Genomic DNA, 244125 nt, shown 5'->3' on the forward strand with positions numbered 1-244125 from the left:
TGTGGATGGTGTGGGCTACGCAGCCCTGAATTTATCACAGCAGACAAGATGAACAAGGCGATCTTCATAAAAGAGTGTATCCATCCAGAACCGACTTCTGCTTGTCTACCAAGCCCATGAGATCCCCCCACTTTTTAGCCTGATCTGGCAACATAACATTATGCCAAAGCCATACTAGAATGCTTCAGTAAGAACAATGTGCAATTTGTGGAAAAGATATTCAACTCGCCCTGCACCCCGGAAGTCAGCCCAATTGAGAAATACTGGGGAATTTTGAAGCCAGATCTCAGGAAGAAGGCTCAGCCAGGTAGAGACATGCTGGATTTTAAGAGAAAGTGGAAGAAAGTCGTCCGTGACCGCGGAGAAGAGCTGGTCAAGTCTCAAATTATGGGAATTAAAAAGAATATGCGAGAATTCGGCGAGAAGCCATTGGATTAAAAAAAATCAAAAATCTAGGAAAATCCTAATAAAATTACCTTTCCAAAAATATTTTTGTTTTTTTTTTATATATACTGTGGTTAATGTTATAGAGCCATTTTTCAGTGGAGAAACTTCAGCATGCTCACGCTTTACGTCAATTGCTGATGCAAGTAACAAAATTTTGAAAAGCATTTTAAAAAAAATCATTGTAATAACAAAATTGATGTAAAAATTTAAAGAAAAGCTTATTCATAGAATTTTCACGAAGAATTGATTCGATCTTGAAATACTTTATTTAAATCAACTGAATTAAAATTTTGATCAAAGTCCATAAGATTAGGATAAATGTCCTAATTCAAAACCATTTTCCAGACACTTTAACTTTGACAGAAGATTCAACACATTAAGTTCATATTTTTTCTGAAGAGAATTACATAAATTTGCTCCTTGACTCTTCTAGAATGTTACTGTTTAGTGAAAATTCTTTAGATATAATTTGAAAACTTCTTAAAGACAAGAAAAATACGCGAGTGTAAAATGCTTCTATTGGAAACAAATTAATCCAAATGGAGACAAGGGAAAGTTTCTAATTGGAGACAAACAGTGTAAGTGAAACCGCGACGAAAGGCTTCCAAAAGCTTGTTGAGTTGCTTTTGAGTGCAGGATTTGTTCTTATTCCTGGTCTTTTCTCCTTTCCTATCTAAATCAATAAGAAAATGTCTCCAAAAAAATGATATATTTCCGGGGTTTCCTATTGAAGCATTGGCAGACACTTCAGAAAAACCCTTTTTTTCACACTGAGAAAAAAAAGAGGGTGCGATTAACTTTTTTTTCTCATAATTTTAACACTTTTTAGGTGTAAAAATATATCAACATTTTTTAATGTTAATTTTACACCTTTTTAAGGGTAAAATTAACATGAAAGAGGGTTACTTTAACCCCTAATACACCTAAAAAGGGTAATATTTACAACGATTTCGGATCAATACTGCAGGGTAAAATTAACATTCCGGAAATGTTATTTTAACTTTTTCGGGTTTCTCTCAGTGCACGAAATAGGTAATTATTTCATTTGAAAACTTCACGTACCGTTAACAATAAGGAGTAGCACTTAATTTAACTAAAATTAGCCAGAAATATGAGATAAATTTTAAACAAAACGAATAAACAATAGTCACTTAATTGTGTTTTTCATTAGAAAACATGGTTAATTGATGAAAAATTCGATGGTGATAAAGTACACTTTTAATTCTTCTGAGAAATTATGAAAGTAAAATTTGTGAATATGAATGGATTGTCGCTTTATTTGAAGCAAAAATAAACTAAATAATGAAACTGTGGTATAGAAAATATATAAATATAATAATTTAGTACTCTATTCATCGTGAAAACAATGACGTTTCCATTTGGAGTAGCGAAAAATTTCCATTTGGAGCAGGTTTTGAATTAGCTTAATTTACCATATTTATTTAAGGCTTCAAATTTTTATTTCATAATTAAAAAGAAATAAATAAAATGGAAATAAATTGTAAATTTATATAATAATGGGAAGAAGTTCATATTGGAATCTAGAATAAATAAACATAACGCTGTAAGAAAATATGAAAAAGTGATTCTATTTTTTTTTTGAGTTTTCTTTGCGTATTATTTGAGGATTGGAAGCCCGTTCACCTTCCTATAGGAATGTTATAAACTGTTTTTTTTTCTGAATAATACTAAAATGCTTACATATTTTCCAATTCCAATGCAAATTCGAGAAACACGTAACCCCTTGGCAATATTCTACACAATGTGGACAGCAAAACAAGGCACGGAAAAATCATAAAAGACACTAAACAAGACAAAAAATACAGATGAAGTAAAAAACGTGGACAGGACGAATCACAGGTTTGGCGAGGCGCGCTCTAGTCACTTGTGAGGGATTCTGTGAGATTTTCAGGATTGTAGCGCACGGCTCCAGTAGCCACTGTGGCTGTTCGCACGAGTTCCTCATTTGAAATCTGATTTAAGATCTGTGTCTTGGACAGGTCATTCATGTAGCTGGGAAAAGCTCCTCCTGACGGTTCATTGAGATCACTCATGCTCACCACATCAAAAATGGACACTCCACCAACTTGCTTCTCGAAGATATTATTCTCAGACTTTGACAGAGCCAATGCCTCAGATTTCAGCATGAACATGGCTTTGGTCGATGGTAGAGCTTCTGTGGATATCTCTTTGCGCGGATCCACAGTAACAGCATCCATCTCCAACTCTGTCACCGATTTAGACATAACATCCTCATCAGCTGGCGTAATACTCACGTCCGAATAGCTACAGTTACCATCGAGATCACCGCGGTAGGAGTGCCGGAAGTGCTTAGGTACTCCCTGACGTTTCCCACGGTGCATCTTTTTGCGATGCGCTACATGACGTATGGCATACTTGTCCTCAGCAAATGGGTGACTATGTACAAAGGCCAGGCGCGCCTGGTCGCCCTCACAACAACTATTTACACACATTAACACACTTGCGTCCACGGGCGCCCCCAAAGCACGCCCCATCAGGCCGTTACCTTCACTCGCTGGCACTTCCGCCACCCGTCTGCCACTCTCATCCATTCCCAAGTCAGCCTCACCTGCACTGGCCATCTCTGCGCCTTCTGTCTTCTCCCTAGTGCCTCCAGATGCTTTTGCTGAAACGAAAAATTAAAGGAAAATATTCTAATGGGGGTCTGTCTTCCTGTTTTAAGGACTTTTAGGAAAAAAAAATCCATTTAGGAATTGTTCTGCAAGGAAATCCTATTATTTGATCCATTTTTGCACCGATTTTAATGATTTTTGATAGATTAAAGAAATAATGTTTAAGCTTGAAAATAATGTAGGGGGAAATGGGGCACCTTTGAATTGAGGCAAGTTTAAAATTGATTTTTTTTCTCCCATTTTTGAGTGAAACTGAGCCTCACAATTCAGCTTCACAATTGTTTTGTGGGGCTAGGCTAGATAAAGTCAAATTCAAAAAGCCCTATTTTAGAGGTACCCCAATTCAAAAGAGCCCCACTTCCCCTTATTAAAAGAAAAATTCGTTCTCAGACCACTCGATTTACTTGAAAAATCAGCATAATTCATATTTAAGAGAAACTGAGACATTAGTAAACATTGGGTAGGATGAATTGCGCACTATCTAGGAATTGTGCTGCGTATTTTATGATAGCGAATACTCAAGAGAAACTAAAGAGACATAGTTCATATTCTTTTGGCAAATAAGTTTTGAAAAAAAGTTTATTACCGTCAAACTGCCCCACCCTCCCCTAAGCTTCCTAAAGCCACCAAGAAGAGTTTTCCTTAAAGAAAATTCTGTGAAATCATTCAAAAACAGATGGCAAAGTGTCCCAGCCTTGTGGAATGCTGGAACTCTCGACCATGAGATAGATCTATCCGTGAAATAACAATAAGCATGTTTTTTGAGTGTGTAACGGTCATTACCGATTAAATTGATTCAAAAGTCATAAATCAATTCTGAACTAGCAAATCGATAAGAAAGTGTGCAAGTTAGAATGATTTTAAAGAAAATTATTAAGTTTCTCAAGTGTGTATGTCATACGTAGAGTTTTAAAGGACTGCAATTAAATTTCCTTTCTAAGTACATTAAAATCTCAAAATTGCCAAAAAGTGAGTTAGCCCCTTGTAATTTCCAAGGAGCGAAATGTAAAGGGCACAATTTATTAAACCTCTGTTTGGAAAAAAAAGGGAAAGGAACAGTTTAAAAGATTCATGGTCTTTATAACTTTTTGGACATGCTAAATAGTCAATATTGCTTAGTTTAAAAATAGTACATGATCGCATGTTTCATGGGTCTCTGTCAAAATCAACATACAGTAGACTCTCTCAAATTCGGGCATTTGGGACCGAAATGTCAACTGGATTAAAGAGAAATTCGGGCAGTAAATTGTTTGAAATGCAACGATTTTTTGTTCATCTGCATTCTCATATTGAGTTTATATGCTCATTGCTATTATAAATTTCATAAAAACCTCTTAATAATGCAAAATAACATCCAAGCTAAGGCAAATCATGACAAATTTGAGCATATTTGCTTCATTTGATAATCACAATCGAATTTGAAAAATGTCAACAAGCTTTTTTTGAATTTAATTTAATTTAACTGCCGCCCGAATTATAAAGTAGCCCGATCTTAAAAGAGTCGAATTAGCGAGAGTCTACTGTAGCCAAAGTCCTGAACGTTAAAATCTCGAAAAGACCAAAATCGCGAAAGTCAAAATCCGGAAGAGCCAAAATCCCGGAAACCCTAAATTCAGAATGTCAAAATCCCGGAAGTCAAAATTCCAAATTCTTAAAAATGTCATAGCAACTCTCACGACTGCACCCGCGCTTTTTGGAAACAAAGGTAAAATTTCTCTGCTTTAGAAAGTTATGTTACTTTTGTCTACACATTATCCTCCGCATAATTTCGTCCCTTTCAGAATTTTGGTCATTCTGGATTTTGGTTTTTCGGAAATTTAACATTCGCGAGTTTGACGTTCAGGATTTAGTCTTTTGGGATTTGGGCTTTTATAATTTTGGCTTTTTTCTGGATTTTGACGCATTCGGCTTTCGGGAGTTCCATCAATTCGGATTTTTTTCTCTGCGGGGTATAGGCTTTTCGGATTTTTTTTCGTACGAGGTTTTGGTTTCAGGATTTGAGGTTTTCGGAAATTTGGCTTTTGGGGATTTTGGTTTTTCGGGATTTTTACCCGTTCGGAAATTCTACCTGCTCGGGATTTCGAATTTAGGGATTTCGACCCATTCTGGATGTTGGATTTTCAAAATTTCTTCGTTTTAGATTTTGGCTTTCAAGATTATGTGTTTGATATTAGTAAACGTATCTACGTAAAAATAAAATGAATAATCGATAAAAAGAGATGGCAAAGCATCCCAGTCCAAGCTTTGCAGTCACGAGATAGAGCTCTCCATGAACTAGTTTTTCTCATGATCTTTTGGTGCTTCCAGGTCTACTAGAGATCAAATTGATTCATAAATCGCAAAAGGATTTGAAAATAAAAAATCGGTACGTAACCGATTCATTACCGATGCGGCCGAGTTTGAAATTACAATACTTTTCCAAAACATCCAAATTTAACCAAATCGGTTGAAAAATAGGCCCTCCAAAGTGGATACACTTTTTCCTTCAAACATCCAATATGACGTTTTTTTTAGGTCATAGGTATGTTTAAACGAAATGTTCACCTGGACTTCCTCTAAAACATATACGAAAATTATTCAAAAAACTTGGGTCAATTTTGAGAGAACTCGAAAAAATATGATTTTTGGGTAATGGAGGAGATTAGGGTAAAAAGAAAAAAAGACCGTCCGAGATCATGTCCACTTATGGGGGGAGGGGGGGGGTATAGACGATCGGAAGCCGATCACTTAAGCTCCAGGACGGTGACAAGTTGAAAAAAAAGTCAATTATATAACTGCTCTCCCTTTGAGTCCGAGCAGAAAAATGGTGGAATAGAACTTCCGAGAAGAAGTTATGCGTAAATTTATTGTTTCGCAATTTTTTTTGAGTGTATAACAATTTAATAACGATATAAATTTGTCAAAAAAATTCAAATCTGACCAAATCGGTTGAAAAATAGGCCCTCCACAGGGTGGTAAATCTTTGACCTTGAATAATTCAAGATGGTGATTTACCCAATATCAAAGCAGGTGTCTATGGACGAAATGTTCAGCTAGGCTTGGACTACCTCTAAAAAGATATCCGAATATGAATGAATATGCCTAAATCAATTTTAAGATAAGTAAGAAAACATGTTTTTCCAGGGGATGGATGGGGTGCGGGGGCTGAGTTAGGTAAATTCGTAGAGAATGTTGACTTTTGGGGATGTCCCGGAAGCCAATATGGTGAAAATTTGAAAAATAAATAGGACTGCTCTCTCGTGGAGTTCGAAAAGTTAAAGTAGAGTAAAAAATGCTCTTTTTCGGGTTTAAAAAGTTTTTTTTTCGCAAAGTATTTTTCAAGCATTCACCAGAAATTGAATGTTAGATTAATTTTCATTATTTTTGGACAGATGTGAAAAAGTCAATAAATTTCTTAAAAGCTCTTACAAGACGACATTATTATGAGCATCCTTTAAGAAAATTTTGATCAGCAACAAAGAAATTTTTTATCAGGAAAAATCCATTTGGAGTTAGCATTAGCTCTAATATTAGATAATGGGCTTTTTTGGAATGCTTTTAACATTAAACAAGAGATATTTCAAAAGCCAGCCAGTAAAGGCGCTTTTCTTGGCTGAAAATCCTCTTAAAGTGAGCCACATCTTAGCAAAAGTGGGCTATTTTAATACACTAAGAAAAAACTGTAGAGTTAAAGCAACTCTATCGCCGAGTTGAATTAACTCGTAGTATATTGATGTAGGGGAGACTGGGGCAAAATTTGTTAAAACGAAAATTTCAATATTCACTATTTTCTAAAATAAAAGAGACTGAACTTGAGACTGACTTCTTAAATTTACAAAGTTTCAAGGGATTCTAGGAAGAATTATGTAAAATAAAAAATATGAAATTTTGAGCCGTGTTTTTGGAATATTTGACTTACAGAAAATATCAATACTGATTAGCTCAATTTAAGCACATTTCTCGTTAAGATAGAGAAAAATTATCTCCGACAAAGTTGTAAAGGAATAAATTTCCTATAAAAATATGTCAATTTTATATTTTTAACGTTTGCGAGAGTAAAATGTCACAAATTATCCGAAGACTGACAAAATTTGCCTTAGCAATTTTGAGAATCTCTACAAAATCGACTTTTAGAAAATGATTCGAAAATCACATTTCTTTCGAGATAGAGGTAAATAGTCTTCTGCAATGTTGTAGAGCAGTAAATTTCCTATAAGAATATGCTCAAACGTTTAAGTTTTCTCAGAGCTCGTGAAAGAATTAAATATGCGTTTTGACAAGTTTTGCCCCAGTCTCCCCTAATTGTTACTCTTTTTCGTTGTAAATTTTAGTAAATAAAGTTGAAAAAACTTTTCGTGCGAGTTAAATTAATTCGTCGTATATCGATGTAATTATTACTTTTTATTGATGTAAAATTTCATCTCGACTGAAGTATATGCTTAAGTGTTTTCGTTTTTATAATATACTTCAGGCAAGAAGATTTTCGTGTGACAAAGTAGAAGAAAATATAAAAAAAAGAAAATGATAAAATAAAAAAAAACATAACATTGAAACGAGTTATTTTAACTCTTAAAAAGAGTTATTTTCAGTCTTAAAAAAAGTTATTTACACTCTTTTGTCAAGTATATTTTAGAATAAAAAAATTAAAACAACTTTTCAGAATATTACACCTAAATAGAAGTAAAATCAACTTTAAAATATGGTTAATCGAAAATCACAACGAAAAAGGGTCTATTCAACATTGATTTGATTAAGTTTTACTCGATTATTTTTCTGAGTGAAGGAAAATGCCTATGATGGGCTCCATAAAAAATAAACTCACCTCTCATGAAACCTTGCTCATTTTGCGATGGTAAGCTTGTCTCATCTTCTTCATCAGCATCGTCATCTTCATCATCCCCTTCAGCATCGATCATTGAATCGTCATCCGCCAGAGAAAGGCTATCATGGGGCGATGTTGTAGACAGAGCCGTTGTGCTAGAGTAAATCTGTCCAGTGTAATACTTTTCTGGATTCTCCTCATGTGGTTCACAGGGAACAATCCAAGAGAAATTGAACATGGTCGTATTGATCTCCTGCGTCAGCCATGGATCAGTCATCAGTTGCTTCATTGTGCACCTTGTCTTGGGATTCTTATCTAGCATCGTGATCAGTAGGGCTTCCAGTCCAGCCGACACTTTATGTGGCATCACAAGATCTGCATGAAGAGTCTCCTCAACGTCCACGAAGGGATTCTCAAAGAACATTATCACGTACAGTGTCACTCCCAGTGACCACATTTCAAGTTCTGGTCCGGCATATTTATTTCCCGCAAGGACTTCCGGACTGCAGTATTCGGTGGTGCCGAAGAATGTTGAAAATAATTTTCCGTCTTCCATAAAAGTCGCCGAACCAAAATCAATGAGTTTTACATGGAAATTGTGGTCAATGATGATGTTCTCATCTTTGATGTCTCGATGGAGGATCTTCAGGCTGTGCAAATAGTCTACAGCTGCGGCAATTTGTCTAAAGATGTAACAGCCCAATTTTTCATCCATCATCGGCAATCGATCAATAAATTCAAACAAATCCATTCCTGATCCGTGTTTCTCCATTACCAGTTGAAAGAACTTATCATTCTCAAAGACATCAAGCACTTGGACAATATTCGGGTGCTTTACCGTTGTCAACAGGTACACTTCCATTGGCACCTCTCTTTTTTCCTCAGTCATCACCATAAATTGTGGGCAGAGTTTTTCTTTTAGAATAAACTTGGCAATTACCAGCAAACGATCAGAATTCCTGTAAGCCATCTTCACATAACCATAAGCACCTTTACCGATTTGCTTGAGAGTCGTGTAATGCTTATTAAATTCTCCACTGATCTGTTCCTCTTCACACTGGGACACAAGGGACATGGAATTGGGACGGCTGGTATTCTGGGCAGCCGTCACCTGATAAAGAAACAGTTGCATATTTTTCACATTGCATGCAAAATAGAGATGGCAAAGCGTCCCAGCTTTTCGGAATGCTCAAACTCACGAGATAGAGCTCACCGTGAATTAATTTTTCGCATGATCTTTTGGTGCTTACTAATCTTACTAGAGATTAGATTGAATCATAGATCACAAAAACATTCCAAAATAGAAAATTAGTAAAGAAATCATCATTTTAGAATGTTCTGGCATGAGTTTTACAAGAATATGGACAAACAAAAAATGTAAAGACGAGAAAGATAAGTTATATGATGTCGAACCGATTTATTACTGACTTCAAGATCTTTCCAAAAAATCCAAATTTAACCAGATCGGTTGAAAAATAGGCGCTCTATACTGGTTAAACTTAGACCTTCAAAAATTCAAGTTGGCGATTTTTTTTAGGTCATTTATGTTTGGGCGAAATGTTCGCCTGGACCACCTTCAAAACATATTTAAAAGTAAAAGAAATCGTAAGAGCCGTTTTCGGAATAAACCAAAAAATACGGTTTTCGAAGGGATGAAGGGCGGTGTAGGGGGAAAAACGTCTGGAGATACGTTGATTTTTCATTGGGGGTCACCGAACCCCGGAAGTTGATATCCTTAACCATTTAAGTACCGAACCCAGACCAATTCCCCTGGAAAGAGGTAAAGGGGATGAAATAATATCGTCGATTTTAACGGATTGAGTTCTGCTAGATAGATACGATTTGAGCAGTTTTATGCCGGAGGAAGAAAACGAATGTAAAGTTTCCAATTTATTTAGAAAAATTTTTCGTGGTTGATACAGTCAAAAGCCTTAGAAAAACCTAATAGAATGAGGATTGAGAACTGTTTTTGATCAAGACTGACACAGATGTCGTGATGTACACGTAACAGCGCACTAATCGTGCTGTGATGTTTACGGAATCCGGACTGGAACTAAGAAAGTAAGTTATTTTGGTTTACATATACTTCAATTTGGTCTTTTAATAGTATCTCAAGAGGTTTTAACAAGCTTGGTAAAATACTTATCAGTCGATAGTCACTGCAGACAGATGGACAGGAAACCTTAGGTATAGGTGTAACAATCGCATATTTCCACACGCCAGGGAAACAGGCAGTGGTAATGCAATAGTTATAGAGATCGCACACACGTGGAAGAATTAAACCAGGCAATGGTTTAAGGAACCCAATAGGTATTCTATTTATGACCACAGGCATTGGAGGATACTTTGGAAAAAGCTATTAAAATCTCAATAGGAACCACAGATCTAAAGGAAAATGCTGATAAACCATTACTCGTGGAATTAGAAATTGAAGAGGAGGTAGGATTGTGATTACCAACAAAGAATTTGTTAAGATCATCCGCTGAGACCTTAGAAGCCACACTATCAGAGCTCCGATTAGTGATGCCCAGTTGATCTATATTTTTCCACAGTTTTTTAGAGGGAAGTACAACGTCTAATTGACGAGCGAAAAAAGACTTTTTAATGGATTTTATTAACTTTTGTACCTGTTGTCTAAGGACACGGTAACGAGAAAGGTGCTCAACGAGATGAGTTCGCCGCCAAAGCTTATATGCTTTATCACGCTCCTTAGAAGCCTGGACAACCAAAGAATTAAGCCAGAGAGAAGAGTCAGGAGGAATAAGTATCCTCTTAGTTGGAACATGCTTGTTATAAAGGTGTGAAATAAGATTGTTAAAATAATTTAGGCGCTCGGTAGCACAAGGAATGGTATATATATAAGAAATCCCAATTCAGCTGGCTTGCATCAGACAAAAGAGCACTCCAGCTAGTTTTATTGAGATCACGGATTTGCCTAAATTGAAGGGGTTGACGATCTTTAGGTATACAAAGAGATATAAAGATTAAGCCATGATCGGATATATGGGCGACATTGCATTGACCGTGTTTAGCAATTAAGCAGATATCACTTTTTCTTACTAAAAAGATATCAAGTAGAGACTGCAATCGAGTAGAACCGAAGTGATGCACGAAAATTTTGACATTGAGTCGATTTTGATAATATTTTCCTTGATTCTGTTTCATAACTTGAATTCCGGGTGGGAATTTGTTTTCTTAGACTTAGTTATATTGCATAAATAAATGGTTTTTGTAATGATATATAGTAAAGAATTTAAATTCAGTGACCAAGTCAACAAAATCTCTGCTTTGGCAAGGTTCCCGATCTTTCGAGACAATAGTCTTGATCACAGGGACGGAATTTCAGGGGCATGGATGGTGAAGACGACTGGTCAAGGGACTATCTTATAGGACTGTTAGTAACGAAAAGGCATGTGGGTAGAAAAAGGCAGAACTCTCTCTCTTCTTGGCGGACCGTCGTGCAGTGCAGACGTTTTTAGGAATGGCTCCTCGCGAACCATCTTCGTGACGGTTTTGTCTACGCAGTTTCGCCAGCTTAGAGACTAAATGGTTACAGATAACGGCTTGGGGCCTTCGGGGGAAACCCCCATAACTCGACCCAATGATCGTTAACATTCCGCCCATTTTTCCCCCAACCTTCTCGTTTCCCTTTCCCTCCAAACCCATATTTTTCGGAATTATGTTTTAGAGATTACCCAGGCGAACATTTCGTCGAAAAATACTCTTTAATCATTCCTAATTACGGTTTTTTTCAAGGTCAAAGGTTAAAAAGGCTCTAGAAAGCGTATTTCTCAGTTTGAAGGTATCATGTTTGGGATCATTGGAAAGGTCTTTGAATTTCTGAGAAGTCTAAACCGGTTTCAATTGGTTATGAACCAGTTATAAACAGATAAGTAATTTTTGGCTCAAAAGTCATTCTTCAGCTATTTTGGAGTAACTTTTGAGTGATGAATCGGTTCAAATCGGTTGTGAACAAGTAAACGGTAAATGATGTAAGGGTACTTCTGAGATATAGTATCTAATACGGGCTTCAGACATAAGGCTGAATTGCTCTGATTTTTTATCAATCAGGATTTTTTGAGAAAGTTTAACTTAGGATTGGATTATTAAAATATAAATGACCTATCAGGCTTTCAAAAAGCATTAAAAGTGCTCTGCTCTTAGAATTTTGAAACCTTCGGGAACTGGGCTAAACCTCTAGTCTGAAGACCACTTAAGAAATGAGTTCGAGCATTTCGCAAAGCATGGGATCTGATGCATCTTAGTAGACTTACCTTAATCGCCTGCCCCAGGGAATTCTCCACTGTACTTGTGACGCTATTAAAAGTCAGCGTGAGATTCTGATGTCGTTCTTCTTCGTCATTTAGCTCATAGTCAGTGTCTGGATCTCTACAGATCCACACACAGTATACTTTCCCTCCACACGGGAGCGTCTGACTTGAGATGGTATACAGGATGTCTATAATGTTTCCATCGCAGTGAATAGCCTCCCCTTTGTACTTTCCATCCGTAAAAGGAGGCTGACTCCTCCTGGTAGCTGAAGATCTCCTGACTTCCATGACATTCCTACTGTTGGGCGGTTGAGGTTTCTTAGCTCCCTGGGAGAGATTATTCAACTCCTCAGGCTGCGATGTGGCACTCAAGTAGCTTCTGTCCGTTTCATTAACTGGCGTCAGAAGATCAGAATCAGCTGGAGCAGCTACAGGAGCACAATTGAGTTCCTTTGTGAAACCCATGCACTCAGAATTGATTAAATTGTTAACAGTATTGGCTACATTCTTATTATTTTCGTAATTTTCAGCTGCTAGAACATGATCAGAGACAGATTTTGCCATTGCAGCTACATTGGATGCCTCCATATCTGATCTGGTATCACTGGACAGAGATTTCAGGTTGCTCATGTCATCAGAAAGTTCAGAAATGGCTGAACAACTAACTTTCGATGATGTAAAATCTAAGCAAACCTTCCCAGCATCTGCAGAATTGGACATTGTATCTGTTCGTTCAACATAAACTGGATCAGTTTCCGTTTCTGACTCCTCATTTCCCAAGGATGAAATTGTGGCATTGCGACTACGATTGTACCCGACATATTCAAGTTCTTGACCAAAATTCGGAACAATTTTTGTAATGTGCTGCCCTAGAATCTTTCCCTGTGCATAGCCAAACATTAACATGGAAAAATGATGATTGCACGATTCAATAATTCCAGATTCTTCTATCACTACCAGGCCACTGAGATTGGTAAACACCCAAATTGTTACAATGTACAGAGGAGCAGAAGCATCATCCTCTTCACCAGGCTCTTGACGCGTGATCATGAGACAGAGTGGAAAGGATATTCCATCAAAAGTCCTCCCAGTGGCTTTTTGTTTACGAACATGCTTGGGAATGGGTCCAGGATTATCAGGATCTGGTAGATGAATGGCAGGAATCAAACTGGTAACATCCATCCCTTTGAACTGATCAGCAGAATCTAGTTGGAATAGCAATAGCGCGTCATAATCTCCAGAAACTACAAAACCACTACGATCAATCACTAATTCAGCTACTCTTCTCTCAACAGGTTCAGCAACTGCCAGGCACCTTCCCTCTGAATCTATCTGCCGTATCCACAGAGAGACAGCAATTGGATTCCCAGCTTTAGTATTCATTTCAACTACCTTTCCACTCAACAATACCATCGTACCATCTTCACTATTTAACTGCCCCTCAGCCAAAGCTGAAACATGTTGCTTGTTCTTATTAGCTAACAATGATCCAAATTGCATCTCACACAATTCCCTCGAACTAAAACCCAGCAACAAACATGCATTGTTGTTCACAATTAGGATCTGGGAAGTCTTTGAGTCAATTGTGAAAACAGCCTTATTTGGATTTATTTCTGACTTGGGAATTCGCATGAGGGATTCTGATGCAGCTGACGCCACCAGAGAACCACTAGTGAATGGGCTTCCGGTGCTACCTGGTGTAAAGCACCCTTTGGCCCTTCGGGCCGTGAATCGAACGCCATTTGCGCCGTCCACGCGGATCTTCTCCATGTCGAGACGCTTCTGGCGCCAGTGGAGTAATCTCTTCACATTTGCCTGGCCATCTGGAGGCTCAGGCAGGCGTCTGGGTACACTTTGGGGGCACTCAAAGGAATTGATAGTTTTTCTTGGGCGAGATTTATGGTGCGGTGTGTGGAATCTGCAAAGAGATACCCAAGTTGTAACGTACTATTCAGACATTTAAAAAAAAAAACAGCAATAATATCTCTCGCTTTTTTAAAAATACTTAAGACTACTAGGGTAAATGTCCTAATTCAAAACCATTTCCAGACACATTAACTTTGACAGAAGATTCAGCACATAGTTCTTATTTTTTCTGAAGAGAATTACATAAATTTGCTCCTTGACTCTTCTAGAATGTTACTGTTTAGTGAATATTCTTTAAATATGATTTGAAAACTTCTTAAATACAAGAAAAATACGCGGGTGCAAAATGCTTCTATTGCAAATAAATTAATCCAAATGGAGACAAGGGAAATTTTCTAATTGGAGACAACCAGTGTAAGTGAAACCGCGACGAAAGGCTTCCAATTTATTGAGTTGCTCCTGAGTGTAGGATTTGTTCTTATTCTTGGTCTTTTTTCCTTTCCCATCTAAAACAATAAGAAAATCTCTCCAAAAAAATCATATTTCTAGGGTTTCCTATTGAAGCATTTGCAGACACTTAAAAAAAAAACCTTTTTGTTCACGAAATAGGTCATTATTTCATTTGAAAACTTCACGTACCGTTAACAATAAAGATTAGCACTTAATTTAACTAAAATTAGCCAGAAATATGACATAAATATTAAATAAATCGAACAAACAACAGTCACTTAATTGTGTTTTTCATTGGAAAGCATGGTCGATCGATGAAAAATTAGGTGGTGAAAAGATACACTTTTAATTTTTCTGAGAAGTCAACAAATTAAAAAATGTGAAAATGAATGGATTTTCGCTTTATTTGGAGCAAAATTAACTAAATAATGAAACTGTGGTATAAAAATATATAAATATAATAATTTAGTACTGTATTAGGTGAGATTCTTAACAATCTCACCTACTATAATCCTAACAAAATTTCATGTCGTCCGATCGACCTCAAACTTGGCCAAAATGTGTTTCAGCACTTCCTGATCACGAATATATATGTGGCTAATTTACGTTCCCGGCCGGCTGGCCGGCCGGCCGCTCTTTGGAGCTTAATAGCTCCTAAACTAAAAAAGATATCGACTTGCGGTTTTCGGCAAAGGTTATATATCAGGTGAAAATTGCAACTTGGTGCATTGACCCCCCACCCCCCCACCCCTCCTTCCGCCATTTTGAAGACCCCCCTTTTTTTGTTTTCTCAATAGCTCCGCCCCTATGGCATCGAGCGGGCTCAAATTTTAGTATGTTATAGCTGGGCCTTAGAGCTTTCCATCAATACCAAACTTAAGGTGCCCTGACCCCCCAGACCCGAGCTATAAGGGTCCAAAAAAAATTTCTTAAAATGGCCATAACTTCGGTTCTAATTGTCAGAATTTAAAAAGTGAGGGCTTTTTGGAAAGCTCTCGTGAAATGCCACTTCCCCTTCTAACATCGCAAGTTCATAAAACCACCGCTAGGGGCGCTATTATTAAAAAGAAAATTTTTAAATCTTATAAGTTAAATAACTCAAAAATTCCATTGTGCATCGGGCTGAAATTTTAGTATGTTGTAGCCGTTGATTATACCTATCAAACAAAAAAAACCTTAAGTCGATCCATAACCCCTGACCCGAGCTATAAGGGGTCAAAGTTCGAACATTGACCGGCCTCTATCTCCGGTTTTAATTAACATAGCGACCTAAATTTTACCTTTTTGGTTTCGTCTCGATGAGCACTTTCAGATGGAAGTTCAAAAAGTCACCACAGGTGGCGCTGTGATAGCGTCAAAATTCATCGAAATTCAAAGTCACTTTTCTCAAAAACGGCATTGTGCAAGTTAATGAAATTTTAGTATGTTGTAGTCCAGTCTAGGACGTTTCCAAAATGGTGCGTATGCGCGCTGTGGTTTCAATAGAACCGGAGATATGAGGGGTCAAAGTTCACAAAATTCAAAAAATCATATCTCCGGTTCTATGTGACCGATTTTGATGAATGAGGGCTTAAACGAAAGATCTCACCAAATGCTACAACTTTCTAGAACATTTGAACTTTGTGGGACCAACACCAGGGGCGCCACAGTCGAAAAACCAATTTCAATATCACATAACCTCAATTATCTCGACTGTCGCTGAACCAATTTTGATGATTACTTCGACATAATTGTAGAGCACATTTGTCTCTACATTTCGTCCATACATCATTTTCCACTCAGACTACGCTATCACTTCGATTTTGCCGTTTAAGTGTGAAAAAATTGATTTTTCCCATAATAACGCTTTGAAATCACTCAGATGCCAATTTGACTGCCTCTACTCCAGCAAGACACTTAAAATAGGGTTTTAAATGGAAAGTCCCACAAAATACAACAATTCCTTGATATAGTTGAAGTTCAACAAATAACTACTTGGGGCACTCTGGATGAAAAAACGATTTAAGAAACAAAAAACCTCGCTTATCTTGGCTTCTGAGTAATCGATAAGATCATGTTCTATGGGAAAATTATAGAGAACATTCTGGTCTACATTTCACCCATATATCACTTTTCTATCAGTTCATCCAAATCCTTGATATTTTGGTTTAAATACAAAATTTGTATAATTTCACGAATTTGATTCAAGATAACTGAATGGCGTCTCCCAACTTCAGCTCTAAATCGAATTTGCATGCACTCCGAGTTAGCTCACGTTAAGAATCTCACCTACATAAGCCGGTTAGGATTATCTGTCCCTTTATCATGAAAACAATGACGTTTCCATTTGGAGTAGCGAAAAATTTCCATTTGGAGCAGGTTTTGAATTAGTTTAATTTACCCTACCCTCTGCCTATAAATGAGATTATGATGTACTCCTATCATTATGGCTCCGGCATACCTTTTAGATCAAGAAAATTTCGTGAAGTCGAAATTCGAGTCCCTTTCTTTCTCACTAGCTTTGCATATGCCTCTATCATTTTTTTAACACTCTTCTTCTTCTTTTATACATCACAACAAATTCAATTTAGCTTAATCGAAATTGGAGTGCGAAAAAATAATATAGATATAGGGTGGAATGACCGACTATCGCCATGTTTAGGAAAAAATTAAATTCATTTAATCATAACTTTTGAATCCTTGTTACAAGATAAGTCAAATTTGACACAAAGTTACTTAGATGTATTGGCTCTAGATACGTGAAAACAATAATCCTAGAACATAACGCTGGACTACTTAAAAAACTGATTTTTATTAATAATGCAAAAATAACCATTTCGTCGCCACTTTTTACCACTTTTCGCCAGTTTTGTAAAATTTGTAACCACTTCTCGCCACCCACTTGAAAGAACCACACTCGGTTATTTTAGGCAATGCTATGAAAAGAATACATTCACCATTTCTCTTTCCTTGTGATCACTTTATTATTACTCTCTTTAAATGATTTTTCTTCACTTTTATTTGAGAAATCAAATTATGGGGCTTTTGCAGAAAGTAAACAATGCAGATTTGACAACTGAGAATGTACGAAGTGAAGTTAGCGTCGCCTATTGAAGAGATATGGCGACAGGTGGTAAAATCAATTCCAGAATATTACCACTTCTCGCCATGCCTCATTTTTATACAAAAATAATATAAAATGAAATATTAATTGACTAAATACAAATTTTATGTATTTCACAAGTGCAATTAAATATTCAATAGACAAATTATATACCCAAATAGGTATTTTTGGCCTGATGAAAATTTGACGACACTTAATACATTTGGTAAGAGATGTTGGATTCGATGCACTTGCTTAAAATATTGCTCTAAAAAGTGATCAAAATTGTGAATCCAAAACGAATAATTATTATTTTTCGATTCTATGCGTAGAAGCAGAAACAATACAAAAAATTGCGACTCATTTATTTCATAAATTGCGAAAAATAGCGATTTCAATGTAAGTGGCGAGAAGTGGGGCACTGGCGAGAACTGGGATTCCACCCTATTCAAAATGTGACAGAAAGAATGGAATATAAATTTTGATTTCATGAAATTTTCCTGAAATTATACGTATCCTAAAAAAAATTATACGTTCAGAATAGAACCACAACTTATGATCTCAAATAAAAAAAAATGCAATAAACCACTTCTTTCACTTTTGTATAAATTGGCCTAATTATGCGGTTACGTAGGTTACGATAACTAAAATACACCATAAATTCATTAAATATTTTTTTTAAACTTAATAAAAAAATATTTACAGTAGAGTCCCGCTATAGGCCATCGCTCTATAGTCCACAATTTATCGACCGTTGATTTCAAAACACTGATTTTGAGTTAGGTTATGTTTTTTAGTACGCGACATGAAATGTTATCATAATTATTTTAATATTTTTGGCAAACTTAATTGAGTAGTTGTGATAATTGTGATCCACAATGAAGAAAGCAAGGACAAGTACCACAATCGCAAAGAAAGTGGAAGCCGTCGAGCAATTTCAATACTAAAAGTCGTCGATAATTTTAAAAAAAATGACATCGACTATAGCGCGACCCAAGTGTCAAATCTGGAACCAAATATGGCCTATAGCGAGGCTCTACTGTAATTCAAGCTTTTAAGCATATAAAAGTCGAATATTTAAACTATATTTTCTGAAATATTCATTAAAAAATTTTAAAAATTCAACCCTTGGAGTCTGGTTTTACGGAAACATTTTTTTTTGAAAAGTACTTAATGAGTCATGTGATGGACCACTCGCTCTATGATGCAAGTGTCCCGGGTTCGAATCCCCTTTAGGTCACCAGGAATTTTTCTGGCATTAAAGGTGTTCGGATTCCATCCAGTGAGCTTAACTGCCCTTGATTCCACGGGACATGGGACTGACAACCTCATCCCACATAAAAAAATAATAATAGGGGAAAGTACTCTCCCTTCGAATGTTCATGCCTTATCAATAACTGATGATAAGCTTACTAATGTTTAATAGAAATGTGTAAGTTTCTTACGGAAAGTAAAAGCAAATTCACATTATTCGAAGGCATGAACGTTTGAAGGGAGAGTACTTTCCCCTACATGTCTAGAAATCTCCTTGCGGGAAGGCCTAGTTCCTTCATGGAATGTTATGCGTATAAACGTATAAACATATACTAAACATTTCAAGAAAAGTGATCGTTTCTATGCTTTCGAAAAAAATCTCAGAAAACAGGTGGTTTTTAGCTATCTAATAAGTGGAACCTCTTTAAACGGGGTACGTAGGTCACGAAGACTAAAATAACATCATATTTTGTCTAATTTTTTTCAACTTAATAAAAGGTTCCCGGTCAAAATCCCGAACGCGAAAATCCCGAAAGCCAAAATCCCGAATTCTTAAGTGTCACAGCTACTCCCACGATTGCACCTGCGCTTGCTGGAGGCAAAGGGAAATCTTCTGTGTCTTAGGAAATTATTCTAAACATTTTCCTCCATATAATTTCATTCCTTTCAGGATTTTGAAAATTCGGGATTTTGGCTTTCGGGATTTCGGCTTTCGAGATTTTGGCTGCCACCGGTTTATACATATTTTAAAGATGGAGAATAGTTCATAATTAAGATATTTACTATTAACAAAAACATTTCGTAAAACCATTCCTTAATCTCCAACTTTTCCCCAAACGTACGACTTTTTTTGGGACGGAGGGAGTAGCATCTAAGTCACGAGTTCGAGCAATTCGCAATCGCAAAGCCTTGGAGACTTTGCCATCCCTTTTTAAAAGTTTTTTTTCTAATATTATTACAATTAGCGCTGTGCTGTATGAAATCAATAATTTGAAATCATAGTTAGGGGAAAGTCGTCTGCCTTTAAATTCAGCAGCCTTCAAATGTTGCGATTTTTTCGTTGTTCTCAAAAGCATAAATTATATTCTATTAACTATTAGGTAGCTATCCATCATCCTCACAAATCATCAAAAAATGGAGAGCCTAGCTCCTATTTCCTAGATGCTAGATCAAAAAAAATGAAAATGAGCTCTAAACTGTAATTTTGATGTTCCACAAATCATGTGATTTTTCATAGTAAAAATCAAGGTTAATCAGGCTTAATATTTCTGTTAATACATTTTGGTTCAGATGACACAATTTTTGTGAGTGGCAAAAATTTGAAAATATCACCCTGCAGCAGCCTTTAAATGCTAGTGTCGTGTGCCTTTAAATCCTATCTTTCCATACATCAAAACATGTGAAATCGAACTCCTACTTTTCTCTGACGAACGTCATACAAATACTTATAACCTGCTATCTCGCTCCGGCCGGGATGTTTCAATTTGACAATTTTCAACTTCAATGGCTTTTTCTTCCAAATTTTCATGTGCAAAACAATGCTTCAGAAAAATGTGAAGAAAAGTTATTGTTTAATGTCTTTTGACTGCAGTGATGATTTTAGTGAGTGCGTTAGGCTTCAATCTAATCATTTATAGCCCATTTAGTTTTATTGATTCAATATTCTCAGTGAAAAAAAAACATTTAAAGGCAGCTGCCTCGCGTGTAAAGGCAGACTATGCCAGCTGCCTTCATACAAATCGACATCACTTTTTTAATTTCCTCAGAAGGAAAAACTGAAGACTTACGAGTGCTAAATGAGTGGTAAATGAGGAATCATATACGCCGAATGAACAAGAGAATTTTTTGGTGTAGTAGAAAATAAAATCCATTTGGTGGATTCTTCAGAAAAAAATCTTAAATTTGGAACTCCATTTTTCGTTTGAAGGCAGACGACTTTCCCCTACTAGTCACTAATTTGGGCAATATTTTTGTCTCGAAAAAAATCGTATATTTTGCTTAAAATAGGTAAATATTCAGTAAGGGCACTGCAAATATCTTAAATTATGTATCATTATTTATTATTCATATTCAGTGTTAATATTGAAATCTAGCCGCTATAATATCCATAATATCAGTTGACGACTAAAATTCAATTTTTCCTTGCGTACGACTTTTTTTTCAGAACAGGGAAAGATTAAATGAAAAAATAACACAAATAATATCACACTTAAAATAATTAAAAGGTTATGCTCGCAAACAATTCTCAGCAAATTTACGCTTTTATTGTTATATAAATATTGAAAAATCATTAAGGGCGTTAACATTTTCCAGTTTATACCGTTTATAGCTAACATAAAGTATTACATCTATTGATTTTATTTTCTGTCCTCTGCATTTTCGCGTAATGTGATGGATGCACATTCCAGAAGAACAATTTCCCAAGAATTTACCCATGAGCAAAATCTTGTTTTTTTTTTCTCTTTTGCCTTTTCATGCGTCAGTTATCCTGGTTGAACTTGAGAACATCTCCCCAAAGTCATGGTAAATTTTTTATGTAGAACAATTTCACTCTGAAGAAACAACATTATTCCTTCGACAATGTTCATTCGTGCGACAATAATATTCTCATAATTAATTCAAGGAGTCAGCAAATCGGATTGACTTTCTAACCAGAGAAAGAAACTCTCTTTTTTACCCACCTAAAAGCCTAAATATAAGAACCAAGCGTGTGTTCTAATATTGAAAAATCGTCTATTGGGGTCTCTGAACTTGTTGTAACTGATATTTTAGAAACGACCTATTTCATAATTTATTTATATAGAGTACAAATTGGATGGTTAGAAAATTGGTAAATTCATGACTTAATTACCTATTTCGCTATGTCTGTATTTATGTGTGAACTCTTGCTTAATTATTCACACGAAATATTAAATTCCATTTTTTTTCGAAAGAATAAAATACTGGTCTGGCTTTTAGATTGTTTTTCACTCTCTTTTTTGGCACTTTTTATTGTCTTTTTGTGTCGTTAGAAAAACGCACATATTTTGCTTCAAAATTTCACTAAAAGCAATCGAAAGTGTTTCACGCAATTGTATATTTTTTTATGTGTTTTTACGCCCCTGAAATTACCACAATAAACCTCCTCTCTTGCAGGAAAATTGTAAAAAGTGTTTATAGCAAAAACAATGATGACCCTTAAAGTGGAAGGGCATTCAGTGCAGGGTACATAATTAAAAAAAAAAAAACAAGAAAAAAGGAATAGAGAACAAAGAGATGATAGGAGAATACAGAGAGGAAATGCAGAATGAAAGGCTTTCACCGGGTGGAAATTGATGAAAATACTATGTGAGATAATTTTAGACTGGATTCACTTTCCTATTAATTCTTCTACTCTCCTAACTCTTCCCTCTGCAAAAATAAACGGCACGTGCGTGTGGTTTTTTATGCGATGTGATAAACACCGACTATATTTTGTCTCAAGAAATGTTCTTAATAACCCAATAAAATGCAAAAAAAATCTTTATTGTGAAAAATATAAACTTTTCTTTCAATTTCACATTACAACTTAATATGGATCAGAGATTTTTACTACAATATAAAAATCTCTAGCAAAAATATTTTATTTCACACACACCCAAACCCCATTAAAGTGCAGAAATTCAGAAGCAATTGCATTTTTTTAATATATAAAAAAAGACATAAAATTTCTAATGCAATATTATATTTTTCAAAACATAAAACTTTCATTTCTAATTGATATTCTGTTCAAAACACTGCACAATTCGCACAAATGTTTCGGCAAGATTTAAAACTGATAAAACAATTTAGCATAATCATAAATCCATCTTCAAAGCAACAACTTAAGAGTCTTCAGCAAATAGACTAATGAGCCACTTTGAGAGCGGAGGTTAAATCAATATCTCCTCTTTTCCAAATGTAATTTCTGACGAGGAATTTATTCATTTCAAACTTCAGAAAATATATTATACATATTCACCCTGATAGCTGAATATTTCTTCCCAGGCCACCGAATATATTTCTATACTTTCTTGCGTTGGAAAATGAATAATGCAAATGATATGACTCCAGAGGAAATCGCGAATTCTTCTGTTTTCCAATTGCTATTGATTTTTGTGTGGGCTCTCGGCCTTTTCAGAAGAATATCAAAGAAGAATGAGATCTTACTTATTTCAAAGGATATACAGTAGAGTCTCGCTATAGTCCATATTTGGTTCCAGATTTGACACTTGGGTCGCATTATATAGTCCATATTATTTTTTAAAATTATCAACGACTTTTAGTATTGAAATTGCTCGACGGCTTCCACTTTCATTTGCCATTGTCCTCGCTCTCTTCATTATGGATCACGATTATCACAACTCAATAAACTTTGCCAAAAATATTAAAATAATTAAGATAGCATTGCATGTCGCATACAAAAAAACATAACCCAACTTAAAATCAGTGTTTTGAAATCAACGGTCTATAAATTGTGGACTATAGAGCGATGGCCTATAGCGAGACTCTACTGTAATGTAGTAAAAGAAGTGTGTTGAGTGCGTTGAATTTTGAATTTATTTTTCTTGAAAAAATTACAAGAAATATTAAGACACTAGGGGAGACTGGGGCAAAAAGTCACAAAACGGATATTTTATTTTTTTACAAGCTACTCGAGCGCTTCAAAAATTTCTAATTAGCACAGTTTTATAGGAAATTTACCGCTCTACAACTTTGTGAAAGTAATTTTCCTCTCATTTGTAAGGAAATACGTTTATCGAGTCAATTTCTAAAAGGTAATTTTGTGACTATTCTCAAAAATGCTGGGGCAAATAGTACCAGACATTGGGTATTATCGGTATTATCATATTTTGATTCGCTTCATTACGAGCTTTCGTAAATTTGAAAAAATACCTAGAGAACATATTTTTATAGAAAATTTATTCATCTACACGTAAAACACGGTTTTCTCTGCGAGAAAAGTGAGAAAACGAGAAAAGCGCTTTTCAAGCTATTTACAGTAGAGTCTCCTAAATTCGAACGCTCGGGGGGAATTTTTGACATTTCTCACCTCCCAAATTCGAACGATTTTTTCAAAACTAACGAAATTTGTGTGAGATTGAATTGTACTTTGAATCAAATTCCCGTACTTTCTCGCAAGTCTTAGTGGTAACATACTTCCTTTTCATTTTACACGACCATAATGTATGTAAATATTCAGGAAGAAGCACATAAATATGATTTTCATTCACCAAGAATACGAACTTCCTAACATAACCTCACAATTGACATTTTGAATCCAAACGGCGTTCGAATTTGAGAGATTCAGATTTGAGAGACTCTACTGTACTAATTTTGATTTCCAAAAGTGAGGTTGTAAAGTCGGCGGCAGCCACAGATGAAAAAAGAGAAATAAACTATCATTATTATTTTATTATTATATTCATATACGAAACGTTTGAGAAAAATAGGGATGTGAATTTTGGTTTCGTGAAATGTTCTTGATCTAAAAGGTGTGCCACAGGCGTTAAATATTAATAATTTGCGGTCTTGAAAACCTGTTAGGGGAAGTGTGCCAAATTTCGGCCAGCTTCTAATTTCGGCCACTTTGACTGTAATTTCGGCCATGCAAATAAATTAATTAAATTTATGTATGTAATCTTTGAACAGTCAATGAATTCATTTTGCTTTTAAATATTTATTCATTTTAGGATGTATTAACACAAAGACCGTTAAATTTTAGGTATAATTTGAATTTAAATTGCGTTCAGTGTGGAAACGAGTCTTACAAAAAATGTGACAGATCGATCGATTATGTTTCTAGCAGTCTTGTGATTTGTGGTGAAGTGCAGAAGGTTTTCCTTCGGAGTTTTTCATGAAAATTGATTAGTTTTCATTAAAGATTGTTTCTGTTTATGTTAATACTGAATCAATCTTTAAATTTCGGGTAAAATTTCCCAGCTGGATCCTGTATTTCGCGTAAAAAAATATATACTTTGTGAGCGTTTCTCCGGTGAGGTAGTGTTGGATATTCCGGCAACATCTTGTGCTTTCCTAAATTTCTTATTAATTTTATGTTTTCTTTTTCAATTTCTGAATTCTACAATATCCAGAGAAAAAAACTATCGCTTCTATGAAAAAGATGATGTGGAAAAGGCATTGGAAGAGTTCAGGAAGGGCAAATTGCTAGAGGAATCTGCGCGTAAATTTGAGATGCTACTCTTCAGGTCTTCAGGACAAATTACACGGAATATCTCAGGGATTGTGGGTCATATAAACGTATTAAACTAAATATTAAACTCGTTCTGTTTGACGTTTTGAAATTTTCTATCCGTTCCGTCACAAAAGGTGGTCAGAAAAAAGGTGGTCGAAATTTCACACAAAATGGCCGGAATACTACCCAAAGCAATGTCTATATTTTTATTAATTTTTCAATATTTTAACAAGTGATTTAAAGAAAACTAAGATGATAAACTAGTTTTCAAGGTTCCACACAACCCTCCCGAAAAGGAAGTAACAAAAAATATCAATATGAATTAAAAATATTGCATTTCAAAACTTAGGACTTCGGTGCTTATATGCAACTATTTCGAAATTTGGCACACTTAGGGTAAGTGTGCCAAATTTCGGTATAGTTGCATGCAAGCGACCAAGTCTCACGTTTGAAATGTAATATTTTTAATAAAAATTGAATATTTTTGTTACTCTTTTATAAGGAGTGTTGCTTGTAACCTTGCAGACAGTTTATCATCTTTATTTTCTCTAAAAAATCATTCTTAATACATTTTAAAATGAATGAAAATGTAGACATAGCATTAGTGGCTTATTTCGGCCACCTTATTCTCATAGTTCTTTGCCCTTCCAGAAATCTTTTAATGTCTTTTTCAGATCATCTTGCTCGTCGAAGCGACATGTTTTGTTAATTTTTTTTGCATTGTACAATCTCAAGAGAATGCACAAACTAAAAATTCATAGAAATTCGAGGAACAAAAAATATGGCCGAAATTGCAAGCTGGCCGGCATTTGACACACTTACCCTATTTCAATTTAAGAAAAACGCATGTGCAAAAGGCTGCTTTTGCTTTTTAGAAGCCGCACAAGTAGGGGAAAGCATGCTACATTCGGACGACTTAAGCTTCAAACAACAAATTTTTATCATGTTGTTAATGGATTTGACGGTTTTGATTTTGACCTATGACTCTTTTCAGGAAATTTGAAGCATTCGACTATCGACTGAAATTATTATTTATTGAAAAAAATGACTTGTTCGAAACTTGAGTCGTCCGAAATTAGCGCTCTTTCCCCTATATTTGTCCATGATCCTTAAATTTAAATTGTCGCCCAAAGAAGGCCAACTTACCCCTACAATTTTTTGTTTTATGCTTAATTTAAGTGAGTTTAATCTCGGGAAGAATAGGAAAACTTGTAAACTTTTTCTTCACGGTAAGAGTAAGATTATTTTCATGGTCATCTCAAGGAAGCATTATGTATTATTGAAAAGTGTGATGGTGAATCATAATCTTTATGAATCGTAATTTTACTTGCGCAACCACTAAGCCTCAAAAGTTTACTAGCACTTTGCCAAAAAACAACTCCTAAATTGTTTATTTAATATTTTTGTCATTAATTTCCAAATGAAAGGCGAAATCACGAGACTGTTTTCAAATGTGATTTACTTTTTGAGATTTTTACGTTGTTGTTTGCTCCTATTTTGATAAATCCAATGGGTTTTTTGGGCAGAAAAAGGGGACACGCACTCACTGTTGAGAATTATCACCGTCGAAGGAGAAACACAAAAATAGATAAACAGCCACACAAACTGCTCGTGACTTTACGATCAGCAGGAGATAAAAAGAGTCTTTTGGGAGTTTTTACGCGAGAAATCAATCACTTGTTCGGGTAGACTTATGGGTACCACTACTGTGAGGAATTCCTCCTACGGATTATGAGGGTATTTCGTGGGTGGGCAGAAGTATCACTAAAAGAAATCGATTGATCGTCTCTCTCTGGAGAAGGACAAACAAGACACAACTCCCGTGAGCAACTCAACTCGAAATGATTCACCACTCTCTTTCATATCTAGTGTGGGAAATGAAGTGGGGGGCTTCATTTACGGTCTCACGGTGGCAGTGAGTGTGAGGATATAAAATCTATTTCTATTATTATCTTTCACGGAGAAGTGTTTGCGCTTTTGGCCTGTTTAATCCACCGTTTTTTTTATTTCTCTCATTTTCTCACTTTCTCGTGCACCTCAATTTCGTATGGGGCTCTCTGGAGGTTTATCAGGTGGCCCAAATTGGCCTCGGTGTGTCTGGAGACAATAAAACTTTCCCACCACCTCATAATCATAAATCTCTGTCTGGATTGTCCGGAAAGGTTTTTAATCCCTTTCAGGTGACTCCCATTTCTGCATATCATACCACACTTACCTTAAATCCCGTATTGGTGAGATGCACCAGTCGTACCTCACGGGCGGGGATGTGTCTGAGAATTGCGGAAATGTCTGAAAAAAAAAACCCAAAAAAATAGATCCTCAAAAATACTATCAAATGGCAAATGGATGCCCCTAAATGGACGAAAGGACTTACCGATTCTGGAGTACTTGACACATCAAAGGGCGGTCCGTCTCGCACTTGATGATCCGGGCTTTTCACGTCCGGAGAATCCCTGAATCTGCAACAAACCGTGATAGCTCCATGAAAACTTCACTGTTCAAGAGGCCACACAACACAAAATTTTACAATTTTCACACTTGTACGGAGAATTATTGAATAAAGAGTGTCAGAAATAAATGGTATATTTTTTGCACAACACTATCGCAATGTAGGAAAATCGATTTTCTCACAAGAGTTTGCGCAAAAGGGTGAAAATATGTTTTGTAAACATCCACCATTGCCATAACCTTATTTTCCTATCGTGCAAGATTCTAACAGCGCAGAAACTATCATTGAATATCTCTCTTGAATAATTTCCACTTACTCATTCATTGCAGATACACGTAGATAGAGATGGGATACTTTTATAATAACCAAAAACTCACTGGAAAATTCTCAAATACAGCACTTTTTTTGGTATGAAAATTTTTTGCTGAAGCATTGCACAAAAAAGCGCGAACAAAAACTGCAATAGCGACTACAGCGCCTACTCTCTGAAATTTTTTCAACCCCAATTTCAAAATTAACGATATTTGCTTCCAGATTGAGAAATATTTTTTTATTACCTCCCTGAAGACCTCCCTGAAGCTGGCCGAAGGCCAGCCGAACGCGGGTTTGTGTCTTGGCTAAGAAAAACCGTTGCAAATTCAAATATTTTTTGTGTGTCTCAGCTAAAAAACACTGAGAAAAATTGAAATAATTGTATAATAATGAAAAGAAAATTGCGGAAAATCTGTTTTTCATTGAAAATTATGGTGTGTGTCTTGGCTAAAAAGAAATTGATATGTACAATTTCCCAACTTTTTCTCTCTGAAAATTCTTTACGAACATAAAAAAATTTTGAACGAGTTCTCTGGTAAGTAACCATTTCAAAGGATTTATTTTCCCTAACAAATCTCTTTGTTTCCTGGACTGATCATCCTGGATGTGATACATGTATGCAAGTTTAAAGAAAAGTCGTGTTTCACCAATGGTTTCCTTCTACTAAATTTTTCCCTACGGGGTTGCCATTTATCTCACTACCCAAAATAGATAGCCCACTAAATCCCCAATAAAATGTACCATGTGCCATGCCTGACAAATCCTTTGTTTCCTGGACAGATCATCCTGGATGTGATACATGTATGCAAGTTCAAAGAAAAGTCGTGTTTCACCAATGGTTTCCTTCTACTAAATTTTTCCCTACGGGGTTGTCATTTATCTCACTACCCAAAATAGATAGCCCACTAAATCCCCAATAAAATGTACCATGTGCCATGCCTGACAAATCCTTTGTTTCCTGGACAGATCATCCTGGATGTGATACATGTATGCAAGTTCAAAGAAAAGTCGTGTTTCACCAATGGTTTCCTTCTACTAAATTTTTCCCTACGGGGTTGTCATTTATCTCACTACCCAAAATAGATAGCCCACTAAATCCCCAATAAAATGTACCATGTGCCATGCCTGACAAATCCTTTGTTTCCTGGACAGATCATCCTGGATGTGATACATGTATGCAAGTTCAAAGAAAAGTCGTGTTTCACCAATGGTTTCCTTCTACTAAATTTTTCCCTACGGGGTTGTCATTTATCTCACTACCCAAAATAGATAGCCCACTAAATCCCCAATAAAATGTACCATGTGCCATGCCTGACAAATCCTTTGTTTCCTGGACAGATCATCCTGGATGTGATACATGTATGCAAGTTCAAAGAAAAGTCGTGTTTCACCAATGGTTTCCTTCTACTAAATTTTTCCCTACGGGGTTGTCATTTATCTCACTACCCAAAATAGATAGCCCACTAAATCCCCAATAAAATGTACCATGTGCCATGCCTGACAAATCCTTTGTTTCCTGGACAGATCATCCTGGATGTGATACATGTATGCAAGTTCAAAGAAAAGTCGTGTTTCACCAATGGTTTCCTTCTACTAAATTTTTCCCTACGGGGTTGCCATTTATCTCACTACCCAAAATAGATAGCCCACTAAATCCCCAATAAAATGTACCATGTGCCATGCCTGACAAATCCTTTGTTTCCTGGACAGATCATCCTGGATGTGATACATGTATGCAAGTTCAAAGAAAAGTCGTGTTTCACCAATGGTTTCCTTCTACTAAATTTTTCCCTACGGGGTTGTCATTTATCTCACTACCCAAAATAGATAGCCCACTAAATCCCCAATAAAATGTACCATGTGCCATGCCTGACAAATCCTTTGTTTCCTGGACAGATCATCCTGGATGTGATACATGTATGCAAGTTCAAAGAAAAGTCGTGTTTCACCAATGGTTTCCTTCTACTAAATTTTTCCCTACGGGGTTGTCATTTATCTCACTACCCAAAATAGATAGCCCACTAAATCCCCAATAAAATGTACCATGTGCCATGCCTGACAAATCCTTTGTTTCCTGGACAGATCATCCTGGATGTGATACATGTATGCAAGTTCAAAGAAAAGTCGTGTTTCACCAATGGTTTCCTTCTACTAAATTTTTCCCTACGGGGTTGTCATTTATCTCACTACCCAAAATAGATAGCCCACTAAATCCCCAATAAAATGTACCATGTGCCATGCCTGACAAATCCTTTGTTTCCTGGACAGATCATCCTGGATGTGATACATGTATGCAAGTTCAAAGAAAAGTCGTGTTTCACCAATGGTTTCCTTCTACTAAATTTTTCCCTACGGGGTTGTCATTTATCTCACTACCCAAAATAGATAGCCCACTAAATCCCCAATAAAATGTACCATGTGCCATGCCTGACAAATCCTTTGTTTCCTGGACAGATCATCCTGGATGTGATACATGTATGCAAGTTCAAAGAAAAGTCGTGTTTCACCAATGGTTTCCTTCTACTAAATTTTTCCCTACGGGGTTGCCATTTATCTCACTACCCAAAATAGATAGCCCACTAAATCCCCAATAAAATGTACCATGTGCCATGCCTGACAAATCCTTTGTTTCCTGGACAGATCATCCTGGATGTGATACATGTATGCAAGTTCAAAGAAAAGTCGTGTTTCACCAATGGTTTCCTTCTACTAAATTTTTCCCTACGGGGTTGTCATTTATCTCACTACCCAAAATAGATAGCCCACTAAATCCCCAATAAAATGTACCATGTGCCATGCCTGACAAATCCTTTGTTTCCTGGACAGATCATCCTGGATGTGATACATGTATGCAAGTTCAAAGAAAAGTCGTGTTTCACCAATGGTTTCCTTCTACTAAATTTTTCCCTACGGGGTTGTCATTTATCTCACTACCCAAAATAGATAGCCCACTAAATCCCCAATAAAATGTACCATGTGCCATGCCTGACAAATCCTTTGTTTCCTGGACAGATCATCCTGGATGTGATACATGTATGCAAGTTCAAAGAAAAGTCGTGTTTCACCAATGGTTTCCTTCTACTAAATTTTTCCCTACGGGGTTGTCATTTATCTCACTACCCAAAATAGATAGCCCACTAAATCCCCAATAAAATGTACCATGTGCCATGCCTGACAAATCCTTTGTTTCCTGGACAGATCATCCTGGATGTGATACATGTATGCAAGTTCAAAGAAAAGTCGTGTTTCACCAATGGTTTCCTTCTACTAAATTTTTCCCTACGGGGTTGTCATTTATCTCACTACCCAAAATAGATAGCCCACTAAATCCCCAATAAAATGTACCATGTGCCATGCCTGACAAATCCTTTGTTTCCTGGACAGATCATCCTGGATGTGATACATGTATGCAAGTTCAAAGAAAAGTCGTGTTTCACCAATGGTTTCCTTCTACTAAATTTTTCCCTACGGGGTTGTCATTTATCTCACTACCCAAAATAGATAGCCCACTAAATCCCCAATAAAATGTACCATGTGCCATGCCTGACAAATCCTTTGTTTCCTGGACAGATCATCCTGGATGTGATACATGTATGCAAGTTCAAAGAAAAGTCGTGTTTCACCAATGGTTTCCTTCTACTAAATTTTTCCCTACGGGGTTGTCATTTATCTCACTACCCAAAATAGATAGCCCACTAAATCCCCAATAAAATGTACCATGTGCCATGCCTGACAAATCCTTTGTTTCCTGGACAGATCATCCTGGATGTGATACATGTATGCAAGTTCAAAGAAAAGTCGTGTTTCACCAATGGTTTCCTTCTACTAAATTTTTCCCTACGGGGTTGTCATTTATCTCACTACCCAAAATAGATAGCCCACTAAATCCCCAATAAAATGTACCATGTGCCATGCCTGACAAATCCTTTGTTTCCTGGACAGATCATCCTGGATGTGATACATGTATGCAAGTTCAAAGAAAAGTCGTGTTTCACCAATGGTTTCCTTCTACTAAATTTTTCCCTACGGGGTTGTCATTTATCTCACTACCCAAAATAGATAGCCCACTAAATCCCCAATAAAATGTACCATGTGCCATGCCTGACAAATCCTTTGTTTCCTGGACAGATCATCCTGGATGTGATACATGTATGCAAGTTCAAAGAAAAGTCGTGTTTCACCAATGGTTTCCTTCTACTAAATTTTTCCCTACGGGGTTGTCATTTATCTCACTACCCAAAATAGATAGCCCACTAAATCCCCAATAAAATGTACCATGTGCCATGCCTGACAAATCCTTTGTTTCCTGGACAGATCATCCTGGATGTGATACATGTATGCAAGTTCAAAGAAAAGTCGTGTTTCACCAATGGTTTCCTTCTACTAAATTTTTCCCTACGGGGTTGTCATTTATCTCACTACCCAAAATAGATAGCCCACTAAATCCCCAATAAAATGTACCATGTGCCATGCCTGACAAATCCTTTGTTTCCTGGACAGATCATCCTGGATGTGATACATGTATGCAAGTTCAAAGAAAAGTCGTGTTTCACCAATGGTTTCCTTCTACTAAATTTTTCCCTACGGGGTTGTCATTTATCTCACTACCCAAAATAGATAGCCCACTAAATCCCCAATAAAATGTACCATGTGCCATGCCTGACAAATCCTTTGTTTCCTGGACAGATCATCCTGGATGTGATACATGTATGCAAGTTCAAAGAAAAGTCGTGTTTCACCAATGGTTTCCTTCTACTAAATTTTTCCCTACGGGGTTGCCATTTATCTCACTACCCAAAATAGATAGCCCACTAAATCCCCAATAAAATGTACCATGTGCCATGCCTGACAAATCCTTTGTTTCCTGGACAGATCATCCTGGATGTGATACATGTATGCAAGTTCAAAGAAAAGTCGTGTTTCACCAATGGTTTCCTTCTACTAAATTTTTCCCTACGGGGTTGTCATTTATCTCACTACCCAAAATAGATAGCCCACTAAATCCCCAATAAAATGTACCATGTGCCATGCCTGACAAATCCTTTGTTTCCTGGACAGATCATCCTGGATGTGATACATGTATGCAAGTTCAAAGAAAAGTCGTGTTTCACCAATGGTTTCCTTCTACTAAATTTTTCCCTACGGGGTTGTCATTTATCTCACTACCCAAAATAGATAGCCCACTAAATCCCCAATAAAATGTACCATGTGCCATGCCTGACAAATCCTTTGTTTCCTGGACAGATCATCCTGGATGTGATACATGTATGCAAGTTCAAAGAAAAGTCGTGTTTCACCAATGGTTTCCTTCTACTAAATTTTTCCCTACGGGGTTGTCATTTATCTCACTACCCAAAATAGATAGCCCACTAAATCCCCATTAAAATGTACCATGTGCCATGCCTGACAAATCCTTTGTTTCCTGGACAGATCATCCTGGATGTGATACATGTATGCAAGTTCAAAGAAAAGTCGTGTTTCACCAATGGTTTCCTTCTACTAAATTTTTCCCTACGGGGTTGTCATTTATCTCACTACCCAAAATAGATAGCCCACTAAATCCCCAATAAAATGTACCATGTGCCATGCCTGACAAATCCTTTGTTTCCTGGACAGATCATCCTGGATGTGATACATGTATGCAAGTTCAAAGAAAAGTCGTGTTTCACCAATGGTTTCCTTCTACTAAATTTTTCCCTACGGGGTTGCCATTTATCTCACTACCCAAAATAGATAGCCCACTAAATCCCCAATAAAATGTACCATGTGCCATGCCTGACAAATCCTTTGTTTCCTGGACAGATCATCCTGAATGTGAAGCCTGTATGCAAAAATCGAGAAAAATGTGTGTTTCATTAACAATCATCACTTCAGAATATTTCTTACGGGGTTTATGTTTGTATACGAACTCAGAATTAATAGCTCATGTCATTCCCAATATTATCTCTTATATAATTGTGTGGCAGATTTTCTATTCCTGGAACAGATATCCATATCTTTCAGTCATTTAGGCAAAATTCTAATAAGATCAGGCTCTATGAAAAGCGGCAATTGCAGAGATCATAATTAGAAACAAGGGTGGATTAACAAACATGAAATATTGGAAACTACTACAGGGGATCGAGAAAAAATTTCAAATCGACTCAGGATGTAATCTCTAAAAAAAAAAAAACAAAACAAAACAAAAAAATGAAATATTTTTTTATCGTATCTATATTTTATACCAAAATATTATCAGAACGTTACATTTATCACCATCCCAATAGCACCATCCCAATAGAGGGCAAAGCAGGTGCCCTTGTCATGTACATAGTGACTGGTCAGAGCAATTCCTGCTCCAAGGAGAACTTGAGCTCCCACGATTGCGTTTCATCTGTAGAAATCCTTAGCGTACATATGCATAAGTCCCCCTTTGCCCCTCGAACAGTCACTCTCTCAACCTGTGAGTTCTGCTATTACACTAAGAACACTGACTCCCATCACGAGAGTCTAGCCGTGGCAGCGATAACTGAGTCTTCCAGACGCATGGCTGCATGCATGCCCACAGCACATGCTTCCTGCCCGGAATACAAATGGCAAAAGCCACAGATTTTCTTCTTGTAGAAGTTTCTGGCCAGGGTCTGTAGACAATGGAGAGTGTATATTTTGGTGTAGTAATCGATGACATCGTTTTTCGTGACGGTAACTGTGGTCTTGGGCCCTTTTCGAGATTGTGCAACTTGAACTATATGATCTCAAAGGATGCCTCAGTAGACAGGGAGGCCTTGGGAATGCCCGGAAAGTTGAATTTCAGAATCTTGAGAAGACATCCTTAATTGATTCTTCTAGCACAATTTTGAAACATACTGAGTCACACAGATGCCAATAACACTGGATTTATTGGGAAAATTGAGGTAAAAATCGCTGGGAAAATTAACACTCTCTTGTGCTGCTGGTGGTTGAGGAATGCAGGATTCGTTGGTAGAACGCTTTTTAGCTCTTCGTCTTACTTTTTTTCCTTGTACACAAAATTAAGGTTAGGGAGTTAGTGCGCGAAATATTGTGTGAGAGAGAAGTCAATTGGGACAATCGGGAAAGTCTATTTGCACTCTTTTTTTAAGCGGGAATATTAGGAAACGCTGGTTTGACATTCCAAAAAGCGTAAAGCTGGCTATACATTAGACATAATTTATTGAAATATTTCTTTTCAATGTCAAATATTGACAAGGATTGCCTCCACATTGCAAAGATTTATTGACATAAATGTTTCCATATTGAAGAAAATTGCCCAGTGTGTAGGCAAATATTGAAATATTTGTTTCAATATGGAACATTTTATTCAATATTTTATTTCATTATTTTGAATGGCTACAAACTAGGCCAAATCATTTCAATAAAAAATTTCAAAGTCACATTGAAATAAAATTTCAAAGAAATTCTAAATATCAAATTGATATTTCCTTCAATATTTTTTAATGGTCAGGAATCTTCGTCCTTCAGAACATCACAGAACTGCTCGATTTCCCTTGTTCATGAATGAAAACACATCCAAGATCAAAATCCAAGTCAAGACACATCTCTCCTGCTTTCTCCAGAAAATCCCAGATTCTTGGAATTTGGTTATATATTTTGTTCAATTTCCTCAAGAACCCAACTTGGTCAGCACTAATCACCTGCTTCCTTCGGAAAATCTCAGAACTTCTGGGATTTTCTTGAATATTATGCCCAGAACACTTCAGATACCTTCTGTGGTCAGAAGATTTCTGGAGCTTCCTCCAGGAAATCCCAGATCTTCTGGGATTTTCTTGTATATTATGCCCAGAACACTTCAGATACCTTCTGTGGTCAGAAGATTTCTGGAGCTTCCTCCTGGAAATCCCAGATCTTCTGGGATTTTCTTGAATATTATGACAAAAACATCCCAGATACCACCGTTGGTCAGAGGATTCCTGGAACTTCCTCCAGGAAATCCCAGATCTTCTGGCATTTTCTTGTATATTATGCTCAAAACACTTCAGGTACCTTCTGTGGTCAGAGTATTCCTGGAGCTTCCTCCTGGAAATCCCAGATCTTCAATGATATATTTGTTTTAATTTGGCATTTAAACTGTTGAAAATAGGGTAACATAATGATCTGTAATATGTTCAAAGTGGTCAGTAAAAACGAGTAATTTGATCGGGAAAAATTTGAAATGATCAGCAAAAACATGCAATTTTGTAAGTTAAAACGGAAAATTTTGTATGCAAATAGTAAAATTTGGTCAGTAAAAAGTTAAGTTTGCTCAGTAAAAACTTCCAATCCATCAGTAGAAATATTCCAAATGATCAGTAAAAAATTGCAAAGTGTTTAGCACTAAATTAAAAATAGGTGTCAGCGAAAGTTAAAATGTGTTGAGTAAAAATAAGAAGTGGTCAGTAAAAAACATAAGTTGGTAAACAAACACTTTATCCAGTTTTAAGCCTCGATCAGCTTATGGAGGTGCGATTATTGTATTTTATTATTGTTATTAAGGATAAAAATGGACGAGAAATGCATAAAAGTCTCAGAAAATTTTTAAAGTCGATTATCTCGGAAACTATGAGAGATAGGGGCCTCAAACTTTACATCTGTTTAGAGCCTTCTTCAGGATCGAGATGTGCAAAATTTCATTTGGAAATGAGGAAAATTGGACAAACTATTCATAAAAGTGTCAGAAAAACTTTAAAGTCGATTATCTCGGTAACTATGAGAGATAGGGGCCTCAAACTTTACATCTGTTTAGGGCCTTCTTCAGGCTTGAGATGTGCAAAATTACACTTGGAAGTGAGGAAAATTAGGTGAAACTGCAAGAAAAGAAAATACAGTGCGTGAAAACACACAAAATATTTCGAAGTTTGCGAAAATCCGCGAAAAATTCAGCGGTCCGCGAAAATCTACAGGAAATTTTTATTTGTCCAATTTTTATTTTATTGTAAACATTTTATTTTATAGTGCTCATTTTGAGTTTTTTGGTAATCAATTTTTTCTTTTTTACTGACTACTTTTTAATTTCCATTGCTCATTTCCATTTTGATAATTAACCATTTTTTATTTTTTACTCACCATATTAAATTTTTTTGCTAACCAATTTTTTTACCGGCCAATTTATATTTTCATCTTTGTAACTTGAGTACTCTGGAGGTTCTTCACAAGATATAGAAAAAAAAACCCCAAAGATCCGTGATTTCTTGGAGAAGGGATGAGGAATCCTCTGGCCAACGGTGGTATCTGGGATGTTTTTGTCATAATATTCAAGAAAATCTCAGAAGATCTGGGATTTCCAGGAGGAAGCTCCAGGAATACTCTGACCACAGAAGGTATCTGAAGTGTTTTGAGCATAATATTCAAGAAAATCCCAGAAGATCTGGGATTTCTGGAGGAAGCTCCAGGAATCCTCTGACCACAGAAGGTAACTGAAGTGTTCTGGGCATAATATACAAGAAAATCCCAGAAGATCTGGGATTTCCAGGAGGAAGCTCCAGAAATCTTCTGACCACAGAAGGTATCTGAAGTGTTTTGAGCATAATATTCAAGAAAATCCCAGAAGTTCTGAGATTTTCCGAAGGAAGCAGGTGATTAGTGCTGACCAAGTTGGGTTCTTGAGGAGATTGAACAAAATATATAACCAAATTCCAAGAATCTGGGATTTTCTGGAGAAAGCAGGAGAGATGTGTCTTGACTTGGATTTTGATCTTGGATGTGTTTTCATTCATGAACAAGGGAAATCGAGCAGTTCTGTGATGTTCTGAAGGACGAAGATTCCTGACCATTAAAAAATATTGAAGGAAATATCAATTTGATATTTAGAATTTCTTTGAAATTTTATTTCAATGTGACTTTGAAATTTTTTATTGAAATGATTTGGCCTAGTTTGTAGCCATTCAAAATAATGAAATAAAATATTGAATAAAATGTTCCATATTGAAACAAATATTTCAATATTTGCCTACACACTGGGCAATTTTCTTCAATATGGAAACATTTATGTCAATAAATCTTTGCAATGTGGAGGCAATCCTTGTCAATATTTGACATTGAAAAGAAATATTTCAATAAATTATGTCTAATGTATAGCCAGCTTTACGCTTTTTGGAATGTCAAACCAGCGTTTCCTAATATTCCCGCTTAAAAAAAGAGTGCAAATAGACTTTCCCGATTGTCCCAATTGACTTCTCTCTCACACAATATTTCGCGCACTAACTCCCTAACCTTAATTTTGTGTACAAGGAAAAAAAGTAAGACGAAGAGCTAAAAAGCGTTCTACCAACGAATCCTGCATTCCTCAACCACCAGCAGCACAAGAGAGTGTTAATTTTCCCAGCGATTTTTACCTCAATTTTCCCAATAAATCCAGTGTTATTGGCATCTGTGTGACTCAGTATGTTTCAAAATTGTGCTAGAAGAATCAATTAAGGATGTCTTCTCAAGATTCTGAAATTCAACTTTCCGGGCATTCCCAAGGCCTCCCTGTCTACTGAGGCATCCTTTGAGATCATATAGTTCAAGTTGCACAATCTCGAAAAGGGCCCAAGACCACAGTTACCGTCACGAAAAACGATGTCATCGATTACTACACCAAAATATACACTCTCCATTGTCTACAGACCCTGGCCAGAAACTTCTACAAGAAGAAAATCTGTGGCTTTTGCCATTTGTATTCCGGGCAGGAAGCATGTGCTGTGGGCATGCATGCAGCCATGCGTCTGGAAGACTCAGTTATCGCTGCCACGGCTAGACTCTCGTGATGGGAGTCAGTGTTCTTAGTGTAATAGCAGAACTCACAGGTTGAGAGAGTGACTGTTCGAGGGGCAAAGGGGGACTTATGCATATGTACGCTAAGGATTTCTACAGATGAAACGCAATCGTGGGAGCTCAAGTTCTCCTTGGAGCAGGAATTGCTCTGACCAGTCACTATGTACATGACAAGGGCACCTGCTTTGCCCTCTATTGGGATGGTGCTATTGGGATGGTGATAAATGTAACGTTCTGATAATATTTTGGTATAAAATATAGATACGATAAAAAAATATTTCATTTTTTTGTTTTGTTTTGTTTTTTTTTTTTAGAGATTACATCCTGAGTCGATTTGAAATTTTTTCTCGATCCCCTGTAGTAGTTTCCAATATTTCATGTTTGTTAATCCACCCTTGTTTCTAATTATGATCTCTGCAATTGCCGCTTTTCATAGAGCCTGATCTTATTAGAATTTTGCCTAAATGACTGAAAGATATGGATATCTGTTCCAGGAATAGAAAATCTGCCACACAATTATATAAGAGATAATATTGGGAATGACATGAGCTATTAATTCTGAGTTCGTATACAAACATAAACCCCGTAAGAAATATTCTGAAGTGATGATTGTTAATGAAACACACATTTTTCTCGATTTTTGCATACAGGCTTCACATTCAGGATGATCTGTCCAGAAACAAAGGATTTGTCAGGCATGGCACTTGGTACATTTTATTGGGGATTTAGTGGGCTATCTATTTTGGGTAGTGAGATAAATGGCAACCCCGTAGGGAAAAATTTAGTAGAAGGAAACCATTGGTGAAACACGACTTTTCTTTGAACTTGCATACATGTATCACATCCAGGATGATCTGTCCAGGAAACAAAGGATTTGTCAGGCATGGCACATGGTACATTTTATTGGGGATTTAGTGGGCTATCTATTTTGGGTAGTGAGATAAATGACAACCCCGTAGGGAAAAATTTAGTAGAAGGAAACCATTGGTGAAACACGACTTTTCTTTGAACTTGCATACATGTATCACATCCAGGATGATCTGTCCAGGAAACAAAGGATTTGTCAGGCATGGCACATGGTACATTTTAATGGGGATTTAGTGGGCTATCTATTTTGGGTAGTGAGATAAATGACAACCCCGTAGGGAAAAATTTAGTAGAAGGAAACCATTGGTGAAACACGACTTTTCTTTGAACTTGCATACATGTATCACATCCAGGATGATCTGTCCAGGAAACAAAGGATTTGTCAGGCATGGCACATGGTACATTTTATTGGGGATTTAGTGGGCTATCTATTTTGGGTAGTGAGATAAATGGCAACCCCGTAGGGAAAAATTTAGTAGAAGGAAACCATTGGTGAAACACGACTTTTCTTTGAACTTGCATACATGTATCACATCCAGGATGATCTGTCCAGGAAACAAAGGATTTGTCAGGCATGGCACATGGTACATTTTATTGGGGATTTAGTGGGCTATCTATTTTGGGTAGTGAGATAAATGACAACCCCGTAGGGAAAAATTTAGTAGAAGGAAACCATTGGTGAAACACGACTTTTCTTTGAACTTGCATACATGTATCACATCCAGGATGATCTGTCCAGGAAACAAAGGATTTGTCAGGCATGGCACATGGTACATTTTATTGGGGATTTAGTGGGCTATCTATTTTGGTTAGTGAGATAAATGGCAACCCCGTAGGGAAAAATTTAGTAGAAGGAAACCATTGGTGAAACACGACTTTTCTTTGAACTTGCATACATGTATCACATCCAGGATGATCTGTCCAGGAAACAAAGGATTTGTCAGGCATGGCACATGGTACATTTTATTAGGGATTTAGTGGGCTATCTATTTTGGGTAGTGAGATAAATGACAACCCCGTAGGGAAAAATTTAGTAGAAGGAAACCATTGGTGAAACACGACTTTTCTTTGAACTTGCATACATGTATCACATCCAGGATGATCTGTCCAGGAAACAAAGGATTTGTCAGGCATGGCACATGGTACATTTTATTGGGGATTTAGTGGGCTATCTATTTTGGGTAGTGAGATAAATGACAACCCCGTAGGGAAAAATTTAGTAGAAGGAAACCATTGGTGAAACACGACTTTTCTTTAAACTTGCATACATGTATCACATCCAGGATGATCTGTCCAGGAAACAAAGGATTTGTCAGGCATGGCACATGGTACATTTTATTGGGGATTTAGTGGGCTATCTATTTTGGGTAGTGAGATAAATGGCAACCCCGTAGGGAAAAATTTAGTAGAAGGAAACCATTGGTGAAACACGACTTTTCTTTAAACTTGCATACATGTATCACATCCAGGATGATCAGTCCAGGAAACAAAGAGATTTGTTAGGGAAAATAAATCCTTTGAAATGGTTACTTACCAGAGAACTCGTTCAAAATTTTTTTATGTTCGTAAAGAATTTTCAGAGAGAAAAAGTTGGGAAATTGTACATATCAATTTCTTTTTAGCCAAGACACACACCATAATTTTCAATGAAAAACAGATTTTCCGCAATTTTCTTTTCATTATTATATAATTATTTCAATTTTTCTCAGTGTTTTTTAGCCGAGACACACAAAAAATATTTGAATTTGCAACGGTTTTTCTTAGCCAAGACACAAACCCGCGTTCGGCTGGCCTTCGGCCAGCTTCAGGGAGGTTTTTTTATTCACTAAAATTTCACATTTAGTCTCAGATAGATTATTAAGTGAAAAGACACATATTTGCAGATTTTTCAGTGCTCAAAACTGAGTATATTAATTACAATTTGTCCATTAAAAAGTAAATATAAAAAATTCTGCAATCATAAATAAAAATATTTGGCCCTAATTCACAATAATAAAAATTAACATACTCAAAATTAATTTCACTTATTTTTTTGCTACGAGAAAATGTCTGCTAAACATTATTCATAGAAATCGTACAAATATGTAAAAATGTTCTCTAAAATCTCTAAATGTTCTTTTATAAATTAGCTCTTCTAAAAATTGTCGAGTCTTTTTCATAATAAGTCATTAGGTTCTTCTTTAATTGGTTGAATTTCAGACATTTCAAAAGTAATTTTCTCAATCCTCTTTTCACCCACAATTGCTTCATAATCCTCCGGATGAAGATTCTTCTCATGAGCACACCTTTGAGATCTTGTAACAAACATTTTGTCACAAAATCTACAACGAAAATTCAGCTCACCAGTATGAACAGCCATGTGTTCCTTGAGTTCCGGAACAGTCTTGTACGCATTCTGGCACATCGGACACTTGTGCGTTCTCTTCTTCATATGAACATAGTTTATGTGGGATCTTATGGCATATTTCTGATCAAACTTCTTGCCGCAAAAATGACATTCATACGTTTCGTTGGAGTTCAGATGAAGACGCATGTGGCTGGTCAGATTGTACTTGTTCTGGAAGCTCTTGCCACAAATTTCACAAGAGACACTTTGCTGCTCATTATGTACGATCTGGTGGCGCTTGAGTATTTGAGTATCCCGAAAAAGAATACCACAAACCTGCAATCAAATAATGTATTTTCGCAATTGAAAAAAAAATTAAAAAATTGTACACCTCTTATCATGGCTAAAGTACTAATATTTCCCGTTTAAAAATTTCCTGGAAGGACAATTTCCTGTCAAATTATTTTGAGTTTTCATGAATTTTTGAGCTTTATACTTAATTGTCTTTTTTTTTTGTTTCTCGAAATCAAAGGAAGAGCAATATTAAGATGGGCATCCCACTTTCTGGTCGCAACTCTTCTTCCTTTCTAGCGCTAGCTAATAAGGCACCTTTATATACGGGGGAATTTCTTCGAAATGCATCCCAATGTGCAATAAACCTGTGAGTTTTAGAAAATCTCCTGTTTGGCGTCTTATATACGGGGGAATTTCGAAATGCACCGCACTGTGCTATGCACCGGTGAGTCTCGGGAAATCTCCCCTAGTGGTTCATGCCTGAGATAAATTTTCTCCACCCTCTGTTATAAATTCTCCAAGTGTGCTCTAACTAAAATAGATATTCTGGAAGACTTTCTATTTTATTTTGAAACGTTTCAAACGTCAATCACACAGTGTTTTACAATCAAAGAATTTGTTAAAGAGTGGTAAAGTTAATATTTATACCTGGTAACGAACACCAAGAGGAAATGGGGCACCCTTCCCTCTATATCAAAACCGTCCTACCGCAGGATTTTATGTCAATATTGTTGCTAAATTTATTAAATATCCTTAGTTTTTATTTTTCTATAAATCAACTTTATTCTATTTAACTATTTCTTTATTTATTTTTAATGATGTCTATTTAACAATTCGACCATATTAAGAAGATTAAACGATACATTCAGAAGAGAGATCGATACCGTGTCCTTATTTCACTTGCTTTTCGACTTTTGATAACTTTGAAAATAGATCACGAGAAAAACATCTCTTGAAAAAAACAAAAAAAAATGATTTGAAATCGCTTTAAATTTTAAAAATATTTGAACATAAACAAATGGAGCTTTTGAAGAGGGAAATTTTAAGCGCCGAAGGATGGGCAAAAATGCACCGGTCTAAACCTTAGTGGGGGATTTTTGTGTCAAAATGGCAGTTTCGAAATAAAATCCCCCCGTTTAGATGCTCCCTTTATGACACATTTGAAAAAATGTGTTATAATCACTAAGTGCGTCTTGGCTAAAATAAAGTCTGGTAGACTTTCTATTTTATTTTATCACGATCATTAGGGGGAAGTGGGGCACTTTTGAATTGAAGTAGCTTTGAAATTGGGCTTTTTTCTCCTATTTGTAAATGAAACTAGAGCTTATAACAATATAATTTAGATACACAAACCAATTGCAAAGCTAAATTACTTTATGATTATGCACAATTCCATTTACAAATAGAAGAAAAAGGCCCAATTTCAAAGCTGCCCTAATTCAAAGGTGCCCCATTTCCCTCTACGATATTACGAAACACTTAAAAAAAATGCAGTTGCATGACTATAGAAATTGGGTGATTTTAAGAAAAAAATTTTTCACGGTGTGTAGGGGAAGGTTTTGTACCTTCGTAATGTTGCAGCTTCGTAAAAGTTGATTTTTTTCCAAGTTACTAAATGAACTTCATCCATGGATATATAATCTAACTAAAAGCTAGTCCTACATCTCATATTTCCTGACAAACTTGGAAGCCTATGCCTTTTTTCCTGGGTCCAAAAGGCAAAAATAAAAAATGGGCCTAAAATCGTAATTCTGATGTGAAATATTTTATGCATTTCTGCACACTTCAAGTGTCTTTTCGAAAAAAAAAACAACTATTTCAAGTTATAGAGGATTTATTAGGATTAATATTTACCGTGAAAATCTTTCGCTTGAAGGGGATCGTTTTTGTGGGTGGAGGAAAATTCATAAAAATTACCATCCTTGCAGCTCAAGAAAATTGAATTTTGCAGCTTCGTAAAAACATTTGTCAAAATTACTGACCACCGAATTTGAGAATTCCTCACTCTTTTGGGTCACACTGAGCACGCCGCTCGGGATATTTGACTTATCAGAGATTCCACTGAACAAGTTGACAAGAAAATTGTGATATTACAACATTTTTCAAGAAAATATCGAAGGAAAACACGCACTTCCCCATCAAAATGAGATTTCATCAGATGTTTTTATTTTACTTCTGTCAAATCAAACATTAAGCCTGAATCTGCTTATGGTAGGTGTGATTCTTTCATTGACCATACGGTGCGTTTTAAGCATTTTTCATACAATTTGCTTTGTTTTCAAGCAGAGTTTTCCTCATTTAACTTTAAATTAATCACTGGTAATTCTAAGAATCACTGATGTTCAAAAAATGTTCTGTAAGACAGATTCGAGATGTTAGGGAAAAAAACAAGGATTACAATAGGTGTGATCACTACTTTCTGATTTGTGCAGTGATGAAACTAGACTGCTTATGGTAAATTTGATTCTTTAATTGCCACTTAGATGTATTTTGAGTATTTCTCATTCAACTTTCTTTGTTTTAAAATGGAGCTTCCCACATTTAACTTTAAATTGGTGGCTGGTAATTTTTGAAATCAGTTACGTCCGAAATATGTTCTTTAAGACCCATTTGGAGGTGTTAGAGAAAATCCGAGGATTACAATAGGTGTAATTATGAGAGAATCATACCTAACCTATCTCTTAACTGACTGTCAGAATGCAGGGAAAAAATGGTTTTCCGAGTGTCAAAAAATATGTGTTAGAAAAATAGCTCAAGATTGATTTTTAATGCGTGATACCTCCTACAAATGGTGAAAACAAGTAGATGAAAGTTCCGTCTAAGTAGTGATGCCCAAATTTTTGTGTCTGGTGTAATGTTTTCGTGGAAAATGAGGCCTACAGAGGTGGGAAAAAGTGGTACGAAGCTGAGTTAACCAGGGCACCTTCGTAAAAAATGCCGCTACATTTTCATTTTCCTGTAGAGGAAAATCCAAGGACTACCAGGAGTTTTCTTAGGCAGAGAACCTAATCACAGCGAACAGACTGGGCTTTTCTACATGGTCATTGCTTTTTTACGCCTTCATTGCTTTTTTACAAGTGGAAAAAATAATCAAAATCTGATTTGATATTTTTTATGCTTTATGAGACAATATTCTTTGAAAAGAAAATGATATATTAGTAAAATTTTTCAATTATAAGTACCTTGAGAAAAGAGCAAAGAGCAATTGACCGGTCAATTGCTTTTTGCTCGTAATTCGAGGTTTTTAGATTTGGCAAATTTTACTAATAAATCATTTTCTTATTAAAGAATATTGTCTCAGAGAACGGAAAAACATCAAATTGGTGCAAAAATTGGTTTAGTGCCGGAATTTTTTGAATATTTTTTCCACGTGTAAAAAAGCAATGAAGGCGTAAAAAAGCAATGACCATGTAGAAAAGCCCAGTCTGTTCGCTGCGAATATGTAAGAGATTTTTTTGATATAGCGATATAATTGATTCGGTGTGTGTGGCATTCAGTAAAAAATCTTAAATCTTGGACTCCTTTTTTAATACGAACCTTCAAAACCTTCCCCTATATCTGGTTAGGGAATGCCTTAAGGGAATTCCCGAATTAGAAGCCCAAAAATGAACTGTTTAGCGCGATTTTTTTAAGAAAAGGAAACGATTAAGCTTCTTGAAATTTCTGATATATTATTTATACATATTTAACCCTTTAAGGACGACTGGGTCACCTGTGACCCATAGAGAAAATAATTTTTCCTGACTACCTGAAGTTATTTCTTTCTAATGTTTTTACCAAATCACGAAGTAGAAAGATGTAGGAATTAAGGATATATTTTGCAAATCTCCAGCTATTTACTATATAAAAAATATTTGAGCTCAAAAATAACGAATTTTCAAATTTTCACGTTGTTGCTTGAATTTTAATATTTTTAATATTTCTAATTTTTTTTAAGCAAAAACCTCTTGGGACTAAAAATTGCAATAACTATACATAATATTTCTCAACAAAGTAAAAATGATGGTTTATTGGTATTTTCAGGAAAGCTTCATAATTTTCATGGGTCATATATGACCCAATTGTCCCTAAAGGTAAAAAATTTGTGTCTAGTGGATTTTCGAAGATTTGAGGTTAGACTGTTTCATGTTTTGGTTTATGTGTGCGCAAAATAGTTAATTATTCGTGTAATATTGTGCGATATATCAATTAGCTGAGATTTCCCAGTGCAATACTGACTGAAGAAAGTAATATTTTGATAATTTATAAGATAAATTCATAACTTTTTAATCTTGTAGATAACTTCAGAAATGGAAAAAAATCATGATCAATGAACCCGAAATCATCCACATATTATGCCCAGAAGATAGCGATGATGCCGACAATCTTGTCCTGAACGAAAGCGACATAATATATTTGGAACAAGACGTGGATGAAGTGGACTTTGAAGTCTTCAGCGAAAAAGCATCAACACCCGAAGAACTCCCAGATCCGCAGCAATTTGCAACTGTACGTCTTAAATTCCCAGAGACAAACAACATTGCACCTACCCATTACCATCAAACATATTTCGAAGAAAACTGAGGTGCACATGGTGCTATTAGAAAAGAGGATTATAAGACCAATTGTATTTGTGAGGCATGCGACATTTATCTCTGTGTTACCTTACCAGTATGCGAAATTTGTTTCGATGTAAAATATAAAAATTAAAAATGAAGTAAACAATAATATATTTTTTCATAAAAATTATTGTTTTTGTGTACCAGTCTTCAAGAGTCTTTGAGACCAAAAATTGAATGAGATTTTTTAAAATTAATTTTTGATCGTTTTAATTTTTACTTGTACTCTAAATATATATTTTTTTATTATTACAAATATATTCAAATTAAATATCTTTCAAAAATAACAGAGCAAACGAATAAACTAGTCTTCTGGAAAATTTTGCGCTTTTTTACCTTTAGGGACGATTGGGTCATATATGACCCATAGTTTTCCAGGACTTCTAGGGATAGGAAAATTTTTTTCTAACCATAAATCTGTTATTTAGGCTAAAATATCGAGGGAAAATTGATTTCACTGAATTTGGCTCAGCGGAAAGCTTCTCGTCTTTAAAGGATTAAAGTGGGATTATTCACACAGAATTATGCTATTCCGCGCGGTTTTTTCCCGTCCTGAAAATGTGCATAATCCCGGGACTCCCTGTATACAGCGAGAGAAAATCACATTTTTTTGATCAAAAATATTTTAGCTTAGGAATTAATCGGGATTCTACAAAAAATATCCTAGATTTGGACATCCTCGTAGTTTGTAATCATCCATAAGAATCGGATTCTTATCGACTCTAAATAGTCCAAAAAATTGTTTTTCCAAGAATACCCACATTTTTTTTTGGGTACTCAGAGTCCCAAAAGATACGAAAGATTTAATTAAATAATTCTTAAGCTGTCTTCAGACTAGAGGTTTAGCCTAGTTCCCGAGGGTCTCAAAATCTTAAATTATGAGACATTTTATTGCTTTTTGAGAACCTAATTGGTTATTTATCTTTAATAATCCAATCATAAAATGAATTTTTCCAAAAAATCTTGATTGATAAGAAATTAGAGCAGTTAAGCCATATGGCTAAGTCTCAGGTCTGAAGTCGGCCTTAGTTAAAGCCCTTACAATATTTAATACAGTTTTTAGAATAATTAGCCGAGTTTCCAGATTTTAAATAAAAAAAAAATAGTAATTAATCTAAAATCTAAATGATTTTTTTGAAATTTTTTTGTCGCTTTTTTCGCACTTTTTACCAGGAAATGCACTTAGGACAGTTGCTGATCCAACTGACGAATTTTCTCTTGCAACGTGTTCCATCAGTTTACTGCAGAAAATTTTTAACTAACCTGACAGATTATGTTGGCGCCTCCTTCGTGGAATGTTCTAACGTGCCTCTTCATACAGGTCAGCCTTTCGAATGCCCTCTGGCAATGAGGGCAGTTGTGCTTCTTTTCATCTGCGGCAGCATGCACTATCGCATGCTGCCTCAGCATCTTCGAAGTGACGAAGCGTTGCGGACAGCTGGGGCACGGATATTTTCTCATCTCGTGCGGAGTATGAGTGTTCAGAGCATGAAAATCCAGACTACATTGATACTTGAAACATTTCCCACATTCATGGCATCTAAAGGTCTCTGGATCGGCATGGTACTGAATGTGCTCGCTGAGATTGGTTAATCCGGAAAACTTGAGTTTGCAGCATCTGATGTAGGCCTTTCTACTGTGAATGTCCTGGAAATGATCTTCGAGATCTCGGAATCTTACAAAAATATCCTTACAGATGTCACATTGTATTCTGTAGAATTTCTCAATGCGAGCCTGAGTAGCTTCTATTTCTTCAGAAGTCATTGCCCGTCTCCGTCGTCGGCGTTTGATTGGATGATCTTTGGAGAAAGACCGTACAGCACGCTTGGGACGGCTTGGGAGAGGCTTCAGCAATTGATCTCTGAGAAGTGAGGTTGATGGTGAAGGTAGTGATAATTTCTGGGTAATGTATGAACACTTGGAAATATCACCAAGTAGCATTTGCCTCAGGATTCCACTGTCCTGATTGGTAGGAGATTTTTCTACTTCTTCCTTGATACTCTTACATTGTTCACCGGATAGTACATTGACAATCCTAGGGATATTCTCACGTTCCCCAAAAAGATCACGCAAAATATTCTCACTCTCTCGGATTGTGGTAATAAAGTGAACAACATCATGAACTTTCTCCACGCATCCGGAACATACAAATTTAGGCCAATTATCGGATTCACTAATCTAAAATAGGTATTGTTCCTGTGAAACTACAATTCAAGTCTGCAACTTTTTTTTGGTGTACTTACTGAAACACCAAGATGCGTGGCCAGGAGTTCTTGAAGATTTTCCGAGAAGACTGAGAAGAAGGAGATTGATCTTGCAACACAAAGACGACACATTTCCTCAATTTCCTCACTTTCCTCCTGTTTAATCATCACTTCTGCCCCTGAGGCACTATATTCTGTCATTTTGGGCTATTTTTGATTTGAGATTTATAAAACTTTTTGAGGAAAATTGGTAAAAACCAGGCAAAACACTTTTATAAAGAGGACACCAACAATGGGGACAACAAAAAATCACATAACCTCAAAAAGGGTTGCTGCGCCTCTAGCGGAAATATTTGTAGTTTCGTGTAGATGTTTTGTGGGGTGATTGCGCCAATTTTGGGGGACGCTTCAAAAAAATTATTTTTCACCCAGATATTTTGGGTTTAGTGTGTAATTTTCTCTTTAATTATCATCACAAACATCTCCTGCTGTAGTATCAGTTGGAAATTTTGGAAAAATTGAAGGACATTGGTGAAAATTCGATGGGCAAAGTTTGACAGGTAAGCCGGCGAGACTTGCAGCATGTCATGAAATTCAGGCTTTTTTTGTCAATCCATGTGAATTTCACAACAAAAAAGACGCTTGGGAACAATGTCGAGCAGTGATGACTTCGAAGAGGACTCTGTGGATGATTTTTCCGCCAGTGAGGACGAGTGGAAGCCTTCGAAAAAGGACGCTTCGACAAGCGAGGAGGAAGAAGTGGAGGACGATGACGAGGATGAAGGAACCAGTCGAGGGACAAAGAGGTATCTTTTACTTGAACTCTATTATTTTGCAGATAATAACTGTTGGGTAACTGTTTCAGGAAACGTCCAGCAAAGGGCAAAATTAATACGTCAGCTGCCAAGCGGAAAGTACCTTCGCTAAGGTCCAAAATGTTCAGGAAGTACAAACCTATTCCGAAAACAGTCAAAAGTCCACCGGGACCTCCAAGAATAATTCCCGGTACCATTCAGCAGATTCTCGAACAATCGCGCTATCAGAAGGGCAAAAAAGTGGTTGACCCTGATGATTCTGGAAGCAGTGGCGATGAACATCTTGTGCCAGCGAGTGAACTTGACCTTGAATCCAATTTCTTTAAGGCAAAACCCAAAGAGGACACTCCACCGCCCAATTTTGACTGCAATGTCGGAATGAGACTTTCAGATTCTGATGAAGAAGATGAGAATCCTGCTGAAGAGGACACCAAGATCATGTCAAAAATTGTCTCAAGGATCAACCAGACATCTTCCAATTCCATGGATTTTAGGAAATTGGAGGATTTCACTGAAAATATCCCCAAGATCAAAGTTGCAGATGATACAGCAACGAAAAATCACGAAAATCTCGACATATCATCCCTTCTGGCCATGGGAGAGTCAACTGGTGTGACTAAGAAGAGCCAGAAGGCTTCAAAAAGTAGAAAAAGACCCGCAGGCAGGGATTCAGAGTCAGACTGGGAAGAAGTTGAAGGTAAATTGAACAAGAGTACAAAAAATGCCTGATTTATTTTTAAAGACATCTTACTTTTTTTGCCTTTGTACAAGTTTTTTTTTTTTTTTTGAGACTGAAAAATAAAAAGCATTTCGAATGAAAAGAATTTTTTAGGTGTGATTCCTTCTAATCACACCTATTGTAATCCTCGGATTTTCTCAAAGTGCTCAGATCGAGCTGAAATTCACAGGGTATATTATTTGAACATCCCTGATGCTGAAAATCATAAGCCGGCAATTTCGGGTCCGGCTGCCGTCCAGACGTCCGTAATACGCAATATCTCTAGTTTGGAAAGAGACATCTTCATAATTTTTTTTAAAAAATATATCTACTCGCGCGTACGACGATTTCTGTGCTATTAGTTTTTTGAAAAACCGGTTTTAAACCGGTTAAAAATCACGTTTTATAGTTTATCTCGAAATCTAAGCATGCGATTTTGAAAATTTTATGTTTATGTTGTAGCCCAGAAAATTTAGACCAATTTAAAAAAAAAAATTAAGACATTCGTCGAGCAGTTCTCGAGACATTTCACTTTAAAGATTTCAATTTTAAGAAAATTTACAAATAGCGTCAAGCGGGAAAAGAACTGGAGGCTCATAATTTTGGATAGTTTCTTATTTTGGACACATTGAGGATAAAATTGGACACTAAAAATAAATTGATTAAAATGATGGATTTTTATTCCAATATTTGATGAATATTGAATTTTATTTAAATATTTGTTCTTTTTGGAAGATTTTAACACTAAATACGTTAAATTCTGAATAAGAATTGAGTTGAAATTGCTTTGTTGAAAATTCAGTGGCAGCAATTGCTTACGAAAAATATGACAGAACTTCGTGTTTACTTCAGTCTTATTTAGCTGTGATAAAGTTACTAACACTGTTTCTTCGCTTTTTTTGAGTGATATTATTGAATATTCATTGAAAATTGTGTTGATTCACGTTAGTGGTGATTTGTACATTTGACCTGAAGTGAGATTTGCCTTGTGAAATAGATTTTTCGTGTGAAAAATGGGAACTTTTTTAAGACATTTACCAGTGAGGTGATACTCCTTATTTTGGACAGGTGTTTTTCTCACGAAATTTCGTGAAGTTTTAGCTTTTGTGATGACTAGGTTGGACAAATGCCTGGAGAAACATAGGAGCATCATCTCTATGAAAGAGATGTAGCGCGAAATGCCTTAACTCTTTCGTCTCTTTTGGGACTCTGAGTACCCAAAGCAGCATATGAATATTCAGTGAAAAACAGTGTTTTTTTAATTATTCAGAACTGAGAAAAATTCAATTCTTTTGGATGATTACAAACTATAAGGATGTCCAAATGTAAGATATTTTTTGTAGGACCTCAATTAATTCCTGAGCTTAGATATTTTTGATTAAAAAATTCTGAAATTGGCTTGCAGCATATGCTGCGGTCCGGAAAGAGTTAAAAGGCTCCTGGAAAGGCCAGGGAATGAACGAAATCCGCACGTACTTGGAGTACCGAAGTCAACTCACTTTAATGAATCATATGAAAAGTTTCCGGGCTTCTTGTGACATTCTACGTTTCCCTTACATAAACAGGAAGAGGACTTGGTAAGATTGGTTCATGGAATGAAGAACAATGGGCATCCTGTTGATGCGGATTAGCTGTCCAAATTTACAGCCAAGTTGTCCAAATTAATAACCAAGTTGTCTAAAATAAGAGTCAAATTCACCTCTACATATCAATTCATTTTTAAACGTAATTAAAGTAATTTTAGTAAAAATAGGACGATAAATAGCTTTCCAAGTTTCTAAACAACCCTTCTGAAAAGAGAGTAACAAAAAAGTCAATTAGTATTGAAAATATCGCACTTCAAACTTGGAACATCGATGCTTATAAGCAGACTGGGCAAAATTATGAACTCTTACCCTACATAGCACTCTCACTCTTCCCTTCTTCTTTCTCACTACATAGTGAGCCTGTATTCGAAGATTTGTAAGGTGACGTATACAATTCGCGATCTGCCACTTTTTTTGCGGATTTTCGCGGGGCGCGTATTTTTTCATATATTTTCGCGGGGTCTGAAAATTTCCGGTGATTTTCGCGGGATACGAATTTTTTCGCGGATTTTTGCATGGCGAGTTTTTTCGCGGATTTTCAGGGGTCGCTCATTTTTTTTTTGCGGATTTTCGCGGGTTCGCGCATTTTTGCGAAGCGCAAATTTTTCGCGGATTTTCACGGGTCGTGAATTTTTTCGAGGATTTTAGCGGGCCGTGTATTTTCGCGGATTTTTGTGGTTGGGAATTTTTTCGCGGATTTTCACGGGGAGCGATTTTTTCGTGGATTTTCGCGGGGCGTGTTTTTTCGCGGATTTTTGCGGGGCGCGAATTTTTTCGCATATTTTCACGGGGAGCGAATTTTTTCGCGGGGCGTGCTTTTCGCGGATTTTTGCGGGCACGAATTTTTTTCGCGGATTTTCGCGGGACGCTTATTTTTCGCAGATTTTCGCGGAGCACGTATTTTTTTCACGTATTTTCGCGGGCTCTGAAAATTTTTTCGGGACAGAAATTTTTTCGCGGATTTTTGCATGACAAGTTTTTTCGCGGATTTTCACGGGTCGCGAATTTTTTTGCGGATTTTCACGGGTCGCGAATTTTTTTGCGGATTTTCGCGGGTTCGCGCACTTTTGCGAGGCGCGCATTTTTTCGTGGATTTTCGCGGGTCGCGGATTTTTGCGGGGCGCGAAGTTTTTCGAGGATTTTCACGGACGAAGGAATCACACCTCTATAAGCTGATCTAGGCTTATCACTGTTTCTCTCTTGCAGACTACGATATTCCGGAGAATTCAGTCCCGTCCGAGGGAATTGTTGTGGAACTTCCATCAGAATTTCAGCGTCGCACAAAGAAGGAGGTTGACTTGGAGGCTTGTATCAAGCGAAAACTCAATCGACAGATTAAGGAAAACCAGATTTATCTCCATAAGGTCAGTATACTCTGTTTCCTGGCCACAGGGAATCACATGAATAGCGTCCTGTGCAAGGGAAAACTCCTGGATGCTGCTGTCAAACTTTTGCCGAGTAAAAACAGTTATCCACGGAAAAATGGAGCAGATTCCCAGTATTTCCAGCACATGACCAGTTGGTTCCGGGGAGCTGTGAAGTTGGAAGATCCTAAGATGTACGGAAAGCTCAATACAATGAAGTTGCAGGAGCAATTGGATGAAGAAATAAAGAATCGTCAGACTTCGTGCTTCAGAAACTTCACATTGATTTTCCTTTTGCTCCTCAGGGGGATGGCAATAGATTCGAGGTTGATCCTGAATTTCACAGGACACCCAATAAGGCCACATCCTAGCCAGCTATGCAGAATTACTATGAAACCCAAGGAGGAGAAGGAAGAAAAACCCGGAAAACCCTCAAAGAACGCCAAGAAACCGAAGATTGAGGAGAAAAATCCGCGTCCCGGAAGTTCTAAAAGTTCATCCATACCAAATGGGCTTGCAAAAAAGAATCAGACAAAAGAGAATCCTGCAAAGGGGTCAAAAGTCAATCTTGAAAAGTTGAAAAGTCAAAAGAAACCTGAAGAAAACCCGCCAATTGTCTTGAGGAGTCGTCAAGCTAAGATTGTGGCTAGAAAACCTTCTGAGAATACCCCTGAAAAGTCTCCAGAGAAGATCTTCCAGGAAGATACTTCTCCAGTGCGAAAAACACGTTCACAGACGAGAAATCAAACATCCCAAGCGCCAAATCTTAGCAAGCTGAAGAAAACAAAAACAACGAAAAATTCAGCGTCAGAGCCTCCTGTAAAAGCAATTGAAATTGAAACGACTCCACAACCCTCAACTTCTCGCCAAACTCCCAAAAAGCCAGACTCTCGGCTCTTTGCCCCGGAAGCTGTGATTCCGCGACAGATAAAGCCCAAACCAATCGATCATCGAGTGTTCTCGTCTGACAGTGACGACTGGACGCGTGAGAAGAAGCGGAAAGAGGATAAGATTGACATTTGGGTGGAAGTGTATTCAGACAAAGAGCAGAAATGGCTGGCAATTGATCTGTTTAATGGCAAAGTAGACAAAATTGAGAAGATCATCCAGACAGCTTTTCAGCCAATATCTTACGTCTTTGCCTGGCATGCTGACAAGACTGTCAAGGATGTCTCTCCAAGATACTGTCCTCAGTGGAATACCACTACCAGGAAGTACAGGATAGACAAGGAGTGGCTAGATGACACCCTTCAACCGTTTCTCGGGAAGAAAACCAAGAGAGACAGGGAAGAAGATCGAGAATTGGATAAGATTCACCTTGATAAACCATTACCCAAAACCATCACAGAGTACAAAGATCATCCACTGTATGCCCTCGAACGCCATCTGCTCAAGTACCAGGCCCTCTATCCACCAAATCCTCCTCCATTGGGCTACGTGAGGAATGAAGCAGTCTATGCCAGGGAATGTGTTCATACGCTCCACACGCGTGAGCACTGGCTCAAGGAGGCGCGTGTCGTGAAACCCGAACAGACAGCCTACAAAATCGTCAAGACACTCAAATGGGACAAGGTAAGTGTTAATTGCATATACACTGAGAAAAAAGAGGGTGCGATTAACTTTTTTTCCTCATAACTTTAACACTTTTTAGGTGTAAAAATATATCAACATTTTGTAATGTTAATTTTACACCTTTGTAAGGGTAAAATCAACAAGAAAGAAGGGTAACTTTAACCCCCAATACACCTAAAAAGGGTAATATTTACACCGATTTCGGATCAATACTGCAGGGTAAAATTAACATTTCCGGAATGTTATTTTAACTTTTTCGGATTTCTCTCAGTGTAGGAACTCCCTTATGATGATTCATGAGTAGCAACATTTGCAAATGAGGTACGATTATTTACTTTTGGTGGGAAAACAAAGAAGATCTTTTCACGTCCGGAAGTATATTTATCTGGTGACACTTTATTGACTTTTGAATTGAGATAGATAAGACGCTAGGATTGACTTACTTTGAATATATTTGCAAACTGAGATGTTTGATTTTGAAATGAAAAAAAAAAACATTGAAATTGAATGATTCCGATGATTCAATGTAAGTACAGGGAACATGAAAGCATTTTGAAGTAATTTTTGAGTTCTAGTCAAAATCACGCGATTTTCATTAAAGACAGAAACCCGAAAACCAGCATCCCGAATGGGTCGAAATACTGAAAAAAATTTCAAAAGGGTTAATATTACGAACTGGTAGAGTAAGTGTGCCAAATTCCGGCCAGCTTGCAATTTCAACCACCTTTTTTGTTCCTCGAATTTCCATGAACTTTTAGATTTTACGTACTCTAGAGATTATACAATGCTAAAGAATAACAAACAAATGTAACTTCGACAAATGAGATGACGTGAAAAAGATATTGGAAGAATTCCCGAAGGGCAAGGAACTATGAGAATGAAGGTGGCCGAAATAGGGTACCAAAGCTATGCTTACATTTTTGTTCATTTTAAAATGTATTAAGAATGATTTTAGAGTAAATAAAGACGGTAAACTCTTTACAAGGTTTTAAGCAACACTCTTTCAGAAGAAAGAATAAAAAAAAATCAATTTGTATTTATAATATTACATTTCAAACTTGAGGCTTTGACGCTTGTATGCAACTATGCCGAAAATTGGCACACTTACCTTAAAAAAACCTAAAAAAAAAAATATTAAAAAAAAAGTATGAGCTAAGATCCGAAAATTAATATTCTGAATAAGTCAAAATCCTGAATGGCTCGAAATCCCGAAGAACCACAAAATTCTGAATGTGTCAATATCCCGAATTTGTCAGAATCCTAAAGAACTAAAGTCTCAAATGGGTTGAAATTTCGAAAAATCAAAATGATAAAGAGGTCAAAATCCCAAAATACCAAAATCTTGAAAGGACTAACAACCTGAATAATTAAAATCCCGAAGAAACAAAATTCCAAGTGAGTGGAAATCCCGAAGAATCAAAATCCCTTATGGGTTCAAATTTCGAAGAATCAAATTTCCGAATGTGTCGTAATACCAAAAAAAAAACAAAATCTTGAATGGACCATAATCCCAATTGAATCAAAATCCTGCATGAGCCAAAATTCTGAATGGGTCAAAAAAATCTCAAAGAATCAAAAAAAAAACAGAATACTTTGAGATCCCAAAACTCAAATCCTGGGTTAAAATTCCGAAAAGCTAAATAGTCAAAATCTCTACAATCCTAAATGGGATAAAATTTCGTAGAATCAAAATCCCTCATGGGTCTAAATCTCGAAGAATCCAAATTCCGAATGCACCGAAATCCCAAAAGCCAAATCCTGACTGAGTTGAAATCCTCAAAAATTAACAATCGAATGGGTTATAATCCCGAATGGGTCAAAATTCCAAAATGTCAAAATACTGAATGAATTGAAAACCTGAAAAATAATATCCAGTATAGGCCATAATTCCCAATGGTTTGAAATTGTGAAAAATCAATTAAATTCCGCATGTATTGAAGAAATCATAAAGAGTCAAAATCCCGAATATATTAAAATCCCGAAAAACTAAAATTTCGAAAGTGTCGTAAAACCCAAAAAAAAAAATTCAAAAGCCCTAATGGACTATAATCCCGAATGGGGCGAAATCCTGAATAACTAAAATCTTGCATGATCCAAAATCCCGAATGGGTTATAATCCCAAATGGGTCAAAATCTCTAATGGGGCAAAATCCCGAAGAACCCAAATTCAGAATGCGTTGAAATCCTAAAAGTCAAATCCTCAATGACTTGAAAAGTCAAAATCCCGAATAGGTCGAACCGGTCGAACTTCCAAAAGCGAAAATACTGAATGAATTGAAAGCCTAAAAAGTAATATCCTGAATAGGCCATAATTCCGAATTTGTTGTAATTCTGAAAAATCAAAATCCGTAAAATCCCGAATGTGTTGAAATCCCAATGAGTCAAAATCCCGAAGAACTAAAATTCCGAATAGATCAAAATTCCGTTTAGGAAAAACTAATAAGAGCCAATTTTAAAATTGAACCTAAAATGGAATTTTGAGACTTGCTCGCAGTTTCAGATGTGCAAAGAGAAAGAGAAGACAACGTACAAGTACAAACCTTAGGGCCTAAATAGACTCAGGCTGATCCTCGAGTGTATTTAACTTGTAAAATTTGGTAGCAAAGGATTAGATAAAGGAAATTCATGCAAACGACTATTGAATGATCCTAAAAGCCTTGACAGACCTGAGGATTAGCCGAGAGACGGCTTAGCGTAGTTATATTCGAAATAATGGTTAGACTTCATTTCCATCACTTTTCACTAAGTCGTTTCTCGGCTTAAGTTGTAAGTGTGTCTAGGGCATAAGCCCTGAGTGTATGAGATTTGGGATTAATCTTTAATCTTAAATTTTATAGGCTAAATATTTTCGAGGATCAGCCTGAGTCTGGTTGGGCCCTTATACCCTAGACACTAGGGCGTTTCAACTTCTAAGTTTTTCTTCTACGACCATATGATCAGACGCTGTTTAGAGGTGGCTGAACGACCCTCTCTGTAGTGTAAAATCCGGTAAAATCAGAAATTCGTTCTACAGAGAGGGTCGTTCAGCCACCTCTAAACAGCGTCTGATCATATGGTCGTAGAAGAAAAACTTTCTTGTCTCATCAAATACAGCACCGTGAGAATAGTGCCAAAAAAAATTTTTCCTAGTTAAAACGCCCTACTAGACACACTTACGACTTAAGCCGAGAGACGACTTAGTGGAAAATGATCGAAATGTAATTTAATTATTATTTCGAATATAATTACGCTAAGTCGTCTCTCGGCTAATCCTCATGTCTGTCGAGGCCTTTTCACCGTCTTCAGACTAGAGGTTTAGCTAAGTTTCCGAAGGTCTCAGAATCCTAAATAGCAACCAATTTATTTAGTTCTTCAGATTTAAATAAATTATTTCCCCTTAATAAACCTATGTCAAAATTTTCCAAAACTTTTCCACTGATAAGATATTAGAGAAGTTGAGCCTTATGGCTAAGTCTTATGCCCTAGACACACTTACGACTTAAACCGAGAGACGACTTAGTGGAAAATTATGGAAATGTAGTTTAATCATTATTTCGAATATAATTACGCTAAGCCGTCTGTCGACTAATTCTCAGGTCTGTCGAGGCCCTTAGATCTGAAGCCCGTAGGGCTTCAGACCTAAGGCTTAGCCAAATGGCTTAGCTGCTCTATTTTCTTATTAATCATGATTTTTTAGGAAAATTTAACTTATGATTAGATTATTAAAGATAAATAACCTATTAGGCTCTCAAAAAGTAATTAAATTGCACGTTATTTAGGATTTTGAAACCTACGAGAACTGGGCTAAATCTCTAGTCTGAATACCGCTTTACGGTCAAGAATGCTTCTTCGTGGTGTTTTTCTTTTACCCATCCAAATCCTAGAGAAAATATCAAAAATTTCAATTGAGGTCTAATTCCAAATTAAGAGATTAAATGTAGACAAAATTGTAACTTTACAGACGAAATCTATTACTTATCAATACCCGGTAAATCTACAAAAATTTAAAAAGTCACAGTTATGGTTATTATCAAATTTTGAAATATGTCCCTGTGTTTTATAAAAAAAACTTGAGATTCAGAATGAGGAAAACTTTGTCATATGAAATGAATATGAAAAAGAATTATTTTCCTGCTGACAATTCCCCTGAAATCTCGCTTTGTATTGCAGTATTCAAACACAATGTTGAAAGATATCCCTTTGGAGATTTTTGGCATTTGGCAGACATCCCCCTATGTGCCACCAGTAGCCAAAAATGGCATTGTACCACGCAATGAGTATGGGAATGTCGAGTTATTCAAGGATTGCATGCTGCCGAAGAACACAGTTCACATTCAATTGCCCGGAATAAATAAAATCTGCAAGAGATTGAACATTGATTGTGCCCCAGCAATTGTGGGCTTTGATTTTCACAGTGGTTGGTGCCATCCGACCATCGATGGATTTGTCATTTGCAAGGAGTTTGAGGATAAAGTCCTGGATGAGTGGAATAGGGAACAGGATGAAGCTGAGAGGAAGGAGGATGAGAAGCGTGAGAAGAGGGTTTATGGAAATTGGAGGAAACTCATCAAAGGACTTCTTATTCGGGCAAGACTTCAGGCCAAATATAATTTCAAGGATGAGGAAGGATCTTAATGGATCTTTCTAAATTTGTATCATTGCGAGATTTTTTTTGTACAGCTACCTCTTATGTGATGGTGCAGTGTAGATTTTCATTGAAATTTGCACAATAAATTAACTTTCTGTATATAAATATGATGACTTCCTGAGTTTCCAGAAAAGGGCAGCATTGTGGGGTCATTTGCCTATGGGAAAAAAAACCCCGTCAATTCTTGAAAAAGTGATTGATGGAGATAGCTTTTATTGATTCCTCAGCGTATGAAGCATTCTTCAATTATTCAATTCTATTTATTTCTCATTCAGCGATCTTGTCGTGTGGCCGTCATAAGTTTCTAGGCCATCACTTCCTGTCATGCGGTTGTAAAATGTAGAGAAAAATATTGCCCAGAATTTTTCTCTAAATGTCCGTACGAATTTTAATGATTTTCCAAAAGTTTCCTGCATTTTCGTTTTGGAAAATTAGGGTAAGTGTACCAAATTTCGGCTAGCTTGCAATTTCGGCCACTCTTTTTGTTCCTCAAATTTGCATGAATTTTTAATATTTACAAAAGATTATACAATGCCAAAAAAAAAAACAAAAAATATCGCTTCGACGAAGAGGATAATGTGAAAAATACTTTGGAAGAATTCCGGAAGGACAATGAACTATGATAGTGAAGGTGGCCGAAATATGCCACCAAAGTTATGTAATATTTTTAATACAAATTGATTTTTTTGTTACTTCTTTTTAAGGAGTGTTGCTTAGAACCTTATAGACAGTTTATCGTCTTTATTTTCTCTAATATGATTCTTAATACATTTTAAAATGAATAAAAATGTAGACATAGCTTTGGTGGCCTATTTCGACCACCTTCATCCTCATAGTTCCTTGCCCTTCCGGAATTCTTCCAATGATTTTTTCACGTCATCTCGTTTGTCGAAGCGACATTTTTCGGTTATTTTTGCGTTGTTTAATCTCTAGAATATGAAAATTTGAGAGGAAGCAAAGAAGTGGCTGAAATTTCAAGCTGGTCGGAATTTGGTACACTTACTCTATAAATTTTAAATTAAAAACAAAATTTAATAAAACAAATTTCAACTATTCTGAGCGTTAAATCTTCTTTCAAAATATACATTTTTTTCATAACCCGATCAATTGTGAGTTTTTATTGATTATTGTCTCTTGAATGATCATGACATTGACCTTAGTTTGCTTAATTTTTTCAATTTGTCTTCTTCATGAATTGAAGAAGATTCTCTGGCAGAAAAAATAACACTCCCTATTGAAATTATTTTTCCAAACTATTTACGAAATAAGTAGTTCAAGAGGTAATTCACGTGGTTTTTAAGCAGAAAAAAAAAATCACTGAATATGTTAGCACAATAGAATAAATATATTACCAGCAACCATTACCGTTTTCAATGAATATATACAGAAAGATTTACTGGATTATTGAATTAAATATGAATTTTTGATGGAGCAATGACCCAAAATTGGGTGTGATTTATACCTCCTGGAAAGACAAAAAAAAAATGAAATGCGCAGTGAAGTCATTTAGGCCAAAAGCATAAGAATGCAACACCAACAGAATTTTAATGTGACTATGTGCTGATGGGATTGTAATTAATTCGTGACACAGGAGGGAAAAATGTGTGAAGAAAAGCTCAAGGAGAACGTAAAATGTGAGAGGGAAAAATAATAATAATAGATTCTCCATGTCTTGCGTTTATAAAGAAATTTGATAAAAGTCTTTGAGGAATGACTTGATTAGAAAATGTGTCCAGAAAGATGATTTATAGATGCTGGAGATATTGCACAAGGTCATTAACTTCTTCAGAAGCTGAAGACTGACCTGTTTTTGCTTCGATTGCAAACTCTTTCACAAGACAACACCGCAGAAATTGTGTATTGACAGCCCAGAACTAAAGAGATAAGATTTATCATGCACGTTCACACATTATCAGGGAAGATTGTTAATCTAAATTCAGTGAAGACAATAAGAAAAAAACTCAGCTAAAAATGAAGAAAAAAAACAACATTTGATTTTCAGTACACAATTTGCGATTTGTTGGTGTTACGCAAAGAAGACCGCAAATTTTTGCTTTTCTAACACTCAATGAGAGAAAATGTGTTATGGATTGATTTCGTATTGGTGTTTTGCTTTCCAATTGATTTGAAAATCTTTTGTGATTTTGCGTTTTGCGTGGAGAAGACAATTTGCAAATCCGAGGGGTACACACATTGTGCAACTTCTAGGAAGTTTATTCGTCTTTTGTTAAGAATTCAAGCTTGAATATTATACCAGGACCTAAACGAGAAGCAATGCAATTTGCAAAAAAATGCTTAAAATTAGATAGGGTAAGTGTGCCAAATTTCTGCATAGTTGCATATAAGCACCGAAGTCCTAAGTTTGAAATGCAATATTTTTAATTCATATTGATATTTTTGTGTTACTTCCTTTTCGGGAGGGTTGTGTGGAACCTTGAAAACTAGTTTATCATTTTTGTTTTCTTTAAATCACTTCCTAAAATATTGAAAAAGTAATAAAAATACGGACATTGCTTTGGGTAGTATTCCGGCCACATTGTGTGAAATTCCGGCTACTTTGTGTGAAATTCCGGCCACCTGACCAGGACCACCTTTTGTGACGCAACGGATAGAAAATTTCAAAACGTCAAACGGAACGTGTTTGATATTTAGTTTAATACGTTTATATGACCCACAAACCCTGAGATCTTCCGTGTAATTTGTCCTGAAGAGTAGCATCTCAAATTTACGCACAGATTCCCGTAGCAATTTGCCCTTCCTGAACTCTTCCAAAGCCTTTTCCACATCAGAAATTGAAAAAAATGAATAAGAAATTTAGGAAAGCAAAAGATGTTGCCGGAATAGGCAGCACCACCTCTCCGGAGAGACGCTCACAAAGTATATACTTTTTTACGCGAAATACAGGATCCAGCTGGGAAATTTTATCCGAAATTTAAAGATTGATTCACTATTAACATAAACAGAAACAATCTTTAATGAGAACTAATCAATTTTCATGAAAAACACCGAAGGAAAACCTCTTGCACTTCACCACAAATCGTAAGACTGCTAGAAACGCAATCGATCTGTCACATTTTTTGTAAGACTCTTTCCACACTGAGTTTTTACAACGCAATTTAAATTGAAATTCTACCTAAAATTTAACGATCTTTGTGTTAATACATCCTAAAATGAATAAATATTTACAAGCAAAATGAATTCATTGACTATTCGAAGATAACATACATAATTTTAATTAATTTATTTGCACGGCCGAAATTACACTCAAAGTGGCCGAAATTAGAAGCTGGCCGAAATTTGGCACATTTCCCCTATTCCATTTTGGCTTTTTTTTTTGTAAATTGAAGACTGTAACACAAAATTATTTATTGTGGCGGATGTGGAAGCGTGTTTTGGAAAGGACCGGAACTTCTGTGGACAAAAAAAAGAAAAGACAGACAAGGATAGGGAGATGCATGATGTTCAATCCACTCAGAAATGGGATAAGGAAATTATAGAGAGTTATTTTTTAGGGTTGTAATGCTACATTATTATTGCTCGTAAGTCTCAGAGATAATATTAAGTTACTTAAAGAGACCAAACGGTAAAAGAAAAATACTTAGGGTCTTCGGTACTCTAAAAGAAAAGATTTGTAATGCTAACAATAGATCTTGTTAAAATAATGTAAAAAGGCCGTTATTTCTCATTTTGCCAAATCTTTTTTTTTCACATTTTATGTGGAAAACATCCTTTTGACAAACCTTTAACAAGACCCAGTTTTAATTCAATTTATTTAGAGCTCAGAATAAAATAGAGTGATTCAATCTTGAAAATTTGCGACAAGTTTAAGAGAAAACAAAAATAAATAAGTTGCTAACCCAGCTCATTTTGAGAGTTGCAAAGATTGCAAATGTGATCCTGAATTGTATCTGATGATCTTCGATTACGTGGAGACAGAGAGGTGTATATATACACCTCTAACGAATAGAGTGTGTCTAAAGTATAGGGGAAGAAAGTACTCTAGGTTGGATTACAAATATGAAGTTCAAACTTGATGATTTTTTTCCTGGGAAAATCGAAAATGAATCCCAATTTTCATTACACCGAAAAAATCTTTAGTTAATTGAGATCCCATGCTTATATCATTTACCATTCAAAATCTCTTAGTTTCTTTTTACGAGGTAAATAAAAATACGGCATTGAATAAATGAGCAGTAAAAAGTTAAAATTTGGTCCAAGGCGTGATACAATTTTTGCCTTCGAATGTGACGGTACATGCCTTTGAATCTAGAATTTTCTCGGGAAATATTTCTGTCGAAACACTAAACGATCTATTATTTATTAGCCTCAGGCCTAATACATTCACTGAAACTATCACTACCATCACTACAGTGAAAAACGCTAACAAAAAGAATATTTTCCAATTTTTCTGAAATACTGCTTTTCCAATAGAAATAAATTGTTGGAAAAGCCATATTATCGATATGACAACCCTAAAATACTACTGTAAAAAAAGAAGGGTGATATTTTATGCCATTTTGAAGTTAATAAACTGAGGTTATTTTATTTCAAATAGCTCCATATAAAGAGGCCAACTTGCCAGGCGCTTGATTCGAAAGCATGAACGTTCAAAGGGAGAGTACTTTTCCCTAGTATTATTCTTCGAATTTTTATATTATTGCTTCTACACGTAAAAAAATTTCGTCAAAATGAAGCATATTGACATATATTTTGATTTACTTCAAAATGACCTATTTTGAAGAAAATTTTCCTCAAAATGGATTCAGTTGAAAATATAATAATTTTGTGTTTTACATACATACTTGCAGTGCAAAAAATCGGTTTGTGAGCAAATTCGATAAAAAAAAACATAAGCTTTATTTAAATTTGTTCGGATCTTCTGAAATTTCATTATTTTATCCTACTTAAATTATTACATTAAATAAATGAAACCGTTTATTATTAAATTCAATTTTGCTGAAATATCAACTCGTTAGCCCCCTGATGAAGAATTTGCAGGCAGAACATGACCTAACTCATGCATTCTTGGCATAACACCCTCGATGCACTTTCCAGCACAATTCCCCTGAGAGAGTGTTTATGCACCTGAGCACTCACACGGAGGTGAAAGAGCCAACCCTGGAGGTGCCCGTTCGCTCGAATGACCACCGCGAAGACCCACTATGCCTGTGTGGTTGTGTATTGAAATCGAAAATGCCCGTGTTTTCCACCGCGACCGTTGATTGTCTGATATCGTGGATTTTTTTTTGTACCTCTCATCGCCGTTTATACCTGCCTCTCGCACGACATACTGGAAAAATCGTCGGCAAGAACAGCTGCTGTGGCACGATTGTGCGCTTAGAGTGTGTTTTAGTCACCATTTGAACCTCCAGTTGGCTTGTTTCGCGCCTCAACGACACTCGAGGGGGTCCCCAAAGCTCTTGTTTTCTTGATAACATTTTTTTCCCACTAAATTGAAGTACCTCCAATTTTCGCGCGTTTATACCTGAATTTGGATACTTTTCTGGCTAATTCTTATTGGCCAAAGTGGCTAAAGTTATGGGACATTTTGTGTAAAAAGTTTTAAATTTAATTGAATTTTCGGGTGCAAATTGCCTATTCTTTTCCGTATAATTTTCGCATTCACGGAAGCACAAAAAGTGGGTGAGAACAGTTGAAAAAAGAAGTGAATAAATGTCACTGTGTTGAATTTGTTGCTAATTCTACCTCATTTAGTCAACTCTAGTCTACGGAAAACGGTCACATGGACAATGTGTCAGTGAAATTGTGTTTTAAAAAAAATATATAAATCTCAAAAATACAATCAAACAAGACAAAAGTGCGATAAGAACTACAAAATTTTAGTATGATATAAAGTGAAATTTCGAGGAGCAAAAGACAGAAAGATATGCAACATGATCTCGCACATGACAAACATCAGTGTCGAGCCGGAAGTTTAGTGAATTGTGATGCACGCTAGAGTAGGTTCATCTGATGTGCTTTCAGCCTAGACCTCTTATTTAATTGTCTGTCCAAGTGCGACAGTGAAAAAGTGTCTCTCGATCACTGGATCAGCAAAAAAAATGAGCATTGAAGCACTTGTTGGTGAAAACTGCGAAAATGCTGGGAATAGTGAGTACGATCGTGTGATCTTGAGCAGTGATCGCGATGATCATGCTGAGAATCGCCTAACGCTGGATGACTACAGGCGGATTCTGCGAGAGTTGGATCAAAATCGTGATCTTCAGAATCGAAGGCGCGAAAAATTGAGGTACAGTTGTCGATCACACGCCAAATAATTCATCCATTAATATTAGAGTGTTTCCTCTATGTTTAACGGGCTTTGCCTTGACCCACACACATACATCTTTCTCCTCGGTACACTCGTCTGCATTTGAGCAATTAACAGACTTTTGCAATTAACGCCATGGAATTACACGAAACAGCTACGTTTATTGTACAATTAATTAGTCATATTTTATTCACTTACGAAAAAACATACAAACATTTTCTCATCATATTAAAAAAGTCATGATCAACATCTCTCAATCTACCTTTAGGCGCTTACCGAGTCATCTTCTTTCTTACCTGTCTTTTACTTGGAGTCGGAAAAATTAACACAATTTAATACAACACACGTTTGTATTACGTGCTGTGGCATTTATCAGAAAAATACCCCTTGTCACCATATCAAGTTTGCTAACAGCATTCATTTCTTGCAATTAAGAGATAAGTTTTGCAATTGATTTATATTAGTTATGCTTTTGCAATAGGAAAACTCGGAGAAAGGTACTTTATAAAAATTTAATTTATACACTTCATGTACTTCTCATGCAGAATTTCTTAGATATTTGGAGTATTTTAAAGCAATTGAAAATGATTGAAAGCAAGGTTCATTTTTCCTTTCAAAATGTAATGTATTAAATATATTATAATTCAGGGATAAATTTCATACTGAAAACAAGCTGAACATCTAATTACTGTGAGATTATTTTTTAATTAATTTAAACATGTATTTCTTAACTTATTTTGAAATACATTTGCCAAACATTGATCCGAAGGTTATCTTAAAGAATTTCAAAAAAACATTCGAAAATAATATACTTGTAAAGTACCTATATATTCTTTATCCCTTTTAAAATAAAAAAAAAATGCGAATAAATTTCTGTGCAAAAGATAATTTTGTTATTTGCAATTAATTTAGATTATTTTAGATTTATAGTATATTTTTATTCAGTACAGCACCTGAAATAAAACTAAACAAATTTTATACTAAGAAAAGTACGCAAAATATAAAAGAGTTAACACAATGGGAAACTTCTATGTTTAATTTTTTTATAATTAAAAAGCTCATTTATCGTTCGAACTTCCAGAGAGAGTTATGCAATATGAATCTCCGAATATTTGATATCAGGAAATTTCTAAATTTCATTTCCTCCAAAGACAAAATTTTTAACATAATTCACAAATCATACAATTTCCGGAAAACTATGTTAGATTATTTATGTGTAGGTTATGCCCTAGACACATTTGCGACTTAAGCCGAGAGACGGTTTAATTTTAATGTATTTATAATAAAAATAATGATCAGATTACATTTCCAACAGTTTCCAACTAATCCATCTCTTGGCTTAACTCTTTAACGACGAGACACCTTTTACAGACAGAAAATCAACAATTAAAATGAAACTGGTAAACATGATGAATGATAAGTCTTACATCTATCCTTGGAAAGTCCATAAAAGTCTGATTTGGTGTATTTTTTGCCTCTACACTGAGAGGAATCCGAAAAAGTTAAAATAACATTCCGGAAATGTTAATTTTACCCTGCAGTATTGATCCAAAATCGGTGTAAAGGGACAGATAATCCTAACCGGCTTATGTAGGTGAGATTCTTAACGTGAGCTAACTCGGAGTGCATGCAAATTCGATTTGGAGCTGAAGTTGGGAGACGCTATTCAGTTATCTTGAATCAAATTCGTGAAATTATACAAATTTTGTATTTAAACCAAAATATCAAGGATTTGGATGAACTGGCACAAAAGTAATATATGGGTGAAATGTAGACCAGAATGTTCTCTATAATTTTCCCATAGAACATGTTCTCTTCGATTACTCAGAAGTCAAGATAAGCGAGGTTTTTTGTTTCTTAACTTGTTTTTTCATCCAGAGTGCCCCAAGTGTTCATTTGTTGAACTTCAACTACATCAAAGAATTGTTGTATTTTGCGGGACTTTCCATTTAAACCCCTATTTTAAGTGTCTTGGTGGAGTAGAGGCAGTCAAATTGGCATCTGAGTGATTTCAAAGCGTTATTATGGGAAAAATCAATTTTTTCACACTTAAACGGCAAAATCGGAGTGATAGCGTAGTCTGAGTGGAAAATGATGTATGGACGAAATGTAGAGACAAATGTCTTCAACAATTATGTCGAAGTAATCATCAAAATCGGTTCAGCGACAGTCGAGATAATTGAGGTTATGTGATATTGAAATTGGTTTTTCGACTGTGGCGCCCCTGGTGTTGGTCCCACGAAGTTCAAATATTCTAGAAAGTTGTAGAATTTGGTGAGATCTTTCGTTTAAGCCCTCATTCATCAAAATCGGTCACATAGAACCGGAGATATGATTTTTTGAATTTTGTGAACTTTGACCCCTCATATCTCCGGTTCTATTGAAACCACAGCGCACTTACGCACCATTTTGGAAACGTCTTAGACTGGACTACAACATACTAAAATTTCATTAACTTGCACAATGCCGTTTTTGAGAAAAGTGACTTTGAATTTCGATGAATTTTGACGCTATCACAGCGCCACCTGTGGTGACTTTTTGAACTTCCATCTGAAAGTGCTTATCGAGACGAAACCAAAAAGGTAAAATTTAGGTCGCTATGTTAGTTAGAACCGGAGATAGAGGCCGGTCAATGTTCGAACTTTGACCCCTTATAGCTCGGGTCAGGGGTTATGGATCGACTTAAGGTTTTTTTTGTTTGATAGGTATAATCAACGGCTACAACATACTAAAATTTCAGCCCGATGCACAATGGAATTTTTGAGTTATTTAACTTTTAAGATTTAAAAATTTTCTTTTTGATAATAGCGCCCCTAGCGGTGGTTTTATGAACTTGCGATGTTAGAAGGAGAAGTGGTATTTCATGAGAGCTTTCCAGAAAGCCATCACTTTTTAAATTCTGACAATTAGAACCGGAGTTATGGCCATTTTAAGAAATTTTTTTTGGACCCTAATAGCTCGGGTCAGGGGGGTCGGGGACCTTAAGTTTGGTATTGATGGAAAGCTCTAAGGCCCAGCTATGACATACTAAAATTTGAGCCCGCTCGATGCCATAGGGGCGGAGCTATTGAGAAAACAAAAAAATGGGGGTCTTCAAAATGGCGGAAGGAGGGGTGGGGGGTGGGGGGTCAATGCACCAAGTTGCAATTTTCACCCGATATATAACCTTTGCCGAAAACCGCAAGTCGATATCTCTTTTAGTTTAGGAGCTATTAAGCTCCAAAGAGCGGCCGGCCGGGAACGTAAATTAGCCACATATATATTCGGAATCAGGAAGTGCTGAAACACATTTTGGCCAAGTTTGAGGTCGATCGGACGACATGAAATTTTGTTAGGATTATAGTAGGTGAGATTGTTAAGAATCTCACCTAATATTACCCTTTTTAGGTGTATTGGGGGTTCTAGTAACCCTTTTTCATAATAATTTTACCCTTAAAAATGTGTTAAATTAACATTAAAAAATGTTGATATATTTTTACACCTAAAAAGTGTTAAAGTTATGAGGAAGGAAAAAAAGTTAATCGCACCCTCTTTTTTTCTCAGTGTATGAACCATAGGAACAAAAATAGCCCGAAAATTTAAGTAAGTTTTCTGAGAATACCAATGAATAATAATTTTCGCTCGAATAAAAAATATTACGTGTAAATATTGTAGTTTTTATTTCCAAAAGGGTGTTTGCTTAGAAATAATTAGAAGTTATAAAAAATAAATAAAATCAATTATGAATTTGAAAATTAAAAAAATCGTCATTTTTCAGTTTAAATATTTACTACATAGCAATTATCTAGAGACTTGCAAGAAATATTCTATTTTCCTTTAACTTTCTACTTTACAATTATGTACAAATATTAAAAAAAAAGAACTTTATGGGTAGTTAGGAAAAATTATTTTCTTTATGAACCAGCGATGTTCAAATCGCCCTTAACCCTCTAACAGTGTTTCCTTTAACCCTTTAAGGATGATTGGAACACCGGTGTCCCATAAAGAAAATAATTTTTCTTGACTACGTAAAGTTATTTTTTTCTTGTATTTATATGTAATTGCAAAGTAGAAGGTTGAAGGAATCTAGGATATTTTTTGCAAGTCTCCACCCATTTGCTATACGATAAATATTTAAGCTGAAAAATGACGAATTTTTAAATTCTCATATTGTAAATTAATTTTAATTTTTTTCTATACTTCCAGTTTTTTTAAGCAAAACAGTTTTGGAAAAGGAAACAACAATACTCAAAGATAAAATTTTTAGTTAGAGCGAAAATTATCAGTCATTGGTATTATCAGAAAAATTATTTAAATTTGTGGGCTATTTTTGTCCCTATCGTTCACAGAGACAAAAAATACACCACATCAGACTGTGTTTGCTTTTCGAAGTTTAGATGTAAGACGTTTTACAAGTTCTGTTTATCGGTTTCATTTTTATTGCTGATTTTCGGTCAGCGAAAGCGGCGAGACATGATAATGACGTTTCTTTTCTCCGTGAGACATCAGAAATTGCTTCGCTTTTTTGTTACTTTTTGCTTTATACCTTTTGTTACTTTTTACCCCAAGTGGCCATTTTTAATAAAAGGATTTCTGGAGGAAAGAACATTTGTGAAATTCTAAAATAGATAGCGGATTCGTATTCAAAAAATCAAAAATATTTTGAAAATATTCACAAGTGCATCAATTTTGGAAAATAAGTAGTAATAGGGTAAGTGTGCCAAATTTCGACATAGTTGCATGCAAGCGGCAAAGTCTCAAGTTTGAAATGATATATTTAAAATACAAATTGATTTTTTTTATTCTTTCTTCTGAAAGAGTGTTGCTTGGAACCTTGTAAATAGTTTACTGTCTTTATTTACTCTAAAATCATTCTTAATACATTTTAAAATGAATAAAAATATAGACATAGCTTTGGTGCCCTATTTCGGCCACCTTCATTCTCATAGTGCCTTGCCCTTCAGGAATTCTTACAATATCTTTTTCACCTAATCTCGTTTGTCAAAGCTAAATTTTTTGTTATTCTTTTGCATTGTATAATCTCTAGAGTACGTAAAATCTAAAAAATCATGGAAATTTGAGGAAGAAAAAAGGTGGCCGAAATTGCAAGCTGGCCGGAATTTGGCACACTTACCCTAATTGTTATCTTCTGTAAGGAAAATATTTCAAAAATAGGACTAAAATTTCGATATTTTTTATTTTCTAAATTCCTTGTTCGAATTCTAAGAAACTTACGACATTGAAGAAGGTCTATGGAGGCTATCTGTAGAAAAAATTGAGCCACTATCTTTTTTACCTTGGAAGATATTGAATTTTGAATTTTTCGATTTGTGACTTTTTGCCCCAGTCGCCCCTATATTCTCTAGGATCAGCCTGAGTGTATTTGGGTCCTTAGGCTCAATAGAAACCTTTTAAATTTTCTATCAATTATGAACCAATCGGTTATGAACCGGTTACAAACCTATGAGTAACTTTTGTTCAAAAATTAATTCGATTTTCTAAGTGATTTATGAATCGGTTTACATCGGTTGTGAACCGGTTAATAGTAAGTGATGCGAAAGAATTTTTGGGGTTTAGCATCTATGCCATATGCACGAGTTCGAGCATTTTGCAAATCACGGGACGCTTTGCTACTTCTGTTTAAAAATAATAATTAAATTTTTATTTTAATACGAATAAATGTTTCAGACTGTTCGTTTCTTTGAAAAACAGATCCCTAAATATAGAACAATTGATTATTATAATTTTACTATACATATTTATTTCACATTGCCACAAATAATAAAACTTCATGGCGCCATTTAAAAATGTATTGTTATATAAAAATATTCTTATCTTTTATAAAATGTGATTCTCCCTAAATGTGTTGTGTGCTTCAGACGGTGGCTCTATATTTGGAAGAAAAAAATATCTCTAGAAAAAGTTACTGTTTTCTCACCAGCAACATTGAATTGTTGCTCAAATATTTAATTTTTCGTCGTGTGATATTAAATTTTTAAAAAACAATAAATTGTTGACTAAATATTGCTCTCTGGCGTACAATATTCTGTGCAAAGAAAACTGTCTCAGGTGTGTTGAGCACGCAATAAAGTGGCAAATATAGACCTAGTTTTGAGAGTATTGTATGTGGAATGAATTAAAATATGGGGGAGACATGATAAGATATACTGCACAATTCACATAATTGTGTAATTAGCAGAAGGTGCGATCACTTTCTTAGTTTATTTGCATCATGAAGTCTTTTGCCACTAAGAAGTTGGCATTCTTTGCGTTGATTCTGTCTTTTGAAAGTTTGGTACATTCTTTCACGAAGATCGCGCACCAGAGCAATTACCGGGAAGGTGTGTTTACGGAAAAAAATTTTTAAGATTGTTGATGAAGCATTTTACAGCAATCATTTGACGCAAATAAATTTAGTGCTTCATGTTTTTCGTTATCGTGAATTCGTGGCACAAGTCAATTCTCTTTTTTGCTGGCATAAATGTAAAGAAAAACACACCATTATTGTGGAAGGCAATCAAGATGATGCGACAAGTTCACGTCGCACCTGATTAAAATCTCTTCAGGAATAAAAAGAGAAACTTCAACATTAGATGGGGTTTTTGACCACCAATTCTTCACCCAAAGCTCTCCAGGAAGTACGTAATATTCTTTCAAAAAATTACTCCAATTGCGATCATTATGCTGATGCAAACGCACTTTTCGTGTTGCAGAGGAGTGTATGGTAAAAGTACAAGAAAATCCAATACAAGACGCATCACATAATCATCTCTCAAATAATTCCCCACTAATTATCGTGCACGTTAATTAAAGAATCTCCTGAGATTATGCTTTTCAAAGAGCGGAAAAATATTTTTGTGTGAATAACAGACAATTAAATTGAAGTCTTAAATGTGTTTTAGCACATTTTATTCAATTTGTATTATTTTTACGCTATTTGAATATGTGTTTTTTTATTGAATTGTATACTTTCATCACTTATTGATTCGATAGAAAATTCTGCAAATTTTCCCGAAAATTTGGATATAGACAATGCTGGAAAAATACTTCTCAGCTGATCAAAAAGTATAAAAGTAGCAAAAGTATAAAAGTAACAGCTGTTTGACAATGTATTGGGAGGTCATACAATAAGTTTGCTTTAAAACACTTTAACAAATAATGGAATTGTTGGAAATTGTAAAATCCTGTGTATAATTTGGATCTTAAATTAAAGTTCATTTTTTTGGGACTGCTGCTCTTGAACTAAAAATTTTAGGAAAATAATTATTTTTACAAGAAGCTAATATTTTACCTCTTGAAGGTAGGGGGACAAAGTCATTCACGGAAGATAAAGTCATTCGCATCTACGGTAAAGCTAAATCACATTATGATCAGCCTCAATTCCCTTTAAAAAATAGGAGAAAGAAGTCCAATTTCAAAGGTACTCCGCTTCCCCCTACATATTTATAATTTTTATATTTTGGAATTTCTTTTTTTGAAGTTTTCTTTGGAATTTATTTTTTGTATAAGGTGTGATTTTTAGTCATATAAGCTAGGTCCTTTGGCTGTTTTAACAAACTGAAATGCTACAAATGAAAGGATGGTTTGATTTAAAGATATTGTAGAATAAGGACATAGTAAGGAAAGGATCAAGTCTTGAAATCGATTCAGACTTGTCAGGAATTTCCAAGACCTTTCCAACAAATCCAAACTTGCTCCAATCGATTGAAAAATATACCCTCTAGGGCTGTTTAACCTTGAAAAGACAAAACATATTTAGAGTATGAAATATTTCTAAATGTATTCCAATTGGAACTTATTATTTAATTTTCAATTTGAGTTATAATTGAAGTAAATTGTTATGTTTTTCTTGTGATCTCATTTAATGCCCTACTTCAAAGGAACCTCAATTCAAAGGTGCCCCACTTCTCCCCCTACGAGTTTTACACACAATTTTAAACCGTATTAATAATAATAATAATAATAATAATAATAATATTTATTGTTTCATGCCCATAGTACACATAAGATACATCTAGGACTATACATAATAGCATTTACTCATAAAATAAAAGAACAAATTTGTATAAAGCATCAATAGAAAAATCAAGAAACGAGAAAGAATAATATAACATTCATAATTTTTTGACTAAGATATTTATCTTTTTTTGAAAAGGTGAAGTTCTTTAAGTTCGTTTTGTGATAAGAGTGGCAAAGTTTTATTATATAAGCTAATTGCAGAAAATTTTATTGAATTGATTTTATACTTTGTAGTGCTAGGCTTAGATAACTGTATCGTATTGAACTGTCTAGTGTTTTTAAGATTTTGTTGTTCATGAAGTGATTGATTGGTGTGAATTAATTTATTGTGAATTTTAAAGATATGAATGAGTTGTTGAGCTTTTATCGTTTGATCTATGTTATTTATTTCAAATCTGGAGTAAAGAAATTCTGAGCTCGTAAGTCTATTCAATCGGAAAACAGCTTTGATGGCCTTGTTTTGTGCTCTCTGGAGTCTACCCAAGAGGTCCTTGTTCGCGCAAACCCCCCAGATGGTCACACCATAAAGAATTAAGGAGTGACTCAGGGCAAAATAGGCGTTTTTTTGCGTGGTTTCACTCATCCTTCCTGCATTGCTTCGCCTGAATGCTCCAAAAATCGCAGAGAGACGTGAAATAAGGCTCTGCACATGATCTTTGAACTCCAACTTCTGGTCAATTATTACCCCTAGATAGCGAAAAGTGGAAACAACTTCCAGGTCTCTTCCTTCAAGACACACAGGTCCAATGTTGTGGGTGTAGCCAAAAGCCATAACTTTAGTTTTCTCCGTATTGATCGTCATTTTATTACCTCTTGACCAGATTAGAGTTTTTTTGAGGTCTTCATTAGCATCTTTAATCATAATTATAATTATATATAATTATAATTATAAAATGAAGTAAAATAAATTAAAATAAATAAAATAAAATAAATTAATTATTATCATATATAATTATAAAATGAAGCAATGTAAGTTTTACACTTAATCCAAATCATTTTTATAATAGTAAGTAAGGAAATAGAAAAGTTTTAAAAACGTCTAAGGGATACAGGGGCACCGCCGAACATGTGATAGCACCGAACACTTATTGTTATTTCTAAACTACCTGGACTATGACGATAATTTCTTCAGTACTTAAGCATCCCTATGGTATCTATGAATTCATACAAGTCTGGTCCTCTCAAGTCTAATATTTAAATAAAAAGATGGCAAAGCTTCCCAGTTTTGCGGAATGCTCGAACTCACGAGATGCACCTCACCGTGAATTAGTTTTTCGCATGATCTTTTGGTGCTTACTGGTCTACAAGAGATCAAATTGATTCATAAATCACAACAGAATTTGAAAATCAAAAAATCGGTGCTTAACCGATTCATTACCGATGAATACCGATGCAGCTGGGTTCGAAATTACAATACTTTTCCAAAAAATCCAAATTTAACCAAATCGATTGAAAAATTAGCCTTCCAAAAAGTGGTTGATCTTTGACCTTCAATAATTCAAAATGGCGAATTTTCCGGTCATAGGTATGCTTGGGCAAAATTTTCGCATGGACTACCTCTAAAACGTATCCGAAAATCATTGAAAAACCTTGGGCCAATTTTGAGAAAAACCGAAAAGACATGGTTTTTAGGGGATGGAGAGGGGGAGGGTGGCGAGGGAAAAAAAGTCTAGAGATATTGTTTTTTTTTTTATTGGAGGTCATCGAAGACTGGAAATCGATTTTTCTTACGTCTCTTACCGTTTAAGCTCTAGAACGGTGGCAAGTTGAAAATAAGACGATTATAACTGCTCTCTCTTTGAGTTCGAGCAGTAAAATACGCAGTGTTCGGTACTAACCCGTGTTCAATGGTGCCTCAGTTTCCCCTATATCGTGTTTCTTAAGAGGATCGTCAAGGAAAAAAAAGCTCCAGATTCAAGCTCTCGCGGAGCTACTCAAAGCATCCGTGATGTCCCCTGGTGGTGAAAAGAGTCATCACCCGCCATCAGCTGTCTCGTTTTTTCTACTGTTTTTTGTTCACGCTCATCGTCTGTCTATTTTTCTCCGAAGCGCTCCCCAGACCCAGAGCACACAAAAAACTCATTGAAAAGGTTGAAAACCCAAAGGCAGATTTTTAGCCTTGCGATGCATTATGAGATTTTGTGAAGGAAAGAAAAAATGAGACATGCATGTTTTACGCATATCTTTGTCTCTAAAAATTGATAAAAAAAAATTAAATTTTCAAGTGACAAAATTTCTATTTTTATTTTCTTCATAGTCCAAAATTTCTATTTCTTCAAAAAGGACACGTGCATTTGACGCATTTGAAAGATAGGGGGAAACAGGTTTGTTTTTCGGCCTTTTTTTGGTACGGGAAAGTCAAACTAATAAATAATTAACATGACCTTTATTTTTCCTCCATTCTTTCCAAAAACCATGTTCTTCTTGGGAATCTTTAAAAACGCATCCTGCGATTTTTTTATTTTTAAATATGTTTTAGAGGCCGACTCGGTGATAATTTCATATAAGAAAATACTGTTGAATCAAAGATTTTTCAAGGTCAAAGGTTAAAAATGCTCTATAGAGAGCGTATTTTTAAACCGAATAGGGTGACATTTGGTATAGTTCCAAAGGTCATGCAATTTTTTACATATCTGAAAAGGGTATAATTTTTTATGAATCCATATAATAAACCAGTTATGAAACTATAACTAATTTAAATCTGAAGTCCAATTGTAGTATTGTTAGCAAATTGCACAATCACAGTAAAAACTTTTGGACACTGATCAAAATATTGGTAAAAATTTTCTTTAGAACAATTTGTTACAGAACAAATATGTACCTAAAAAAGATATTTATTCGTTCCAATATTTTTTTTTCTTTACGGTTTTGTTAAGAATAGTGACAATTGTGTAAAAGTTTTCTTTTAGAACCGTTTCGATACGGTGGAATACCTACAAATTTCAGTAGATTTCGTTTTATACAAATTTGATCTGTGAGTTGGAATAGAATTTTGTTGCGCTCTACTGTTTTGTTCCCACTGTCAGGAACAAATTTGTAGATTTTTTTTTATAAAAATACTATCCCTACATTTGTAACATATTCGTTTCAAAAATTTTCGGTATCCGTGGACGATTTAATTTTTGGAACAAAAATCGTTACTAATATGGGGAATCCTTTTGCCTCTCTTAAAAAGTACAAATTTGTTGCTAAAAGTCGGAACCAAATATATAGACATTTTGTTCCAATTATCGGGAACAAATTAATGCAATTTAAAAGATCTCGTCCGTTTCGTCTAACAGTTAAGGTCTATAGTTAAGGTGCCAGTGCTGGTAGCAGGAGGAGAAAAATCTCGCCAATCTCGAATTTAAAAAAAGTGAAACCGTAAATATTATAGCTTGAAAAATGCCACAAATTTAACGTCCTTCTTGCTGCGTTGGTGACTTTCGGAACAAATTAGTTACTAATATTGAAAATCTTTTTGTTACTCCTTGAGGGTACAAACTGGTTTATTATATGGATTCATAAAAAATTATACCCTTTTCAGAATTGCAAGAAATTGCATAATCATTGGAACTATACCAAATGTCACCCTATTCGGTTTAAAAATACGCTCTCTAGAGCATTTTTAACCTTTGACCTTGAAAAATCTTTGATTCAACAGTATTTTCTTATATGAAATTATCACCGAGTCGGCCTCTAAAACATATTTAAAAATAAAAAAATCGCAGGATGCGTTTTTAAAGATTCCCAAGAAGAACATGTTTTTTGGAAAGAATGGAGGAAAAATAAAGGTCATGTTAATTATTTATTAGTTTGACCTGCCAAGATTGTAAAGTTTTTAAATTTCGAATCGTAAGGGTTAGGGGAAAGAACTGTCCTTTCGAACGTTCATGCCTGCGAATAGCGTGATTTTTCTTTTATTTTTCCTAAGAGACTTATAAATAATTATCACATAATCATAAATATTGATGATAAGCTAACTAATATTTAATAGAAATGTGTACCTAAGTCTCATACGAAAAATAAAAGAAAATTCCCATTATTCCAAGGCATGAACATTCGAAAGGAGAGTACTTTCCCGTACCAAAAAAGGCCAAAAAATAAACCTGTTTCCCCCTATCTTTTAAATGTGTCAAATGCACTTGCACGTGTTCTTTGAAGAAATAGAAATTTTGGACTATGAAGAAAATAAAAATAGAAATTTTGTCACTTGAAAATTTAATTTTTTTTTTATCAATTTTTAGAGACAAAGATATACGTAAAACATGCATGTCTCATTTTTTCTCTCCTTCACAAAAGTTCCATTTCAAAATCGGGTTTTCTATTGTAATCTCGAAATCATGTTATGCTTTTTCGCTACTTTTAGGTTTATTTTGTAACTTCGCGGATCGCGGTGTGTTCGTGGATTTTAGTGGGCCGCGGAATTTTTCGTGTATTTGCGTGGATCGCGGTGTTGCTCCCGGATTTTCTCGGATCGCGGAATCGTTCACGAATTTTCGCGAACCGCGAAATTTCTCGCGGATCGCGGAATCTTTTGCGGACCGAAGAATTTCTGACGGATTTACGCAGCCGGCAGAATTTATTGTGGATTTTCCCGGACCGTGGATTTTTTCGCGGATTTTTGAAGATCGCAGTATTACTCGCGGATTGCGGAATAGTTTCTGAGCCATTTTGGCATTAAAGTTTTACATGTATTTTTGTGCATTTCTGACAATCGAATTTGCACTTTTCAATTTTCAACGACCTCGAGTTGCACGCATTTCGAGGTTTCCTGTAATAAATCTCAGCTAGCATAAGGTCATCTGGACTTCGATTTTGCCCCCAATTCGAATTTGCAATGAAAGAATCACACATAGCATAAGCCCATTTAGGCTTATCACTGACTTTTTTCTTCTCCGAGAAAAATTATATCCGCATATTATGTAGTCACCGATATTAGCTGGTTTTGTGAAATGCCCATGACGATTGACGATTCATAATTTTTACGATTTTCTACAATTTTTTGAAACAACGAGACTGATCGTGAAAATCATAAAAATTCGCTCAGCTGTAATTCATAAGATTTCTCACACAGGGGATGAGTTGTGTTGTTTTGTATTCTTTTTTCTCCTCCGCCTGATCGCAAAAAACTGCAGGCGTGCTGAAGGTCAGAGAGAAAAGGAAAGACATGGTGAAAAATGCGACGCGTAATCTTGTGGCGAATTGCTGAACAATTTTGAGTAGAATTTCTCGGAAGCTCGGAAAGCTATCAAAAGCTCATGAAAATTTCCAATTTGGAGCATGTTGTTTAAAATTTAATTGCAAAAAAACTATTAGGAGTTTCTCCAATTCTAATGTACCATTTGAAAGCTAATGAAATGTAGATTGGTACAAAAATAATTATTAATTCGGAAAAAATGATATTCTCGGTACAAAGATGCAATGAAAACTGTCATTTTTTGGACAATTTTCAATTGAAAAATACTTGGAAAATTTGTATGAAAAGTGAAAGAAGTGAAACAGGCATTTTGTAGAGCATGTCTTTAGGAACAAAATTAAAAAAAAATATACCTCTCTATCTTTCATATTATAGGAGATAATGCAGCTTCTTTGTGGCATGTTTTAGGAGTATGCGAATGTTTGGAAAATTATATTACGAAAGCAAAACATTTTTTCAAAAAATTAAAACAGGGAATTCAAAGATAATATAAAAAACTACCCTCAGTTAAATTTTCAAGGAAATATCTCAAAAATTGTAAGACTTGATACACTTTTAATTTTGGGTTTTTGTATGGAGACGCCATTTTCTGGCTTTTCGATCCTCTTAACCCCAATTAATAACTAAAATACGTGAATAATAAGAAAATAACTTAGAAAAGTTTAAAAATATGAATCATAAGAAATTTCCAAATTTTAATTTTCATTATCATTTTTTGCCGCTTTTAATAAGTATTGAAATAAAAATATCAACTAGAATAATTGTTAATACGATCTGAAGGAAGCGTGGCCTAAAATTCTTTTTGAGCTGAGTTTACTCAGAACATTCAGAACCTCAAATAGAACATGCTGAAAAATGATATTTTATTATTTAGATCAGTCAGTCAAACGGTAACCCATATTGATTTCCGTTTACTAACGTTTTTTTTTTTAAATAACTCTCGCTTAAAATTTTGTAATAAAATTACAGATAATGTGTGGTTTAATTGAACAATCCAATGAGTGTTTATTTTTATTCTTTTGAAAATCCTGCATTTATCTAACCCATTGTAAAAAATATATAATTTAAAAAAATTACGCAATGAAAGTAATAGGAAATCTTTTAAGCCACTTTATTTAATTTTATTCTATGACTATCATAAAATTATATTTGATGATATATAATTAATAGCCAAATACACCAACGTTTAGTGAAATTTTCTCTTTTCCGGCTTTTAATTATATTTTTGATCATTTTAAGTGATATTTTGTATACAGCCATTATTTTCGTTCAATTTATCTCAGTTCAATAAAAAATTGCTGTTATATGTGGAGTACATTAAAATTAAAGATACAATATCGTATTTATGACCATCCCATGTGGATTATTGCACCTCTCGGTGCACTCAAGAGTGCTGAAAATCATATTGAGTAAACAATATTCAAATGAGGTGAGCCATCGTATCATTTCTTTGCTCTTGTTTTCCATCGTTCTGATTTATGTAAATGTCTGATGGATGTTTCTGTGTAAGACAAGAATGTGAAAAAAGAAATGATCCGCGTGAATATACAAAGAGATAGAGAGAGAGATGTTATTCTCACGGACGGGAAAAGTAGGTGCGATTCAAGAGAAATTCCGCCACAAGAATTGATGAAAGTTGGGGATTAGACAATCTCAAGGGCGTGTTACTTACAGATGCATCTTCTGGGCAATTTTCTATTTTCCCCTTGTGCATCCCAATAGTGCAGAAAAAATTGCGCAATGTCTGTCTGAACGTTATTTAGAGAATTCCTTCCTCGAAAAAACAAAAAATTAACTGAAATATTCAAATATCTTGAGTCAATATATTATCTTTGTGTATAGCTAATTTGTGGTGAAGAAAGAAAGAAAATACAAGCGGAGAAAGATCGAAGAGATTTATCAATCACCCGCTGATTTTCACCAACAAAAACTATTTCTCACCGTATATATACCGCAGATAACAGTTCAAACAATTACCTAACGCTCCGAAAAAAATATCGAAAAAAAAGATAGGTATCCACTTTGAGGCTCGATGCAAATGATTTGCTGATCGAATGTATAAGCGGACTTTTGAGTAAGGTTTAAAAATCATCAAATTATCTTTCAAGCCTCTAAAAGATACAAACTCGAAGAGAGCTTTCGTTTTCAGTGAGGAACATGACGCCTTTGAACCACTTTTTGCTACTCAAAAAATTGCCATACAATTTTCTATTGTGTCAATCATTTCTCTTTCATAAAAATGATCGACACGTGGTACAAAAAAAAAGACAACATGTTCAATTGGGAATTAAGGAGAAATTGATTTTTTGGTTTCTTCTTTCACACCTTTTTTTCTTTTGGGTAGTCTTCAACTAATTGGCCACCAAAACCTCTCTATTTTATCGTAATACAATTGCAATGAAAATCAGGAAGATTGAAGCGTTAAAAAATGGAAAAAATTATGTTTTTTTTTTTGGTTTAATTGTAATAATTACAATATCGCCATTTAAGTAAATCATAGATATTCAGATGCTGTGGAGAAGAATGCTGAGGTGTTGAACTTACCTCAGGGCAAATTGGCAGAAGCACGCAAAAAGAAATGCATTGGTAATGGGAATATGCTAATATTTAATTTATTTATTCTGCTCATGAGGAGTGGAATTTATGCAGAAATCAAGCACTTCATCTGACGAAAAATCACATAGTTTTTCTACAATTTGCATAATTATTTTATTAAAACACGTCAAGGTGTGAGAAAATCAAGAAATAAGAATAATGAAGTGAATTAAACTTTGTAGAATGCTCAAAATGCGGTGCTATAAAAATATTATGTCCTGAAAATTAATTTTTAATAATTCACTCATACAAATTATGTCGCTTTATGAAAGTTAAAGAACGCTTAAAGAAAAATTTAACAACTATATAAAACAGAACATTTGAGATTAGAGTAAATTCAAAGACCTTTCAAATAAATTCAATTTTGGTGAAATTGGATGAGAAATACATTTTCCTGAAGACTTTTTTACTTTAAAATTGAAAAAATGAGCATGTACGAAACAAGAATAACTCTTATCCTTAAATTTTTACGCCTTGAATCACACAATTGCGTGATGGGGCAACTTCTGTATGCTCTGAACTCGTTGATGCCTTATGGTGATCTTAACCCCCTGATCTCTTCTTAAGCCCACTGTTTCAGTGTCAGTATTCATATTCATATTCGTACTCGCACAGTATAAAACCTGTAGAGGAATTCTTTAACTCTCTGGCAATTCAATTCAATTCAATTCAATTATGACAAATTACGTTCGAATCTCAGAAGAACTTTTTTCGAAAATGCGATTTTGTAGCCGTGACATTGCCATTTCTTGACTTAGCATTGTCAAAAGACCCATATTTTAGATTTCTAGTAATTTAAATAACAATGAATTTTATTAAACAAATCAACCAAAACGAACTGTATTTCGTCGGTTGCCTCAGCAACTGTGCTAACTGCATTTTTGCGATTTTCAGGTTTTTGCATATTCAGATATTACTGAATTTTCTCTATTAAACTACGTTATTTAAAAAGTTTGGAATTTTCTCTATACAGAGATATTTTTCCGTGAAAATGTTCTAACTGTACTATAGTCACAAAAATTTCTCTGCAACTGCGCTATCTACCAATTTTTCTGCAGTTAGCATAAAAATACACTGAAAAAAGGCGGAATTTTTTTTTGTCAGCAACTGTTCTATTTGCAGTTTGTCATTTCTATCCATCACGACTCTCCATCAAAACAAGGTAAACGTTTGCGATTTGTGATTGAGTTTTTCGCGATTGTTGTGCAGGTGAAAGCAAATTAGTGATTTCGGAATTGTAAGTTTTCGTTTCATTTGTTTCTTTGTAAAAATGCTTATTAATTTACTTACTAAATTAGGATTTTGTGAGAAAAAAAACAGGAAAAATGTTACGCAGGAAGAAAAATCATAAAGCAGCTGATCCACGTCCAAAAGAATGCAAGAAGGAATGGAAGAAGTATCTACATTGCGGGGAAGGCGTTCTTGGGCGATCTACGATCGGCAGATTCTTCCAACACGGGGTATACGACAACCTGGCTGAATTGTAATAAATATATCCCGATACGATTAATAATAATAATCAGGATGAACCGGATTCATCTCCTCATACTCTCATTCATGTAGTCGATAATTCGCAAGAGATGTTCACGAGTGAACAGGGTTCATCTGACCAGCCTGAAGTCAAAAATGAGCCACATATTTCAAGCGATGGATCACAAGATTCTCTGAATTGTCACCCTGGAGCAGAAATTTTCATAGCAGATATGTTTTATTAACCGAAAGTAAGAATATGACTATGATTTTTTATTATTAAATTTTCAATAAAAACAGGCGTTTTTTTAATTTCTAATCACATTCTGTTGTTTCTGATCTTTTTCAGTATTTTTTATTTTAGAAAATCTTGACATAGCGTGTAAAAAAGAGATCTCGTCCCGAATCATGTCTACAAAATCGATGCATAAAGTACAGGAAAGCTGAAATGTAATATAATAACAGCTAACGGAGGAGGAAAATAAAATTTTCATACACACAGAAATATTTTGACTCTAAATTTGAGAATGTATAAGACCCTGGGAACTTAAATTGGACGTGAATCCCTGAGGAGTTTAAGTTTAGAAGCTCTGAGTGAAAGTAATGGGCTAGAATCCCTAGCTCTTTCAAGTTAAGAGCTCGGGAACTTAAGTTCACCATTAGCTGGAAAATGAAAAATGTCTACAGATTTACAAATTGCAACTAAAACTAAATGATCAAGGATTTAGAATTAGGGCATTGGCATTCATTGATTGGGATTTGAAATTAAATTCCTGGGTGTTTCTGCTTAAGAATTTTTCGTTTTTCTGTGTTTATGAATTTTCAAAAGAAAAAAGATGATGAGACTTTGTGCAGAAATTGAAAATGGATAAAAATCTAAACAAAATGAAAAGTCAGAAATAAAATTGATATCTCATAATCAAGTATTCTTTTAATATAATCATTTAGTAGAACTTTTAATTGCCATATTTTTTTTCAATATGGCCAGAACAATTTTATAAATTCCTGTCACATATCTGGTGCCAATTTCCTTTTTCCATGCTTATTCTCATGTGATCCTTAAGCTTTGTGGAAGTATCCCCTTTCTTCTTTATATATCAGAGATCGTTTATTTCCCAAATATTTCACTTTCAGATTAACGTAACACTTTTAGGAGGAACCGTTTGTAGACTTTGCAGACATCCATGAGAGCAAAATAGTGTTGATAAAAAGAAAACACACTCGGAAGATAAATTTTGGAGTAAATTTTAAATGACAATAAAATGTTGCTCTACACGGAGTCAATAGAATTTAAAAAAAAAAAAGAAAATTCTTTCCTGTTAGGTTTTGACTGTGATAATCAATTGTGCTATTTGCAAAAATTCCATACATTGCAGATAGACTTTTGAACAACGATGTTAGTTAGCACAATTGCATATTGTGTATTCTTTTAGGAAATGCTTAATTTTTAGTGTGCAAAATCTACTTTTTTCCAATTTCTTTGCATTAATAGACAGATTACTTGTTGTTCTTTCGATATTTGTAATATAAAATAACTCATTCGGGGTTTGATTTTTATTAAAATGTGATTAAAGTAAAAAAATGGTCTCCTGAAAAGTTGTCAAAATGCAGTTAGCACAGTTGCTGAGGCAACCGACGATTTGCAGAATATCATTAAGGAAAGAGATTTTATTAAAAAAAATCAATTATTTGCATTTCCAAACTCATGTGATATTAGAACAAAAGTTTAAGTGGCATTATCAGGTTTCGAACTCACGTGTGACAATGGCACAAAAATTACACTATTTCCCTACTGATCTCCCTTATCAGAAATCTCAGTACAGCAACAAGTATCTTCTAATACGGGATTTAGACCTAAAGTATAGCAAAGTGGCTCAACCTCTCCAAATTATTATTATCAATTAAGTTTTTTGTGAAAATTTTGACTTAAGGGACTTAAGACTGATTGCCGAATGATCCATTCTAGATCCTGAAAAATCACTAAAATTGCTTATATTATTTAGAATTACGAAACTAGACTAAAACCTTATCAATTTGAAACCCGTATAACCGAAATGATACTAATTGTACTTGCTCTTGTTGCCCTAAACGCGACAACTACTTCACAATCAAATTAAATTGCAATTTTAAAACTCAAAAATCGTTATTAACAATTTCAAGATATTATCATTCGTGGTAATTAAACGACAGATGCAAACAAATATAATTAAGAGATAAATAAATCAAATTCAATTGAATTAAATATGGGCCAATCCATCTCAAAACGACCGAAAAAATCGCAAATCGAGGGGTCATGGTCTTAGATGTTTTTGAATTTTACATATGTTAAAGTACACGATAAAATAATATACCCCTATTTTTTTTTTCGTCTGAAAAAAATTCCTGGCCGGAGATACATGGCGTCAAAGATGGCGCCTCGCGCTTCATTCCTCAATTGCGATTTTTAGCAAATATTTTAAAATGCTCTATTTCGGGAACGGGTTGAGATTTCTTCTTACTCTTTTTTTTTATTTGAAAGATAATTTTATACTCTTTAAAACGATATACTTGATTTTGCATTATCTGCTTAAGTTTTTTTGTAACGGTATTTTAAAAAAATTTTGAAAAAAATTAAAAATTAATTTTTCTCAAAAACCCCATTCTCAAAAATTTTGATTTTTTTACTGTTGATCAGTAACATTGAGTACTATATTCCCTAAAAAGGCGAGCTTCCACTTTTGCACTTACTTTTTTTAAAAAATATTTAAAAAATTACCATATTTTCAAAATAAAAAATAACCAGCTAAACTCAAAATTTTGAGTTCAACTTTTCAGGGAATATAGTACTCCACAATACTTATAAACAGCCAAAAAATCAAAATTTTTCGAAATCAAGTTTTTGAAAAAAAATTTTTTTTTTGAGTTTTAAATAAAAATGTCTTTTATTGACAAAAATCAAACTTTAAGATACATTTGACACATGTGTCAATATGTAGATTTTTTTTTAAACGGAATTTCAAAAAAAAAAAATTTTTAAATTTTTTCAAAAATAATCCAAAAAAATTTTCAAATTTTTTTTTTTTGAAAAACTAAAAGAAAACAAAAAAACATAATTAGTACATGTGTTTAATATGATTTAAAGGCTTATTTTTGTCAATAAAAGACATTTTTATTTAAAACTCAAAAAAAATTTTTTTTTCAAAAACTTGATTTCGAAAAGTTTTGATTTTTTGGCTGTTTATAAGTATTGTGGAGTACTATATTCCCTGAAAAGTTGAACTCAAAATTTTGAGTTTAACTGGTTATTTTTAATTTTGAAAATATGGTAATTTTTCAAATATTTTAAAAAAAAAGTAAGTGCAAAAGTGGAAGCTCGCCTTTTCAGGGAATATAGTACTCAATGTTACTGATCAACAGTAAAAAAATCAAAATTTTTGAGAATGGGGTTTTTGAGAAAAATTAATTTTTAATTTTTTTCAAATTTTTTTTAAAATACCGTTACAAAAAAACTTAAGCAGATAATGCAAAATCAAGTATATCGTTTTAAAGAGTATAAAATTATCTTTCAAATAAAAAAAAAAGAGTAAGAAGAAATCTCAACCCGTTCCGGAAATAGAGCATTTTAAAATATTTGCTAAAAATCGCAATTGAGGAATGAAGCGCGAGGCGCCATCTTTGACGCCATGTATCTCCGGCCAGGAATTTTTTTCAGACGAAAAAAAAAATAGGGGTATATTATTTTATCGTGTACTTTAACATATGTAAAATTCAGAAACATCTAAGACCATGAAGGGTACCCCTATGGTCGTCTTGAGATGGATTGGCCCATATGGACAAATTTTTTTCATGGTTTATCCTTAAATTAAACTTGACAAAAAATTTTTACTTCTCTTTTGGACCTTTTGGATACGACATGAAAAACATGTTTATTTTTTCTTTTTATACATAATCGTGCTTTTTTTTTGGAAATTTTGAAAACGCGTTAAGCAATCTTCACATCTCAGATTTTTCAAGATCAAGGTAAAAAAAATCAGGTAGTTTATTTCTCAATCGAATGGGACAAGTTTAGTCTAATTTTAAAGATTTTTGATTTACAAACAGGAAATTTCGTGGTACAATTAATAAGAGTAATTGACTTTTAGGTGGATAGATCCCTGGCTTGACTGACAGTTGCGAGTTCGAAACTCGAATCATACCCGGTACAAAGGTCTGAATGTCTAGGCAATTTTTGTATGTAATTAAAGCATAATATAAAATGCACCATTTAAAAAAAAAACTCCAGAAACACGGAAGATGCATTTGCTTTTTCAATTGATTTTTATTCAAAATTTATATCCTCATTTGAGTTGCTGCGAGGAAAGATATTCTATGTTTATTAAAATAGGCAGTTTTTGCTGTGTAATTTTGGAAATGTTCAGATAGTTTATGGTCCGGTTAAAATCGAAGGCAAACCAGTAAAGTCAAAAGATTTTTCAAAAAGCTTTAAATCCGGGACATTAGATGTTTTACAGGGATAAAGACTTTTGGAATAGTTCTTTTTTCGAAACAGAATTGTACCCAGAGAAGATACTTATTTGTTGAAATTCTTCTTCTTTATGGTTTTGATACGAAAGATAGTAATAAAAATTTGAGTTAATTTTGTTATATACAATTTTTTTCCTAATAAGTCGGAACCGAATATAGGCGTTTTGTTTCCATTGTCAGGAACACATTTGTGTCGTTTGGCAGGTTTTGTTTCACAGTCAAGGCCTATACTTCAGTCGAGATGGATTTCGGTCCGCAAATTCCACATGGAACTTCCAATAGAAAACTACTTATTAGTGTTTCAAAGTTGCATGTATCACTATAAATCATATAAAAGTACTTGCCACAGGAGGGGAAGGAAATCTCATGTTAAAAAAATAAAATAAGATAAAACTATAAATATTGTAGCACGAAAAATGCCACAAATAATTTAGAGTCCTCCTCGCTTCGATGGTGAAGGCTGACTGAGAGAGAGGGAGCCGATTTTAGAACACACTTTCTGGGTTATAACCCATCAAGTAAACGAGCTATTTTTTGGAATAGTTCATGTATAATATTGGATGTGATTTTATTTCTCCTGGAAGGCACAAATTTGTTCCAAAAATTCTCGGTGCCCTGGTCGAGTTACTTTTTGGAATGTGTAGGGGAAAGTGCTCATACTTCATACGATATCAAGCTTCATAATAATTAAATTTTTCCTGTTCCAGAATAAATGTGACTTGTCGCACCTATATTTTGAAAACTAGGGAAAAGTTTCCAATTTTTAAAATATATTTATTTTGGGATCGTAAGAAGCATAGGCACTTTTCCCTAGCGAATTCTTTTACCGTGTGCATTTACAAAATTATTATTTATCCGAAAGTAAGCGAATTCAGGAGTTCGAGCATTCCGCACGCAGTCTTAGTCACTCTATCACCCATTTTTCATTAAGTTTATTGTTTTCATGGTATTTCTTATCACTCTTAGTTAGTGTTACGAGATCGCTAAGTTAAATCTTCAAATCTGTTGCATGCGGCTATAAACCTAATTGCTAAGTCAAATAGCCCCCATATTCATATTATAATGAATTTGAACAGACATTCTTCACCTGCTAATCTCACACAAACACTTAAAGTTTCCTAATGCACAAAACCTCTAGAAATATAAAATACTCCTATCATTTATCGCTTCTTCATTTGAATCTCTCATCTTGAGATAAACTGTCCAAACAGTTAGAGTCTATAAATTTCTACTTGATAGAGATAATATACGCTAAAATTAGCGAAATGCGATATTAAACTGGAAATCAAGGTACAGAAATTCTATTCATGGGCACAGCAGAATCAGAATTTGATTGGCAAATTGTACCATCAATCAAAAACCTAACTGAATTCTCGCGGACACTCTCTCATGGAGCATTCCTGCCCAGTCTTTCTCTTTCTCTCGGAAGATCGCGATCAACGAGAGGCATTTCTCATCAGGTGAATGCGCGTGATCACCTTCTCCAGAGTTTTTCCAAGTGCTCTAGGTCTCCAACTCAAAGTCTCACAATCAGTTTCGCGCCTTCATTGGAGCCGCGTGCGCGCTTTTTGCCTTCACAGCTCGATTGTCGTATGTTTTTTTTTGGTTGAACAGTTTTTGTGAACTCCTTACAGAAAGATTTTCATTTATTGATCTTGAAAAAAGTTAACTTAGTGACTTGTTTATCGATTTTATTTGTGCAAAACAATTTTTTTTCTCAAAATTAAGTGAAATTTGTAACTAGGACAGTGCGAAAAATCTTTGTGGACTAATTTATTGGTGTGAAATTCTTTTTGGATTATATGCACTTTTGGGAAACTTTCTTTAAAGTGTGCACTTGAGGAATTCATTCTGACCTTCTCTGGGATTTTTAGCGCTTTAATATACCTGTATTGCTGTGGCAGAGAGATTAAAAAGAAACAAGGTGTTTGCATCGCACAAGCATTCTTTCACCTGAGTCCAAATGATGCAGGAAAATAAATGAGTTGTGGAATTTCTTGCGGGATGCAATTGTGCGGGGATTTCAGAGGCTACGCGAGGCGTCCTCATAAAACCGGATCAGATTGAGATCGACTTGAGATCTAACTTATGGGTGGTTCAGAAACGTGAAATTTCTTACCTTCGAGATGTTTTACCGTAGTAATCTCTCTTGGCAAAGAAAAACCTCCAGTATATGGGATTTAACTTAGCGGCCCAAGTTCTTTTTTGATCAATCTACTTCCATAATTGAACGAGATCGTGGAAATGATCATGGCAATTTGCAGAAATCTCACTCTGCCAAGGGTCAGTGTCAACATGTCTCACGGCACTTTCAGCTGCCATCCACGAAATGCGTGCCATTAATTGTGACCACTTGGTACCAACGAGAAGTCTTTCAAATAATAAATATGATAAAATGTTTATGATAATTACATGGTAATCACAGCTGGAAGATCGCTGAGAAATTTACCAGTACCGTTTGAACGCTCACGCAGATTTTCACATTTTGAGAAAGGAGACATTTTAGAAAGGAAAATTTGAAATAACTAATTATTCAAACATGTTTAAAATGCCTCAATGCGAACCATCCTCTACAGTACGGAAATTTGTAGCTATCACTGTTCAATTAGAAAATTTATAGGGGAAACTGGGGCACCACCAAACACGGGGTAGCGTCAAACACTAATTTTTATTTCTTAACTACTTGGACTATCTCAAACATTTCTTCAATAGACAAGCATCCCTAGTGCATATAAATTTCTATTGGTCTTTTCCTTAGAAGTCGAATATCTGATTAAAAAATCGCAGTGTTTGGTGCTACCCCGTGTTTGGTGGTGCCCCAGTTTCCCCTACATTTGAAAAATATTTCCAAAATGTATTTATTAAAAAGATGAAAATTATCAGTCAAGTTTTAAAAGAAAAGCCTCATTTGAATCAACTATAATTATTTAAATATTCCCAATTTTTCAGTGTTTAATTTAAATTCATCAAAAAACTGTAGATCACCGTACGATAATTAAACTTGCAAATTGAAAAATATCAAATTAAATGTCTCTAAAACAAACTCTTCGAGGAAAGATTCCACGATGAACACACTGAACTTTGTTATGTGATTTCCAGTTTATTAAGATATTTTTTTGCGGATATACAACACAAAATGATCAACAAACGAGAGTGTTAATTGATTTTTTCATCCATACTGAATTACAATCAAATAAATGTTTCTTAGAAAAAAGAACTACCTGAAAACTAATCCATTTTTATGCTAAATTGTTTCAAGATTCTCAAATTGCTAGTAAAGGTGATTTATTCATCTCCATTTTCGAGGTGATAAGAAGTTGATTCAACATTGTGCTTTTTCTAAAAATATTTTTCACACGGTAAAAACCATGTTACAAATTGTTCCATGGTCATTTAATAAGATTCTGTGTGGTGAAGAGAAAAAGTCATTTCGAAGAAAAATTCCCACAAAAAAAAACGAGGAAAAAAATTGAGCCACAAATTAAAATGATTGAGATAAAATGTTTTGCAAATTAAATGGAAGTTATGACATTAAATTTCACGTATGATTGCAAATTTCACAGGATAAAATATATTCAAAACTTTTCTACAAACTTTTGTAGCATGAGTTTTAATGCATAGAAAGTGCCTGGAAGTATTTTGCACTCAATGTAAAGCGTCAATTAAAATGAATGCTATATTGTGATGATAATATTCGAAGGTATGGGAATTTATGGACAATCGAATGAATGAAGAAAGTCACCAAGAAAATTTTATTTCTTAGTACAGTGTGACAATAAAGTGGAATCATATATAGATGTGATTCCTTCATAATCACATCTAACATTTGATTAACATTTAAAAAAAGGGGTGGCAAAGCATCCCAGGCTTTGCGAAATGCTCGAATCCGTGACTTAGATTCTATATACCTCAGAAGTACTTTCGCATCATTTACCATTTACCGATTCTCAACCGATTTGAATGGATTCATATATCATTCAAAAGATCCTCCAAAATTGTTGTAAAATTATCGATTTTCGGATAAAAATTAGTTATCGGCTATGAACCGGTTCAGAACCGATTAGAACCGGTTCAGTTTTATAGGAAATTCCGAGACCTTTCCAACGAACCCAAACATGACCCCATTCACTTGATAAATGCGCTTTCTAGTGTCTTTTTAACCTTTGACCTTGAAAAACCGTTATTAGGAATAATTCAATTTCTTTCTAAAAAGATTTACATAAGTCTATCCCATTCTTTCAGACTCAAAATTGATCTGAACTAAATTTGCTGTGGTGTAACGTTCAAAAAGAGAAGAAGAGTGTGAAAGAGTAAGATAGACATATGCAAAATTTGTAAGGAACAAAAGGGATGTGAATTTAAACTTTTTAAAATTTTCCTAATCTAAAAGGTGTGCAGAAGCCATAAAGGTGTGTCGGGGCCATTAAGAGAAAATTTGAAAAAAATGGTATTGAGAAAAACGCATAAGGTTTACTTTTGGTTGCCTTTTCTAAGACCGCTTTGCTTCTTAAACCTTTAAGTTCAACAATTTTAGATATATGTTGTTGTTTTTTTAAAACTTTTTTTAACCCTCTTCTAAACGGGGATTCTCTTTAATTTTAATTTTGTTAAGAATAATCGGGTGACTTTGTCCCCTGCGGGTGACTTTGATACCCTTCTGTTCGTTAGCTTTTCTTTACTTCTAGAACTTAAGGATGGTCTTTACCGATACGATTTACCATAACTAATCGGTGAGAACCGTTGTTACACGTAAAAAATAAAGAAAAAATATGAATAGAAGGGGGCAAAGTCACCCGTAGGGGACAAAATCATCCACACTTACGGTACACGTGATTTATCAGTACACGTTATACTGAACTAGGCTAAAATCGGATAATTCGGAATTTTGAGATTTCCTAACTGTTTCAAATAGGATAAGAGAAAAAAAGTAGATTAAGAAGGAGTACAAGCTTTTGGGGAAATATGGAGCAGTAGTAAATATAAGGTAGTTGTTAACACTGCAATTTTTTACTGCTCGAACTCCACAGAGAGAGCAGTATATATAATCCCTCGATTTTTTCAGCCCCTAAAGTTTCCATTTTCCACCCCTGGGGACCAATTTAAAAAAAAATTGCGTTTCAGACGATGTCTGAAAAATTCAATGCCGTCACGCTATTTGTCCGTTCGTCTGTCGCCAGTTCTAGAGGCCAAACGATAAGAGATAGCAACCCCTACAAAAACCATGTTTTAGAGCTTATCCAGGCGGACATTTCGTCCTTATACGAAAATACCGTTGAATCATTTCTAATAATCCTAATCAATTCTAATTAAATTAGTCCTAATTTTTCAAGGCAGTAAACGTATTTTTGATCCGAATGGTATCATGTCTGGGTTCGTTGCAAAGGTCTTGGAATTTCTGGTAAAACTGAACCGGTCCCAATCGGTTCTAAGCCGGTTTATGCAAATTTAAATAAATTATTCCTGAGGTGTATTTTTAGGGAAATGTTTTGAGGGGCTTATAAGCCGGTTCAAATCGGTTGTGAACCGGTAAACAGTAAATAATGCGAAAGTACTTTTGAAGTATAGCATCTAAATCAGGAGTTCGAGCACTTTTAGCAAAACCTGGAATGCTGTGCTACCCCTTTTTGTACATAATCCTATTACTTGCTTTTATGTAGAACTAGTACAAAAAGTGTAGATTAATCGGATCATATTTATCTATCTATCTACACACCATCCATTTTATTCTAGTTTCTCAATTAGATTTCATTGGGCATAATGTGCTGGATACACCTACGATTTAAGTCGCGAGACGGCTTAACGTAATTATAATTAAAATATTGATTAGATTACATTTCCATCTATTTACCACTAGGCCTTCTCTCGGCTTAAGTCGTAAGTCTGTCTAGGGCATGGAAATTAAACTAAACCATATTACTACTGCCCCAGTTACCCTTACGTTCTGGAGTACTTCTTCGTGTTTTTTTTTTCTATTTTCAAGTCAATATAAAACACTGAGAAAATATAAAAAAAAAATCAAATAAGAAAAATTATTCCAATTGCCTTATTTTTTTTTTTTTTTTTTTTTTTTTTTTATATAGGGGTCCATCTGGAAGATGATTGCCCCGAATTGCCTTATTGTACTGTACTAATAAATCTATTTATGAATATCAATGAACTCTCATTATCAGTCGCCAGTTTTTACTAAAACACCGCAAAATTCAAATACCTTTATGGTTACAAAAGTTTCTCGTAACCTGACGGCGTTATCACACTTGCACATTAAAATTTTAATATGATTCACATTAATTGTCGCTGGTGAGAGTCCAAATGTGTAATTTGTGTGTTTGAATCATTTTATATTCAAAATTTGATCTATTTGTTGATAAAAAGGTAGACTTGGCGCGCAAAATTTGATATAAATTGATTTATAGCATTAATGCGAAAAATTAATGCGATTTTCTCTTTAATTTTTTAATGTGAAAAATATAATATTTATGCTTTAGGTAAATTTAAACTTATTTTTGCAGGCCAAGTCCACTTCTTTATCAATAAATAGAAAACCCCCAACAATTAAGTGACTCAAAGACACAAATAACATATTTGGACGCTCACAAGCGACAATTAATGTGAATCACATTAAAATTTTAATGTGCAAGTGTGATAACGCCGTAAAGGGGACTTGCACCCGAGACTTGCATGATAGAGTTCGCGTTCGCACTGTCATTTTTATGTGTCCAAGTCACTTTAAAAAGATTATGTCCAACTAATTTCTTGTCTTTTTTTTATTCGATCAAGTAAATAAAGATGTTTAAATATTTCAAATTTTAATTTTTAATTTTAATTTTAAATTTAAAATAAAATATTTAAAAAAATTAAAGATAGAGGGAAATTTAAGCTTGAATTCCAAGAAACCTTATTGTCTCTCTGTGTGAAATAAGACACATTTTTTTTCAATTATCTCACAGAAAACAAATCTAAAACATAAATTTCCCCATTAAGTATTTCATTCACTATTAAAATCTCTCTCATAAATTCTCATCATTTTTTACATTATGACGCTAAGCATTTTTCGCATGTTCATCAAAAGACAGAGACCTTGCTGGATGGTTGCACCATGATCTTCTTGCATACATTAAATTTTCCTCGATTTCGTTCTGAGAAACAAAGTATTGTACAAATAAAACGTGATCTCAGGTGCAACACAGTAAAAGCCATCATCGACTAAATTATCCAATTTCACACGTGATCCTCGCAATTTGAGAACTCAACAAATTGGAGGGAAAAACTAGAGAATTTCCACGGGTCACTTTTCAATGGGTTTAGCAGTTTTTTTTTAATGAAATATTCCCGCAATTTTTGTGCCGGATGACCAAATAAATTGTACATTCTCTCTGTGGGTGAGATTCTGTTATTCAGATTCACAATCATCTTAAGAGTTATTCTGAAATCACTGAATATTCATGAAATCTTTCGATACTGTTGAAATCCAGATGGGACTTCTCATTTATTATGAATTATCAACATAAATTTACCATTTAGATTTTACTATAGTCGCTTCTTATAACTCTTCTTTGTCCCAGTTAAGTTTACGGATTTTTTGTCACGTTTCCGTTTTCCTTTTAGCTGATAGTTGTAAAATTTTGGCTTATCATTTTTATCAAACAACTTATCAAAACATAATTAAAATACAATCAATGAATTTATATGGAAAGCATCAAATTTCTTAAAGATAACCCGAAGGTCAATTGTGTAAACTGTCCACAAAAACACAACAAACATTTACTACCAATTTTTGATTGATGATAAACAATCTTTATTCTTCTCTTTCAAGTTCCAATTTTGGAAATATTGTCAATACGATTTATACGACATTCAATGATCTTGACCAATTTTGGGGATGTTGCAAAAAGTGGTTCACATTGCAAGATTATGAAGTATTAATTTTGCTTTCATTTCCACTTTTCTTTTCATAAAGTGACACAAGATTTATGCGGTTGCGGTTTTTTAATAAAAAGTGCTATGTGTAATATCACGAAAACGCTATTGTTACTTTTAAATGATCTTAAATTGCTTTTAATTTCTGTCGATACGGAAAAAATCAATTATAACTCTCTCATGAGGTGATCATCTCGTTGTGTAAGTGAAAATGATCTCAAAATAATCATCTCGATCAGTACCAAATTGTTGCACTTTATAATCATTGCGAATTTATCACAAAATCTCTCGACGAAAGTTTCGAGGAAGTTTTTTTTTTAGTTTTTACTCTCCATAAGCATAAATTTGCAAAACAGATTTAAAAAAAAATGCATGATTATAGCTTCCCGTTGAGTTTGGCAGTGTTAAAACATTTAAATTTGTTTTTTTTTTAAATGAATAAAGTTAGGTTTACAGAGAAATTAATAATTATTATAATTTGTCAGACAGTTTGTCTCGCTTTTTCTTATTTAGGCGAAGCTTTTTTTTTTGGAAAATAAGGTTAAGTTTGGTTTAACTGACAAACTCGAAAAATAAGGTCAAATTTGGTGGAACATTTAAAATACCCCCATTCTTTTAATTAATTTTTTTAATTATATTACTAATATGGCTAATTTAAAGATAAACGAGTTTTTTTACTTTTAACCACTATCTAATTTTTGAAAATTTACACTCAGTCTCAAGATTATGCACATTTTCGGGACCGAAAAAACGCGCGAAATGATCGAGAAAATTTGCCTACTCGCAGGGGCTTTTTTTAATAAATCGAACGAAAAGATTCAATATTTAAAATAAATTCATCAACAAACAGAATTCTTTGACCAGAGTTCTTCAATAAATTGTTAGAATATTTAAAATTTTTACAAATAAGCACAGTGTTTTCAAATTTCCCGTGTCATAAAATAGTATACATTCAGGCGTATTTCAAAAATTATTTCATAAATTGACTCCCAAAAGTAGGCAAACTTGCATAATTGTATGTGCATAATTCCGTCAGGTGCATGATCCCAAAGTGCTTAATGCCGGACTGAGCCGGGACTTCGGAATAGGTTTTTCTTTCTCCTATCCTTAAATGGGACTGGATCTTACTATAATATAATTTAGCTCAACAAAGCAATTGTGAAGATAAATAAAAAAAAAAACCATATTTTTAAGGATATCCGGATTTGAAGGTTGCTCCCTTCCCCTTACTCTAGAAAACTCTAGAGTACTTACTCTAGAAAAAAACCGTTTTTTTTCTCGGATTTGAATTAGTCATCAAATAAAATTTTTCTTTGCTTCTTATAACGTGTGTAAAATATGTACTATGGAAAAAGTCTTGTTAAAAGAAACAAATGGATCTTATTTCAATTTTGTCAAAAGGATTTTGTTTATCGATTTGACAAAACTTTTTTCAAATTTTATATGGAAAACATACTTTAGGCAAACTTTAAAAAAGATTCAGTTGTCCAATGATTTAAGAAAACTTATCCATATTTTGTATTTAAAAACATCCATTTGACAAACTTGTCCTGTTAATTTGGCAAAACTTTTTTTTTCATAGTATGAATCAGTTTCAATATTTCAACAGTTTCAATGTTTACTCTGAATAAATGTAGTGGTTTACCTAATTTTTTCTAAAGGCCTCTACACATTGGGTACTCTCTATACACATTTCGTCAAAAATTGCTTTTTTGACAGAATTTTGACGCTTCCAGCTTCAGCGATGCGTAGACGATTTCCTTCAATAAAGCTTTTTGACGAAAATTTGCTTTCAACGTGTAGGTGCCTTAATGACCTCTATACACTAGAGAGATTTATGTCCATATTGAAGCAAATTCCATAGCTTGTAGAAGCCATAAAGGCCTTAACACATTAGATGCAATTTTCGTCAAAAATCGCATTTTTGACAGAATTTTGACGTTTCCACCTAAAGCACTGTACACAGAAAAAAATATTTTGTAAAATTGTTCGTAGATGTTTGTGAATTCCTATTGAGGACTTACGAAATGCTTGTGAATCGTATAACCCTCAAATAAGTTCGTAAATTTTTGTAAAAAATGACAAAATTTTACGAATATTCTTTGTGTTTTTACGAAATTTACGAACAAATGTTTGTAAAATTATAAAAAAAAATGCTCGTCAAGTGATCACGAAAGATTTTTGTGAAAAGAATACAAACTTTTACGAACTTGTTTGTGATTTATACGATTTACGAGCATTTCTTAAGTCTCCAATAGGAATTCACAAACATTATGTACAATTTTACAAAATATTTTTTTCTGTGTTGGTAATTTTATACAAAAATATACAAAATAATCTGGATTTTATGGTACATTTGTTAAAAGAATATGTACTACATGAACTAATATGCAAACTATCTAAAGTTGGTTCTTTCAATTGAGTTTTGGCTATCTAAAAATTTGAAGCCTAACTTCTAAATTTAGATATCGATTTATTAAACTCCAATACTCTAATTTTTATTTTAGAGAGCTTTGTAACGAATCCAAATTGTGTGAATCGGTTCAAAAATTCTTTTTAGCTTTTAAGCGTTTGCCGACATCTAAAACATCCTAATATCGTCGGTTGCATCAATCGTTGTCGTATCCGCGTTTGGTGCAAGCTACAATAAAAACGTCGCCTCTTGCGTGAAATGCTGACACAAAAGAATCACAGATCGCGTTTTCTAAATGTCCCAAAAAACATGATTTTTTTATGAAAAAATGAAGGCCATTGTTATGATCCTTCAATTGACTTATAGAGGGGCCCTCTAAAAACCCCAAATATTATTTATAACAGCTAAAGCTCTTAAACTTAAAGCTCTAGTGACAATCAAACAGATAGAAATAGATATCTGTACTTCTGCATAACGTGATTTTTCATAAGTTCTGTGCTAGGCCGGATATAAAAAATGGATTTTTTTTATGTTTAAAGGGTATAATGTAAAAGTTTCAAAAGATCTTTTATAGAAACTAGTCCTCTTCTGTAATTAATGCAAATCTTCTTATGCAGATTTATCTTTAATGAAAAATAAATTTCATTCTCAACACAAAAAAAAATTCCATAGAATTTTATTGCACGTGACAATAAAAAACCTTGACTATATTTACAAAGATTTGACTTAGAAAATTCCTCAAGTAGTACCTTTGATAAGAAAGTGCCTCAAGTGATTTACGATGAGTTGCTATTAAAATCTCATATTTCACTATAAGATCAATGTCAACGTTCACTTGCTCAATTGTCGACAATTTTGTGTAGACAATTGTGTAAAAAATTCTGCATTGCGCCTGAAAGTAGTGAAATAATGATGAGAAAGTGATCGTGTTAGCGCGGGAAAATGTCCAAAAATTGAGAATAGCGATTAAGAGAGGACTTTTACATGAACTCGTGTGAAGGTATGAGGATAACTTTTGGTGATAATCTACCCTTTCGAATGACGATCGGCACGGGTATTACGTGCGTGATCGGCGTGGTGGGAAGTGCTCTGCTTCTTGTCCAGGGAGCCAGATATTTCAGGTAAGTGAGACATATCAGACTGTCTCCCTTTTGAGTAAATGAACTCTGTGTTTCTGATTTTTCGACCGGAACCGCCGGAAATATTCGCCATTGAACTCTTTTTTCACGCTTTACTTTTCCCGCTCTCCTGAACACCTCCACCGGCCGGTCATGGACAGTTCAGTGTGGACATTCAAGAGTTAAACACTTGCATTTTACAAATTATTGGGCATATTACTGAGATTTTTTTTTCGATGGATCGTGATCGTAGTGGGACGCATTTAAAGATCAGGTTACCTTTCACCCTTTCTCTTATCTTCACAAATGTTGTCCAAATAAACATGATCATAATTTTAATCAACAGTGAAAGTGATCTCTATCTCAAAGATCACCAAATCCAATCACTTTAGTCTAAATTCAGGAATTTTCTTCAACAAGATTGTAATCGCGTGTTAAGTGCATTTATGACTACAGCGTCTTCTTCACATGCAATTTTTGCGTTTCTTCGTATATTTGACTTATAAAGTGCGAAGTGGAAGCAATTTGATAGTAATTGGAGCTATCACGAGTGTTCCCATGAGACCCAGAAATAGTTCAGTGAACAAGACTTGGATGAATCAATTGTGATCTCATCTTCAATTGACGAGATTCACACTCAATTGGATGATCTCGCGTCGTATAGTTTTTCCCACCAAAAGAAAAAAAACACACATACTGTCTCGTGTTAACTATTCAATGGCTCAAATAAAATCGATGGCTAAACCGCAGGTTTCCACTCAAAGTTACATCAACTGGATTGCATAATTTCTCCCCGGCGAAATTTTATTTCTTTTATGCTGCACCTCGGACTGGTTTGCCGAAGCAATCGCTTGACACACTGCCGGACCTCTCTCTCACTTCAATTGAGGGGGTCCTCCTTCACTTGGATCGCGTTGTGCAATTCCTCAATGGTACAGAGTTGTTGATTGCTTTGGCGTGTCTTTATAGTTAAATTAATCCCTAACTAACACCAGGTGCTAAATGGATATTATTGTGTTTCTGTCGTAACAGAGTCTCAATTAAAGTTTAGGTGAGAATTAGTGGCCGGTTTTGAGTATAATATGGCTCTTTTTTTTGGTCACTGAAGTTTAATTTATTGTGGCTTTTAAATAAATTCCAGTAGGTTTCCATTAACAATAAAATAAGTATATAAGGAACTAGTAAACTATGATTAATTTAGAAATATAATGACCAGCGCACAATAACTTTTGTTTTGCAAACATGTTTTCAAAATTTCTATGAGAGTGAGCGAAATAACTAGATCTAGATCTCACTCACTCTCATTGAAATGTGAAAAACATGTTTACTAAACAAAAGTTATTCTGCGTTGGGCATAAATATAAAAAATATATGAAAAATACAAATAGAACAGGGGCCCATCAAGCCTAATAAAAAGTGAAGATATTTTTCACTTTTCCTTGTTAAAATTTTGCATATTTTGCACCGCAACTTAAACAAATTTGCTCGTAGTTCTTGTATTATTTCGGTGAACATTGTGAAAAATGTATTTTTAGATAGCTTTTAGTGCACGATTTCGAAATATATCAAACTGATAAGTCAATTCTCTTTAGGAAAAAACTTGCCAATAGTCTTCAGTGCCTCTATGCAAAAACGTATGGAAAAATGAAATATCAATAGGCCCCTGAATAGAAGAAATATTGAAATATAAAAAAAACATTTCGCTCTTGGAAATTACAAGGGGCCAACTAATTTTCGGCCATTTTTCTGGAAACAGCATGAAAGATTCAACTTTGTGTAAATAAGTATCTCAATTTAATGACTGAATAAAAACAATTTATTTCCTTTCTATTTGTATGAGCACTAATATAAACATCGAAACTTTTATATTTTTACCTTTCAAAATATGTTTTTTAATAAGTTAGCTCCTTATCGTTCTAAATGATGTACAAATTTTGCAAGGGATCAACTTGCTTGAGTTACTCCCCTGTTTCACAAAAATTTGAACGATGAATATATTCACAGCGAACAGACTAAGCTTTTCTACATGGTCATTGCTTTTTTACGCCTTCATTGCTTTTTTACACGTGGAAAAGATATTCAAAAATATTGTCTCATAAGGCGTAAAAGATATCAAAGTGCAATGGTTTGGTGCCGCAATTTTTTGATTATTTTTTCCATATGTAAAAAAGCAATAACCATGTAGAAAAGCCCAGTCTGTTCGGTGTGATTTTGTGTCCCTTTACTTCAAACAAAATTATGCAAGTAATCAAAAAGATTAAAATTTTGAAAATCTTTTCTAATAACGACATTTAATGACTTCTGAAAATTTATTAAATTGTCTTTCTAAGTGGATTAGAATCTCAAAATCGCAAAAAAGTGAGTTGACCCCTTGTAATTTCCAAGGAGCGATTTTTTTATAACTGATCTTTCTAATTTCCAAAAATAATTCCACAAGTTGGAGTTCAAAATTGTTTGTTTGAGATATGAAAAAAGTTTCTTACAGCGCTTACAGCATTTGGTAAATTTGGTTTCGCCTAGAGCAACAATTTTTCATTTTAAAGTTGATTCTTTTATTATTGTTACTATACGAAAAGTCCAGTAAGGGTACTATTATTTAACCCTTTTAAAGACCAGTGGATTACCTGAGTTCCAAAGAACCATCTAAAAGCGTGGGGATTTTAATTCGAAATACCCTTTTCGAAATATCTTTTTCGAAATGAAATCCCCCGATTGAGCTTTAGCATGGTGTAATTTTTGAAAACTCTGTTTAAGTACGAATTACGAATACTACATTGAAGCTTTTTCAGAGTTAAATTTTTTTGTTTCTTATTAAATGTTCTTTTTCGATTTATGCCCAGCGCACAATAACTTTTAATTATAAACATGTTTTCAAAATTTCCTATAAGAGTGAGCGAGATGACTAGGTGTAGACCTCACTCATTCTCATTGAAATGTCAAAAATATGTTTACAAAACAAAAGCTATTGTGCGCCAGGCATTATTCACAGAAAATTGAATAATAGTGTTTGGTGTTGCACTGAATTAAAATTTCCTAATCTTCCTCGAATGTTTATTAAAAGTGTATGATACAGCAGCTTTTCCCGCTTACTACTACCATGGTGTCTAAAAACAAAGAAATTTCAACTAATGCCTATAAGGGGAAGTGGGGCACATTTGAAAATGGGGCACCTCTGAAATTGAAATTTTTCACTTAATATTTAAGTGGAACTGAGCCATATCATAATGTAATTTAGGTCCTCAATCTTTTTGTGCAGCTAAATAAGGCTCAATTTTATTTAAAAATAGGTGAAAAATCCCAATTTCAAAGGTGCCCCACTGGAAGGGTGCCCCACTTCCCCCGACACATTAGGAAAATTTATGTCCATATTGAAGGAAATTGCTCACGGATTTGTAAGGAAAACGGTCAAATATGGACATAAATTTCTCTAGTGTGTATAGGGTATAAGAGAGCTACAATATTAACATAGCACATTTCCTATTTAGGCAATTATAGGCCTCAATTCTGAGACCAAAATCAAGATCAAAATTTCAAGCTGTCAAATATTTCCAAAATCAAGATTTCGTATTATGACGCAAAGTATTTATGGAACTTAAAATGTCTCAGCTAAGGAACCAAGATTTCAAGATTTTCCACACTTAAGGAAACGTCAGTTCTGGCAAATATCTTAATTTCTCTGTTGAATTTGTTGAAATTTCGTCATATAAATTAGGAAAATTAATTATAAGACGTATTAAAGAATAAATGAGACGCCATAAACGGGAATATAGGAAGTGCAAATCAAACTTGTGACTTATGATATACCTGTGATATTGCTAATCTTTATATCCACACGGTTTGTGTCTTGGATTTCAAGATTCCAAGACATTTGACTAATTTGACATATTGACCTTGCATTTTTGATTTCAGAATACAAAAATTTTGAAATTTTCTTGATCTTAATCTTTATATAGGTCTCAGAATTGAGGCCATAGTCTTTTTTTTATTTCAATTTATCTAAAATGACATGCGACTGTAGGGGAAAGTGCTCTCCCTTCGAACGTTCAAGCCTTCGAATAATGTGAATTTTCTTTTGTTTTTCCTAAGATACTTACACATTTCTATTACATATTAGTTAGCTTATCATCAATTATTGATAATTACAAGATAATTATATGTAAGTCTCTTACATATAAAATAATTCTTAAAATAAAATATTCACATAATTCGAAAGCATGAACGTTCGAAGGGAGAGTACTTCCCCTACTTTGAAATGTTTTGTAATAAAACAGAAAGACTTCTAGACTTTTTATTATAGCCGGGGCACACTTGGAGAGATTATAAAAGAAAGTGGAGAATATTTGTCTTCGCTATAGGAGATTTTAAAGTCACCAGTGTATAGCATAGTGGGGTGCATTTCGAAATTCCCCTGTGGGAGCATCTAAACGGGGGGATTTTATTTCGAAACCGCCATTTTGACACAAAAGTCCCCCACTGAGCTTTAGACCAGTGCATTTTTGCCTATCTTTTGGCGCTTAAAAATCTCCCTCTTTGTAAGCTCCATTGGCTAATGTTCGAATATTTTGACATTTCAAGCGATTTCAAATCATTGTTTTTTGTTTTTAAGAGATGTTTTTCTCGTGATCTATTTTCAAATTATCAAAAGTCGAAAAGCAGGTGAAATAGGGACACGGTACGGTATCGATCTCTCTTCTGAATGTATCGTTTAATCTTCTTAATATGGTCGAATTGTTAAATAGACATCCTTAAATAGAAATAAAGAAATAGTTAAATAGAATAAAGTTGATTTATAGAAAAAAAAACTTTGGATATTTTCTTAATTTAGCAACAATATTGTCATAAAATACTGCGATAGGACGGTTTTGATATAGAGGATGTGTGTCCCATCTCCTCTTCCTTATAAAGTGTTCGTCACCAGGCATAAATATTAACTTTACCACTCTTTAACAAATTTTTGATTGTAAAACACTGTGTGATTGACATTGGAAACTTTTCGAAATAAAATAGAAAGTCTTCCAGACTATCTATTTTAGTTAGAGCACACTTGGAGAATTTACAACAGACGGTGGAGAAAATTTATCTCAGGAATGAACCACTAGGGGATATTTCTCGAGACTCACCGGTGCATAGCACAGTGGGGTGCATTTAGAAATTCACCTATATGTAAGAAGTCAAAAACAAAAACAATTTTTTGACTTACAAAAAGTTATTTTGACCTAAATATTCAGATTTTTTTGAGTTAGTGCTGAGCTGACCGATTGGTTCCGAAAGTGTTGACTTCTTTTTGTTTTTTTGAAGCCGTCTTCTAGTAAATTAGCATCCTTCTATATTAGTGTGTCCCTTCCGTAGTATTCTTCTAAGCTTGCATTAGATTTTTAAATTTTCTATTCATTTAAACTTTAAATTGTCTGATACGGAAAATTATAACATTCAGTAAATGTAGTAAAAAGTAAGCTTCAATTTATCTAGCTAACTTCCAACTCTATCTCTTCACCAATTGCCACCTTTTACATACGTCCAGCTGGCAAGGCAGCCAGCGAGGTAATTGTGGCCAAAAGAGGTGGATTGTATGCAAAATGGATCATTTGGGCCAAAAGTAAGCTCCACATTCTTATCACCAGTTAATTGACAATTCGATCCTCCTGGTGGCAATCGGTCTTTCATGAGGCTTATACCGTGGTGGGGAAGCACTGTACAGCTCGGTTCGTTGACCAAGAACTTTTACTTTCAGTTGCTCCGCGGTAGTGCACGCGAATAGATCACTCTGTGACACATTTGTGGTTTGGGGATCATCTCAAACTTGTGGGTTTTGCAAAGCAATTTGTCTGGATAGCTTTAGCCATCAAATTGTTTGCATAATTTATGAAAGAGTATAAAAACGTCTGTTAGTTTTAGCAAGTCATCAGGTGGATTTTTTCTAAATGAAAATCACTTGAAAAACATGAGATTTTCAAGTGAATTTGCGTATGATGCGATGTCTAAACTAAGTTCTTAGCTAAGCCAATTGATCAGTTTGTGTTAGATAGTGATTGTGCTGTGATGAAAAAATGTGGTCAATTCTTGGAATTCTTGGACTCACCACAATAACAGCCACCCTTGAACCTCCAATAGGAACAAATATCGCCAATTCAGGGACTCAATCAAATTTAGCTGTGTTTATGGTGCTTTTCATGCTTTGTGCAATGGAAGTGGTACTTATTAAAATTGTTGCAGCTACATCTTCAGCAACTGACGAATCCATCGACTTCCATGAAGAAGATCGTCTGAATAATAATCATTTTCCCGCCCAAACTCAGTGATAAAGACAATAGAGACGAGTTGGGAGCATTTTCTGTGATAATGGTGACTTTGACGAGAATAAAATCGAATGGTGACTATTTGATACTTCCTTCGGCATTTCTAAGGATTCTAAGACTCCGGTTAGATATCCCTCTTCCTTCTTTGTCCTGTACATTTTCTCTCTTCTAAGTGCTACAATATTTCCAATGAGAAATCATTGATTTTATCGACTATTATAGTAAAAGAAATCATTGTACCCTTCAATTGTATCAATTTTGACTATAGACGCTGCATTAGAGAATGTTAAGACGTAGAAAAAACCTCCAAGTGTTACGAAACAATAAAACATTTCTGTACTCCAGTGACATTTATAAATTTATATATAAAAGAAACTAACTTGTGAAATATTCACTATATTGCAAAACTCTTAACAAAATGATAAAATGCAAAGGGAAGCAAAGGAAAAATTCAAACAATCAAAGAAATAAAAATTAATTAGGCTTAAAATTAAAGTCACTTGACTAGCTTTAAAGTTAAATTTCACTTGCAAATATCTTTCGCGCCGCATTCTAAATTTGAGTATAATTTCGGATTATCTTTAATCTTTTCTTTCTTTCTTGTGTCATGTCTTTGGCAGCCAAGTGAGTCAGAGGCGAAATTTACGAAAGAAACGTGCTTCAGATGCAAATCAAGAGACTTCAACACGCTCTTCATCCTGCTACCTCTGCAATATCCGTGTGGCCCTTGAGGACATAACAACTTTTGCCGTTTGCAGAGGATGCGACAGAACAGTTTGCAGAGGGAAAAGATGTTCGGATTGGGATAGAGGAACTGGATACTGGGAATGTGTATCTTGCATCCGAAATAGAGACAGTCAAATAAGGGCTGGCGAATGGATACTTGATCAACTCAATCAACGATTTAAGAGTCCACAAAGTGACACCTCTAGGGATGATTTATCTTTTAAAGATGCCGAAACACGTAAGAAATTTCTTCTTACTATTTAAGAGGAATACCAAATTATCAAGTTTTTACTCTTGCAGAATCCGATGGAAGTTTTCTGGGATCAGCGCATTCGATTTCGCTGGAGCAGAAGGAAAAAGTTCGAGAGTTCCTTGAAGAAGTTATAGCTTCAATGATAGGAGGATCGCTGGATAGTGTTCCAGTCAATCAAATATACAAGCATCCAAGTTGTAAGTACACTTCTTTAAAAAAAAAAAAACTAAACCCCAAATCTTGTCGATTATTGAGCAAAAAAAAACAAAAATAAAGTAATTAAACGTAAATGTGGCAGAAATTTATTTCAAAAATAAAAAAAAGTTTTTTGCTCAACAACTCAAGATTATTTGGACTATAAATCAGGTTTAGAAATGACTAAAAAAAACATATATATACAGTCCTTGACCAAAACTTTACAAGCAATTTCAAGATCTTGGCGTGATACTAATAATTTATAATTTATAATTTAACAACCGTAAAAAATCAATGTAAATAATTTCGGCTAAAATCAAGACTAAAATAACTAAATCAACATGACTAAAATCTATACAGAAATAAATTTAACGGTTTTAGTGTTGTAATTCTTCTTAACTTTAAAACACTATCTAATAAGTTAAAATAATTTTGGAATTTTTCATTTATTACGAATGATAAAAATATGTTAAAGTATTAATCAGAAATTTAAATATAAAATAAAATCAAGGGAGCAAAAAATTTTCTATCAAGTTTATGAGACGAATTTATAATTGAATAAGCATTTTGGTCAATAAATTAGCAGTTTGGGTCGTAAAAGAAAACAAGTTTGATAAATGATTCAAAAATTTAATTTTGATCAGTAAAAAGTTCCATTTTAACTCGTAAAAAATTTAAAGTGGTTCGAAATCCCTAAACCAAAACCGATTATGTTAAGTTGATTTAAACTTCTTAATCTTCTCTTTTACAAGAATATTTGCATCTTTTTATGCATTTAAAATTTATGATTTTCATTTTATTGGTATATTGATCATCATTCATTTTTAATCAATAATCTGCTGAAGACATTTGTAATTATTACAAGGGAATAAAAGTGCGTAACTGATTATTAAAATCCTTTCTCTTATGGATTTCATCAATAAATTCAAAATTGGTATTCAGAATATTAAATTCTAGCACTTTTTAAACTCTTTACCAAAAACTTATTACTATATTTTACTATTTTTCTTTTAATTTCTAAATTCTGATATTTTTCGGTATTCGTCTTAATATTTAAAAAAAGAAAATAACAAAAGCAAATGTTAAATGTTTAAAGTAAATGTTTTTATATAAAAATATTTCCATTAAAGTTATTCAAAAACTTTAAAAGTTTTACATAGATTTACCCTTTACAAGTATATTGTATGGGATTCGTTGCAATCTAGGAATTATTTGGGAAATGAGTAAAGAAAAACAAAGAATAATATTTGAGAAACAATTTTAGTTTTTTACATACGAAAAATATGTTTTTCTTTGATAAATTGTATTTTTTTTTAATCAATTGAATGTTTTTAATCAATATTGCCATTTTTACACACAATCTAAATATTTATTTGAAATTATAAAGTAGTTAACCCTTTAAGGACAATTGGAACACCGGTATCCCATAAACAAAATAATTTTTCCTGACTATAAAGTTACTTTTTCTAATGTTTGTACGTAATTGCATATTAGAAGGTTGAAGGAATCTAAGATATTTTTTGCAAATCTCCAGTCATTTGCTATATAGTAAATATTTAAGCTCAAAAATGACGAATTTTTAAATTCTCATAATGAAAATTAATTTAAATTATTTTTTATACTTCCATTTTTTTTTAATCAAAACCGTTTTGGGAAAAGAAACTACAATACACAAACATAATATTTTTCATTAGATTAAAACTTATCATTCATTGGTATTTGCAGAAAAATTACTTAAATTTTTAGGCTTTTTTTTGTCTCTATCGCTCATAGAGGTAAAAAATACACCGAATACAGACTCTGTTGGATTTTATAAGGCTAAATGTAAGACTTTTTACTGATTTTGTTTATCGGTTTCATTTTTATTACTCATTTTCTTTCCGTGAAAACTGTCTGGTCGTTAAAGGGTTAAATTATTGATGTAACTCTATTTTAAATCTCATATTTTCTTCAAAAATAGGTTTAGATCCGTTTAGATAACTCTTTCATTAGGCTAAATTTAAGTTCGTATTATTGAATTGAAAATTTAAGGATTTAGGGGGAGTCTTTCAGGCAGGTTTTGTACATAATCTGGCTTCAAACAGTTCATATTTTTTCCATATTCCTATAATGAATCTGAACTATATTTTTCAGGAAATGTATGACTAGCCTAGAAATTACTATATTGCCATAAATAGGTCAGATTCATTAAAAAAAAGCCACTGATAAGTTTAATTGGGCTTATGGTAGGTGTGATTCTTTCATTGCAAATTCGGATTGGGGGCAAATTCGAAGTCCAGATGAGCTGAGATTCATTACAGGCAAACTCGAAATGCGTGCAACTCGACTTTTGCAAAACATAAAGGGGCGTGAACTCAAATCACTATTGTATATGTACATAGAAAAAAATCTTAAAATTATTCATACATATCTGTGAATTTCTACTGGGGACTTACGAAAGGCTCGTAAATCGTACAATCCACAAACAAGTTCGTAAAAATTGGCACTTTTTTACAAACATTGTTTGTAACATAATCACATGAGCATTTTTTGTTGTTTTATACATTTTTGTTTATCTGGAAAAGATTTACGAACAAATGACAAAATTTTACGGATATTTTTTATGAGTTTACGAACATTTACGAACAATGGTTTGTAAAAGAATAAGAATTTCTCGTCAAGTTACCATATTACGAACAATTTTTGTGAAAAAGTATGAACTTTTACGAACTTGTTTGTGGGTTATACGATTTACGAGCATTTCGTAAGTCCTCAATAGGAATTCACAAACATTTACGAACAAGTTTGCAAAATATTTTTTTTTCTGTATATAGAAATTATACTTAGGAAGTCTACTAGTAACGTTCAGTCATTAAAGACAAGACAAATTCATCACACATTTAATAACACCCAGAATAAATTGATTTTTTTTTAATTACCACGTTATTTGAGAATTTTAACATCGTATCCCTGGTGCAACAACCTTAACTAAATTGTGAGTGATGAAAAAATTAATCTTCTCAGTAAAACCTAAATCTCATTTTTACTGCTGATTTGTTTGTTTTGCTGACAAATGACTTACTGATCCTTAAAATGTCAAGAGTAGAAAATGCATCCCCTCCCTCCCGTAGCAGTTTTTTCTTAAATATTTTTCCCGTACTAATGATAATTAAAATCTTTATAATTTGTAATGTCGTTACCGCGAATTTCACCCACAATTCACCTGTATCTCACATTTAACCTACATTTAGGCGTAATATTTTCATTTGAAGATATCCAGATTTTCGTGAGATATCACAGAGAATTGAGCGGGAGATTACTCAAGTTGGAAAATGCCATTCAGCGATCTGTCTCAAAGAATGGTAAGTGAAAAGTGTGTGTGGAAATTGCCCATTAAATTTGCCTTAATATCTTTGCATCACACACAAAAGCACAATTTCTGATCATTTTTGTGCACCAATCTTTCTCACTCTCCTAAGCACGATTTTCTGCTTTGTATTTCTTCTTAGCCGAAGACGCGCTATTATTTAATTGTGTTTCCACCTGAATTGCGCACATCGCGACGTCTGCGCGGCATTGCACAATCACTGGAGATCATTTAGGAAAATCTCCTTTTAATTGCTTCTTGTGCGAAAGTGTGATATCGACAAGCTAAGTTTAGCATTCATTGACTGCCAACAAATACAAATAATTGTACAAAATACAACCTATGTCACAATTAATTGATCAAGTGGCTAAAGATTAGCGTCAGTTACTCTCTCAAGGTTGGAAGGTGAACATAAAAAAGAGTCACTGCCAATCGTACAAACTTCTTACCACATGTCTCGCCAAAATCTGGACAAAAAGAAGACTCTTCCTTTTTGTAATGTGGTGTTTTCTTAAATTTCTTGCTTTGACTTTTTTGGTGGTCGATATGATTGATTTCAGACAGTAAAGTGTTTAATGGCGATAAAAGGTTTCTCTTTGAACGTATTCGACACGTAATTGGTTAGAAAGAATACTATCTAGGAATTCCTTATCATTATTATCGCAATATAAGTTTAAAATAATTCAAATATTTGAAAAACTTCCCACTGAAATGCAACGCTCAAGTAGAATTTTATTGAGACATCATTTCCTTTCAAGATTACTGTGAAAATACAGAAATCCTATTATCAAAGAGAGACTGAGAATAAAAAAAAACATTCATTAAACATAGCTTTTGCTTTGGATATCAAAAAAAGTGGTATATACTTATCTTTAAGGTCGCACAAGGTGTTCTTTAGAGTGTTCATAAAGTATATAGTAAAGTAAGTCATAAAAGTTTGTTATTAAAGTTTTCAGAATAAATCAGGTAAAAGCTTTTCAATGGATTCAATATATCAACTTCTGCATGTGAAGATTGCGAAAAGCACAGTGCATAAAATGTGCTGTTCAGAACTTTATTTAGGTGACAATCTTAATGTTTACGAAAGAAAGCTTAATATTCATGAACAGGTTATTTCTTCAACTTTATCTGGATATATTGTGTAACATAACATAAAACTTTTTTAAGACAAGTAAAACAATATTTTACTCAGTTGAGATCCATTAAATAACATTTATAATCAAGAAAAGAAAATTGTAAATTGGCACCAAAATAATTTGGTCGATTTGGTCAATGTAGTAGGGGAAAGTACCCATACTTCGTAAGGTCACAGTCCCAAGCTTCGTAATCCTATGTAGAGATTCTTTTAAATTATCGGCTAAACAACTTGACCAAATGAAAAAATTGATGAAATTCTCTCCACGATAAATATGAATTCACTATTCTTTGAAATTTTTCCAAGTTCAATTTGGAAGAATTTTGTACATGTGGATAATTCTTAATGTTCTCCGCAATATTAAACCATCTCAATGTCTAAAGTCCAATTTTTAAATATGAAAAAAAGTAGTGAAATATTTTTTTCTAGGCCAATTATGGTCCATAAACTCAAAAATACTATCCGTTCTTCATTATCTCTTTTTGTTTAGGCGCCAGGTGCAAAAATATTATATATAAAAAAAAATGAAACCCTTTTCGCTTCTCAAATTCAGATTTTATTCTTTTTTATTTTTAAAATTAAAATTTACAATGTAAAACGACATTACCTTGAAGTAAAAAATAAATTTATGTTAGTTAGATTACTTTAAATCAATATTTTTCTTGAATTTGAAATTTAGATTTTTTTTGCACAAAAAAATTTTCTTATTTTTGAGAAAAAAATCACACAAAAATGCAAAAGTGGGGATAGCAACTAAACGAAAGGTCAAAATGAGTTCAAACCTTCAGAAGATGTTAATAAGACTATGGCCGAGAACACTGTATCACTTTTAAATAAATAAAACCTTTATGACTAGCGCACAACAACTTTTGTTTATAAACATGTTTTCAAAATTTCCTATGAAAGAGAGCGAGATCACTAGAACTAGATCTCACTCACTCTCATTGAAATGTCAAACACATGTTTATTAAATAAAAATTATTGTGCGTTGGGCATTACTGTCGCAGTTAAAACCATTGTTGTGATGTTACCCCGGATTGACTCTATGAGAAATTCCTTTAAAAAATGCCTTTTTAAAGACAATTTCCCCTATCCTTGTTAGGCAGAAACGTCAGAATTTTAAAAAAAAGCAATTTTTGACGAAAATTGCTTCTAGTGTGTAGACACCATTAAGCAGTAGGGTTAGAGGGTTAAGGGGTTACGTGGGTCAAGAAGACTAAAAAATATAGCATGTTTTGACGAATTTTATAAATAGTAAAAAAGTTATTTTATTCAAGCTCTTAAGCATATTAAAAGAGTATAACGTTTAAACTATATTTCATTCCGAAATTTTCATTTCAAAATTTAAAAAAAAAATTAGCCGTTTTAACCTGATTTTCAAAAACCTTATTGAAAAAAACTTATTTTGCAGTGAACAATATTACTCAGAGTAAATTCATCTGAAGTTAAAAAAACTAAATATTTCCTGAGCTAATGAATAAAAAAGTCGTACTTAAACGGTGGTTAAACAAAAAGAAATTTGAATTTTTAGTGTAAGCCCTGAAGATGCTCACCTAAATAAAGTGACAAACTTATAGAGGGAAATTGGGGAACTGAGGTTGTCAGCCTTATTTCAACTTCCTGAAAGTGAACTGTCCACGGCGACTGATGTTCACTCACCGAAGTACTGGTTTTAATTCCCATAAGCAACAAGAGCACCATGTAACGACCATGAGCACCGGCCTTGGGATGATAGGGGTTGGGCGTGTGAAAGAAATAAAGGATTTAGATTGGTGGGATACAGCTGTCGACAGGGTTGACATGCGTCGAATAGGCCGTACGCTCTACTTTAAAAAATTAATAATCAAAAAACTACCATTTTCGACTTATTTTACAAAGCGTTTCGTTATATACATCGTTCAAGTACGATTTCAACTTATCTGCTAACAGGGAATATTTAGGTTTTCGACGTAGGATTATTTTTTTCTGAGTGATCTTATTCACTGCAAAATAAGCTTTTTTTAAAATGTAAAATACGAAGTTTCCACAAACCGGACTAGTTATTAAAATATAAATAATTATAATGGGTGAAATTCATTAAAAACATATTGAAAAAAAATGAGTTGTTGTTTGAAGCTTGAGTCGTCCGAAGGTAGCGCGCTTTCCTTTAATATCGATAACATTAGTGTAGGTTTGCGGCATTGCTTTATGGCCTGTCCATTATGCTCTCTTCGCAGAAATCTTCAATTTTTGTCACAAAATAATTTTTAAAAATCCCAAAATTAAGAACAGTTGATATCTTACAATAGCACATCCCGCTGATAGCACATTCCCGCTCCGATGCGTGAGGTCTTTAAGAAATCTGTCAATTATCTTGGCCAGTTAGGTGAGATTCTTAACAATCTCACCTACTATAATCCTAACAAAATTTCATGTCGTCCGATCGACCTCAAATTTGGCCAAAATGTGTTTCAGCACTTCCTGATCACGAATATATATGTGGCTAATTTACGTTCCCGGCCGGCCGGCCGGCCGGCCGCTCTTTGGAGCTTAATAGCTCCTAAACTAAAAAAGATATCGACTTGCGGTTTTCGGCAAAGGTTATATATCGGGTGAAAATTGCAACTTGGTGCATAGACCCCCCACCCCCCACCCCTCCTTCCGCCATTTTGAAGACCCCCCTTTTTTTGTTTTCTCAATAGCTCCGCCCCTATGGCATTCAGCGGGCTCAAATTTTAGTATGTTATAGCTGGGCCTTAGAGCTTTCCATCAATACCAAACTTAAGGTCCCCCGACCCCCCTGACCCGAGCTATAAGGGTCCAAAAAAAATTTCTTAAAATGGCCATAACTCCGGTTCTAATTGTCAGAATTTAAAAAGTGAGGGCTTTTTGGAAAGCTCTCGTGAAATGCCACTTCCCCTTCTAACATCGCAAGTTCATAAAACCACCGCTAGGGGCGCTTTTTTTAAAAAGAAAATTTTTAAATCTTAAAAGTTAAATAACTCAAAAATTCCATTGTGCATCGGGCTGAAAATTTAGTATGTTGTAGCCGTTGATTATACCTATCAAACAAAAAAAACCTTAAGTCGATCCATAACCCCTGACCCGAGCTATAAGGGGTCAAAGTTCGAACATTGACCGGCCTCTATCTCCGGTTCTAATTAACATAGCGACCTAAAGTTTACCTTTTTGGTTTCGTCTCGATGAGCACTTTCAGATGGAAGTTCAAAAAGTCACCACAGGTGGCGCTGTGATAGCGTCAAAATTCATCGAAATTCAAAGTCACTTTTCTCAAAAACGGCATTGTGCAAGTTAATGAAATTTTAGTATGTTGTAGTCCAGTCTAGGACGTTTCCAAAATGGTGCGTATGCGCGCTGTGGTTAAAACAGAACCGGAGATATGAGGGGTCAAAGTTCACAAAATTCAAAAAATCATATCTCCGGTTCTATGTGACCGATTTTGATGAATAAGGGCTTAAACGAAAGATCTCACCAAATGCTACAACTTTCTAGAACATTTGAACTTCGTGGGACCAACACCAGGGGCGCCACAGTCGAAAAACCAATTTCAATATCACATAACCTCAATTATCTCGACTTTCGCTGAACCGATTTTGATGATTACTTCAACATAATTGTAGAGCACATTTGTCTCTACATTTCGTCCATACATCATTTTCCGCTCAGACTACGCTATCACTCCGATTTTGCCGTTTAAGTGTGAAAAAATTGATTTTTCCAATAATAACGCTTTGAAATCACTCAGATGCCAATTTGACTGCCTCTACTCCACCAAGACACTTAAAATAGGGTTTTAAATGGAAAGTCCCACAAAATACAACAATTCTTTGATATAGTTGAAGTTCAACAAATGAACACTTGGGGCACTCTGGATGAAAAAACGAGTTAAGAAACAAAAAACCTCGCTTATCTTGGCTTCTGAGTAATCGATGAGTTCAAGTTCTACGGCAAAATTATAGAGAACATTCTGGTCTACATTTCACCCATATAACACTTTTCTGTCAGTTCATCCAAATCCTTGACATTTTGGTTCAAATACAAAACTTGTATAATTTCACGAATTTTATTCAAGATAACTGAATGGCGTCTCCCTACTTCAGCATCAAATCGAATTTGCATGCACTCCGAGTTAGCTCACGTTAAGAATCTCACCTACATAAGCCGGTTAGGATTATCTGTCCCTTATTTATCAACAACCACAGTAAAGGGCAGACTAAGGCTATTGTGGAATCATTGTATACGTAATTCATAATTAATTATGGTTAAAATTTTATAAAATTAAACTAAGGAAGTCAGTTGAGCGTATGTAATTAATCTCCACTCACAATCTTTTTTATATATATTTATATGTACTTCTTTAAGCTGGTTAAAACTTTCTACTTCCTTTTTTGTAATGTTTCTTTAAAGTTCTTTTATTGCTGATCTATGGTCAAATAGATGTTAAATCTAGGGGTCCAATCTTGCTATCAAATCAGTCATGGACAAACTTGTAATTATAAAAAAAATATTAAAGTGTAAAACCTGAGAAGGGGTGTTCCATCATTTTACCCTTGAAGTTGGAAACAACGCTAAGACGGCGATGGGCACATGGTAAGATGGGTTACGTCTGAGTATTTCATGATGGCATTGACATATAGTAAATACAAAAAAATACATCACAATTTTGTGGTTCTTCGAAATCGTTTTGTGACAAAATTGCAACAAGGCCATAAGTATAGACATGCCATAAGGGGTCCCGGTCAAAATCCCGAAAGCCAAAATCTCGAAAGCCAAAATCCTGAACGCCAAAATCCCGAATGGACCAAAATCCCGAAAGCCAAAATCCCGAATTCTTAAAAGTGTCATAGCTACTCCCATGATTGCACTCGCGCTTGCTGGAGGCAAAGGGAAATCTTTTGTGTCTTGGGAAATTATTCTAAACATTTTCCTCTACATATTCATCCCTTTCAGGATTTTGAACATTCGGGATTTTGGCTTTCGGAATTGTGGCTTTCGGGACTTTGGCTGCCACCGGCCATAAGTAATGCCACAACCCTACAAGTTCGTTACAGCATTTCTTTTTCAAAAAGAATTTTCTCGAAAAAATGCTTTTCATAATTTGCTAGAAACTAATATCGATCCTTAATAATTGTCAAATTCTTAAAATAATTTTTTCACAGTTATTTTAGGTTTGCAAACGTTAAAATTTCGCTTTGTTTCGTAATCTATAAACAAATGCACTTACAACATTTGTTGATTGAACAAGCAAAAAGCTTATGTACCTAATGGTGTAAAACATTCTCCCCACGGAAACCATATGCTTTCATCAGTATTTTCCTACATCAAATATTTATAATCACTGTTTATTGATTTTCTTACTTGTCTCAACGAAAAGTATCCAGCATTTTCTTTGTGGAAAATATATTTTTCGTAAAGACAATCTCCAAGACGTAGTTGTAAAATAATTTTCACTGTAATTTGATAAAAATAATATTGTTTTTTTTTTCTTCTGTGATTGAGTGTCTCTCGAAAAGTTCCAATGTATATGAGGAAAACCTAGCGCCAATACCGCGATTTGTTGGTCAATTATTGCCACTTTTTTCCCACCTGATGTATGGGCTTCCACAAGTGGCATCGGTTTTCTTGCCTTTTCACGACTTTATTCACTGAGAACCAGTCGGTGTGTTGAGTCGTGCGGAATATTTTTGTGGGTATACCGCGTACCGCAGACGTCTTCTATTAATTAATTATTTGTTAAACATTTTACGCGAACTTTTTTTTTCTCAATTGATGTGAGAGTGAGAAAGACAATTGAACCTAATAGCTCATTGCCAAAGGCAAATATTTGATCTTCTAGAAATACATTAATACACTTTTCCTATTTTTTTTGGAGAAGACGAGAAGAAGTTCCTATACCGAGTTCTGTGTGTTTTAGATTGCTCAAAATTGCCTCTAAATAAGGAGTGATATTTTTTTCGTGCAAAATCTTAATTTTAAGAGATTTTCCAGTGCGAGAACAGGGGAAAAAAAAGATATAGAAATGTGATCAATTGATTTCCACTCTGCTATCTGCAAAAGTGGAAAATGCGAGTGTATTGTGAGCCTGAAATGGCAAAAAAGTATGACTTCGAATTGATAAGGGAATGTGAGGGAAAAAAGGTGATTATCAGTTGAAATCTCTTGCGGAGAGTAAAAAAAAAAGGCTGTGTGATCCACCTTCTAGCGAAAAATGTTGTGAAATATATCTCAAGAGCCACCCATCGAAATTAGTGTGGAAAAGCAGAGTGGACGGTGAAGAAGTGTTTCGTGAAGAATTCGAGAAATTTAAGGTGTTTCAAATTGGATACAATAGAAGAAAATCTCACTCTTCAACCGCACAGACAATTTCATCAATTGCAAAATAATTGCACAAAGATTGTATTGGAAAATTCATGGGGAAAATTCAAAGTTTTTCTCACGAGAGAGTCAAGGCAAAAAAAAAGGCAGTTAAAAATATTTTCTCACCTTGACACTCAATTGTGTGCATCATCGAGCTCATAGTTTAATCGTTGCCCATTCAACAATTTTTATATTCAGTTGAAGAAGATGTTTTTACAGTGTGTGACTCTTAAGATTAATTAGCGTGTGCTTTTTTTTTTGACGAAGACGATACCTTTTTTCTTCACCCCTTTTCGCGCTTCTTTTATTTCTCAAAATTGATTGCTTTAAAATTCTTCATGTATTGAGCAATCACCCACCTTAGCTATTCCATTTCAAAATAAGCGAGAATTCCAAGATGTGTTGAAAGACTTTGGTAGATGAGGTAGAGTGATTTTTTGGGGTAGTTTTTCAATGAGCTTTTACCTAAGAAAAAGTTTACCAACGTCAACTGCTGTAATGATGATCATCATTTCTTATGGAATACAATAAACAATTATTTCTCTTTAAAAAAAATATAGGGTGATACGGCTTTTGTATTAAAAGTGCAAACACTGTAGCGTAATATTTTTTTTTATAAAGTGCTAGAGCATATAATAATAACCAAGTCGTAAATCTTGTCGACAAGAGTCATTAAAAGCATCAAAAGCTCACTGAAGATAGATTTCTGTATTCAAACAATGATTAGAAAATATAAATTATTCTCGATTTTAAGTCATTAGATTTATCTTTGAGAATATTTTAGTTGAGATGTTATTATTTTGAGATAATAGAACGTAAATTATAAAGTTAATATGCCGATACTTCAATAATTCGTCGTTTCCACTTATACCGTGTTATAGAGTAAGTGTGCCAAATTCCGGCCAGCTTGCAATTTCGGCCAACTTTTTTGTTCCTCGAATTTCCTTGAACTTTTAGATTTTATGTACTCTAGAAATTATACAATGCAAAAGAATAACAAAAAATGTAGCTTCGACAAACGAGATGACGTGAAACAGATATTAGAAGAATTCCCGAAGGGCAAGGAACTATGAGAATGAAGGTGGCCGAAATAGGGTACCAAAGCTATGTCTATATTTTTATTCATTTTAAAATGTATTAAGAATGATTTTAGAGTAAATAAAGACGGTAAACTCTTTACCAGGTTCCAGCAACACTCTTTCAGAAGAAAGAATTAAAAAAAATCAATTTGTATTTAAAATATTACATTTGAAACTTGAGACTTTGACGCTTGCATGCAACTATGCCGAAATTTGGCACACTTACCCTATCTGCATTCTGAAAACGTTTTAAAATTTTCTTCTTAACGTGAATAATAGCTATTCGTTGCTATTTTTAAAATTTTCAGTGAAAGATGAAACCTAAATACGATTTTTTCGAATTAAGGATATCTAAAGAGTAACTAATAGAATTCTTTAATGTAAAATAATACCATAATAACTGATTTTATACAAAAAAAGTTTATTTTTTTTGGAAATCAAAACCTTTGGAACTGTAACATGCTCAAAATCGAAAAAAAATTTAAGACGATTTCGAACTTTAAAAGTTAATTCACCAAGTTAGGGGAAAGTGCCCATGCTTCGTATGATCCCAAAATTGGTTTAAGTGTTTTCAATGATTTTCAAATATCTTTTATAGGTAGCCCAGGCGAACATTTCGCCCAGAGCCCATCAAGCCCAAATAAAAAGTGAAGGTATTTTTCACTTTCCTTGTTAAAATTTTGCAGATATTGCACCGCGACTTAAACAAATTTGCTCGTAGTTCTTATATTATTTCGGCGAACATTATGAAATATGTATTTTTAGATAGCTTTTAATGCACGATTTCGAAATATATCAAACTGATAAGTCAATTCTCTTTAGGAAAAAACTTGCCATTTGTCTTCAGTGCAGCTATGTAAAACCGTATGGAAAAATGAAATGTCAAGAGGCCCCTGATTTCGCCCAAACATATCTATGACCGGAAAATTTGTCATTTTGAAAGATCAATCACTTTGGAAAGCCCATTTTTAAACCGATTTAGTTAAATTTCAATTTTTTGGAAACACTGAGAGAAATCCGAAAAAGTTAAAATAACATTCCGGAAATGTTAATTTTACCCTGCAGTATTGACCCGAAATCGGTGTAAATATTATGCTTTTTAGGAGTATTAGGGGTTAAAATTACCTTTTTTCACGTTAATTTTACCCTTAAAAAGGTGTTAAATTAACATTAAAAAATGTTGATATATTTTTACACCTATAAAGTGTTAAAGTTATGAGGAAAAAAAGTTAATCGCACCCCCGTTTTTTTCTCAGTCAAGGTATTGAAATTTCGAACCCGACTGCATCGGTCGTCAGTGGTAATAAACCGGTTAATTACCTATTTTTGAATAATTTTTGTTCTTATGTTTCTCAATAAATGTGACTCTGCAATACATTTTAAAAACTGGGCACTTTCCCCTAGTTTTTAAAATTTCTTTACGATGAGTTAAATTTATTGAGAAACATTGGAAAATTTTAGTCATTATGAAGCTTGGGATCGTACGAAGCATGGGTAGGAGAAAGTACTCTCCCTTCGAACGTTCTTGCCTTCGAATAATGTGAATTTTCTTTTATTTTTCTAAGAGACTTACATATAATTATCTTGTAATTATCAATAATTGACGATAAACTGACTAATATTTAATAAAAATGTGTAAGTCTCTTAGGAAAAACAATAGAAAATTCACATTATCACTAAGAGAAATCCGAAAAAGTTAAAATAAAATTCCGGAAATGTTAATTTACCCTGTAGTATTGATCCGAAATCGGTGTGAATATTACCCTTTTTAGGTGTATTGGGGGTTAAAGTTACCCTTTTTCATGTTAATTTTACCCTTAAAAAGGTGTAAAATTAACATTAAAAAATGTTGATATATTTTTACACCTAAAAAGTGTTAAAGTTATGAGGAAAAATAGTTAATCGCACCCTCTTTTTTTCTCAGTGAGGCATGAACGTCCGAAGGAAGAGTACTTTCCCCTGCTTACCCCTAAGTTAGATTAATTTCAAGTTTTACAATAATAATTTCTCCCATCTAATAAAAAAGAATATAGCTTTTGGCTAACTCACAGGCTATTTTTTGTAAAAATGTTCGTAAATGTTTGTGAATTCCTATAGGGGAGTTACGAAATGCTCGTGAATCGTATAACCCACAAACAATCGTATAACCCAGAAACAAGTTCGTAAAAGTTTGTAAATTTTTCACAAACATTGTTCGTAACACGATCACTTGACGAGCATTTTTTGTACTTTTACAAACATTTGTTCGTAAATGTTAGTAAACACACAAAAAAAAGTTCGTAAAATTTTGTCATTTGTTCGTAAATTTTTGTTTTCCTGTCGAACATCTTACGAGCATTTACGAACAAATGACAAAATTTTACGAACATTTTTTGTGTGTTTACGAACATTTACGAACAAATGTTTGTAAAAGTACAAAAAATGTTCGTCAAATGATCATGTTACGAACAATATTTGTGAAAAAATTACAAACTTGTTTGTGGGTTATACGATTCACGAGCATTTCGTAACTCCCCCATAGGAATTCACAAACATTTACGAACATTTTTACAAAATATTTTTTTCTGTGTAGAGAGGATTAGTATTGAGAGTTTGTTCATGTTGTATCGTATCGTCGTAGGGAATAGATCGTTAAGAGGAACGCTGAGGGTTCTCGAGAAAACTCTAGCGGCCAAGGGGCTAATCCACGCGACTACTTTAAGGACTCCGCCCTTACAGATTCCCTGACGGATCCAGCAATTTTAAATAAAATGTTTTCAAAAAATAATCATCAAACCCATTCGGCAAATGAAACAACTTTCTTTAAACTAATTTATTCACGATCTTGAGCTTTTACTTAAGAGTGATAAAAGCATACATAATCTTGGCGGCAAGTCTTACGAGAGACCTTTTTTGGGGTCACAACACGATCTCTTAATTGTTCTCTACATTGACTCAAGTCGCACAAGGAAAAACTATTATTTACTCGCTCTCCGTGTACTTTGTAGTCACACACTAAAAAAAAAATTGTTTTATAGATTTTTCTTGTATATTTATCTATTTCAAGGTTTCCCCATTCTCTCAATATATCTGTGCAATTAACTGAAGATAATCCATGGTATTATCTCAAATTGTGTGCGATTTGAATTGATGAAATTTGCTGTGGAGCTTTTTTTCTCTAATTCTAAAAGTTAGCTTTTTTTCCCATCAGAAAACGTGTCAAAATGCTCGAAATTGTCAGTGAACTCTTTGGAATTGTATTCTCCTGGTATTATGGCCTAGCAGCATTTGTCCTCTTCTCCCTGGCCTACATAGTGGAAGTGGAATTAGGTAAAAAAAAATTGAAATGCAACCACCTACACCAAAATACTATACAAGATTACATTTTTGATGAAAAGAAAATCGATTTTGATGTTGCATGTTTTATTGTCAGGGAACAAAAAAATTACAGCACAACGTAAAAATAGCTTCTCAGATAATCGAGCTTTCAATTTTCCAACAAAATCATTGCTGTCTGATAAGATAATGTTGACCACAGTAAAAATTCTTAAGCGTCCTGTAATGTAATGTCGTTGTCCATGGAGACTTTATGAACGTAGTTTTATAATATACTTTTGCAGAGGAAGAAAAACTGATAAGAAAAGCTCATATTTTGGACTCTTAATTGGTGAATTGTGATTTTTTTTTTAAATATTGGTTAATCGCACAAAGTATAACCTTCAAACGTTGACTATCTATTTTTTTATCACACCTCAAGAGCTTAGTAAATTCCTAGATTAATCTCACGCCAAGATATTGAAAGCACAATATTTTATTGGGACATTTTAATGCTTTAAATTTTGCTTTTTTTTGCAGATCTTCCTCTGCAGGAAGATGGTCCAGCAGTGGCTCATGTCAATCTCAAGAGATTGATCCAGAAAGTCATCGAGGAAGCCCTCAATCTGCCTGATTTATTCAACTTCAGCGGATACCCTCAACCTCCTGAATCCCACTTGCCCTATTTTAGCACTAAAAAATATGAGCAACTTCTTGCAACAGCCGTCCTCAATAAGGTAAAACCATAATTTCAATACTAAAAAAAAAAAACAAAAATAAGCCAAGAGAAGACTTTGACTTGTGTTTCTGCATTTTATTTAAAGAATTCTATCAAAAGGAAACCGATTGAGACAAAAATCCGCGTGGATTCTCATGTTATAAAGAAATGTGATCAAGTAAATCCCAAAAGATAGCAAATTTTTCTGATAACAAAATGTGCTATTTTGAACAAAGAGTCAAAGGTTTTTTTTCTAAATAAATTTCTCGGACACTGAGAAAAAAACGGGGGTTCGATTAACTTTTTTTCCTCATAACTTTAACACTTTTTAGGTGTAAAAATATATCAACATTTTTTAATGTTAATTTTACACCTTTTTTCAGGGTAAAATTAACATGAAAAAGGGTAACTTTAACCCCTAATACACCTAAAAAGCATAATATTTACACCGATTTCGGATCAATACTGCAGGGTAAAATAAACATTTCCGGAATGTTAAGGGAATGTTGGCATGGTTCGCACAGAGTGAATCTTCAAATAACGCAAATTTTCTCTTTGTTTGCAAAAAGCTAATTCGTCATTTCTTAGGCATAAGATAGATAATTATTAAGCTCATGAGACGAGATGAGAATTGATAAGTCAGCTCTTTGCAAACAAAGAGAAAACTCGTATCGTTTGAAGGTTCACTCTGTGCGAACCATGCCTACATTCCCCTATTTTAACTTTTTCGGATTTCTCTCAGTGAAGCAACTCACTTTTAAGTCTTCCTCTTCACCCGGAAAATTATTACTTTTGAACCCTACGAGACTTTTTAGCCTACATTCTGCTTCAGTTTGCAATATTCCAGCTCACCAGAAGGGCTCGCATTAATTGTCTCTTATTTTTTATTGTATATTTGAAAAGGTGATTGATCACTATCGCAACCCAAAAAATCATCAGGAAAACAGCTCTGGAATCCAGTCAGGAAGTGAATTTGACAGCAATCACAATGCTTTGAGCGACAAGACTGCAGTTCTTTCACCAATAAGCAGCCAGAAAGCGGTATAAAAATCACAAACACACAAAATATTCATTGCAAAATAGTCGCGATTAAATGAATTTTTAATCATTAGTAATTTGTAGATTTGGGGAGAAAATGTGAAAATCTTTGACCACAGATCAATACTCAATGGCTCTATTTTTCTACGGTTTTTTTTTTATTAAAGCTCTATTTTCGGAAAAAGACATCAAAAATACAGCTATCAAGATACATTTTTAATGGAATTACTTGATAAAGAGTAAGGCCTTCAATTGATAAATTATTTCCTCAACAAACTATTTTGGTATGATTGATATTGCCCAAAAAAAAATCTCAAATCAAACTAAACCACACACATTATCGCAAAGTAATTTTTAATAGTCAGAATATGAATTTATTATTAGTATAAATTGTTAACTTTAATAAATCTTCACATAAAATTAATTCCTTAATAATCCTTTATCCAAAACTTTAAATTTATTATGCACTAGCAGAGGTGTGCAAAAACCGTTGAAACCGAATAAAAGGCAAAAAATGTTAGTTCTATTAGTGTTTTGATCATTGTCGTACATGTTTCATTTGACGTTTATTCGGTTTCAACGGTTCTTGCACGCCTCTGCACTAGAGCTTTGTATTCAAGACACTAGTTGGCGCTGGGCCTGGTTATTTTGAACGTAGCGTTACATTTGATTGTATAAAATAGATTTGGTTTAAAAAAGAAATTCTAATTAATACTGCAATTCTTTAGAACATTTAAACTTTTTAAATAGACCACTTGGTGACACCCATAATCGTAAATACTAAACCTACCGACCGTTTTTGGTCGTTTTTCCTAGCGCAATCGGTCAAATAACAGACCGCGGTAGGGTAGGATACTCAACAATTTTTTTTAGAAAAGAGGAAAAAATTAAAATTTAAATACTGAAAAATATTTTACATGCATAGGGTAAAATGAAGTGATTTAAAACCATTTACAATTTGGGACATTTGAGACGATTAAGAAGTAAGGCAAGAGCTTTTCTTCCTTTTGCATACCTAAAACAGTGAGAAAATCTCAAATGTTCCAAATTGTAGGGTGAATGGTGGAAAGCGAGACACTTAAGAAAAAATTCAATTTCAAATGCATTTTTAAACTGAATAAATAATTATTTTTTACCATTTTTTTTGTATCATGGGATTCTTTGACAAATATTTTAACAGAATCTTCACAGTTGTTATTAAATTTTGTAACCGAATAATCGGAAAATTCACGGAAATTAAAAAATAACACATTTTGAAAAGATGGACAAAATTTTGGAAAGTTGGACAAAAACTTTTGGAAAGTTGGACATAGCTATATTAATGACAAAATATATAGAAAATTAAATGTTGAGGGTTTTCTCTGTATACTTGCATATTTGATGGTTATACTAATCCCTCCTTTATGTCCGGGTAACAGTTGAGGAACGCTAATTACCAAGAACTTCCTGGACGTCCAACCAAAAAGAGGTTCTGTAAATTTCACAGACGCCTCGCGCTGTCCAGCAGTTATAGCTTTTAAATTCTTCTTGCAAGTCACCCTTTGATTTTTTTATAACGATTTTTGCATTTTTAACTTCTGAAATAATCATAAAATTAAGTTTAATAATATTCTTATCGAAAATTTAAATATTTAATTGATTTATTATCAAGTTTTTAAGAAGGTGCCTCACATTCCACACTGGTTTGTCCAACTTTCCAAACTGTCTCGCTTTAGGCAAATGACTATAAATGGTTCCATATTACCTCATTTTACCCTATTTTTAGAATTTCATAAAGTTTGATAGCGACATTGTACCGTTTAAATATGTGTTAATTTCAAAAAGTTTTTAGTCCGATCAATTTGACCAGGTCTTGGTAGGTTTAGTGTTAAATTGTGCTGGATATTACCTCAAACAATTAATCAAAATGTATTTTTCATTAAAACCGTTAAAATCTATACTAAATTCTATTAATATTTTTTAACGTCACTTTTATCTTAAAACAAATATCTTTTAAGAATTATTTTTATTTAAATAATATACTCAATCAAAAAGCCTTAGGGGAAAGTGCTCTCCCTTCGAACGTTCATGCCTTTTGAATAATGTGAATTTTCTTTTAGTTTTCCTAAGAGACTTACACAATTCTATTAAATATTAGTTGGCTTATCATCAACTGTTGATAATTCCATGATAATATAGTGTAAATCTCTTACGAAAAACAAAAAAAATACATATTATTCGAAGGCATTAACGTTCGAAGGGAGAGCACTTTCCTCTACATTGAGTAAATACATCAAAGTCATCCTTCCGCTCAAAATCAGCATTAAAAACATTTTATTAGCAATGCAAATAATTATTATTTAAAAATTCATTGAATAAATAAAAACCAAAATTAGTTCAAATAAATAACTCCCCAATATGAATTATTCACCCAAAAATATTCGTCATAATTCAAAATAAAATTATAAATAAATACAATTGGACTCATCACGAGATGGTTGAGTATTGACTAGAGCTCGTGGCGTTTCAATGGCCAAAGATTTTCAGCAAAGACATTGCGAGAGGTCTCAATAAATGTAGCGAGGTGCAATAAAAAGGTTATTCACTGAATTAATTCATTCTATCATTTTTCTGGAAACAAAAAAAAACATACACTCAATTTCTCTGTGGATTTCTGGGAAGTTGCTTGCTCGGATGGGCATTTTTCTTGGAGGATTGACTAGTAAAAGTGAGAATGACGAGTTTTCGAGTGTGACCGACAATCTTGACGGTTGCCGGTGAATTAATTGAAAGTAGAAAAAAAAGTTGATGGAATGAATTAATGAGGTGGATAGATAGGAAATGATAACGATGATACCAAGAGGGAGTGGAAATTCTTTAGGGGATTAACCGGGTGAATTTCTATATTTGTCTCTTTTTTTTTTCAGCTCGATAAGAGACTCGAAGAGGCATCTCAGACTTCGGAATCAAGTCTCAAAACACGCAGTACTGAGAGTGACGAAACCTATCTCAGTGACTACATTCAGAAGCACCGGGTACCACTTCCAGATCTCTCAGCTGCCTCTTCTGAGAGCACTGTGGACGATAATTCATCGGAAATTCTATCAACAGCTGGAACTGAGGGCACTTGGGAGGAAAATTGGCTATTTAAAAAACGCAAAGTAAAGACGGAAACTAATTCCACAGCCATCGGAATGTTGGTTCCATCGCCCACTGAGGAAGTTAAAGCTCTGATTGGGGACAAAAATGTCGATGAAGTGAGTGATCTATCAGAAGCTGGATCAGATGCTGAAGAAGATACACAAGATCGTCCAGCAACAAAATTAATCGAAAGTAAAACAATTATTGGAGGAAAAAATGAACTGATCTCCCTTGAAGATACTTCATCGGCTACAGATAGTCTCCTATCAAATCCAGACTCAGGAATTAATGTTACAGAGGCAAAGAATGAGGTTCTTGTGACAGATGGAGACTTTGCAGAAGCCCCACAAAATACAAATCCCACCCAGGCTATCAATGAAAATATTGGGACAGTCATTAATGGCACAGACATTCCCATTCCAACTCCAAGGTGACAAAAAAATTAATTTAAATAACATTGAACACACTCAAAAATTCATCATTCTCATATCTTCCAGACAATCTGCAGTCACCGAGAAAGTGGAGGAGAATCACGTTCTGGAGAATCACGGTAAGTGTTTTTTTTTAAAGTCTTCTGAAATCAACAGCTGAATTGCTCTTTTAAAACTCTCAATATTGTAACTAACACAACTCACACTTAAGCTTTTCAATTCAATAATTTAATTGCACGCTAATTTGTGTGTTTTTCACGTGATAAAAATTCGCACGAAATACAGAGCTCAAAGATCAAATCCAAGAGGAAACAGTCAGTCCCAGCAGTTCGGATTTCTATAAGAGAAACTACCTGTGGGAATTAAAACCGGAAAATCTTCCGCAGAGTGACAATTTGCCCAATTCTCCAAATTTCCCCGGAGATTGGGTACTTATTCAAGGATGCTGGGAAGTACGTGATCCTAATGAAAGCATTCTCATAAATGCCGGGCAATACACAGCAGCCCCGGTTGCTCTAACGCCTGAAGAAATTAAAGATTCAATGAATCATCAAGTACTTCATCCAGATCAATGGTATGGATATAGGTATTTGAATGAATTAAAGCCTGACACACTTCCAGTGCCAGAAGGAAATGTAATAGTCCAAGGTGAAAAGGAACTAGAGACTCAGTCAGTGGATAGTCAAATCCAGACAAAGTTGGAGAAACTTCCCATTCCATCTACTTCTCAAAACACCCAAGGAACTACTGATAAAACCCTCCCTACACCTGAAATAGAACTCTCCAATACCGATGACTTTGTCTGTGTTATGAAATATGACGAAAAACGCCAATTGATTGTCTGCGAATCACCCAAAGCCAAGAGGAAAGTTACTCCTGAAGATGCTAGTGAGGCCCAAAATCCTGAAATATTGCAAGATTCAAATGATTGGGAACCTCAGGTGTGTGAAACTGTAGATGATGATGTTAAGGAAACCCCTCCAGCAGCTGAAGATGATGTAGTATTCCAAGGAAATTCTACAAAAATAGTCGAAGCTACTGAATGCCACAAGTCTCCTGTACCACTTCCCAGAACGCGAAGTGTGAAGAAGTCCCAAGGAGAGGAAAATTCAACATTGGAGGCAACTGAAACACAATTGACCAAAACACAGTCAGAAAATAGACATCAACAGATGACTGAGAACAAAACTGTACAGATTCATCAGTCCAAGATTGAACAGAATATCAAGGAGGAAAAAGTGATTGAACAAAGTTTGCAAGTTAAAAAATCTGAAAGTCATGAAAGCAAACAAAAAGATATTCACATTAAAGTTGATAATGTTCAAGAACATGTAGAGATTGTGCAAAAGACTGAAAATGTGCAAAAAATTCAGGAGAATCGCATTGAAGTGAAAACTGAGCAGGTTCTTGAAGAGAAAAGAACAAAAAACAAAGAAAAAGTTCAGGATAGTACCACTAGGATTCAACAAGAGCTTAATAGAGCACCTGAAATCCACTTGAAAACATTAGAAGTTCCTCCTGAAGTAGAAGAACAGAAGAAAAATCCTGAAGTTGATCTAAAAACAGTTGGAGACCTTAAGGAGGATAAGGATAACCAAAATTCCAAGTCAGAACCACCTAAATCATCCAGTGAAGTTCATTTGAGAATGGAGAAAGTTCCGGAATTAGAACCTAAAGTAGTTCCTAAAATCTATGTGAAAACAGAGGAAGTTTCTAAGGAACCTAAAGAGGTTCCTGAAATTCATGTGGAAACAGAAGAAATTCCCAAAGAACCTAAAGAGATCCCTGAAATTCATGTGAGAACACAGGAAGTTCCCAAAGAACCTAAAGAGGTCCCTGAAATTCATGTGAGAGCACAGGAAGTTTCCAAGGAACCTAAAGAGGTTCCTGAAATTCAAGTGAGAACCGAGGAAGTTTCTAAAGAACCTAAAGAGGCTCCTAAAATTCAAGTGAAAACCGAGGAAGTTTCTAAAGAACCTAAAGAGGTTCCTGAAATTCATGCGAGAACACAAGAAGTTTCCAAGGAACCTAAAGAGGTTCCTGAAATTCTAGTGAGAACCGAGGAAGTTTCTAAAGAATCTAAAGAGGTTCCTGAAATTCATGTGAAAACAGAAGAAGTTTCCAAAGAACCTAAAGAGGTTCCTGAAATTCATGTGAGAACAGAAGAAGTTTCCAAGGAACCTAAAGAGGTTCCTGAAATTCATGTGAGAACCGAGGAAGTTTCTAAAGAACCTAAAGAGGTTCCTGAAATTCAAGTGAGAACCGAGGCAGTTTCCAAAGAACCTAAAGCGGTTCCTGAAATTCAAGTAAGAACACAAGAAGTTTCAAAGGACCCTAAAGAGGTTCCTGAAATTGATTCGAAACTTCCTAAAGTAGAAATTACAGCAACTGCTGAGGTTCCAGAAATTCATGTGAAAACCGAGGCAGTTTCCAAAGAACCTAAAGAGGTTCCAGAAATTCATGTGAAAACCGAGGAAGTTTCAAAAGAACCTAAAGAAGTTCCTGTAATTGATTCGAAACTTCCAAAAGAAGAGACTACAGCAACTGCTGAGGTTCCAGAAATTCATGTAAGAACAGAAGAAGTTTCTAAGGAACCTATAAGAGTTCCTGAAGATCATTTAAAAACAGAGAAAGCTTCTGTAAACACTAAAGCTGCTCCTGAAGTTAACGTGAAAATAGAAAAAGTTTCTGAAGATCCTAAAGATGTTGCAGACGCTCACCTGAAGACAGAAGCAAATCCTGAAGAACCTAAAATGGTTCCTGAAATTCACGTCAGAACAAATGAAGTTCAAGTGTCTTCTGAACCTAAAGAGGTCCCTGAAATTCATTTGAGAACAGAGAATATATCAAAAGAGGGACTTAATTCATCTCCTGAAGTTCACTTGAGAGTAGGAAAAATTTCTGAAGAACCTAAGTCAGTTCCTGAAGCTCATGCAAGAATAGAGCAAGTTTCAGAAGAATCCAAAGACAAAAATCCTAAGTCAGTTCCTGAAAGTCATGCGAGAACAGTTAAAGAGGAACCTGAAATGCAGTTGAGAAATATAGAGGCTGCAAAAGAAAAAGAACCTGAATTAGTAAGTCAGGATCTTAAACACGAAGAATCTAGAAGAGCACCAGAAATTCATGTAACTAGAGCGGAGTCTCTTGAAGTAAAAGAGCCAGAAAAATCCCGTGAAATTCACGTAAAAACAGATAAAGTTCTAAAAGAAGAACTAGTTGAAGGTCCTAAAACTAAAGAAATTAATGTGAAAACTGTAGAAGTTTCAAAGGAAATCACTGTAAATGTTGAGAAAACCACAAAGAAAACTACAGAGATCCAAGGATCTTCCAAAGAAATCATTTCTGAGCATCAAACGAAGGGAGTGTCTGATGAAGAGTTGAATGCTAAAATTGATGAAATTCTAAAAGAAGATCCACCAACAGAAGCTGGCATAATGAGTACCAGTCTGGAAATCAAAGAACAGCTCCAGAAGATTGTCAAAACGAGCAATGTGGAGCAAACACAAGAAGTTGAAAGGCCAAAAACTCTCAATTTGGAAGCAGAACCTGATGATTTAAATGAAGAACAAGTTCATCTTCGCTATAAAAGTCCAATCTTTCAAGATCTTCTCCCAAAAAGTCCCCCATCAGTTGTGAAACTTTCAGAAATTCCAAATGACGAGCTATCAAAGTTAATAAGTGTGGCTAACATCATCAAGAGATCTTCATTGCAATCTCCAGAAGAGCCGGATAAAGGGTTGGGTGGTGGTAGCACGAAGCATGTTGTAGAGGATACTAACATTCAAACTAACCAACAACAAGAAAAAATGAAAGAAATCCCAACTAATGTCGGATCTATTGAAACAGTCTCCAAGTCTAGAACATCGGAGACTCTATCACAAAGTCCAGAACCAGATAGCCTTGAGGAAGAACATCTGATTCCTGGTAAGTTAGTTATTTTGAGAATTTTATTCTTTGAAGAAAATTTGCTTACAAGTAAATTCTTCTGAAGGATCTATCGCAGAAAGAGAACATCTCAAGTGGCAACATCCTGATGCTGACATACCTAATAATCCCTACTCTCCAGAAGCTCTGCAACAACGACTAGTGGGTAAAACCTATCATAGTCAGAGCACTACTGGCAGCACCACCTCAAACATCGAATCCCCTCCGAAAACCCCAGAAAGATCCCTACAAGTAGTTCTTGGTGAGAACAGCCCAGATTACAAAAGGTAATTTACAATTCATTGAAATTTATTGAAAAATGTTCAAAAGAGATCATTTTCAAATTAGATACGGCAGAGATTACTACATAAACGATGCCAAAAAATCATCAGGCACCAGGAAGAAGCAGATGGATATCATCACAATGCCATCAGAGGAGGACAAAGTGAGTGCATTGAATGAAAATGTCTGCTTCTACCCACAAATCGTCTTGAATGACAACAGTTGCACCAATTATGACACAAACTCCTCCTACATCCTCAACAAATTCCTGTCAGGATCCGGAGGATCCGTCGACTTTCCCAGAAATACCAAACTCCGACGCAGTGTCTCCCTCAAATCCTTTCGCACGAGAAACCTCCTAGACGACCTGGAGGTACACTCAGTGGACAGACGTCGTGTGAGAAAGACAAACTCCTTTAGACCAACAGCCACTGAAGTGACCGCCTTTGAAGCCCAGATGCTTCACAATGACCTCAAACGAAATAGTTTTCGCTCCCTCAATGGCACAAACAATTTCGTGTTAAATCCTATTTTCGATGATCCCGCTTCTGAGGCAGCAGAAACAGATACTGATTCCCTACAGCGTCTCAAAAGTGCATCATCTGTCTCTATCCTGGACACTCGTGGGAGGGATTCTGATACTGAAAGTGATATTTCGTGGAGATTTTTCGCGGGAGGGCGCGATGAATGTGTAGAAACAGTTTTTGACGATCTCAATTCACTGAGGCGACGTCCCAAGAATCCCAAGAAAACCCCTAAATCCACAAGGAGCTATGATAATTGATTAGGGCTCTCGAAAGCAAAATGCGCGTTCCTAAAGTGCCAGATTACCTTTTAAATAGTCTCGACAAGGCGATTAGTAAAATATTCCTGAGGGAATGGTTTCTATTTTTAAACCACTTCAATTTGGTAACATGTTTTTCTTTTGAAAATTTAAAAAAATATCAGTAATGGGATTTTGTTGAAAAGCCATTTGATTTTTTTCAGTATATAAAGTACAACGATAAGTTAACCAATTATCTTATGGCTGTTAAAAAATAATGAAATGATGTATAATGAACTTGGAATTTCGGTTGAAAAGGGAAAAAATACCTTAACATTATTGGCTTTTTATATTTTTTTATTAGCTAAAATTTTATTCTACCATAAGAGGTTATGTTGGGCTTAACCTAAAAAAATAGAACTTGAAATATTTCACGAGACATTCTGAAAAGCGTGTGCGAATAGGTTTTTCCTTACTTATCCGTTTAACACAAAATTATTAACAAAAAATTAAATTGTACACAGAAAGAAATATTTCGTGAAATTGTTTGTAAATGTTTGTGAATTTATTTAGGGGACTTACGAAATACTCGTAAGTCGTATAATCCACAAACAAGTTCGTAAAAGTTTGTACATTTAACACAAACATTGTTCGCAACATGATCACTTGACGAGCATTTTTTGTACTTTTACAAACATTTGTTCGTAACATCATCGTAAATACACACAGAAAAAAATATTTTGTAAAAATATTCGTAAATGTTTGTGAATTCCTATGGGGGAGTTACGAAGTGCTCGTGAATCGTATAACCCACAAACGTGTTCGTAAAAGTTTGTACTTTTTCACAAACATTGTTCGTAACATGATCATTTGACGAACATTTTTTGTATTTTTACAAACATTTGTTCGTAAATGTTCGTAAACACACAAAAAATATTCGTAATATTTTGTCATTTGTTCGTAAATGTTCGTAAGATGTTCGACAGTAAAACAAACATTTACGAACAAATGACAAAATTTTACGAACATTTTTTGTGTGTTTACGAACATTTATGAACAAATGTTTGTAAAAGTACAAAAAATGCTCGTCAAGTGATTATGTTACGAACAATGTTTGTGAAAAAAGTACAAACTTTTACGAACATGTTTGTGGGTTATACGATTCACGAGCATTTTGTAACTCCCCCAAAGGAATTTAGAAACATTTACGAACATTTTTACAAAATATTTTTTTCTGTGCAGAAAAAATGTTCGTAAAATTTTGAAATTTGTTCGTACATTTTTGACAGACAAACATTTACGAACAAGTGACAACATTTCACAAACTTTTTTATATGTTTACGAATATTTACGAACAAGTGCTTTTAAAAGAAGAAAAATGCTCGCCAAGTGTTCCTGTTACGAACAATGTTTGTGAAAAAAGTACAAACTTTTATGAACTTGTTTGTGGGTAATACAATTTACGAGCTTTTCGTAAGTTCCCAATAGGAATTCACAAACATTTACAAACAATTTTACTAAATATTTTTTTCTGTGTACCTCGAAATGTTGTCACATAACCTCAAAATTGCAATCCATAGAGAACAATGTTTTTGGGGCGGCAAATAGTCTTCCATACAAACATGATTTTGGTTATGTTTTACATCTGTTTCATGAGGAAAATTTTACAAAATCTTACCAGGAAAATAGCTGCCGCCTCCTCTAGGTTATATTACTTTGAGGTTATTTATCTTAACCAAAATTTACTATGCTTTTTAATTCTTAAATCAGACATTTCCTGCCCAATTTTACTTCTAATGTAAAATTGTGTGATAATAATTATGCCCTGTTGAAAATTCTTCAATTTATATGCCTTTTTTACTTTGTTAGGTTAACTTAAACATAACCTCAAATTAAAAAACAATCTATTCAAACTAAATTTATATGAAATCCAATTCTTCATTTTTTTGTTAGTAAATTTATTGGGAAAAAAACTATTGGGCGTAGAAAATATCCTTAAACTACAAAAAAACACATTTCCAACTGAATTAATCTCCCCGATACAACGAATATTAACCAAAAATTGTACAAAAAAAATCTAACTCTTTTCTCACTCTATTTTCTTTGCAAATCCAGCACAATAATCCCTAGAGTTAATCTTTCTCTCTATCTATCTCAAATAATTTCTGTATAAAGAAAACAACAGTGTAAAAAGTGCAATAAGAAACTTTGAATATATATATATATATCCTAAATAGTGTAGCTAAAGATAAGAAGTGGAAAATTGTAAATATCTAAACGAAAAAAATAGAGAATTTCAATGAAATTTGATGTTTCTCTTTCTGAATAAATTTCTTATCTATCTCCTTGTCCAAGTAGTGCAATTTTTTTGGTAAGTTTTTTTTCTTCAAAATATTATATTTCTTTCGGTCGTATTAAAAGAAAAAAAAGCATCAGTTTTAAAGAATCAATTGCTAACAAATGATCTTCGGAAACATTTACTGTGGCTAATTGGATTGTAGATGGAGGAGATTGTTGTAAAATTATCGAAGCACTAACTAAGATCATTTTTTTGGGGACATCTTTTGGGTGTGAAAACTTCATAACTAATCCACAAACACCATTTCTAAATATTTACCCTTTTCAAATGGTAAACAGCCTTGAACTATAGCAGCACTAAGAACCTACCACCATCAAAATCGCAATTAATAAATTGATATCATTCGAATGGCTAAATGTGATGCACGAAAAAAATAGATTTTCTCTATTCTTTCCTTTCGCAGTCGGGAGTATTTGTGGCCACGCCCATTCGAGTGGATGAATCTGAAGTGTCTGGAGATTCACTGACTCGCATCAGTATTGATTCTTCAGAGACTAGCAATACATCGCTTCAGCTCACGGATAGCCTAACGCCCAGCGAAGACTCAGACACAACCAGGATCTATGAGATCGAAACCAGGGAAACACGACTCCTTCGACAGAGTGTCATTCTGAGTGCCAAGAAGCCCATCGGAAGCACAAGAACCCCACCATCAACACCAACTGAAGAAGATAATCCTCCACCTACATTCCCAATTTCACCCCAAGCCATTCAGGAGGAGACTAGTGCTCTCAGAGAAATCGAAGAAGAAACCCTTGAGTGCGTTAAAGTGGGCCAAAAGGAGAAAGTTGATGAGATTGTGAAATCAGGGCAGAAAAAATCAATATCACCGGAAACTGTTAAGTTCTTCACTCCCAAAAAACCTCCTGTATTCACAGCAACTACCCCTACAACGCCCGAAAAGTCTGTGCAGAATGGATCTTCTGGTATAGAGAAGAAGAAAGAGGTGAGAGATTGTCTAATTTAAGAGAAAGTCATTTCTAATCAATTTACAGGGGAGACTGGGGCAAAAAGTAACAAATTGAAAAAGTCAAAATTCAATATTTTCCAAGGTAAAAAAGATAGCGGCTCAATTTTTTTTCTATAAATAGCCTCCATAGACCTTCTTCAATGTCGTAAGTTTCTTAGAATTCGAACAAGGAATTTAGAAAATAAAAAATATCGAAATTTTTAGTCCTATTTTTGAAATATTTTCCTTGCAGAACATAACAATTATTACCTACTTATTTTCCAAAATTGACGCACTGGTGAATATTTTCTAAATAATTTGGATTTTTTTTTTAATACGAATCCGCTATCTATTTTAGAATTTCACAAAAGTTCTTTTCTCCAGAAATCTTTTTATTAAAAACGACCACTTGGGGTAAAAAGTAACCAAAGCTATGGAGCAAAAAGTAACAAAAAAGCGAAGCAATTTCTGATGTCTCACGGCAAAAAGAAATGTCATTATCATGTCTCGCCGCTTGTTGTTTGCATTGGTCAAACGATTTGCAATCTTGTGTGTGTGTTTTTTTCTAAAATAGCTTGAAAAGTGCTTTTCTCGTTTTCTCACTTTTCTCGCAGAGAAAATGGTGTTTTACAAAGGCGTAAATAAATAAATTTTCTATTAAAATACAGTAGGTGTCAAAAGATTGTTGCCTCATGTATGTTCGAGAAAGCGGTGCAAAAATGTTGAAGAAACTAGGTGGGAAAAAAGATAGAAAAAATTTACTTTTTAATTTTTTTCTTTTCGCAAATTAGTTGCCTGTAATCCGTAGATTTTATTTATGTATTTCGGAAAAATTATTTATTTTTATTTCATATAAAAAATTATTGTTTTCCAAAAGTTGGCTATTTTTGAAAAATCAAAAGTTTGTTGCCTCATTTGAAAAGTTATTCAAAATGGTCAAAAACATGCAACTAACTTAAAATTAACCGGCAATATTTTGAGTTTATGTCATTTGAGAGGCCTATGGTGGGTTTAGACATTTCTAAAGTTGTCTATGGTAAATACATGTGTATAAGAGTAATGATAAATAACAAGAAATAATCTGTTTTTCGATAATTTTCATAATTTAGTTTACAATGGCAAGTTAAAAGGAGTTAAAGGGTATGAAATCGTCCAGAGATACTGCCGGAATGAATCTGCGTCGTTAATTGCTAGATTTTATGAAAAATCACGAAAGATTATACATAAAATATTCAAATCTTATAGTAATGAGGTACGAGTACATCTGAAAAACGCTACTGGAAGACCTAGGGTATCGACTCAGAGGGTTGATGACAGCATTGTAAGTATCTATGATAGTGACCCAATGATGTCTGCTTCATAAATTGAAAGACAGTTTGTTGCTAAAGGAACACAGGTCCTTGCTGTTACAAAAACAAGCCCATATTGAAAGAAAATGGTAAGAATGTTTGGGTGGCTCGCATTGTTCCATTGATAAACAAGACAAATCTGAATAAAAGGTTGTAGATTTACTTGAAACATGTTAAACAAGTAAAACTACAACCATTTATCCAGATTAGACTAGCTAACCAATAGAATATTGGGAATATTGCTTGTCTCCCAAATATTCTGACCATTTTCAGTTGATTTTTATAACAGTAGGGACCTGTGTCCTTTCAGTAACCAACTGACTGCGAATTTTTGAAGCAGACATCATTGAGTCACTAACAGTGATACTTATAATGCTGTTATCGACCTTCTGAGTCGAAACCTTAGGTCTTCCAGTAACGTTTTTTAGATGTACTCGTACCTTATCACCATATATTTTGACGATTTTATGTATATTTTGTTGAGATTTTCCATAAAATTAAACAATTGACGATGAAGATTCATTCCAGCAGTATATCCGGACAATTTCCCTCCTTTTAAATTTTTGTAATTTGCAATTTTTAACCTAAATTATAAATTATCAAAAAATAGATTATTTCTTGTTATTTATCCATTTATCCATAGACAACTTTAGCAACGTACAAACCCACCATTTGCCTTTCAAATGACATAAACTCAAAATGTAACTGGTTTACATTAAGTTGGTTGCACGTTTTGATCATTTTAAATTAGTTCTTTAAATGAGGCAACAAACTTTTGATTTTTCAAAAATGACCAACTTTTGGAAAACAATAATTTTTTATATGAAATAAAATTATTTATTTTTTAATATATAAATAAGATCTACGGATTACAGGCAACTAATTTGCAAAAAGAAAAATTCGAAAAAGTAATTTTTTCTATCATTTTTTTTGCACCTGGTTTCCCGATCATACGTGAGGCAACAAACTTTTGGAAGGACCTACTGTATGTCCTCTAGGTATTTTTTCAAATCTACGGAAGCTCGTAATGAAGCGAATCAAAATATTATAATACCCATTGTCTGGTACTATTTGCCCCAGCATTTTTGAGAATGGTCTCAAAATTACCTTTTAGAAATTGTCTCGATAAACGTATTTCCTTACAAAATAGAGGAAAATTACTTTCACAAAGTTGTAGAGCGGTAAATTTCCTATAAAACTGCGCTAATTAGAAATTTTTTAAGCGCTCGAGTAGCTTGTAAAAAAAATAAAATATCCGTTTTGTGATTTTTTGCCCCAGTCTCCCCTAATATTCAAAGCCTCAATCCTACCCACAACATAATAAAAAATTAATAGGAGGAATTACTCAGAAAAAAAACCATACAATACAAATATATATCTATTTTCTTATCATGAAACTGATAAGATTTCTTCTATCTCTTCTAGATCAATAACAATGATGTAGTGAACAAAATGGTGATTGAGGAAGAAGTTTTGTCCACATTGCCGTCCGTTAAGAAGCTAATGAGTACCTTTTCGGCTGTTAGCAATCAAGCTGATGATACTAAGAAACCCATACCCAACAACAGACCAAAAGTAAGTCCTAAAATTACATTCCTTCCCTCCCAAACAAATTCAATTTTTTAAATGGTTTTTCCAATGCTTCCATTTTGGTGATCAGATAAAATTAAGAATGGTATTGAAGATTTTCCTTTAAAAAAAATTAATATCCAAAGACGAAACTAAAGATTACCTCCTTCTTTTTAGTCCCTACCCCTTCAGACTGACCAGGAAGCAAGTAAAGCCCCTGAAAATGGGAAGAAGAGCTCTCCTAGCAATGGAAAATCCCCTATGGTTCCTGGATACAGTATCACAGCCAGGAGTTTGTCGAAGCAATTCCGCGACGAATTGAAGTAAGAAACCGAAGAAACCTCTTCGAAATTTCGTCGCTAAAACTCCCAATTTTAACAAATTTCTCAACCTTTCAGACATTCGACGAGTCAGGAAGATGAGACACCACCTGAGACCCGTACTATCGCAAAGGAAGAGGAGAAGGGAAAGAGACATTCGAGTCCAGAAAGGCCTCCAAGCCCAGTACTAGTCCCTGGACGTCTCAAAAATAACATTGCCTTCTTTGAGAATTTGCGCAAAAAATAATGAGACTTTGCCCCCTTCCCCAATTTTTTTTTTTTTGAAATCCCGGAGAAGGGGACCAAATGTCCCAGAGATAGGGTCACGCATCAAAATGTGCCATTGACAAGGAGAGAGCTGAATATTTTTTTTCCCATCATCCTAAGATGCTACTCGACAAGCTCAAAAAAATGTCGAAATGTTTTTTTTTTTTAATTTGTAAATACCTGTAATGCATTCTATTACCTGAAATATAAATCCTACATCTTGTATTGAAATTAATTTGATTCATCTTTTAAAATTTCCTTTATTGCAAATTCCTTAGATCTATTGAGTGATGGAATATATTATTTACTTACTTCCTAAATGTGTCTCAATTTATTTTTATTTTCTTTTTTTAAATTTTATAGAACAAGGAAATACCGATGCAATATTGTGCCAATTGAATAGGGAGGAGATATCAATTATGAGGTAACATTTTGGACTTGTGGAAGTGACTGAAAGCAAAATATTCTCAACCAATTTTATTTGCTAAATTGCACTGAATTCATTCTGCACAAGAGGAATAAATTATTTTGCATTAAAACTAATTATAGAATTTCTTTTTGTATGAAACAAATTTATTTTAGAGTAAATTAAGCTAATCCAAAACCTGTTCTAAATGGAAACTTTTCGCTACGCCAAATGGAAACATCATTTTTTTTCCATGATAAATACAGTATTAAATTTTTATTAATATATTTTTTACACATCAGTCTCATTATTTAGTTAATTTTGCTCCAAATAAAACGAAAATCCATCCATATTCACAAATTTTAATTTGTTAATTTCTCAGAAAAATTAAAAGTGTACCTTTTCACCATCGAACTTTTCATCGATCGACCATGTTTTCCAATGAAAAACACAATAAAGTGACTGTTGTTTATTCGTTTTGTTTAACATTTATGTAATATTTCTGGCTAATTTTAGTGTTAAGTTAATTAAGTGTTAAATTTTAACAAAAAATTCTCGCTTTGTCCTATTTTTTTGTTGTTGTAATTCCACATATCCCAGCTATCCCAGTAAAACAGTGACTATCGCTCATACTCTACGCCTATCCTTAGGGCCTAAATAGACTCAGACTGTAAAATTTGGCAGTAAAGATATCTCCCAAAATGTCACACATAGAATAGGTAAGCCATAAGAGATCCTTTGCATAAATTTCCTTAAACCGACCCTTTACAGCCAACGTTATAGGCTAAATATTCTCAAGGATCAGCCTGAGTTTATTTGGGCCCTTATACTTAAATTATTTACATCCCTTTGTTATTTACGTCATTTGTATCAACGATTGTGTTGACTTTGTATTGTTTAATTCTTCTTGAAAACATTTCTTTTACTGCTCGAACTCAAAGAGAAAGCAGCCATTAAACGACTTTTTTCAACTTATCATCGTTCTGGAGCTTAAGCGGTAAGATATATCAACTGCCGGTCTTCGGTAAAACATACCCACTATACAGTAGAAGTAGACCCTCGCTCAATCGGCTCTTTTTCAATCGGGCGAAAAATTTTGTTGACAAATTTCACGTTTAATTATGAAGCTAATTTGCTCAAATTCGTTGTAGTTCTTCCTATTTTATCGTGATTCTTTATATTTGAGCGCTTTTTGTGGAATTTACAAAAGCTTTGACGCCCAAATCTATCGATAACCCGATGACATTTTGCCCCAAACGCCCAATTGAGAGAGAGTCTACTGTATGCTCAAATTTGCCATGGTTTTGATTTATTTATGATGTGACTTTGCAGAAGAATAAAAAATCGTTGCATTTCAAACAATTTGACGCCCGAATTTCTCTCTAATTCGCGTGACATTTCGGTTCCAAATGCCTGAATTTGAGAGAATATACTGTATTTTTTTCGGAAATTATTTTCTTTTACTTGACCTTAAGGTTGTGCCCGATCTAGATGTCAAACGGTAAGAGATATCGAGTTCCGGGTTTCGATGACCCCCCCCCCCAAATCATGTTTTTTTTTGGTTTTTCTCAAAATTGGCCAAAAACTTTTTCAATGATTTTCGGATATGTTTTAGATGTAGTCCAAATGAATATTTCGTTCACATATATCTATGACCAGAAAAATCGCAATTTTGAATTATTGAAGGTCAAAGGTAAATCTCTTTGGGGGGGGGGGGGAATTTTGTCAACCGATTTGGTTGAATTTGGATTTTTTGGAACGATTCGGACTTGTCTTTATCAATTCTTTTTAAGTTTCTAGTTCAAAATTGTTCTTCAATTTGCGAATGATTTTAATCGGTAATAAACCGGTATACACCCAAAAACTATCGTCGGTTGCGTCTACCTCTGTCGTATTCGAACCCGTAAACGTTAAGTGATTAGAAAGTATTTTTAAGACATAACATTGCAAGTTCTCAAGAAATCGAATTTTGATAATTCGAAATTAATGATATCTCAACCAATTTTTATCGGAGACTGGTCAACAACGATAAGACGGCGGCGGACGGATATTATGAGGGGTTATTGCAGTGATACGTGATGACAAAGAAATACAATACAATACAGTTTTACTCAAATTTTAATTTAATAGAAAACTTCATTGCTTATCTTCAATGCTATTTTGACTTCGTGTTTTCAGCTGAATTGACAAGCAATTTAAATGGGAATTTTCCAATAATTTTGCAATTTTACAATTTATTAAAATCCCCTGATTTTTTTACCCTCTAAAATTTCCATATTCTACTATTTTTCTTAAGAAATTTTTGCATTTCAGACGATTTCTGAGAAATGCCCTCATACTATTTGTCCGTCTGTCGCCAGTTCCAGAGGCCAAACAGTGAAAAATAGCGACTTGGGACCTGAGGGCCCCCCACAATAGTCGACCCAAGGATCGATAGCATTCCCCTCATTTTCTCCCACCCCTCCCCTTCCCCTCCAAAATCATGTGTTTTTTGGGATTGCTCAAAAACGCGTCGTGCGTTTTTATCGTTTTTGGATATATTTTAAAGGTTACCCAGGCGGACAATTGATCATGTGTGAAAATACCGTTGAATCATTCTTAATAACGATTTATCAAGGTCAAAGGTGAAAAAAAGCTCTAGAGAGCGCATTTATCAGGCCAATGAGGTCATGTTTGGACTCGATGGAAAGGTCTTGGAGTTTCCGACAACACTGAACCGGTTCCAATCGGTTTTGAACCGGTAGTAAATCGGTTATGAGCCGATAAGTAATTTTTATCCGAAAATCATACAGTAGACTCTCGCTAATTCGGCTCTTTTAAGATCGGTCTACTTTTTGATTCGGGCGACAGTTAAATTCGAAAAAAGTTTGTTGACATTTTTCAAGTTTGATTATGATTATCAAATGAAGCAAATATGCTCAAATTTGACATGGTTTGTCTTATTTCTGATGTGTTTTTGCATTATTAAAGGGTTTTCATGAAATTTACCATAAATATGAGTATGTTAACTCAATATATGTATGCACATGAATAAAAAATCGTTGCATTTCAAAAAATTTGTCGCCCGAATTTCTCTCTAATTCGGGTGACATTTCGGTCCCAAAAGACCGAATTTGAGAGAGTCTACTGTATTTATTACTCTTAAAATAATTTTGTAGAATCTTTCGAGTGATTTACAAATCAGTTTCAATCGGTTGACAACCAGTAAACGGTAAATGATGCGAAAGTACTTTTGAGGTATAGCTTCTAAGTCACGAGTTCGAGCACTTAGCAAAGCCTGGAACTGGAACGCTTTGCCACCCTTTTTTTTTCAATAAGACTGAAGAAAGTTGAGCATACGGCCTGTTTCTTTGTGCTTTTCTTGATTTTAATACACTGTTCACGATTAATTTTATCAAATTTATTTATTCAATTAATATTTTTTTGTGTTCTAATTTTTTTTGCGCCAGGAATTATTGATCTGTTATTCAACAATTTATAAAAACCTCTTTATTTTTCTCATTATTAGAATTGATAATGAACTGAAATTTTATATTAGTAAAAATTGTTAAAAATTCCTTTTAGGGTGGAGCAAGTTCATTTGGCCACATGTTTTAAAATAAATTTTATTTAAATAAAAATAAATAAAACAAGTGAAATACAACTCATTTCGTTGTTGCACGATTTTATAATTCTTTTTTTCTAATTTTATTTTAGATTAGATAGCCAAAAGAATTCACTCTACCTTATTTTTAAAATTCAGATAAACACTATATTTTTTTTTTCAATGAATAAAAAATAAAATTTGGTTAATTATTATCAGAATTAAATTTAAAAATTTACAAATCTCATTAAATTAGGGTAAATGTGCCAAATTTCGGCATAGTTGCATGCAAGCGCCAAAGTCTTAAGTTTGAAATGTAATATTTTTAATACAAATTGAATATTTTTGTTACTTTTTATAAGGAGCGTTGCTTGGAACCTTGTAGACAGTTTATCGTCTTTATTTTCTTTAAAATCATTCTTAATACATTTTAAAATTAATAAAAATGTACACATAGCATTGGAAATTGCAAGCTGGCCGGAATTTGGTACAATTACCCTATATAGAAAATAAAAATTTAAAAAAATAACAAATCAATGGAAAGATATTTTTATCCTCTTCATGCGCCTGAATTCAGTGCTAAATGCCTCTTTTTCGGTGAGATCAATTTTGCTCAAATTGGGAGATACAAATTCACCTTCAGAGCATTACAAGAGTGCTCCGGGAATCTGAGGATTTCGGAATAGGGGACAATTGATCTAAGAGGAGGATTAATCATGGAAATATGGAGGATGACTTACCACGCCAGGCTTAATTGATAATCATAAATTGGTCATTCTCATCCATTAAACCTTCCTGAGGGGGCAAGTTCATGTGGGACCGGATGTGCCTCTGATACGAGATTCGACACTTGAATTTCTTGTTGCACACTCCACAAATATCAAAAGTACCTCCCTGATGCAGCTGCGTAATATGCCTGTCCATGGCGCACTTGTAGTCAAATTCCCTGTGGCAGTAGGGACAAGTGAAGCGAGATTGTTTTGTGGCTTCCGAAAGGCGTTCAATCACTTTCTTCCGTCGACTGTAGATGCCCGGATGGGCCTGTTGCTGGTGGGTACGCAGATGAAGCTGACTGTCTACACACTTCCCACACTGGTCACACTTGAATGCCTCCGGATTGGAGTGGTACTCCATGTGATCCAGCATGTACGTGAGTCTAAAGAGTTTCTTGCCGCAACACAAAACATAGCCTTCCTGCTGATGCATCTCCCGGTAGTGTGCTCGCAGTTCCTTGAGTCTGAGGAAGCGGATGAAGCAGTAAGTGCAGGAAAGGTTGTAATATGCCTCCACACGTCGAAAATCCTCATCAGTTTTGTACCGTCGTCGAGGCGCCAGGGCAGCTGGAAGGACTTCCTCTTCATAGTTCTCTTCATTCTGCATCGCAATCTCATAATTCTGCCTCGGATAAGCATCTGGTTGATTTTCTGCTAGTCTATGGTAGAGTTGTGATACTCCAGGATCCTCAAATACCTCATTTTCCTCCTTCACGACTACAGAGTCATCCATGTAGACTTCATCATCAGAAATCACTTCCACTTCACCGCTATCCTCATCGAAATCCTGCTGAACCCCACCAGCGACTTCAGTAACAACAAATTCCACTACGGGCCCATTGGCTCCGTACAAATTCTTAAAGACATCTTCACTTTTCCGGATGCTCCGGACAAACTTTATCGTTTTTGTAGCCTTCTTGACACACTTTTGGCATACACTCTTGGGCCACACATCCGATGCACCAATCTGCAATTCAGAATACCCCATCAGCATATGACTATCTTTTCTACGCTTCCCCAGATCTACTTACGCTAATACCGAGGAATTCTTCCAAGGATTCATGGAGACTATCGTCAAATATTGATGTGGCTTCCCCTTGGATTCTTTTTGCACACAAACGACACAATTCTGGCGGTATTGCATCAAACCCTGAGTGCACAGACACTATTTTGACATCCTCTTCTTCGGACATACTTCAGGCATTTGGGGGGGAACTAGTGGATAGAACTTTGGGAGACAAATCCTCCAAAACAAATACTTTTTCAGGCAGCTTTCAGCACACATAACCTCACTTCGGGCAATTTATTTTGTTTTCCGCGAGGGGCACTGTCGTCTACGTGGCACATTTGAAAGGTAACGGATAATGAAGGATGGTCTGTTTCTGGTCAGGCTTTTCCTTTTCACAGAAGTTGATTAAGTCCTGGGCTTTTTATTCCTATTGCCAGTCTTCTGAACAATATCTCGCCACTTCCCATGTACCCCACACCTGTTTACTGAGCTTCGCAAAAAAATCCGTATAAATGAGTATATGCCACGAGAAACATATTTCTAGTCCAGAGATTTAAAAGTCCAGTTTTTAGAAGCCTAAGATTCTTTCCCAACGCGAAGGAACCTCATTTTCATCAAAGTTACTGACGCTGCTGTTCGATTACCTTACCTTTATCGCCTTATCAAATAAAAATTTGTCCCAAACCGACTGACCATACGGCATTAAACATTAAAACCGAGTTGTTTCCAAAGTGCTACAGTATCAAAATTAGTAAGTGATTTCTTCCTTCTTCATCTTTACTTTGACCTGTTCATAATATTTACAATAGCCTTCGAGGATAATTCTTTTCTTCCACTTTCTATTTAATTTAAATTATCTTCTTAGCTTCAGAGTAATTCTACGTAGGTGACGTGATAGAACATTTTTAAGGAGAAAAAGAAATGACATTAAAAAATGAAATGTAACCGAGTTTCCCCAATGCATGTGTTTTTTATTTGTTCTCCAGAGTGTAAATAAAATTTGATGAACAGTTCTTAAGGCCAGGATGACCTTTTTGGCCAAGAACTGGAGTAAAAAGTGTTTAGTGGTGAAGTACGGTGGTAGGGAGTGAAAAATAAATTTCCGTGATCAGCGAAAAGCTCGAATATCTGAGGATTTCATTTAGTGAGTACATCTTGAACTTTCTTTTTAGATGTCCAACCACGCAGGGCCGCTATAAAAAAATGTTCTTCCACGAAAAGTTGATTTATTAATCGATTTTTTGTACTGAGTCTGATGGCTATTTAGTACAAGAAGTTCTGATTTAGATCATTCATTTCCTTGACAGAATCTTCAACCTGATTTTTCTGTCTTAAAATATTCCTGTTTGTCCAAAGTCTTATAAAGTATACTCACTCGCACAATTGGCTCTTTTTTATTCGGGAGAAAAATTTTGTTAACAATTTTCGCGTTTGATTTTGAATCAAATTTGCTCAAAATCACTTTAGTTCCTCTTGTTTTACCGTAATTCTTTATAATTGAGCGCTTTCTGTGGAATTTTACAATGACTTTGACGCCCGAATCTCTCGATAATTTGGATGACATTTTGCCTAATGTCCGATTGAGAGAGAGTCTACTGTAAATGAGTTTAGTTTTTGAATTTGAACCACTGAATAATGAATATAATCTCAATTTTCCAAAGATAACATAGAAAATCTATTAGAAGAAATACTTGACCAATTCAATTAAACCAGTAAAAGAATAAAGGAAGATAAAAAATACTAAGAACTGTGCCAGTGGTCTTTCCGTGCAAGCCACAGCGAGACTTTGCCGAAATGCGAGCCCTGCACTTTCTTTGAGCCTCCGTCATGACTTAAATATCCGTTCACGCTACGAAAGAGTTGAAATCGACGTCATTAATTTGGAGTCCACCAGATCCGTCCATAGTTCCTTGAAGCACACTCAAAATTCTTTAAAGCCAACTTGCTATCCCGTTGTATTCATTGTTAGCGATATCGGCGAGATCACTTTTGCTCAACAGATGAACCATTTCTTCCCTGTTGCAATCAATTTCACATTATTTCTTCAGTGCCATACTTTTTCTACTTTTTCATTACTTTTTTTTCTTTTAACATTAATCTACTCTTTTGCTTTAATTTAACTTTTTCAATGTCTATAAAATACTTCTGGCTCCCGGAATGGGAAAGCTCCTTTTCTATCAAAATACCATATACCGCAGATAAACTGTTAAAGTTTAACATACCCGATTGAAAATACAGTAGAGTCTCTCAAATCTGAATCTCTCAAATTCGAACGCCGTTTGGATTCAAAATGTCAATTGTGAGGTTATGTTAGAAAGTTCGTATTCTTGGTGAACGAAAATCATATTTATGTGCTTCTTCCTGAATGTTTACATACATTATGGTCGTGTAAAATGAAAAGGAAGTATGCTACCACTAAGACTTGCGAGAAAGTACGGGAATTTGATTCAAAGTACAATTTAATCTCACAAAAATTTCTTTGAAAAAATCGTTCGAATTTGGGAGGTGAGAAATGTCAAAAATACCCCCCGAGCGTTCGAATTTAGGAGACTCTACGTCTACTCGTCTACTGTAACAAGAATTTTTCTCACTTTTTTTATTTTTGCATTAGATTTGAAATGCACTCAAGACTGAAGGCATTGAGAGGTGAGGAGACAAAAGACCGCTTCCTTGGCCGAGAAGCACAGTCCGCTTCCCTTTGCGATGCGATCCCTCTGCTCGAGGTCGAAAGAGGGAATCTCCACAAAAGGAAGGGAATATCTTTTTCGATTTTTTTCGGTGGACCCCACGGACCCCACGCAATTGCACATAAATTTGATAACGATCTATCAATTAAAAAAACATGAAGTGATTGAATTCATCACTGAATTCATCAATCACAGCCGGTTAAACTCATTTTATACAATTTGAGGAAATTTATTTTGCATGAAAACTGGCAGACTTTTTTTATTCCAACGTCCTCTTCGTACACTGAGTTCTTAGCTAATTTCACTTGGATGAAATTTGTAAAATGTAAATAAAGCTACATACGATGAAAGAAGAAATGTGATAAGAATATGCAACATTGTATGAATGTATCTTAAATTGAAACATTTTTTAATTATTTATTTTTGTTTTCAATTTATTGATAATCTGAAAAAAAATATTTTGTCGAGAGGCACAAATTCGAGGTAGATTAAAAAAAGAATAACGAATTCAGCAGCATGCAACAGTAATATCAGTAATAGACACTGTAGGTCTTATGGAAAGGAATATATTCCAATTCATCTGCATGACGACGGCGATAGTCCCAGAGAAAATGATCCAAAAGAACAGAGTTAACATTCTGAGTGGATATGTTGAGTTTTTGTTCTCGAATCTGTGCCAGTACTCTCTCCTTGAGTTCTTCAACAATGTAAATAGATGCTCCACGAATTTCAACTTCTTTTGCTGTTCCATTCTCCAAAATCTCATTACATTTGAGACTATCCATTAACTCATCTCCATATTCCAGTGCACCAAAATGTACAAGTACTTGGGGAACCCGATAGTCTGCAAACATGGTAATTGTGTTGATATCAGTGAATTCTCCAAGTCCTTGACCTCTGAAGCATGCCCAGATATCTCCGATCAAAATCTGAGCGCGTTTGTAGATGCCAACTCGTTCTCCCTCAAATACAGCTTCATCTCTGAAGCAGGGAAATTCCTCGACAATAAGCTGGAGAAGCTTCTGTGCAGATTTTTCACACTGTTTTATGCAATTCTCAAAATTTCCATTGTACTTCTGTAGCAACTTCTCACTAACTTCTTTCAGGCACTTGACCCTGTTCTCAATCAAAGGTGCCTTTGTTTGCCCATCATCTGCCTTCAGAATTCTCTCCAAACCTTCCACATCTAGTTTTCCGTAGAATTTTGGATTTGTAATATCTTCCCCAGCCTTCATGGCACGATTAATTGCAGCACACAGAGCGAAATATCCAGTTTGACCTTGAACTTTCCACTTAGTCGCATCTCCAGGTGTCCAGAAGCAGAAATTGAGAGTGTCAATTAAAAACATCCAGTTGAGACAATTAGGATCACTGGGCTTAGGATGAAATTCATGCTGAGAGAAGTTATCCACAGAGATTTCCTTTGTCATCAAGCCCTCAAGTATAGCCCGGCATAGCTTATCAATACCGGCATTGTTGATTTTTAGATATTTTGCGTGTTTAACGATGAATTCACCAGCAGCTTTTGGGAAAAGTACCATTCTGAACACTGTTTAGTTAGAAGACTGAGAATGGAGAATGTTGAAGTAACTCAAAATCAGAGCACCAAAATAAAAGTGTATGGGCAGGAGAAATTGAAACTCAGAGTGATAATCACTTGATGCTTCAATTGAGGGATTTCAAATGATGAAATTTTCATACAAAAGAATTATTCCAATTTATTCCCATCAACTCGGTAATTTTCAATAAATTTTCACCGTCTCTTGCGATATTTCTCCGCTATTTTGTATTATTTTTGACCAAATTCTGTTTTAATATCTCAATTCTTTATTCAATAAAGGTATTTTAAGTTAAGATGAAAAAAAATATAAAAATACTTTTCAGTAATCAAATAGTACCGAAAAAATATATGATCGGTAACGGGTAAGATGGTGAGTTAGAGAATCAGCAAGCTTGCAAGGTACACCGGGTTGATATTTCACCACTTTTATTTTGCTGTTGACAGAGGAATTTTTCCTCGGGAAATTGTGATAAAATCCTGGTAAACAGCAAAAAGTAGTCATCCCCTTCACTAGAATCCCTTCCCAAGAATCATGGTGATCAAGTGAGTGTTATTAATTTTAGAGATTCTCTTCTTGTTTACCAAAACTAACCTCAATGTTTATATAACTCCCGGAAAGGTTATTGATAAAATCCGGACTGTTTTATGGTGCAGTCAAGTACAGCATCAATCAGGGAGTCTGGGGATCTAGTGTAAGAACAACACAGCTATACAATGACATAGGCGAGGGCCTGAGTCCTCATTGGACGGAAGTAAAAAATAAAATCCCGCTGGAACTTCCTCTGCTTCCATCAACTGGTGAGGCATGCTTCGTGGCCAAGTATTACTACAACCAGGGCGTCAAGGGGACCTTCAACTTCCTTCACCGACTGCCCTGTCACATTGGTCAGTTGGCCAAGAAAGCCAAGGACGCTGTTGGAAGTGCCTTCTCATCTTTTGAGGAAGCCCCAGCCCCTGCTGCAGCTCCAGTCAAGGACAAGTAGTATCAATTCTCACGATGTTAGGCGCAATAAATCCCTTAAACGAATCAATTTTCTGGTTTGTCTCTCACTTTATTGAAATTCACTGTTAAATCCTGTAGTCACTCTGTGAGTCTCACTGAAGGTCAAAATGGGACTGGGGGACAATCATAGACATCCCCATTTATTGTAAGTCTAATGGGAGGGCAAAATCGAGGCATTTAACAAAACTGGAGAAAAAAAAATTGAACAATTGCCAGAGACAAAATCAAAATGTCGTGAAGGAAGGAAGATTGAGTTTGGGAGCTCATCGACTTTAAAGGGCTAAATCCTGTTACGCATTCGGCGTGGAATCTGTGCTGACCTTTTGTGTCTCCTCAGCTGCTGCTGCTGCTGGTGCCGCTGGTGCTGATTCCTGTGCCTTTACCTCAGCAGCTGCCTTCTTTTTCTTCTTCTTACCACTTTTACTCACAGCATGACTCAACAGCTCCTTCATCTCCGGATCCGTCACACTATGCTCACTCTTGTAGTGATCCTCCGGAAAATCTAAGCCCGTCACCAGGCTCACACCATTGGGCAGTAGAAGAACAGTATGTTTAAATTGGGCCACAAATTCATCTGCAAAAAAAATCACGTTTAGGTCACATTATCGCTGTCTACTCCCAAATTACTATATTTTTTTTTTTTTAAATAAAAATGTTCATCTTTGATGCTTCTCTAATGCTCAGTTTAACCACTAAACAATATTTTTATGGAGCATCTTAAAGAAATGTCTAATCTGGCAAGGTGTCTGGACACAGAATCCGTGGGGATTTTTCATCCGAGATTCAGTGTAATTTAGCCTTGCGGAAGGGAAGTGTACATTTTTGTTTTTAATGACGCCGATGCCATGAATTTTGAGGCAAGAAAATTATCTAAAAACTCTAAAAATAACCGTGAGAAAATTGCATTCGAAAATACTACACAATCAGAGTTGAACATCAAACTAGATAAATGATTAAAGATCAACAAGATGAGTTAATTGATTTGCCCCTTACTCTGATGAAGTTTAGAACAACATCCTCTTGATAAATTTTTAACAAGATCCAATTGGTCGTGATATGAAATCAATGGTCCATAAGCCGGCGGCAACCGGTGTTGTCACCATTATCATCATCATTTTCAACCAGTTATCCCTATTGAGGTCGCGGACCCATGACATCAAGGTCAACAGCCCAGGTTCGATCCCAAAGCGCTCCAAGGCAAGATTCTGAATTTAATTCAGCCATCTTGTCCTAGGCCTGTCTCCGAGGTCGAGGTCTCCTCACAAAGGGTTATACGGGCTTCAGACCTAAGGCCGTCTTCAGACTAGAGGTTTAGCCCAGTTCCCGCAAAACCTTAAACAGCAACCGATTTTATTGACTTTTCAAAATGTAATAGGTCATTTGCCCTTAACAATTCAATCCTAAGTCAAATTTTTCCAAAAAATCTTGACTGATAATATATTAGAGTAGTTAAGCCATATGGCTAAGCCTTAGGTCTGAAGCCCGTATAAGGGCCTTGACAGACCTGAGGATTAGCTTAGAGACGGCTTAACGTAATTATATTAGAAATAATGGTTAAACTACATTTCCATCATTTTCCACTAAGTCATCTCTCGGCTTAAGTCGTAAGTGTGTCTAGGGCATTAGGCTTACTTATTTGGCTTGACTCCTCTAATTCCTCATCAAGCATGATTTTTTTTTTAGGAAATTGTTGTTTAGGATTGAATATTAAAAGCAAATGATTCATAGGATTTTGAAAAATCAATTGCTGGTTGTTAAGATTTTTGAGACCTTCCGGAACTGCGCTAAACCTCCAGTCTGAAGCCGGCATTACATAGCTTTTCTGGAGAATCTTTCTTGTTTCATGCGTTGAACATGACCGACCATACGCAATGGTCTTCTCGACTCTTAGTTACTCACGAACGGTTATGTTCCTCACTCGATCTCGACGAGTGATTCCCTTAACCGCCCGAAGGAACCTCATCTCGGCAGCTTGTACTCGCAATCTTTCTTGTTCGGCCATTATAGTGCCCAAAGTTAACAGTGATTGCCTTTATCGGACGCTTTTTGTGAAAGGCATCACTATTTTTAATTCTCTTCCGTGTGGTAGTCGGAATTCCGCGGACGCTATCCGTGAATTCTTTCTGGCTGAACTTTAGAAGCTTCTATGCTTCTTATTTTTCTACTCATCTTTTTTTTCTTTTTCTTATTAAAATTCTTTTCATTATTCTGAATTGTATTTTGCATTACTTTTTATATGTTCTTCAATCACAATTGTAAGAGGGGTGACCATATTTTTGTGATTTAAATATATGAATTATTATTATTATTATTACCCAAATCTCATGACCATAGGTGAGAATAGGAATAAACACAGCTTGAAGACCGATATCCACACGGCTAAGCTCGTCTTTCCTCACTATGTTTCTGCCAAGTTCCCTCATAATTGCAGAAGCTTGACCGATTCACGACGATAGTTCGGTGTGAAAACCTACCAGCACTCGTGAATAACACCCCGAGATACTTGAACTTCTCCACCGGCAGAAAGAGTTTAATCCGCCCAACACACCGGAACTGCGTCCTATTGAAAACTATTGGGGAATTTTGAAGGAGGATCTCAGGAAAAAGGCTAAACTAGCCAAAAGTTTGCCTGATTTCAAGCAAAAATGGAAAAACGTCGTCAGAGCCCGTCGAGAAGAGCTTGTCAAGAACCTGATGAGGGGAATTAAGAAGAAGGTACGGGAGTTTGCTAATTAGCCATTGGAATAAAGCAAAGAAATGGTTTAAAAGAATCACAATAAAATGACCTTTCCAAATCTGTATTAGGTTTTTTTTCTTATCTACTGCGACTAAGATTTGAGAGCCATTTTTCCATGGAGAAATTCATTCGATTCCACGCTTTACAGTCTCTGTACAATGACACAGAGCACATCCCAAAGTTGTTCTCTCGACACTCGGTCATATGTTTTTTCCAAATCTGTGAAACAAGCATAAAATGGAATTGCATATTCCCAAGCCTTTTCGACAATCATCTTCAGGGTTAAAAGCTGATCCGTGGTCTGAAACCGCATTGTTCCTCACCCAGTCTGGGTCCCACTATGTCTCGGTATCTTCTCTCAAGGATTTTGGCATACATTTTGCCGGGCAAAATAAAATGGGAAATTCTCCTATAATTGGAGCAATCTTTCTTGTTTCCCTTCTTGAATATGGGGTACAATGATCCCAACTTGCCGGTCCTTTGGTGTTCTCCTGTTTTGCCAAGCCATCTTAATGGTACGCGTAACCCCAATAAACCCCCGTTTAGCATTTCCGGACGTATTTCGTTAATTCTTGCAGCCTTTCCATCCTTAAATTTACTGATCGCATACAGGATTTCATTGTCTGAAGGATCACTTTCTTCCCTGCCTTTATCCTGCCCTGAGAAGTACTCTTTCCAGCGACTTAAGACCTCTTCCTCTTTGGACAGAAGATTTCCTTTCTTGGATATTACTCCTTGGATGGAATTGCTCTTCTTCCCTCTGAGTCTTCGGACTTGTTGCCAGAAAGTTTTGTTTGCCATATTGTAGTCAAGCTCCAGCTTTTCACCAAACTTTTTACAGGACTCCTCTCTTGCGGCTTTAAGTGCGAACTTTCCAGCCCTTCGCACTTCAACGTAACGATCACGAGACTCAGAATTCTTACGTTATATATACAACTTGTAAGCCTTATTTTTCTTTCCAACCATTTTTTTTAGCAGTATTTGACCATCCGGATTCTCATCAGGGTCCCCGTTGCTCCTAATCACACCCCGCCATGTCTCAGAGTTAACACCAACATACGCATTGAAATCTCCAAACAACACAACTGAATCCGCTTCAGTAGATGCATTTTTCAGGACTTCCTCCAATTTATCTAGGAAAACTGGGTACTTCTGACCGATTCATTACTGATATTTTGCTATATGCAATAAACTTTAGGTCTTTACAAATTTACAAATTCTTAGCGTTAATAAAACACCGTTCCAAAGAAATGCCTCAAAATTCACTTAACATCTCAAAATAATAAAAACAAAAGACTTTGTAATAAAATAAACTCACTCGGTCTTTCATAGAGAACCTGGAATGGCTCGATGATTTTGTGTGAGACACACTCAACGACACCCATTCTGGCCTTGGTCTCCTCCTCAAAGTGTCTCAAATTGAATGGCATCGTTCCAAATTTGCTTTTTACCTGCAAAAAAACAAGTATTTTATTATAAAAAAATCCACTCTCCTTTTAGCCTTTCTTATATAGGACGAGGAAGCGGAGGAGACTCACCTCAGAGAGAAATGCGCGGGACGCCTTTAACTTGAGCTGGTAATTCTCGTCGGTTTTCTTGAAAATGGCCACCTTAGTGTCCTGTTCCTTACCCACACCTTCGCCCGTGCTAATAAGGACATCCATAGCGTACACTTCGTGCACTTCAAATTCACATTTCTCATGCTCCTTTTTCTGGGCATCATTCGGATTCTGGATGATGGTCTTCTCACCGTCTATTTTGAACTGCTTCAGCTGATGACTCAACATCCCTTCGATGGGCTTGCACTTGAATGCTTCGGAGACCTTCTGGACACCTTCGGTGATTTTGTAGTTGCCATTTCCAACCTTTAAGAGTCTCAGGGCTGCCTCACTAGCCCAATAGGCAGCCAATACAGCATCGGCCTTACGGCCAGTCGCTGGATTCTCAGCTGTAGCACCCACAATCGTCGTGAATGCCACCACAGCAATAAATCCATCGATATGTGCACCCAAATCGCTAAAATTTCAAGAAAGTTTTGTTTATTTGTTTTCTATTGCAGTTAAATAATTTTTTTTCGATAAAAAATAATTTTTGTTAAATATAAAGAGTAAAACTCAAAGAAGTCGCCTGTGATCCTAACAACCTACGTACTCCTAACAAAAGTTATTCTTTGGAGTAAGCTCCTGATCTTTTTTTTTTAATTTTCTTTACTTTTAATTTGCAAGCATATTCCACTACACTAAAACGGCAGTCACGGCAATATAGGCAAATTTTTTTCTCTAAAGAAAATCGTAAAAAAATATTGTCAACGATGTCTTGTCTGGTTGTACAATAATAAATATTACGTATTGCGAGAAAATTCGCTGGAAATGAAAAATTCATTACTTTTAATAGATTTTCTGCTAAATGGGCCTGTGTGATCGATAATAAAATTGAACCTGTTGGAAAGGTCTGAATGGTCTAAACTTATAATTCTCTACAATTTTTCTAATACTGCTACAAAATTATTAAAAAAAAAAATTATGTGATAGGAAAAGTATTTTTGACTCAAAAATTTGAGTAAATGTGATAGTCTTAAATCACCTAAAAAAATTCTAAATCATCTAATTTGTAGAGCGTACGGCCCATTCGACAATTTTTAACCCAGTCGACCGACGGCCAAACCCACTAATCCTAATCCTTCATGCCTATGATACATCAAATACATCATCCCTAGACGGGCGCTGAAGGTTGTTACATGATGCCCTTGTTACTCATGGCAATTACCACATTTCAGTGAGTGAGCATCAGTCACTCTGGACAGTTCACTCTGAGGAAGTTCTTAAAAAAAATGTATTTTTTAAAGAAATTGTTCCTAGCTTGTAGAGGCCCATTACAAATTGTAATTTTTGTGAGAACAAATCGACCGAAGACTTGAAAAGTGGGACTCAGGAGCTTCAGGAGTCCAATAAAGATAACTCTCGTTAAGGGCCTATTTACGTATGGACGTATTTACAGCGTATTAATGTATTCATAGGATAAACTGAATGCCTGCAAGAATTCGGAAGGCATTTTCCTACACTTTCTACTCAAAGGGCTTATCCTAAGGTACAAAGTGCCATTACGTACCTGCGAAGTGTGACCCAGCGTTAGCAAGGTCTTGACCTCAGCTACAATATGTATTGAAATTTAAAGAAAAATCATCTAGTTTTCGAAATATTCGAGATCGAGTTTTCGAAAATCGATTTTTCGATTATTCGGATATTCTCGAATGTAGTTGGGGTGTCAAAAAAATTGTAGCACAGTAGACTCTCTCTCAACTGGGGCAAAATGTCATCCGAATTATCGTGAGATTTGGGCGTCAAAGCCATTGTAAATTCCACAAAAAGAAGAGGAATAAGAGGAACTACAGCGAATTTGAGCAAATTTGCTTGAAAATTAAACGGGAAAATTGTTAACAAAATTTTTCGCCCTATTGAAAAAGAGCCGATTGGGCGAGGATTTACTGTATTCCATGGGAACTTTCCAAAACACCAAAATTTTTCAAATTTTGATAATTAGAACCGGAGATATGGCCATTCGAAAATTAAATTTATGACCATTTCTAGCTGGGATCAGGGCTCAGGTGGGTCGCAAGAGCGTAAGCTTTTTAATCAAAAGCCCTTAGGCCCAGCTATAACATACTAAAATTTGAGATCGGTCGATGCCATGGGGGCTGAGAAAACAACATTTTTGGCTGTTTCAAAATGACGGAAGGGTATGGGAGTGAATCTGACATCTCTAATTTCAAACGGCCCATCGGCATTTGACCTTTGCTGAAAACAGCTTGTCGATATCTCTCTCCGTTCTCTCTCCAGAACCATTTGTACACCGGATGGGACGGGACGTCCAAGAAAATTGTTTTTCAACGCAAATGATAATCGTAATCTAGAAGTGTCATAACGTGTTTATACAAAGTTTGGGCCCGATCTGACGAGGTCGGATTTCACCTGTGACTACAAAAGCTGAGATTGTAAAGAATTTCAGCTAAAATCATATTTATCTATTTCGAAAATCTAAATCCCTGCCAAACCGAGGTGAAATTATCAGCGTTTTACAACAGAAAGGTTTTTCATCATCAAAGGATTCCCGAAAACTATCATAATTCTCTTAAAATGTGATTTTAATTTAGGGTAAGTGTGCCAAATTTCGGCATAGTTGCATGCAAGCGTCAAAGTCTCAAGTTTGAAATGTAATATTTTAAATACAAATTGATTTTTTTATTATTTCTTCTGAAAGAATGTTGCATGGAACCTTGTAAAGAGTTTACCCTCTTTATTTACTCTAAAATCATTCTTAATACATTTTAAAATGAATAAAAATATAGACATAGCTTTGGTACTCTATTTCGGTCACCTTCATTCTCATGGTTCCTTGCCCCTCGGGAATTCTTTCAATGTCTTTTTCACGTCATCTCGTTTGTCATAGCTACATTTTTTGTTATTCTTTTGCATTGTATAATCTTTAGAATACGTAAAATCTAAAAGTTTATGGAAATTCGAGGAACAAAAAAGGTGGCCGAAATTGCAAGCTGGCCGGAATTAGGCACACTTACTTTAGGTGGCGAAAAAGTACTGACTCTACCCTACATTACCGTTTAGTCTAGACTCTGTAGAAAGAGGAGCATTTACTTTTCGACATAAGGCCGGCTTCAGACCTAAGGTTTAGCCCAGTTCCCGATGGTCTCGAAATTCAAAAGAACAACCAATTTTATTTGTTTTTCAAAATTTAATGGATCATTTGCCCATGTTTTCCAATCTTAAGTGACAATTTTCCAAAAAATCCTGATTGATAAGAAATTAGAGAAGTTAAGCCATATGGTTAAGCCTTAGGTCTGAAGCCCGTATAAGACAGACATTAAATTAAAAAAAAATCTGAAATTACACGGCGATATTTGGATTTCTACAAAATGTTAATCTTTTATCTATGACAAAGTTGAAGAGTTTGACGCCACAAATAAATGCCGTCCCAAAGGATTTTTGGTTTGAAACTTTTCCCATCATGATTTTCCCTGCTCAAGAAAGTGAAAGCTACTTACATTTTCACAATATCTCCATCCTTGAGAATGTAGTCAGGTTCACTCTTAATGGGCGAAAAGTGGCAGACGCAGTTGTTCACCGAGAGACAGGTCGGGAATGCTATTCCTTTCTTCAGTTCCTTTTCCTTCTTGTAAATCTACCGGAGAAACAAAAGTATCAGACAAATCTCCGGCAAATTCCTCGAGAAAAAAAAAACAAAAGAATACTCATAGAGCCCTCAGATCTCATAATCTTCTACCGTCATTGGGTGATTTCTCAATTCCGTGGCGATCTCACACTCCCAAGAGAGACCCTTTGAAAGATCTCCAGGGAGCGCCGAACTCAGATGAATCTCAGTGAGTTGCAACCACATCAGCGAAAAATGCGTCCCTCTAGCGCGTAAGTTCTAATCATTGGGCATTTTCCGGGAGTTATGGATAAACATTAGAACATCTCACCTTTCCAGTCTCCTCCGTTACAAGTTTGTCACCTTTGTCGCAAAGCTCCTTGACTGAGGCTCCAGCAATGCAATGTTCCAGCAGTGTCTTCAGAGTTCCTGCGTAAGAAGAAAAAAACGTAGAAGGCTCTGTGAAATTGAGGTTATGTCACTCCTTCGTCCATTTTCATCCACTCGACCCCATGTTTTCCCACCCACAATTGCACTACACGGCCCCCCATGATGCCCCAAAGTACCAAGAAACACTCCACATAGTGCCACGAGTTATCCCCAAGTATTCCAAATTGCCATCGTGACAGTTTTTTCAGCCACAAGTCGCCGCGTGGCTACAAAAACTTTCCATCCGCCCCACATCAACTTACTATTTACAATTTCGCCGGCTGTCTTGTATTTTGTCACCACAATTTCATCGGCAACCGTCTTCTCGGTCCCATCGGCCATCCTGGAGCTGGGAAATACTTGAAAAACCTCACAGAGTCTTATCAAACAACACACGTAAATTCACTGTCCCCAAGCCGGAAAATGTTTTTAGGAGGGAGAAATCGATTAACTCTAGCATGATATAGCGCCACCTAGCGGTAGAAAAAGGGTGAATCGATGTAAAAATTTAAATTTGCGATGAAAATCAACGCCCCTACCGGGATCAAGCAATACCATTTATTGAAAAAATCGCATTTTATGTGATTTTCATAAATTTCACAGCATTTCCGCCTCCTTGGAAGCAAATTTCAACTTGATTGTGACAGTATTGGGATTCGTGAGATCTGCCACCATCAATTCATGCCCATCATGCAGCCCCAGTTCGGACAGAGACAGCGTCAAGTTGCTCCTTGTTCTCTCTTCAATACTCTTCACCGTTGACATGTAGAGAGTCCGATTCTTTCCATCCACCGAAGCCGTGAGCCCAGGATTCTTCATCTGAAACTCAGCACTCTCACAGAGGTAATCAATGAGATCTTGGAGAGTCATCGTAGCTGGATCTTCTACTGGAACCGAGCGCGGAACTTGACTACAGGCCAGACAATCCTCTTTCTTTTCTGCTTCGTAAGTGTACGTGTAGATTCCATCTGAATCATTGAATACCATATAATTGCTGAGTGGTTCATAGCAGCTGGTGGCAATCTTAAAGACCTCAGTTGTACATGCCGCTGCAATAACAGCATTTGTACTTGCCACAGCTGGGATTATATTTTTCAGCACACCCTGGACAAGTCTGTATGACAGTCCGGTGATGTTGTACGAATTGGCACGTTCCTGTGCCTTCTCATACACCCATGACACATGCTGAGGATCATCTCCGTCGAGTGGAGCTCCTCCAAAGGGACTCTCTTTGCCCCATTGAATCAACTTCACATACTCAATACAGTGTTCCGGAAGCCTAGGCGTATTGGCAATCGTACAGAGAGGATAAGTCACTTGAGGTGGATAGAGATCGAGGGTGCATTCAATACAGGCTGTTATTCCAGGCAATATCACCCTGGCATTCCCTTTGAATCCCTCAGTACCACCATCAATCATCGGGATAATCGATGACTGATCCACACTGCCATCTTCTTCGTATACCAACATAGACAGAAGCATTCCATTGATCCATCTCCTAGCCACTACCGAATCCAAACCACAGACAACAATATGAAATTGCCGGTAAAAAGTCTCATCAAAATCCTGGATCTTGCAAAAATGCGCTGTTACATTAGTTCCCGGAATCCTAGAATTGATAAAGGCGGCTGCACATTTTGCCTTGGAATTGCCAATGTCCTTCCGGCGAAACAGGAATTGTCGATTGAGATTCGAGAGATCAATTGTATCCATGTCAATGACATCGATATTGCGGAATCCCATGAGGGCAAGATCCTTGAGTAATTCACATCCTAAACCACCAGCACCTGCAGTGAAAAACTCTCGTACATGCACATCCTATGGAATTTTGTGCTAGAGAACCAGAATACTTACCAATTACGAGGATTTTACAGGAATTCATGATGAATTCGAGAGTGGAATCTGAGGCTGAGAAATTGGGATGGCAAAATGGTCCACTGACTTCAAGAATTCGACGTATATTGGTCCATCTCCTGTGCAGATGATCGGTGAATTGTCCATTCGACTCCATCACAGTGCTTTTATCACGGAAAAACCACGAAAAATTAATGAAAATCTAGGTGCAGCTACGAAGGAAAACAAAGTGTTTTCGGCGATTTTGACAGTACAGCACCACCTTCCGGATTTACTCAAAACCTATTCCCGGGTTAAAATATAAAATTTGAGGTTGTGTCGGTTCGGTGCAAAATTTTCGTAAAGTCCTTGATGTCAGCCGGAAGCAGTAAAAATAATAATTTTTGGGTCCTTCTTGCTGTGTTTAATATAAACAAGTCCAAATTTGCGTTATTCATGTATTATTTAAAGATTTAAACATTAAGTAGATAAAGAATTAACGAATTAAGTTGGAGAAAAAAATATAATTTCGAGGTTAAGTTATCACAAGATTAGAGCAGTACACCAGGAACACCAAGCAGTTTAAATTAAAAATATATTGCCACGTGTTTCCTCTCTGTGCCCTTGGCACTTTATTTTGCACTCCTCTCCTATGCAACACATTCTAAAAAAAGCTCAATAGGACGGAGGGGTTGCTTGTAAAGCATTGCCACACGTTGCCCCGAGCAACGAGCAAATAACAAAACACTGCATTAGTCATGGAAGTGAATTGGAGACAAATCCTCTCTGTGAGTCCTGAAAAAATTGAGGATGAGGATAAAAAGGATGAGATATTTGAAGAAATTATCCATGTGAGTGATTATGACAAGTTCGATGGCAAGACCTATAGGAAACTCTTTAAATTGTGCCAGCATTTGCTGCGATACAAAGGTGAGCAGGTTGCCTCCCTTTTGGCCGAATTGGACGCCCTGGCGACCAAAGAGGCTGAAATGGAAATTCTCGGGACACCGGAATACAAATCCCTTGAAAGCGAAAACACAAAACTTCGAAAGCAAGTTGAAAGATTGGAATTTTCAAATGTACAATCAAAGGGAAAGATTAAAGAGTTATCTGAAGAAATTCTCAATCTGCAAAAAAAGTATCAAGATAGCCAATTTGGGAGTGAAAGAGAAGATTCACCAGATGCTCTTTCAGACTTGGATCGCCAGCAGGAACTTTTGAATAATATCAGTGCAAAAAACAAACATATCAAGCGTCTCCTGAGGGATATTGAAACTTTGGAAAAGGAATCTGGGGGCCTTACCAAGCAAATCCAGGAACTCAGAGGAGCTCTCGATGAAGCAACTTCGAGTCTAGCTTCAGTGACAGATAAATATGCTGAAGCAAAATATAAAATCCGTGAACAAAATGATTTTATTGAGGCTCTGGGGGTAAAAGTAAAGGATCTGGAAGGAGTCATTGAAGGAATGCAGAGAGAAATGGAGGAGCGTGATATGGAGATTGATTCATTTGGAAGGAAACTCGAAGAACGTGCTTATGCCTGGAAAAATCTAATAGAAGAAAAGGATGCAGAACTTGAGAAGCTCAAAGAAAAGTATGAAGAACTCCTAGAGCAGCATCCTGGCTACAATATTGATGCTGAGCGCAAGGAAATGCGCCGTTTAGCTGAAGAATTGAAGCTTAAAGAAGAAAAAGTCACCCTTCTGGAAAAGCAATTGGAAGAATCCAGGCAGAGTCAATCCCGTGAAATACCAGAAAAATCCGGAAAAGGGGAATCTAATTGCTGCGAAGATAAACAGACCCTTCTGGATCAGGCTAAAGAAAAAATCACAGAATTGGAATTTTCAATGATATCACTTGAAGAGGACAATGTGCTTAAAGCTAAACAAGCTCTTGAAGCAATTGATGCTCTGAGGCAGTATGAATCCGGGACTGATGGTCTTCCGCAAGCCCTAACAAAAATTTCCAATCTTGAGAGGAAAGTAAAATCAAGAGATAAACAAATTTGTGCTCTAGTTGCTGAACTCAATACACTCCAGAATCTTGCATCTGAAAATGTGGTGCTTAGGAAGAAGCTGGGTATTGCAGAAGATGAATTTATTTCTACAACATCCTTCCACGCAAAGAAGAGGAAGCTTGTGAAGCTTACAGAGCGTCTGCAGTTGAAGTTGAGGGCGTCTGAAGAAATGCGTTTGCAATTGAAACTCGAGAAGAATGATCTGAAACGCCGTCTGGGATCACATCCTCGCCCAGAATCCGAAGATCTTCCTGTAGATTCAAAAATCTGTGAAAAGTGCCTGAAAACATTCATTCCAGATGACAATATTTGCTTATCCTGCAGTAAGACAGATATCAGAGTAAAAGATGAGAATGATTTGGAGAAGAAGATAACGAAATTAGAAGAAAACTACAAAGTTGTTGTGGATGAAAATGAAAATTTGCGAATTGGAATGCATGAAATTCTTCATCAATTGAGAGACTATGATGCTACCTCTGAGCACATTACGATTGATTCATCAACTTTAGAAAAACTACTGCATGCTCTGGATGCCAGAAGTGTCAGTGGATGGTATCATCCAGCCATGAGAATGCAAAATGAACTCATGGTGGTTAAAGAAAGAGAATTAGCTTTAAAAGAGCGCGTGAGGGTATCTGAAAGACAAACTAGTACTCAAACCATTCAGGAAGATTCTAAAAATCCCGTTGGTATTGACAAAGTTACTCAAACAGATTTCACTGAAGAAGTCTCAATGAACTTTGATACAATCCTGTGTCATCTTTGCGAGAAAAATAAAGAACTGGAGGAATTCAGAGAGAAATGTACATCTTTAGCTACGGAACTTCAGCAGAAAATAATCGAAAGTGACTCTATGAAGCATTATAGTGTTGAATTGAATCAACTCAGGGAGGTACTTAGCCTCTCTGAAGATCAAAGAGATCAGAATCTTTTGAAGAAAAGCGAAGAATTTTCAAATTTAGAACGAGAAATCCAGACAAATCGTCGAAAACTGGAATTCTTGATGGTGGACTTTGAAAATGTGTCCGAGGAACTCAAACAGGAACGCAAAGATCGGTTATTCTTAGTCGGGGAGCTTGAGAAGGAACTAACAAACCGTAGGACAAAAATAAGATATCTAGAACAAGAAATTAATGAGATTAGAGAAAAAAATTCTCAGCAAATTTCAGAGACTGAGTACAAAAAACTCGAGGAACAACTTCAAAGAAACACTAACAAATTAGCCAGGATATGTAAGGAATCTTTTGAAAATCTTCCAGCCACAGAGAAGGAAAGAATACTACAGGACGACTTAGAGACTTTTAGAGATTTTGCCATTGTAGATAGCAATCTCACCGTAGATCTTGTGACTCGAACGGAATTCTTGGATATGAAATATGATGCCAGGAAGGCCAAAGAGGAAGTAGCTAGACTTAAAATTGAGCAAACACATCTTCAAGAAGTGCTTCAAATAGCTCAGCGGCAGATTTCTTCACAACAAGAACTTCTGACAAATTATTCAGATGAAGAAATCTCACTGCGTCACCTCGTGGTAGATCTTCAATGTGTAGGAAGTGATAAGCAGCTTATAGCTCGGTGTGCTCGAGAAATTGAAAATCTCAAGGAAAATGAACTAAAACTGAAGAAACAGATTGAGAATCTTACCACAAAATTAAAAGATTTGGAAGGAAAATTCCAAGAATCTGAGGATAAATTGAAAACTTCCGAAGAAGAAGCTTCCAAGAACCGAAAAAATGATCTTCTGAAAATCCAATATCTCTCCCAAAGTCTTCAATATTTGAAAACTTCCTACTGCAAATTTACCCCACTCTTCCTAATTGAGGAATTTGTGTCTACCTTGGGGAAAGTTCTAAATCTCAAACAGAGTCTTCAAGAGGAACAGTCCATCCGAGAGAGCCAATTTCTTGAACAAAATCTCGAAAAATGTCTTGAGAAAATTAGAGAATCCATCAGCCATGATACCATTGAAGATAAAATTGCTCTGGTGAAGCAACAAACATATTCAGAGGCCATTGAGCAACGGCTTGAAGAGTCCAGGAGAAAACAAGAAGAAATCCAAAAAGAATTAATGGATCTCAAAATTTCAACTGCCACATCAATTCAACACTGGAACACCCTTGAGTTACTCTTGAAGACAAATGGGCCAAAGAAAGAACAAAAGATAAATTGTGTGGAAAAACAAATCCAGAACTCTCCAGAAATGGCAAATAAAGCCACAAATACAGAAGGTGAATATCAGAGTACACCACTAGATATTCCTCAGAAGGTTGCTTTAGAGAAGTATCCAGCGCCTCAACAAACCGATAATAAGATGTCAGAAACCGAGATGAAAGCTTCAAATAAATGCTTGGAATCTCAGCTAAAGCAAGCAATGATCTTGGCTTCCACAAGGAGTACTCTCCTTCTTGAGACTGAGAGTCGCCTGGCGGAGGCTCAAGGCCGAATTAAAGCATTTGAAAAGAATTTGGAGGAGAAAGACAAACTCTTGAAGGAAGAGAGAGAAAAGAACTTAAATAATGGAGATAAATCTGGTCATAAGGATGATAATATCCTTAGTATAACCATTGCTTCTCTGCAGAATCTACTTCTGGAAAAGGATACCACTCTATCTAGGTATCAGGAACTCTTGAAAACCGAAAGAAATGAACATTCAAAGTCCAGCAATGAGTATCAGAAGGAGATAGAGTCCCTAAGGGCTGAACTCGATCAACTGTCCAGAAAATTGAGGGAGAAGGAAACAGCAATTGAGGATATGGAACAGAAGCTTAAAGAAACGCATGCAAAAATCAAAATCGACTCTCCAGGAGTTTCTCCTGAGTCTGAGAAACTCTTCCTGGATGATCGGTATTTGGATGAAATGTTTTTGGACGAGAAGAAAGTTTTAGCCGTCGATGAAGCCCAAAAAAGTCACATTGAGAGTCTCGAGAGGAAAATTATGGAGAATGAGGAAGAGATTAGGCGGATGCAGCTGCAACTTCGAGAAGTTAGCAATCGGGAGGCAATGTGGGAAAAGAGTTTGACTGAGAAAGATCGGGAGATTTCAGCTCTCAACGAGAGATTTAACACAGATCTCAGGGACTTATCTGACAATATAACTAATCGACGGGAAATTGAGCAGCTCAGAGAGATGCTAGAGGAAAAGGATCGTCATATTAATGATCTCACAGATACCCTGACTCACTTCCATGATGATCAGCAGAAATTTATGAGTGATGCCACTCTCCACTCTGCTGACCAACTAGCTCAATTGAGTGCTGAATTGAGTCGTGCTGAGGCCACAAATAAAGTCCTGAATACTCAAATTGAAGCCCTAAAGCGTCAGATCACAAATCTGAGCCAGAGGGAGAAACAGGCTAGGGAAATGGTTAAAACTCTGAAAAATCAACTCATCCGACGACCAGTGATCTCTATCAAAAATGAGAGAATTACCAGTAGGGAAGAGAATCTGCAGAGAAGGCTTGAGCAGGTGCAAAGTGAATTAATGGATACAAAGGAAGAACTCAGAAAGCAAACAAATCTGGCTGAAAGTAGAAAGGCCAAAAATGCATCAGATCTAAATCTGTGGGAGAAGCAGAAACGCTGGCAGGGAGTAGCTGAAAAGTTGAAGGTGAAGTTGGCTGAGAAGGAGTCGGAGCTTGAGAAGCTGAAGGTCAGCTTCAACACAGCCAAAGCTACAATATCGCGTCTTGAGCGAGAACGTCATGTTCTAGAAACTCGACTTAGGGGTGGAAGTCGGTTCTGCCACTCTCCATCATGTCCACATTCCCATGCTGGAAAATACACTCCAGCAGAGAGTCCCGAATCCGATGACGAATACGAAGATGGACAAATAAAAGGAGTTACTGGATTGTCAACAGTTCCCCGGGGAGTAGATGGCTTGGAAAATGGGCAGGAGATCATAGAAGCTCTAAAGGCGAGAATTGAGTCTCAACAGAGGAAAATTGTCGCAATGGAATTGGAGGGAAAAGGATCCAGTGCAGTGGTGAATGAAGTTGAAAAGCTCCAAGAGAGAGTGTCTTCGCTGGAAGCTCAAAATCTCCGTCTTGAAGCAAGAAATCTCCAACTCCAACTGGACAATGACATGCTGAAGCAGGGTGATGATGGGGAACGCCAGAAGAGAAGAATTAAGCACATGGAAGACTACATTCTTGTACTTAAAAATGAACTTAGCCAGGCAAATGCCAAAGGAAAAGTTTCAATTGCAAATCAACCCCTTTCGGATTCCCATCAGACAATTCTGGCTCTTAAGCGCCTTGTGGAGAGGCTCAAGGTTGAGAATAAAACTCTCAAGGAGGGAAAGGTTCCGGCAAAAGAATCAATTTCGAAGGAATCTTTTGAGAAACTCAAGGCAGAGTACGAAAAAATGCAGAATCTTCATGCAGAAGCACTGGCTAGGGTATCTTCACTGGAGATTGAGTTAGATCTCCATGCAAGGGCAAAGGTGGATGGAACTGGAAGGGATTCTACGGAAGATGTTCTAGAAGATACAGCAGCAATTCGTGAAAAATTGCGGCAGAGAACAGAATTGCTGGAGAAGGCTAAACTCCTGCTGACCAGAGCAGCAGCTAAAGAGAAAAATCTGAGGGAGCAAATCGTCTTTTGGAAGAGAAAGTGTTCAGAACTTCAGAATGTGCCGTTCATCGAGGAAACTAGCGAGTAAGATTCTTAGCTTAATTTAATATGCATTTCGAGTGTGTTCTTAGAATTTTTGTGGGAAGGATATATTTTTTTAATACTTACATTTTTGCTACATTTAAATATTTTGGATGGATGTGGAATTTTCTCTTTTAAATAACTCATATTTAAATTTGTACAGGACGGGCTCATTTCAGGAGAAATTATCGTATTTAACAAATCTTTGCGTTTCATACGATTTCTGAGAAATGTCACTCTGTTTGTCCGTCTGTCCATCCGGCTGTCGCCAGCTCTATAGGCCAAACGGTTAGAGATAGCGACTTGGGACCCCCCATAAGTCGACCCAATGATCGTTAATATGCCCCTCATTCCCCCCCCATCCCCTCCAAAACCATGTTTTTTGGGATTGCTCGAAAACGCGTCGTGCGATTTTTTTTCATTTTTGGATATGGTTTAGAACGCTTAGAGATTACCCAGGCGGACATTCGACCATGTATGAAAATGCCATTGAATCATTCCTAATACCGGTTTTTCAAGGTCAAAGATTAAAAAGGATCAAGAGAGCGCATTTATCAGGCGAATGAGGTCATGTTTGGGTTCGTTGGAAAAGTCATGGAATTCCCGATAAAACTCAACCGGTTCCAGTCGGTTTTCAATAGATTTATAACCGATAACTATTTTTTATCCGAAATTCAATCATATGACTCCTAAGATATTTTGAGAAATGTTTTGAGTGATTTATAAATCGGTTTATGGACCGATTAAGTAATATGAATCGATATTAAGTAATTTTTGTCCGAAAATCACTTTTATTACTCTGTAAACTATTTTGTGGAATCTTTTGGTCGATCTAAAAATCGGTTTAATTTAATTTAATTTAATTAAATCGGTTTAATTTAAGTTCAGAATCGGGAAACAGTAAATGATACGAAAGTACTTTTGAGGTATAGCATTTAAGTCACGAGTTCGAGCACTTCACAAAGCCTGGCACGCTTTGCCACCTTTTTATTTTCGAAAACTCCCTCACAAGAGGTGGCAAAGCGTTCCATTTGCGAAATGCTCGAACACAAGAAAGAGTGTCCGGCATAAATAGTTTCACCGTTTTTTATGTTCAATACCGGTTCAAAATGGTAAATAAATTATCAAAAAACCATCTCAAAATTGAAAATTCATCAAGTAGCTATATTTAATCTTGAAGCAAACTTACTTTATACATATTTTTGTGAAATAAATTATAGAGAATCGTATCGATGCCAAAGCGATTTAATCCCGATTAAGACCGATGCAACTACGTTTGGAATTCCAAGACCTTTCAAAAAAAACCCAAATTTGGTCAATCCTGCTGAAAACAAAGATCTAATAGACGAAAAAGATCACTTTGGACTAGCCACCAAGCGTTTCCGAGATTTTCGAAAATGTATAGAATCATTTTGACATATATTTCATCATATATTTGATGGATTTGAGGGGGGAATAGGAAACGATTGAAAGGGGAGAAATAAAGTTTTTATTCTCGAGATAATGTCATTTTTGAAGGGATCTTCGAAAACCTCAAATTGATATCTCGTACCGTTTGCTCTATAGGTCGATGAGACGACTAAAAACCCTAAAAACCTATGAAGAACAATATTTTCAAAAATAAATTTATTTACCGATACTTAACCGATTAAGACCGACGCAGTCGCATTTGGTAAACTTAAGACTTTTCGAATAAATCAAAATTTATCTAAATCAGTTGAAAAATATAAGGGCTTCAGAGTTCAGAGTGGTCGTTCGGGTCGATCACGAGAAAGTGGGAATAAAATTCTCTAATCAACTTTGAGAAAAGCCAAAAAAAAATATTTTTTTGGTGAACACCGTGAACACAGTTAAACAAAAAAAAATCGAGAAAGATAAATCATTTACGGGTACTATATCGACTCATGACCGATTAAGTCCGATGCAGGCGGATTGGAAATTCCAAGATCTTTCCAAAAAATCTAAATGAAAACAAATTGGTTGAAGAATATGCACTCCAAAGCGGTTAAAGTTTGATCTTCGAAAATTCGATATCGAAATGGTTTTCGAACATTCAAAAAAGGAGGAAATATTCGTCTTGACTAGAGGGAAGTAGGGCAAGTTTGAGCTGTGGAGTTACATTAATACACTGAGAAAAAGAAAGCTACGATTAACTTTTTTTCGTCATAAATGTAACACTTTTCGGGTGTAAAAATATATCAACATTTTTTCATGTTAATTTTACACCTTTTGAGGGTAAAATCAAAATGAAAAAAGGTTAACTTTAACATATAATACACCTAAAAAGGGTGATATTTACACCGATTTCGGATCAATACTGCAGGGTAAAATTAACATTTCCGGAATGTTATTTTGACTTTTTCGGATTTCTCTCAGTGTATACGATTTTCACATATTCCTGAAAGAAGCTGGACCTTGCCATAATTTAATTTAGATGCACATTTGCTTTGTCTATCTAAATTCCATTACGTTAAAGTCCAGTTTCCTTTAGAAATGGGTGAAAAAATCGTATATCAATATAGCGCCACAGCGCAAAGTAGCCCCACCTTCCCTTACCATTAAAGCATATTCTAAAATGATAGAAATCGTAGGAGCCGTTTTGGAAATTAACCCAGAAAAAAACATGGTTTTGTAAGGGAAGAAGGAGCGTAGGGGAAAAAGACAAGACGGTCCTAGATAATGTTGACATATGGGGGATCGTCGAAGACTGGAAGTCGATATCTCTTACCATTTGATCTCTAGCCGTGTCACAAGTTGGAAAAAAAGTGGATTATGTAACTGCTCACTCTTTGAGTTCGAGAGATAAAAATCAGGCCACGCCTCTTTGTTTTTTTATGGCAATAAATAAATTTTTTTGCAAAAGATTTTCATGGTGGACTTGCTGTTTCTGTTTTTTTTTTTTGAAAATACTATCCGAGTGTTTATAAAAAATGGGAGTTTTTGGTGGAAAACAATCTCGTCAAATGGGCGTGGCTTCGAGGGGCGTCGCATTTTTTCTCAGCATTTCCAAAAATCCTATTTTCACTTTATCTAGCATTGCAGAGAATCCTACAAGAAATCTAAATATTTTAATACTATCATCTAAAAAATCCTTTGAAGTGGGCGTGGTCTATTTTTCGAAGGATTCACCTTTGCCTTTACTCCCCTTGGTCCAATATAATGTATTTCAAATTATTGAATAGCCTAAATTTACTTTTATATTTTTGATTTGATCAATTATTTAATTAGAAAATTAATAACTAAAAAACTTATTATAGATCATTGAAAAATTTGTACGAATCCCAATAAAAAATGTCTTTAAAAATATTTTTTCGTTTGACTTTATTTGCAAATATTCCAAAGCTCAGTGAAACATCTTTGATCTACAGATAAACAAAAATATATTACAAGAATGCGTGTGTCTCACCTGGAACAACCCTCAGTGGGAGGATGGGAGGCAATATCCGGAGAACGTAGTGCATTTGTGGCTTTTTATGTCGTCTTCATCGATGCTGGAATCATGGGTAGCCCAAATTCATCCACTGGAATTCCATCTTTGTTCTTAAGCACAACACTATCAGCTCCAGGTTCCTTGTCTGGTGCCTCCGGAGCCTTCACCACGTCATCCAAGTAACTGGTGTCATCATCGAGAGCAATATCATCTCCCAAAGCTTCAAGCTCAGCCGCCAGTTCATCATCATCAATCTCTGGCATGCCATAGGTGCGCCCAAGGGCCTCCTGTACCTCATCCGATTGCTCCAGCATGTCTGCCATTTCATCCTGGATGTCTTCGATCTGATCAATATTGATCTTCTTGAACTCTTTCTTCATGCTCTTCACCCCATCCTTCATGGCTGCTACAGTTGCATGAGTGTCCTTCAGTGTCTGATGGGCATAATTGGCCTGCTCCATGTTGAAAGATTGGTTCCTGAGACTCTCAGCCTGATTCTCGTACATCTTTTTCTGCTTCAGGACACGCATTGCTTTCGCCTTGACAGCATTCTTGGCCGGACCTTCTCTCATCTTAGCCATCTGATCCTTGTACTTGCGCAGTTCTGTGTCCAACTTGTTTATTTTCTGTTCCACAGACTCCGCCCGAGTGTCAACCTTGAATAAAAGTCCACCAAAATTGCCTCAATTAGCTGTGGAAGACAAAAGAGAAAATTTTCATCTTACTCCTTGGATGCAATCATTGATGCTGGGCAAAGGCTCCTTGGGCTTAGCCTTTCCGAAAAGGCGATTCATCTTTTTGAGACTGTTTGGTTGTTGGAATCACAGAAATATGGCTAGAAATTTCGGAAAATGAGATTTTTTTCAGCCAGACACTTTTGTTTTGCTTTCCCGATGACTAATCCAATATCAATGCTGACAACTTAATATTGCTGTAATAAAATATAAATTCTGCTAAATTTTCTAGCAGTCAATTTTTTCCCAATTTGATGAAAATTTGATCAAATCAGATTCATTAAAATTCTACAGTAGACTCTCACTCAATCGGCTCTTTTTCAATCGGGCGAAAAATGTTGTTGACAATTTTCACGTTTAATTATGAAGCTAATTCGCTCAAATTCGTTATAGTTCTTCCTATTTTATCGTGATTCTTTATAATTCAACGGTTTTTTGTGGAAATTACAAAGGCTTTGACGCTCAATTCTATCGCTAAACCGGATGACATTTTGCCCCATATTCCCGATTCAGAGAGAGTCTACTGTAATGCTTTTTTTTGTGGATTGTGTTCTGTGCGGAAAAATAAAAAAAAAATGAAAATAAAATGACTAAAAAAATCACGTAAGGTAAAGTACCCTCTAGTCGACCGGTTCCTCAACTCGGCCAGTTGAAAAATTTAACCAATTTTTTAACGTTTTATAGTCAATTTCTATGAAATTTTCACTGATTTACGTTATATATAATATAATACACCTTATAATGTTAAATCGCGGTAAGACCATATTATAACAAATCTAAGTAAATTGAATAAATAGTCGCACTGGCCGAGTAGAGAAACTGGCCGACTACAGGGTACTTTACCTTATATGTAAATATCACAGACTTTGATATTTCGCACACTAAAATGATGCTCAAGTTAAGGAAGTTGAGTGATTTTTTATGACTACATGCACATACCGAATCAATTCTCCATGTCAAAAAATCTCTTACTTACAAGGTTCATAATCCCACCTCAAAAAATCCCAGAAAATCCTCATACTTTTATCTAGAGGAAAATGACAATTTGGTGACGATTTGTGCGAAGATTCAATTAAGTTTCCTCCAGCCCAAAAGGTTTTTTACATAAATATAAACCGTAAAAACGCCTCTACCACCTGTGATAGTCGTTTTTGATATTAATCGTATGAAATATTACACATTAAAATTAGAGTTTTAGACTCGTTTTTTATTTTTGCTTCCCGAAACTAGGGAAAAGGACCTAGACTTTTATTTTTTTTTTCAGGAAAGGGGTAATTTAAGACTAGCTATTAATTTATAGCCATAAAAGTGAGATTTATAAAGGAATACGGGAGAAATACGAAGTGTTTGAAGGTAGCGTATGTGCGAACCATCAAAGTCTTCTCTTATTCTCTTGTTGTTTTATTTTTATTTTTATTTCTAGGATTTTAACAAGATCTTTATACGTTACTAACAAGGAGAATTATATTATGTAGTAAAAAGAGGTCTTGGTCAAAATCCCGAAAGCCATAATCCTGAATAGGCTAAAATCCTGAATTCTTGTGTCATAGTTACTCTCACGATTGCACTTGCGCTTGATGGAGGCAAAGGGAAATTTTCTGTGTCTTGGCAAATTATTTTACACATTATCCTTCTATATAATTTCATCCCTTTCACGATTTTGAACATTCAGAATTTTGGCTTTCGAGATTTTGGCTTTTGGGATTTTGGCTGCCTCCGATAAAAAACAACTGTTTTTTTTTTGTTGACAATATTTGTTAAAAAACTATCACTCAAGCATTAATATTTTTAAATGATACATTTTTGTGTCGAGTTTTGAAAGTGACTTTAAATATTTTAATTTCTTTTCCAATTTTCATTCAAAATGAGAAACTTTTGAAGCAGCAAAATTTTGCCATAATATCGTTTATTTTTAAAATTCAATTTTCTAGCAGTTTTTTAATTCGTCAAAGTTGGCTGCTCTGATAATGTTTATGACTTTATGACAGTTCACGAAAAAAATTCCTCACGTTCATCGCGTTTTCTCTGTTTATTAGCATTTATTTGCACCATTTAAGTGGATTTTTCCTCGAATTTCTTCCCAAAACCCCTCACTAAATCTTTCAGACTGTTCTCCACTGTGCAATAATTGTGTTTTAGTGAAATTTTGTGTATTTTTTTATGTGGAAAAATGCCATAGAACATCGGTGTTTTTGGTGAAGCCTCTTGTTTTTTTTTCTGGGCGAGGAAGAAGGTGTACAAAAAAAAAGTTCCGTGGGCTACAAAATGAGCCATCGTGGGGTGATATCAGTGATTGTTTGACTTGTGCCGCCAGAGATAAGGTGGAACATTGGCAGAGGTGTCGATAGTGGGTAAATTAATCAAGAGAGTGAGATAAGTTTTCTGCTCGGGGAAAACATGGCTGGGAGTCTCTACCCGTGAAATGTTGGCCCCCTCTTGGCTCTTCGCCCTCGCTCTGCTTCTGGTTTCTGACACCGGAAGCACCAGCGATAGAGGAAGTCACTATGTACCTGTTATTCTCAATGGAACGGCAACGGTGAGTGTCCGGCGACTAACTGAGGCACCGCCTGCTGCAACTGAGGAGCCGTCTCGGGCTCAAAAACTGGCTAAGCGTTTGGAGGAGCGGTTTCGGGAGATCCGGGATGCAGAATTGGGTGTGCCAGATGTGCAGGAAATGTTTGATTCAATGGAGTTCGCTCCAGTGGCGAGGGATGATGTGGATACGGTAAAGAGGATGTCTCAGAGGCTGGCAGCAAAAATGGAGAAGGCACATCTGGTGATATCGAGTTTGAGGGATTTTATTGTGGATTCGGTTCAAGCACGAAATCGCTCAAAGCTCAATTCGGTAACTTTTCCCTGTCCCTTTCGGTCCACGGTACCTCCATCGCTGCAGTATGATCGGCAGCAGATAGAGATTGTGAATTTCATGAAAACCCTTGAAGATATTAAGGATGAGGAAGAGCAATTTGAGACATCACTGACCAATGAATTGAAGAAATTCACTCACAGTACTGCCCATTTCAAGAGACAATTCTTCCTAGCTGCTTCAGACAATGCTGTAGACAAAAAATGTCCGGACAATCAGCATCTCAGGACAGTCTTTACAGCAGCCATTTGGAGTAAGAAGATCCTTTTACTGGTTGACCATGGAAGTTCTCTGAACATGGATCAATTGGAACTAACAAAAGCCACAGCAAAAAGCGTCATTGGACTCCTCCATCCGACGGATTCTGTGGCTGTGGTCAGTATCTCAGATCGTGTGGGAGTCTTTGCTCCCGACTATAAAACACAGTGCATCACAGGACAGATGCATCCCGCCACGCTGGACAATCGCGTGAAATTGACAAAGTTCCTGGATGGACTCAATAAAACCAAAGCCCAAACTAATCATACATTGGGCTTTGAATATGCTTTCAAGTTGCTCGGGGATATTGAGCAGGATTCCCATCAAGGTCACTTTATGTTCCTGTACATCAGCCGAGGACTCTTGTCGTCGCTGGCCGATGCAACGGGGGTACTAGAAGTTATTGCTGCTGGGCAGAAGCGTTTGAGGCATCCAGTGTCCATAAATACGATTCAAGTTGTTTTGGATGAGAAGAGAATCATGTATGAGACTCAGTTTCTCTGGGATATCACTGTTCAAGACTACAAGAAGCACAAGATTGAGAGTTTGGATGTGACTGAACCGGGGATTATGCTGACAGTTAACAAGTATCGCATTGATGAGGTTTATATCAATGTGACAGCGTTATTCAGCAAAATGTTCAGAGAGGGACTCTTAACACAGAATATTACCCTTCATCAGCCATACTTGGATCCAGATTCTAAAGGTAAGTTCATGGAATTTCTTTGATTAATTTTTTTCAAAAATCACATGCTCAGCCTAATTCGGGACTTGCTCCATGTGGGAATTTTTTACAATTCTAAATGGAAATACAGAATTTCTCCTTAATAAACACTAGGGGAGACCAGGGCAGAATTAGCTAGAAAATGAAATTTTTTCTTCGCCTATAATTTGTGAAAAATACTCGTACACTCAGTCCCGGGATTAAGCAAATTTCCGGGACCGAAAAAACGCGCAAACTGGCAATACGCATCGAGAAAAATTGCATAACCGCAGGGGCTTTATTTTGAATAAATCGGCCGTAGAACGAATTTCTCGCGGAGTAAAAGTAGTTAAAACAAAAAGATTCAACTATTTAATAAAAATGCATTAACAAACAGTACTTTTTGGCCAGAGTTCTTCAATAAATGGTTGGAATATTTAAAAATTTTACCTTAATAAAAGAAATTAAAGTTTTATTCTGAAAAAGAAGCACACTCTTTTCAAATTTCCCGCGTCACAATATAGTATCCATTCAGGCGTATTTCAAAAATGATTTAATAACTTGACTCCCAAAAGTAGGCAAATTTGCATAATTGCATGGTCATAATTTTGTCAGGTGCAATCCCGAAGTGCATAATGCCGGGACTGAGTGTATGTTTGAATCAGAATAATAAATATTGCAATGAATAGGGAAATTCTAAAAAAAAAAATATATAACGAGTTTACAAATCCAGCCTTCGGAGATTGATTTTCGGAGACATTTAAAAAAAAACATAGGGGAAAGTGACCATGCTTGATACTGTAAAATGATGTCCAAGGTTTGTGATTTTTTTCTGATTAACACACAAACTGAAGCGATTCTTTCACTATGACAAAAAAATGTCTCACTTATTAGGTTCATAATCCCACCTCAAATAGTTCCTGAAAATCCTTAGATTTTCCTTAAGAAGAAAATGGAAATTCAGTGGTGATTTTTATACAAGTTGGGTCAGGGGCCTTCCTGTATAATAATTGATTCGACAATTCGGAGGCCCATTTTGACTATAAAAATTTCACCGGATACAAAAAATTGCAGATCAATATTTAGACGGAACTGTAATCTATCTGCTTAAATCGTTTGTACGACTGATTATTAGTTTTAATATCACTTTTATGTAATTTTTCTGAGCCATGTTTTTATGATATTAGGGCGCTAGCGAAAATAATTTTTTCACTTTGAGTCCATGAAAATGTCACTCTGCAACCTTAAAATTCACGCAACAGGGTTGAAGGCTATGTACATTGTCGATAAAATTGGAGGATTACAATATGTGTAATTATGAAAGAATCACATCTAATGATAGAGTTGCTACATTTAAATTATCATTCATGGACCCTTCTTAAAATATAGGATGGACACAGGTAGAATTTATGAATTTGTCACCACCCACAAAAACAGTGTCCACCAAGTACAAATATTTTTACATAAATATTAATACTGATAAACCCTCTATGTGCCTATGATAGCAGTTTTCCTGAACAGCGACATTAATTAAGAAATGCTTATGAAATATCGTGTATCAAAATTACATTTTTGGACCTATTTTTGATTTTTCTCCCTGAAACTAGGAAAAAAGAGCTGGGATCCTAATTTTTTCAGGAAGTGTGAGACTTAGGACCAGCTATTAAAATATATTGCTATGAGTCACAACTATTGATTAACACAGGAAAAAAATAGTTATTATTAAGCTTGGACCGTATCAAGCATGGGAACTTTCCCCTACTTTTTGATGGACAAGATATCTCCGAATTGGTTCATCTGAAACTCAAAAGCAAAATATTTCCTCTTAGCTAATAAATTCAACTAGTCATTGAACAAAGGATTTAAAAAAAAAAAACGAAATTTGAATTTTTGGGAGAATTTCATACAAAATAGACATGGTAAAGCGTCTCAGTTTTGCGGAATATTCGAACTCACGAGATAGAGCTCTCCGTGAATTAATTTTTCGTATGATCTGTTGGTGTTTATTGATCTACTAGAGATCAAATTGATACATAAATCACAAAAGCATTTTAAAAATAAAAGAAATCGTAGAAGGAGCTGTTTTCGAGAAAAAACATGGTTTTGGAGGGGATAGAGGGGGTGGGGGAAAATAAAAATCATAATAATATTCAGTGGATCGACTTATGGGGGGGTCCTCCGAAGATGGGAAGTTCATATCTCTTACTGTTTCGCCTCTAGATTGGTAACAATTTTACGAACAGAAAAAAAAGAATATTTAAAAAAGATTGGTCATTTACGGGTAACTTAACCGATTGATTTACCGATGCAATCCGGTTGGAAATTTCAAGACTTTCAAAAAAATCCAAATTTAAGCGAATATGTTGAAAAATAGACTCTCCAAATTGGTTTGAACTTTGTCCTTCAAAATCCAAGATGGCGATTTTTTTAGGTCATAGGTATGCTTGGGCGAAATGTTCACCTAGGCCGCCTCCAAAACTTATCCAAAAATAAAAAAAGTCGTATGAGCCTTTTCGAGAAAAACTAAAAAAAAACTTGGTTTTGGAGGGGCGGAGGGGGTGGGGGGAATAAAGAAAAACGTCTACAGATATTGTTTTTTTCATAATGAGGGTCACCGAAAACTGGAACTTAATATCTCTTACCGTTTAAGCTCTAGGATGGTGACAGGTTGGAAAAAAAACGTCGATTAACGGCTCTCTCTTTGAGTTCAAGCAGTAAAAATACAATTTTTAATGTTTACCATGTTCAATTTTTTTTTAAAATAATTTGTAATCAAATAAACACAAAATCCCTGGTTAAAGGACTATTTTAACTCATTAACTAAAAGGAATTTATTTTGGTTTTAAATCTCAAAAAAAAAGTGTCCAAAAATCAAGATTTAATGGCTGAATTAATAAATTTTTTAAATGAAAATTTTCTGAAAATACAGTTTAACTCTTTCCGGACCGAAGCATATGCTGCAAGCCAATTTCATCATTTTTTAATCAAAAATATCTAAGCTCAGGAATTATTTAAGGTCTTACAAAAAATATCTTACATTTGGACATCTTTATAGTTTGTAATCATCCACAAGAAACGGATTTTTATCAATTCTAAATAATTAAAAAAGATTGTTTTTCACAGAACATTCATATGCTGCTTTGGGTACTCAGAGTCCCAAAAGAGACGAAAGAGTTAAATGTTGTACCTTTTTTAGGGGAAAGTTTTGATCGTTCGCACATACGCTACCTTCAAACTCTTCGTATCTCTTCCGTATTCATTTGTGAATCTTACCTATGGCTATATATTTCAATAGCTAGTCTTAAATTGTTATCTTCTGCAAGGAGAATATTTCAAAAATACGGCTAAAAACTTCGATATTTTTTATTTTCTAAATTCCTTGTTCGAATTCTAAGAAACTTACGACATTGAAGTAGGTCTATGGAGGCTATCTATAGAAAAAAATTTGAGCCTTGGAAGATATTAAATTTTGAATTTTTCGATTTGTGACTTTTTGCCCCAGTCTCCCCTACAATTTTTTACTATTCCATTTTCGAATCCTTTTAAATTTTGAACTCTAAGGGATGGGCTAAGTTTGAAGTTTATTTGAAAATTTTCGCTTTCCTTCGGCCCACATCTTACTTTACGCTAAAATTAGCTTTTCACGTGTTTTGTCTATTATGAGAAACTCAAAAAAGAACCATTCTTTTTCCAGATATCCTCGTGAGTGTTACTCAAACTTGCGAGAGATTTGGAGTATTTGGGGTTGATTTGTATTTGAATGATCTGGCTGAGGATGTGCTGTACTACAGCAAATACCCAGATTCCTATGCCTTCATCGTGGACACAAGTGGTAATGTTGTGTCTCATCCATCTTTTGCTGATCGCGCATCAGCTGTTGAGATGATCTTTCCCACCGATATCAGTTTAATTGAACCACCACCTTTCACTCCTGCCCTTCGCGATGAGTTACTGAAGGAGATTTTTGGCACTCATTCCCACAGAGATGCCACTACAAATGATACTGTAACTTATACGTGGCATCATGTGATGGATTCCTACGTGATTTGCATTGTAACACGATCTGGTGGATTCAATCGGTCTCCAGTGATGCTCAAAAGAGTACATCCTGGGATACACTATTACCATCAGCATCACAATGAAGTGTCAATGGCAAGTCTTCCGGATGTTATTTATCACAGACTGGACTTGATTCCTCCTCCAGGGGGGAAAACCATGTGTCGGCATTTCAAACAGATTGCCACAATGGACTGTGGAACATTGTTTCTGAGTCCAGCTGCCTTCCAATCTCCCTTTCTGTTTATCCGAAATAGTCGCGAAAGTAGCTCAAAGGCCACAATTCACAGTATTCAGAGCTTGATGGCGTACATCAAGGACAAGACGAGTCTTTTGGCTAATCCAGGACTGTTGAATGGAGTGAGAAATGACGTGGCAGCTCTCACGCATATCATTGGGTACCTGAAGAAGAGACATTTACGAGAAGGTCCACTCAAGAATTTTATCATTAGACGGTACGTGGCCTCAGTCAATGGGGTATTGTTGGTCTATCCAGGTTCTCAGGTCAACAATCAATTGGAAATTAATCAAAGACCATGGTTTGGGAGAGCCATGGCCTATCCTGGGAGAATTGTGGTCACTGAACCATATCTCGATGTAGGAGGCGCTGGATATGTCATCACAGTAGCTCACACAATTTTTGAAGGAAAGCCCAATGCTCTCCACAATGCTCAAAGAGATACTCCAATTGGTATCGTGGCTCTTGATCTTACCATGGGCTTCCACTATAAATTAGTTATGGAGTCTGGGACTTTCTGTACGGAAGCCAATGTCAAGTGCTTCCTGATGGAGGATCGGGGTTACTTGATTGCTCATCCAAGTGTCTTGGAACCAGTGACTGGAGCGAACTCGAGGCGTCCGCTTGAACACATCACCCACCGCGAGTCTTTTGTGGCCAATGACATTTTGAACCACAAAGAGCTCGTTCAAAAGAAACTGTGCAACGTGTACGCCAACAGGACCATTCAAAGGTGAGTTGAGTTAAACTTTTACATTATTATCGAGCTGACAGGTAAAATTCTCTAGATTATTCTGTTTATCGGGTTTATCTCACCACCCTTGCATGTAACTTCCTCTGCATTCGCGACCATTACTAGAAATATCTTAAAAGTAAGGACTGTAGGGGAATTCCGTAACAGTATGACTTTTCTCTGACTGTAACAGACAGAGACTTCTTGAAAATGTGACTACAACCAATTACTGGTCTTGACCTGACTCAGGCTCAGGACCCGTCGCCACTCGAGCCTGTTATACGCCACTTTTTTTCCAATTCCGCACCCCTAATGAGCTAGCGTCCTGGTCCACGCAGTCGGTTCACCGGAGGCTGGGTCGGCCTCGTTTGCTCGAAGGATAGAGTCTTCCCCTAAAGACTTTCCAGGCTGGGTCGGCCTCATCCTAACAACTTATGATTGTATAGGCTCCGGAATCGTCCCTCCTCACATATGGGGCCAAAAATCCTCCTCTCAAACACGACTAAGAGACCGCAATTCTGTTTCCTAAGGACCCACGTCACAGATGAATACGTGAGGACTGACAGGATCATAGTCCTATACAGTAGTAGCTTGGTCTTTATCACTAACGTTCTGGACCGGAAAATACTTTGTAAACTGAAAAGTAGGCCGTGCTGCCTTTCAGTACGCCTACTTTTCAGTAAGCCGTACGCGGACTTCTGTTGAGATGTTGTTGTCGGCTGTGATTGTTGACCCAAGGTAGACGAAGGAGTTGACAACTTCAAAGTTGTAGTCCCCCATCGGGAACCCTAATTGACCGATGCTCTCCGTTGATGTTGCTATGGTAGATTTCGTACCGCTTGCTCAATCTGGATGAAGGTATCTTGCATAACCCTGGATTGCCTCCCATGCCTCCCATGATATCAATGTAGTCAGCATATGCTAGGAGCTGTGTGGACTTATTGAGAATGACCCTCCTCATGCTCACGTCATGGATCGCTTACTCCAGTACCAGGCTGAAAATAACGCACGATGGTCCGTCCCTTTGTCTGAGTCCATTGTTCACACCTAACTCCCGTGGCAACGATCCCTTCGCCCTAACTTTGCTTCTCACTTCGATCATGATCATCCTAATTAGTCTTATCAAGTTCGGGTTGCCGAATTCTCCCAAGTCTTGATATAGTTTTACCCTGACTATGCTATCGTAGACTACCTTCAAGTCGAAGAAGAGATAGTGAAGTGCTTGGTCATGCACTCTCATCTTCTCCACAGATATCCAATTTGACAAAAGATCTGGTCTGTTGTTGATTTGCTTGGAGTGAAACCACATTGGTATTGTCCAATAATAGTCTAAGCGAATGGGGCTATTCAACCAAGCAGAACAGAGGAGAATGTCTTATAGGCGGTACTCAACAACGTAATACTCCTATAGTGATTACAGCTTGTGATATCTCCTATCTTATGTATAGGACAGATAATACCTATTTTCCATTCGTCTGGCATTACCTCTTCGTCCCATACACGGATCACTAATTGATGAACAACTCGGTGTAATTGGGCAGCTCTGCTGCAATTTCGTCTACTCCTGGCGGTCTGTTGTATTTAAGTCGACGGATTGCTAGTTCGAGTATGCTTTCAACCCCTTGATTTGTTGGGTCCTCCAACTCATCATTGAGGTGTCCGTTAAGAAGTTCATAAAAGTGTTCCACTCATCGCTCTAGGATGCCGTCCTGATCAAAAACCAGATTTTCTTGCTTATCCTTACAGGATGAAGTTTGTGGCGTAAGAGACCTGTTAGTAAAACTTCCGCGTCTGGTGCGGCTGCGCTCTATATTTTTCAACTACACTGACCAAGTTTTCTTTTCAACCTCTCTTCTTGTGTATGTGCAGTTTCTTCTCATGTTTTCTAAGCTCTCGATACTAAGCATAAGCATGGCTCGGTATGCTGCGTTCTTACGCTCAGTCGCCAGTTTACACTCATCATCGAACCAGTCCTTCCGATCCTTCTTCCGACTGTGACCAAGGATAGTGGTGACCTTTCCAATGACATGTGTTTTGATATGTTGCCACATATCGTTGATTGACATCCTGTCTCCAAGGGTTACTCGCGCAGTTCATGAGTGCGGCATCTAGTTCCTCAGCATATTTCCTATGGAGCTGCTCTGTTTTGAGACCATCTGTGTATCTGTGTGTATTTGGGGCACTTACAAAGTGTTCGTTCCACTTGATCGTAGAACGCCTCTTTTTCCTGGTCAGAGGATTCCTCGGCTTCTTGGAAGATTGCTCTTGTGACACCTATTCCGAAGGTGTCCAATCCCTCTTTACCTTCAGATTTTAGGCCGATTAGCATTCTGCCAGTGCTTTCGAAACCACTCGAGGCTATTCTTCTCGATCAGATGACTCTACATCTCGAGAGTAATAATCTCCTGTGTGAGTTCCAATCTGGGTTCCGCAAGAACCACAGCACTATAACTGCTCTCTTCAAAGTTGAGCATGACCTGGCGTTGGCGCTGGATAGGTCTATGTTTAGTGTTCTTATCCTCCTTGATTTCTCTAAAACTTTTGACAGCATTCTGCACAGTTTGTTGTGTCATAAGTTAAAAGATCTCTTTGGGTTTACTGAATTTTTAGTGAAACTTATTGGTTCTTATCTTGCGTCTCGATCGCAAATTGTGAGATCAGGTGAGAATTCATCAGCTGCCCTTCTTCTCACTCATGGGGTTCCTCAGAACTCCATATTGGGGCCAATTTTATTCTCGTTATTTATAAACGATCTCCCGCGTGTTCTTAGATACTGTGGGTATCATTTGTACGCTGATGACCTTCAGGTTTATTGTTCTGGGGATGTATGCCATTCCAGTTAATATATCTCCAAAACATATGTTTCCAAATGATAATTTTACACCTTTTTAAGGGTAAAATCAACATGAAAGAAGGATAACTTTAATCCATAGCACACCTAAAAAGGGTAATATTTACACCGTTTTCGGATCAATACTGCAGGGTAAAATTAACATTTCCGGAATGTTATTTTAACTTTTACGGATTTCTCTCAATAAATTGAATTGAATTGAATTGAATAATGATTTATATAGGATCCATTAGCGATAAAAGGACTAAGACTGTAGAATGACCCTTACTCCCTAATCTCATAGGTACTATCAGTTCAACATATCTCTGACGGACGTCCTTACGAATGTGGTTCACGGAGAGAGGACAAAGTATCAAATTACCGTGGTTCCTGGCACCAATATCTTCGTGGGCGTCTTAAATGCCTCAAATGATGGGGGTGCCTTTTGCCCATGTAGCACTGTTGATCGCCTCTGTCTGAATTGCAATAGAATGGAACAGACTGAGTGCGAGTGTCCGTGTGAGTGTCCCCTTCACTATGATCCTCCTCTGAATTCCACTGAAGCCCCAAAATGCACAACAACAACTGAGGCGGATGATCAGAGATTGGCAGCTGATGGAGTGTGTATGCCCTTCATGCCAGAAGCTTCTCCAGCTTCAGCTCTGACTTACGCCGTGGACGATCTTGAGTTGAGGGCCTGCGTGAATGTTGTGTGCGATTTGTGCACGACACAGACTGAATGTCTGGGAGTTATTGGATGTGAATGGTGCCAGGTGGACGTTGATGGAGAGACAATCTTCACGCAGCCCTTCTGTACGTCAATGCAGTCATGTTTCAATGGAATCCTAGGTTCAGCAACGCCATACGGAGATGGGCAACTTGGTGAGTTTAACCGTGTTGTTTGTGCTCAAAAAAAAAAAACAATGCAAATAAAAAAAAATGGTTTTCAACTCTGTAGGATCAACTATTGTGGATCCCTTAATTCCACCAGCATATTCAGCTATAGGGCCAGTAGCTGGGGCTACAATTGCGCTTTGTCTGGTTGTCGGTTTTGCCATGTACTGCTACAGGCAAAATCAAGATCCTGGTGGGGCTGAGCATCTCTATGGGGATTCCCAGGGGGAGAATCAATTGGATGTGCCCATGGCGAGGCTCAATTTTGATGATATGGCACATGATGATGGAGATTTGGGCAATAGCAGTAACCAGAATCTTCTTCCATCACAGGGATCGGGTATTATGATCCCTGAAGTTTCACTATATAGGGCTCCCTCAGCCTGTCGTCGTCCAAATGCCGCAGATTCTGACCATGGATACTCGACGATGACACCCCATGAGGATTCTGAGAATCTATGCTTTACCTTGGCGGATCCATTGCTCTCGCACAAGCGACTGTCCATGTCGGATTCTGCCTCAATTAGCACAAGTGTCTCCAGTCCTACAAATCACTGTAGACCACTTGGCCTGGAGCGACACCTCGTGACGCCCCCGGAGGGCACCACAGTGCTCCCGGCGTCGCCCCACCTCGTCCTGGCCCCTGTCACAGTTCATCGCCAGATGGAGACTACTACCTCGTGATGCAGCCGCGCCTGGACGCCTTGTACTTGTATGTATCACAAACAACTATCGTATAGTGCCAAATTTTTTTTTTAAATGGAACATTCTTCCACTAACTAACTTTAAGGTGACTTTTTGACGGGGAAATTTTCAACTTGTTGCTCTCTATAAATTGACTCTATAAGATTTCTTCTTCATCCAGTGACTCGCGAAATTCATTTCAGTATTTTAGAAGAAGAAAAAAACCAATCGAGGGGTTTATCAATGCAAATTTAGAGGTCAAAAGGACAACAAACATAAAACCGTCCTTTTTAAAGTAATCATTTTTTTACATAAATATAAAACTTTTACAGAAATTTTATAGAGTTTTTTATACAACATAAAAAAATTAATGGTTGAATGAACATTATATCAGATTAATTTATAAATCAAACAGAATTATCACATTTCTTATAAAGTAAATAGGGTAAGTGTGCCAAATTTCGGCATAGTTGCATGCAAGCGCCAATGTCTCAAGTTTGAAATGCAATATTTTTAATATAAATTGAATGTTTTATTCCTTCTTAAGGAGTGTTGCTTGGAAGCTTATAAGCAGTTTATCGTTTACATTTCCTCAAAAATCATTCTTAATACATTTTAAAATGAATAAAAATGTAGACATAGCTTGGTGGCCTATTTCGGCCACCTTCATTCCCATAGTTCTTTGCAATTCGGGAAAGTTTCCAATGATTTTTCACATCGTCTCATTTGCCGAAGCTGTGTCTTATAATTTTTTGCATTGTAGAAACTCTAGAGTATGCAAAAACTAAAAATTCATGGGAATTAGAGGAATAAAAAAGGTGGCCGGAATTGCAAGCTGACCGATATTTGGTACACTTACCCTAAAGATTTTCAGGGTGTTTTTATAATATTTCTCAAATTTTTAAAATGGCAGAAAAATACTGAGTTATATAAACACATTTCGTTGTTTCAATTAGTTAGCATCGTAACTTTACTCAGGATATTTTCTGAATTTTAAATTGTTATAAAGCGAAAAATGCATGGTGATACAATTTTCCTTTTTACGGAAAATTGAAGTGCTTCACATCATCCTTGTATACATTAATATGCAGCCTATACCTAAGACTATAACATGGTGTAAGCAACATTTTTCTAAAATTCACAATTTTCTTAGGAAATTCAGTCAAAATCGCATCTTTCAAACGTTTTTCTAAACCCCAGTTTCCCCTATACCAGTAAGCAGTAAGCATCAAAATATCTTGCGAAAACTAATTCATGAAGAATTAATGAATCTATATCGTGAGGTCGAGCATTCGGCAAATCTGGGACGCTTTGCCTTCTCTTTTTTCAATGTGTTTTAAATTTATTTGACCCATTATAACATATTTTAATTGCTGGTCGAATGCATCAAATTTCCAGAAAAGAGCTATGGGTGAAATCTATTAAGATAGAAAAAATATTGAGTTTCCCGAAGCTTGAGTCGTTCAAATGTACCGCGCTTTTCTCTATTCTCAAACATAAATTTGTTAAGAAATTTTTGGGCGACACTGTGTAAGTTATTACAGGTTCACAATGAAAATGAAAAGAATACAGGCAGGGAAAATTAGGCGGGAATTAGTGATAATTTTTTACATTCAGTCAATAAAATTTACAGTTAATAGCTATAGGTTCTATGAAGATGGCGCTGCATAGCCAGTAGACAGTTTCTAGAAAACAATTCTACATTATTGTGAATTATATTTAGTATTCTCTGTAAAAAAAATGATTTGCAGAGTCCTTGCAAGCAATACACTCAGTTCCGGCATTCTTTCCGTACAGAAGTAGATCTTGAAAAATTCGAAAATCTATTTGAAGATCCAAAAAAGAGACTTTCTTACTTCTTAATACTTTCGCAAGGTGGCGGAAGACTCATCCTGTTCGAATTTCGAAGTGCTCAAGTGTCAAAATGTGACGGTCTTCATATTGTTCTGAGGAATAAATCAGAACGACGCTTACTGTTCTTGTCCCATTACTTAATCACTCCATAATCACTGAGTAACCCTTGTGCCAGCTTTTAGTGTGATATTTGATATATTTTCCCCACCTTGTTCGAAAATTAAGTATGAAAATTCGAAATTTAATTTGAGTTCTTCGAACATCAACGACTTTTTGTGCAAATAGAGTTCCATTTACCTTTTATCCAAGACACTATTTGAGAATCAAAATCTACTTCTGTTTGCGCTCAGTGTATGCTTCTTATTAGAAGTCTTAGATAACTGGTGTGTGTCTCGGCTTCAACATTCTTAATTTTGACGGTCAATGTGTTGGAATCTTTAGTACAAAAATATCAATCAATCTTTAACCCATTTAAGTATTACAAATTATTCAATAAAAGAAACACATAGAGACTTCAATAATGCATTTAAAATAAGAAACTCACATGAAACGAAGGCATTTAATTAACTTTTCCAATAAAGTATCTGCATTTTTGCTTTGGTAAACCCCTTTGATATTAGATTAGAAAGAAAAAAAAAACGATAAAGAGCAAATTTCTGAGAGCACAAGCAATGAAATCTTATTACCCTGCATTTAGAATTAATTTATTTTTCGTCTTTCTCCGTGAGAGAAAGGTGTCAAAAGAAACAAATAATCAAACATATTAATTTCTGCAAGAGACTAATGCAGTTAAATGGATGTCGTGCAAATGAGCAATTTCTATATTGTCGTTTCTAATCCTCGTTTTTTTTATATATATACACGAAAAAAAATGTACAACAGAGACTTTTTTATGTTCTTGTTTAACACGAAATGGAAGAAGAAAAAAACAGAGAAATCATGTTAAAGTTTAAGTGTAATTTCCTTTTAAAAGTTGCATGTGTAAATTTTTTGCGGGGGGAGATGTATTTATCCGGAAAGCAGAGAATTTCTCAAAAAAGTGATTGAATTGTGCAACAAAATGAAAACTTTTTCCGTGTGATTGCAAATGACCGATATTTTCGGATTCCTTGGTGTCTCCTGAGTGATAACTCCGAAGAAAGTTATGGTCTATTACGTCTAGTTTCTGAGCTAGATTAAGATGAAAATCTTTAAGAAATTGGTTAGAAATATTTTATGAAATTTGTTTTTCTCTCAAAAATGGTACATCCTGGGATGTTGGCGTCAAAGGATGACTCAAGGATGTGTAGAGGAGGACTCAAGGAAAATTTTCCTGGAACAAACCATATCCCTATCTCCTCATTTTCCCTGAAGTATTTCAGATTTTCCTCATAAATCCCTAAATGTCCTTCAAATCCATTAAAAGGATGCATAGGACGACTTGCATCGTTTACAAAAATATTCTCATGAACATCATAGAATCATAAAACTTTCCATTATCCCCAGAAATTATGCATTTGAATTACTTTTGAACATGTGGACAACTGAAGAAATCCAGTTCTTTCGCCATCACCATTAAAAATCTTTAAGATATAGGAAGAAATATTTTATTAAACATATTTTATCCAAATAACAGTACATCGTAGGATGTTAGTTTGGTGTTAATGTCAAAGGACATTCTGTGGAGGGGGGGGGGGCTCAAGGAAGATTGTCCTAGAAAAAAAACTATATCCCTATTTCTTTTTCCCCTGTGATTTTCTAGTTTTTCCATTTAAATCGCTGAATATCCTTCAAATTCATGAAAAGGATTGTTTGTAAGGACACGACTCCCATATATAAAAATTCTTCTGAAAAAAAGAGTAAGGATCTCTGAAGATCTTAGGATGCTAAAAGTATCGTTTTCTAGAAATTACATACACAAAAAAAAAATTAAAAAAAAATAACATACCGCAGAAAATTTATGTTCTTTTTATGCTATAACAATATTTATGAAATATTATGCTGCAGCATATATTTGATTACTATATTTACTCATTTGTAACTTTTATAGCTTTTCTTGGGTTCTTGGTTTATCTGCTCATTTACTCTTTACTCTTAATCTCTCCTTTACATTGTACACAATGTGGCCAAATTTAAATCACTGATAAATATTTTATTGCACTGATTTATAACTGCTGTTTGAGAAATATTTTATCATTGCGAATGCACTATACCAATAAGTATGATTAGTGAGATTTCTCTTCTTGGAATTAATTGAACTAAATTAATTCTGCTCTTTTCGTAAATTCCACAATATCAACCAAAAAGTGTCAATAAAATGAATTCTTGCCCAGAAAATATAAACAATTTTTGTTTCGCGTGTGGCAAATATACAGTTGCCGCGAATAAACTGAAACTACGTGATTGTAAAACATTATATGAATTGTATTTTGATTTTCTAATTATACTGGATGTTCCCTGGGCTCCAAATATAATGTGCAAGTAAGATACATTTTTTTTATTCTCTTTACAACTTTGGTGAAAGGAACGTCTATTGACACTTTAAGAACTCGTGTCAGCACCTATTGACACCCTACTCTGTACTATTTGGGATATGAAATTTGAACATCTCTGTTTATAGTAAAAGGTATATTACAGAAAAAACGTTATATTACTTATATTTTACTAGATAACATTAAATAATTTTCAACATTTTGACAAAAGTGTCAATAGGGGTTCCCTGTTGAACAGACGTTCCTCCGACCCTAATTGCTTTTTCTAAAGGTTTTCACTAAAATAAAACTTATTTCTTAAAGATCTTGCTATAATAGACTAAAGGAATGGGCAAAGGGAAAACGCGAAGCTCTGGTTTTTGGTACACCAATGATTTGGACAAATCCTGGGATGCACTATTCAGAAAATTGCTATGCATGTGTGAATAAGACTTTTGGGCATAATTCCAAGACTCGTACCAAGATTATGTACAAAGAAGTTCCTTCTGCTAAATTGCCAGTGCCACACTCACTACAAAATAAATTAGAATAAATAAATGAATTTTCTGTGGTAGGGTAGAGTCAGTACTTTTCGCCACCATTAAGCTTTAGGGGCATCGTAAGGTGTGATATTTTTGTCAGACTAAAATGAATTTTTTGTATAAAGAAACTTTGAAGCAATATCTATCTATATATCTAGGACACGTCTCGGGAATTTTAGAGAATCTCATTGAAAAATATGCATTTTCCCCAATTACAGTAGACTCTCGCTAATTCGGCTCTTTTAAGATCGGGCTACTTTTTAATTCGGGCAGCGGTTACATTTGAAAAAAGTTTGTTGTCATTTTTCAAGTTTGATTATAATTATCAAATGAATCAAATATGCTCAAATTTGGATTGTTTTGTCTTAATTTTGATGTGATTTTGCATTATTAAGGGGTTTTTATGCAATTTACGTTATATATGAGTTCGTAAACTCAATATCTATATGCAGATGAATAAAAAATCGTTGCATTTCAAAAACTTTGTCGCCCGAATTTCTGTCTAATTCAGCTGACATTTCGGTCCCATATGCCCGAATTTTAGAAAGTCTACTGTATGCTTGTTTCAGTACTTTTCGCCACCTGTTTTAAAACGAATTTCAATTAATTAAGAGACGTAATAACGCAATGGGATATTAGAGTTTTGGGTATTATAAGTTTTGAAATGCTACTTATTCTTAAATGCCTTAAATTATTTGTTTTATATTAGGTGGCGAAAAAGTGCTTACATGGCGACTCTACCCTATATTCAAATTTTTTGTATATGTAATTCTTAAATAACATACCTTTTAAGAGCCTAAGATTTTCAGAGACCCTTACTCTTTTTTCAAGAAGAATATACTATTTGTAAAGGTAAGTCGTCCTATGCATCCTTTTAATAAATTTAAGGATATTTAGGGATTTATGAGGAAAATCTGAAATACTTCAGGGAAAATGAGGAGATAGGGATATGGTTTGTTCCAGGAAAATTTCCTTGAGTCCTCCTCTACACATCCTTGAGTCATCCTTTGACGCCAACATCCCAGGATGTACCATTTTTGAGAGAAAAACAAATTTCATAAAATATTTCTAACCAATTTCTTAAAGATTTTCATCTTAATCTAGCTCAGAAACTAGACGTAATAGACCATAACTTTCTTCGGAGTTATCACTCAGGAGACACCAAGGAATCCGAAAATACCGGTCATTTGAAATCACATTTTTTGCTGTTGCACAGTGATATCAATTGCGCTTCAATATTTTCTTTTTGTACTTAAGAGCTCCTTTTGAAAATAAATAATAAATAAAGGAGCTGGCTTTTGTGGAAATTAGAGAATTTATGCTTCCGGATGAGTTATTTAAAAGCAATTCTTTAGAGAAAAAATAAAACTCAGTGTATCGCTGCTTTGAAAAAAAAACCATTATTGGTAAAAATTTATTAATTTAGCAAATTCCTGACTTTGGATCTCTTGTCACAATCTCTCTCACTCTTGAGTTAATGCTGTTAATGCTGTTTGTTCTGGGCTATGGGATGTTGTTGTCTTGGGGGGTATTTTTTTTAAAGGAGTTTAGGGAGTACTTGGCTGTTGTTGAGCTTGCGGCGGAGATGCCTGTGGAGGAATCTGATTCCCAATAGGCTGCATAGGCTGCTTCTGTCCTACTCCAGATACTTTCTGTGGTGGATTCTGAACAGGTTGATGTTGCTGAGGATTCTGAATCTGCTGCTGCGGAGGCTGCTGTGGCACTGGTGGAGGTTGGAATTGAGGTTGTCCTTGTTGGGGAATCTGATTAGGATGCATTTGCTGCTGGGGAATTTGATTGGGATGCATTTGCTGCTGGGGAATTTGATTGGGATGCATTTGCTGCTGGGGCATTTGATTAGGATGCATTTGCTGCTGCGGAATCTGATTGGGATGCATCTGCTGCTGCGGATGATATCCACCCTGTGGAGGAGCCTGGTAGGGTCCCTGAGGTCCTGGGTAGTATCCCTGCGGCATATTAGGATGCGGTGGAAGCATTCCCTGGTTTATCAACCTCTGAATCTCCTCCTGACGCTTCCTCTCGAATTCCAGGTACTCCTCATGGGTATACTGTGGTTGTTGATCCACCGTATCCCATCCTTCATCCTTTCTGAATTCATCTTTCATGGTCTGCTCCAGAAATTCGGCATAACTAATCAGACTATCCTTATTGACATCAGCCTCTTTGAACACATGCTCACGCATCCTCTCCATTTCCTCAGCTCGCTCCTTCATATCATCCTCCGGAACTCCAGCCTGATACACTTTGTCCAATTCCTTGACAAACAGCGCCTTGACCTCTAACTCATCCCAATAGCCATTTCCATCCAAATCGTGCATCATGAAGAAGGTTTTAGGATCAAAATTTTGCCCTTCCATATGATCCTGCTTCTCCCAAACCTCCTCCAATTGTGCCTTCCCACCCGGATGATGAATTTTCTCATGTTTATTATGCTTCTCCTGCAACCTCTTCAGTTCCTCTTCGTACTTCTTCTTATGCTCCTCATCCATTGAACGCAATTTTTCCTGCTTTTCAAATTCCTTCTGCATCTCATACCTCTTAAATTCCTCCCGTCTCAACTTATCCGCTTCAGCCAGATCATTACTGGCCTTATGGATGAGCTTCTTCAAATCCTCCACCTCAAAAGTGTGCTGATTCGAATGATCAAGATGTTCAGGGATTTTCAAGTGTTCCCTGTCAATGTCATTTGTCATCTCAAATTGTTTGATGGCGAGCTGTCTCAATCTCTCCAATTCCGTACGCTTAATCTCATCCAATTTCGTACGAACATGATGATTGACATATTCCAGCTCCTGGGCAATTTTCCCAGTCTGCGATAAATAAAAAAAACCAATCCATGAAGAACTCTTTGCCATTCCCCTGCCTAAGCTAACAAAAAAAAAAAACTTACACGAATATCCACTTCATCGACTTTGTTCAGCTTCTCCCTGAAATCTGGATCACTTTCCAGAGCATTCACCACTTCTTTCAGGTAATTCTGGTATTCAAGGACATTCTGTAGAGCAGGTTTGTTAAAAAAAAAAGAAATAATAAGAGCAATTGAAAAGAATTACCATAATTTTTGGGGCACACTGTAAAACTTGTTATTCTTATTCTTTGTTTATTCTTTTTTGGAAAGTCAACATTTTTTCTGCTCTGAAGACTTCTGTTGCATTCAGAACGTTTTCTCGGGCTAATATTTAATCTTACATAATATTTTGCTGATGTTTCACATCCGTTAAAACAAGGAAAATCAATAATTTTAGTTTTTATTTCAAATAAATAAATAGTGAAGCAGAAAAGATCACGTTCGCGAAATGGTCGAATTACTTACTAGAATTTGATTTTTGGTTAATATTTTAGATCAATAAAATTATTGATAAACTACATTTTGAATAATAGTTACCGTCGTTGCGGGTGACTTTGCACGTTTTTTCGCTATTTTGCAACTTTACCCTCTAAAAATGGACAGTTAAAGTGAAGGGAGGTGGGTGAATGGATAAAATTATTTGTGTTCAGTTGTTAATGAATGGATTTCGTGCCACTAACATTAATTTTATAAAATATTACTATGTTAAAAAAAATCAAGAAAAAAGGCTTGCACTTGGGATAAGGTGCGGGTGACTTTGCACTTTTTAATAAATTTTAAAAAATCAACAATTTCTGATAATACACGACAATGAAGATCTTCACATCTAAGGGTAAGATGCACGAGATCTACAAGATGACGTGGTCGCCATCTTGATTTGACGTTTCTGTCCGCCATTTTGAATAACTGTCAAACCCTAAAACTGGTCCGATTTGGTTGAAATTTTAGTATGTTCTAGCTGATGTCAAGACCTTTCTAAAACGTATCTATGTTCCAGTTTACGTCAGGTATTTACCTTGATACAGAGGTTCAAAGTTTAAAATTTTGTAATACTCATATTTTGGCGCTCTTTATTTTTTAATCTTCAATATTTGAAACCTAAACGAAATGCATCAGTAACCATTAAACATAGTTGAGTCTTTAATTTTATATATTTATTTACTCTAACATAATTTAAAAAAAAATAAACGAAAAGTGCATTTATTTTTTTTTTATTTTTCATCTTTGCGAAAACAGTTTGTAAGATTCTCAAATAATGCGCTGTTATAAACAAAAACATTACTTTTCTTTTTGTTTGTTTGTTAGATCTCATCGCCTAGCGATAGCGCTGTCTTTTTTGTGATGGTTTTGATAAAAGAAGCTCCCTGTAGTTCTGTATTCATGAAAATGTCAAAATTTTTAACTTTGAGCTCCTATATCCAGACAACCACTTGACCTAGGTCGGATTTTATATATGTTCTGAAAAGGCCTTGGCATCAGCTACAACATACTAAAATTTCAGCTCAATCAGATGAGACTTTTGTTTTGACAGTTATTCAAAATGGCGGACAGAAACGTCAAATCAAGATGGCGACCATACCATCTTGTAGATCTCGGTCATTTTATCTTAAGTTCCCACAAAATTGGATAATTTTTAGCCAAATACTTCAATAATAAAGCTTTAGAAAGACCATTATATGCAATTTTATAACATAAATCATGCGGTCTTATGAAGATAATAGGGAAAAAAAATATTTTAATAAAAATAATCAACAAAATCGAAGTGGATTATTCTAGCCAGATAAATTTAGATTGGATTTGGACAATTTGCTACTCTGAAATCGATTTTGGAATTGCACCTTCAGATAACTTTTTCACGGAGTCGGTTTTTGACAAAATACCTATATTTGCATTTCATTGACTGTTACTGAAACTACAAGTATCCTTTTGAGGATCATTGTACCTTACTTGGTACATAACATATCCCTATATACTTTGACATGGTAGACCGGATTGGCGAACACTATCAATAAGTGCTAGAATTTATGAAAGTCTTACGGACAGCAGAGTGCAAAGTCACCCCCCGAGTGCAAAGTCACCCGCAACGACGGTAGTATTTTGCAAAGGTATTTCCGCTGTAGGGGAGACCCGGGCAGAACTAGTCAGGGGTAGAATTACACAGTGGGGTGTTTTAATTTTTCTTAAGAAAGAATATTGAGCAAATGACTTCAGAGTAACTAAACCCTCCCTATCATCGAAATCAGTCTGACTTGAACATGTTTTTCATAAATTTATAGGCAAAGAAGAATTTCATATGCTGGATAATTCTTAATCAGTCTCCGTAATAAATCAAATATTGATTTGATGTAGGTTCAATATCAGTTTGGTACTGGTTCGCAATTGTCCGAATATCAAGGACCTTTGAAATGAATTAGAACTTGTGGCAAACGGTTGAGAAATACACTTTCTAGAGATGTTTAATTGTTAAACCTTGAAGTATGGTTCTAAAATTTGTTAGCGAGACAGTTTGGAAAGTTGGACAAAGCAGTGTGGAATGTGAGATACCTCCTTAAAAACTTGATAATAAATCAATTAAATAAGGGAAGAGCACCAGCGATCGGCAGTGTTCCTCGGATCGTCAAGATATTGTCATATTATTGCACCAATTAAAATGAACTTTTAAAAATTATTAGCTACTTCTTACCATTTAATTCTTACAAGAATACAGTGCATTAGTGTAGATTTAATTTATAAAACCAATTTTCCGTGAGACACTTGATTAAATTCGTGACGATCCGAGGTACAGAGTACACATTAGCAATTACATCTATTTTTTATTAATTTATAATAAAATTTTAAAGTTCAAACGCACAGATATAGTTAAATGGATCACTAATATACCGATTAGCACACAACACATATGTGAAATACCAAATAGTATTTTGAGGCTTATATTTTTAACTAAATATCGAGCATGTCTCTTAACATTCCGATCCGGGGTGCTTTTCCCTTATTTCAGTTTTCGATAAAAAGATTATTAAACCTAATTTTGTGATTATTAGAGAAGTTAAAAATGCAAAAGTCGTTATTAAACAATCAAAGGGTGACTTGCAAGAATTTAAAAAAATGTATTGCATGCGTGATATTCATAAACTTCACACAGTAGTTGCCATTTTCTCTGTTTCTTATTGAAGTTGCTAGGAAAATATCAAAGTGTTTTGTTTCAATTTTCGGCATAATTTGTGAAATATTGTTAAGTCCGCAGTGAAAATCGAAGGACATACATCCATTTAAAAGGTGAGTACAAAATATTTGTGAAATATTACATTTAAAAAGGAGAGAAAAGTGATTTAACTTCGCGTTGCTTTCAAAACAAGTTTTATGAAATCTTGAACAAGTTGATTTTGTGAATGAATTTGGTGATTTTGTGAAGTGAAATCATGTTCACAAGGAAGACAAGCATCCTTAAGTATCCGGAGAAATAGTTGCAATAGCAGTTAGTAGCTGATGAGGAGAAAATCTCCTGGAAAAGGCTGCAAGGATTTCCAGATTCCGAAGACCACTTTTTCTGATAGAGTGAGTAGTAAATATCGCAAAAACACCTGGAGAAAGACAAAGAGGAGCCTCTACAGAACTCCCAAAGCAAGTAGAAAAGGATTTGAGCGGATTAGATATTGACATGTGCTAAAAAGTTACATCCGCTTTAAAACTATAACTCCTGGACGGTGCGAGGCGTTTGTGAAATTTACAGAACCTCTTTTTGGTTGGACGTCCAGGAAGTTCTTGGTAATTAGCGTTCCTTAACTGTTACCCGGACATAAAGGAGGGATTAGCATAACCATCCAATGTGCAAGTATAAGCAGAAAACCCTCAACAATTGATTTTCTACATATTTCGTATAATATTTTGTCATTAATATCACTGTGTCCAACTTTCCGAAAATTTTTGTCCCGCTTTCCAAAATTTTGTCCATCTTTTCAAAATGTGTTGTTTTTTAATTTGATGGAATATTCCAATTAATTGGTTGAAATATCTATTAAAAATTGTTAGGATTCTATTAGAATATTTCACAAGCAATTTCATGATGCAAAGAAAATGAAAAAATATATATTTATTCGACTTAAAAATACATTTGAAATTGAACTTTTTCTTAAGTGTCTCCCTTTCCACAAACCACCCTAAATTTCATTGAAAAGAAGGCGTAAAATATTTGTAAAAATTAATTTAAAAAACTATTTTGTTAATGAAATTAGTGGTAATGACTCTGGTATACCATTTAGATTGGTAAAATTTCATGAAAATAAAATTCGTGTCCCTTTCGGTCTCAAAGTTGGACTAAACTAAATTTAATTTGGTATGATGTTCAAAAAAAGAAAATGAGTGCAAAATAGTAAAATAGATTTATGCAAAACTTTTACGAAAGAGAGGGATGTGAATTTTGACTTTATGAAATATTCTTGATCGAAAAGGTGTGCGCCGGAGACATAAGAATTCAATTTTGTCAGTAAAAAATTGTATTTTGATCATTAAAAAGACAAGTCTTTGGCAACAAAACCGATTTTGTTCAGTAAAAAATGGATTTCGGTGAGTGAGAAAATCAATTTGGGTTAGAAAAAAGAAAAACAAATTTGACCAGTGATTATAAAGTAAATAATAGTGGCACAACGTTCCATAGAGGAAACTTAGGCCTTCCAGCAGAGGAATTTCGGAACATCTACTCTACAGGGTGGCTGAAAAGAAATGCAGCAACATTCAGAGCGCATAGCTGTCAAACAGCTGGTGACAACGGTTTCATATTTTGCATAGTGGTAGTTCGTTTTATTGGCTAAATGCCTACAAAAAATCGAATCTACTTTAAAATTGATTTCTCGGAAACTATCAGAGATAGAGGCCTCAAACTTGACATAACATTAGAGTCTCCTTTAGGCTTGAGATGTGCAAAATTTCACTTGAAAACGAGGTAAATTGGAAGAGAAATGCATAAAAATATCTGAAAAACTTTAAAGTCGATATTCTCGGAAACAATAATGGAGCAATTTCCAATTCTTTTTTTAATTGGTCTACTAAACTAGCGCTACAACATAAACATAAAATGGTTCAAATTGCATAGGCCAATTTCTAGATAACATATAAAAAACGGTTTTTCAAAAAACTATTAACCGGACGGCCGGCCGGACCCGAAAATGGCGGCTTATGATTTTCGGCATCAGGGATGTTCAAAACATATACCCTGTGAATTTCAGCCCGATCGGAGCACTTTTAGAAAATCCGAGGATTACAATAGGTGTGATTATGAAGGAATCACACCTATTTTCACCGTATCAAAAAAAAAAAAAATTAATATTATTTAGAGCAGATCAGTGCAATTACCTAGCAAAAGAAATTCAGGGAAGGGAAAAGGATATAAGTTTAATATGACTAAAAGATTTTTGCTCCATATTCCTCTCGAAACATCTTAACATCTTCCACTGCTCTGAATCATAACCCCGGTTTCCCCTACAATGCTTTCTCTGAAGTTTGAAAAATAAAACACCGAAAATATTAATTCTGCAAAAATGTCAGTCCCAAATTCTCTAAGCTTATCATTCACTGAACATTTACAGACTCAATTACTGCATTGAGAATCAATAAAATTTATCTCTTTTCTTTTTTAAATGAAAAATAAAAATAAAGTGACTTTCCAGAAAGCCATCAAGCATATGCTTCATGCTACTCTGCACAAGTTTTCCTTGAGATTTCATCACATTTCTTGGATAATTGTCTTACCTCTACTTCAGCTCTGGGGTCATTTGGATCATACTCCTCCTCATACCGTGGCTTCTGAACCTCAGGCACCTCCTGCTTCTTCTCCTCAGCCTTTTTGTTGGGCGTCACTGGGAGAGCCAAAGTTGTCTCCCAGATGGCCAAAAGTGTCACCAAAATAATCACCGGAATTATTCTCCTCTTCATCACAGTCATTGTTCGTTAGTGACTGAAATTGCAAGAATAGCATCTTAGAATTTTAAATATGTCAAAAAATAAGCACTTCCGGCCTGATAAATGGGGTGAAAGTGCAAAAATATGGAATGAAAACAAAACTTACGTTGAGATAAAAATGCTTTGATTTTCCAGGTTCTTACAGTTAAACACAGATTCACTCTATTCGGGATGTTTGGGTGGGTTGGTAGACAATTGAATTGTAGTTGAATTGCACGTTTTTTCTCAGGCAATTAACAAAATAAATCGCCTATTGCTGCGATAAGGCGTGTTTTCACTTTGCTCGTCCATCAAACACTGACGTGGTTTTTGACAGAATCACGACTATATCAGAGGTCGGTATTGCAGTTCACACTCCCACCCTCTATTTTTTTTTAAATTAATTATTTTAGTATTAAATATAAAATATTTATATTGTTATTATTTGGTGGTATATTATTAAATTTTGAAGTATTAATTTAATCATTTTTTTAAGCAGGGGAATTAATATACAAAAATACGTTAGTTTTAAAATATAAAATATTTTGTACCTTCTAAAAGTGTAGTGCTGCTCTCTAGCGGCAAAGCAATGGAATGAAATCTCAGTGCACGACACGTCATATGAGCTCGAAAAGTGAATTTTGTGCAATTTTCCAGAAGCATTTTCCAAGCAATTGAATGTTCCAAATTGTGTGAGATATCCTCAAAATACTGCTTAATAGTGTAAAGATTGAGTGTGTCTAGTGAAAAAATGGCTCAGAATCCCTCAAAAGCCGATATCGAGACGCTTTTCAATCGTCTCAGAGCTCTTGCCACCAACAAAGTATGTCCTTTTTGGAAAATGTTTTTGTCTCAGATTTTCAGGATAATTCTCTGATTGGTTATCCGTAGAGTTGCTTTGACTGTGGCCAGAAGAATCCTACTTGGGCCTCAGTGACGTATGGTGTGTTCATCTGCATCGATTGTTCAGCTGTTCATCGAAGTCTGGGAGTTCATTTGACATTCGTGCGCTCCACGAATCTGGACACCAACTGGACATGGATCCAATTGCGTCAGATGCAACTGGGAGGGAATGCAAGTGCCGGGCAGTTCTTCAGGCAGCACAATTGCAATACAACGGACGCCCAGCAAAAGTACAATTCACGGGCAGCTCAGCTGTATCGAGACAAATTGGCCTCAGCAGCTCAACAGGCCATGAAGATTCATGGGAATCGGGTAAGTGTTACCATTCTCCTGGAAGCATTGTTCATAAGGCCTTAGTTGCTTCCTCCTCTCCCTGCACTAACATGCATGTTGTGTGTGATTTTGAGTCACTGAAAAAAGCTCCCTTTTCTCCCTCTTGGCCTTCACGGGATATTCCTCTGGGTCTCTTCCTGGCCATATCTAGCTCAATGTGGAGGGCGGTGTTGAGATGAAGGAGGACAAGGAGGAGGAGGATTTCTTTGCGGATTGCACAACAAATGGAAATACCGAGACCCAGGAAGATTTTACTGACAATACCACAAGGAAGGTAAGACATTCCCTTCCCACCTCCCCTGTCTCTGCGCTCTTGACCTGATGACCATCGTCAGTGGCCTGTTTTATTGCCAAACCCTGCATTTAACAGAGAAATTCATTTTTCGCAATTGCTTCAACATAATTTTCCAATCGCTGAAGACAAGTAAAATTCCACGTGGTATTTTTTTTGATGGCTTTATCAGTTGCTGCAAAAAAATAATTAAGCAGTGTGTGGTGAATCATCAATTTTTGTGGAATTTCTCATTCCTTTTTTTTATTCATTCATTTAAAATTGTTTCTGCTTTGGATTCTTCTCTACAATGAGAGTGAGAGTGAAAGAAATTGTAAATGAATTGTAAATTATATTATACTTCGGCTTCAGATACCTATTTTAAACTTTCTAATGCTTATGGTTTACGTACAATTTTTCTATAATTAACTACATTATTGCAATCAAGATTTTTACAAACGAAAGGAAAAGAGGTATATCTGGTTCTATTCCATTATTTGTTTATGTACCATTTGCGTATTTATCAATAAATCTTCTGAAGTTCTAGATCTAGACGTAACAGGAAATAAATATAATTATCCAGTTTTCGGAAGAGTTAAGAGTTTAATCACTTTAGAATTTAACCTAAAAAAAAGATCTGATAATAGCAATTTTCTAAGTTATATTTACTTAACTAACTTATATTTTTTCCATTAATTCAATAATCCACAATATTTATGTTAGAATTTCTCAAACACTCCAGAAAAAAACATTGGCCGGGTATTTTAATTTTCTAAAGTTTGAATTTAATCGGTGTCGGCTAAAGTCCCAAAAGCCAAAATCCCGAAAATCCAAAGTCCGAAAGCAAAACCCCTGAATTAGCCAAAATCCCGAAAAGCCAAAATCCTGAATGCCAAAATCCTGAATAAGGCAGATCCTAAAATTTTACGAAATTACGAAAAACAAAATCCTGAATGAGACAAAATCCCGAAAAACCGAAATCCCAAAAAAAAACCAAAATCCGAAAGCCAAAATCTTGAATGAGCCAAAAACCCGAAAAACCAAAATCTCAAAAAAAAAATCCACAATCCGAAAGCCAAAATCCTGAATATTTCAAAATCCTGAAAAGCCAAACTCCGAAAGCAAAAATCCTGAATGAGCCAAAATCCCGAAAAGCCGAAATCCAAAAAAAAAAACCAAAATCCTAAAGACAAAATCCTGAATGAGCCAAAATCCCGAAAAACCAAAATCTCAAAAAAACCAAAATCCGAAAGCCAAAATCCTGAATGAGCCAAAATCCCGAAAATACTAAAATCCGAAAGCCAAAATCCTGAAAAGCCAAACTCCGGAAGCAAAAATCCTGAATGAGCCAAAATCCCGAAAAGCTGTAATCCAAAAAAAAACCAAAAACCCTCTGATTAGGGCCTTGGCAGACCTGAGGGTTAGCCGAGAAACGGCTTAGCGTAATTATATTAGAAATAATGGTCAAACTACGTTTCCGTAACTTTTCGAAAGAACTCCCCTGTGCGTTTGCAATTTTTCTGTGTCACTGGGGTGATTTTTTTTTGGGGGTGGGTTTTTTACGATCCAGAGATTTTTTTTGAAAACGGAACTCTTTGTATTGGGAGCTATAAAATATTAATAAAATCATTTTTGAAATTTCTCTAATTTTATACAATTTTCTTCACGAGGTTAATTCTAAATGCATTTCCTATGAATTGTGGGCGTTGAAAAGATGTCGAAAAATTGGTCCCGAAAATATTTTCATACGTCACACAGTTTCCGTACCTCTGGCGGTATGCAATTTTTCTGTCACTTTGGATAAATTCACGGTTTTTTTTCGATTCTGAAAATTTCACTCAAAACGGAACTCCCTGTATTATCCAAAGAAAAGAACAATAACAGAGGATATTAAATACCTAGTCATTCCCTTATTTGAGAGTGAGGTTACAATAGAATTTGAGGTTAAGTTAAATATAACCTCAAACAAATTGCATGTTTTTGATTTTGTGTCGTGTAAAGATTTATTTATCAAACCACGTGAGAGTTTCCATTAGTTTCTTTTTCATTTTGAAATGTTTAGTTATCCTCGTTATCCTACACCTAATCTGTCTAAAAGACATAAAAGGGATAATTTTAATCTAAAAATAAATAAAATTACCTAATTTCAAATACGATTTAAATTTTTTTTGAGTTTATTCGGTTTGTTCTTAAATTAAAAAATAAAATGAAAACATTGCTCATATTTGAATTGATTGTTCTCCTAATAATGGAATCAGGATCTAATCCTCAGTTCAGTTCTTATATAAGCATAAGCTCATAAATCTTTCTCATTTTTAGGTTAAAAATCCTTAAAACACTTAGAAAACCAAATTAATGCTATTTGTATTTTATTTGGACCAAATTTGAGTAACGATTGAAAATTAATTTTCAAAAATTTGCCTTAAAACTTGAAAAGAAAAAGTTTTTGAGGTTAGGCTTAATATAACCTTACTTTTAAAATAAACATTATAACCAAAGTTTAACCTCTCTCTAAAATTTTATTTGATATTTACGATGAGTGCAATAATTTTATTTTGCTTTTCTTGATTTTTTTATCGCAGAAGCTGGAGTTTATTTCTGAGTTTGAGTTTGTTGGTCCTAAAAAAAATTGATAACATTTTTTTTTAGTTCGATGAACCCCCACCAGCGGCGACGCCAGCAAGCGTTTCCTCAGCCAAGGCAGCAGAGGAGAATGTTGGCGCTCCCAGTGTGGACTTTCTCAATTCGACAGTGCCTATTGAAGCGCCCAAATCGACAATTGGAGTGAGGAAGATTCAGCCAAAGAAGGCTGGAATTGGCGGAGCGAAAAAGGGAGGCCTAGGGGCCACGAAAGTCAAGACAAACTTTGCAGACATTGAGCAGAAGGCCACTCTTGCGGATCAGCTGAAAGAAGCCCCAGTTGTTCCGGAGAAGAAACTGACGGCTGAGGAGGAGGCTGAAGCCATTGCAAGTGTGAGATTGGCCTATCAGGATCTGTCGGTGCAGAAAACTCGTGAGGAGGAACGCATTAAGGCAACAGATCCAGCTAAGGCGAAGCAGATGGAGCGCCTGGGAATGGGATTTGCAGGCAGAAGTGCAGTTTCGCATTCAGCTGTAAATGATATGAAGACACTGAGTGAGGAGAAGGCACCAACAAAAGCCAAAAGTCGTAGTTTCTTCGATGCAGACGCCAACGACGGAGGCTTCTTTGATGATCTACTGCCAATGTATTCCACCAATATGATTGTTAGCGGAAAGTCATCGTCCAGGAAAGAGGAGAAGAATGACGATTGGACTATTATTAATTCAAGTGACGCTGTGGATCCTATCGATGGCGATCGTCCAGTAATTCACACGATGTTTATGCAGCAACCCACAAAGGCATCACCCACAGTAACTCCCAAACTGCCGACTGGTGTTAAGGCGTACGAAAATGACGAGGCTCAGAAGAAGTTTGGAGGCGCCAAGGCAATCTCATCTGATCAATTTTTCGGCAATGAATCTGGGTCGAGTTTCGAGAGGTCAGCGAACTTGGCACGCTTCCAGGGGTCCAGCAGTATCTCCTCTGAAGACTTTTTCGACGATGGAACGGGAAGGAATCAAAATCGTGGTGAGTTTATTTTTGTGCAACTTTTGCAGTATTATTCGTCTGTTTACAAACATTTTCTATATGACCCTTTACTCGGCAAGTTAAGCAATCAGACTGTGAATATTTCAGTGACATACATTTGAATCTTAAATTGACCTTCAGTTGATTGAGAAAGATTTTAACCTAAAGAATATAATTGATATTGGTCCATCAATTAGTTATCACGAAAGTGCTAATTATAACACTGAGAGAAATCCGAAAAAGTTAAAATAACATTCCGGAAATGTTAATTTTACCCTGCAGTATTGATCCGAAATCGGTGTAAATATTATGTTTTTTAGGTGTATTATGGGTTAAAGTTACCCTTTTTCATGTTAATTTTACCCTTAAAAAGGTGTAAAATTAACATTAACAAATGTTGATATATTTTTACACCTAAAAAGTGTTAAATTTATGAGAAAAAAAGTTAATCGCACCCCCGTTTTTTTCAGTGAAGACTTGGGTGTTATATAATGTTGTAGGACTAGGTGGGGCTTTGACGAAAAAATCACTTTAACAATGGAAGTTATTTTTGCATTAAATGTTATCCTTAAATATTTTAGTTTCCTTTATCTCATAATTGTAACACAGTGGGTGACCGATGGGCGTGACTAATAAAAGGCCTGGCTACACAGAAAAAAATCGTAAAATTATTCGTAAATGTTTGTGAATTCGTATTGGGGACTTACGAAATGCGAGTAAATGTTTGTACATTTTTCACAAACATTGTTCATAACATACGTGGCGTCAATTAATTGTCTGATTTTCAGTCCAAGGGTTTTCAAGAAGTGCATTCCAGTTTTACCGCGTAGAAATATTTGCATATATCTATGAGCGTTCCAAAAATGATTTTCACAAATCAGATCCCAATGGTAGGCAGGCAAACTTGCATAATTGTCTGTGCATAATCCCAGGACCCTCTGTATTTTCGCTTAATTTACAGTTTACCTGTAAATAATTTTATAAATCACTCAAAAGATCGCCCATAACAGCTGAGAAATAATACAATTTATTTTCGGACAAAAAATTACGAGTACTTATTAGTTCAAAACTGATTGGAGTCAGTTTACTATTGTCAGAAATTCCAAGACCTTTTCAACGTGTCCAAACATGATCCCATGAAGTTGAGAAATACGATCTCTCAAACCTTTGTAACATTTGACCTTGAAAAATCGTTTTTAGGATTTTCCGTTCTATGGAAAAATGAAGAATGAGAAGAGGAGGGCGTAAATGAGGGGGATATGTTAATGATGCGGAGGTCGACTTATGGGGGGTCCTCCGAAGGTCCCAAAAATTTTACTTTAATCGTTGGGCTGAAGGCGTGCTAACATACGGACAAACAGCGTGACAACATAAAAAAGCTAAAACCGAAAGCTAAAATTGGAAACAGCCAAAATCATGAAAGACAAAATACCGAAAGTAAAAATCCTCAAAGCCAAAATATTAAAATGCTTAAATTCCGAAAGTTGATGTGAAGAATTTCGATCCGATAGGATGTAGCAAGAATTGACGGAAACACTAGACCTTTCTTGACTTTTGCAATTTTATTCTTTACGACGTTTCGAGGATGCATGTCCTTTATCAGGTATCGAATTTTGTTGGGAAAATCACGTACAGACGGGAAATGGTTACATTTTTTTGGACTTGGATCACAGATTGCACTTTTTAGTTCACCATTCGACTTAAACTTTGTGAACTTAAAAGTGCCCGCCTGTATGTGACTTTCCCAACGAAATTCGATACCTGGTGAAGAGGACACTCATCCTCGAAACGTCGTAAAGAATGAAATTGCGAAAGTCAAGAAAGGTCTAGTGTTTCCGTCAATTCTTGCTAAATTTCGAAAGTGTTAGAATCCTGAATAGCCAAAATACCGAAAGCCAACATACTGAAACGCTAAAATCCTGAAATCCAAAATCCAGAATCCGAATGGGTCAAAATCCCGAAAAACCAAAATCCTGACCTTGTAAAGCCAAAATATCAGAAGCCGAAATCCCGAAAGTCGAAATCCCGAAAGCTAAAATCCCGAAAAGCGAAAATCCCGAAAGACATAATTACGAAAAACCAAAATTCCGAAAGCCAAAATCCCGAATTATTCGAAATCCTGAAAATCAAAATCCCGAAAAGCCAAAATCCCGAAAAATGAAAATCCCTAAAAACCAAAATCCTGAATGCCAAAATTGCAAAAAAGACAAAATCCTAAACGACAAAATACCGAAAGTAAAATTCCTGAAAACCAAAATATCGAAAAGCCAAAATTCCGAATATGTTAGAATCCTGAAAAGCTAAAATCCCGAAGCCAAAATAACTAAATACCAAAATCCTGTAAAGCCAAAACCCCAACAGGCTAAATACCGAAATGTCAAAATCCCGAAAGCCAAAATCTAGAAAACCAAAATCCAGAATGGGTCGAAATCCCTTAAAGCCAAAATCCTGAATGGACCAAAATTCCGAAAAATCAAAATCCTGAACTCGAAAAGCCAAAATACCGAAAGTCGAAATCCCGAAAGCTAAAATCCCGAAAAGCGAAAATACCGAAAGCTGTAATTATCAAAAGCCTAAATTCCGAATGCCAAAGTCCCGAAAGCCAAACTCCCGAAAAACGAAAATCCCGGAGAAACAAAATCCCGAAAGCCATAATCCCGATAACCAAAATTCTGAAAGCCAAAATCCCTAAAAACGAAAATCCCGAAAAACGAAAATCCCGAAAAACCAAAATCCCGAAAAACCAAAATCTCGAAAATCAAAATTGCAAAAAAGATAAAATCCTTAACGACAAAATACCGAAAGTAAAATTCTCGAACGCCAAAATATTGAAAAGCCAAAATTCCGAATATGACAGAATACTGAAAAGCTAAAATCCCGAAAGCCAAAATCGCGACAGCCAAAATACCGAAATGTCAAAATCCCAAAACCCAAAATCCAGAAAGCCAGAATCCAGAATGGGTCGAAATCCCGCATGGGTCAAAATCCCTTAAAGCCAAAATCCTGAATGGACCAAAATCCCGAAAGCCAAATTTCCGAAAGTCAAAATCCAAAATCCCGAAAAGCCAAAATCGCAAATGGACCAAAATCCCGAAACGCAAAAGCTCGAAAAGCGAAAATCCTGTAAGTCAAGATCCCGGAAGACATAATCCCGGAAAGCCAAAATTATGAAAAACCAAAATCCAGAAAATTCCGGAGATATACTATCCCATAGATCTTTTTCTCCAGGATTTCACCTGTGCTTCTCTCTTTAGAGTTCTTAAGGACTAATTAGATCCTGCCTCTTCCACGAGATGACTGTCTCACAGAGGTTAATTTCATGAAATTTTACCAGAAATTTTGATTCGGGATTTTGACGGGGATCCGAAAAAATTCTATTTGTTTGCTTAGCAAATAATCGCAATAACAAGAAAATTTGTTTACAGTCCCACAAAAAGGAATTGGACCAACTTGAATGTAACGAAAAACACCTCATTTTGTGTGATACTGTTAATTATTCATAAATTAGCATTTTAATTGGGTTTCAAAGAAAAATCTGGTTTTTAATTAAAGCAATTGCGTCACTATATGCGCCACTGAACTGTTTTTGTTTCTTAAGAATTATTTCGTGAAGTTTGTCGTAGAATTAGTTGGGGAGTGTTTCTGCTATGGCACTTCCTGCAATATTGATATCCATATCAATATCACGAGAAATTCCTCATTCTTCGGTGAGAATTGACGCCTCTGGGTTATTGCACAATAATTAATCACCGTGACATTGATATTAAAAATATGTTTGTTTGGTGACTCAAGCGAATTTTGGTTTTGATGGTGATGATTTCAGGAGGAGGCTCAAGGATGAGAAGTGTGGATATCCGGGGACCAAATCTCGATGATGTGAAAGAGAGTGTTCGTCAGGGAGTAACGATGGTCGCTGGAAGGCTGAGTACACTGGCTAATGAGATGATGACCACGATTCAGGACAAATACGGTGGATAGGGATCAGCTGATGATGGGGGACTGAAGGAGACAACTACGGTAGGAAAAAATAATTTACAATTAATGCATCATGCAAGTGAGATGATTTAGACGAGATATTTTATGTAATTTTTTTTGTGGGAGGGTTGGGATATTATTGATGTTTTTATCTTTAGGCGATGACAAAAGAAAAACTAATTATTATAAAGAAGAAGAAGTAAAAAAAAAAATAAGTAGAAAGATTTAAAAGCAAAAGAGAGAGAGAGAAAGTAATCCCAGTTGGGAGCTATGTATATGAATTCCGCATGATCTTAAGAAGAGAGAGAAAAAAAAGGAAATCTTTGAAGGTGGCATTTTCTTTTAGTGCCCGGAAAAAAAATATAGATATTTGAATAAATAATACGAATGAGTCGTTTTATCCACGAGCAATGGTCTTTTGAATCTGTCCCCGTGATTTCTCACACAATCTCGCGCATTGCCACAAGTGTTTTTAGCCACTTTTAATGCGCCTAGAGGAAACCAGTTTCCACGGCCTTTCACACAAAGTGAGAGATTTAACATGCCAATTTCTTCCCCGGAGAGCTCTTTTTTTTCTCATCACATCTCTCGGACATCTGTGATTCAGTGAGAGTTGGACAGTCACTGATGCGACATATTGCCTTGATTCTTCAGTTTTTCACCAATCAGAATTTTTTAGCTTTCCTTAAGAAATGGCCAAGAAAATAGTTAAATCATTTGTTATTTGTGCTTTTGTGATCTCTTTGGTGATATCTCCAACATTTGGTCAAACACCAAATGACAAACAATCGCAGCCAGGTGAGAAACTCTGTGGATCTTCGTAAGATCCCAACACTTGACACCATTTGGCAAATTTTCCAGTGACTTATGGATCTCCTTTTGATGAAATCATTGTGGAATCCTCGCTGAATATCCGCAAAAAACCTACTCCAGTGCGTCAATCGAGGTCCTTTGTGGAAGAACTCAGTGGTTCAGCAGCTGTGAGGAGAGTTCGCAGAGAAGATGGGTAACTTTCAGTTTCATAGAAATGAAGACTATACCGTGACCGTGAAATTCGCGACGTGCTCGCAAAATCAATTAACGCATCGTTAAATTGACCACGCATACACGCGATCAATTGAATTGGAATGCCAATAAAACGGCAGCGAATCAGACGCGTGATAATGTGTTAACCCTTCTGTGAACGTTTTTATTTATTAATATTATTCATTAGCAAAAAATTTACATAAAAGATTTAACCTCATAAGCTCCACCCAAAATAAATTTTAGACCACACCCTCTTCAGAAGTATCGTCTAGTTATAGTTAAATTTATTTTTAACACAAATTATACTGTCTTATAGGGAATACTAGAACGATCTCTGAATATTTAATATTTTACGGATAAAAAAATTGATCAGTTAATTAGATGATTGGTCAGTAAAAAAAATAAAAAGGATGATCATGAACTCCAAAAATGCCAAGATATGGTGGAAAGGCTCATAATTTTGGACAGTTTCTAAATTTGGACACTTTGAGGGTAAAATTGGACACTAAAAATAAATTGATTAAAATGACGGATTTTTATTCCAATATTTGATGAATAATGAATTCTATCTAAATATTTGTTCTTTTTGGAAGATTTTAACACTAAATACGTTAAATTTTGAATATGATTTAAGTTAAAATTGCTTTGTTGAAAATTCAGTGTGAGCAATTGCTTACGAGAAATATGACAGAACTTTGTGTTTACTTCAGTCTTATTTAGCTGTGATGAAGTTACTAACAATGTTTCTTCCCTTTTTTTTGAGATATTATTATTGAATATTCATTGAAAATTGTGTTGATTCACGTTAGTGGTGATTTGTACATTTGACCTGAAGTGAGATTTGCCTTATGAATTAGATTTTTCGTGTGAAAAATGGGAAATTTTTTAAGACACTTACCAGTGAGGTGATACTCCTTATTTTGGACAGGTGTTTTTCTCACGAAATTTCGTGAAGTTTCATATTTTGTGATGACTAGGTTGGACAAATGCCTGGAGAAACAAAGGAGCATCATCTCTACGAAAGAGATGTAGCGAGAAATGCCTTGAAAGGCTCCCGGAAACTTACCGAAGTCAACTCACTTTAATGAATGATATGGAAAGTTTCCGGGCTTCTTGTGACATTCTACGTTTCCCTTACATGAACAGGAAGAGACCTTGGTAAGATTGGTTCATGAAATGAAGAACAATGGGCATCCTGTTGAGGCGGATTAGCTGTCCAAATTTACAGCCAAGTTGTCCTAATTTAACAACCAAGTTGTCCAAAATAAGAGTCAAATTCACCTCTACATATCAATTCATTTTTAAACGTATTAAAACTAATTTTAGTAAAAAAAAAGACGATAAATAGCTTTCCAAGTTTCTAAACAACCCTTCTGAAAAAAGTGTAACAAAAAAATCATTTAGTATTGAAAATATCGCACTTCAAACTTGGAACATCGATGCTTATAAGCAGACTGTCCAAAATTATGAGCCTTTACCCTTTATCTTTTTCCCTTTGCCAAGAATATTTTATTGGTATACTTACCGGAATATTTTATTTTACTTACCGATTTTAGTTTTTTTTTTATCAATTTCACTGAAATACTGGTCAATCTGCTTTTAAACAAAATTGAACCAATTTACTATTTCCTGTTTACTTAGTATGGATATAGAGTATAGGGTAAGTGCGCCAAATTCCGGCCAGCTTGCAATTCCCGCCACCTTTTTTGTTCGTCGAATTTCCATGAACTTTTAGATTTTACGTACTCTAGAGATTATACAATGAAAAAGAATAATAAAAATATAGCTTCGACAAACGAGATGACGTGAAAAAGACATTGCATTGGAAGAATTCTCGAGGGACAAGGAACTTTGAGAATGAAGGTGTCCAATATAGGGCACCAAAGCTATGTCTACATTTTTATTCTTTTTAAAATGCATTAAGAATGATTTTAGAGTAAATAAAGACGATAAACTGTCTACAAGAAGGAAAAAAATTATTTTGAATAAAAAATTTCAGAGACATTGGCGCTTGCATGCAACTATGCCGAAATTTGGCACACTTACTATTAAAATTAACCTAATTCTTTGTTGGCGAAAGTATCCCTCTCATACTTGAAGTTTTTGGAAATTTAAAGTGCTTCAATTTTTACCACTAGCGGTTCATAGCTTGAAAGCAATTTTAAGTATAAAATTAAATTTTATATCTATTTCTCAGATTTTTTTTTATTTTTCTAAACTGAATTATCATCTGTACAAAAGATGAGCAAAAAATGACTATAATTTGCTTGCTGTCGTGCACAGTTGATTACAAAAAAGGCACTGTTGAAATGAGTTAGTAATGACTCCAGCACACCTTTTAGATCAGGAAAATTTCATGAAGTCGAAATTCGAATCCCTTTCTTTCTCACATGTTTTGCATATGACTATCTCATTCTTTCGCATACCAAATTCGATTGAACTAAATTGAATTTGGAGTGATGTTTAAAAGAAGAAGAAGAGTAAAAGAGTATGAGATAGACATATTCAAAGCATGTGAGAAAGAAAGGAATTCGAACTTCGACTTCATGAAATTTTGCTGATCTAAAAGGTGTGCCGGAGCCATAAAAAATTAAATTGAGTTTCTAATGGCTCCGGCACACCTTTTAGATTTGGAAAATTTCATGAAGTCGAAATTTGAATCCATTTCTTTCTCACGAGTTTTGCATATGTCTATCTCATTCTTTCACACTTTTTTTCTTTCGAACATCACAACAAAATCAATTTAGCTCAATCGAATTTGGAGTGCGAAAGAATGAGATAGACACGTGCAAAACGGGTCAAGGTCAAAATCCCGAAAGCCAAAATCCCGAATTCTTAAAAGTGTCATAGCTACTCCCATGATCAACAACACATTTTCATTTTTTTTCGAATGTTTTCTTAAAAAATACAATTTGAAAAATAGGACCTTTAGGACCATCAATTTCCAAAATATTCTCCACTCAAAAAAAAAAGACAATAATTTCTATTTTTATATTACTCAATCAAAGAGATACCGTATAAAGAAGCAAAGTAATAACAACAATTATCACAAGTTGTGTGAAAAATCTTCGAGGATAAGTTAATAAATTAAAAACAATAAATTGGGAAAGTATTAACACTTTGAAGAAATCCTTAAGAATATCATATTCTTTGCAGAAATAATTTCCCTAACTTCGAGAATTTCGGTCCCAATTTTGGAAATTTCGGATCATCAAGTGCTTTGGCAAATGCCAATGCACAAAATCAATATTTCGGCCAAAATGGTTTTGGTGGATCTGCCGCAAATGCGGGAGCACAATCATTTGAGTCTCATGGTCCTCTGGGTGGCTTTGGTGCTGCGGCTTCGAATGCACAGTCGCAGGGGTTCAATGTTGGCCCAAATGGTATCACAGTGAGTACATTTAATGTCCAAAGGCAAGTATTTTTTATTTATTTAGGATGATCTATCTACAGGGATCTGCTGGACTGTCCGGAGGACAGACATACAATCTTCCCAATGGTCAAACTTTAAGTCTTACATACGGCAATACAGTGTCTTTTGGACCAGATGGAAAACCAACAGTTTCTCGTGGGAATTCCATTGCTTTTTCCTAAAGAGTTTGCTAAGGACAATGAGATTAAAGAAACGTGGAAAAGCTATAAAATCTGTTGCTTTTTTTTTCTTTTTGGTTTTCATCTTGATAAGTTCATTGGTCTTTTGATCTGTCCATTTCCGCATTTTATTGTTCACAATTAGCGTAACAGGAGAGTCAAAGATTGTGTCATCGGGATGTCTTCAGAGGAATACTAATAGACAAGGTAGAATTGATGGATATTCAATTAAAATGACTCACTATACATTTGCAAAAATAAAATTGAGCTCACTTTGAAGTGTGCAAAATTCATTTGATCAATGAAGAAAAAATCATTCTTGATTGAATATTTTTGTTGGGGAGTGTTCGCCTGAGGAGAATTTTGGAGTTTTTCTTAACAAAGTACCTCCGTGAAAGGAATATCAAATAGAATTTGGACAAATTTTTTGTCTATAAAAGGCTAAGAAATTTGTTAATCTTCATTAAAAGTGTTTCTGTAGCTGCAAAATGCGGTTCTTGGTGATTTTTGCGTTTTTTAGCGTAACTTTTGCTGCTCCAGGTGAGATTCATTTGACTTTCTATCCCGGTGAAATTCTTTGAAGTGGATAATTTTGTCCCAGGATATTATTTCTACGGACAACCAATTCAACGGAGAGTTTTTCTGTACAACCATGAACCTCTCCAGAGACAGATGACTATTCAGTATCAGCCACCTCAGTGGATGCATCAAGTCTCTTCAACGTCCGATGGAGGTGTGTCAGCCTTTGTTGCAGGAAATTCCGGATCAACAGGAACAGTCTTTCAGCCATCCCTTGCTGAAGAATCCACAGCGAATGCCGATGAATCTTTTGCCACGGCTGAGAGTGATCCTGAAGTATCTTCAAAGACGGAAATCCCAAAAACTGATCCAGAAGTGACAGAAAAAGTTTCTCTACCAGAGAAAAAAGTTCAAGTTTTGGAGGAATCTGATGAAGATCAGGATGATTTCTTTGAAGACAGACGTCGACCAAATTCATCAAAATCAAAGGGCATAATGTTGTTTCCTATGAAATTTGGTTCTACTGATGGAGCAGCAATTGCCATCGCCAACAGTTATAGCACAGGAAGGGGAGGAAATGCTGTTAGTCACGCCACAGCTTATGGAAATCCAATGGAAAAGAAGAAATTCAGAGAAATTCCTTAGGAAAAACGCTCTTTGTAGACCAGAAACATATTCAACATTTTTTTTTGGTAATGACAATAAAAAAACTGGAACAGTGAATATTGATTTCTTATTGTTCTCTACACAAAATTTTATAATGCTTTGATAGTTTTGGGATTAATTGTGGATTTCCTTGGACATCAAATTCAATAATTCAAATAAAATCACGCGTAAATAAGCGTTTAGTGAACAGCATAAGTATAAAAAGTGGACAGTTTATAGTGCATACGAAACATTATTTAAAAATTAGGGTAAGAGTGCCAAATTTCGTCATAGTTGCATGCAAGCATCAAAGTCTTAAGTTTGAAATGTAATATTGTAAATTCAAATTGATTTCTTTTATTCTTTCTTCTGAAAGAATGTTGCCTGGAACCTTGTAAAGAATTTACCGTCTTTATTTACTCTAAAATCAATCTTAAAACATTTTAAAATGAATAAAAATGTAGACATAGCTTTGGTGCCCTATTTCGGCCACTTTCTTTCTCATAGTTCCTTGCCCTTCGGGAATTCTTCCAATATCTTTCTCACGTCATCTCGTTTGTCGAAGCTACATTTTTTGTTATTCTTTTGCATTGTATAATCTCTAGAGTACGTAAAATCTAAAAATTCATGGAAATTCGAGGAACAAAAAAGGTGGCCGAAATTGCAAGCTGGCCGGAATTTGGAACACTTACCCTAGTTCAAAAAGTTCTGAATAGAATAGTAAGGAACCTAGGTTGAAATCTTCAAAGTTCGATATTGTCCAAGGTAAAAGATATCGCATTCACGGTTTTGTATGAGCCCGTAATAAATCAAATCAAAATGCCACGAATTGCCCCAACATTTTTTAAGGATCTGCACAAAGCCCGTTTAAAAAAAATGGACCAAGAAGCAAATTTTCATTCGAAAAATTGTATTCAGGAAAATTGTAGGGCTGTAAATTTCCTATAAGTATTTGTTGCTTAGAAATATAACCGGTCGGATTATTAGGTTGAAGAATTGGGTGGGAATGGGTTCTGTTAACCCTTTAAGGACGATTGGAACACCGGTGTCCCATAAATAACATAATTTTTCCTGACTGCCTAAAGTTATTTTTTCCTTATGTGTGTACGTTATTGCAAAATAGAAAGTTGAAGGAATCTTATATATGACATTTTCATTACAGCTTCATAACCAGGGATTTATCCGAAATCGTAAGATCTTCCATGAGAATTTAAAATTGTGCAAATCAGTTGAGAAATATGCTTCAGGGGTTTTCATTGCTTTTACATTAAAAAAAACTGTTAAAAGGAAAAGTTTGAGATTACATGGTTCTTGAAGACTAAAAGAAAATATATTTTCTCTAATTTTCATTTTGAAACTTCAAAATATTAGCTGTCCGGCGAGCACCAAATGCTAACCTATTTCAATTTAGCTGAAAATATATGTACAGGGTGGCTGAAAAAAATACAACAAACTAAAGCGCTATAGGGGAAGCGCTTATAATTTTGGACAGTCTGCTTATAAGCATCGAAGTTCCAAGTTTGAAGTGCGATATTTTCAATACTAATTGACATTTCTTGTTACTCTCTTTTCAGAAGGGTTGTTTCGAAACTTGACAAACTATTTATCGTCTTATTTTTACTAAAATTAGTTTTAATACGTTTAAAAATGAATTGATATGTAGAGGTGAATTTGGCTCTTATTTTGGACAACTTGTTTATTAATTTGTCCAACTTGGCTGTAAATTTGGACAGCTAATCCGCCTCAACAGGATGCCCATTGTTCTTCATTTCATGAACCAATCTTACCAAGTCCTCTTCCTGTTCATGTAAGGGAAACGTAGAATGTCACAGAAGCCCGGAAACTTTCCATATCATTTATTAAAGTGAGTTGACTTCGATACTCCAAGTACGTGCAGATTCGCTCATTCCCTGACCTTTCCGGGAGCCTTTCAAGGCTTTTCTCGCTACATCTCTTTCGTAGAGATGATGCTCCTTTGTTTCTCCAGGCATTTGTCCAACCTAGTCATCACAAAAGCTAAAACTTCACGAAATTTCGTGAGAAAAACACCTGTCCGAAATAAGAATCATCACCTCACTGGTGAATGTCTTAAAAAATTTCCCATTTTTCACACGAAAAATATAATTCACAAGGCAAATCTCACTTCAGGTCAAATGTACAAATCATCAGTAACGTGAATCAACACAATATTCAATGAATATTCAATAATATCACTCAAAACAGCGAACAAACTTTGTTAGTACTTCACCAAAACTAAATAAGACTGAAGTAAGCCACGAAGTTCTGTCATATTTCTCGTAAGCAATTGCTCACACTGAATTTTCAACAAAGCAATTTCAACTCAAATCATATTCAAAATTTAACGTATTTAGTGTCAAAATCTTCCAAAAAGAACAAATATTTAGATAGAATTCATTTTTCATCAAATATTGGAATAAAAATCCATCATTTTAATCAATTTATTTTTAGTGTCCAATTTTACCCTCAAAGTGTCCAAATTTAGAAACTGTCCAAAATTATGAGCACTTACCCTATTATCCTCATTTTTCGTTCAATTTTTTTTTTAAATAAATAAAAATTGGTAGTAAATACATCAAAATTTTAGAATATTATCGGTTTTGTTCAATACGATCTTATTTTGACTTAATATGGTCTTAAGTCTGTTGGAAGTGCTATCGCAGTTTGCAGGAATGTCAGCCTTCTGATTGTCCTGCTATTCGCGAGGAAGGGCTGCCTTCAGCTCCTCGGCACTTTGCTACTTTTTAGTCCTAACCTTGACCAACAAAATGCCTCTTTTGGAGAAGTCAAACGATTTTGCATCCAAGAATTGTGGAGGTAATTTTTTCTCAAAATGAAGGGCAAAACATTTTTTTAGGCAAATCTTGTTCGGAGCGTGATTTCTGCGATGTTGTCGAGTCTTGATCGAACTTCCATTATTTCTTACTAAAATTTTTGTTTGTCCACGACTCCAACACCCCTTCCAGGACAATTTCCAGAAACACATTGGCATTCATTTTGACGGTATAGCTTAAAAACCTTAGTGAAAAGCGATAATTTGTCCTCAAGGAAGTTCAGACCTCCAAATAAGGTTATCCTTGACTTTCGGTGGTCATTCGAACATCCAACTCTAAATTATCGTATGATCTTTCCTTCATGTTAAATATTCCACCTGTGAAATGTATGAAATCTTAATCTTATCCTTGGCGCCGATTGAAAGAGATATCTAGAGAATTCTTGTGTCTTTATTATTTCTCAATCACTTGACAAAAGCACACACACGAAGTTGGTCACATGTGTCTGACCGTGTGAAGTTGTATATGAAAGCTTCTAAATCTTACAGTTTAAATGTAACAAATCCCCTTCCCCCTTCAATCTTGTAAGTATGATAATCCTTCAGATAACTTGGTGGTCGTCGTTCACGAACAGGTCTTTCGACACTTCTTGGTGAAACCGGATCCATCTGCATCTGACTGTTTTCTGACGTTAATGGAGCTGGTGTATCATCCGATATCAATATTTCTTGATTTTCTGTCTCGATGTCTTCCTCAGAAAAGTTTTCGGATGGAACCGGAATAACAATTTCTTCCTGTGGATTTTCTTGAATCACATTCGGCTGCGCTGAAGTACCTAATGTCCTTGAAATCAGCTGATTAATGTGCCGACGCCATAGTACTCCTGATTCCAACTGAACTTGATATGAAACTGGTCCAGTCTTTTCAACAATGGTGGCCGCAATCCATTTTGGACCAGATCCATAATTTCTGGCAAAAACGTGATCTCCAACAGCGAATTGTCTTGCTTGTCCATCTACTTTCCTTCCCTCCTCCAATTCGTCTGGAAGTACCTTGCTGAGCAATGTTTTCAAACGCCTTCCCATCAAAAGTTCTGCTGGACTTTTTCCCGTCGTTGCATGTGGGGTTGTGTGTTGATTCATCAGAAGCTCACGAACTCGACTCTCGATATCTCCATCCAATTTCTTTAACTTGTCTTTCACTGACTGAACCATTCGTTCTGCAAGTCCATTCGACGATGGATGGTAGGGCGCTACTGTGAAATGTTTAATTCCATGACTACACCAAAACTCCTTCATTTCCTCAGACACAAAAGCTCGTCCGTTGTCACTGCATACTTCAGCAGGAATTCCATGCGTTGCGAATAAATCTCGGAAAACCTTGATCACTTCAACTGATGACTGCGCCCGTACCACACGCACTTCCAACCATTTCGACATATCATCCACTACAACCAGAAAATTTCTATCCATAAACGGACCCGCGAAATCTACATGCAGCTTGTGCCAGGGTCTCTTGCTTTCCTTGTTGTCACAAAGTGGTGCCTTTGGCGGGTCATTCCTTAAAACTTGACATGTTTCGCACTGTCTAACTGTGTCCTCGATATCCTTATCCATTTTTGGCCACCAAAAATATGCTCTCGCCGACATCTTCATAGCCACAATTCCATTATGGGCTTGATGAAGTGTCTCCAATAATGATTTTCTAGCTCTCTCAGGGATAATAACACGGACTCCCCAAAGCAAAATGTCCTTTTCAATTGAAATCTCAGATCTTTTGTCAAAATAAGTTTTCAGCTCTATATCTGAGCAATGTTCAGGAAATCCATCCAGTACCCATCTTTTTACTCTGCTCAACGTTGAGTCCTTCCTTGTCCATTTCTGAATTTGTTTCGCGGTCACAGGTCCACTCTCGACTTCTAACATAGCAATGTGACCGCCATTATCAGGTTCCTCCACATCAATAATTGGCCAAGGAAGTGGCAGTCGACTCAATGCATCAGCATTTCCATGTAGTGTACCCTTCCTGTATTCAATCCGATATTTATAGGCCCCGACAATCAGTCTCCAACGAAGCATTCGGGGTGAAATTGCTTCCTGTATATTTCTAGTCGGATTGAATATTCCCAGCAATGGTTTGTGATCGGTTATAATAATGAATTCACGACCAGCCAAATATTGATGAAAATGACACACTCCAGACATCACTGCCAGTGCCTCTTTGTCAATCTGAGCATAATTTCTTTGACACTTCGACAATGTTCTTGAAAAATATGCAATGGGTTTTTCCCCCTCCTCTGTGCGATGTGCCAAAACCGCTCCAATTCCATATGGTGAGCTGTCACACGACAACACTAAAGGTTTTTTCAGGTCGTAATGTGTCAAAACACTTGCAGATTCCAAAGCCTTCTTCAATTTTTCCATAGCATCATCGTGTTCCTTCGTCCAATTCCAAGTAGTGTTGTCATCCAGCAAACGAAAGAGACACTCTGCCATTGTAGCCCTATTGGGAATAAATCGGGCATAAAAGTTTATCATACCCAACCAAGCCTGCAATTCAGTTTTGTTTTTTGGAGTGGGTGCTCTCCTAATAGCAGTCACATGATCCTCCAGGGTATGTACACCATCCCCGGAAATGGAAAAACCCACAAATTGAACCTTGGGTGCCCCAAAAACGCATTTGTCCCTTTTTATAGTGAGGTTAGCACCCTTCAGCCTTCCAAGAACTTCAGCCAAACGATCATAATGCTCCTTGGGTGTATCACTCACAATGAGAATGTCATCCAAGTACACTTGCACACCGGGAATTCCCTGCAGTAGCGAATCCATGAATTTCTGAAACAATCCCGGAGCTGCTGAGATTCCGAATTGAAGCCTTTTGACTCTGTATAGACCTTGGTGAGTATTGATTGTGAGCAGATGAGCAGTTTCCTCGCTCACGGGCAGCTGCTGGTATGCCTGAGTTAAATCTAACTTTGAGAAAATCTTCCCTTTGCAATTGGCCAATAGCTCCCTGACAGTAGGTAAAGGATAATCGTTCGTCCGGGAGGCCTCATTGACAGTTGAACGATAATCTCCACAAATGCGAATTTCTCCGTTCTTTTTCCGAGCAATACAAATAGGTGTTGCCCACTCCGAGAAATTCACGGGCTCCAAGATTTCCTGTTCCACCAACCTGTCCAATTCCTGACCTACTTCTTCTTTAATTGCAAAAGGTACAGCCCGACTTTTGAAAAAACGTGGCTGTGCGTCCTCTTTTAATTCAATCTTAACTTCTCCCCTAACAGACTTGCCCAACTTATTCTCAAAAACACACTTGTAACGATCACATACCTCTTTAATAGTCTTCAAGTCCACAGCTTCTTCTACTGCGGCTATCCGAATTTCGATTCCCAGAGGTTTAAACCAATTGCGTCCCAATAGAGGTGATCCACCCTTTTCTGTGATCAGTAAAGGCAAAATTGCTTTTTTCTTGCCAAGAGTTACTTCCACATTCACCTCTCCAAGAATGACTACACCCTGACTAAGCCATGTCTTGAGATGAATTGATGATTTTTTTAACTCCGTACCAGGATTCGCAATTTTCTTCCAAATTTGTACTGGCATCACTGATACAGTCGCTCCAGAATCCACCTCCATTCCGGTCGTCACACCATTGATCTGCACATCGACGCACTCTTCCGGACAGATTTGCCCCAAAACATTTACGCCTCCTACTCTTCCAGACAGATGTTTCACCTTCTCTTCATCGCTATCTGACGCATCAGTAGTAGCATGAATGTTTTTTCCTTCCTTCATTGCAACACATTTTGATCTAATATGTCCCTTTTTCTTGCAAAAATGGCATTTCCTGTCCTTAGCCCAACACCTCTCTGGGTCATGAGGGTTTCCACAGCGAAAGCATAACCTCACTTTGTCTACAGTGGCTTCCCCTGCCACACAAGTCTTGTGAACTTCAGACACTATTGCCTTTGTCATCTCCTTAGCTCCAGCATCCGCTGATTCTGAAGCCAATGCAATTTCCATTGCCTCATCGAACTTCAAAGCCGGATGCTCAAGCAATTTTTTTCTCAAAGACACATCTCGCACACCACAAACCATCCGATCAGTAATCATATCTTCCACGTCGTGAAATTTGCAATAACGAGCAAGGACATGGAGGGCCATAACAAATTGTTTGATGGTCTCCCCTTCTCTCTGCTCCCTCTGGAAGAAGTGAAATCTCTCTCTACGCATGTTTCTCTGAGCGTCCATATGCGTAGAAATCTTAGATACAATTTGTGTGTACGAATGACTTCTCACAGCGCCTCCAGTTAAGGCCTGAGCCAACTCAAGAATATCCTGTCCTGCAACAGCAAACAGATGCGCTCTCTTTTCACCTTCATCGGTGATTCCTCGAGTTTCAAACCAGAACTCCAAGCGCTCCTTGTAAATTTCCCAGGACATGTCTTTCTTAAATTCACCGCAAACGGGATTTCCTCTGTATTCTTGAGCAGTAGCCATTTTCTTTGTGTTCACCTCGATCGCCAGTTGTTAAATATTCCACCTGTGAAATGTATGAAATCTTAATCTTATCCTTGGCGCCAGTTGTTAAATATTCCACCTGTGAAATGTATGAAATCTTAATCTTATCCTTGGCGCCGATTGAAAGAGATATCTAGAGAATTCTTGTGTCTTTATTATTTCTCAATCACTTGACAAAAGCACACACACGAAGTTGGTCACATGTGTCTGACCGTGTGAAGTTGTATATGAAAGCTTCTAAATCTTACAGTTTAAATGTAACACTTCAGATAGAAACAATAATTTTGTTTGTACATCAATTGCGCAATAGAAAATTTTTCTTATCAGAAAAAATGACATTCTGGAACTGACCATGAACGTGCAAGCGAATTTACTCCTTCGTCGATCGAGCATAACTTTTTTTTGAGGATCGATGAAATCTCGTCCTTTTCAGGATTTTTGGTTTTGGTTGGGTCAGGGTCAGGGGACCTTAAGTTTGGGATTGATCGAATGCTCTAAGGGCCAGCTATAACATACTAAAAATTTGAACCCGATCGATGCCATAGGGGCGGAGCTATTGAGAAAACAAAAAAATGGGGGTATTCAAAATGGCGAAAGGAGGGGTGGGGGGTTGGGAATCAATGCACCAAGTTGTAATTTTCACCCGATATATAACCTTTGCCGAAAACCGCAAGTCGATATCTTTCTTTTGGGAGATATTAAGCTCCAAAGAGCGGCCGGCCGAGAACGTAACTTAGCCCCCCATATATTCGGGATCAGGAAGTGATGACACATTTTGGTCAAGTTTGAGCTCGATCGAACGACATGAAATTTTAGCAGGATTGTAAAATTATTACGAATCTCACCTAACAAACACCAGGTAAGAAGACGGTAATATCAATTGCAATTAGATTAGACCAACAAGCGTCTTTGAGCTTTAATTCGTTTTCTTCAGTTTGTTGAACTTTCTTCACAGACATTTTTTTTTTTTGAAAATTATGCAATATTAATAAACTTGCTCCAAAGGGGATTTTCATCAAAAAAAAAGCTTCAACAAATGATGTCACGAATGATGGTAATTCTTTCCATAAACATCTCATAGATTGTTAATTGATTGGGCATCGTCATTTGCGCCGTGAAAAACTAGTTGTTTTGTTCAACAGAAAAAAAATCCCTCTCAAACCTCTGCTTTTCCCGCAAATATTTGCCCTGTCCACTCAGCTGTTACCCAAAAAATTATGGATCGTCATTGTCTTTGAGAAAGAATAAATGATAATTATGTTCTTCTGATCTCATATAAATAGCGAAAAATGGGATTTCCAGGCAGTCGTTTACTTCTCAAGCCTACAAAATGAGATTCTCCCTAATTTTCCTAATTATTGTGATTTTGAGCACTTCCCAGGCTCGTCCTCAGTTTAATTTCCTTCCATTCTTCAGTTTTATACCACTTGGAAGTTCATCTTCAGCAAATTCTCAGGCAACATCGCAATCCGCAACATTTGGCGGTGGAATTGGACCACTTTACGGAGGATTTACAGCATCCAATTCTGCCGCCCAAGCTTCTTCAGCCTCAGATTCTTACAGTGGTTTTCCGTGAGTGATCATCAGTGAAAGTGTCTATTAATTTGTTTGATAAATGTTATCCCTTTTGCAGCTTCTTCTTCGGTCGCTGAGACAAATTGATTATTTCCGTGTCTCCTCATTCTCACCTTCTGGATATTATTTAACTACCTCATTCTCTCCTCTGACCAACAATTTCATTAGCATCTCAGCTTAGAGAATCTTCGGCGATGATGCAAAACGCTGCCGGTTTTTAGCTGAAGTCGTTTAAGTCATAACTCGTCAGGAGGATGTTAATTTGGAAATTGATTTTTAGATAATGCGCTCTTTTGTAAACTTTTAATTTTTTTTTTAAATTTAAGAGTGTATATTTTTGGAATATTTTTAATAAAAAAGTGAGAAGAAACACATTAGCACTCTATGCGATTAATTTGAGGGTTTATAACTTTGAAATCTTCGTCGTACTTCGCGTTGTTCGCGAAATCCAATTTTTCTTCACAAAGCTGCAATACTTTGCCTTTTAATATTTATGGACTCAATTTTTTATTAATGTACGGATCAAAATGTGTATGCGTGTGAAGTTCCTTCGGATAAGGTGTAACTCATTTCAAGAATGCAAAACAATCGGACGAAGAACCTTTCTGAATCATGCAAAGGCATTGAAGTAAAAGGAGTAAAAGAAGGAATTCTTTTAAAAACAATATGAAAACGCTCCCAAGAAACAGAAATGTTTACGTTTACAGAAATATAATAACCTTTATAAATAACCCAGTAACATTTACTGAATCCCTAAGAAACGCATCCTAAAACTCAAATAATTTAACTAATTTATTGTAGAGCTTTGGACATTTGAACATGTATTCAGCTTTATTTGGAAGCCCAAACAAATTTTGTGAGTTTGTTATTGGATTCAGTCATAACGGATCCTGACTGAAACCAATCTTTAGTTTTCATCTGAAACAGGAAAAATTCCTGCCTCCACTCGGATTTGAACTGAGGACCTTTCGCTAAAGGTCCTCAATCCAAACCCAAGTGGAGGCAGGAATTTCTGCTGTCTCAGATAAGAACCGATGATTTGTAGTTCACTCGTTCTGACTGAGACTAATAAATTAATTGTAGGAAATATATATATTTTTTCTCTTATGAGTTACCCGTGGTCTACCGTTCTGAATTTTTCATTTATTCATAAAATGTCATACAATTAGAGCAACTGCTTGTAATTTGGGACACTTTGAGGGTAAAATCGGACACTACAAATAAATTGATTAAAATTATGGCATCTTCTTACAATATTTAATGAACATTGTATTCTTTCTAAATATTTATTCTTTTCAGAAGATATTAACACTAAAGGCATTGAATTTTGTATATAAAAAAGCCTAAAAAGAGTCCCGGAAAGGTAAGAGAATATGTGAATCTGCGCGTACTTGGAGTGACGAAGTCAATTTTTTAAAGAATTATAAGAAACCAGGCACTTTGGGATATCCTACGGTTCCTTCCGGTCCTTCTCATAAGTAGAAAGAGGACTCAGTAAGTTTAGTTCTTGACATGGACAACAATGGGCATTATAATGTTTGCATCCTATTGTGGCGGATTAACTGTCCAAAATTACAAGTATGATGTCAAAAATTATAGTCAAATTCATTTCTACATATTTATTCATTTTTAAACTGTAATAAGATTAATTTTAAGAAAAGCAAAGACGATAGAGTAGCTTGTCAAGGTTCCAAACAACACTTCTAAGTAATACTCCTTCCGTTCCGAAATAAGTCGTACATTTGGCGAAGAATTAGGGATTAAGGAATGGTTTAAGAGAATGTTTTTATTATTTGCAAATATCTTGTGTATGAACTATCTTCCATGTTCATGGATAATATGGGGATCCTATCACGATGGTAAGTTGAGGAATCGATATGTTGAAGTTGTCCATTTTTCGTGTTTTTTTCAAAGAGCTCCGGTAGATAGTTAATTACTAAAAAATGGACTGTGATTAACATTACAGGCTAGAATTTGTTCTAAACTTTTAGTATGCAGAAGTAGAATTCAACAGTTATTACCGATATGACATTTTTTATATCTCAAATTTTGCAGAATGAGCAATAAAAAGAACATCCTTTTTATGTATTTGAATATCTGGATACAAAATGGTGAGAGATTGGGACTTGGGACCTTCAGCGGACCCCCCATAAGTTGACCCTGGGACAATTTATATGTTTCTCTAAAACATATACAGAATTGAAAAAAAGAAATCGCACGACGTGTTTTCGAGCAATCACAAAAAAAAATATTTTGGAGAGGAAGGGGAGGGGTGGAGGAAAAATAAGGGACATATTAATGGTCCCAGGCTCAGCTTCTGGGGGGTCCCCCAAAGGTCCCAAGTCTGTATCTCTCACCATTCTGCACCTATTTTAGATTGAAAATAAAACGCCAAAAATAAGACATTTATAAGACATTCATTCCTCAACATACCATCAAGACTGGATCCCAATTTTAGTACTGGACATTAGCAATAGTTCTTTACAAGAGATAATTGTTGATACATAAAACATTTACCAACAAACTTTTCCTTAATCCCAATTTTTTCCAAACGTATGACTTATTTCGGAACAAGAATTTTTCCCAAACGTACGACTTATTTCGTAAAAAACTTGAAGTTGTATTGAAAATTGTACACTTTAAATTTAGGACATTGGTGCTTATAGGGTAATGTGTGGTATTTCTGGACAAGGTGCTTTTCGGGACATAATATGGGTATTTCTGGACACATCAAAAATCCTCTCTTATTATTTTTAAGTTCTATATGAAATTTCAAGCTCTTTACGTATCAGACAAATATAAAACTTCTGAAATTTAATTTAATTTAAAGTGTGAAATACTCGTGAATTGTGAGTATCACATTCCACTTTTAACAAAACCTTCAGTGTGGTCAATTTTGCAGATGTCAACACAGTGCCGAGTTTTTTTCGATTTAAGCCAAAATTTTCAAGTGAAATTTAAACAAAATTTTAATGAAAGAGTAAAGTTTAGATGTTCTACTTTAAGGTAAATTGTGAAATACCCAATTGTCCCGAAATACGCCATTCTTACTTCTTTACATTTTTTGCTATTCTGAATAAAAAATTATGCATTTTCTACATTTTTCGGTAAGAATCTTATTCTGGATAGAATAAGGAACATAAATATTTGTATCAAGAAAGAAAAAAATAATTTGAGTAGTCATTAGGCTGTTTGAAATTTGAAAATACTAAAAAGTGTCCCGAAATACCACACGTTACCCTATTCACCCTGTTCCAAATTACAAGCACTTCCCCTATTCATAAAAAAAATCTTTCAAACTATTTTAAAAGCGCTCAAGTGGTACATTTTCATTATAAAAATCATACAGAAAAAAATTATCTTTTTTTTTTTGAAAAATAGTCCAACATATTCGCAAATGCATTTATAAAATATGATTCAGTTTTTACAACGCCAAATAGTTATATAGAGGAATTGATATGATTATTTCTCGTCTACTTATGATTCCTGAATTTTTCGAATAATTTAAAAAAAAAAAGATTTATGACTTCCAGCATTTGTTTATTGAACCGTCGTTTTTTTCTCACTTAGAAAATCCACCTTTATTCCCACTCTTTTCCCCTGACCAAAATGCTATAAACGAGGGACGCACATATAAAAGACAACCACTTGAGAGGCTTGAAGTAGTATCTGCCCGGAGGAACCTAGAATTTGTAGGATCTCTCAAGAGTCTCAAGATATATAAAAGTTTATTTTATTTTTTTGTGAAAATGAGATTAACTTTATTCCTTTTGGTCATCTTCCTGGCTTTCTGTGCTATATCTGCGTATCCTCATAGAGGTGATTATTTTTTTTTAATTAGATCTTGTGATTTTAGTGAAATAAAATTGTGGGATTTTTGTTACTTCAGATTCAGACCATGGTAGAGGCTACGGAGGAGGAGGAGGCTATGGAGGAGGTTACGGAGGAGGCTATGGAGGGGGTTCGGGAGGAGGCTACGGCAACCGTAGGAATCCTCCTCGTCCTTCTAGACGGGGTAGTGGTGGACCAGGACTTGGCAACAGAGGAGGAGGCTTCTCAAATTCCCAATCGAGTGCCACTTCGAACTCATTCGGTTCAAACAATGGATTTGGCGGAGGACTCAGTGGATCCTCAGCGAGTGCTCAATCAAATTCTTTTGGTGGGGGCAGATGAACCACAAAGAATTTAAAAGAGTTTTTTATAAAATTCAATAAAAATGTTCATCTTTCCATTCAAAGTTATCTTTTTATCCATAAACCGAAAAGTGTTTTTTTTTTAACAAAATACGAGACTCACAATTTTATTTCTCCAGAGGGGCGTAGTTCAGAAGTTTTTCAATTAGATCCACGTGACCCAGGAGCATTCTTCGGCAACAGTATCGCTTCAGGCCTAGAGCATCCAAGGCATCTCTACAGAAAAATAAATTCCTTTTTAGATGAACTGATATTAATGATCGTTGTTTTCTTGGCTTACCCCTCAGTGTATTCTGCTTGCAAGAGCCCCAAATAGGCTTCCCATTTATTGCCTATAACCTTTCCACAGGTAAAACACCGAATTGGGATGATCATTCTGGCGACTCCCGGACACTTTGAGGTTATATGACTGAAAAATGAGGGAAATGTTGTTAAATAGAGTTCTATTGATAAAATTCCAACAAGTTGGGGAGACTTACAAGTTTAGAAAGAGAATTCAGTGAATTCTTTAGTAATTCTCCACCTAATTTTTGCAAGAAACAGAATTTTCCGCAGATGCGTTGTTTTTGTTTACAAGTCAAATGTCGGGCAACTGTTTTTGAGGTTAGGTTTTTAAGGTGGCTTTCTGTGATCCACCGGCGGAGTTTTTGGAGTGTTCTCTTTTGGCTTTATTTAAAAAAAGATGTCCGATGGCTGGGATGAAATCCAGGCGCTCAAGAGCAAACGGAACAGCCTGCGAGAGCGTCTTGAGAAACGGAAGAAGGAAAGACAAGATATTCTTGGAACAGCATCAACAGGAGCTAGAGGAGTTGGATCTACTTCTGTCGGGAGTCCTGGGGCCCAGACTGGTAGTATTGAGGAGAAAAAGGCACTTGTACCAGTTATAAAGATCGACGTTGGTAAGTTTTCCTGGCGTGGTCTCATTTTTAAGCAAAGACTGATTGATAATTTCTCCAAATAGACGCCGATCCAGAAGTTGAAAAGAGTCTCCTCCAGATTCTGAGTGATGCAAGCCTGATCCTTCCTCTGAATTCTCAGCAATTGTCCCAGAAGATCTCCAAAGTGACATCATCAGGTGGTTCAGTGACTGTCTCTCTGCACTACTACCTGCAGAAACTGGCCACTTTGAATGCCATTAGTGTCAAGGATGTAAGTATTGACACAGAAATGGGCTATGAAGTCATCCAGGTGGATCATCCAAAGGTTCTGAAGCTGTATCAGGATCTCGCAGGAGACAGTGAGATTGGGCTAAAAGCTGATGAAGAAGTTGTGAAGCGAAAGAGGGAGGATGATGATGAAGATAGAGCAGAGAAGATGGTAAAAACACCTGGGAGTGAGAGAAAATCCTCCACAAGAGACTCCACTGACCTTATGTCCCTACTTTCGATGCCGTCGACGAGGGAGAAGCAAAATAAACAAGTAGGCGAGGAAATTCTGGAACTTTTGTCCAAGCCCACAGCAAAGGAGCGTTCTCTGGCTGAGAAATTCAAGTCCCATGGTGGAGCTCAGGTGATGGAGTTCTGTCCACATGGGACACGGGCTGAATGTGTCAGAGCCCAGGAGGGAGATTCTCCATCCATGGATGATGGTTCGAAGGAATGCAACAAACTCCACTTCAAGAAGATCATCCAGGCTCACACGGATGAGAGTCTAGGAGATTGCAGCTTCCTCAATACGTGCTTTCACATGGATTCCTGCAAATATGTCCACTATGAGGTGGATGCTTTGGATGCTGTCCGGCCAGATGCTGATACTGGACGCCCTCTGACCATTGCTAAGCGCACAATCGATCCAGCAGCCACAATGTATCCACCTCAGTGGATCCAGTGCGATCTCAGATACCTGGACATGACAGTCCTGGGAAAATTCGCCGTGGTGATGGCTGATCCTCCTTGGGACATTCACATGGAGTTACCTTATGGAACAATGTCTGATGACGAGATGAGGCAATTGGGAGTTCCTGCCCTTCAGGATGATGGACTCATTTTCCTCTGGGTGACCGGCAGAGCCATGGAACTGGGTAGGGAATGCCTGAAGCTTTGGGGCTACGAGAGGGTGGATGAACTGATCTGGGTGAAGACCAATCAACTGCAGAGGATCATCCGGACAGGACGTACAGGGCATTGGCTGAATCACGGCAAAGAGCACTGCCTGGTGGGCATGAAGGGGAATCCTACTAATCTCAATAGAGGTCTCGACTGTGATGTCATTGTAGCAGAGGTAAAAGAAAACTGAACTGAACTGTCAATCCCATTTAATTCCATTTAATTCCATTTTATAATTTCCAGGTAAGAGCCACGAGTCACAAGCCAGATGAGATTTACGGAATCATCGAAAGATTGAGTCCTGGCACGAGAAAGATTGAACTCTTCGGTCGACCACACAATGTCCAACCCAATTGGATAACACTGGGCAATCAACTGGATGGAATTCGGTTGGTTGATCCGGAATTGGTTAGTCAATTTGAAAAACGCTATCCAGATGGGAATTGCATGGCACCAACGACAAAAACCATCCCATAATCCTCCTCTCAAATTGCTCACCTCATCCCACCTGCGCGCTTGAGATTCTCCTCCTGGGTCTGCAGGAATTCCTGCTGAATGCCAATTACACTCCCAGGACGCAGAATTCTGAGCCAAGCTACTGCTTCCAAGGCAGTGAAATCGGTGTACTTTATCAGGAAAGCTGCTATGAGGGTACCTGTACGCCCGAGTCCAGCATAGCAATGGACAGCTACAATTCCAGATTTCTCAGCAATCTCCAGGAACTTTTCCATCAGCTGAACACTTGGAGCTGTGCAGTCCTCGTAGAACAAATCGTAGTGAGCGATGCCAGCTCTTAGAAATCTGCAAAAAATATCTCATTTTGATAAGTATACAGAAATTTGCGAAAACGGGACAAAGATCGAGGGGTTAATAACTTGAGTATTTTATAAATTTTCACTTTAATGCATAGGAAATTAGTAAGTAATGAAATGTAGAAATTGATAATAATTCAAATAAAAATTAAACAATGATAAATCAAGGTCTAATTATCTTCAATATAATTAGTTAATTATTTTTATTAATATTAATAATTAAATTGAATTAAAATTAAATACGTGCGCCGCCGACTTAGCATTGGTGACCAGCCTCAGAAGTCAAAGGGCGGAAATCCTTTTTCTCAGGCTGTATAGTCTTTTGCCGTGTTAAACGATCTTAATTCGATCGTGTTAAACTAATCTTAAATAAAACTAAAAGAAAAATAAAACTACTAGTTTTTGAACTTGTATAATAAGTTAAATCTTTATACAAATTTCCAAGTAATAAAATAACATCTAAGTAATTAAAATAGCATATAACAATCACCATATTATCGATATTTAATCATAAAATATTATAATAAAGGCTGGTGTTGCCTAATAGGTAGGAAAAAAATATTAACACCCGAAATTATGAAGGTTTTCTCTAGCTGGCTAAGTGCTCGATTTTCGTTTGAACCTCAATTTCGAGGTTAAAAAACAATCTGAGAGAAAAGCTGCACATGGATGAAAATGTAGCTTATAAAATTCACTATCAAACCCACAAAACAGATTGTTAGAGGCAGTTCTTATTTTTCGAGATATTTTTGATTAAAGTTGCTAAAAAGTTCCATTTTTCCATGTTTTCTGACATATATGAGACTACAGCGCCCCTGGTGTCAGTTGCACGAACTCCATCTGCCCAGAGGATTATCGGGCATTTAAAGGAGAACAAATATTCCCCTATTAAGAAATAAGTCGGTTCAGCAGAATCGGACATATAGGCACCCAAAAAAACGTCAAAAACGGTTTTGCCTAGATTCCAGATGCAAAAACAAAATGAAATCAAAATGATAAGTATTTTCGTAAATCATTTGACCCTAGTAATAGAAAAAATAGCACGAGAACCTAGGGACAAAATCACTGTTGCGCAGTGTAATTTAACCCTTTAAGGACGATTGGAACACCGTTGTCCCATAAAGAAAATAATTTTTCCTGACTACCTAAAGTTATTTTATTCTAATGTCTGTACGTAATTGTAAAGTAGAAGGTTGAAGGGATCTACAATATTTTTTGCAAGTCTCTAGCTATTTGCTATGTAGTAAATATTTAAGCTAAAAAATGACGAATTTTTAAATTCTCAAATTAATAATAGATTTTATTTATTTTTATACTTCCAATTGTTTTTAAGCAAAGCTCTTTTGGCGATAAAAACTACAATACTCATACGTAATATTTTTCATTAAGACGAAAAATATTATTCATTGGTATTGTCAGCAAAATTTACTTAAATTTTTGGGCTATTTTTGTCCCTATCGGTCATAGAAGCACAAAATATACCGAATCAGACTCTGTTGGACTTTCCAAGGTTAGATGTAAGACTTATCATTGATTATGTTTCCCAGTTTAATTTTTATTGTTGATTTTCAGTCCGTGAAAAGTGTCTCTTCGTTAAAGGGTTAAAGAAAGTGCCTAATTTTTTTTTTGGGAAAAAGGGTAGGAGAAACCTCCGAGCTTTGCGGAATGCTTGAACTCGTAAATTAGACGCTATGCGATATCTCAAAAGTAGGATAGTTTGGGGCAAAATTGGTCACGTATGGTATTAGATATTGGGATGGTATAGTTTACCATACAAGGAATATTGAGGAAACCATAATTTTATCGAAATAAACACCTCCCTTCCTGATCATTAATATATTTATAAACCTGATTACTAACATTTTTTGTAAATTATACGTAATAAAAATTTCATTCGCTGACTAATTTTGCCTCGGTCTCTCCTAAGCGGTCTTCAGACTAGAGGTTTAGCCTAGTTGCTGAAGGTCTTCAAATCCTAAATAGTGTGCAAATTTATTGGTTTTTGAAAACCTAATAGGTTACTTATTTTTGATAATCCAATCCTAAATTAAATTTTCCAAGAAATCGTGATTGATAAGAAATTAGAGCAGTTAAGCTACTACTTTTGCATCATTTTCCGTTTATCGATTTATTGAACAGTTTGAACCACTCAAACGATCCCCCAAAATATCATAAAAATAATATAATTGAATTTGGAATATAAATTAGTTATCGGTTATGAACTGGGTTATAACCGATTAGAATTACAGTAGACTTTCTCAAATTCGGGCATTTGGGACCGAAATGTCAACCGAATTAGAGATAAATTAGGGCGTCACGTTTTTTGAAATGTAACGATTTTTTGTTAATTTGCATACTCATATTGAGTTTACATGCTCCTTGCTATTATAAATTGCATGAAATCCACTTAATAATGCAAAATCACATCAAAATTAAGACAACTTATGATTAATTTGAGCATATTTGCTTCATTTGATAATTATAATCGAACTTGAAAAATGTCAACAAACTCTTTTCGAATTTAACTGCCGCTCGAATTAAAAAGTAGCCCGATCTTAAAAGAGCCGAATTAGCGAGAGTCTACTGTAGTTCAGGCTTGTCAGGAATTCCAAAACCTTTCTAACGATCTCAAACATGATAACATTCGGATTAGAAATACGCTCCTTAGAACCTTTTTAAATGTTGACCTTGAAAACCCGTTAGGATTGATTCAACGGTATTGTCGTATAAGGACGAAATGTTCGCCTGACCAAAAACCCAGATGTTAATGATCCCAGAGTTATGGAAGTCCTCCAAAATCACAAGTTTCTATCTCTTACCATTTGGTCTCGAGAACTTTTGACCGCCGGACGGACAAACAGCGTGGCGCCATTTCTTAGAAATCGTCTGACACGCGAAGATTTGTTGAGAAAAGTGGTCCCCGGGGAATGGAAGTTCTATATTTTGAGGAGTGAAGAAATCAAGAGATTACTTTTATACTGCTCTCTCTGTGGAGGTCGAGCAGTAAAATGAGATGAGAAGATGGAGAAAACGCGTTTGAAAATTTTGGATGTTCATTTGGACTGGGCACTTGTAAGTTTACTAGGTGCTCCTTTGCTTTCGTCTCTGTCTTTTCGGAAATATTTGGAATTGATTTCTGAAATTTTTATGATATATTCTTAGATAGTTTATTTATTTATTTAAGCAATAAAAAATATAGAGGGAAGTGGGACACTTTTGAAGTGGGGCATCTTTGAAATTGGATTTTTTCTCTTACTTTTAAATTAACGTTACATAATGATAAGATTCAGTTCCATTTAAAAATAGGAGAAAAAACGCAATTTCAAAGCTGCCCCATTTCAAAAGTGCGCCACTTACCCCTAGACCTTTTTTGACTTTGTAATTCGGGCTTCTCCTTTAAAACTTATTAATATGGATAAAATTGTGACATAATTGTGACATAATTATATGATTCAAAATTTAATTTTGTGTTTATCAAGAAAAAATGCTGTATTCTCATTTGGAGCAGAAATTAGGTTATTAGGGTTTCTCAAGTTTCGCAAAATATTTTTTTGGGTTTCTCGGGATTTGTGAAATATTTCTTGAGTTTTTCGGATTTCTCGAAGCAAATTCAAATTTCTTGGATTTTCTAAAACATTTTTTAAGATTTACGATTTTTTTAGTATCCCAAATTACGCGAATTGTTTCTCGTGTGAATAACAAGAATTTCTCCCTGAGTGACACCCCTTGAAAAAATATATTTTCCATAAAACTAAAAATTTGGAAAAAATCATTTTTTTTTTTAATATTTCGAGAATATAACTCATAAATTGTAAATATAAATGATATAAAATATAAATGAAGAAAAAGCATGTTTTAAACTGACTTTGTAATTTTTAACATTCAGATGAGTTTTTGAATTACAAGACTCTCCATTATCTTCCCGTCAAATCATTATTCTACCTGCCGATTTTACTCTGAGGTTTTTTGAATTTTAACGGTATATTCTAGTACATTCAGAGAAAATCTGCAGATTCTCGGCAGAATTTCTCCCTAGAAAATTTGCATAACCTCCATTACTTCACAAAAATATTGTTGATATGAAGAAACTGTAAAAGTTATAAAGAAAATTGTATGCTCTGCTTAACAAGCATTACCGAGTACACATTTTAGATACGTAAAAAAACTGCGAGCAAAAATACTAATTTCTTAAAAATCGCCAATCGAATGATACAAAAACACGAAATTTTGGTCGACACTCTGTTTAAAGTTTTCACTTCACTTTTCTCTATTTGTAACACGGCGTCGCAGAATTCTTTATTTTATATAAACACCGTGATAACACAAAATATAACTCTATTGAATTTTGCAAACTTCAGTGAAAAATTTTTCCATCTTTTCTGACACATCTTGTCTGGAAAGTCTGGAATGTAGAAAAAATCGGCAGAATATCTACAGAAATTCGTCTAGAGATTCGTCAGAAAATCTGCCGAAATATTCTGACGAATTTTGTCCCAAGCCCAAATAAAATTCGTAAGAATATCTACAGAATTTATCTGCAGATATTCTGTAGAGGTGTAGATTTTCTCTACAGAAATCTTAAAGATATCTGCAGATATTATTTGACGGGTTGTTATTGCTCGAGAGGCTAGAAATCTACCGAGGGAGTAGTAATGCCTCGTTTTGTTGATTCCTAAAAACCTCCACCTTTCAGCGTTATCGAGGAAGGATCGTTAACATGAGCTTCATTTACCCGCCATTCCTAATCTCCCCTTCTAAAACCGTGTTTTAGCTGAGTTTTTGGGATCGTTCGAAAAATAACAATTTCGATTGCTTCGACGCTACGCAACCTCCATTTTTAGCCAAAATAAGCGATAACTGATACAAAAATCAGTCCAGAAAAAATGAGATTAAATGCAAAATCGCTTTCTAAATGCGACTGCAAAGAATCTTAATTAAAACTAAGTTTTATCCAAAATTTCTAGTTTAAACTAATTCCTACTTAAAACCGTAAGTACAAACATGTAAAAAATTGGTCAAAAGAACAGAAGATAGTTTTATAACTTATAAAAATTAATGACCCTAAAAACTCACGAGAAAATGTCACAGAATATTCTTGATTTTTTAATGAAAATTTTTGCATTATTTTGCATTGCATTCTCTGTAAAATAGTCAAGTTATTAATCCCTTGGAGATTCTTACAAATTAGCACTGTAATTTGGTGTGCAGCATCTCACGACCGTTCTCACATTTTGTTCCAGGAAGTATTTAACGTATTTTTTTACATTGTGACGTCCTTTGTTAGTCTTCTGAGGCGCTGGAAAAGCAATAAATTTTCCAGGAACCACCCATGTTATATCTCCTCCTTCAGCACTCTGGAGATATCTGTACATTTCTACATCAAATGTTTCCAAATAAAAGAGCCTACAGATTTTAGACGGAAGAGATGCTTTTTCCAGGCTAGAGAAAAAATGCACGAGAGGCAATCTCGGAGCTGATTTTACGTTTGAAGTGTCTCGAAAGGAAAGATAGGGACCTGATGAAATATTTAGGATCTCACACACTTTCTCAGTGGAGTATCTTAGAACGAGAATCGCAAAGGCTCCCACGAGAAAAGCCGCATTTGTTAGATTTTCTCGGGAATTTTCATGCTCAAATAGCACAATTATTTTTCTCGAATGAGAACGATCATCGAGAATTCTTCTGAGTGTCACAATATACTCGTAGACTTGCCCAATGTCTGGTGGTCCGAAGTATCCAGAGAAGCAACTAAAGTCCACCTGAAAACCCAAAAGGGCTGGGAAGAAGGTGATTTGACGGTCTGATTTGGGATGAGCATAGTTTTCCAGAGATACAAGGCACAATCGACCGTTTAGAATTTCTCGATAGAATTTAACTTTACTCATTTAAATTGTGCAATTAACTCTCACAAGAATTTTTTTGCTAACGAACAAATTCAATCGGGTTTGCTTTAATTAAATTTTCCGAAGCATTTATTTTTTTGAGCATCAGTTTCAAGTAGAAGAAAATTGATCACCGTAGAAGCAATATAAGATGCAGAAGTCTCTGTTGGTGGTGCTAAAGGCAGCTCGCCTATTGAAAATCGAAACCCAAAAAGACCCCACAGGACGTCTTTTTTTCCTTCTTCCAGCAAATTCACAATATCTCGAGCACAAATTCTCATGATCCTCTGCTTCAGTATTTATCTGAATCCCACCAAAAGATCAACAAGATCAACACTGGTGATATCTGTGTTAACCCTCGAGTAGTTGCAAATTTTTTGCTCCCTATCCGCATTTTCTGCTGACGATCATCCCGGCATTCGGACGGTATTTTGAGGATGATAAAGTGACTGTGGAAATTTTTCACATTGGAGTGATGTTTTGGTAAATGTTTTTTGCTCAATTCTCCTTCTCATTATTGTGTGTTTTGGAAATGACTTTTTGGCTCTCATAGAGCTTCAAAAAAAAATCACGCAAAATTGTTTGTTTGAAGTGCGCGAGCAATATACTGAGACTAGAATGGTCAATGTTTTAATGGTCAGTTTTTGGGGACGATAAAGCGCCAAAATCTCATTAATTGGATCGAGGGGGCAATTCATAAAGGTCTCCGTGGAGCAAAACACAATCTGACTCGAACTCGTTTCTCCTGGACATCCCCCCGCGTCACTTTTTAGGCCTCCGATTGGTGTCAAGAGAGAAACACACTTTATATGAGATAATCTTCCTTTCTATTTTTGGCCAATTCACCAATTTCTGATAAGGATTTCGATATGATACGCACTATCCACGCTCTGTCCATTCTCTTACCATACTCTGCCTAATCAATCATACTATGCAGAAAATTCAGGAGATCTTCTCTTTGTATTTCAATATGGTCTGTGGAAATTGGCGCCAACCGCGCCAACCACTTTTGCGATTATTCAGGGGAATTTCAGAAAACGTTTGCATATTTCAATTGATTCTCATTAACTTTATATCGTGATATTCCTTTTTTTATACTGGAATTTCCCAATAATTGCACAGCAGATACGCGAATTGCTGATGGAAGTGCCTATATCGATGATTTCATGCAACACCGTTCTAAATTTGTTCAAAATATAGTTTTGTTCTGAATATTACTTTGGACATCATGATCCATGATCAATAGTGCATAATTGGTAGTCATCTTCGAATTTACTAAGTAAAATACACATAAGAAAAATAAACATAATTTTCCAAAATCAAATCATGAAAAAATAGTATGAATTTTACAAAAGAAAAAACATCAATGAATAATAAGAGTGTCAATCGAAGATTTTAGTATTGCAAAATGCTCGATCTTGAAATTCCAATGAGATACTCTAACTAAAACTTGCCTTCGCATTGTTTTTGCATCAATATTTGCACCAGATGGCTCATACAACCTGAGAAAGAGTTTTCCACCGTTATACTCTGGAGGTTGGTAACCAACGCTAAGACGGCGGTGGCCGCTATCATACAAACATTGAAGTCTTTGTACACCTATATCTCTGTCTGAATTTTTCCTTTCAAGAGCTCTAGCTCAAAAGTAGTATTTGAAATAAATGAAATGAAATGAATAAAAGTAGATAAAGTAGAAGAACTTGAAAACAGTAAAAAAATATTGTGAAACTTTCTTGAGGAAACATTGTCACACGCGAGTTCTAAATTATCCGATGATTAGTGGCAGATAAAGGGTGAAAGGCTCAGTCCGCAAATAGTTAAGGTGGGGGCGCCCCGAGATACCAATAAAAGTCTATGAGCAAGGAAGAGGCTCTCTATCTTGTTCTATATTCAATATTGTATATAGATTGAGGTGCCTATCATTCAGGATAGATAAGAGCTCACACCTTCTGGTATAGTGTTGAAAAATGAACAAAGTAAATTTCAAAATGGAAATTTCCTGGAAATTTCCAGAAATTTTCATTGGAAATTTCTTCTGGAAATTTTCCGGTCATCTCTAGCTATTTCGTGTCAAAGTTGTAGTCAGAATTTTAGTAAGAGTGTAGTCAAACTGGAGAATTGTCTCCAAAAGAAACCGTTTTTCAAACGCAAAGAATAAGAGTTTTTTCGAACATTCACGAAGAAGTCAAATTTTTATGAATTTCAACTTATTTAAAAATCAATGAATAACTTATTAAAGACCTTTAGGAAAAAATCACTTAGGAATTCTTTTTCGAGGAAATTTCGTTTTTTGTACCATGTCTGCGCAAATTTTGACGGATTTAGACAAGGGGTACAAAAACGTTTTCATTGCTTTGAGTAGATTTTTACTGGAGTAAGTTGCATTTTAAGCTTGAGAATAATGTCCCCAAATTGATATTCTTAGACCATAATGGCTTTTGAACATTATACTTAAAAAAAACCAGCTCATAAACAGTTTTGATTCGTTTTCCAAAACCAACAATTATTATTTTTTGTTTAAAGAAAAGGGAATCAAGAGCAGTTTTAATTTTTATTTGAGACTTTCTTAGGAAGATTTTGATAAGCTTTCTGCCTAAAGTTCAGTATAAATCAATTTTCTCATCGTTTTTTCATGATTTTAAATTGTGCAAAAAACCTTTAAAACGTCTAACTAAAACATTTCCAAACGGGCTTTTCCTAGGTGAAAATTCCGATAAATTTTTTGTTTAAGTATATTTAAGAATTTAATTTAAATTTAGTCTTTTGACGGATTTCGTAAGCTGAAAGCTTACTGAAGTCACTTAAGAAGACTTTTCCTTCAAGAAAATGGCGGGGGTCAAAAATGAAACGAAAAATGCTCTTGCAAATCCTAGAAAGTTTTTGAAAGTTTCTTTCAAAATATTCAATGCTGGATCTATTTTGATTATTTTTGGGCTTGGTATGGAAGACTCTAGCTCTAGCTATATATTCTTTTGAGAAAAGTTGATCAAAAATTTCTAGTCGTTTGACCTGTAGCTCTATTAAAATTGCTACATGACATCATTTTAGCTCCTCAGACAAATTGTTAAGGTAAATTTCATTTTCATTACGCTCAGAACTTATTTAAAAGCAGGAGAGAAACATCTATAAATGTAGGGGCGGTTGGGTTACTAAAACATAATTTTTTTTTTTATTAAACGTTATTCAAATTATTAAAAAGATCCTTGCCAAGTATGCATGCAAGCACTACGTAATAATTTTTTTTTAATTTTTTTTTTCTAATAAGGTAACAATATTTTGTTAATACGTAGATTTGATTATTATTAATAGGTTATTTGTTTCCAGATTTTTTGTAGTAATTTTGAAGCTGGTGAATTATAGATTTTCAAAATAATTAATAAAAATCAGTAAAACTTAAAAAAAACGTTAATTATAGGGATGGCGACGTTAGTTAGTTTAAAAATAGAGAAGTATTTTTGCACTGTTTTTTAGTAAGAGCCTTACTATACCAACAGCATTAAGAGAAAACTTCTAATCATTATAAGTCTTTATGAACTGGGAAGCACGCGAAACACGCGTCAAAAATTACATCAGAATTTTCCCAATAAGCCCAATAATTACAAATTTGATTGTGTCTACAAATTCTATGCCTGTCTGATACAAAATCTTATTCTAAAAATAGCCAGTCTGTTGATAAAGTTTACAGTTGTTTTTTTTTTCGAAAAAAAATTAGAAATATTTGTAAAAAAAATCTTTAGGCAATATTTTAAGGTTCCTATTTTCAAACACGTTTATTAAGCAATAAGCAGGGGTAAAATTGCATTAACCCATTCATACAGTAATATATATAGAAACACACAAAGATATTTTGGAATTAGTTCCTTCAAGTAACGCTTAATAGGCGTTTTTAATGAAAAAAGGAGCAGCTATCAAACACGAATCCTAAGGATCACTAAATTTATAATTTTTATACTAATTAAATTATTACAAGAATCATGTTTTTTCATATAATTCACCTGTCTAAGCAAAGAATTCGTCACCCAGAATTCAAATCAGAAAGAATATTATCAAAAAAGACACGATGTCGAACTTTTCATTATACGTAACTTGTGTACAAACTTTGCATGATTTTACATGAAGTTAGAAAAGAACGAAAAAAGATATTCCTACCTCTTTCAGTCTACTGTTCCCAGATAACAGAAGAACTAAAGGTATAGCTAAAGAATCTTTGATCGGCAGCAGTTCGGATATCAATAGCACAGAAATAAATTCTCAAAAATCGCCTAGTTAGGGTACCTGTACCAAATTTCGGCCAGCTTGCAATTTCGGCCACTTTTTTTTGTTTTTCAAATTTCCATGAAGTTTTAGTTTTTGCATACTCTAAGAGATTATACAATGCAAAAAATAACAAAAAATGTCGCTTCGACGAACGAGCTGATGTGAAAAAGACTTTGGAAGACTTCCGAAAGGGTAAGGAACTATGAGAATCAAGGTGACCGAAATATGCCACCAAAACTATGTCTACATTTTTATTCTGTCTACAAAGTTCCGAACAACACTCCTTAAAAAGAAGTAACAAAAAATTCAATTTCCATTAAAAGTATTGCATTTCAAACTTGAGACTTTGGTGCTTGTATGTAACTACATATGCCGAAATTTGGCACACTTACCCTAGATGCGAATGGGTTAATACAGTTCTAGATAGATAGGTTTTTTTTTCTAATTTTTCCTATTTCGACATTCTTTCCTATAAATCCCCTCTTGAACCCAATTAATTGGCTCTTCCACTTTTAAAATGCAATTCTGAGGAACAAATCAATTTCTAGTTTCTTTATCATTTAACGAAGAAATCCCCTTTTTAAGTGGATTGATGGGATAGGTAATTTTATTTAATTCAAGCACCTCAAGTGGACAAATAATGATGAAATGGAAGAATGACTGTGAAGGACAATGATTTTTTTCTTCTTCTGTAATCTTGAATGTGGGAATTGCGATGGTACGATCATGGATTATGCCCATCAGGGAAAAAAGTCTCCTGCTGCGAGAAAAACACATTGGGAGGGCGCGAATAGGTTTTTTGTCGAGTGCCTTATCAGTTCGTAAGTTGAAGTTAACTTTTATCAGTCAATAGGTAACCGCTTCAATCCGGAGTTCCAGACACTTTCTGTCCGCCACTGCCACAAGTGTCGACCCAATTTGGCGCTTTCATGTCGCGATCGATTGGTGGCCTTTCGCTCTCTTTCTATTCCTTCTTTCTCTCTCTCTTTCTGATCAAACGCCTCCGATAGAAGAGTAATTCACCAGAGACCTCCAGAAGGGAATCACCCAAGGAAATCTCGACGGGGAAAAAAAATGCTTGACTTTTACAGGGGAGCCTCATAAATTATATTTTCTTACTCAAGCTTCCTCTATAAGGCACCGATTGACTCACGACTATTTAGTAAGAATTTTCTGCTTGAAAGTCAACAACGAAAATCCTCATGATAAGACGGAAAGATGTATGTAAAATATATTGCAATCCAGTATAAAGTGGATGAGACACTTGTGTGTCGGATCTCTGTCGCAATTATTGTAAGGAGACGATTGCAGGAAAAATCTGTGCAAACACCACGAGCCACTTCTTGAGAAATACCACACACGTTTCACACGCCTAATTAATCCAAATAGCTCTGTAAGATTTTCATTTTCACCTTAATTTGCGCAATATTTCTCTTATCACGACACTGCAAGACAATGTATCATGATGTGAGGGGCAAAAAGGCAGATAAGCGCAGTTTTTATTGTTTTTCTTTTCTATGGACAAAAACCTTGAGAGAGTTTCTTGGTTTATTTCCGTTAGTGCACAAAATTTTGCAAAGATTGTATATTTTTCGGGACAAAAACAAAAAAAAAAAATGATTGTGAAAAGCAGCGTGTTTCTTTATCACAGACACTTGAATTTTTCTCAATGATTTATTGGTGTAAGAAACACCGGCGCAGTTTCTAAGATAAATTTTTCCACGAAAATTCTTGTAAAAGTATTACTATATAAAAAACATACATCTGTGATATATGCACCTATTTATTTGTCTTTTATTTGAACAATTAAAACAAAAACCAGATATAACTGGTAACATTATGATTTCAGACTTTGTTTTTCTGGACATTTTAATTTTACGAGTGGAATTTATAAGATACATTAATTGGATTAAAACAGGAAAACGGGGGAATTATCTTTCAGATGGACCTCTAAATAAAAATAAGAAACAGGAAAAAGAATACTCGTAGAACACTCTTTGTAATTAAATTCAAGAAGCTCTATTTGGTAATGAGACCGATAATGATAAGTCGACGGTGGACATAGCCAAGCATCTTTTAATGTTAGATGTTGAATTGACATTAAATAAACTTTATGCATTCCACAAATCCAAATTCCCATTGTAATTTGTATAAGAAATATATGAAAAATTAGGGAGAGATTTAAAAGCGGAGGCAGCCAAAATCCCGAATGCAAAAATCCCGAAATAGCCAAAATCCCAAAAGCCAAAATTCCGAAAGTCAGAATCCCGAATGTTCAAAATCCTGAAAGAGATGAAATTATATGGAGAACAGTGTAGTGTAGAATCATTTCCCAAGAAAATTTCCCTTTGCCTCCGGAAAGCGCGGGTGCAATCGTGGGAATAGCTATGACACTTTTAAGAATACGGTATTTTTTTGGCTTTCGGGATTTTGGCTTTCAGGATTTTGGCTTTCGGGATTTTGACCGGAACCCATTTAAAATATGTAGGGTGGAATCACCAGTTCTCGCCAGTGCCCCACTTCTCGCCACTTACATTGAAATCGATATTTTTCGCAATTTATGAAATAAATGAGTCGCAATTTTTTTTGTATTGTTTCTGCTTCTACGCATAGAATCGAAAAATAATAATTATTCGTTTTGGATTCACGATTTTGATCACTTTTTAGAGCAATATTTTAAGCAAGTGCATCGAATCCAACATCTCTTACCAAATGTACTAAGTGTCGTCAAATTTTCATCAGGCCAAAAACACCTATTTGGATAAATAATTTGTCTATTGAATATTTAATTGCACTTGTGGAATACATAAAATTTGTATTTAGTCAATTAATATTTCATTTTATATTATTTTTGTATAAAAATGAGGCATGGCGAGAAGTGGTAATATTCTGGAATTGATTTTACCACCTGTCGCCATATCTTTTTAATAGGCGACGCTAACTTCACTTCGTACATTCTCAGTTGTCAAATCTGCATTGTTTACTTTCTGCAAAAGCCCGATAATTTGATTTCTCAAATAAAAGTGAAGAAAAATCATTTAAAGAGAGTAATAATAAAGTGATCACAAGGAAAGAGAAATGGTGAATGTATTCTTTTCATAGCATTGCCTAAAATAACCGAGTGTGGTTCTTTTCAAGTGGGTGGCGAGAAGTGGTTACAAATTTTACAAAACTGGCGAAAAGTGGTAAAAAGTGGCGACGAAATGGTTATTTTTGCATTATTAATAAAAATCAGTTTTTTAAGTAGTCCAGCGTTATGTTCTAGGATTATTGTTTTCACATATCTAGAGCCAATACATCTAAGTAACTTTGTGTCAAATTTGACTTATCTTGTAACAAGGATTCAAAAGTTATGATTAAATTAATTTAATTTTTTCCTAAACATGGCGATAGCCGGTTATTCCACCCTAGAAAGTTTTTTAATTTGACTATATTTTCTTGTGGAAAACGTTCTATAGTCAAGTGTGCTAATCCGGGCGCTTCGCTATCTGGATCGTTTATGACTAATCCACTTAAAATAATATTTTTATTTTTATTTTCGTAATATAAGCACTACAGAGTAACATAATATAACTATTCAAGTTTGAGGAAAAGCAAAAATAATATTTTTATCCATTAAATAAGTAAGTGCCCGGATTAGCACACTTGACTGCAATCGACTCATTCCAATCTTGTAGCAGCTGGGTTCTTCACTAAAAATTTTGTAGCAGTGATATTTTCGTTAATGACAACTGGTTGATTGAAAACATCTATTGTCTTTTTCCTTGTGAAAAAAATATTTTAAATCCAAAGGTTTAATTAAAAGTGAATTAGCGAAAGGCGACCCAGTTAGTGCACGCTGACTTATTTCAGTATTATCATTATTTTATAAATTTTCTTTAATATTTTTGATAATGTTTTTATAATATGTTTCTAAATGAATCACTGAATAATTCTATGGATTTAGAAGAAGTAAAAAAGAATTTCATCAGTCCAAAAACAAGCGTTTAAGTAGCACTCTCTTTTTTTGGGTAAAAGAGAAAAGTTACTCGTGAGAATTAATGAATTATAACTACCTGCAAAATTTATTAATAAATAGGAAAGTTAATATAGGAGTAAAAATTAAAAGTTCAAAGTCGATATCTCTAACCGTTTATTCTGGCATCGGGTTAGTTGCAAAAATGTTCTTGAGATTGTATTAAATTTCTACTTATATTTCTCAGTTCGAATAATTTCGTGCGATAGGGGCAAGTCAGGCACATTTGAATGTGGGGCAGCTTTGAAATTGGAATTTTTCTCCTATTTTTAAATGGAATTGAGCAATATTATAATGTAATTTAGCTGCTCAATCTGTTTATGGAGGTAAATTATATCATGATAAGGCTCAATTTTATTTATAAATAGGAGAAAAATCCCAATTTTAACGCTGCCCCACATTCAAAGGTGCCTTACTTCCCCCTAACATATAAAGTGGCTGCTAAAATTTAAATTTTGGGATAACATTTCTAAGCAGTAGTTATTTTTTTATTAGGGGTCCATCTGGGAAATGATCGCCCAGAATAGTTATTGTTTTATAATTTTTTTAAAATTACAAAAGTTACATGCAATTCATTAATTCATATTCAAAATTAAATAGCAAATTTTCGAAATTTTAACGTTCCAATCGATTGCAAAAAGTTGTAATTATATTAGAGGAGACCGGGGAGTTGAGACAGGGGCGGTGTGGGACAAGGCGATTTTTGCAATAGTTATTGAAATAAATGGGATTTAATCATTACTCATTCGTAGGCAACATTAAGTTGTTTTAATTTAGTTTTATTGTTTAAATTCTATGAACAGTTTTTTAAAATTTAATAAAAATAATATATTTTTGATGTCTTAGTTTTCCTCTAGAGACAATTAAACCATTAATGTTTTGGGAACCAATATAATTTCGTCTTTTGAGGATATTCGACTTTTGCCCAATCCGGTGAAAAATTATTAAAACCTCCCCGGTCTCCCCTATACATTTTTTTCTCAGTGTGCAGTAATAAACTTTCAAATTACCCCAAAAGTGTGCGGGAGTAGCACAATTAAAAAAACCAGATAGAGCCGTTTTTCTTGTGCTCAATTCCTAAAATATCGTATACAATTTTGTTTCTAGTTTATCTCGAAAATCCACACTGTGTGTCATAATTTTGTTTATCAGATGTGAGATTATTTCCTGGTCTCAATTGCCATTTTTTGGAGAATGTCTGTCCTTCACCCCATAAAAGAAAAGCTGCGGGGATTTATTGTCGACAAAAATGGCAATTTACGCCGCGAAATCATGATGCAATGGAGAGTTGGAGAGATGACTTGAAGACAGGAGAGATCGCCAGTTATCATCTGAAAGTGAGGCTGGACGCAAAAAAAACCGACCGATTCTTCGAAAAGCACTTTTATCATGAAATTGCGGACGTCAAAAAATAACTGGGAATGACGCACATTCTCCTGCCTGAAGCATCTTGGGTGTGGATCTCAAGGGGAGTTTCACTGACTCTCCGGGAGATC

At 35.5% G+C, this 244125-nt stretch overlaps 20 protein-coding genes across 37 annotated transcripts; 10 read left to right on the forward strand and 10 right to left on the reverse strand.

Moving 5' to 3' along the window:
- Nucleotides 1–675: 675 nt before the first annotated feature.
- On the reverse strand, nt 676–41242 carry LOC129801450 (PAS domain-containing serine/threonine-protein kinase). 3 transcript variants are annotated; one of them, XM_055846516.1, is made up of 7 exons: nt 41222–41242; nt 27784–28024; nt 27393–27477; nt 27234–27307; nt 12177–14091; nt 7903–9013; nt 676–3094 (listed from the first exon to the last, which is right to left on the reverse strand). In XM_055846516.1, the coding sequence occupies exons 2-7, from the start codon at nt 27789–27791 to the stop codon at nt 2325–2327; spliced, it is 3963 nt and encodes a 1320-aa protein (XP_055702491.1). In that variant the 5' UTR covers nt 27792–28024; nt 41222–41242; the 3' UTR covers nt 676–2324. The 3 variants fall into 3 exon arrangements, with proteins under 3 accessions (XP_055702491.1, XP_055702493.1, XP_055702492.1); XM_055846518.1 differs by lacking the exons at nt 27234–27307; nt 27393–27477; nt 27784–28024; nt 41222–41242 and adding an exon at nt 26566–26662; XM_055846517.1 differs by lacking the exons at nt 27234–27307; nt 27393–27477; nt 27784–28024; nt 41222–41242 and adding an exon at nt 26481–26559.
- LOC129801503 (zinc finger protein 43-like) lies at nt 41188–49153 on the reverse strand. Its single transcript, XM_055846616.1, has 3 exons — nt 48857–49153; nt 47877–48791; nt 41188–42057 (listed from the first exon to the last, which is right to left on the reverse strand). Exons 1-3 carry the CDS (start codon nt 49016–49018, stop codon nt 41551–41553), a joined length of 1584 nt encoding a protein of 527 aa, XP_055702591.1. The 5' UTR covers nt 49019–49153; the 3' UTR covers nt 41188–41550.
- Nucleotides 49154–49159: 6 nt separating this feature from the next.
- On the forward strand, nt 49160–59604 carry LOC129801463 (DNA repair protein complementing XP-C cells homolog). Its single transcript, XM_055846549.1, has 5 exons — nt 49160–49377; nt 49456–49623; nt 49683–50329; nt 53143–54872; nt 59022–59604. The coding sequence occupies exons 2-5, from the start codon at nt 49469–49471 to the stop codon at nt 59484–59486; spliced, it is 2997 nt and encodes a 998-aa protein (XP_055702524.1). The 5' UTR covers nt 49160–49377; nt 49456–49468; the 3' UTR covers nt 59487–59604.
- A 5211-nt stretch (nt 59605–64815) lies between these two features.
- LOC129801445 (titin-like) lies at nt 64816–138964 on the forward strand. Of its 5 annotated transcripts, none has more exons than XM_055846502.1 (15): nt 65033–65749; nt 105880–106223; nt 106286–106435; nt 109685–109774; nt 122185–122381; nt 123266–123403; nt 126307–126950; nt 127018–127070; nt 127237–130875; nt 130943–131162; nt 131224–131320; nt 134683–135225; nt 138003–138152; nt 138324–138469; nt 138545–138964. In XM_055846502.1, exons 1-15 carry the CDS (start codon nt 65562–65564, stop codon nt 138711–138713), a joined length of 6768 nt encoding a protein of 2255 aa, XP_055702477.1. In that variant the 5' UTR covers nt 65033–65561; the 3' UTR covers nt 138714–138964. The 5 variants fall into 5 exon arrangements, with proteins under 5 accessions (XP_055702479.1, XP_055702477.1, XP_055702480.1 ...); XM_055846505.1 differs by lacking the exons at nt 65033–65749; nt 109685–109774 and adding exons at nt 89048–89294; nt 98663–98966; XM_055846503.1 differs by lacking the exon at nt 65033–65749 and adding an exon at nt 98695–98966.
- Nucleotides 138965–142527: 3563 nt separating this feature from the next.
- LOC129801545 (transcription factor grauzone-like) lies at nt 142528–144791 on the reverse strand. 3 transcript variants are annotated; one of them, XM_055846754.1, is made up of 3 exons: nt 144527–144783; nt 143463–144462; nt 142528–143390 (listed from the first exon to the last, which is right to left on the reverse strand). In XM_055846754.1, exons 1-2 carry the CDS (start codon nt 144686–144688, stop codon nt 143473–143475), a joined length of 1152 nt encoding a protein of 383 aa, XP_055702729.1. In that variant the 5' UTR covers nt 144689–144783; the 3' UTR covers nt 142528–143390; nt 143463–143472. The 3 variants fall into 3 exon arrangements, with proteins under 3 accessions (XP_055702729.1, XP_055702730.1, XP_055702731.1); XM_055846756.1 differs by having other exon boundaries at nt 143112–143220; XM_055846755.1 differs by having other exon boundaries at nt 142528–144462; nt 144527–144791.
- A 2805-nt stretch (nt 144792–147596) lies between these two features.
- LOC129801560 (queuosine salvage protein) lies at nt 147597–149067 on the reverse strand. Its single transcript, XM_055846771.1, has one exon. The coding sequence runs from the start codon at nt 148730–148732 to the stop codon at nt 147722–147724; it is 1011 nt and encodes a 336-aa protein (XP_055702746.1). The 5' UTR covers nt 148733–149067; the 3' UTR covers nt 147597–147721.
- Nucleotides 149068–149129: 62 nt separating this feature from the next.
- LOC129801614 (MICOS complex subunit MIC13 homolog QIL1) lies at nt 149130–149783 on the forward strand. The gene is made up of 2 exons (XM_055846837.1): nt 149130–149295; nt 149372–149783. The coding sequence occupies exons 1-2, from the start codon at nt 149285–149287 to the stop codon at nt 149733–149735; spliced, it is 375 nt and encodes a 124-aa protein (XP_055702812.1). The 5' UTR covers nt 149130–149284; the 3' UTR covers nt 149736–149783.
- LOC129801539 (proliferation-associated protein 2G4) lies at nt 149784–158562 on the reverse strand. Its single transcript, XM_055846747.1, has 6 exons — nt 158348–158562; nt 157987–158084; nt 157549–157685; nt 154031–154508; nt 153811–153943; nt 149784–150329 (listed from the first exon to the last, which is right to left on the reverse strand). Exons 1-6 carry the CDS (start codon nt 158424–158426, stop codon nt 150046–150048), a joined length of 1209 nt encoding a protein of 402 aa, XP_055702722.1. The 5' UTR covers nt 158427–158562; the 3' UTR covers nt 149784–150045.
- A 35-nt stretch (nt 158563–158597) lies between these two features.
- On the reverse strand, nt 158598–160220 carry LOC129801528 (nedd8-activating enzyme E1 catalytic subunit). The gene is made up of 2 exons (XM_055846696.1): nt 159939–160220; nt 158598–159871 (listed from the first exon to the last, which is right to left on the reverse strand). The coding sequence occupies exons 1-2, from the start codon at nt 160093–160095 to the stop codon at nt 158682–158684; spliced, it is 1347 nt and encodes a 448-aa protein (XP_055702671.1). The 5' UTR covers nt 160096–160220; the 3' UTR covers nt 158598–158681.
- A 455-nt stretch (nt 160221–160675) lies between these two features.
- LOC129800982 (centrosomal protein cep290) lies at nt 160676–168452 on the forward strand. Its single transcript, XM_055845731.1, has one exon. It carries the CDS (start codon nt 160676–160678, stop codon nt 166592–166594), a length of 5919 nt encoding a protein of 1972 aa, XP_055701706.1. The 3' UTR covers nt 166595–168452.
- Nucleotides 168453–169436: 984 nt separating this feature from the next.
- Nucleotides 169437–170943, reverse strand: LOC129801585 (charged multivesicular body protein 5). Its single transcript, XM_055846803.1, has 2 exons — nt 170743–170943; nt 169437–170673 (listed from the first exon to the last, which is right to left on the reverse strand). Exons 1-2 carry the CDS (start codon nt 170809–170811, stop codon nt 170059–170061), a joined length of 684 nt encoding a protein of 227 aa, XP_055702778.1. The 5' UTR covers nt 170812–170943; the 3' UTR covers nt 169437–170058.
- A 1791-nt stretch (nt 170944–172734) lies between these two features.
- On the forward strand, nt 172735–190256 carry LOC129801451 (VWFA and cache domain-containing protein CG16868). 8 transcript variants are annotated; one of them, XM_055846519.1, is made up of 5 exons: nt 172735–174581; nt 178273–179605; nt 182740–183317; nt 183394–184041; nt 186565–186814. In XM_055846519.1, the coding sequence occupies exons 1-4, from the start codon at nt 173174–173176 to the stop codon at nt 184011–184013; spliced, it is 3939 nt and encodes a 1312-aa protein (XP_055702494.1). In that variant the 5' UTR covers nt 172735–173173; the 3' UTR covers nt 184014–184041; nt 186565–186814. The 8 variants fall into 8 exon arrangements, with proteins under 8 accessions (XP_055702494.1, XP_055702496.1, XP_055702498.1 ...); XM_055846521.1 differs by having other exon boundaries at nt 186602–186814; XM_055846523.1 differs by having other exon boundaries at nt 186750–186814.
- Nucleotides 190239–198041, reverse strand: LOC129801505 (nucleobindin-2). The gene is made up of 4 exons (XM_055846617.1): nt 197790–198041; nt 197474–197678; nt 191771–191875; nt 190239–191690 (listed from the first exon to the last, which is right to left on the reverse strand). Exons 2-4 carry the CDS (start codon nt 197663–197665, stop codon nt 190407–190409), a joined length of 1581 nt encoding a protein of 526 aa, XP_055702592.1. The 5' UTR covers nt 197666–197678; nt 197790–198041; the 3' UTR covers nt 190239–190406.
- Nucleotides 198042–198170: 129 nt separating this feature from the next.
- Nucleotides 198171–207161, forward strand: LOC129801500 (ADP-ribosylation factor GTPase-activating protein 2). Of its 2 annotated transcripts, XM_055846611.1 has the most exons (5): nt 198230–198485; nt 198554–198877; nt 199050–199172; nt 201819–202779; nt 206603–207161. In XM_055846611.1, exons 1-5 carry the CDS (start codon nt 198414–198416, stop codon nt 206755–206757), a joined length of 1635 nt encoding a protein of 544 aa, XP_055702586.1. In that variant the 5' UTR covers nt 198230–198413; the 3' UTR covers nt 206758–207161. The 2 variants fall into 2 exon arrangements, with proteins under 2 accessions (XP_055702587.1, XP_055702586.1); XM_055846612.1 differs by lacking the exon at nt 199050–199172 and having other exon boundaries at nt 198171–198485.
- Nucleotides 207162–207240: 79 nt separating this feature from the next.
- LOC129801590 (uncharacterized) lies at nt 207241–211424 on the forward strand. Its single transcript, XM_055846812.1, has 4 exons — nt 207241–207552; nt 207616–207760; nt 210937–211171; nt 211234–211424. Exons 1-4 carry the CDS (start codon nt 207447–207449, stop codon nt 211372–211374), a joined length of 627 nt encoding a protein of 208 aa, XP_055702787.1. The 5' UTR covers nt 207241–207446; the 3' UTR covers nt 211375–211424.
- A 518-nt stretch (nt 211425–211942) lies between these two features.
- Nucleotides 211943–212535, forward strand: LOC129801603 (uncharacterized). The gene has a single exon (XM_055846826.1). The coding sequence runs from the start codon at nt 212044–212046 to the stop codon at nt 212533–212535; it is 492 nt and encodes a 163-aa protein (XP_055702801.1). The 5' UTR covers nt 211943–212043.
- A 3334-nt stretch (nt 212536–215869) lies between these two features.
- On the reverse strand, nt 215870–219829 carry LOC129800983 (uncharacterized protein K02A2.6-like). The gene has a single exon (XM_055845732.1). The coding sequence runs from the start codon at nt 219827–219829 to the stop codon at nt 215870–215872; it is 3960 nt and encodes a 1319-aa protein (XP_055701707.1).
- Nucleotides 219830–225026: 5197 nt separating this feature from the next.
- LOC129801615 (uncharacterized) lies at nt 225027–225662 on the forward strand. Its single transcript, XM_055846838.1, has 2 exons — nt 225027–225244; nt 225315–225662. The coding sequence occupies exons 1-2, from the start codon at nt 225175–225177 to the stop codon at nt 225596–225598; spliced, it is 354 nt and encodes a 117-aa protein (XP_055702813.1). The 5' UTR covers nt 225027–225174; the 3' UTR covers nt 225599–225662.
- On the reverse strand, nt 225634–226220 carry LOC129801623 (DNA-directed RNA polymerases I, II, and III subunit RPABC5). 2 transcript variants are annotated; one of them, XM_055846847.1, is made up of 3 exons: nt 226098–226220; nt 225899–226011; nt 225634–225834 (listed from the first exon to the last, which is right to left on the reverse strand). In XM_055846847.1, the coding sequence occupies exons 2-3, from the start codon at nt 225991–225993 to the stop codon at nt 225726–225728; spliced, it is 204 nt and encodes a 67-aa protein (XP_055702822.1). In that variant the 5' UTR covers nt 225994–226011; nt 226098–226220; the 3' UTR covers nt 225634–225725. The 2 variants fall into 2 exon arrangements, with proteins under 2 accessions (XP_055702822.1, XP_055702821.1); XM_055846846.1 differs by having other exon boundaries at nt 225899–226027; nt 226098–226219.
- A 41-nt stretch (nt 226221–226261) lies between these two features.
- LOC129801496 (N6-adenosine-methyltransferase MT-A70-like protein) lies at nt 226262–228638 on the forward strand. The gene is made up of 3 exons (XM_055846604.1): nt 226262–226517; nt 226580–227838; nt 227907–228638. Exons 1-3 carry the CDS (start codon nt 226301–226303, stop codon nt 228138–228140), a joined length of 1710 nt encoding a protein of 569 aa, XP_055702579.1. The 5' UTR covers nt 226262–226300; the 3' UTR covers nt 228141–228638.
- Nucleotides 228639–244125: the final 15487 nt, after the last annotated feature.

This window comes from Phlebotomus papatasi, chromosome 2 (assembly GCF_024763615.1).
Source record: "Phlebotomus papatasi isolate M1 chromosome 2, Ppap_2.1, whole genome shotgun sequence".
NCBI classification, from domain to species: domain Eukaryota; kingdom Metazoa; phylum Arthropoda; class Insecta; order Diptera; family Psychodidae; genus Phlebotomus; species Phlebotomus papatasi.

Excerpts from the sequence above, each read along its gene's own strand:
- LOC129801450 (XM_055846516.1), bottom strand. Across the intron at positions 27,308-27,392 it reads TGTCAAGTACTCCAGAATCG|ACATTTCCGCAATTCTCAGA; the intron begins GTAAGTCCTTTC and ends TTTTTTTTTCAG. Across the intron at positions 9,014-12,176 it reads CCCTGGGGCAGGCGATTAAG|GTGACGGCTGCCCAGAATAC; the intron begins GTAAGTCTACTA and ends TTTCTTTATCAG.
- LOC129801503 (XM_055846616.1), bottom strand. The coding sequence starts at position 49,018 with ATGACAGAATATAGTGCCTCAGGGGCAGAAGTGATGATTAAACAGGAG. Across the intron at positions 48,792-48,856 it reads CCACGCATCTTGGTGTTTCA|ATTAGTGAATCCGATAATTG; the intron begins GTAAGTACACCA and ends TACCTATTTTAG. Across the intron at positions 42,058-47,876 it reads GCGCCAACATAATCTGTCAG|GTTTGTGGTATTCTTTTTCG; the intron begins GTTAGTTAAAAA and ends ATTTGATTGCAG.
- LOC129801463 (XM_055846549.1), top strand. The coding sequence starts at position 49,469 with ATGTCGAGCAGTGATGACTTCGAAGAGGACTCTGTGGATGATTTTTCC. Across the intron at positions 49,624-49,682 it reads ACCAGTCGAGGGACAAAGAG|GAAACGTCCAGCAAAGGGCA; the intron begins GTATCTTTTACT and ends TAACTGTTTCAG. Across the intron at positions 54,873-59,021 it reads AGACACTCAAATGGGACAAG|TATTCAAACACAATGTTGAA; the intron begins GTAAGTGTTAAT and ends TTTGTATTGCAG.
- LOC129801445 (XM_055846502.1), top strand. The coding sequence starts at position 65,562 with ATGAGCATTGAAGCACTTGTTGGTGAAAACTGCGAAAATGCTGGGAAT. Across the intron at positions 109,775-122,184 it reads GCGATCTGTCTCAAAGAATG|ATCTTCCTCTGCAGGAAGAT; the intron begins GTAAGTGAAAAG and ends TTTTTTTTGCAG. Across the intron at positions 131,321-134,682 it reads TGCCATCAGAGGAGGACAAA|TCGGGAGTATTTGTGGCCAC; the intron begins GTGAGTGCATTG and ends TTCCTTTCGCAG.
- LOC129801545 (XM_055846755.1), bottom strand. The coding sequence starts at position 144,688 with ATGTCCGAAGAAGAGGATGTCAAAATAGTGTCTGTGCACTCAGGGTTT. Across the intron at positions 144,463-144,526 it reads AAGAATTCCTCGGTATTAGC|ATTGGTGCATCGGATGTGTG; the intron begins GTAAGTAGATCT and ends TCTGAATTGCAG.
- LOC129801560 (XM_055846771.1), bottom strand. The coding sequence starts at position 148,732 with ATGGTACTTTTCCCAAAAGCTGCTGGTGAATTCATCGTTAAACACGCA.
- LOC129801539 (XM_055846747.1), bottom strand. The coding sequence starts at position 158,426 with ATGGCCGATGGGACCGAGAAGACGGTTGCCGATGAAATTGTGGTGACA. Across the intron at positions 158,085-158,347 it reads AGCCGGCGAAATTGTAAATA|GAACTCTGAAGACACTGCTG; the intron begins GTAAGTTGATGT and ends CTTCTTACGCAG. Across the intron at positions 150,330-153,810 it reads GGTTCTCTATGAAAGACCGA|ATGAATTTGTGGCCCAATTT; the intron begins GTGAGTTTATTT and ends TTTTTTTTGCAG.
- LOC129801528 (XM_055846696.1), bottom strand. The coding sequence starts at position 160,095 with ATGGAGTCGAATGGACAATTCACCGATCATCTGCACAGGAGATGGACC. Across the intron at positions 159,872-159,938 it reads CTGTAAAATCCTCGTAATTG|GTGCTGGTGGTTTAGGATGT; the intron begins GTAAGTATTCTG and ends TTTTCACTGCAG.
- LOC129800982 (XM_055845731.1), top strand. The coding sequence starts at position 160,676 with ATGGAAGTGAATTGGAGACAAATCCTCTCTGTGAGTCCTGAAAAAATT.
- LOC129801585 (XM_055846803.1), bottom strand. The coding sequence starts at position 170,811 with ATGAATCGCCTTTTCGGAAAGGCTAAGCCCAAGGAGCCTTTGCCCAGC. Across the intron at positions 170,674-170,742 it reads TCAATGATTGCATCCAAGGA|GTTGACACTCGGGCGGAGTC; the intron begins GTAAGATGAAAA and ends CTTTTATTCAAG.
- LOC129801451 (XM_055846520.1), top strand. The coding sequence starts at position 173,174 with ATGTTGGCCCCCTCTTGGCTCTTCGCCCTCGCTCTGCTTCTGGTTTCT. Across the intron at positions 179,606-182,739 it reads GCCAACAGGACCATTCAAAG|GTACTATCAGTTCAACATAT; the intron begins GTGAGTTGAGTT and ends CTAATCTCATAG. Across the intron at positions 183,318-183,393 it reads ATACGGAGATGGGCAACTTG|GATCAACTATTGTGGATCCC; the intron begins GTGAGTTTAACC and ends TCAACTCTGTAG.
- LOC129801505 (XM_055846617.1), bottom strand. The coding sequence starts at position 197,665 with ATGACTGTGATGAAGAGGAGAATAATTCCGGTGATTATTTTGGTGACA. Across the intron at positions 191,876-197,473 it reads ACCCCAGAGCTGAAGTAGAG|AATGTCCTTGAATACCAGAA; the intron begins GTAAGACAATTA and ends CCTGCTCTACAG. Across the intron at positions 191,691-191,770 it reads TCGATGAAGTGGATATTCGT|ACTGGGAAAATTGCCCAGGA; the intron begins GTAAGTTTTTTT and ends TATTTATCGCAG.
- LOC129801500 (XM_055846611.1), top strand. The coding sequence starts at position 198,414 with ATGGCTCAGAATCCCTCAAAAGCCGATATCGAGACGCTTTTCAATCGT. Across the intron at positions 198,486-198,553 it reads GAGCTCTTGCCACCAACAAA|AGTTGCTTTGACTGTGGCCA; the intron begins GTATGTCCTTTT and ends GGTTATCCGTAG. Across the intron at positions 198,878-199,049 it reads TGAAGATTCATGGGAATCGG|CTCAATGTGGAGGGCGGTGT; the intron begins GTAAGTGTTACC and ends GGCCATATCTAG.
- LOC129801590 (XM_055846812.1), top strand. The coding sequence starts at position 207,447 with ATGGCCAAGAAAATAGTTAAATCATTTGTTATTTGTGCTTTTGTGATC. Across the intron at positions 207,553-207,615 it reads TGACAAACAATCGCAGCCAG|TGACTTATGGATCTCCTTTT; the intron begins GTGAGAAACTCT and ends CAAATTTTCCAG. Across the intron at positions 211,172-211,233 it reads TTGGCCCAAATGGTATCACA|GGATCTGCTGGACTGTCCGG; the intron begins GTGAGTACATTT and ends ATCTATCTACAG.
- LOC129801603 (XM_055846826.1), top strand. The coding sequence starts at position 212,044 with ATGACTATTCAGTATCAGCCACCTCAGTGGATGCATCAAGTCTCTTCA.
- LOC129800983 (XM_055845732.1), bottom strand. The coding sequence starts at position 219,829 with ATGGCTACTGCTCAAGAATACAGAGGAAATCCCGTTTGCGGTGAATTT.
- LOC129801615 (XM_055846838.1), top strand. The coding sequence starts at position 225,175 with ATGAGATTAACTTTATTCCTTTTGGTCATCTTCCTGGCTTTCTGTGCT. Across the intron at positions 225,245-225,314 it reads ATCTGCGTATCCTCATAGAG|ATTCAGACCATGGTAGAGGC; the intron begins GTGATTATTTTT and ends TTGTTACTTCAG.
- LOC129801623 (XM_055846847.1), bottom strand. The coding sequence starts at position 225,993 with ATGATCATCCCAATTCGGTGTTTTACCTGTGGAAAGGTTATAGGCAAT. Across the intron at positions 225,835-225,898 it reads CAAGCAGAATACACTGAGGG|AGATGCCTTGGATGCTCTAG; the intron begins GTAAGCCAAGAA and ends ATTTTTCTGTAG.
- LOC129801496 (XM_055846604.1), top strand. The coding sequence starts at position 226,301 with ATGTCCGATGGCTGGGATGAAATCCAGGCGCTCAAGAGCAAACGGAAC. Across the intron at positions 226,518-226,579 it reads AGTTATAAAGATCGACGTTG|ACGCCGATCCAGAAGTTGAA; the intron begins GTAAGTTTTCCT and ends TTCTCCAAATAG. Across the intron at positions 227,839-227,906 it reads GTGATGTCATTGTAGCAGAG|GTAAGAGCCACGAGTCACAA; the intron begins GTAAAAGAAAAC and ends TATAATTTCCAG.